The sequence below is a fragment of the Medicago sativa genome, chromosome 5, assembly GCF_051527215.1.
Source record: "Medicago sativa cultivar Bolivia chromosome 5, Bolivia_mono, whole genome shotgun sequence".
Lineage (NCBI taxonomy): Eukaryota > Viridiplantae > Streptophyta > Magnoliopsida > Fabales > Fabaceae > Medicago > Medicago sativa.
In genome coordinates this window covers 2028421-2315432 of record NC_140753.1, presented here as the reverse complement: position 1 = coordinate 2315432, position 287012 = coordinate 2028421, and the positions used below count along the sequence as shown (strand labels likewise).

The 287012-nt window shown below is 33.6% G+C and overlaps 27 protein-coding genes, 2 long non-coding RNA genes, 1 other non-coding gene and 9 pseudogenes across 43 annotated transcripts; 15 read left to right on the top strand and 24 right to left on the bottom strand.

Moving 5' to 3' along the window:
* Positions 1–14437: 14437 nt before the first annotated feature.
* On the top strand, positions 14438–15811 carry LOC146919070 (aspartic proteinase CDR1 pseudogene; annotated as a pseudogene).
* Positions 15812–19544: 3733 nt separating this feature from the next.
* Positions 19545–21439, top strand: LOC146919069 (aspartic proteinase CDR1 pseudogene; annotated as a pseudogene). The gene has a single exon (XR_015011340.1). The product of XR_015011340.1 is annotated as an aspartic proteinase CDR1 pseudogene (transcript).
* Positions 21440–21537: 98 nt separating this feature from the next.
* Positions 21538–25635, bottom strand: LOC146919068 (beta-1,3-n-acetylglucosaminyltransferase radical fringe protein, putative (DUF604)). Its single transcript, XM_085712328.1, is given in 5 exon segments — positions 21538–21759; positions 21761–21838; positions 21932–22483; positions 22659–23764; positions 25505–25635. Coding segments are annotated over 4 exon segments (1626 nt in total). The 5' UTR covers positions 23625–23764; positions 25505–25635; the 3' UTR covers positions 21538–21729.
* A 9422-nt stretch (positions 25636–35057) lies between these two features.
* ENH1 (rubredoxin family protein) lies at positions 35058–37820 on the bottom strand. Of its 2 annotated transcripts, none has more exons than XM_085712329.1 (6): positions 37574–37820; positions 37155–37370; positions 36730–36896; positions 35939–36023; positions 35731–35799; positions 35058–35392 (listed from the first exon to the last, which is right to left on the bottom strand). In XM_085712329.1, exons 1-6 carry the CDS (start codon positions 37688–37690, stop codon positions 35219–35221), a joined length of 828 nt encoding a protein of 275 aa, XP_085568455.1. In that variant the 5' UTR covers positions 37691–37820; the 3' UTR covers positions 35058–35218. The 2 variants fall into 2 exon arrangements, with proteins under 2 accessions (XP_085568455.1, XP_085568456.1); XM_085712330.1 differs by having other exon boundaries at positions 37580–37820.
* Positions 37821–41023: 3203 nt separating this feature from the next.
* LOC146919066 (putative 12-oxophytodienoate reductase 11) lies at positions 41024–47818 on the top strand (annotated as a pseudogene). The gene is made up of 5 exons (XR_015011338.1): positions 41024–41235; positions 41327–41467; positions 43326–43456; positions 47071–47247; positions 47382–47818. The product of XR_015011338.1 is annotated as a putative 12-oxophytodienoate reductase 11 (transcript).
* A 2068-nt stretch (positions 47819–49886) lies between these two features.
* Positions 49887–50330, bottom strand: LOC146919065 (wall-associated receptor kinase 3-like). Its single transcript, XM_085710590.1, has one exon. The coding sequence runs from the start codon at positions 50328–50330 to the stop codon at positions 49887–49889; it is 444 nt and encodes a 147-aa protein (XP_085566716.1).
* A 13429-nt stretch (positions 50331–63759) lies between these two features.
* LOC146919064 (zinc finger BED domain-containing protein RICESLEEPER 2-like) lies at positions 63760–68258 on the top strand. Of its 4 annotated transcripts, none has more exons than XM_085712325.1 (5): positions 63760–64181; positions 65052–65176; positions 65493–66669; positions 66757–67101; positions 67897–68258. In XM_085712325.1, exons 3-4 carry the CDS (start codon positions 65539–65541, stop codon positions 66949–66951), a joined length of 1326 nt encoding a protein of 441 aa, XP_085568451.1. In that variant the 5' UTR covers positions 63760–64181; positions 65052–65176; positions 65493–65538; the 3' UTR covers positions 66952–67101; positions 67897–68258. The 4 variants fall into 4 exon arrangements, with proteins under 4 accessions (XP_085568451.1, XP_085568450.1, XP_085568452.1 ...); XM_085712324.1 differs by having other exon boundaries at positions 63768–64181; positions 65052–65269; XM_085712326.1 differs by lacking the exons at positions 65493–66669; positions 66757–67101 and having other exon boundaries at positions 63768–64181; positions 65052–65269.
* A 1937-nt stretch (positions 68259–70195) lies between these two features.
* On the bottom strand, positions 70196–72826 carry LOC146919063 (cell division cycle 20.2, cofactor of APC complex-like). The gene is made up of 4 exons (XM_085712327.1): positions 72526–72826; positions 71811–72086; positions 71198–71467; positions 70196–71104 (listed from the first exon to the last, which is right to left on the bottom strand). The coding sequence occupies exons 1-4, from the start codon at positions 72616–72618 to the stop codon at positions 70379–70381; spliced, it is 1365 nt and encodes a 454-aa protein (XP_085568453.1). The 5' UTR covers positions 72619–72826; the 3' UTR covers positions 70196–70378.
* Positions 72827–74683: 1857 nt separating this feature from the next.
* On the top strand, positions 74684–76266 carry LOC146919062 (uncharacterized). Its single transcript, XM_085710589.1, has 2 exons — positions 74684–76130; positions 76262–76266. The coding sequence occupies exons 1-2, from the start codon at positions 74684–74686 to the stop codon at positions 76264–76266; spliced, it is 1452 nt and encodes a 483-aa protein (XP_085566715.1).
* Positions 76267–90919: 14653 nt separating this feature from the next.
* On the top strand, positions 90920–96888 carry LOC146919061 (uncharacterized). The gene is made up of 4 exons (XM_085712308.1): positions 90920–91269; positions 91976–92169; positions 93006–93290; positions 95400–96888. Exons 1-4 carry the CDS (start codon positions 91088–91090, stop codon positions 96608–96610), a joined length of 1872 nt encoding a protein of 623 aa, XP_085568434.1. The 5' UTR covers positions 90920–91087; the 3' UTR covers positions 96611–96888.
* Positions 96889–99062: 2174 nt separating this feature from the next.
* Positions 99063–100636, top strand: LOC146919060 (diphthamide synthesis DPH2 family protein). Its single transcript, XM_085712309.1, has one exon. The coding sequence runs from the start codon at positions 99063–99065 to the stop codon at positions 100452–100454; it is 1392 nt and encodes a 463-aa protein (XP_085568435.1). The 3' UTR covers positions 100455–100636.
* Positions 100637–102812: 2176 nt separating this feature from the next.
* Positions 102813–104724, top strand: LOC146919059 (uncharacterized). The gene is made up of 2 exons (XM_085712310.1): positions 102813–103628; positions 104505–104724. The coding sequence occupies exon 1, from the start codon at positions 102813–102815 to the stop codon at positions 103626–103628; it is 816 nt and encodes a 271-aa protein (XP_085568436.1). The 3' UTR covers positions 104505–104724.
* Positions 104725–105581: 857 nt separating this feature from the next.
* Positions 105582–107877, bottom strand: LOC146919058 (F-box protein At3g07870-like; annotated as a pseudogene). Its single transcript, XR_015011331.1, has 2 exons — positions 106366–107877; positions 105582–105871 (listed from the first exon to the last, which is right to left on the bottom strand). The product of XR_015011331.1 is annotated as an F-box protein At3g07870-like (transcript).
* Positions 107878–110841: 2964 nt separating this feature from the next.
* Positions 110842–112277, top strand: LOC146919057 (putative B3 domain-containing protein At2g27410). Its single transcript, XM_085710557.1, has 2 exons — positions 110842–111471; positions 111958–112277. Exons 1-2 carry the CDS (start codon positions 110845–110847, stop codon positions 111961–111963), a joined length of 633 nt encoding a protein of 210 aa, XP_085566683.1. The 5' UTR covers positions 110842–110844; the 3' UTR covers positions 111964–112277.
* Positions 112278–113623: 1346 nt separating this feature from the next.
* On the bottom strand, positions 113624–114915 carry LOC146919056 (uncharacterized; annotated as a pseudogene).
* A 5419-nt stretch (positions 114916–120334) lies between these two features.
* On the top strand, positions 120335–122481 carry LOC146919055 (uncharacterized). Its single transcript, XR_015010655.1, has 3 exons — positions 120335–121171; positions 121271–121382; positions 122267–122481. It is a non-coding gene; the product is annotated as an uncharacterized LOC146919055 (long non-coding RNA).
* A 2951-nt stretch (positions 122482–125432) lies between these two features.
* LOC146919054 (uncharacterized) lies at positions 125433–127576 on the top strand. Its single transcript, XR_015010654.1, has 3 exons — positions 125433–126269; positions 126369–126480; positions 127364–127576. It is a non-coding gene; the product is annotated as an uncharacterized LOC146919054 (long non-coding RNA).
* Positions 127577–130932: 3356 nt separating this feature from the next.
* Positions 130933–131878, bottom strand: LOC146919053 (uncharacterized). The gene has a single exon (XM_085710556.1). The coding sequence runs from the start codon at positions 131731–131733 to the stop codon at positions 130933–130935; it is 801 nt and encodes a 266-aa protein (XP_085566682.1). The 5' UTR covers positions 131734–131878.
* Positions 131879–135955: 4077 nt separating this feature from the next.
* On the top strand, positions 135956–140542 carry LOC146919052 (ribonuclease MRP protein subunit POP4-like). Its single transcript, XM_085712322.1, has 9 exons — positions 135956–136156; positions 136303–136548; positions 137190–137225; positions 137367–137440; positions 137580–137845; positions 138101–138169; positions 138290–138348; positions 139101–139202; positions 140156–140542. The coding sequence occupies exons 2-9, from the start codon at positions 136314–136316 to the stop codon at positions 140251–140253; spliced, it is 939 nt and encodes a 312-aa protein (XP_085568448.1). The 5' UTR covers positions 135956–136156; positions 136303–136313; the 3' UTR covers positions 140254–140542.
* Positions 140543–141728: 1186 nt separating this feature from the next.
* Positions 141729–154725, bottom strand: LOC146919051 (uncharacterized). Of its 5 annotated transcripts, none has more exons than XR_015011336.1 (18): positions 154282–154725; positions 153189–153247; positions 152976–153107; positions 151596–151736; positions 150619–150675; positions 149927–150021; positions 149484–149616; positions 148182–148358; positions 146650–146840; positions 146409–146475; positions 145548–145681; positions 145085–145151; positions 144911–144973; positions 144502–144827; positions 144289–144418; positions 143575–143653; positions 142778–142963; positions 141729–142233 (listed from the first exon to the last, which is right to left on the bottom strand). XR_015011336.1 is itself a non-coding variant. In XM_085712320.1 (18 exons), exons 2-18 carry the CDS (start codon positions 153221–153223, stop codon positions 141940–141942), a joined length of 2325 nt encoding a protein of 774 aa, XP_085568446.1. In that variant the 5' UTR covers positions 153224–154139; positions 154282–154725; the 3' UTR covers positions 141729–141939. The 5 variants fall into 5 exon arrangements, 4 of the variants coding, with proteins under 4 accessions (XP_085568446.1, XP_085568444.1, XP_085568445.1 ...); XM_085712320.1 differs by having other exon boundaries at positions 143561–143653; positions 152976–153111; positions 153189–154139; XM_085712318.1 differs by having other exon boundaries at positions 143561–143653; positions 153189–154139.
* A 1046-nt stretch (positions 154726–155771) lies between these two features.
* LOC146919050 (hypothetical protein At1g04090-like) lies at positions 155772–158658 on the top strand. The gene is made up of 2 exons (XM_085712321.1): positions 155772–155997; positions 156903–158658. Exons 1-2 carry the CDS (start codon positions 155781–155783, stop codon positions 158510–158512), a joined length of 1827 nt encoding a protein of 608 aa, XP_085568447.1. The 5' UTR covers positions 155772–155780; the 3' UTR covers positions 158513–158658.
* A 53-nt stretch (positions 158659–158711) lies between these two features.
* Positions 158712–158785, bottom strand: TRNAT-AGU (transfer RNA threonine (anticodon AGU)). The gene has a single exon. It is a non-coding gene; the product is annotated as a tRNA-Thr (tRNA).
* Positions 158786–160508: 1723 nt separating this feature from the next.
* On the bottom strand, positions 160509–163522 carry LOC146919048 (Peptidase S24/S26A/S26B/S26C family protein). Its single transcript, XM_085712315.1, has 4 exons — positions 163272–163522; positions 163111–163183; positions 162014–162179; positions 160509–161115 (listed from the first exon to the last, which is right to left on the bottom strand). The coding sequence occupies exons 1-4, from the start codon at positions 163423–163425 to the stop codon at positions 161011–161013; spliced, it is 498 nt and encodes a 165-aa protein (XP_085568441.1). The 5' UTR covers positions 163426–163522; the 3' UTR covers positions 160509–161010.
* A 674-nt stretch (positions 163523–164196) lies between these two features.
* LOC146919047 (ADP-ribosylation factor 1-like) lies at positions 164197–173590 on the bottom strand. Of its 2 annotated transcripts, XM_085712316.1 has the most exons (8): positions 167652–167851; positions 166837–167081; positions 165929–166041; positions 165761–165851; positions 165088–165209; positions 164908–164967; positions 164754–164819; positions 164197–164595 (listed from the first exon to the last, which is right to left on the bottom strand). In XM_085712316.1, exons 3-8 carry the CDS (start codon positions 165983–165985, stop codon positions 164419–164421), a joined length of 573 nt encoding a protein of 190 aa, XP_085568442.1. In that variant the 5' UTR covers positions 165986–166041; positions 166837–167081; positions 167652–167851; the 3' UTR covers positions 164197–164418. The 2 variants fall into 2 exon arrangements, 1 of the variants encoding a protein (XP_085568442.1); XR_015011334.1 differs by lacking the exons at positions 164197–164595; positions 164754–164819; positions 164908–164967; ... (2 more) ...; positions 165929–166041; positions 166837–167081 and adding exons at positions 167243–167571; positions 168264–168323; positions 168439–168533; ... (1 more) ...; positions 173232–173322; positions 173415–173590 and having other exon boundaries at positions 167652–168166.
* Positions 173591–174713: 1123 nt separating this feature from the next.
* Positions 174714–178939, bottom strand: LOC146919046 (uncharacterized). The gene is made up of 8 exons (XM_085712314.1): positions 178921–178939; positions 177680–177790; positions 177485–177574; positions 176633–176749; positions 176387–176446; positions 176221–176286; positions 175073–175263; positions 174714–174984 (listed from the first exon to the last, which is right to left on the bottom strand). The coding sequence occupies exons 2-7, from the start codon at positions 177734–177736 to the stop codon at positions 175081–175083; spliced, it is 573 nt and encodes a 190-aa protein (XP_085568440.1). The 5' UTR covers positions 177737–177790; positions 178921–178939; the 3' UTR covers positions 174714–174984; positions 175073–175080.
* A 3576-nt stretch (positions 178940–182515) lies between these two features.
* On the bottom strand, positions 182516–183760 carry LOC146919045 (uncharacterized; annotated as a pseudogene). The gene is made up of 2 exons (XR_015010673.1): positions 183338–183760; positions 182516–182972 (listed from the first exon to the last, which is right to left on the bottom strand). The product of XR_015010673.1 is annotated as an uncharacterized LOC146919045 (transcript).
* Positions 183761–186442: 2682 nt separating this feature from the next.
* LOC146919044 (protein EXPORTIN 1A-like) lies at positions 186443–201390 on the bottom strand. The gene is made up of 32 exons (XM_085712313.1): positions 201172–201390; positions 200391–200507; positions 198655–198747; positions 198468–198539; positions 198085–198192; positions 197931–198013; positions 197254–197392; positions 197104–197172; positions 196951–197028; positions 196712–196774; positions 196573–196617; positions 195879–195986; positions 195554–195655; positions 194662–194868; positions 194399–194458; positions 193907–194017; positions 192534–192631; positions 192339–192447; positions 191218–191283; positions 190996–191094; positions 190822–190902; positions 190597–190686; positions 189465–189550; positions 189259–189339; positions 188993–189175; positions 188735–188801; positions 188453–188563; positions 188217–188324; positions 187661–187798; positions 187446–187583; positions 187267–187371; positions 186443–187032 (listed from the first exon to the last, which is right to left on the bottom strand). Exons 1-32 carry the CDS (start codon positions 201268–201270, stop codon positions 186910–186912), a joined length of 3237 nt encoding a protein of 1078 aa, XP_085568439.1. The 5' UTR covers positions 201271–201390; the 3' UTR covers positions 186443–186909.
* An 8378-nt stretch (positions 201391–209768) lies between these two features.
* Positions 209769–214833, bottom strand: LOC146919041 (chalcone synthase 9-like). Its single transcript, XM_085712306.1, has 3 exons — positions 214478–214833; positions 213987–214137; positions 209769–210834 (listed from the first exon to the last, which is right to left on the bottom strand). The coding sequence occupies exons 1-3, from the start codon at positions 214653–214655 to the stop codon at positions 209994–209996; spliced, it is 1170 nt and encodes a 389-aa protein (XP_085568432.1). The 5' UTR covers positions 214656–214833; the 3' UTR covers positions 209769–209993.
* Positions 211418–211508, bottom strand: LOC146919043 (small nucleolar RNA Z159/U59; annotated as a pseudogene).
* On the bottom strand, positions 212000–213969 carry LOC146919042 (SURP and G-patch domain-containing protein 1-like protein). The gene is made up of 4 exons (XM_085712307.1): positions 213407–213969; positions 212696–213231; positions 212397–212582; positions 212000–212244 (listed from the first exon to the last, which is right to left on the bottom strand). Exons 2-4 carry the CDS (start codon positions 212733–212735, stop codon positions 212105–212107), a joined length of 366 nt encoding a protein of 121 aa, XP_085568433.1. The 5' UTR covers positions 212736–213231; positions 213407–213969; the 3' UTR covers positions 212000–212104.
* A 12254-nt stretch (positions 214834–227087) lies between the features above and the next one.
* On the bottom strand, positions 227088–228594 carry LOC146919040 (chalcone synthase 4-like). Its single transcript, XM_085712303.1, has one exon. The coding sequence runs from the start codon at positions 228129–228131 to the stop codon at positions 227220–227222; it is 912 nt and encodes a 303-aa protein (XP_085568429.1). The 5' UTR covers positions 228132–228594; the 3' UTR covers positions 227088–227219.
* Positions 228595–231768: 3174 nt separating this feature from the next.
* On the top strand, positions 231769–233200 carry LOC146919039 (uncharacterized). The gene is made up of 2 exons (XM_085712305.1): positions 231769–231824; positions 232287–233200. The coding sequence occupies exon 2, from the start codon at positions 232293–232295 to the stop codon at positions 232956–232958; it is 666 nt and encodes a 221-aa protein (XP_085568431.1). The 5' UTR covers positions 231769–231824; positions 232287–232292; the 3' UTR covers positions 232959–233200.
* Positions 233201–236650: 3450 nt separating this feature from the next.
* LOC146919038 (uncharacterized) lies at positions 236651–238260 on the top strand. Its single transcript, XM_085712304.1, has 7 exons — positions 236651–236846; positions 236929–237009; positions 237109–237195; positions 237271–237411; positions 237492–237613; positions 237695–237773; positions 237856–238260. The coding sequence occupies exons 1-7, from the start codon at positions 236781–236783 to the stop codon at positions 238000–238002; spliced, it is 723 nt and encodes a 240-aa protein (XP_085568430.1). The 5' UTR covers positions 236651–236780; the 3' UTR covers positions 238003–238260.
* Positions 238261–244172: 5912 nt separating this feature from the next.
* On the bottom strand, positions 244173–247229 carry LOC146919037 (protein FAR1-RELATED SEQUENCE 5-like; annotated as a pseudogene).
* A 1038-nt stretch (positions 247230–248267) lies between these two features.
* LOC146919036 (chalcone synthase 5-like) lies at positions 248268–250766 on the bottom strand. Its single transcript, XM_085712302.1, has 2 exons — positions 250510–250766; positions 248268–249380 (listed from the first exon to the last, which is right to left on the bottom strand). The coding sequence occupies exons 1-2, from the start codon at positions 250685–250687 to the stop codon at positions 248389–248391; spliced, it is 1170 nt and encodes a 389-aa protein (XP_085568428.1). The 5' UTR covers positions 250688–250766; the 3' UTR covers positions 248268–248388.
* A 3022-nt stretch (positions 250767–253788) lies between these two features.
* LOC146919035 (chalcone synthase 4-like) lies at positions 253789–254826 on the bottom strand (annotated as a pseudogene).
* Positions 254827–257056: 2230 nt separating this feature from the next.
* LOC146919034 (chalcone synthase 4-like) lies at positions 257057–258933 on the bottom strand. Its single transcript, XM_085712301.1, has 2 exons — positions 258634–258933; positions 257057–258212 (listed from the first exon to the last, which is right to left on the bottom strand). Exons 1-2 carry the CDS (start codon positions 258809–258811, stop codon positions 257221–257223), a joined length of 1170 nt encoding a protein of 389 aa, XP_085568427.1. The 5' UTR covers positions 258812–258933; the 3' UTR covers positions 257057–257220.
* Positions 258934–266910: 7977 nt separating this feature from the next.
* Positions 266911–268520, bottom strand: LOC146919033 (chalcone synthase 9-like). Its single transcript, XM_085712300.1, has 2 exons — positions 268252–268520; positions 266911–268044 (listed from the first exon to the last, which is right to left on the bottom strand). The coding sequence occupies exons 1-2, from the start codon at positions 268427–268429 to the stop codon at positions 267053–267055; spliced, it is 1170 nt and encodes a 389-aa protein (XP_085568426.1). The 5' UTR covers positions 268430–268520; the 3' UTR covers positions 266911–267052.
* Positions 268521–282481: 13961 nt separating this feature from the next.
* Positions 282482–284087, bottom strand: LOC146919032 (chalcone synthase 9). Its single transcript, XM_085712299.1, has 2 exons — positions 283774–284087; positions 282482–283607 (listed from the first exon to the last, which is right to left on the bottom strand). The coding sequence occupies exons 1-2, from the start codon at positions 283949–283951 to the stop codon at positions 282616–282618; spliced, it is 1170 nt and encodes a 389-aa protein (XP_085568425.1). The 5' UTR covers positions 283952–284087; the 3' UTR covers positions 282482–282615.
* Positions 284088–287012: the final 2925 nt, after the last annotated feature.

The window sequence follows — 287012 nt, the reverse complement described above, 5'->3', positions numbered from 1 at the left end:
AGATGTCATATTAAAAAATCTTTCGAAAGAAAGAAAAAGCAAATCATTGAGATTTATATAACTTAAATGCAGTTTTATCCCTTATTTTAATTAAAACATATTTTATTTTCCCATTTCTAAACTTCTAAATTTGGGATTCTAATCCTCCATTTCGCATGTTGCAATAGACTATGCTTTTAATCCTATTTTATTTTCTTAATTTTAAAAAAACTTCAAATGAGAAATTAGTTTAATGGACTTCATATTAAAAAAACATTTTAAATATTTTATAATTTTGCAACGATTTATTTTGAATAATAAATTTTCAAAAATGCATAAAATGAGAAGCTTTTTAGAGTACATTCTCATCAAGTTTAGTTTCAACTTTCAAGAGATATCTTTTTGAAAAAATATGTGATTTTTTTTTTTTTGAAAATGTGATTTTTATATATCAAAATATCTAACATATGAATATCTAAGTTAGTGTAATGTTATGATTTTTCTTTTAATTTATAATAAATGGGCTTGAAATACTTATACTATAATTTGTTGGAACAAAATATGTTTAACAATGAACCTTAAAGAGTTTTGATGATAACAAGGTATTAAAAATTGTAAATTGGACTAGCTAATATTTGTTCAAGTGTACAGGACCACAGATAAAAAGTTACATCATTAATTGGTTCTGAATGAGCAAATAAAGAGCAAAAGAAAATGAAGCTTAGGTGATTCTGAAGGCAATACGCTCCTGAAAGTAAAAGCGCTCATGAAGTCAAGCTGCTCCTGAAGAAATAGCGCTCCTAAAGAATAGTGCTCCTGAAGACAAGAGGTCCAGAAGCCACATTATCAGAAGCTGCATCATCAGAAGCTGAAGAAGCTACACCATCAGAAGCTGCATCATCAGAAGCTGCCTCATCAGAAGTCATTTCACCAGAAGCTGAAGATCAACTAGATTTGCAAAAGATTCAAAGATTGAAGAATCTACATTGCAAAAGCTGTCTATTGGATTCGAAAACACAGCAGAAAATTAGTGGAACATTGCAACAGTCATTTCAAAGGTGTTTGAAGGCATGTGCTTGCAATTTGGACGAAAGCGTTGACATTGTACGATTGTACGAATTGTACAACCACGTTCTCCACTACTCTGTTTTGTGTCCACGCTACAAGACAAGAAAACAGCTCCAGAATACAGCTTCGCCTGCATAGATGTTCCTTTGGATAAGGAATGGATTTCAAATTGGTTCTTCATAGGACAACAACCAAATCAGGCAAAATATCATTGGTGAAAGATCAAGCTTCAACAACGACTCTTTGGTGTGCTGGCAATTTCACAACATCTCTTTCACACCTCTATATAAAGGAGTGAAGACTTAGAGTTTTGGTAATGCAAGAACGCTGAACGAAAGACTCACAACATTTCTACAAGTACCAAACCTCTGCTGAAATTGTTCTGCATTCACTTAGAATTTCTGTGTCATAAAGTCATATCTTAGAAATTCTTAAGTCCATTGAGTCTGTATCTGATTTGTATTGTGAGCACCTCTGATTGTATATCAAGTGTTCAACCTTAAACAATTTTCTGTGTAATTTTGTTTAGTTAGGAAGTCTCTTGCATTTGTGCTTGAGCAGGAAGTCTCTTGATTGTGTTCTTGAGCAAAGGAAGTCTCTAGCTTGTGTGCTTGAGCAAAGGAAGTCTCTTGCTTGTGTGCTTGAGCAATTGTAATCAGATATTACTCTTAGTGAAATCTCCTTGGAAGTACAAGGGGGACTGGACTACTTCCGGATTGTGGAAGGAACCAGTATAACTGCTTTGTGTCGCTCTTCTTCTCTCTCTCTGTTTTATTCCGCTGCATTTAGATTCTGTTTATCACTTCAGAAGCTGTCTCTCTTAGCTTCTGATCAGTGTGTTCAGTTTTTAGGAGAAACGAAGAATTTTTCAAAACACAATTCAACCCCCCCTTCTTGTGTTTTTCTCACCTTCAATTGGTATCTAGAGCCTTGGTCTGTTGTGTAACACTTAACCGTGCAACAGTCAAAGATCTGAGAAAAACATGTATATTCCTCCTCCTACTGGTTCTGGTGATACTAGCTATAAAAATGTCTCACATGATTATAGTGATAGTAAGAAAACCAGTGTTGGAAAAGTTCCAAAGTTCAATGGAGATGCTGAAGAGTTCTCTTGGTGGAAGACCAACTTTTACAGTTACATCATGAGCCTAGATGAAGAATTATGGGATATTCTGGAAGATGGTGTTGGTGATTTAGTCCTTGATGAAGAAGGAGCTGCTGTGGATAGAAAGAAACATACTCCAGAACTGAGGAAACTTTACAAGAAGCATCATATTATTAGAGGAGCCCTTGTCACTGCCATACCCAAAGCAGAATACATGAAGATGAGTGACAAATCCACTGCTAAAGCTATGTTTGCTTCTCTCTGTTCGAATTATGAAGGGAGCAAGAAGGTCAAAGAAGCAAAGGCTCTCCTGCTTGTACATCAGTATGAGTTATTCAAGATGAAGGATGATGAAACTATTGAGGAGATGTACTCAAGGTTTCAAACCTTAGTTTCTAGGCTACAGATTCTGAAGAAGAGCTATGTTGCTTCTGATCATGTAAGCAAGATACTCAGAAGCTTACCTGCCAGATGGAGACCAAAGGTGACTGCCATTGAGGAAGCTAAAGATTTAAACACTTTAAGTGTCGAAGATCTTGTTAGTTCTCTCAAAGTTCATGAGTTAAGTCTTAATGAACATGAGTCTACTAAGAAGAGTAAATCAATAGCTCTCCCATCCAAAGGCAAGTCATCAAAAGCTCTCAAAGTGGTTGAATCTGAAGAGGAAGAACAGTCAAGTTCAGATTCTGAACCAGATGCTGCTGAAATGGCCATGCTCTCAAACAGACTTCAATATCTGGCCAAGAAGAACAGAAAGTTTCTCTCCAGAAGGGGTAACTCCAGAAGCTCAAAGAAAGAAGATCAGAAGGGATGGTTCAACTGTAAGAAGCCGGGTCACTTCATTGCTGAATGCCCTGATCTTCAAAGAGAAAAGTCAAAGGACAAGTCAAAGAGGTCTACATTCAAACCAAGCAAATTCAAGAAGCAGATTAAGCAGAGTTTAATGGCAACCTGGGATGATTTGGGTAGTGAATCTGGATCTGATAAAGAGGAAGCTGATGAAGATGCAAAGGTAGTTGTTGGGTTGGTAGCAACAGCAACTTCAGAAGCTGGATCAGATTCAGACTCAGAAGATGAAAACGAGGTATATTCCAAAATTCCCATAGATGAACTTGTTGAGTCACTTAAAGAACTTCTTACACATTTTGAAGTAAGAACCAATGAGTTGAAGGATTTAAAAGAAAAATATGCTGATTTGGTACAACAGCAAAAATCAACTCTATTGGATCTGAAAGCTTCTGAACAAGGACTTAGGGGCTTTGACTTCATGTGTAAAACATATGAAGATCAGCTCAGGTTCTTATGTCAGAAGCTACAAGAAAAGTGTAATGAAAAACCTTTAAGTAATCATGAAATTGCTCTTGAGATTTCATTATATCTGGCATTGACAGAAGCAGAGTAGCTTCTATGATTTATAGCATTTACAAGAACAATGGCAGAGGAATTGGTTTTCCAGAAGTGAAACTTGAGAAAACCAATCTAAAGTCTTGTTGTGAATGCATCAAGGAAGGTCTGAAAACATTCTTTGTACCAGAAGGGGCTGAGTTGGAAACTGTTGTTCAATCAGAACCTGAAGCTTTTAGTTCTAAGGCTAAGATTACTTCAAAGCCAAAGAACTCTAAGTCAAAGGCTATGATCAAATCTGATTCCAAGACTTCAAAGGTTAGGATCCTGAAAAGATCAGAACCTATTCCTCAGAGTCTGGTGAAACCAAAATCTGGGGTTCTGAAGTCTAAATTTCAGAAGAAGACAGTTACTGGTTCTGAAGTACCAAAACCTAAGGTGATGGTTAATCAGAAGCAACCCAACTCACAGCACAAGGTACAAGAAGTGAAGAGTAAAGCCTTAAGTACTAACCTTCCAGGACCCATAGAACAATGGGTACCTAAATCTAAAAATGTCAATGATGCAGGTATGTCTAAGAGCAGTGCCAAAGCAAAGATCATGGTACCTAGACAGCGGTTGCTCAAGACACATGACAGGAGACAAGTCCATGTTCCTCAGCCTAACAATGAAAGAGGGAGGAAATGTGAAATTTGGAGGCAACCAGTCAGGCAAGATCATAGGTACAGGAACTATTGGTAATTCCTCTACCTCAATTAATAATGTATGGTTGGTAGATGGTCTTGAACATAACCTTTTGAGCATTAGTCAATTTTGTGATAATGGTTATGATGTGCTTTTTGAAAAACCCAACTGTACAGTAATCAACAAGAAAGACAAATCCATTGTGTTCAAAGGAAAGAGAGTTGACAATGTCTATAAAATCAATTTTTCTGAACTGACTGATCAGAAGGTGTTTTGCCTACTATCAGTGAATGATAAGAAATGGATGTGGCACAGAAGGTTGGGACATGCTAACTGGAGGTTAATCTCTAAGCTTAGTAAGTTACAACTTGTGAAAGGGCTACCAGACATTGACTATCATTCAGATGCACTCTGTGGTGCATGTCAGAGAGGGAAAATTGTGAAATCATCTTTTAAAACCAAAGACATTGTTTCAACCTCAAGACCTTTAGAATTACTCCATATTGATTTATTTGGACCAGTGAGTACTGCATCCTTATATGGAAGTAAATATGGATTAGTCATTGTTGATGATTACAGCAGATGGACTTGGGTGAAATTCATAAAGAGTAAAGATGTTGCGTGTGATGTATTCAGTAGCTTCTGCACTCAAATTCAATCTGATAAAGAATCAAAAATTTTGAAAATCAGAAGTGATCATGGTGGAGAATTTGAAAATGAGCCATTTGAAGCTTTTTGTGAAAAACATGGAATTTTCCATGAATTCTCTTCTCCTAGAACACCACAACAAAATGGGGTTGTAGAGAGAAAGAATAGAACTTTACAAGAAATGGCCAGAACCATGATTCATGAAAACAATTTACCAAAACATTTTTGGGCAGAAGCAGTGAATACGGCATGCTATGTTCAAAACAGGATCTATATCAGACCTATTTTGGAGAAAACAGCATATGAACTCTTTAAAGGAAGAAAACTCAATATCTCTTACTTTCATCAATTTGGATGTACATGTTACATTCTGAACAACAAGCTCTACCTAAAGAAATTTGATGCCAAGGCCCAAAGAGGAATCTTTTTAGGTTACTCTGAAAGGTCAAAGGCATACAGAGTGTATAATTCAGAAACACTCTGTGTTGAAGAATCTATGCACGTTAAATTTGATGACAAGGAGCTTGAAGATAAAACTTCAAAGCAAGATGAAAGTTTTGCAAAGATACAGGTTCCTGAAGTTACTCCAGAACCTGATCAGATAGCTGAGTCTGAAGATAGTCCAGAAGCTGAACCCACATCAGAAGCACAAGATGAAACTGCTTCTGATGAAGCACAAGATGGCTCACATCAAGAAGATCCTCCCAGAAACACATTCAAACACAAGTCTTCACATCCTGAGGAGCTAATCATTGGAAACAAAGATAGTCCAAGAAGAACAAGATCACATTTCAGACAAGTAGAGTCAATGATTGGACTAATCTCAATGATTGAACCTACAACAGTTGATGAAGCACTTTCAAATGATGGATGGATCCTAGCTATGCAAGAAGAGTTGAATCAATTTCAAAGAAATGATGTGTGGGATCTGGTACCCAAACCTCAGCACAAGAACATTATTGGAACAAAATGGGTATTCAGAAACAAGCTGAATGAGCAAGGTGAAGTAACAAGAAACAAAGCCAGACTTGTTGCACAAGGGTATAGTCAACAAGAAGGCATTGATTACACTGAAACGTTTGCTCCAGTTGCAAGATTGGAAGCAATCAGGTTACTTCTTTCCTATGCAGTTAATCATGGCATAATATTATATCAAATGGATGTCAAAAGTGCATTTCTAAATGGTGTCATAGAAGAAGAAGTGTATGTCAAGCAACCTCCTGGATTTGAGGATATTAAATATCCTGACCATGTTTTTAAACTGAAGAAATCACTATATGGCTTGAAACAAGCTCCTAGAGCTTGGTATGATAGACTAAGTAATTTCTTAATCAAGAATGATTTTAAAAGAGGACAGGTTGATACTACACTCTTCAGAAGGACCCTTGGGAAAGATATTCTTGTTGTGCAAATATATGTTGATGATATAATATTTGGTTCTACTAATGCTTCTCTTTGCAAGGAATTTTCTGAGTTAATGCAGGATGAATTTGAAATGAGCATGATGGGAGAGCTGAAGTTCTTCCTTGGCATTCAAATCAATCAATGCAAAGATGGAGTCTATGTTCATCAATCAAAGTACACAAAGGAGCTTCTGAAAAAGTTCAAACTTGAAGATTGTAAAGTGATGAACACTCCAATGCACCCTACGTGCACCTTAAACAAAGAAGATGAAGGAGCTAAAGTAGATCAGAAGCTGTATAGAGGTATGATTGGTTCTTTGTTATACCTCACTGCATCTAGGCCAGATATTTTATTCAGTGTATGCTTGTGTGCAAGATTCCAATCAGATCCTAGAGAATCTCATATGACTGCTGTCAAGAGAATCTTCAGGTATTTGAAGGGAACAACTAATCTTGGACTCCTTTATAGGAAATCCTTAGATTATAAGCTAATTGGATTCTGTGATGCTGATTATGCTGGTGATAGGATTGAAAGAAAGTCAACCAGCGGCAACTGTCAATTTCTGGGTGATAATCTTATATCCTGGGCTAGCAAAAGACAAACAACTATTGCTATGTCTACAGCAGAAGCAGAATACATTTCAGCTGCAAGTTGTTGTACACAACTACTTTGGATGAAACATCAGTTGGAAGATTATCAGATAATTGCTAACAGTATTCCCATTTATTGTGATAATACTGCTGCTATTTGTTTGTCAAAAAATTCAATTTTGCATTCAAGAGCTAAGCACATTGAAATCAAACACCATTTTATCAGAGATTATGTTCAAAAAGGAATTTTAGATATACAATTCATTGATACTGAAAATCAATGGGCTGATATATTTACTAAGACTTTAACTGTTGAAAGATTTGATTTTATAAAGAAAAATTTGAACATGCACTTTGTATCTGATTAAATGCTTGCTTGCTCCTGAATAGGATTTTAGGTTCTGAAGTTAGTTCAGAAGCAGTAGTCCATCAGAAGCTCTTTATTGAGATTCTGAGGAAAACTCTCTTCTGATAATGATGACGCCAGCATCTGAAGTCCAGAAGCTGGATTTGTTGCTTCTGAATAGTTGAATTAGTGGAAACGTTGGGAGTTACCTTTTAAAAAGTAACTTCTGGCCCACTAACTTGGTAGTTACTCTGTGAACTTCTGACGCGGCCTGTATGTATTGGTGTAAAACTAAAAGGGCAATGATGATTTAATAGCTTTGAAAGTACTTTTCACGCGCCCCCAATTTTGTCATTAATGTTATGTTTGTTTGTCTCTTTTGAATTGCAATCGTTTTACTTTTAACACTTTGACAATTCACACACTACTCACTCACAACAAACACATTTGCTCTCAAACCTCTTGCGAAGTAAGCGCATTCTCTCAACCTTAGAACCCTAAAATCTTCATCTTCTTCAAATCTTCGTCAATCATCAAATGGCATCATCAAGCTCAAAAGTTTCAGAATCTACATCAAACATGCAAAGCGCACCAGGATCTGGGTCAGTCTACAAAGAAAAGACTATGGATATCCCATGGGAATCCTTAATAGTTCAAGTAGAGTCACCGGTGGATTTTGCTTCACTCAAGAAGTACGAAGTAAACATGGAAGGATTGATAGAAACTCAGAAGCTGTCTGAGTATTTCAAGATGCTAAATGGGCCAACATATGTGAACTTGGTCAAGGACTTTTGGTTAAAAGCTGAAGTGTATAATGAAAAGCCTGCAAAAGTTGTAAGCAAACAAGCTGGGTCAAAGAAAGGGAAAATGGCCATGGATATGAATCCTACATCATTTGATAGCTTAGAAATAAGGTCTGAAGTGATGGGCATTCCTATAACCATCACTGAGGACGTTATAGCTAAAGCTTGTAGAATGAATGCAGAGGGAAGATTCCAAGAAATAGTCAAGAAGAAAGATGTCCTGCTACAAGGTTACTACAACACTCTTCTGGGTGGGAAGAAAGATGCCAAGCCTTCTGAAATGGAGATTCACAACAGGATGTTGGTGAAATTCAGTAATGATTGTTTCTTTCAAAGAGCAGGAGGGTCTGATCAACCTAACAACCAACAGAAGCTAGCAATTTACTTCATGGCTATTCTGGAAAAGATAAACTTCCCAAGATATGTAATGGATCACCTCTGCTGGGCAATAAATGAAAGCACTATCAGAGGAAGGAAGCAAGTGCCTTATGGAAGATTATTGTCTGAGATCTTTCATCAAGGAAGAGTGTTGGACTTCTTGAGAAATACAAGGAGTGCTTCTGATAATTGCTTCGAAGTGTCTACTGCTGAAAGGACTATCAGTAGCATGAGCTTATTCTCTATGAAGTTTATCAAGAAGGCTCCTGAAGATGAAAAGTGGTTGGAGATGATCACAGAAGAAACTGAGATTATCAGGAACTTTCCTTCAATCTTTGAGGAAAGTAATCCTGAAATCTTGGCTAAATCATTAGTTGAGTATGTCTTGGAAGAAGATGCAAGCACTCAGGAGGAAGCTGCTCCTGCTAAAGTGAAGAAGGTTAAGAGTGCTACTGCATCAGAGGCAGCTACTGATAAGGGCAAGCAAAAGAAGGATGTTAAAAGAAAGAGGGGGAAAGCTGAAACAGTTTTTCACAAAGAAAAACTGGATGAAGCTTTGGATGAAGTAGAAAAAGAGGAAGTTGAGCCCAAGCTGAAGAAGAAAAAGGCACCTGTTGATATAAAAAGCTCTATGGTTGAGCTGACTTTTAAGTTAGCAGACTTACAGGAGAAGAAGAGAATTAGGGCTGCTTCTATTCCTAAGAAAATAAGTAACGGCAGATAAAAGTCCATCATCACAGAAAAGCATCTGAACAAAGCTTTTGATGGGATAAAGGAAAATGAGCATAAGGAGAAGGCATCTGAACTAACCTTCACTCCAATGGTTGTAGTGACTTCTGATATGGAGAAAGAAGCTGATGAGCAAGCTGTTCAGATGCTAGCTGAGATCAAGAGGAAAGAAGCTCAGCACAATCAGGAAAGGGATCAAAGGCTCAAGGCTTCAGGACTGGAGAATTGTGATGAATTTTTCAAGAAGAAGTCTGAAGAAGTCAAGGAAGTGGCTGTTAAAGCTTCAGAAGCGGTTCTGAAAGCACCTAGTGCTACCACTTCAGTAGATGGCTCTTCAGTCAAGGTATGTCAGATTCCAGTCACCTCTACCCCCATTTCACCCCCTTCACCACAAGCAACTGAGCAAGAAGAAGACACTTCTGTCTTAGACAGTCTTGCTCTCCACTACTCAGGTGAGTTACCTTTAGACAAATCTACCTCAGAAAAAGCCTCTGAAACAACTCCAGAAGCAGCTGCTTCTGAAAATGTTGTTTCAGAAAACCCCCATCAACACACACCTGAACCACATAAACCCACAACACCCCCACAATCACCAACAGCTACCATTGACCCCCAACTCAACACTCAAACATCAACTTCACCACAACAACCACCAACTGAAATTGAACCCCAACCAACTCCCATGGATATTGACAACTCTCAAGTCAATGTCCAAAACCTAACCTCTACCGCACACATTGTTTCTGACCAACCATCAACCTCAACCCCAACTCAACACATCACCATTCCAATTTCTAGCCCTGTTCAAGACCTTGAACTTAGTGATTCTAATCCTGAAATTCTTGAACAACCACCCACAAACACTCTGGAATCTGGATATATTAATGCTGAGCTACTCTCTATTCTCTCTCAAATGCATAATCTGGTGGATCAAAGGATGACAATTGATCTCATCAACGCATATGAAGACTCCTGGGCATCACTTCAGAACCGGGCAACTGAGCTAATTGAAAACATAAAGGCCAAGTGCATCAGAGTCAAGCAAGCTTCAGTCAGAAGGCTTATGGAAAATCTAAATCAGAGTCTCAGAGTTAGAAATCCTACACTGCTCCTGGCAAACCAGCCTTTCTTCTTAGAAATGGATTACTTGACCAGAGAAGCAAGGTTGTGTAAGCTTCTGAAGAAACAGATGGCACAGCAGCGGCAAGAGGCTAGAGAAAGGGAACAGGTTCTTCTCCAAAGGCAACAATTTCTTGAAGAACAGTTGCAGAAGAAAATTGAAGAAATGGAGAAGATGAAGAAACAACAACAAACCAACCCTTAGTTGCACACCTTAGTGTTATCTTTTGTTTGTTGTTTGTTTTAAAATTCTCAGTCTTTGCTTCTGAAACCATCTTGTTTTATTTCTCTATGCTTCTGAATGCTTAATGGTTCTGACTGCTTAGCTACTTCTGATTTATGTATTATGCCTGGATATTCTTGTTCATTTACATTGCTCTGATTGACTTAGTTATTTTCCTATTATACTCTTTTCTTGTTTGAGTTTTTTTTTTCTCAAATCTTTTTGTCTTTTATGCTTATTTCTTTTGATAATGACAAAAGGGGGAGTATATGTGACAAGTATTTAAAGGCTCTGAGCCCCATTAAGTGCATTTGAAATTTTTGAAAAACTTCTATCATTTTTTTTTACCTTATTGATATAAGCTATGAACGAAAGAAGGAGTATCAAATTTCAAATAGCAATTAATTGAACCATACTTCTTATCTATAAGTCAATTCTTTCAATTTATTTTAGCTCTGATATTATTGTGCGAAAAATGAATTTAATTAACCTGGATAGAACTTAAGGGGAGCTTACAAACCTCACCTTAAAGACTATCAGACTCAGGGGGAGTTAGAGCTTACAAACCTCAGACTCTGAGCTTACAAACCTCAGAACCCCAAGGTCAACTTGTTAATTAGATTAACAACAATTGATCAATTTTAAATACTATTGTTTGTCATCATCAAAAAGGGGGAGATTGTTGGAACAAAATATGTTTAACAATGAACCTTAAAGAGTTTTGATGATAACAAGGTATTAAAAATTGTAAATTGGACTAGCTAATATTTGTTCAAGTGTACAGGACCACAGATAAAAAGTTACATCATTAATTGGTTCTGAATGAGCAAATAAAGAGCAAAAGAAAATGAAGCTTAGGTGATTCTGAAGGCAATACGCTCCTGAAAGTAAAAGCGCTCCTGAAGTCAAGCTGCTCCTGAAGAAATAGCGCTCCTGAAGAATAGTGCTCCTGAAGACAAGAGGTTCAGAAGCCACATTATCAGAAGCTGCATCATCAGAAGCTGAAGAAGCTGCACCATCAGAAGCTGCATCATCAGAAGCTGCCTCATCAGAAGTCATTTCACCAGAAGCTGAAGATCAACTAGATTTGCAAAATATTCAAAGATTGAAGAATCTACATTGCAAAAGCTGTCTATTGGATTCGAAAACACAGCAGAAAATTAGTGGAACATTGCAACAGTCATTTCAAAGGTGTTTGAAAGCATGTGCTTGCAATTTGGACGAAAGCGTTGACATTGTACGATTGTACGAATTGTACAACCACGTTCTCCACTACTCTGTTTTGTGTCCACGCTACAAGACAAGAAAACAGCTCCAGAATACAGCTTCGCCTGCATAGATGTTCCTTTGGATAAGGAATGGATTTCAAATTGGTTCTTCATAGGACAACAACCAAATCAGGCAAAATATCATTGGTGAAAGATCAAGCTTCAACAACGACTCTTTGGTGTGCTGGCAATTTCACAACGTCTCTTTCACACCTCTATATAAAGGAGTGAAGACTTAGAGTTTTGGTAATGCAAGAACGCTGAACGAAAGACTCACAACATTTCTACAAGTACCAAACCTCTGCTGAAATTGTTCTGCATTCACTTAGAATTTCTGTGTCATAAAGTCATATCTTAGAAATTCTTAAGTCCATTGAGTCTGTATCTGATTTGTATTGTGAGCACCTATGATTGTATATCAAGTGTTCAACCTTAAACAATTTTCTGTGTAATTTTGTTTAGTTAGGAAGTCTCTTGCATTTGTGCTTGAGCAGGAAGTCTCTTGATTGTGTTCTTGAGCAAAGGAAGTCTCTAGCTTATGTGCTTGAGCAAAGGAAGTCTCTTGCTTGTGTGCTTGAGCAATTGTAATCAGATATTACTCTTAGTGAAATCTCCTTGGAAGTGCTAGGGGGACTGGACTACTTTCGGATTGTGGAAGGAACCAGTATAACTGCTTTGTGTCGTTCTTCTTCTCTCTCTCTGTTTTATTCCGCTGCATTTAGATTCTGTTTATCACTTCAGAAGCTGTCTCTCTTAGCTTCTGATCAGTGTGTTCAGTTTTTAGGAGAAACGAAGAATTTTTCAAAACACAATTCAACCCCCCTTCTTGTGTTTTTCTCACCTTCATAATTGTGATTTAAAAAAACTTTTGCTAAACCAGTGATTAATGAGTTTCCTCTAGAATGAATCCTTTGGAAGAATTAGGGTTCGATTCATTGTAGGAGGGTTAACACAAACTTCACATTACTAAGACCATCTTCTATGAGAGAGTCTGAAACATTTACGACTTGGTACCTATTAACTACCCCCGTTGGGGAGAAAAGATTTTGGGGTCTTATAAGACCCATGTCTCACTTAAGACCCCAATCTTAAGTGGGACCCACACCTTTTTAATATTAAAAAATTAAAATATAATGATATAAAGTTATTGATAGTCGATTAGTGGGTCCCATTTACGAAATTTGTGTGAAATGTTGGTTGAAGAGATTGAGTGCTTATTAGATACTACTATTAAAAATTATAAATAAATGATGCGAACACGTGAGACCCATGTAAGTACTAAAAAATGGGTGTTTCAATTATAGATGCTGTAGGCAGGAGGTACGACTCGCTCCTTTCTTGTGAGCCGTCACAAAAACCCTAGTTTCTTCTCCTTCATCCACCAAAGAGGGGTGATTTAGGGTCAATTTTTGACCCAAAATCACCCCTCTAACTCGTTTTTCTATTTCCCTTTTATTGAAATAAGTGATTTTCACATCTATTTCGTTTTATTTTGTGATTTCGTCGTCGTCGTACGACGTTGGTTGTTCGTCGTCTTTGTGCGACGTTGTTTGTTTTTCTTGTTTCTCCCAGGTATTTGATCGCTTCAGATTGTCAGATCAGCTTCGATCCAGTGCAGATCCAATCAATGACTTTGGCGTCATCCACGTTGCAGATCCGGAAACATGGTTATTCCGGAGATTTAAATATAGTCATATGTGTAGGCATTTGTACTTTGTCGTTTTATGCTATTAACATGGATGCGAATGTTCGCAGATTCATCCTTTTTGTTTTTAGCGAATTTGCATTATATCGATGTACTCTTTCAATTTGAATGAATGAATATCTTTTATTTTGTCAAAAAAAAAAATTATAGATGCTCTAAGATCCCTTCTCTTAGGAATTGGAGGGTCAACACAAAAATAAACTTCTACTGTATTGGAAGTTCAATTTTTAGAAATATAATGTTAAAATCACTTAATTTTTAATTTATAACAAAAGGACCCTTATTTTTGCTCATATGCCACTGTTCATTCCAATTTCTTACAATTTCTTTTTAAATGAATATTATTTATTATTGAATAAATTATATATTCATTTGAAACCAATCTATTTTTTTTTTTTTGGTCAAGTGAAATCAAACTATTTAAGCCATGAATATATGATTTTGAAGTCAACAATGGATTTATTTCATTCTTTATTAAAAAAATGAATGTATTTCATTGATTTTTTTTTTTTGTGAGGGAATGCCTCTTTTTTTTTACTAAAGGGAATGTATTTAATTACAAAAAAGGGGAATGTATTTTATTTTTGAATAAGGGAATGTATTTTATTGTTGACTTAAAAAAAAGAATAAAATAGAATTTAATCAAATAACAAATAATATTCATTTAAAAACATTTAATTCATTGAATCCATTTTTTTAATTAAGCATGGCTATATTCTTTTAAGTCACCTAATAATATATGATTATGAAGTCAAACCAAATATTGCACAATTGAAAATATTTATTATTTAAAGTTTGATTCTAGAAATTTAAGACTATATTCATTAAAAAAAAACTATATGGCAATAAATATTAATTCCAAATCATGTGTATATCGAATTAAAAAGCAAATCCGATTCACTTAATGATTTTAACAAAAAAAATTATCTTGGAAATAAAAAAAATGATCGTGAAATATAAACACAAAACAATGTTATATAAAAACCACAGCTTTGTCCAAATTTCTTCATATTTTAAAACCTCTTTCTCTGCTATCACACATATAGAGGACAAAAAACATGGTTCCTCTCCAATCATTTTATCCATATTTAGCCATCATTTTTCTATTATTCCATATTTTATATTTTTTATCCATTGAAGCCCAAAATGACGGGTTCACTGTCAAATTGCTTCGTAAAACATCTCACCGTTCTCGGTCACAACTCATAGGTTCATCTAACAATGTTCAAAATATTGTACAAGCACCTATACATGCCTATGTTGACGAATATCTCATGGAAATGTATATTGGAACTCCACCAATAAAAATATCAGGCCTTGTAGACACGGGAAGTGATCTTACATGGTTCCAATGTGTACCTTGTTTAGGGTGCTACAAACAAATAGAACCTATGTTTGATCCTCTAAAATCTTCCACTTACAATAATATCTCATGTGATTCTCCTTTGTGTCACAAACTTGATACAGGTGTGTGTTCTGCTGAGAAGCGTTGCAATTACACCTATGGCTATGGAGATAATTCTCTAACAAAGGGTGTTCTTGCGCAAGACACAATTACCTTTATATCAAACACGGGTAATCATGTTTCCCTTCCAAGATTTCTTTTTGGTTGTGGACATAACAACACAGGGAGTTTTAAGGAGCATGAGATGGGTTTAATTGGTCTTGGAGGAGGACCAACATCACTCATTTCTCAAATAGGTCCTTTATTTGGAGGCAAAAAGTTTTCTCAATGTTTGGTTCCTTTCCTCACCGATATAACAATTTCAAGCCAAATGAGTTTTGGAAAAGGGAGCGAAGTGCTAGGGGATGGTGTGGTTACTACACCTTTGGTTCATCGTGAACAAGATATGACCTCATATTTTGTTACATTACTAGGCATTAGCGTGGAAGACACATATCTTCCCATGAATAGTACTATTGAAAAGGGTAACATGTTGGTTGATTCGGGAACACCACCAAATATATTACCACAACAATTGTATGATAGAGTGTATGCTGAAGTCAGAAACAAGGTTCCATTGAAACCCATTACCGATGATCCAAGTTTGGGTACTCTACTTTGTTATCGTACACTACAAACTAATCTTAAAGGGCCAACCCTAACATACCATTTTGAAGGTGCTAATTTACTTTTAACGCCGATCCAAACGTTCGTTTCACCAACTCCACAAACAAAAGGTGTTTTTTGCTTGGCAATAAACAACGGTACTAATAGTAATGGGGGCGTTTATGGTAATTTTGCACAATCAAATTACTTAATAGGGTTTGATCTAGATAGACAAGTGGTCTCTTTCAAGCCGTCGGATTGTACCAAACAATAGAGTCAAGTCAAACAATAGCTTTTTAGCACCGGTGTTTGATCTTGTTTCAATAATGATTTACAAAAACTTTTTCACATTTTATTATGTTAAGATATGCATTCCATTTGTGTTTGCGACCTTTACAAATAAATAACATGAAGAAAAAAATATTTCATCTTAAATAAAAAGACTGTTCCAAAGAACGAAAAGGCAAATCATTTGATTTAGATAACTTCAATACACTTTTATCCCTTATTTTTATTAAAACATGTTTTAGGTTTTTTTTGTTGAATAAGTTAAACCAAGGTCCTCAACGGAGAATGAACCTGAGACCTTGAGTTGAGAGATCAAACTCTAAGGTCCAATGTCAACACCACTAGACCAGCTCTGGTGGGTCATGTTTTAGTCTCTTATTTCTAAATTTTTAAATTCTTGATTTTAGTCCCCGTTTCACATGTTGCGCTAGACTATACCACTTTGACCGATGACCCTACTGGGTCACACCGGTTTGATTGTGGTCTGGTCTGCTGACTCGACTAAACTGAAGACCATATCAATTCCTTGGTGTTAAAACACGCTTAAAAATGACAAAAGTGATTTTCTTTAATAAACAAATAGATATTTTTTTCTAAAAAAACTAAAACAAACACACTCTTATATCTCTAACTTTCTTTGGAGTTTTCCTACTGATGTTTTGCAAATCCTGCCTAATCTAAATCAGTTTGTTCAACAAGTTATCATGCCTTTTGTGACCTTGCCAGATCAAGTTGTTTGGAGTCATTCTGTGTCTGGTGAGATGTCTCTCAAAGATGCTTTTTCCTACAAATATTATTATTCTCCCAAGATTCACTAGGCCAAAATCTGGAGCAAGGATATTCCACCATCAAGATCTTTATTCACATGGAGACTTATGCAGAACAAAATTTCCACCGATGATAATTTAATTATCAGAGGCTGCAACCTCCCATCAGTTTGCTCCCTTCGCTTTAGTCAAGTCGAATCATCTTTCCATTTGTTCTTATAATGCCCTTTTGCTTTTAAAGTTTGGTGTTGGTTTGCTCATATTTTGAATACAGCCCTCAATCTCCAATCTCTTGAGGATATATGGACTCTTTGTTATAAATATTGGACCCCTCAATGTAAAGTAGTCATCAAAACTATTACCATTAACATATTCAACTCAATATGGTTTGCCAGAAATCTAACTATCCATTGGCAATCTGTTATCAACCATGTCATCTCTATTGTGCAGTTCACAGGAAACAACACTAGCCAGAAATCTAACTACTCAATATATGACTTCTCTTTTCTATGCATATTGGTTTAATCCATAGTCACATAATATGCGGTTTGCGTCAGTACGCGGTACGCGACATGAAAAGAATTTGGTGCGCATAAGGGTATAGAGTTTCGGTACGCGTCGGTTCGTGATACTAGTAAAAATATAAAGTATTTTTTTAAAGATAGAAATATAGTGCAGCAGAAGGATTAAATTATAAGAGTTTTGGTTGTGGATAGAGGAGGAATCATGAGAAGCAGGAAAGGATAAATGGCTAGTTGTTGCTATTGTACAAAAGCCTACTGACTTGGCCTAAACCTTCTATACACCAATTCAAATTTACTTCCTTAGATTGAGATGAGACTTGATCACTAAAAATCCAAAAAATGATCACAAATAAGAAACATTAACACTAGATCACATTCGACTAATACACTCCACACCATACCGAAACTTGCAGATTAAAACTTCAGACCCCATTGTTTACTATAAAAGTCTTTGAAGACAATGTGTTGGTTGGAGAAATTCTTGAAACAAAAGTATAAGAGCTTTGGTTGTGGATAGAGGAGGAATCATGAGGTGTGCCCTTGTTGGAAGGAATTTGGTGCAGTTGGCTAAAAACATGGGCTGGTCTGGCAGATTTTAGTGAATGGTTGTGTTAAACATGTGGTGAGACTAATATTTGAAGTCGCACATCGGATATTTTGAAAACAAATGAGAGGACCACTGGCTATAAATACATAGAGTAGACAGCAGAATTGAATGTACTAACAATGAGCATGAGTATTTCTCATTTGGATCCAGTGTTCCACTAATATTAAAGTGTTGAGCACTTCCCAATGCAGTATTAATATATTATTTTTACTGGTAGTTGTTTTCTCTGTTTTGAGCTTCCTGTTTTGCTCAAAACAATTGAATTTAAGGTAGTCAGATTTTTCTTAACTGCTGGTATTTTTGGTTCGTTCAGTTAGACGAATTTTTGTACGAATTCGTCCGAACCAGTACGCAAAAGTACTGCGAACCGGTTTGTGCAAACCGGTTTGCGGTTCTCAGTAAAACCGGCGAATTATGTGACTATGGTTTAATCTATATATTTTGAGGTAGCAGATCTTTGATGCTCCTCCTTTTTGAAAGAAAAAAACCATCATTTAGTTTCTGAATTTATATGACGATGTCATTGCAATCTCGAAATTGTAAACATATTCATACACATAATTTTTATTAATAATTTTTTATCTTCAAATGTTTTTAGAACATGTATTTTTGTTGGTCAATTTAGTCTATAAAACCCTTATTCTCTAATATTCTATAGTAACAAGACACTAAAGGCTAACAAGATATATATAGTGTGTTTGAGGCTTTTAGCACTTTCACATTACAATTTCTTACTATATAGTGCGCCGGGAATCATATACAGTGTCTATGCTTTCTATGTTAAGAAACGTCAAAACTCAAAACATCGTGTCTTCTGGTTTTGGTGAGCTGAACTTTTTTTTCTTTTTCTTCTAGGGCTCTATTTTATTCTAATTACTCTTGATGATACATAAAAGCCATATAGCTTTTCATTTATGCATGTCATATAGAATTAAGTTAAACAAAGAATAATAGAGTAGGCAAATAGTACGAGAAATGAATCATATAGTCCAGTACCCAATTACAAAGCTAATTTATCTAAGGGTTAAATAAGTTTTTCGTTTCTATAAATATATTAAATTTTGGTTTTTGTCCTTAAAAAATAAAATTAGATGTTTTCATCTTCACAAAAATTTTTGTTTTATTTTTAGTCCCTAATGGATATAATTTTGACATGTTTTTGACATTTTTTTAAACATAATATGAATATATAAATGTTGAACATAATAAATGTTCATAACATGGATACAATTTGAACATAAAAGAGTTATAATTTTGACATTCACATGAACATAAAGTGGTCATTAAGGACCAAAAACAAAATAAAATTTTTTGTGGGGATGAAAACATTCATTTTAATTTTTTAGGGACTAAAATCAAAATTTATTATATTTATAGAGACGAAAAACTTATTTAACGCTTTGTATAATGTTACAAATGAAAATTAGAACAACCTTTGACTTTATTTTATAAGAAAATGACTATAACAAACAGAGAATTGGGTAAAGAAATGATCTATAACTTACCATTAATTACATTAGAGTCGTGAATTGAGTAAAGTAATAATAACAAACCACATAAATAACTCACGTTAGTTTGTAAATATACTGTGTTTTATAATGAGTGCAAACATACAAGGTTGATTCTTGTTTTGACTGAAAAAAAAAATGAAAAAAAAAGTAAAGAATTTGATTTCTAGAGTTGTTCATTAGAAAGAAAATCTAGCTCCATGTAAAAATAAACTAGATGTGTCACTATCAATTCAACAATTGGTCCCATTGAAGACCCAAAAGGCCTAAGCTGTTTAGACACCTTAAGCGCTTGCCAAAAGGGAGGAAAAAAAGGTAAAAAAAAAAAGGAGTAATTCATCTTCACGTTCTTAATCAGAATGAGAAGTTATTTATACTTAAAAAAAAAAAATGGAAAGATTAGTCGTGCAATCAATACATCTTAGTTTGGTTTTGGTTGGTATTTCTAAGTTTGACTTCATATATCTTCATTGTACAAATCCATTTACTATAACATATATTTGTTGTTATTTTCTGTTACTTTGTAGTGTGTATCACGTTTTCTCAGCTTTTTCAACAAATGTTGTTGCAAGTTGGAAATCTTTGAATGTCAATTAACACGATACATGTTCTATGGAGCAATTCCTGGTGCATGGTAAGGTATTTGAACCCTTAGCTTATTGAAATATATATAGTGGAACAACATTCTCTGAATCTCGTGTAACAAACAGAAAATCACTCACATGCTGCTATTGTTTATATCTTGTGACTAAACCTGTCAAATTCAACACTCACATGTTGTGGTTATATCTATTATATATATGTGGGACAAATATAATTTCATATACTTCTCACATGATTTTATCCCTTGCTTAACCTTATGGCCAACATTCTCTGCTTCCATTTGTTCCTTTTTGTTCTGTTTACATTCTTATCTCAAACACCAACTGAAGCTTACAACAAAGGGTTCAGTTTTAAACTAATCCATAAAAACTCACCCAATTCCCCCTTCTACAAATCAAATAACTTTCATAAAAACAAACTTGGCTCATTTTACCAAGTTCCGAAGAAATCATTTGTCCAGAAAAGTCCTTACACTAGAGTGACATCCAACAATGGTGACTATCTCATGAAGCTCACATTGGGATCACCACCAGTGGACATATATGGTTTGATTGACACAGGAAGTGACCTAGTGTGGGCACAGTGCACACCATGTGGTGGATGCTATCGGCAGAAAAGTCCAATGTTTGAGCCTCTAAGATCCAAAACATACAGTCCTATTCCATGTGAATCAGAACAGTGTTCATTCTTTGGTTACTCCTGCTCTCCTCAAAAGATGTGTGCTTATAGTTATAGTTATGCAGATTCGTCAGAGACAAAAGGGGTGCTTGCAAGGGAAACAATTACCTTTAGTTCTACTGACGGCGAGCCTGTTGTTGTTGGAGACATTATATTTGGGTGCGGACATAGCAACTCAGGAACTTTCAACGAAAACGATATGGGAATCATTGGAATGGGTGGCGGGCCTCTGTCCCTTGTTTCACAAATGGGCACACTTTATGGGAGCAAAAGGTTCTCCCAGTGCCTGGTTCCTTTTCATACTGATGCACGCACTTCAGGAACAATCAGTTTTGGTGAAGACAGTGATGTTTCAGGTGAAGGAGTAGTTACAACTCCTTTGGTCTCTGAGGAAGGTCAAACTTCTTATTTAGTCACACTCGAAGGAATAAGCGTTGGAGACACATTTGTTACATTTAATTCTTCTGAGACACTTTCCAAGGGTAATATAATGATTGATTCAGGTACACCTGCAACATATATCCCACAAGAATTTTATAACCGTCTGGTAGAGGAGCTGAAAGTACAGAGTAGCCTGTTACCGATTGAGGATGACCCGGATTTAGGCACACAACTTTGTTACAGAAGTGAGACAAATTTAGAAGGGCCGATCTTGACCGCTCATTTTGAGGGGGCAGATGTGCAATTGCTGCCAATACAAACCTTCATTCCACCAAAAGATGGGGTATTTTGCTTTGCAATGGCTGGCAGTACTGATGGAGACTATATATTTGGCAATTTTGCTCAATCAAACATTTTGATGGGATTCGATTTAGACAGAAAGACAATCTCCTTTAAACCAACTGATTGCACCAATCAGTAGAGATAATTTTAATGTAATTTCTAGTGTTAGTGATATCTATAATTTGTGGTTGGGGTTGGGGTCAAGAGAAATATCAGAAATATATAATTGTTCACAAAAAATTATATGTACCGTATTGTGACTTTACAGAAGGAATATTAGAACCTTGTTTTAATTCTATAGCATAGACCTATTGATGGATGTCCTATTCCAATCCCTAGTAAACTGTTCTAAATTATGAAGAGAACAAACTATAAAAGAGAAAATGAGAAGATATCTGGAAAAAATTGAATACTCACATCTTGGTGTTAGAAACCCTTCTCTACATAGAAATCAGAAGTTCAAGAAAGCTCAATTCAAGGTGAAAAAAATGCCGCATAGAACTAGCTCTCCACTCAAAAGGCCAAATCATGTAAAAAAAAACACAAGAGAGTAATCCTAACATGCCATTTCACAACCGATCTACACAATCAGTATACAGAGCTAAAAGGCCCCTTCCCAATTCCCACATTGTCCAACTGAGATTTGGAGCATTTCCTTGCTAGTTTGGCTTGGCTTGCAACAGAGACGACGCGGAACCTAGGACAACCAAACAGTTGAATTTAGAAATGTCACTATGATAGAAAACTAGCAATAACATCAAAAGAAATGCTCAAGAACTATGAAACATACCAGGTGCCAATTATTGCTCAAAGGCTGTGCCACTACTTGGATCTTTCGCACATTGTGTAGAGGGGGAAAGTTGGGAAAGCAGAAAAGTCTCCTTCTGAAATCATCTTTATCTTTATTCCGAACATATGAACCCCACGAAGCATTACCCTCTCTTCCAGTATCTTTCAAGAAGAAGCGAATGGGCTTTTTACACACAGATTTGTGTGGGTCCCTAGCATCAAAATCAAATTCATTCCTTTGACTAATACCATTCCAAGCAGAATAGGTTCGTTCAGAGCGCTCCAGCTCACGGGGAAAAACAATGTTAGGCAGGACTTGAATGGCATAACCAAGTGACACTGAAAATGTTAGATGCCGGGAATGGTCGTAACATATTGAACGTTGCAAAAAGCTTCTGGGTTCAGCCCTCATGGCCTTTGTGAAAAGCTTCAGGCTGTCCAAAGAGCTCAAACCAGGATAAAAGGGATTAACGGCTTCAACATGATGAATTGACACAAATGGTGCTATTGGGTGAGAGGATAGAAGACCGTGAGCATCACCCTTTATATCCCACTGAAAGATTAAAAGAAAAAGTGGTGGTGATCAATTACCAATTCTAAGTGATGAAATGGCTGCATTATTATCATGTAATAATATGACAAATGTTCAAAACAAAATATAAACTTTTTTAAAAAAATAAAATAAAATAGAAGGGGCCTAAGCCCAAAAACGGATATCAACAAATTACCTGGTGAAAACCATGCTCCCGGGTAAGTGGAATGCCAAGTTCAGTGATGCAGGCATGCAGTCTATCATCACTACCGTAAAGCCCAGGGTATCTTTCAATGCATTCATCAAGAATCTCATAGAGAGCCTTCGCAAGTGGACGACTTATTGCAATCCCGCCACCACCATAGGCCATTGAGTGGCTAAAATAGGTATTAGCTGAATGGCTCTCTGAAGGGCTACCTATGTAAATCATTTCAGAGGAATTATACTTGCTGAGAACGTCAACTAGGTTATTCACGTTGAAGATGGTATCATCATCACATAGGACAAACCAACGCACATCTGAGAGACCAAGGCGAAAGCTTTCTTTGATAATGCGAGAAATCCGGAGGCCAGAAGGATGACCAATGGGATTAGTGTAGCGGAAGTACGAAATGTCTCCAGAAATCATGGTAGGGGGTAATAACTCATCTCCATGTTCTTCAACCACTCTTTCCTCTAACCACACATGGCCACGCATGTCATTGGGACGCCACCATAGTCTGATATATTCCTTCCTCCGTTTCCAAAGCTGAGATGATCCAGCTATGCCAAAAACAATATGTTGAACTGACAAACCTTCTTCTGTGATACTGCTACCATTGTGAGGATGATCTAATGTTGTCCGAAATTGGAGGGTAGGAGGTATTGTTGCTTTTGATAAGTGAAGAGGAGTGCACTTGTTCCAAGGGAAAAAGTGGTGTCTACCTTCCCAGTCTTTTACGCGATGAAAGCAACAGGTAGTTGCATCAGAGAAGACAAGGGAAAGCCAAGCGGTGGTAAACAGGAGAAGTGCTGCTATAGCAACGGCCAAGCTACCAAGCCGGGTTGGGCGCCATTGGCGAGTCCCATGCCGACAAGGAGACAAAGGAGAAAGACGGGAATTCTTATCGTGGTCGCGATAGGATGAAATTATTGTTTTCACTGGTTGAGTCATAATCACCATCACTCCAACGCGTGTGTCTTCCTTCCAGTCACCATAAGAGATGTAAAAAGGACAGAGGATCAAGCTATATCATATATTAGAGTATCAGGCTATCAGCAGAGTAACAATGGCAACACACGCTCCGACCAAACTAGTTTTACCTAACCAAGGGTGAAAATAAACAGGAAAAAGTTACAATTACTATACAGAGAACTTGACAGCAAAAATTGTACACCAGGATAAAAGAAAGCCAAGCAGGGTTTGTAAAAAAAATAAGCTTGGGAAATCGGAATAGATCATGGAATTAAATACATAAGTTTACATGAGGTCTCGAATGCAACTCTCATAACCTTGGAAATCATTAATTTCCTGTTTAACAAAGTATTTTATAGCTTTTTAATTAGAAAGATTTCTCTTGCTATAAATAAATACATAAAAGTTTTTGGGATAACCTATTGTTCATACCAGCATTTCAAGTTAAACTAGCACCACCTATTTTTAATTGTTACCAGAAATTATTCATACATTAGTGCAGCTAATTCATTCCAAATATTTTATCAAATAACATTCCCATCTGTAATTTTTAGTGTTGTCAATTCTCTCTTTAACGCATGCACGACTCTCAATCCACCTCAAGTATCATAAAACATATAACTACTGTAATCACTTGACTACTAAGGATGAGTGGCAGTTGATAAATAGTTCCTGCAGCAAGTTTATCCACTGGAACTTAAAAGTTAACCTTTTCCATAAACTATGTCCAAGTTAATTATAAGAACAGCAAGGTTTTGTTCATAATTCTGCACAGGAGCAGGTGAAAAATCCTTTTTTTTTTTGTTTATTTTTGTTTTACAATTTCCTCCCCCAATATCTAGTAATATCAATTTAACTAATCATATGATCTTCCACTAAGACAGGAAAATACTGTAACATGAAGCCACAGCTCTCAAACAATCACTCAGGGACATTAAGAAGAAAGTGTTAGGTTCAATTATCAAAAGCATGTCCATCTCCATAAAAAAAAAAAAAAAATAATTCAGAATATTACACAACTTCTTAAAACAAAAAATAGGAAAGTATTTTTTTTTAAGGAAAAAATAGGAAAGTATTGAAACAGACTTCATGAACAGATCCAGAAGAAGAAATAACATAATAACACTGCCACCTAGTTATGCAGTGGCTAACATGTGTTTCATTACGAAAATATTCAGTTGGAATATCCAAAAGCTATACAGCAAGTTAAGCCATCTCAGAGCATTTACTTTACAATCAATAGGGAATGGAAAAAGCTAAAAGAGGAAAAAATGATTCCTCTTCATTATGGATATATCCTACTTTAGGTAGTATTAACATCCTTAGCTTTTCAGATTAAGACATTAATACAGTTTACTTTTGTATTATCCAGAAGTACAATAAAACAGTAAAATACCACCACCAATCATTTTTGGTATTAACCTTCCGATTTCTAGGGGAAGGGGGACCTAGTAATCCAGAATCGGGCAAAGAAGTAAGTAAAGTCTGGCCCATAAATGAATTGTTCCACGCATGAATCGAATTCGGATTCTCCTAAACGATGGAGCTCATTAATCATTTGAGCTCAATCACATGGTTAAAATACAACCAATCTATTCATAAACTAAAAACACAAAATCAAGGTGCAATAAAGATAGAAAATTTATCTCATAACAATCACATAAAAAGGAGCACAAGGTTACAACACCTATTAATTCCCAAATCAGAAACCCCAAATTGCAGAAAATCACAAATCAAGTTAAACTAGCAAAATGGGTTTGTTTTTTTCAACTAGGCTTTTCTTCAAACAGATGAAGTGCATAAAAACAAAGAAACAATCCTGAACTAAACATAACTTCTTAAAGGGTATTGCAAAAACAAGTCTTTACCTGAAAAACAAAGCAACCCGTTTATCAACTTTGCTAAATTTCAGTTAATATGTTGATAATCATGAATTTATGATGAATTTAGAGAACACGAAGATCTGTTTGAAGCAAAAGCCAAATGATGCCAGAGTTATAGAATTTTAAAAAATTGTCATGTGTAAGTAATCATCACAAAAAGTCAAATAACTGTACAATGCATTCATTATATTTTATTATTTAATATTAATCTCCATTGTCATGCTTTTTTATATCAAATTAAATTATGACTAGTTTGGAAACCCGTGCCAAGCACGGGCTAGAATTATGACTATTTTTTTTTATTTTATAAAATCTAATTAAACAACAAATTCATTATTTTATACACAATATATAAATTAAACGCATCGTTATCGTATTTTCGATTGCATATTATATACAAATATCAACGTTTATATAGTTATTTGGATTTTCGTATCGTTAAACATGAATGAATTAACGGGTGTAACGTCGAAACATTAGTATTTAATGACGAAATATTTTACACGGATGACTAAAATTAATCACAGAGACATGAGTCTTTTTTTTTTTTTTATGTTCTGCATATAATTGGAGGTGTTGGAGTCTCGAGACCTACCACTTCATATACAATTAATTGTCCCTACCCAATGAATTATCTCTACCATATGCCCTTAAATGGTTTCTTTCAAATTTCATGATTTATATAGCGGATACCCTTATATATACAAAGTTAATATCGTGCATACACTTGATTCATCTTATAAAATAAGTATTCAATCAATGTAGCAAATAAGTATAACAAACAACAACAAAGACACCAATTATCTATCACATTTTTTAACTAAGCATATTATAAAATAACCCATCAACAAAAACACAACAGAAAAGGCTTAAAAAAGGGACTACAAAATTGTCCTGTGCATGCACATAGACATAGGCGCTCCGAAGAACAAAAAAAAAACGGATATATAGCATATTGATAAAAAAATGAAGCAGAACATATAGTTGATGATATGGTCACTGAATTAGTACGACTTACATTAGGAAAAATGAGAAAGATCAGATGGATACTGACATTATAAATAAAATTAAACAAAGTATGAGAATATTGGAGTTGCTCTATCAGATAATAGAAAAACCGAAGTCTCAGTAGATAAACACCTTAATGTATCAGACAATGTTAATTTCAGAGCCTAATAGAAGGTATTGCACCTATTGCAATTGGTCAATGATATTTCAATGCCATAGAAATTCCATTAACGTCAGCCTGTGTACATATGAATGATATCACGTCACCTGAGGCACAAAACCATCACCTGAAGGTACATGAGACCAAAAATATTGTCAAAAAGAGATCAAAAATATTACTTCATATAACATATTAGTCCCTATAACAAATTGATCACTCAACCTGTTCTTTGAACAACAATAAATGTCATTGGATTTCATACAATGAAATCTCAATTGTTAGTTGCAGAATTGTAGTTTATCTACATGACCAATCCATTAATCTTTCTTTACGCAACTATTAGTATGGTTCCAAGTAGTAACAACCAATACATATCCAAATAAAAAAATATATATTACAACGAAGTTTAAAAGAGAAAAAAAAATACTCATACCCACCTGCGTCATCAGGAACGACTGGTTAAACATTCCGAAAAACATCACGGTACACAACATTAGTGGTCTCAATACACACATGATTTTCTTCATCCAATATAAGCATTTTCAATCCCTTTTTGGAAGTGATTCTCGACACAGCGACGTACAACTGTCCATGAGTAAAAACCGATTTAGAAAGATAGATTCCAACATGAGACAACGACTGACCCTGACTTTTATTTATTGTCATTGCAAAATACAAAGCCAACGGGAACTGTCTCGTAGTAAATTTGAAAGTCAGTTCATGATCACTCGGAACTAAGTTCATTATTGGAATAATTATTTTTTCACCAACATTTTTTTCGATAATAACAGTTGCACCAATAAAGTTCTTCCCAACATTGTCTACAATCAACTTAGTCTCATTGCACAATTCAATTGCTTGGTCAATGTTCATCGTCAACATAACTGTACATCCAACTTTAAATCTAAACTTGTGGTTGGAATACCGGAAAACATGATATTGTTTAAGAATTTGGTGGTAAACCATTCGCTTTGTACCTCACTATGCTCGTCTGATTTGCAAACCGAATCAGAACTGGTATATTCCTTTTCGTCTCATGGAACAAATGATAGAAGGAATTTGTTTACATTCTCAACTGCGTCCAGTGTGGGAGCAAGTATCCCCCGCTCTTAGAAAAAATCTGAGATGTTCATGTTTTGCAAAAAATTCGGATATACAAAATCAACCAGAGAACACAACGGATCAGAGGAATCTTTTATCAGCAACTCATAAAAAATGGGTATGTTAATTTATCCACTCTTGTTAGCGGATCCTATTCCATTTCCAATTGAAAGCATCCAATCGACAAACTTTCTTATCTCATCTTGCTCGGCACGAACGGTTGAAGCCCATAAACACATATTTGTTGTAAGTGTGAGAACCTTACAGTGACTCCAAAACTTTGATGAGTTGATGGATGAAGCAAGTATATCTTGTATGCATCCTTTTCTTATGACTGGCAACGAAATTCTTAAATCACCGCCCAAAACAACATAAACACTCCCAAATGGTTTGTCTATATTATCGACACCAACATAAACGCCTCAAAACAATAACGATGCATTATCGGTGCCTCATCCCATATTATTAATTTTGCTTTTTTGAACATAGCAGTTTTGTCGCTCTCTTTATCAAATCCACAACTTGACACTTTGTACCTCACTATTCTCGTCTGATTTGCAAACCGAATCAGAACTGATATATTCTTTTTCGTCTCCTGGAACCAATGATAGAAGGAATTCATTTACGTGCTCAACTGTGTCCAGTGTGGGAGAAAGTATCCCCAGCTCTTGGAAAAAATCCAAGATCTTTATGCTTTACAAAAAAACCAAGTATACAAATTTTTTTCAAGGGATTGAAAAAAAAATTAATAATTGTAGGGAACATTTACATAACTAACCATTTTTTACCGTAAAACTTTGTTTTTGGATGTCATTCCCTTTCATTCTATATTTGTATTCAAACTCTATTTTTTCAAACTCTTTCGCATATCATATATGATGTGGTGTGACAATGGAAAATGTACATGTGTTATGATGAATTGACAAAATACATGTTTATTAGACATTTTACAATGATGCAACGTTTTTTTAATTAAGTCTTTTTTTTTAACAATTACCCAAAAATCTTCAACTCTTTCACCAAAACACACACTACATATTTTTCACCTTAATGTTTCTCCCATGTTCAATTTTTTCACACTACATCTTTTTTTTAATTATACTCTCATGGACAAAACACACACTACATATTTTTCACCTTAATGTTTCTCCCATGTTCAATTTTTTTCTTCTTCATATTTGTTTTATTTTTCTATCTAGTTTCCTTTCTCTATTCTCATGGATGAAAGGAATATAAACCTCCCGTCATTAAATCACCACAAATCAACCTTTTTGAACATGTTTTACCTAATTTGACCTTACTCGACTACGTTACATAATTATGGACGCAGATAGTCACACAATTAATTAGGATATGTTAAGGTGTCAAATGTGAGTTAACGTTATACATTGGATGAAAGAGTAGATTTTGAATAACATATAAGTGAGATGACCGAAATACATAATGTCTTAAGGTTTTATGTAAAGATGTGGTGTCAATCCACTTGTATGGTTGTTACTGACGATCATCCAACCCGGTGAAGACTCACCCGAAAATCTCAACATTATGATAATTTATTTTGTTAGTTTTCAGTTGTCAATTGTTTATTTTTATTTATCTTAAACTTTAGTTATTGAATGTCATTCTCTTTCATGCTATATTTTTTTTGCTATTCAACCTCAACTACTTCAAACTCCTTCACTTTTAATCTTTGGTGAAATTTGACAATGGAAAAAAGCATATGTGTACTGTTGATTTGACAAAATAAATACTTATTAGAAATTTTAAAATAACATGGTATTTTTTAGTTAGTCTAATATTTTGGTTAAATAATTACTAAAAAATGTCCAACTCCTTAATCGAACCAGTAAAATTGTCGGCAATTCACTCTATTCCTTATACGCTCCCATAAATGCACACACTCGTTTTTCCTTATCATTTCTCTCATGTTCAAATTATTTTTTTATTTTCTTTCCTTTTCTAATTTATTTCGTAACTTCTCATGAAAGAAAGGAACATTAACCTCCCTCCATTAAATCACCACCAACTCACCATTTTTACCATGATATGTCTTCATCTAATTTTATTTGGCTTTGTTACCAAATCAAAAATGCGGATAGTCTCACACTTAAAAGGAGAGATGTTAACAATTAAACCATATAAGTGAGATGACCCATAAATCCAATGCCTTTAAGATTTGGATGAAGATGTGATGTTAATCTCACTTGAGTAGTTGCTCTTAGTCTAATGTGATTATCCAACCCAGTTTACGCTCCTGCGAATGTCCTAACATTATGATGAACTGTTTTCTTCGATTTTAAATTTCATTTGCTTAATCCTTTATTTATCATGAAAGAAAGGGATAAAAACTCTTTCTATAAAGCCACCATCAACCCACGTTTTTTAGCATGTCGTGCATCCGTCTAAATTTATTTTATTATGTCTCTATATCCCGGTCGCAATGAGTCTCAAACTTAACAGAGAGATGTCAATGTGTCAAGTGTGAGTTAAAGTTCCATATTGGATGCTAAAGTAGATGTTAAATATAAGTTAGATGACGAATATACCTGATGACTTAAGGTTTTGGTTAATTATGTGGTGTCATTTTTTCAACTCCTTAAAAAAATTCACAAAATTACCAACAACTTTTGAACAATATGTTTGACCGAACAATCCTAATTAGCATGAACAATTAAACCAACAAACTCTTTTAGTAAAAAATCAAGATGAGAGATGGTTTGGGTATAAGGGATATTTCATTTGTCATTATTAATTTGAAATAAAAATTCATTTTCTTGTTCACTGCGATTTTCCAACTTAAGGGTTCAATCTAGTAGTAGAAGGACAAACTTTGAATTTCAAGATTCTGAGTTTCGAACTCAGCTGGTATCATTGGAGATAAGTAAACAAAAATATATTTGTGAGTGTTTTTTATCTCTAAGACTATCCACAATGGTGGATGTTTCACCTATTTAGCACCATAATAAATAAACACCCCATTGTGTAGCAAATAAATAAGGTGCTTGTAGAGAAGGGTGGCTATAGAAGCACCCTATCTCTTTTCACTTCTGTGAGGGACCCCTAAATAAATTTTATAAAAAAAATTCTTGAAAATTCGTAAAATTGAAATTTACAAAATCACTGAGTTATTGCAAAAATTTAATTTTGGATATCATTCAATTCTCCTTTTAAATTGTGTTTGTTATTATTATTTCTTTAAAAAAAAAGTTCCTTTAGAATATGTCAAAGAGACTTTAGGGTGTGTTTATTTCAAGGTTTGTAATATGATTCCTAGGAATGTGAGATTAGAAATGCAACATTCCCATGTTTGTTTCAAGTTTTGAAAATTTGTTCCATGAATGTTATATTCTCAGGAATGTTATTTACACATGTTTTCTTCCATTGTTTCTTCTATTGTTATTCTCATGCTTAAAGGATGTGAATCTAAAATTTCCATGGTAATAAAACTCAACTTGCTATAAATTTTCACTACCATTAACATTTATTTCCATTTTAATTTTTTAATTAATTAATTTCTAAAATATTTCAGGAAATCTAAATTTTTACCAAACAAATGGGTAGGAATGTCCTTTCAAGGAATGTAATTTATTGCCTTGAAACAAACACACCCTTAATTTTTCATAAATTAAATTGAGTCTTTTCAAAGACTACTATCATAATCTACAATTTACAATTTAAAAAAAAATTGTTTTTTTATTATAAATATTTTAGGTGAGTTGCACTCTGGAGGACACATCAAGATCAAGATATGTCTCATGACTCAATGAGCACTTACAAAGTTACTCCCTATCAAAGAGATCCTCACGCTAATAGTAGGGATTGAATCCACGCCCTTAAGGTTGAGTCAACTCATTGTTAGCCGAGCCAACCTTGATTAGGAATGTTATTATTAGTATTAATAGCAAAAATAGTGATTCAAAACATGATATCATATAATGGTATCATTTAAATAACATTTTTTTTTTCATCGGATCCAATAAATGAGACATTTAATAGAATCATTTTAATTTAAATGGCCACATCAATGACTCTTAATTTATTTTATCATGATTATACTCAATAACATGAAAACAAATCCCAAAAAAAGATTTAAATTATTCAAATTGAAGTATTCGAAATTTAATGATATTTTTTTTTTTTGAAAACTTAGCGATAACTTTTTTAAGTACATGAAATATTCCATTTTAAAAAACAGATGTGAAACAATAATAAAAAACTTAAAATATATTTATTTTTAGTTTATTTAAAAAAATATTCAATAGTTTTTTCTAAGTAACCTCAATTATTTAAATCTTGAGAGCACATCATTTTTTCTTTGCAATATAATTAATATTTTTTATTTCGTTTAATTAAGGGCAAATTTGGTTGAAGTTTCTTATTTTTTAACTTTCTTTGCAATATAAAAGTTTCTTAATATATTCTTTCATGATTAGTGCAAATTTGGCTGAACCTTCTTATTATTTAGTTGCTTAGTATAAATTTCCATAATTTATGCATATTTGAGTAACCTCTAGTCGTTCAAAAGTGACAATTAATGTTTTTAATTATATTTTTTTGAAGAAATGTTTTTAATTATATGCTATTAATCATATTTATCATGTTACCAAATGTATAAGAGTTTAATGTAATTTATGTTAATAACTCAGCCACATAAATAGAATTTTACATACGTTTGTTGGCAACAAAAAAAGTTCATATGCTGATTTAGAGATTCATAAATAAAATAATATTCAATAATATAATTATTAATCCTTGTGAATCCTGTAAAAATAAATATTTCATTCGCACGCTATTACTAAGCTACACAATAATGATCCTAAGAATAGTTCATAACAAAATAAATCCTGATTTCATATCCAGGTTAACGAATATATGAATGACACAATAAAATGTATTAAAAACCCCAAAATTCATAAAGAAATCCATAAAAAATTTAATCTTCAATAATTACACACACACACACACACACACACACACACACACATAAATATAGCACAAAAAGTCAAATTTTTTATAGAATGAGTGAAAACGGGAATCAAACGCACAAACATCGCAATATCATAAAAGAATATGCAAAGAGGAATGAGCAAAAATCAATAGAATATAAAATTGGTCGATAAAATCAGCTTAAATGTAAAAACGCCAACAATAGACTTATCAAATAAACATTCTTAATTTTTCTCTTGGTACATAAACCTTCTTCAAGTTACATTACATGATTAGATCCATGTGATAACTCGTTAGAACTTGAGTTTCATATGACGATCTTGCGTATTTGGACAACATACATGGAGATGTAGAACATATAATGGATTTATATGAGAAATTGAATAAATTTTCAGAATATGGGGTCATATGTTCTCCAATGGAAACTAACATACAAATAAAAAAAAAAGGAAATCAACCCCATAATCTATTACCATGAAAAAGAAAAATACACAATTCATTTTTTTTGGGAGAAATAAAAATACAAAATACATTTTTTGTGGGAGAAAGATGAAAATGATGAAAAACAAATTGTATATATATAGGAAAAAAAACCATTTATTAATTTACAAATGAGTCATGATCCATTTTGATTGGCTCATGAAAAACAAATGAGTCATGATCCTCTTTTTATTGGTTGATATACAAATAAATGTGTCATAATCAATTTTGATTGGATGATAAGAAAGCATTAAATGATATGAGAAATATGAAGGTGCCACGTGTACTATCAAAATAAAATAAGGCAAATATATATAATAGAGATTCTTATAATAAACAAATTCAATGTGTATTAAAGAATGGATAATATATGTGGAATCATAAACACTTAAAAAAAGCTTAATAATACATAATTGTTAAAAATAAAATTATAGTAGTAAGAATTAAGAAACTTTTTTGGTTTACTGAAGTAAGAAAAAGGGAAAAATTAAAGAAAGAAAGAGCTAAAAATTTGAAAATTGACTTTTCGAGAAATAAAATAATTTGAAATTTGACCTGGTAAAGTTGAACATTCAAAAATTTGAAATTTGAATTGAAATAGTCTTTGGTTTGAAAAAGAAATAAAAGCAGAAAACGAAGGATTTGATGTGAGTACCTTGTTGTAGCTTCTGATTAATGAAGTTATAGTGATAGGAAGAAGAAGAAGAAGAAGAAGAAGAAGAATGGCGAGAAATTTGATGGAAAAAATGGGATTAGAATTAGAATTAGAAATGAAATTGAAAAGGAAGTTCCGCAAAGTAACCGTTGTCTCTACTCATTGGAACCGACTAAGACAGTTCGACCAATGCAAGGGAAGCACACACCATACTTTACCGTTTTATATTCATTTCTAATTTTGAGTAGGGTTATTATTTGTTAATAACATCTAGGGATGACTTGTCAAAAAAAAGAAAATATAAGGATGACGATGCAGTCCGAACCGATCCGTTTACATTAAGGTTTAAAGAGTTCACGGGTCAGTCTACCATGACCCGCTTCTAAGCACATTAAATGGGGTGGGTCAATTAGAGAGGGTGGTCTCAAAACTCGTTAAGTTCGTCTAAGATAGTAGGTTAAACTGAATGTGTGTTTTAACCATTAAGTCTTTTGCTCATGTAATATTTCCAAATTTTGTTTTTCCTTCTATAAAAAAGGCTATACATTTTCGTTGTTATAAAATTTTCATGAATACAGTTTTTTCTTTTCTTTTCGGATTACGAAGTTTTCACCACCACTTAACGGTGACAAATCTCCGTTGAGAAACTTGTGAGACACACAAGGTGAGTTCTCCCCTTCCAACATAATTTTTTCATACGCATGAGTCAATAATCGAACCCCTGACCACTTGTTTAAGGGGCCCAAATCCCTTACTACTTAAACAAATTCATTGTTGGTTCATGAATGCACTTTTAAGTTAATTGTGTATTTTTTATCTTTCTCCGGACATGTTCAAAACATTTTGAAAAGTTCCTCTAAAAGAGGCAGCTTAAAGTTTATCTTTTAAGTTGAGATTTTCGTTACTTTTATCTTGAATTTTTCAAAACCAAAATAGATTGGTCTAAGGATTTCAAAATGACACTAATAACCATTTGACTATCAAATTATCCCGAGAAATGCTAGAAACATTCTATTTCTACTAGTCTCTCTAACACTCACTCTTCTATTGGGTGAAAACCATGTGGGACTCACCACTTTATGTGGGATTCATTTTCAATGTGTGTTACGATTTCACTCGATAAGAGAATAGGTGTTTGAGAGAGTGTTAGAAAGAGAGTGTCTGCACTCCTCAATTATCACAGTTAGTTTTTAGGATAGTCTGCATTCATTTTGTAGCAAATGTTCAATCTCATACATAAACCTTCAATTTGCACATATGCAATAAAGGAGTTTCTGAGATACAAATTCCAAGGTTGGACAACTTTGGAGTGCTGAAAATCAATTAAGCTAATGTATAGTATAAAATATCACTGAAGACCAAAAACAAGCAAAGCTCCAACAGCCCCTAAACCAGCCACAAGTCCAATAATAACTCCAATTGGAGGCAACCCTCCACCACCAATAGCTCTTCCTGTGTTAACATCATACTCAGCAAACCTCTTCTTTGGTGCTTGACATTGGGGACAACTATATGTGTCCGGCTGCAATGACATAAATAATGTTCAAATCACAAAAGCAGTCACCAGATGTTGATAATCCAACTTTAATCTAAAATCATCTGTCAAGAACTATGAAGCACCGCCACACACAAACCAGGTACGACACATGTAGAAATCGACAATAATTTGAAAAAATTGTATGTAACCACATTCGTTGGTATCATGTTGGTGTCCGACACCAATACATGTCAGACATTTTAAAAAAAAATATACATGTTGGGCACCAGACATGCTTTCAATCAGGTGCTATATAGATATAAAAGATAAAGTCTCTTGGCAATTATTTTTAGGTAAACTTTTTATATATGTGATGGACTTACCTGGTCATCAAAAGATTTTGGTAAGAAGTATATGTATCCACAGTCAAGGCAAATGTGAGTAGCTCTGGCCTGCAGTGTACACTTGGTTATTAACCATTCAATTATGTAAAATGGACATATTTAGAATAGATGACAAATAAATGCTACTAGGAAGAAAAGATATGCATGAATGAATGAAATTCACTCCAAAATGAATAATGATTCTTGCCTTTTGAGTCTCAGTCAATTTTCTCCCGAAGCGAGGAGGAGCAGGACGTTTTGGAAGCCTTTTAACATCTACATCAGCACCACCTCTTCATAACAAAAACATGAAAATAGTCAGGTTGTTATGTCATTGCAGCTGTAAAGTAACTGATAAACAGAATAGGTGCCACAGTATACTCTTCATACACAACAATTCGTTAGATTGCATACTGAACTTACTGGGTGACATAGAATTGGTGACATTGGTGACATTGGCCAATCACAATGTTACAAGTGGCTTTTTTTTCTCTCTCTTTCACAAGGATCGTGACATTGTGATTGGCCAATGTCATCAATTCTACGTCACTCAAGTGCTATCCGAACTTATTTTAGTCTTACCATCAATTTTCTATATCTTATTTCTTATCATGTATCCCATTTCACCACTATATATACAAGGAAGTGTTGCAAGGGGAAAATGACACAGAAAACATTTTGTAGCAATAACAATAAGGGTTAACTATGTTTGTACTTTTGTAGTCCCTATAAAACTACGACCTTTTCAGTTTAGTCCCTACATAAATTTTATTCAATTTTAGCCCTACTTTTATTAATTTTTACAGAAAATGAATGTTTTTAGTGCCTGCGTTTAGTCCTTATGAAATCAAATTGAACAAAATTTATGCAGAGATTAAATTTGAAATTTTATAGGAATTAAAAACATATTAACCCAACAAAAACTAACCTATGTCAGCAACAGAAGGGATGCAATTAAGGAAATGGAACAGCGTTTAGTTGCAAAAGGCAAGAAAATACCTGCTGACAACAAAGTAGACAGAGTCAGGCTTAGCGTTGATTGCTGTTTTCGTGAATCCAAGTTTATCTGCTGGCCATAATTCATCTCCAAAGAAACTGCTAGTATATAGAACTTGGTCCCCTGACTTTAACCCTGCTCTTGCTGCATTCCCTCCACCTTCAACAGCCTAAAGAAGATAATACGCATCTTCATTCAGAAATTGAAATCATTCCCTCTAAACCAGAAAGCACCGACACAGACATAGGACACAACACTAACACATCGACGCTATATTTTGAGAACGTGAAATACTGAAATGTAACCATATGTGTCGGTGTCGTGTCAGACACCAAACATGCCATCAACCTGAAATGAAATGTCGGTGCTGCATGCAACTAAACCAATGACAACATTGAATTAATGGGAAATTGAGCAAGATACTGACAGTTATAACAACACCGCCACCATTCTTTTGGCCTAAGGTGAGACCAAGTGGCTTGTCAACCTCAGCTTCAATTGTCTTTGAAGCTCCAGCAGTTCTTGCAGTGATCTCAAGTCTCTTTCTAGCAATGGAGGAAGAACCACTTTTGTTGTCACCTAGGAAGGATCCTGAAACACCCCTTTTGGCTTCATGAAGTGAGAGGCCTAGCAAAGATGTTTTCTGCAGATACAATAGCAAGATTAAAAAGTATTAAAAGACATGATTCTAAATTGTATTTGCCAACTAACCAACTAGTTGAATTCAAATGATTAATGAACTTCAGTTAAGACAAATTGTTCGAGAGAATCGAGTTCGAATTCTGATGAAACATATTTCATCAGACTTTACTTACCGAAGTAATCATGCAAAGAAAAGAACAGTACCTGTACCTGACATGGAGGAGTGAGTGTCTTGGAAGGTCTGATGTGAGTGTTTTTGATGGAGTGGTTACTCCTTGTGGTGAAAGTGGCAGAGGAGGTACCTGCAACCATAGCTGACATGGTTCCTTGTGGATAGAAAGGAAGGAATTCAACACCAAAACAACTGATTCTTTTGAAGAAAATGTGTATAAAGCATGCAAGAGGAGTTTTTTTGGGATTTATTTTCCTTTTTAATTGTGTGATCTGTGGTAGCCACAACAAGCTTAGTTGAGTTGGTGTTAGGAGAGAAAATAATTATTTTTTAGAATTTTGAAAAGAAAGATAATATGTTTTTGGGTGGTAGATATGAAGACACCAAAGAACCTCACCATCTGGCCTCAAGCCGTTCTATGTTGTATACGGCATGTTTTGGATACCTTATAAACAGTAAATCCTAAACTACTATCATCTGGATTTGGATTTACTGCCGTAAAGGTTACACGCAGTTTCACGCTGTAACAAATCTCGTCCGTTGATTTAAGAATGAACGGTTTAGATTTAAATTCGGTTTTACACAATAAAACAGTCCAGACCATTGGTTTTAATCGGACGGCTCACAGCTGTAACTACATAACGCAGTTATAGGAGGAAATCTCATTCCCATCTACTATACTTTCAACTATCAATTTAGTCCATCGGTAAAGACCAAAGTAATGGATGATATTATAGTTTAAGAACTTTTTAATTGATGTCAATAGTTTATGGACTAAATTTCCTTAAAAAAAAAAAAGTTTATGGACTAAATTGAGTGTGTAATATGTCATTGGGACACACCAAATTGAAAATCATACGAGACACTTGTATTAAAAAAAAAAATTAATATATATAAGGATTTTTGTAACACAAAATTTGCATTGTGTCATTAATCGATTTATACAACATTTTCGTTAACACAAAAATGTAAGGTGATCACTTTTTTAACATGAATTTCATTAACCACTTTGACTATGTAAAATAATTGGTTAATGACTTGCAATTTTGTGGTTAATAAAGCTGTCAAAGTGGTTAATGAAATTGATGTTAAAAAAAATGGTTAACAACATGCATTTATTTGTGGTTAAGGAAGCTGTAAAATTGATTAATAACACAAAATCAAATCTTGTGTTAGAAAAATCATCCTCTATATTTTTTAAAAAAGTTATGTTCAACATATTTATACTATGAACAAAATCCCAAGTGTCTCGTTCTTGTCAACTATTTGTGTTCCAAGAGCATATGAGTAGTAAAAAACAGAGGCGAGGCTAACAAATGCACTAAAGATTATGGTACTTGTTAAAGAAATAAAAAATATATTTTATATTGAAAAGAACATATGTTAGTATTTTTTTGCGAAAATTCCTATCGCAAAAACATATGCTTGTCACTTACTAATCTCTCAAGTTCCAGATCCAACAGTCCAAAGCAATTCGCAAAGAGCTCGTGATAATTTCATTCCCTTGAAATAAGCAATTCGCCAAGAGCTCGTGATAATTTCATTCCCTTGAAATAACATAGCTCGTTCTAAAAATAAACATAGTGAAAATTAATTTCCTTACACAATTTTCTCTCAATCCGATTTAAACCCCAAGAGATGGAGGTACCCAAACTCATATCTAACATTTTTATATGTAGGACAAACAAGTCATTATAATATAATCAATCAAAGACTAATTTGTCTTCCTTATAAAAATATATATTAGAGATAATAAGTATTTTTTTGCGTCAGAGACTAAATTGAACCACGGAAAAATTGTGAAGGACTAAGTTAGACCTTTACTCAAAAAAAATATTGCAATCGTGCGATTTTGACAATTTTTTTTTGTGATTTTGGTCTTCTATCTTTTCTTCCTTTGTAATATGATATTCCTCTCAATATCCTCCAAAATTTATATTGGTGTGGTATAGTTTATTGACGTAACATCAAATTCTCATAGTTAACGTGACTTTTATTTAAAAATAAAGTTAAAAAAAGGTCAAATAGTAGCTTGTACACATGAAAGCAAATGAAATATTCAATTAAGATTCCAAACTTTTTAGTTCCACATCAATAAATGATATCACTTCAGTATAAATTTTGAGAAAAAATGAGGGGGTGGGGGGGCTACTCAATCACAAAGAGAAAAAACAAGGGATCAAAATGACTCAAAAAAAAAGTGCAAAAATCACACAATCAAGAATTTTGTTACTCAAGTTTTATGTATTTGTTAATTAACCAATAATTTAGTCTGAGTGCTAACAATATTTTTTTAACACTCTCTTGCCGATATACTCTTTTTTTATCGGTTAAAACTTATTTCAATCATAAACAAAAAAATTTGAACACATGACATCTGATTCTATTTGAAAATTATTAAATTTGCATTTAGTTTTAGTTGAATGAGATGAAAATTATTTACAAAGAAAGATGCACCGTGCAAGCTTAAGGCCCCGTTTGGATAAACAGCTTATATTGATGCTTATAGCATTAGAGCTTATGGCACTAGAGCTTACATCATAAGCTCTTATACTCAATAAGCTATTTACGTTTGGATATGTACACTAAAAAGTACTTACATAAATTGAAGTGTTTGGATGTGACATTACATAAGCAATTATTGAAATTTTAAATATTTTTAATTTAACAAAAAAATCAAAGAATCGAACCACAATTATCAAAAAAAATTTGATAAAATTAATCAAGTTGTAAAAAACAATATTATAATATATTAATTTTTTTTGAGGGAATAATATAATTAATATAATATATTAATTATATATATATATATATATATATATATATATATATATATATAGTATAATCAATCTTAAAAAAATATATAGATATTAAAATACAGTTTGTTACCAAAAAAGATAAGTTAAGTTTGTTTTTTATATTCAGTTTCATTTTGTTACGTAACAAAAAAATAATAAAAATCTTCCTTAAAAAAAAAAAACTTTGTTACGTGTGTTACTTTAGTAAGATAAGTATATAACAATTTTGTTACTCATGCACAGCCAAAGATAATAACATTATAGTTAAAATATATGTTTTGAAAAAGTGGTTCCAGAGAGAATCGAAGGAGGTTACATAAATTCATAAGCTCCTTGTTAAGCCGGAGGGTAAGCTGAAAATTTAGGCTTATTAAAATATGGCATAAGCAGCTTAAGAAACTACGATAAGCTATTTTTATTTATTTACCCAAACACCTTTAAAAAGACTTATGGGAGTAGATAAGCCCACATAAGCTCAAAATAAGCCAATCCAAACGGGGCCTGTCCTTTTTGAATTTTTAAAGCAAAGTAAGTGCATAGAGGCAACTTGCAATTAAAAAAGCAAGTAGAGACACCTACGTGGAGGCTAATTGTTTTTTTTATTTTTATTTTCAAAGCACAATAATAATGACCATAAAATAAAAAATTAAGAAGTATAACCCAAAAAGAAAGTTGTTCTTGAAACAATTAATTAGTTCTATCATTTTTTTTTCTTTTTAATACAACTACACATCCTTTGGTAAAAAGTAATACAAATACACAACCTCTTCATAGTGAATTGTTATTTTTTTTAACATAATAATCAACCAACAAATGGAAATGGCTGGTGCATTAAATGTTGATCCCATTCCTCTTCTTACTCCTTACAAGATGGGAAAATTTAATCTATCTCATAGGTATGTATGTATATGTACCTTCACGCACACTTTATTTCTATTGAATTTCAAATTTTCAATGCTTGGTCTTCCTAACCATTCCCATTTTTAGAGTTGTTTTGGCACCATTGACTAGACAGAGATTCTACCACAATGCACCTCAACCCCATACTACTTTGTATTACTCTCAAAGGACTTCTCAAGGAGGTCTTCTCATAGCTGAATCCACTGGTGTCTCTGAAACCTCTCTAGGGTACATCTTCATCCTTTTAATATATGTTCTCTTCAACTCAAACTCCCATTATATTTGACATCATACAATAAATTAGAGAGTTAACACAAATTTAATAAGACGGTTAACACAAAAGTGTCGTAGTACATTAACCATCTATATATTATGTACATTTGAACACTTGAAAATCATGCATATATATTTGAAACCGTATGGCTAATGGATATATGCATGTATGTACTATAATACTTTGTATTTACGATTTCTAATTAGACGATAATAAATTTAATAATCTTCACCTAGAAAAATCTAATAATTACTTTTTTTTTGACAATCTAATAATTACTTTAATATTGTGTTTTAATCATGGTGTATAAATATGTGTCAAATACATATAATAATATATTATTTATATCAACAAATTTCTTCTTAGTATTTTTCTTTTGGTGGTGTAAACGGAGTTCTTCTTTGTATTTTGCTAGGATCAATGAAATTTTGGCACCTGTAAACTAAAGTTGAAATATTGATATTTTTTAGCTAATAATACTCCCTCCGTCCCGGAATATCTGACCCATTTACTAAAAAAAAGTGTCCCAAAATAACTGAGTCATTTCAATTTTCAATACAACTTTCATCATTCCCATACAATATAACTCTAATTAATATTACTTTCATCATTCCCAATTCAATATATTCAACTTTCCCCTTTATTTATATATTTTTCTTAATCTGTGTGAAAAACCAAACTGGCTCAGATATACCGGGATGGAGGGAGTAACACATTTGGGGTACAATTTATAAAGATTAAAGATATCTGACAAATATTGTATTTTATATATAAAAAGTTAACTTACATATTTGTAAATACATGGAGACACATTTTGCAATTATTTATATTTTGATGATAAAAAATATCTTCGAAGAGCACCATACAAGCTAATTGTCTTTTTAAATTTTCCAAATGACAAGTACACTGCAGCACCTTACAATTAAAAAAATAATTAATAATGAATTAGTTCAGGTAATAAGTGATTCAGTTCAAGTGATAAATGATTTGAACTCTTTAAACAAGTTTAGAGATTTGATTTCTAATTGGAGGGGAGATGATATTTATTCATGTTTTGGACTTATAAGTTATACTAATACCTTTGTTTCAAATTATGAGCAACTTTGATAATTTTACACATATTAAGAAATATAGTTAATTGTGTTTGTGAGAAAGAGAGAAAAATTATGAATTATTTTACAAAATTATCATTCATTAATTGTATAAGAAAGAGAAAATAAAAGAAGTGAAAAGAGAAAGAATAATAAATCATAAAACGTGCCGGTAAAAAAAATATTAATGTGTCAATGGGATTATAAAATGATTTGTAATTTGTTATAAATTTTTTGTTGCAAAATAACTTATAATTTGAGATGGATAGAGTACAATTGTGAAAAATACAATTTGCATTTTTCTTAAATTAAAATTTCTTCCATTTCCTTCCCCCTCCCCTAGATTAAAATTATATCCTTCCAAACAAATCTCTGTCTAAAGATAAATGTTATTTGAACAACTATTTAATTCTTTTTTTTAGAGAACAACTACTTAATTGTCCAACTATATATATCTAGATGCAATTTCATTTTTTATTAGTTTATTTTCTTTCCTCGAGTCAAATCAATGGTTATAAATGATAACTTTTTTTGTATGATATCAAATACATTGTTATATTTTAGTTGTTCAAAAAGTATCTTGCTATTAACAAAGGTTAAGACCAAAAATTGATATAAAAAAAATGTAGGGATCAAACAAAAAAAATTGATATTTTTTATAGGAACTAAAAATAAATTAAATCCATTATTATAATATGAATATGATATGATGTGAATGAAGGTATCCAAACACACCAGGCATTTGGAGAAAAGATCAAGTTGAAACTTGGAAACCCATTATAGATGCTGTTCATGCCAAAGAAGGTATATTCTTTTGTCAGATTTGGCATGGTGGAAGGGCTTCTAATTCAGGTATTTATTTGTTTGTTCCTCATCAAATCAAAATAGCTATTAAGTGTTAACTCAATTTTATTTGCATTTAGGTCAAATATATCTTAACATGTTTCTGCAGACTAAAATAACACTAGACCGTTTACCAGTGCTACCGCACGGGTCATTTACATTGAAAAATAATATATGAAAATAAATGTGATGGACTTCATCGAGTTACCTATTAACATCAATAGAGAAAAAATGAAGCTTGCAAGAAAAAAAAATTAGTTTGAGTTTTGCGATAATAGTTGTTTCAGAATTATTTTACCAATACATACATGACCAAACATAAAAGATAGTCACATATATTAGGACCAGTCTCCCTTGAAGAAAAAAATATTAGGACCGGTCTTGTGAAATAAGTTTAGATTCACTTGTGACAAATTAAAACATTAGTTTCACAAATTTGTTACACCATAACATCAATAGAGAAAAAATGAAGCTTGCAAGAAGTTGCATATAATGAATGCATTGTTCAATGGCCAATAATAGCATGACTAATGTATTCTCGGACAGCCACTCCACCGTGAGGCAACTTTGTCAATTTTTCTGTCTTTCTCTCGGATCATATGAACTATGCTTATGGCTGGCTTTGTTATTCAAAAACTTAACTTATAATCAAATGTGGTTTGACATCTTTCTTTTTTATAATAGAATATGTGATTCACACCTGAAAATTCCCAAAAAAAAAAAAAAACTACAATTGTTCAATTACCTATGTCATATAATTAAAATTAGGAATGTAAAAAAAGTCAATATATTCTAAGTCATTTTATTCCGCTGTTTTTTTTTTGTCGTCACACCATCTCCCTATTTTTGTTACTTAGTAGCTTTCTTATTTTGATTATATGGTTTTTTTATTTTTCCTGCTAGAGTATATTTTTGTATATCTTTATCTCTTAATGGGGTACATCTTGTGTTTGGATTTGAGTTCTTTTAAAATATATTTGATGATTAAAAAACAACTTGTGAGTAACAATATATATATATATATATATATATATATATATATATATATATATATATATATATATATATATATATATATATATATATATATATATATATATATATATATATATAGAGAGAGAGAGAGATCCACATGCAAAAATTTATGTTAGATTAATATAAGTTGTCGTCACTATTATTTGTGAACATCTTGTGCTTGGATCGGAGTTCTTTAAATACATCTTTGCCAATTTTTAAAAAAATACAAAATGTGATTCCTCTTGTAGAAGGCGCAATATATATAAATAAAGAAATCCACATGTAACGATTTATGTTAGACTAATATAAGTTGTCATCACTCAATTAACTTCAGAATAAGTAGAAAATTATGTTACATGATAAATCCACTTGCAATGAATTATGTTAAGACTAACATAAGTTGTCATTGCTCAATTCAATTCATAAGAAGTAGGAAATTACATTACTTGACCATGAGATTATTTTGGTACAAATCTAAATGCATTCTACTTTGATTTCCTATTTATTTCCTTTGTGGCCTTCATGTGTATTGAGTTGGAGTTCTTAGAATCATAGAGAAAAATATTAGAAATAAATACTTGAAACAACTAAGAAATTTTTTAATTTCTTAAACAACATCATATTCATATAAGAGAATAAACTGAGCAATACAAATGAAAGAGGATAAGTATAGATAATTACATAACCTAACCATATGGTCAATTTAAGAGGAACAACCAATACCTTCTCGTCAATTAGCATATTAGAGAAATCATCCACAAAGGTATGCGTACCTTTGTTTTTAACTACTCCCAGCCTGTGAAAGTAAAGATTATACAATAAGATTAGAACACTTGAATAACATGGTTAAAAAAAACGTAGAAAATAGCTTACTTTGTGTCATTGACATCAACAACAAACCTGGTGGTAAAGCCAAAAGATCAGGAGGAAAATGATCAAATGCAACATATAATGAGTAAAAAAGGAATATGAGAGATTAGTGTTGGTTATATACGTGAAAGGGAAATAAGGGAATTAAGATGATTTAAAGCCTAACATTTTTTTAGATTTTACGTGGAGGAATGTAAAGGGACACATCCTATAGTGATGGTATAAAAATAAAAGGAGTTACAATAATTAATTGTGTTTTTTTGTACAAACAATAATTAATTGTTATTTACATATGAATAGGAATGTAACTGACCGTTTATTTATTTTTTTAAATGAATGAGTTAGCACTACTTGTAGATGAATAAATCGTACAAAAAAAACAGCCAGATGTAGTTGAAAGATGTAAGAATAGATAGTGGAATGTTACAAAGCTCAAATGATGAGTTACATAATAAATATAAGAATTAATATATGTAAATGGAAATATTTAGTAAATAGATGAGTTACAAAATCATGTGGACCAATAACAACAAAGCATCTTTGGCGCCAAAAAGTAGTAGAATTAGGGTTGGCAATTTTTCTTAACATTGTTATTAGTATTAGAAATAAGTTAGATTAGATTAGATTAGATAAATGGAGGGAATGTATTATTAGACTTTATGTGAACATTACTACACTAGTTAGTTTAGCCAATTAATATAGTTTGGAGGGAATGTATTACTTGTATATGAAGTTATGAACAATGCTGTATGCCAGTTTAAATGAATGAATCTGATTTAATCATTTCGCATCTTGTAACATCTACAATGTCGCCATTGATGAATGTCAGTTTGCTCTCGGCAAGGAGAGCTCGCTTCATGCTCAATTTAGATTGCTTGCACAACAATCTCACGTGGTTAACACATCGGTGGTCGTTTGATCGAGATTTGATAAACCATATTTCATTATAGATTTTATTTTTTTTAAATCTGAAATCATGACCGTCTGATCTGGTTCCAATGGCTACCGATGTGCTGACAGCATGAATGCGTGAGATTGTGACTGCAAGCAATCTAAATCCCTGAAATCCTACTCTAAAAATGATACCTGTCTTCATAAAGGACTAGAAGCAATGTTTTCCTGGGATGAAGGGAGTAAGGACCTGTTTGAGTTGGATAGTTTGCTAAGCCATTTGTGGAAGCAAGGGATGGTTCTGCCATGGATGAGAAAGGAGAGGATTTGAGAAGAAGTTAAAGATTGAGATCCCATACCGTATTACCATATATGAATGAAATGAATCAAATCCATTGACCTTACTGGCTTAACTCTTAAGTAATGTTTATAAACAAGCAGTAAATTAAATGACATAACTAACTCAGATGTTGATTAACTAACCAGTAGAGTCTAATACTTTGATTTGCCTGCTTCTGTCTGTCATTTCCTTCAAAACCTTTTTTTGTCGAAATGCAAACGCGAAAGGCATGGCTGCAGCAAATAGATAATAGAAAAATGACATATGTTAGGACACTAGGAAATAGTGTCAGTCAGTGCAAGAAATTGGACAATAATTTATGTCATATTTCCTTTGTTGTTTATTGAGCATGTGTCAAGGGAAAACCAAATTCTGATTTTTTAAGTAATATACATAACATACATATATTCTGTCAAAAGAAAGGTTATATACGATACATATATGTTTATGCATATGATATACCTGTCGATTTATCCGATATAATCTTTCATATTATTCTGAACAGGTTTTCAACCAAATGGGCAGGCACCAATCTCTTCTACTAACAAATCACTCAAACCACAAACTCGAAGCAATGGCATTGATATAGCTAAGTTCACACCACCAAGGCGCCTAAGGACCTATGAAATTCCTCAGATTGTCAATGACTTCAGACTTGCCGCAAGGAATGCTATAGCAGCTGGTAACAATGTCTCCAAATTTAGAATTGTTCAATCATAATACAATGCTTTCAAAAACTAGAATGTTTGTTCTTTAAGAGGCAATTTGTATATCATGTAATGTACCAACATACTTGTGGTGGTGCGCAAATTGCAGGTTTTGATGGAGTTGAGATTCATGGGGCTCACGGTTACCTGATTGAGCAGTTTATGAAAGATAAAGTGAATGACCGAACTGATAAATACGGTGGAAACCTTGAAAACCGTTGGCGATTCGCTTTGGAAATTGTTGAAGCCGTTGTGAATGAGATAGGTGCAGAAAGAGTTGGAATTAGATTATCGCCTTTCGCAGAATATGGAGAATGTGGAGACTCCAATCCTGAAGAATTGGGGCTTTATATGGTTAATGCCCTAAATAAATACAATATTCTTTACTGTCACATGGTGGAACCAAGAATGAAAACTATTACTGAAAAAGTTGAATGTCTTCACAGCTTGGTGCCAATGAGAAAGGCCTTCAATGGCACTTTTATAGTTGCCGGAGGCTATTCGCGACAAGATGGGATTGATGCCATAGTTGAAAATAGGACAGATCTTGTTGCTTATGGTCGCTTGTTTATATCTAATCCAGATTTGCCAAAGAGATTCGCGCTCGATGCTCCTCTCAACAAGTATAACCGGGAGACGTTCTACACATCTGATCCGGTTCTTGGTTATACAGACTACCCATTTCTTGGTTAAACTATAGTTTTAGACATTAGTTAAGGTCTTACATTCCATGATCCAATATTATACTATAATAATACTTAAGCACTGTAGCTTTAATCCTATTTACAAGTTTCTCAAACTCCAACTTTTTGTTTTAAAAATAAATTTCATAAATATTCATTACATGCCCACTGATAGGCGTTTGGCAAGTGCACCAAATACTATCGAAGTAGTAAAATATCGATCCCACGAGGACTGTTTTTAATCTCAATAATTCAACTACGTTGTATTTTAGGATGTATAAAGGTTATTTTGATTTACCACTAGGCAGTAAATTGGTTTGATTGCATAAAAGTAATTGCTAAAAATAAATTGGTTTTCAAGAATAAGAGAGAGATGAGTTTAGGTCTTTCGAATCATCTATGTTCCCCTAATTGTTATGTTGCACCTATTCGTATGAATGATCTTCTAATCCCACGATAGTTAACAAAATAGTCCTAATCAATCCCTTGAGTTAGGACCCTCTTCTTAAACTACAGCCCCTAATCCCTTAGGTGGTCTAATAATCTTTGAAGGTTTAAAGCACGTTAACCTAATATCACTAATAAACGATTATCCATTCCTAGACTAACCATGTTTATTAGAACAATTCAATAGGTCTAAGTAGAAAGCTATGGTCAGTAGTCATTCGTTCTCACAAAATCATATTTATATTTGATCAGGATATAAAAAGCATTAAGAACAATTGAATTGAATAAAGACTAGAATATCATTCACAATAAATAGAGTTTCACAACATAATATCTCAATTAGGGTTACAACGAATCATCTCAGACCTAACCTCTAATGGATTTAGCTACTCATAATAGTGTTTACAAATAACATAATCATTAGAGGTAATAAAACATACACAAAGTGGTTGGAAGATGAAGAAATCGTCCTCCTGGCCTTCCTTGCAGTGGCAAAATCGCACTTGGCTCTCTAGAATTCGTAACCCTTGTTTTTGGAATAGACTGCAGCTTAAATAGGCACAGAATATCGCCCAAATCGTGTTACGTTTTAAGTGAATCGTGACACGTTTTTACCTTCTGGAGCAAGAAACTGAATTAGGGTTTCACCAAATCGTGTCACGTTTTACCAATCGTGACACGTTTCTTCAATGTCGAAACAAGAGTTCTGATGCTTCCCAAATCGTGGCACGTTTCTATGCAATCGTGACACGTTTTCTTCTTTTGCAATCCTTCAGTTTTTCTGCTCTTTTTGCTGCATAAGTCTCATTGTGAACTCCATTTTTGTGCTAAAATACATCTAAAATTACGTAATGACAAGCTGTCATCACCCACGAGTACCAGTACATCTGTGCATGTACGACGTGAACTTTGGAGTACTCTATATGGTTCGAGTTTGTAGTTTCTCCAGGTCCAAAATTGCAGCTTTTATTGTATTTGAAGATATGGAATTGATTTCAATTGCTTCCTCAATTCTGAGAGAAATTCAGCATTATATTCATCCTATTTGATGATATTTCCCATGTTTTCGATTTATTCACATTCTTCTTCAAGCTCTGAGGTCTCTTGATAAATATTGGTCCCTGCAATGAGGAAGTAATGCAATACTGTCAGAACCAGTATGGAGATTAAGATGCTTGAGGGAAACTCATCATTATAATTTATATGCATCCTTTAGTGAAATTGAATAAAAATTAAAGATTTAATTTATGTATACCATTGGCTTTTTTTGTTGTCGGTAGATAAAGTGACAAACACCCCATAAAACTCACACACATAACAATTTTGGCATTTGTCAATTGAACTAGGACATACCGACATAACTTAAATTTTTTTAAACACACAATATACATATATAAAAGAAAACAAATGCTGAATCAGTCATAATCATCTTCCATCAGTATAAAAGAAAACAAATCGATAGATTCGACGTGTGTCACTCATAATCATCTTCCATCATCCAAGGACATTGGTGCGTGAACTTTCAAGCTGTCGTACCCATTATATTCATGGTTGCTGCTATCACCGGTTTCATAATTAAAGTTGGATGATGCCCCTTCAAGTAAGGATTGAGTTTCATCTAGATTTATCTCTGATTTGGTCCAAGGGTGCTTCTCCATTAACCTTAAGCCTTCCAACTCCATAGCCACTTCTTTCATGCTAGGTCTTTCCTCCCCTTTAAGTCTCAAGCACCTAGCTGCAAGAAAAGCAACTTCCTTAATCTCCTCCTTGTTCTCATCATTCAAAATACCAACTTGAAGAACTTCAGACATGCGATTCTCTCTAAAATAAGATAGGAAGTGAATTGCTAGGCTTCTGTTCAAGCCTTGTCCAAACCAGTCTACAACTATAACACGTCTTATTTGAATGGATTGATTGCTTTTTATCATTGTGGCTTGCTTTGTTGCTAGGATAAAATGTTAAATATTTACCTTGCAGATAGTAAATTGTGTTTAGAGACTAAGATACATGTTTCGAACATTTCTTTTGTATTAAGCAAACTCTTACGAGATGAGTCTGTGAAGGTTTCATGAGTTCATATCGATTGTCTCTCTCGAGTTTCAATAATCTTTCAAATCACTATGCACACCAAAAATCAAATAAGGGGTCAACTGTTGGAACAAAATGTGTTTAACAATGAACCTTAAAGGGTTTTGATGATAACAAGGTATTAAAAATTGTAAATTGGACTAGCTAATATTTGTTCAAGTGTACAGGACCATAATTATAAAGTTACATCATCATTGGTTCTGAATGAGCAAATAAAGAGCTATGGAAACAACAAAAATTTGAAGCTTGGACGCTCCTGAAGGCAACTTGCTACTGAAGAGAAAAAGCGCTCCTGAAGTCAAGCTGCTCCTGAAGAAATAGCGCTCCTGAAGTAAGCTGCTCCTGAAGAATAGTGCTTCTGAAGACAAGAGGTCCAGAAGCCACATCATCAGAAGCTGCGTCATCAGAAGCTGCAGAAGTCATATCATCAGAAGCTGCATCATCAGAAGCTGCCTCATCAGAAGCCATTTCACCAGAAGCTGAATATCAACTGGATTTGCAAAGAATCAAGAATTGAAGAATTATCAATGCAAAAGCTGTCTATTGGATTCGAAAACACAAACAAAGGATTAGTGGAGTTTGCAACGGTCATTTCAAAGGTGTTTGAAGGCGTGTGTTTGCAATTTGGACGAAAGCGTTGACATTGTACTTTGTACGAATTGTACAACCACGTTCTCCACTACTCTGTTTTGTGTCCGCGCTACAGGACAAGAAAACAGCTCTAGAATACGGTTTCGCCTGCATAGATGTTCCTTTGGATAAGGAATGGATTTCAAATTTGTTCTTCATAGGACAACAGTCAAATCAGGCAAAAGATTATTGGTGAAAGATCGAACTTCAACAACGACTCTTTGGTGTGCTGGCAATTTCACAACGTCTCTCTCACACCTCTATATAAAGGAGTGAAGACCTAGAGAATTGGTAATGCAAGAACGCTGAACGAAAGACTCACAAGATTTTCACAAGTACCAAACCTCTGCTGAAATTGTTCTGCATTCACTTAGAATTTCTGTGTCTCAAAGTCATATCTTAGAAATTCTTAAGTCCATTGAGTCTGTATCTGATTTGTATTGTGAGCACCTCTGATTGTATATCAAGTGTTCAACCTTAAACAATTTTCTGTGTAATTTTGTTTAGTTAGGAAGTCTCTTGCAGTTGTGCTTGAGCAGGAGGTCTCTTGATTGTGTTCTTGAGCAAAGGAAGTCTCTTGCTTGTGTGCTTGAGCATTGGAAGTCTCTTGCTTGTGTGCTTGAGCATTTGTAATCAGATATTACTCATAGTGAAATCTCCTTGGAAGTGCAAGGGGGACTGGACTACTTCCGGATTGTGGAAGGAACCAGTATAATTGCTTTGTGTCGTTCTTCTTCTCTCTCTCTCTGTTTTATTCCGCTGCATTTAGATTCTGATTATCACTTCAGAAGCTGTCTCGCTTAGCTTCTGATCAGTGTGTTCAGTTTTTAGGAGAAACGAAGAATTTTTCTAAAACACAATTCAACCCCCCTTCTTGTGTTTTTCTCACCTTCAATTGGTATCAGAGCCTTGGTCTGTTGTGTAACACTTAACCGTGCAACAGTCAAAGATCTGAGAAAAACATGTCTACTCCTACTCCTACTGGTCCTGGTGATACTAGCTATAAACATGTCTCACATGATTATAGTGATAGTAAGAAAACCAGTATTGGAAAAGTTCCAAAGTTTAATGGAGATGCTGAAGAGTTCTCTTGGTGGAAGACCAACTTTTACAGTTACATCATGAGCCTAGATGAAGAATTATGGGATATTCTGGAAGATGGTGTTGGTGATTTAGTCCTTGATGAAGAAGGAGCTGCTGTGGATAGAAAGAAACATACTCCAGAACTGAGGAAACTTTACAAGAAGCATCATATTATCAGAGGAGCTCTTGTCACTGCCATACCCAAAGCAGAATACATGAAGATGAGTGACAAATCCACTGCTAAAGCTATGTTTGCTTCTCTCTGTTCAAATTATGAAGGGAGCAAGAAGGTCAAAGAAGCAAAGGCTCTCCTGCTTGTACATCAGTATGAGTTATTCAAAATGAAGGATGATGAAACTATTGAGGAGATGTACTCAAGGTTTCAAACCTTAGTTTCTGGTCTACAGATTCTAAAGAAGAGCTATGTTGCTTCTGATCATGTAAGCAAGATACTCAGAAGCTTACCTGCCAGATGGAGACCAAAAGTGACTGCCATTGAGGAAGCTAAAGATTTAAACACTTTAAGTGTCGAAGATCTTGTTAGTTCTCTCAAAGTTCATGAGTTAAGTCTTAATGAACATGAGTCTACTAAGAAGAGTAAATCAATAGCTCTTCCATCCAAAGGCAAGTCATCAAAAGCTCTCAAAGTGGTTGAATCTGAAGAGGAAGAACAGTCAAGTTCAGACTCTGAACCAGATGCTGCAGAAATGGCCATGCTCTCAAACAGACTTCAATATCTGGCCAAGAAGAACAGAAAGTTTCTCTCCAGAAGGGGTAACTCCAGAAGCTCAAGGAAAGAAGATCAGAAGGGATGCTTCAACTGTAAGAAGCCAGGTCACTTCATTGCTGAATGCCCTGATCTTCAAAGAGAAAAGTCAAAGGACAAGTCAAAGAGGTCTACATTCAAACCAAGCAAATTCAAGAAGCAGATTAAGCAGAGTTTAATGGCAACCTGGGATGATTTGGGTAGTGAATCTGGATCTGATAAAGAGGAAGCTGATGAAGATGCAAAGATAGTTGTTGGGTTGGTAGCAACAGCAACTTCAGAAGCTGGGTCAGATTCAGACTCAGAAGATGAAAACGAGGTATATTCCAAAATTCCCAGAGATGAACTTGTTGAGTCACTTAAAGAACTTCTTACACATTTTGAAGTAAGAACCAATGAGTTGAAGGATTTAAAAGAAAAATATGCTGATTTGGTACAACAGCAAAAATCAACTTTATTGGATCTGAAAGCTTCTGAACAAGGACTTAGGGGCTTTGACTTCATGTGTAAAACATATGAAGATCAGCTCAGGTTCTTATGTCAGAAGCTACAAGAAAAGTGTAATGAAAAACCTTTAAGTAACCATGAAATTGCTCTTGAAGATTTTATTATATCTGGCATTGACAGAAGCAGAGTGGCTTCTATGATTTATAGCATTTACAAGAACAATGGCAGAGGAATTGGTTTTCCAGAAGTGAAACTGGAGAAAACCAATCTAAAGTCTTGTTGTGAATGCATCAAGGAAGGTCTGAAAACATTCTTTGTACCAGAAGGGGCTGAGTTGGAAACTGTTGTTCAATCAGAACCTGAAGCTTCTAGTTCTAAGGCTAAGATTACTTCAAAGCCAAAGAACTCTAAGTCAAAGGCTATGATCAAATCTGATTCCAAAACTTCAAAGGTTAGGATCCTGAAAAGATCAGAACCTATTCCTCAGAGTCTGGTGAAACCAAAATCTGGGGTTCTGAAGTCTAAGTTTCAGAAGAAGACAGTTACTGCTTCTGAAGTACCAAAACCTAAGGTGATGGTTAATCAGAAGCAACCCAACTCACAGCACAAGGTACAAGAAGTGAAGAGTAAAGCCTTAAGTACTAACCTTCCAGGACCCATAGAACAATGGGTACCTAAATCTAAAAATGTCAATGATGCAGGTATGTCTAAGAGCAGTGCCAAAGCAAAGATCATGGTACCTAGACAGTGGTTGCTCAAGACACATGACAGGAGACAAGTCCATGTTCCTCAGCCTAACAATGAAAGAGGGAGGAAATGTGAAATTTGGAGGCAACCAGTCAGGCAAGATCATAGGTACAGGAACTATTGGTAACTCCTCTACCTCAATTAATAATGTATGGTTGGTAGATGGTCTTGAACATAACCTTTTGAGCATTAGTCAATTTTGTGATAATGGTTATGATGTGCTTTTTGAAAAACCCAACTGTACAGTAATCAACAAGGAAGACAAATCCATTGTGTTCAAAGGAAAGAGAGTTGACAATGTCTATAAAATCAATTTTTCTGAACTAGCTGATCAGAAGGTGATGTGCCTACTATCAGTGAATGATAAGAAATGGATGTGGCACAGAAGGTTGGGACATGCTAACTGGAGGTTAATCTCTAAGCTTAGTAAGTTACAACTTGTGAAAGGGCTACCAGACATTGACTATTATTCAGATGCACTCTGTGGTGCATGTCAGAGAGGGAAAATTGTGAAATCATCTTTTAAAACAAAAGATATTGTTTCAACCTCAAGACCTTTAGAATTACTCCATATTGATTTATTTGGACCAGTAAGTACTGCATCCTTATATGGAAGTAGATATGGATTAGTCATTGTTGATGATTACAGCAGATGGACTTGGGTGAAATTCATAAAGAGTAAAGATGTTGCGTGTGATGTATTCAGTAGCTTCTGCACTCAAATTCAATCTGAAAAAGAATCAAAAATTTTGAAAGTCAGAAGTGATCATGGTGGAGAATTTGAAAATGAGCCATTTGAAGCTTTTTGTGAAAAACATGGAATTTTCCATGAATTCTCTTCTCCTAGAACACCACAACAAAATGGGGTTGTAGAGAGAAAGAATAGAACTTTACAAGAAATGGCCAGAACCATGATTCATGAAAACAATTTACCAAAACATTTTTGGGCAGAAGCAGTGAATACAGCATGCTATGTTCAAAACAGGATCTATATTAGACCTATTTTGGAGAAAACAGCATATGAACTCTTTAAAGGAAGAAAACCCAATATCTCTTACTTTCATCAATTTGGATGTACATGTTACATTCTGAACAACAAGCTCTACCTAAAGAAATTTGATGCCAAGGCCCAAAGAGGAATCTTTTTAGGTTACTCTGAAAGGTCAAAGGCATACAGGGTGTATAATTCAGAAACACTCTGTGTTGAAGAATCTATGCACGTTAAATTTGATGACAAAGAGCTTGAAGATAAAACTTCAAAGCAAGGTGAAAGTTTTGCAGAGATACAGGTTCCTGAAGCTACTCCAGAACCTGATCAGATAGCTGAGTCTGAAGATAGTCCAGAAGCTGAACCCACATCAGAAGCACAAGATGAAGCTGCTTCTGATGAAGCACAAGATGACTCACATCAAGAAGATCCTCCCAGAAACACATTCAAACACAAGTCTTCACATCCTGAAGAGCTAATCATTGGAAACAAAGATAGTCCAAGAAGAACAAGATCACATTTCAGACAAGAAGAGTCAATGATTGGACTAATCTCAATGATTGAACCTACAACAGTTGATGAAGCACTTTCAGATGATGGATGGATCCTAGCTATGCAAGAAGAGTTGAATCAATTTCAAAGAAATGATGTGTGGGATCTGGTACCCAAACCTCAGCACAAGAACATTATTGGAACAAAATGGGTATTCAGAAACAAGCTGAATGAGCAAGGTGAAGTAACAAGAAACAAAGCCAGACTTGTTGCACAAGGGTATAGTCAACAAGAAGGCATTGATTACACTGAAACGTTTGCTCCAGTTGCAAGATTGGAAGCAATCAGGTTACTTCTTTCCTATGCAGTTAATCATGGCATAATATTATATCAGATGGATGTCAAGAGTGCATTTCTCAATGGTGTCATAGAAGAAGAAGTGTATGTTAAGCAACCTCCTGGATTTGAGGATATTAAATATCCTGACCATGTTTTTAAATTGAAGAAATCACTATATGGCTTGAAACAAGCTCCCAGAGCTTGGTATGATTGACTAAGTAATTTCTTAATCAAAAATGATTTTAAGAGAGGACAGGTTGACACTACACTCTTCAGAAGGACCTTTGGGAAAGATACTCTTGTTGTGCAAATATATGTTGATGATATAATATTTGGTTCTACTAATGCATCTCTTTGCAAGGAATTTTCTGAGTTAATGCAGGATGAATTTGAAATGAGCATGATGGGAGAGCTGAAGTTCTTCCTTGGCATTCAAATCAATCAATGCAAAGATGGAGTCTATGTTCATCAATCAAAGTACACAAAGGAGCTTCTGAAGAAGTTCAAACTTGAAGATTGTAAAGTGATGAACACTCCAATGCATCCTACGTGCAACCTGAGCAAAGAAGATGAAGGAACTAAAGTAGATCAGAAGCTGTATAGAGGTATGATTGGTTCTTTGTTATACCTCACTGCATCTAGGCCAGATATTTTATTCAGTGTATGCTTGTGTGCAAGATTCCAATCAGATCCTAGAGAATCTCATATGACTGCTGTCAAGAGAATCTTCAGGTATTTGAAAGGAACAACCAATCTTGGACTCCTTTATAGGAAATCCTTAGATTATAAGCTAATTGGATTCTGTGATGCTGATTATGCTGGTGATAGGATTGAAAGAAAGTCAACCAGTGGCAATTGTCAATTTCTGGGTGATAATCTTATATCCTGGGCTAGCAAAAGACAAACAACTATTGCTATGTCTACAGCAGAAGCAGAATACATTTCAGCTGCAAGTTGTTGTACACAACTACTTTGGATGAAACATCAGTTGGAAGATTATCAGATAACTGCTAACAGTATTCCCATTTATTGTGATAATACTGCTGCTATTTGTTTGTCTAAAAATCCAATTTTGCATTCAAGAGCGAAGCACATTGAAATCAAACACCATTTTATCAGAGATTATGTTCAAAAAGGAATTTTAGATATACAATTCATTGATACTGAAAATCAATGGGCTGATATATTTACTAAGCCTTTAACTGTTGAAAGATTTGATTTTATAAAGAAAAATTTGAACATGCACTTTGTATCTGATTAAATGCTTGCTTGCTCCTGAATAGGATTTTAGGTTCTGAAGTTAGTTCAGAAGCAGTAGTCCATCAGAAGCTCTTTATTGAGGTTCTGAGGAAAACTCGCTTCTGATGATGACGTCAGCATCTGAAGTCCAGAAGCTGGATTTATTGCTTCTGAATAGTTGAATTAGTGGAAACGTTGGAAGTTACCTTTTAAAAAGTAACTTTTGGCCCACTAACTTGGTAGTTACTCTGTGAACTTCTTACGTGGCCTGTATGTGTTGGTGTATAACTAAAAGGGCAATGATGATTTAAAAGCTTTGAAAGTACTTTTCACGCGCCCCCAATTTTGTCATTAATGTTATGTTTGTTTGTCTCTTTTGAATTGCAATCGTTTTACTTTTAACACTTTGTCAATTCACACACTACTCACTCACAACAAACACATTTGCTCTCAAACCTCTTGCGAAGTAAGCGCATTCTCTCAACCTTAGAACCCTAAAATCTTCATCTTCTTCAAATCTTCGTAAATCATCAAATGGCATCATCAAGCTCAAAAGTTTCAGAATCTACATCAAACAAGCAAAGCGTATCAGAATCTGGGTCCATCTACAAAAAGAAGACTATGGATATTCCATGGGAATCCTTAATAGTTCAAGTAGAGTCACCGGTGGATTTTGCTTCACTCAAGAAGTATGAAGTAAACATGGAAGGTTTGATAGAAACTCAGATGATGTCTGAGTATTTCAAGATGCTAAATGGGCCAACATATGTGAACTTGGTCAAGGACTTTTGGTTAAAAGCTGAAGTGTACAATGAAAAGCCTGCAAAAGTCGTAAGCAAACAAGCGGGGTCAAAGAAAGGGAAAATGGTCATGGATATGAATCCTACATCATTTGATAGCTTAGAAATAAGGTCTGAAGTGATGGGCATTCCTATAACCATCACTGAGGACGTTATAGCTAAAGCTTGTAGGATGCATGCAGAGGGAAGATTCCAAGAAATAGTCAGGAAGGAAGATGTCCTGCTAAAAGGTTACTACAACTCTCTTCTGGGTGGGAAGAAAGATGCCAAGCCTTCAGAGATGGAGATTCACAACAGAATGTTGGTGAAATTCAGTAATGATTGCTTCTTTCAAAGAGCAGGAGGGTCTGACCAACCCAACAACCAACAGAAGCTAGCAATTTATTTCATGACCAATCTTGAAAAGATAAACTTCCCCAGATATGTAATGGATCATCTCTGCTGGGCCATAAACGAAAGCACTACAAGAGGAAGAAAACAAGTACCCTATGGAAGATTGCTTTCTGAAATCTTTCATCAAGGAAGGGTGCTGGAGTTCTTAAAAAGGACAAGGAGTGCTTCTGATAAATGTTTCGAAGTTTCTACTGCTGAAAGGACTATCAGTAGCAGGAGCTTATGCTCTATGAAGTTCATCAAAGAAGCCCCTAAAGATGAAAAGTGGTTAGAGATGACAACTGCTGAAACTGAGATAATCAGGGACTTTCCTCCCATCTTTAAGGAAAGTGACTCTGATTTCCTAGTTCAATCAGTAGCTGAGTACGTCTTGGAGGAAGATGCAAGGTCTCAGGAGGAAGCTGCTCTTGCTAAAGGGAAAGGCAAGAAGGCCAAGGCAGTTGCTGTGTCAGAAGCTGCTGTTTCTGAGGCACCTGAAGGGAAAAGGGCCAGAACTAGTTCTGAATCAGAAGCTGCTCCTACTAAAGGAAAGAAGGCCAGAACTAGTACTGAGTCAGAAGCTGCTAAACCTGTTTTTATCAAGGAAAAAGGAAAGATGCAGAAGGTTGGTGCTGCTTCTATTCCACAGAAGAGGAGAAAAGGTAAGGCAGACTTGGTAATCACTCAAGAGCAGCTGGATGAAGCTCTTGAAGAAATAGAGAAAGAGGAGGCTGATCCCAAGCTGAAGAAGAAGAAGGCTCCCCTTCAACTTGTGAGTCCTATGGTTGAGATGACTCGAATAAGGAAAAGGATGGCAGATGAACGTGCTGCTGATCTTATATCAGAAAGAAAGGATCAAAAAGCTCAATACATTCATCAAAGAGATGAAAAGCTCAAGGCTTTGGGATTGGAGGACTGTGATAGGTTCTACAAAGATAAACTGGCTGAAGTAAGAGCCATTGCTGGTAAACCTACTGAAGACAATGAGGAAGACGATATGATGCTCGTCTTTGAAAATGCTCCAGAAGAGGGAACTTCAGAAGCAGTTTCTCAATCTGCTGATCCACAGAAGATCACTTCTGAAGCTGACCCTGCAGATCAGGTAATCCAGATTCCAGTCACCTCTATCCCCACTTCACCCTCTTCACCATCAGCACCTGAACAAATAGAAGACACTTCTGTCTTAGACAATCTTGCTCTCCACTACTCAGGTGAATTACCCATAGACAAAACTTCAGAAAAGGCCTCTGAAACAACTCCAGAAGCAGCTGCTTCTGAAAATGTTGTTTCAGAAAACCCCCATCAACAAACACCTGAACCACAAAAACCCACAACACCCCCACAATCACCAATAGCCATCATTGACCCCCAACTCAACAATCAAACAACAACTTCACTACAACAACCACCAACTGAAACTGAATTTCAACCTTTACCTGAACACTCTCCAGAACCAACTCCCATGGATGTTGACATCTCTCAAGTCAATGTTCAAGACTCAACCTCCACCACACACATTGATTCTGACCAGCCTTCGTCTTCAAACACACAAACACACCTTACCTTTCCAATTCCTAACCCCATTCAAGATTTAGAAATCAGTGATTCTGATCTTGAAACCCTTGATCATCCACCCACAAACATCCTGGAATCTGGATATATTAATTCTGAGCTTCTCACAATCTTGAGTCAGATGCATAATCTGGTGGATCAAAGAAGGACAATTGATCTCACAGGTGCATATGAAGACTCCTGGGCATCTCTTCAAAACCGGGCAGCTGGGGTTATTGAAGAAATCAAGGCCAAATGCATCAGAGTCAAGCAAGCTTCAGTCAGAAGGCTAATGGAGCAAGTGAATCAGAGTCTTAGAGTAAGAAGTTCTACACTGCTCCTGGCAAACCAGCCTTTCTTCTTTGAAACGGATTACTTGACCAGAGAAGCAAGGCTGTGTAAGCTTCTGAAGAAACAGATGGCACAGCAGCAGCAAGAAGCTAGAGAAAGGGAACAAGCTCTTCTTCAGAGGCAACAACAACTTGAAGAACTATTGAAGAAGAAGATTGAAGAAATGGAAGAGATGAAGAAACAACAACAAACCAACCCTTAGTTGCACACCCTTGTGTTTTTCTTTGTTTGTTGTCTGTTTTAAAATTTCTTAGTCCTTGCTTCTGAAACCATCTTGTCTTATTTCTCTTGCTTCTGAATGCTTACTGATTCTGACTGTTTAGCTGCTTCTGACAATTGATATACATGTTCATATATTTTGCTCTGACTTATTTAGTTCACTTTCTTTTATACTCTCTCCTGTTTGAGTTTTTCTCATATCTTTTTGTCTTTTATGCTTAAATTTATTTTAATTTTTTTTTGATAATGACAAAAGGGGGAGTATATGTGACAAGTATTTAAAGGCTCTGAGCCCCATTAATGGCATTTGAAATTTTTGAAAACCTTCTATCATTTTTTTTACCTTATTGGTATAAGCTATGAACGAACGAAGGAGTATCAAAATTCAAGTAAAATTAATTGAACCATTCTTCTTATCTATAAGTTAATTCTTTCAATGATTCAATTTTGTTTTTAAGCTCTGATAATATTATTGCGCGAAAAATGAATTTAATTAACCTGGATGGAACTTAGGGGGAGCTTACAAACCTCACCTTAAAGACTATCAGACTCAGGGGGAGTTTGAGCTTACAAACCTCAGATTCTGAGCTTACAAACCTCAGAACCCCAAAGTCAACTTGTTAATTAGATTAACAACAATTGATCAATTTTAAATACTTTTGTTTGTCATCATCAAAAAGGGGGAGATTGTTGGAACAAAATGTGTTTAACAATGAACCTTAAAGGGTTTTGATGATAACAAGGTATTAAAAATTGTAAATTGGACTAGCTAATATTTGTTCAAGTGTACAGGACCATAATTATAAAGTTACATCATCATTGGTTCTGAATGAGCAAATAAAGAGCTATGGAAACAACAAAAATTTGAAGCTTGGACGCTCCTGAAGGCAACTTGCTACTGAAGAGAAAAAGCGCTCCTGAAGTCAAGCTGCTCCTGAAGAAATAGCGCTCCTGAAGTAAGCTGCTCCTGAAGAATAGTGCTTCTGAAGACAAGAGGTCCAGAAGCCACATCATCAGAAGCTGCGTCATCAGAAGCTGCAGAAGTCATATCATCAGAAGCTGCATCATCAGAAGCTGCCTCATCAGAAGCCATTTCACCAGAAGCTGAATATCAACTGGATTTGCAAAGAATCAAGAATTGAAGAATTATCAATGCAAAAGCTGTCTATTGGATTCGAAAACACAAACAAAGGATTAGTGGAGTTTGCAACGGTCATTTCAAAGGTGTTTGAAGGCGTGTGTTTGCAATTTGGACGAAAGCGTTGACATTGTACTTTGTACGAATTGTACAACCACGTTCTCCACTACTCTGTTTTGTGTCCGCGCTACAGGACAAGAAAACAGCTCCAGAATACGGTTTCGCCTGCATAGATGTTCCTTTGGATAAGGAATGGATTTCAAATTTGTTCTTCATAGGACAACAGCCAAATCAGGCAAAAGATTATTGGTGAAAGATCAAGCTTCAACAACGACTCTTTGGTGTGCTGGCAATTTCACAACGTCTCTCTCACACCTCTATATAAAGGAGTGAAGACCTAGAGAATTGGTAATGCAAGAACGCTGAACGAAAGACTCACAAGATTTTCACAAGTACCAAACCTCTGCTGAAATTGTTCTGCATTCACTTAGAATTTCTGTGTCTCAAAGTCATATCTTAGAAATTCTTAAGTCCATTGAGTCTGTATCTGATTTGTATTGTGAGCACCTCTGATTGTATATCAAGTGTTCAACCTTAAACAATTTTCTGTGTAATTTTGTTTAGTTAGGAAGTCTCTTGCAGTTGTGCTTGAGCAGGAAGTCTCTTGATTGTGTTCTTGAGCAAAGGAAGTCTCTTGCTTGTGTGCTTGAGCATTGGAAGTCTCTTGCTTGTGTGCTTGAGCATTTGTAATCAGATATTACTCATAGTGAAATCTCCTTGGAAGTGCAAGGGGGACTGGACTACTTCCGGATTGTGGAAGGAACCAGTATAATTGCTTTGTGTCGTTCTTCTTCTCTCTCTCTCTCTGTTTTATTCCGCTGCATTTAGATTCTGATTATCACTTCAGAAGCTGTCTCGCTTAGCTTCTGATCAGTGTGTTCAGTTTTTAGGAGAAACGAAGAATTTTTCTAAAACACAATTCAACCCCCCTTCTTGTGTTTTTCTCACCTTCATCAACATCTTAAAAGAAGTTTAATAGAAAGCAGTGAGATAGGCATCACATGACCACCACAGCATAGGACAATAGACATGGGGATAAAGGAAGTTGGGTGACTTCTCAAAGCTATTTTTGTGTGCATTACATCCGATTTTTGGTTTTGTTCCTATCCTTGTAGCACCTTCCTTCTTACACCCTCCGGTCACAAATATAAGCAAAAGTTCATGTTTTAGATACATTTAATAAATGATGTATGTTGTCTGCAATAAAGACCACATACATCATTTATTGAATGAATCTAAAACATGGATTTTTGCTTATATTTGATACCGGAGGGTGTATGTGATATAGTATGTTGGTGGCTCCATTTTGATTTATTTACTTATTGAGGATGTAAATTGCTACTATTCCTTGTAGATTCCAGCGTCCTCCAAGTGCAATTCCTTCTTCAATGCTGGGTTTGGAGGCTTTCACAGGAAATCTTGATGACTTTGGTTTTGAGGATTATTTAAAGGCTTAATAGCAGTTTTCGTCCCCTAGCTTTCACGAAATTGTGATTTTGGCCCCTAAGAAAAAAACTACAAAACCGCCCCCTAAGTTTTGCAACTGTAGCAGTTTTGGTCCCCAAGGCAAAAAAAAGGAAAAAAAATAACATGTGGCACCTCACGTAGGGTGCCACGTCAACATAGACCGAGTCAAAATTGGCCTTGGGGGCCAAAACTGCCACATATGAAAAACTTAGGGGGTGGTTTTGTAGTTTTTTTTTCTTAGGGGGTCAAAATCGCAACTTTCGGAACTGCTATTAAGCCTTATTTAAATGGTATGATATGAATGTGCCTTTATACTATTGTTGTTGCTGATTGTTTTTGCTAACAACCTTGTTGTTTGCGATTGTTGGCTACAGACTCTCGCGAATCAGAGACTATACGACCATTGGACATGCATAATGGGATGGAAGTTCGTATTGGTCTATAGAAGGGGCCAGTCTGCCCAAGTTTTATATAAGGAAATGGCTATAGGAACTTGCATGTTTTTTCGTTAAAACTTGTATATTTTTCTATGTTAATTGGTATGCAGATTAGTGGTTCTTTTGACTTAGGTATCTGCCCTTGACATCTAGAGCTGTCAATAAAGCCCCAAATCACAAAGCCCCAGCTAAAAAGCCCCTACCAAACCCACTATATTTTAGGCCCCTTATTTAAATAGATGTATTTGGCCCCAGCCCACTAATTTTTATTTTTTTAGTGGGCTATTGGGATGGGGCTCCAGGCCCACCAAAACATTTCTCAGTCACTCACTTCTCTCTTCTCCCTTCACGTACTCACTTCTCTCTTTTCTCACTACTCACTTCACTTCTCACTTCTCCAATCGCCGCCGCCTCCATTCGCCGCCGTCTTCGTCGCCGCCGCCGTATCTTCGCGCTTTCTCTTTCTCTCTTCTCTGTCGGTGATTACTTGGATATATGCATCTCTGTCGGTGAACTCGATTGTGTTTGCGTTTCACCATCTCTCATCATCGCAATCAGATCTGAGGTAATTTCTCTCTATTCCTTTGCAATTCGATTCATTCTTTCGTGTGTGTGCAATTCGATTTTTTTTACTTGGATATATGCAATTCGATTTTTTTACTGAAGCTTTTGTTTTCAGATGCAGTAGCTTTTGTTTGTTTTTGTTTGATTTTTGAGATGAAGCTTGTGATTTTTGAAATGAAGCACAACATCAATCACCTTCTCCACGTGTATATTTGTTGTTGTTTATTTTGTTACAATTTGTAGTGAATATGGCCCTGATTGGATAAACAACTTATTTGCAAGCGCTTATCATCATAATCACTTATTTATAAGCCAACATATGAACATGTAGTGAGAATAGGATATATAGAGTTTCACGTGTTTGTCACATGAACATGGCCATGTTTCATTTCAGGTTGTCTCTCACTTTTTGTTGTTGTTTACTTTGTTACAATTTGTAGTGAATATGGCCCTGATTGGATAAACAACTTATTTGCAAGCGCTTATCATCATAATCACTTATTTATAAGCCAACATATGAACATGTAGTGAGAATAGGATATATGGAGTTTCACTTGTTTGTCACATGAACATGTTCCATCTTTTGAATCATGTGACCTCTTTGTAAATGGTGTAGGCAAATGACTGAATTCTATGATGTAGGAGTATATGTTATGCTAATTTCACTTCTGTACCTGAAACAATGACATTGACCTAGATACTTCTTTTTTCATTTCATTTGAAGCCCTTTACAGCTCTGTTTCTTCTGCTGCATGCTGATTCATTTCATTGGTTCCTTTTTTCTTATGTTTAAATGCTTCTGTTATGTATTTTATGTTAGCTATCCATAGGTTCAAGTATATAACTTGTTGAAATGTCTATATTATTGTAGTATGGAGCATATGGATATGGATATGATTGGAGAAGGTCAAGATGAAACACAGTCTGTGGCATCTGAGAATAACAACACCAATAAGAAATCAATGTCAGGAGTTTGGAATTTTTTTGAGAAAATCGGTAAAGATATAAATGGCATAGAAAGGGCTGAATGCAATTTTTGCAAGAATCATTTTGCTATAAAACAAAACCCCAAGTCTTTGAAAAATTATGGTACTTCACATCTCATGCGTCATGTTGTTAATTGCAAAATTATCTTGTCAAAACTTAATAGTCTTGAACAACCCTTTAGCATGACCGAAATCAACCAAAAAACTCATCGTAGTTTGCTTTCGGAAGCTATTGTTGCTCATGATCTTCCTTTTAGTTTTGTTGAGTATGGTAAAATCCGAGAGTGGGTGAAATATATTAATCCTTATGCTGAAATGGTTTGTAGGAATACTGAAGTTTCAGATATTGAAAAGATATATGATAGGGAAAGAATGAAGCTTAAGGATATCATGGGTAGGATTCCGAATAGAATTTGCTTAACTTCGGATCTTTGGACAGCAACTACAAGTGAAGGATATATATGTTTAACCGCCCATTTTGTAGATGAAAACTGGAAGTTAGTAAGTTGTGTTCTGAACTTTTGTAGAATGAAACCTCCACACACTGGTATTGCATTGGAAACAGCTCTGTTTGATTGCCTAAAGCAATGGGGAATAGATAAGAAGATATTTTCTATTACCTTGGATAATGCTTCAGCAAATGATAACATGAAGGATCATTTGAAAAATCATCTTCGCGTGCAGAGTAATTTAATGGGTAATGGTGAGTTTTTTCATGTCAGATGTTCAGCGCACATACTCAATTTAATAGTTCAAGAGGGTTTGAAAGTGGCAAGTGAAGCACTCTACAAAATCAGAGAAAGTGTGAAATACATTAAATCATCGGACGGAAGGATGGTCAAGTTTAATGATTGTGTCAGTGATGCGGGGTTAAGTGTTAGCACTGGTTTAAGATTAGATGTTTCTACGAGGTGGAACACCGGATATTTTATGCTTGAAAGTGCCTTGCAGTACAGAAAAGCATTTGAGATTTTTCAGGTGGCAGACAGGAACTTTAAACATTGTCCTTCTGATGAGGAATGGGAAAGGGCAGAAAGAATTTGTGAGTTCTTAGAACCATTTTATGATATCACAAACTTGATCTCAGGTTCGAACTATCCAACTACAAATTTGTATTTTATGCAAGTATGGAAGGTTCAATGCCTTTTAGAAAAACACAAAGTCAGTGATGATAAAGTGATTCGAGACATGTCCTTGGATATGATGGTGAAATTTGAGAAGTATTGGACAAATTACAGTGTTGTACTAGCCTTCGGAGCTATTCTTGATCCACGCTTGAAGGTTAAATTTTTGAAGTATTGCTATACTAAACTGGATGCTTTAACTGCTGAAGCTAAGCTTGGGAATTTGATGCAAAAATTTAAAATGTTGTATGAAGAATATGTTAAATACTTTGCTAATCAAAACATTTCCCTTTCTCAATCATCATATGAGTCCATCTCATTGTCTAACCCATCTAGATCCAGTCAGGGGAACAAGACTAAGAAATCAAAATTTACAAGTGTAAGTTTTTTATGCTAACATAGTTATTAAATTTACTTCATCATATATTCTTGTTTTTAAATTACTAATATTGATTTAATATATTAGGACTTGCAAGACTTTAAAGCATGGAGCTCAAATGAGAGTAATGTCCCTGAAAAGAGTGAGTATGATATATATATATTGCGGAGGAATACATGCAAGTCGATGAAGAAAACAGTGAAGAGTTCGATGTACTTCTTTATTGGAAAGTTAATGAAAAAAAGTATCCAGTGCTCTCTATTATGGCACGGGACGTGCTGAGCATTCCCATCACCACGGTTGCATCAGAGTCGTCTTTCAGCATTGGTGGACGTGTTTTAACCAAGTATAGAAGTTCCACGCTTCCAGAACACGTTCAGATGTTGATCTGCACTCGGAGTTGGCTGCATGGCTTTTCAGAAAATATTTCTGGTAATAATACTGTCTAAAATCAAATTAGTAGTTGATTACGATTTTGTGATTCTCTCTGCAATACCATGTTAGTCTTAGCACTAGTCATTTGGCATGCTGTTAAAATTTGTGGCATAAGAGACTCTTTTGGACACCTTTGATATTTTTGCCCCAATGATTGGTGAATTGATGCTTGCCTAGTTTTTAAATTCTAGTAGTTGTCTCCTTCCACCTGAAACTGTTGAGCTTTTTATACTCAGTGAAATGTGATGATTGGATAAAAAAGTATCCAGTGCTAAAGTATCAATATTATATTCATGTCTCTATTTTTTCTTCATTTTGGGAATATGCCATTGAGAGAAATTGACTAAAATGAAGATAAACAGAACATGCTATACAAAATAAAAATGTGGAGAAGGTGATTGATGTTGTGCTTGTTAGTTGTTACTATACACGTGATCAAATAATTTCTGCCTTAAAGTTGGTTGTCAAATTAATGGAGACTCTGTTATGCAATGAAGAGTACCATTTGTTTCATCTTTCATTGGAACTTGGTACTTTTGAATAAAGTATGTTATGCCTTACTCTCCTTGTGCATGCATTGTTTCATCTTTCATTGGTATTTCAGAAAATATTTCTGGTAATAATACGATCTAAAATCAAATTAGTAGCTGATTACGATTTTGTGATTCTCTCTGCTTTGCATTTTGATTTTATCCGAAATGGATTCTGATTTGTAGCTGCAATAGTTAATGAAACTGACTTGAAGTATGCTATAGCTGCAATAGTTATATAATGCTGTAATCTTATTCACAGATGAAGATGAAAGTAATACCGAGGATGAGGGATTGATTGATGCAGCTGGTCAAGAAGATTCATAAAATTGATAAGGGGTTTATTGACTCGTGTTGGAATGAAGCAGAAAAATCGAATGGATTCTTATTGATGTTGAATTTTGTTAGGTGTTGGATTTTTGTTGGAAAGTAGCACTGTTATTATTGTTATTGATCTTATTGATGTTGAATTTTGTTGGAAAGTAGCACTGCCATTATTGTTATTGATGTTATGTTTCAAGAAATTGGTGATGTAATATGACATTGAATTTGAATGAGGTATTTTCTTAAGTTGGTGATGTAATAGGACATTGAATTTGAATGTTATTATTGTTATTGATGTTATGTTTCAAGAAAGTAGCTAAAGTATTTAAATATTCTAAAGGTTGGTATTGAAATATGAATTTGATTTTGATACAGCATAATTTGTTCTTTTGCTGCATACTTGGGAAAAAAAAATAGGGAAGTTTTTTTCCTGAAAAAAAGTAAAAAAAAAAAAAAAAAAAACTCGCCGGAGTGCCGCCGTGGGTTGCCGGAGCGCCGCCGTGGATTGCCGGTGCGCCGCCGCCAGATCACAGGCTGCTCCGGCGTTGACCGGTTGTTGACCACAGTTATCAATTAAAAATCTGTAACAATTGGGGCTTTTGGGCCCTTGGGGGCTTTTGTTTTTTTAGTGGGCTTAGTATATTTGGGGCTTATGTGAAAGGGGGCCTATTTATTTTGTTGCTTTTTAAGTCCCCTTATCATGTGGGCTGGGGCCTAAATGGTTGAAGCCCCATAAATTGACGGCTCTATTGACATCCAACAGATATTGCACGCTTGGAATGTCTTCTGTGCTTTACTGAATGACAAGTTAAATTTTCCATGTTCAATTTCGTTCAACTTTTTTTAAAAGAAAATTGCATGGAGAAAAAATTTCCCGTTACCTTCGTAATTAGATGAAATTTATGTTAGTCATGTTAAATGAGGAGTTAGAAGTATTTATAATTATTAGTATTCTGTGTATCTACCTGTATAGAGAGACAATCGTAAATGATTTTGGGTTGGTTTCAATTTCTTCAAAATTGGACAACGCTACTCACTCTATTGCTTTTTTAGTAATATATGTGGCTAAAATAATTGAGTTTAGATCATAAGCTATACAAGTGAGTGTAATGAATGTACAAGAGAATGAGAGAACAACGGAAAAGAAAAATTGGAAAAAGAATATGAATTCAATAAGAAATTTAAATGGAAATCTCAAGAATAGATTATTTAAATTTCAACGAGAACTTTCTCAAAAAAAAAAATTGATAAAGAATATTATTGCGGAAAATAAGAAAATAAGAACAGCTAACTAACTAGTTTAACTAACTAAAATGCCTAATATCGTATCTAATGCTATATGCGGTTTCAAATGAATTACTTTAATTTATTTCATTCATGTCTTGATTGATTTAGTTTGTTGTCTTTGTGTTTTAGAAAAGATAGCTCTTTTCGTGTTCGATGTGGAATGCGCCGTCAACAATCTCAAGTTCACGTAGTTAGTACATTGGTGGATAGGGGTCAAGATTTAAATACAAATTATCAAACTTGAAATCATGACCGTCTGACCGCAATCCAATGACTACGACGTGTTAACTGTGTGAACTTGTAACGGCAAACAATCCAAATCCGAACTCTTGAATTGTTTGTTAAGCCATTTGTTGAAGCAAGTGATGGTTGTTCCATGGATAAGCAAGGAGGAGGATTTGAGTGGAAGCTAAGATTGAAATTTGACACCATCATTTTACGATATTTGAATGAAATGAATCGAATCCATTGACCTAACTGGTTTACAGTAATGTTTTACAAACATTCCTAAATAGTATGTGATATTTTTATATTATTTGAGATTGAGAATGTTATATTTTTATACAACTTTGTGCAATTTACATTGGTGGCCTTTAACACTGAGTTAGGTTTGTTTATCTTGTTATTAGTGACAGAACTTCCAATTGGTCTTCTTCACCCTTTAGGCTAGTCTAATTGTTGTAGACTGTAAATTTTAAACGATGATGATCACAGGTCAGTGGTCCAATTTTTACTTTTGCTTACCCCTGGGAGGCTGTTATTCCATTCCTTTTATTTGTTGGGGTTTTAAATTCTGAAGCTTTTAGACTGATATGTTTTTATATATTTGGGGACTGAATGAGAGGATTTTTATACTTATTTATTATTTTTGTCTGTCTTTAGAGATTTAAAGATTATATTCCATATTTTTAAAGTGAGCAAGCAAAGGGCAAGAAGAACAAAGACCGATATACGTGGTTCGTCACGGGTGGTGTGTGACTACGTCCACGGGGCAAATCATGTGTTGTTTTTCACTATAATAACACGTTACAATGTACATAGGAGTCTTGTAAAAAACAACTCCATCTTCTATCTACAGTGGAGTAAAGGGCAGAAAATAACTTGGCTTTTCAAACTGTTTTGAATGTTACTGCTTATCGAATGCGGCTCACATGTGAAAATGGCTCAGCTCTTGCTTTCGGTGCAGCTTTTGCTACTACTTCTGGAGTGCCAAAAGCATTCCAAAACCTCAATGTTTCGTCTGCTGCTGCTGTTGCCACTGTGCAACCATCCGGGCTCTGCGCCATATAAAGAACTCTTGAAGTGTGACCATTGAGCTCTGCCATCTTCACCATTGAAGGATATTTCCAAAGTGTTAGCTGATTCTGTGTAAAACCATGAGAGCTGAGTAACTCCCTTTCATTCTTGTTCCATAGCAGGGAACATACTTGGGACCCAGTGTCAACCGAGTTCAAGCATGCACCGGTGTGGGTATTCCAAAACTTGATTGTTCGATCGCCACTGCCTCCACCAGTAGCTAGCAAATTCCCTTGGAATGGACACCAAGCAAGAGCCTTTACTGCAGATGTATGATCTTCAAGCCTGTGAAGCCACTGTGTAGGAGAACTAGAAGTTGATGTACCTCTGTCCCAGATGTAAAGTAGATTATCATTCCCTCCACTGGCTAATTGTTGACCGTTAGCCGACCATTTCAATCCGCAAACTTCTTGTTCATGCCCTCTGTATGTTTCAACAATGTGTGCTCTAATTCTTACATCATTATTGATAATTTTACCGTCCATCCCTCCGGTTGTGAGTATGTGGTTGTTCCATGCCAAAGACCCTACTCGCTGCCTATGACCACCTTTCAAAGTTCTCAACTGCAGAAACCAAACAAGAATAATGTTGGCAAACTAGCAGGAATTTGATAGTTCATAAAGGTGTATTAATGTTAACCAGGTAAGTGTAAAAACCTGTTTATCTGAAGCTGTATCCCATAGCTGCACTTCAGAGTTGTTCAAACCAATGCCAATATGACGCCCATCAGGAGCCCAACTCACAGATGTGATAGGGCCGTCTTCTTCTTCGACGGTAACAAGTTCTGAAGTAGAACCATTTGATGCATCCCACAAATACACTGTGTTTCCAAGTGCTATTGCAAGAACATTGGCGCTTCCCCAGTCTAATAAATTGAGGTAATAGTCATCCACAAGGTCTGGAGCGTCCAAAGTCCTCTCAGAAGTCTGAAAAACAACATATCAATCAATTAGCACAAAATTGCAAAATATTATGGTTTACAGTTTATACCATACAACACTTTCAACTAAGAATTAAGAAAACAACTCAGATCCACTTGAATTTCAAAAACCTAATCAGATAGCCAACTAATCATCAACTAGCACAAAATTGCAAAATATTGAATTTCATTCACCATACAAACCCTTTTAACTAAGAATTAATAAAACAACTCAGACCCACTTGATTTTCAAAACTCATTCAAAATTTAAATTTGGAGTTCATGCAACCAAAGAACCAAAATAACAATGATAAAACATAAGGAATATCAATCAGATTTCAGTAACACACCTGAGGAATAATTCGCCTGGGCTTTATGGTTTTATCTTGTTGAAGAGATGATGAAGTAAGCTCATGAGGAATCAAATCAACTGGAGTAGGTGGCTTGTTCTTGAAAGCTAGAATTCTGGTCCTGTTCATGTTTAAAGACTCTGCAAGTAGCTTCCTGTACGCTTCTCTGGAAGGGGAGCACACTTCTGGATTTTCCTTACCTTTAGCCCCTTCTGTCACCATGTAGTGTGCATAATCGAAATCCATCGCCGATCTATTCGGTATAAATCTGTCCAACTGGCAACAAACAAATCAAACAATAAAGAATCAATACTTGATTTTCATAAACAAATTCAGAATATTATCAACTTATCATATCATAATTTCAACTCAGTCAATAAAAAGTTAGCATAATTTCAAAATTCATTCTTTTTCACGACATAATGTCAAAATTCATTCTTTTTCATGACATAATGTCAAAATTCATTCTTTTTTAACATATTTTCAAAATTAATCCACAATCTAAGAAAACCCCCAATTCGAAAATTAAAAATCCCAATTTTAAAATTTATTCACAATCTAAGAAAACCCCCAAAATTTCAAAATTTATTCTTTATCACAGTTTTTAGACTACTAATCCAATTATGGCCAAAACACCAAAATTTGATAATTAAAATCCCAATTTACATTAAAACCCTAATTTTGAAAGATCTGAATAATTGAAAAATGTTCTTACATTTTCCTTGGAACTCTTTCTCTGTAAGTGTTCCTGAAGAGGAAAACGTGATTGGGTTTTGATGGCGGGAGAACTCAAAGAACCTGAAGCCATTGTTAGAGAGAGAAAAGAAAAACAATATACAAAATAGAATAATAACAAATGAAATTAAATTCTTGATATGAAATCAAGAATCAGAAAATGAACCCTGCAAAAGAAATGAATTAGACAAAATGAAAAATAAGCGATTATTGTAATAAGCGATTATTGTGATAGCGACTAGATTGCTTGTATGAGAGATTAGAGAGAGAGAGATTTGAATGATGAGAGAAATGAGGGAGAGATTATATATAGCAGATAGGAATTGTATGAATTAGGGTTTGAGATTTAGAAATTAGTTTATTTGGGAAGCGGCAACGGCTATTTCTACTTTGGTATCATCGATAGAGCCGTTGTAATTGTTACTGACCGTAATGCCCTTTAACAATGAAACGAAGGTGTACTTTTCTCCGGCATGGGGAAGGTTATAATTGATAAATCATCATATATAATATCTTCTTTTTTTGCTAATAACTAGTAAGATACCCGTGCATCCGCACGGGTGCCCGTTGGTGTGGATGATTTATTTAATCTTGAGATTTTTTATATGCGAATTTAAACAATAATGATATCAACTTATATAAAAATTTTGCTAAAAAAAAAAAACTTATATAATTTTTCTCCAAAAAAACAATATCAACATATATGATTTTGAAATATGTTTGCCAAACTAAAATATCAACTTGGAAAAATACTTTTTCGCAATTAAAACTTTTCTTGTGTATAATAATTATTTTAGAATTTGTGTCAGTAATGACTTGTTTCGTGTATAATAATTCCTAAATTTGTATCAATGACGACTTATCTCATGTATAATAATTATTTTAAATTTCTAGCAATGACAACTTGTCCTATGTATAATATTTATTTTAAAATTTCTATCATCGGCGACTTGCCCCGTGTATAATAACTATTTTTAAAATTTTATAGTTGATGACTTGTCACATGGTTAATAATTATTTTAATTTTTTTTTATCAATGACGACATGTCATGTGTTAATTTGTATCAATTATGACTTGGCCCATGTATAATAATAATTTTTAAATTAAACTTTGACAGTTTGTACGGTGTATAATAATTATTTATAATATATATATACCAGTCATGTCACATGTTTGATAATTATTTTAAAATTTATATCGATGATGACTTGTCTCTTGAATTAAAATTTTATTAACTTTTTTTTCATCAATGACAACATGTCCCGTGTATAATACTAATTTTTAAATTTGTAAGAGTGACAACTATTACCTTAAAAAAAAAAAAGTGACCACGATGCATAATGATTATTTTAAAATTTATAATAGCAATGAATTGTTCCATGTGCATTGATAATTTAATTATTTATTTTGATGGAAAATTATTTTTAAATTTGTATGAATGACAACTTGTATCGTGTATAATAATTACTTTCAAATTTTTAACGGTGACAACTTATCTTATGTGTAATTTTTATTTTAAAAATTGTATCATTGACACCTTATCCCAAGTTTAATTATTATTTTTAATATTTATATCAGTGACGACTTGTCCCGTGTATAAATTTTTTTTCTAAATTAGTATAAGCGAGGACTTGTCCCGTGTATATTAATTATTTTAAACGTTTAGCCTTCTCAAATTGTCCTATGTATAATATTTAGTTAAAAATTTGTATCACTGGCGACTGGTCTCGTGTATAATAATTATTTTCAAAACTATATCATTGATGACTTGTAATGTGCATCATAATTAATTTAATTTTTTTCATCAACGACAACATGTCATGTTTATAATTTCTATCAGTAACGATTTGGCCCGTGTATAATAATTTTAATGGTCAAATATGTTTAATTTACTAAAATATTCTCATTAATTATAATTAGTTGAATAATTAGATGATGAAAATACAGTAAATAATGATATGTTGTGGAAAAGAATAATAAATAGTACGGCCTTAACAGTTTTGCGATTTACGGCGATTTGCGATTACAAATCCTTTGTGATTTGTGATTAAAAAATCACCGCTTCTGTGATTTTGCTTACTACCTATATCCAAAGTACTAGTTGTTGAAAAACCTTAGGAATAGAAACCCTAGTGCAATGAGCTCTGAGTTTGTCTTCTCCGCTCAAGATGATCCAACCCTGAACCACACCAAAAAGCCACCCGACCTTAAGCTTTCACCGCCAAAGCCTTCTTTCCGCGATAAACTCTTGGGATCCTCTCAAGAAATCCCAACCCGTGAAAGAGAAAACATGATCGAAAAGAATTTGGTGCGAATTGAACTGGAAGATGGAAACAGACTACTCCCAAAGGTTTATCTAGAACCAACGGTGTTTCAGGAACTCTGCACACCATGGAAAGACGCCCTCGTCGTCAAGTTGTTGGGCAAAACTCTAGGTTACAACACCATGAGAGATCGGCTGCACAGAATTTGGAAACTCCAAGGAGGTTTCGAAATCATGGATAACGACAACGGTTTCTATATGGTGAAGTTTGATCAAGCAGCAGACAAAGAGAAAGTTGTTACTGGAGGCCCTTGGTTAATATATGACCATTGTCTGGCAGTCACACATTGGTCACCTGAATTTGCTTCTCCAAATGCCAAAGTGGAACGCACGGTCGTGTGGGTTCGCTTTCCAGGTTTAAATTTAGTCTATTATGACGAGAGTTTTCTTCTAGCCATGGCTTCAGCAATTGGTCGGCCAGTCAAAGTGGACACTAACACTCTGAAAGTTGAAAGAGGAAAATTTGCAAGAGTCTGTGTCGAAATTGATCTCACTCTGCCAGTCGTAGGAAAAATTTGGGTGAATGGACATTGGTACAAAATTCAGTACGAGGGCCTCCACCTAATATGCACCAACTGTGGGTGTTACGGCCATCTGGGTAGAAACTGCACCACGCCCCCCAGAACCGCCCCTCCCGAGACACCACAACAACAGACTGCCGGCAACCAACAAGAGGTCAGCCAACCGCTGCAACACATCAACCAGACCATCGACCAGTCACAATTAATGCCAGAATCCAGTAACGGCAAGGCAGTTAATTTTGTTCCAAATGATTTATCAGTTATTAAGGGTAATATAATTAGCATTGATGAAGGGAATAAAGAGCTTCATGGAGATTGGCTGCTTGTTACAAGAAAAAAGAAGTCAACCAGTAACCCCACCTTAATTTCCTCAAAACCGGTTACCAACAAAACCAATAGGTTCACTCCACTGACATCTGTGACCCAAAACAACAGACCTGCCCCACTAAACCAGAAATTTCCCCCACGTCCCAATCCTAATGACATAACACGTGCAAACAAACCCACCAATGACCCCAAAAGACGTAGGCAAGAAGAAAACAATTTTGACCCCCTCATGGAATACTCTTTTGCTTCCCCAACCATTAATACCAAACCTAAGCCAGTGAAAGATAGTTCAAAAAAGCATGCAATACCAACTCATGTGGTAAAGAGCAACTACAGAACCAATAACAACCTTGAAACATCCATCCCGTCCCCACACAAACTCGACCAATCTGTTACTTTTGAACCAAATTTTGGTAACGTCACCATCCTTACCCCCACACATTTGAACCCCCCAGCCATCACTGACCCTCACACAAGCCCAACCGCTAGCCACGATCATGTTACCAGTGAGGACACAACTGATGATTACATTGCTTCTATGAAGAATAAGGATGACCTTGGTGTACGTGATGAAGACATGGTCACGTAATTATCTATCTCTGTGGACCTTTTTGTTTTCCAGTCTTGTTATGGATGCTCTGATAGATACTTCAATCCTCTCTTGGAACATCAGAGGGGCATACAATAATAATGCTAGAAGACAGTTAAAAGATATGATAAGAAAGCACAATCCAACTTTCATGGCTATTTATGAAACTCACATACCTTTTACTCGACTCTCCTCCTTCTGGACTAATATTGGCTACACTCCAGTTCACATTGTTGAAGCAAATGGTCATTCTGGAGGCATTTGGCTCCTTAAACATTCTGCAACCAACATTTCCTCAACTGTTCTTGATTCTAACCAGTACTCCATAACCTTCTCCATTGGCCGAGGTACTGCTAACACTACTTGCACTTGCATCTATGCTAGCCCGAACTACTCCATGCGACCCAACCTCTGGAATTACCTCATGAACATCAACAATACCATGGACGTTCCGTGGATGCTCATAGGTGATTTTAATGAGACCCTCCTCCCCAGTGAACAAAGAGGCGGCATCTTCCATCACAATAGAGCTGCCACTTTCTCAAACTTCATGAACAATTGCAACCTCCTCGACCTTACAACAACAGGTGGTCGCTATACTTGGCATAAAAACAACAATGGCATCCGTATTCTCTCTAAAAGGCTTGACAGAGGTTTGGCTAATGTTGACTGGCGTATTTCCTTCCCTGAAGCTTTTGTTGAAGTCCTCTGTAGATTGCATTCTGATCACAATCCTCTCCTCCTCCGTTTTGGCGGCCTCCCTCTTGCTAGAGGGCCCCGACCCTTTCGTTTTGAAGCAGCCTGGATAGACCACAGTGAGTATATTGATGTGGTCAAAAAATCTTGGACCACTTACAATCATAACACAACCGCATCTCTAATCAAAGTCATGGAGAACTCGATCACTTTCAACCATGATGTCTTTGGAAACATCTTTCAAAGGAAAAAACATGTGGAACGGAGGCTCAAGGGCGTTCAATCCTATTTAGAAAGAGTTGACTCATCTCGGCACACTCTTCTTGAAAAAGAGCTGCAACAAGAATACAATCATATCCTCTTCCAAGAAGAAATGTTGTGGTACCAAAAGTCAAGAGAACAATGGGTGAAGTTTGGTGACAAAAACACTTCTTTTTTTCATGCTCAAACTATCATCAGAAGAAAGCGAAACAGAATTCACAGGCTGCAGCTCCCAAACGGCATCACAACTTCTGACAGTACTATTCTCCAAGAAGAAGCCCAAAAATATTTCAAAAATTTCTTTTGCGGCAACCAGCCCCCCCATAACCGAACCTTCAATGAAGGAAGCCACCCCGTCCTTGATGACACCGGTAAAAATTCTCTAACCTCTCCTGTCACCAAAAATGAAGTTTTTGCTGCTCTCAATTCCATGAAACCTTACAAAGCCCCTGGACCCGATGGTTTCCACTGCATTTTCTTCAAACAATACTGGCATATTGTTGGTGATGACATCCACCATCTTGTCCAAACAGCCTTCCTAACAGGTCATTTTGATCCGGAGATCTCAAACACTCTCATTGCACTAATCCCAAAAATTGATCCTCCCAAAACTTACAAAGATTTCAGACCCATTAGTCTTTGCAATATAGTTTACAAAATCATCACTAAGGTTTTAGTTCATCGACTGCGGCCTCTTCTTAATAATATTATTGGCCCCTATCAAAGTAGTTTCCTACCTGGTAGGGGCACATCTGATAACTCAATTGTTTTGCAGGAAATTGTCCACTTCATGAAAAGATCCAAAAGAAAGAAGGGATGTGTAGCTTTCAAGCTTGACTTGGAAAAAGCGTTTGACAATGTTAATTGGGAGTTCCTCAACTCTTGTCTACATGATTTTGGTTTTCCAGACATTACCATCAAGCTTATCATGCATTGTGTCTCCTTAGCCAACTACTCTATCTTATGGAACGGAAACAAGATGCCTCATTTCAAGCCCACTCATGGACTTAGGCAAGGTGACCCGCTTTCTCCCTACCTCTTCATCCTGTGTATGGAAAAGCTTTCAGTTGCTATTCATGATGCTGTTCTTCAAGGGAGGTGGGAACCGATTCACATCACTAATGACGGGCCTCAGATATCCCATCTTCTCTTTGCTGATGACGTTCTTCTTTTTACTAAGGCTAAAAGCTCCCAACTTCACTTCATCACCAGTTTATTTGACAGGTTCAGTCGAGCATCAGGTTTGAAAATTAATATTTCCAAGTCTAGAGCATTATATTCTTCTGGCACCCCAAATGGCAAAATCAATAACCTCACTGCTATTTCTGGTATTCAAAGCACAACTTCTCTTGGCAAGTACTTGGGTTTTCCAATGCTTCAGGGTCGGCCTAGAAGAAATGATTTTAACTTTATTATTGAAAAAATGCAAACCAGACTTGCATCTTGGAAGAATAGACTCCTAAACAGAACAGGTAGACTGACTCTAGCAACTTCTGTTTTATCCTCCATCCCTACTTACTATATGCAGATTAATTGGCTTCCTCAGAATGTCTGTGATAGTATAGACCAAACAACCCGTAATTTCATCTGGAAGGGCTCTAATAACAAAGGGATCCACCTAGTCAATTGGAAAACAGTTACTAGACCGAAGCATATTGGTGGCTTGGGTGTTCGCTCAGCAAGAGATGCTAATACTTGTCTGCTTGGGAAACTTGTTTGGGACATGGTTCAATCCACCAATAAGTTATGGGTGAATCTCCTCTCTAATAAGTATTCAACCGGTCCTTGCATGCTTGATGCCAGAGTGACTAGCAGCAGCTCCCCTTCATGGTCTTCCATAGTTCGAGCCAAAAACATTCTCAAAGCCGGTTATACTTGGCGTGCAGGAGCGGGCACTTCCTCTTTCTGGTTTAGCAATTGGAGCTCTCATGGTTTACTTGGTTCCCTGGTCCCTATAATCGACATTCATGATCTCCATCTCTCTGTCAAAGATGTCTTCACATCTGATGGCCAGCATACTGATGTTCTCTACACCAATCTTCCTCAACACATAGCGGACACCATCAACAATTCTCACATGAGATTCAATGCTCATATTGAAGATGCTCTCATTTGGAACCATAACAAGAATGGCGTTTACACTACCAAAAGCGGGTACTCCTGGCTTCTCTCCCTCTCAGAAACAAATAGTAATGATACTTCTTGGTCTTGGATTTGGCGGCTGAAAGCTCCTGAAAAATACAAGTTCCTAATTTGGCTTGCCTGTCATAATGCAACCCCTACCTTATCCCTGCTTCATCGCAGAAATATGACAGCCTTAGCAATTTGTTCGCGTTGTGGAGAGAATGAAGAAACTTTCTTGCATTGTGTCCGTGACTGCAAATACTCCACAGCGATCTGGCACAAAATTGGTTTCGATAACACTGCTTTCTTCACTGAGGGTTGTGCGCAAGTCTGGCTTAAGACCTTCTCTTCTGGGCCTCGCGCAAGCAGCTTCCTCGCCGGTCTTTGGTGGTCTTGGAGGCACCGCAACATGATGTGTATCAGCAATGAAACTTGGCCTTTATTTCGGATCAGTTTCCACATTCAGGATTCAGTAAATGTTATTGAGGCTAGTTTCAAAAAGATTAACGCCACCCCTCTCGACCGCATGGTGAGATGGAATCAAAATAATCATCTTTGTCACATCCTCAATGTGGACGGGAGTTGCCTTGGTTCTCCAACTCGTGCTGGATTTGGTGGTATCATTCGAAACAACGCTGGTTTCTACCTCTCTGGTTTCTCTGGCTTCATTCCGGATTCGAAAGACATCCTGTTAGCTGAACTCACTGCTCTTCACCGCGGCTTTCTCTTGGCTGTAGCTATGGGAATAGAGGATTTAGCTTGTTACTCGGACTCCCTTCTCTCCATTAATCTTATTACAGGCCGAGCATCAAATTTCCATGCCTATGCTGTCCTAATGCAGGATATAAAGGACCTCCTATCTGCTCACAATTTCTCCGTTCATCATTGTCTTCGTGAAGGAAACCAATGTGCGGACTTCATGGCCAAATTGGGAGCCTCATCGAATGAAGAATGCTTAGTCCATGCTTCTCCTCCTCATGAGCTTCTTGTTTTAATTAGAAATGATGCCATAGGAACCTCTTTTCCTAGAGCTTAGGCTTCTGTCTTTGTTTTTCCTCTCTCTTTTTTTTTTTTTGTTTTTGTTTGATTTTAGCCTTGTTACCAAAAAAAAAAAGAAAAGAATAATAAATATTGTATCAATATTGTAAAAGAGACCTAATTTAAAACAACAAAATTGTAAAGAGAACATCTATTGTAAGATGGGGGGTAATAAATTTACATTTATGTTAGTTTTTAAAATTTATGGCCCTACGATTTGTCACCTATACTCTTTCTCAATTTGAAAAAGGAATCAATGTTATTTATTTGAAACTAATTAATGTTATCTATTTCAAAAACTAAAGATTGTTATTTTTAATTTTACTTTACAATTATAAAAAGGGTTTGTCTAACAAAGTTGTTTATTTAATATAGAATACACAAAACCCTTAATTGAATACATGTAAAATGCAAAGATCTATTTATAATAGTGACCGGGGGATATACTACTTTTTAAATGTTGTTTTTCTATTATAAACTCAATTTAATCTACCAATAAATTTATATTATTTTACTCACTATCTCTTTCCAATAAATTTAATGTGTTATTTTTATCTTATAACAAACAATTGTTAATTGGAGTGCTTTCTTCTCTTAAACAAATTCTTATTTTTTTGGACATGTTTTATCCTTCAATAATAACAATCAACTATTAATAATCTAAATATTATACACTTAAATTTTTATAAGGGTTTTTCTATCATGTGCAAATTTGCACATGTTAAGAAATTTAAAATGTTAAGTTTGTCTTGGAACTTGTGTATTATATATTAAATAAACAACTTTTTAATAATAATTGGTGTTTTTCAATGAAAAGTTACTACATTTAGTTTCCTTAACATGTGCAATATTGCACATGTTAGACAAACCCTTCAATTAATTATGTATATAGTCTTTATTATAGACAACATACATTATTAATTGAATGAATTTACTTCATCCGTCTCTAAATAATACACAGTTGTTTAAGGTTTATGCACCTTAGGTTATTAAGAAAATGATTAATTGTGTTGATTTTGATGGTAAAATTAGTATCATTTACTAAAACACCCTTATTAATTGTGGTTAGTGGAGTAGTTAAGTTGGATGTAATTCAATAAATAAGGGTATAATAATGGAAAATAATAATAAATGTTGCATTGATATTCTAAAGTGACAATTATTTTGAGAAAAAGAAAAAATGGTAAAGAGACAATTATTGTGAGACGGATGGAGTATAATAGTGATCGAAGTGTGTATTAATTAACTTAATTAATACCCCCCGCCGTCCCTATATGTAAGCCCCTTTTGCATTTTTCATATTTCTTAAGAAAAGTTATCAATGTAATTAATGTGTATAGTTTGTGTGTTAGAATTATCAAAGTGTCCTTTGTTTGTATGTGTATTAAATTTGACTTTTCATATAGCAAAACAAATTTGTAGTACTCCCTCCGGTCACTATTATAAGCAAAAATACACTTTTTAGATTCATTCAATAAATGATGTATGTGTCTATATATAGACCACATACATCATTTATTGAATGAACCTAAAAAGTCAACTTTTGCTTATAATAATGGTCAGATGGAGTATTAATTAGGGGTATGTTTAAGAAAAAAATAATAAATACATCTTATAATTTAAAGAGGGATTTATAATTAGAGACAAAAATAAAGTCAAATGGGGCTTAGATATAAGCTGGAGGGAGTAAAAGTTTATTTCTTTCCATGATGCCACTTCACTTTCTTAAATCCTCACGTGTCCTTCCTTTGACAATCACACGTTAATGGACATGTTAATTAACTTTTTATTTATTAACATATTTATTTACTTTTAACAAAACCAATTAATTTCCATATCTTTGACTCTCTCTTAGTTACTATTTCCATTCACTCTCTTGCTTGGAAACCACCACTTTCTCTTCATCTCTTTTTCTTCTCAACCATAAACCACCAACATCGGCCATCTTTCGACCAGATCCATGTCCTTCCGGCGACCTTTATTTAAAAAAAAAATTATATATTATTCATCATCTCCTTCTCTTCTATCTTTCTGTCAAATTAGATTTTCAAAAGGAAAAAGCTCGATAATTTCTCATTTTTAAAAATCAGATTTCCGGCCACCGTTGACAACCTTTGGATGCACCACCACCACCACTAAACTAATCACTTCCTCCTTTATAAAGCACAAGTTTTATTTTTCTGATTTATCAATATGATTTTTCAGAACGCCGGTTTTAGAGGCCATTTCCGGCAATTTCGACGTTTCTTTGTGAAAACAAAATTTGGATCTGCACTCTTGACCAGCTGATTAACAGAAACCCCAAAGAAAAATCATGGTCTCACAAACTTCGTCGGAAACCACTGTGCCATCGCTGGTAACCACCACTGGCAACCACCACACCAACTTATTTTCTTTCTGTTTCTAGGTAAGTCCTCCTCATTCTCTATTTTATTGGTACCATAAATCCACCTTCTCATATTTCTCATGTAAATTGATTGTTTTCTGAGTAAACATCTAACTTTCTTTTTATTAAATCCCCCTATTGAAATCTGAATCTAAACATACAAAAAACTATTCTTTTTTTAACAAAAAAACTATTCTTATATTATTTTGTTTTAATATATCATTTGTCTTTGTTTGTGCATATAAGTCATAAATATTTGATTTTAATGTGAGATTCCAACCCTTGTCTAACCCAATTCTAAAAATTATTTATATGGTTTAGATGATTAAATATTCTTGTGGCTCACTTTTTTTTTACTGCAAAAATCATCTGTTAGTATCATGGATTTATCTCCCACTTCATCTCTTATCTGCAAAAAAAAATAAAAAAGAATTTTCTTAACCACACCTTATACAAAAAAAACCTTTTAGGTCATCACTCTTTTTCTCTTATTTAATATATATATATATATATATATATATATATATATATATATATATATATATATGTTAATAATCTTTTGCATCATCAATTGTTCACATGAGATCTATCATAACCACAGACTAAGTATACATAGACTTTTCTTTATCTATTTCTCTAAAAAATGGATTTTTTATCTATTGATTATTTAATAATTTTTTAACCAAACTAAGTCAGTATCATTTCCCACAAATAAAAATTCTTCTTTAATTATATATTTATTTTCTTTATAACAGTGAGTTCCTTAGAAGGGAAAAAAAGTACTTGCTAAAGTGAAAAATTACATTTACAAACTCACAAATTCGTAATCAAACTCTTATTGGTTGTTTTCTCATCATTTATTTACCCCATGTATTTCTTTTGATGTTTTGTATATTTTGGATGTAGAACATGTCATGTTGAATCAGCTGGAAAAAAAAGTGTAGTTAGTTTTACATGATGATATGGAAAAAAAAAATATGAAAATACTTATACTGAAGTTGTTTTATTTGAAACAAATATGTTGCTACCTCTTTTTTCTTCTGTTTTCGATGTTGATGTTTATTGCAGGTGATGCTCATTTTGTATTTGAAGCTTGAAGATGATAGAGTTGAAAAAATCTTCATGATTTCTTCATTTTATGGTTTCCACTTTTCTACTCATTTGTAGAACATTTTTTAAATTGTGTTGAATGAGAGAAGATGTAAATAAGAGAATGGTGATGTAGAGAGTATATGAGTATTCACTTGTATATATATATTCAAACTTAATTTGATTGAATTTGAAATTTGAATTTGAGAACTTGCCCCCAAATTTGGTTGGTAATTGTGTAGAGTACACCTAAAATATAGTATTGATTTGAGACAAACTTACACAAATCAGCTGTCATTGTTGGTAGTAACAATTTTTTCAAGTAAAAGCTAACTATCTTCTTTCCCTCTCAAACGTACTCAGCTATCTCTAGTTGCAATTGAATGTTACTATGTTTTTTAATAAGCAAACCAACCAGCACATAGGCTATTAGTAGTTACATGACCTCATATTAGTTAAGTGACCTCATTTAGTCATAAAAAGTAATTTTAAGACATAATTTACCCTCAAATGTGAGATGTGGCAGCCAACCATTGATGGGCAAAAATTAGTTTTCCACAACATACTCTTTTCTTATATTAAGAGGGATAAATCATCATATTAGCTAATGAAAGTTGGCACCGTTGATAAGGAGTTGATTATGAGTTCAACTTTCATTGTCGATGTGTAAATCTCTTTGTTGAATAATATGTAAGTACATTTATAAGCTCTAAAGCTCAGATACTTCAAAATGGATGATGTATTGTATCCTCTGCGTATCTTGCACCGATACCTGCCCGATACATCCCGATACGTATCAGGAGAGTATCCGGAGATTAAATTTTATTTTATTTCTAAAACAATTATCTGATACTTTTCAGATACATCTGAGATACGAGGGATAGACGTTGAAAAACCGATATGTGCGGGCTACCTGATGTTTCTATTATATTTGGTATATATGTAATTGACTAAGTAATGATGTTTTAATATGCGGGCTACCTTATCGCTTTAATATTTGGTATATATGCTTTCTACCTGATGTTTCTATTTAATCATAATTCATAACATGTTGGTTCTTTAAGTTTTTCATGTGTCATTTACGACTTTTAAGTTATTTAAATGTAACTAGTTAGTCTTTTAAGTATTTTTCGTAACACTTATGTCATTTAAGTTCTTTAATTGTAACTTGTAGGCCCCGAATAACTTACATTTCGTAGATCTGAAATCTCCTAAATTGCTACGGTAAATAACTTAAACCTAAAGGACCTAATTGATACAGAAAAAACTTCGAGTAATGATATTTTGACATCCATTTGATGACAACTTTGTTGACAACCTTGTTTTTCTCACTTCTTATTGGTCAAAAACAATGGAGAGAGAAAAAGGAAGAGAGAGGATAACAACATCATGTGAGTATGAGAGAGAAAGTTGTCCAAAAGTTGTCAAAAAGTGGTTGTCAAAATATCATTTCTCAAAAACTTAAAGGACCAATTTACTATAATTAATTAACTTAAAAGACTTAAGTGGTACGAAAAAAAATTTAAATGACAAATTTATTACAGTTGAATAACTTAAAGGACATCTATTGTAATTTAACTAAAAAAACATTAAAAAATAAAAATTGAAGGAGTAATTTTATGTTTTTTTAAACAAATAATAAAGTATCGTATACACCATCAAATTGATACTTTTAAATTTGCGAAATGATTTCTTAAAAAAAAAACGAGAAATGATGTCAGATACGGTGAAGAGTTTTCTTTATTTTTTGGTTAAGTTATTATGTATTTTTTTTAAATTGTGTAAAGTGTAAAACATAAAAAGTAGGAGAGAGACTAATATAACATTACAATGAATCAATACTAGCACTAATGTGTTCATCATTCTGTTTTTTTATTGCGCTTAATTTTATGTATGTTTTATCATATTTAGTTATAGTTTTTTTCCTTGAAATATAACACAATCAAATAAAAATTTAATTTACAAAGCCAACCCAAAATCATTGATCCTTATTATATATACTAGCATCAAAACTGACATGTAAGTGATTTTTTTAATTAAAATTTAAATAATATTATATAAAAGATAAATTTGTAATTAAAATGATGTAATTGGAAAATAAAAACCCAGTCCAAAATCATGACTTCATTATATACGGTATAAATAGATATAAATAATATATCTCTTCAAATTTAAGAAGGTAAGACTTTATTAATCTAAAACTCAAAGATTCAAGGACAAAATCACAAAACTTATATGCAATGTTTCAAGTGTTGTTTTTGTTGTTCATTTTCATATATTATATATTATTATATTTTTGTCACAATAGTATATGTATTTGTTATGACGATGTTCCCTTCTCCACCTCGTCATCGCAAGACATTTAACAAGCACGGAAAACGCCCCAAATTCCAAAGTTCTCACGCCAACAAGACCCTAGAGGACTTACACAAGTTCATTCAACAACAAATTAAGGCGATCAAGTAACATGATAAATGATTAGCCAGAGTGGAGACCCAACGAGTGTAGACTTTCGTCGTAGTGACTTCTCGCACTGAACGTTGGTTTGTTGATCAGGAGTTGGTCACGATCGAGAAGACCCTTAAATTTGTCTATAGTAATATAATCTAAAAGAATCTCAAAAGGCACAATCATTCTCAACACAGAGACCACCGTAGGAAACACAAAATGAAGAACAAAAGGACTCCAAAACACAAGACAACTAGTTCTCCCCTAAAATAAGGTCACTCTCTACGGCGTTATAAAGGACGCAGAAACATGAATAGACATGGAAATTCACCTTTCTGTCATATCGGGGGAGGAAGAGGAATTTTTGCCCCGTTAGAATCTAACAAGGAGGATCGCTTCAATTCCATAAGTCAATACACTTCGAGGAAAATTTGTTTCATAATGGATCATTCTTAAGGATGTTTGTGAGGGTATTGTTATCATGGAACTTCTGAAAGCCACCTTTGATGGAATCATATGAATACCTAATAGATCTTATTGACCACTAGGAAAATGTTAAGATGATGTTGAGCTATCGAAGCACCTCCTGACCAATGAAATTACAACTATTTGTGATCTCCCTAAAGAAAGGAGTTATGCCTTGGTTTAAGAGTTTACCCCGTTAATCCATCAACTAGTGTTTGCAACTCGTGAAGCAGATCACGACCCATTTCATTGTCTCCCACAAACATTCAAAACAGATTGCATCCCCGACAACTAACATTGAGGCGAGGGGAAAGTCATCGAGTGATTACGTCAATATGTTCACCAAAGAATTTGTCCAGTCTGAGGTGAAAATGATAGGATGAAGGCATTCTTTCTCGAACAAAGACTTCGGGAGGGATCCAAATTCCATCAAAATGTCACACTAAAAGGTAATACATATTTTTTTTCGGTACTTATCCAAAAAGGTTCAAACCAATTTCAATTCACCAATTTTTAAATTCATTCTCTCTTTACCTTCTCTCTAACCCTAAACTCTCTCAACCAAAAAAATCCCAAAACTTTCATCCCTTCTTGCGATGGAGCATCCCACTATGACCATATCTCTCCTTACGGATGAATTCAACATAAATGGGGAGAAAACATTTCTTTACCATCCTCTGTTCAAGAAGTAGTCATTCAAGTCACCGATATCTCTTTCAGCCTATATCAACATGGAAAAAAACACTAAGGTAATGAATCTTATAAATCAATTTATTAGGGTTTTGGGAAATTTTGATTTCAATTTTTTTTTGCAAATGCAATTTTAAATTCCTTTCTTTGCTTGATTGATTTCTATATCACGTTGATGTGAATTGTTTATTGATGTGTAATTCATTTCTTAGTTTTATGGAATGTGTATGTAATTTCAAGTGTGAACTTATGTTTATTCGAAAAATCAGTTTTAATTGTTAGTTGAAATATGCAAGTATGAATTGTTCCTTGCAAGTGCATACTTAGCCAATTATCATTAATTTAGTGTGTTGTGTCCCTATGATATAAAACTATTTATTAAGTAAATAATTTAATATTTTAGATTCTATTTTTGTTCAGATTCGGATTATGCTTTAAATATTATTGTTATTCGTTTCAGATTGTATTGCTTTAGTTTCATATCATGCGCCAATGGAAATAAATATTTTGTTGATCTTTTTTGTTGCAAGTATTGTTATTTACATCGATGGAGATATTGCCCACATAGAATCTTCAATGTTTTCACCGTTGTTACACTTTTAATGGAGATAACATGTTCCTTCATTGTGGAATTCAATCTTTAATGGATATAATTTTTTATTGTTGATCTTGTTCAAATCGGTTAAATAATGTTATGAATTGTTTGTTAATCTTTAATATTTTCAACGAGTTATGTTGTTATATTACTTAACATGGTCAACTATACTTTCATTTGAGAATATATTTGCATTTCCTAATTTTATTGTTGTTCTTTGTTGTTGTTACATGTGAATATGGAGAACTTTGTAAGAGAAAATTACCATCGAATGAGAAAGAACATATCAAGTGTAATTTAGAAGAATTGTTATCGTATCCTAGTAAGCAGCCTACAATATCATCATATCATTCTTATGATCAAAAGATAATATACATAACCTGTTTACAAGGAAAACTATACCAACTTACGAAGTTATAATTTTCCACAAAGAAGAATTGGGACTTAAATGAGAAGATTAATTTGCTTGTATCGTTTAAATGAATTTGGCAATCGGATAGAGTACGATATATAAATAGATGCAACATTTTATTTATGTCGTTATCATTGCAGACATGGTTTTGAAGAGCGATTTGATGATGATGCATTTGCATCCAAAGGATTTACAAGCTGGAATAAAAAATTCTAACTCTAATCATATGTTGGACGAGGCCCTAATTGTGCTCATAACATTGCTTTAATGGAGTATGAAGATTTGGTGAAACAAATCAACATATTGAAGTTTTGTTATCCAAGAAATCTGAACAAATTTGAGACTTGGATGGAAGGGGGTTGATGACTTCACTTGATTGCCTTAGTTATATATTGAAGCAAGGATTGCCTTTTTGTGGTCATGATTAATCAATATAATCTTCTAATCAAAGGGAGCTTCCTTGAAATGCTTAGATGATTTGCCGACAAAAAAATATGACAAGTTGTATTGGAAAAATGCTCGTGAAAACACCAAAGTTAAGATGATTACCTTGGAGATAAATTATTAGTGTCACATCTATGGAAAACAGCAAAGTTATTTTTGATGGCATTGAAGATAAATTATTTACTATTCGTACTGATGAATCCAATGACATATCTAACAATGAACAAATATTTGTTGATTTGTGTTATGTTAACAAATATGGTCGTATTGTTGAGCGATTTTTGGGTGTTGTTCATGATAAAACTACAACAACCATATGACAAAACGTAACCATGGATAATCTTGCAAGGACTTATTACTTCTAGAATTCGTGGACAAGGTTATGATGGTGCTATCAACATGTAAGGACAATTTTCTGGTCTCAAAAGTTTGATCTAAGGGAAAGTCCGTAAGCATTTTATATACATTATTTTGCTCATCAATTGCAACTTACATCGATTGCTATCGTCAAAGACCACCTTGAAGTTTTCATTCTCTTTAGCTGAATATCCACTTTAATGAAAGTTGTTTGGGGATATTGTAAACAAAATTTCATGCTTCATGAAATACAATGAATCAAGGTCAGAGATGCATTGTAAAATGAAGAAATTGTTAGGGGAAAATGCTTGAATCAGGAAACTAGTTGCAAGTGACTCGTTGATTCTCATTGGAATTTGCACTTTGCAACTTTGGTTAATTTGATATTGATGTAAAATTCTGCAACTGGTGTTCTTGAAATGTTAAAAGAAGAAGTATAAATTAAAGACGCAAGAGGCGGAGTAGATGGTATTATACTTCTAATGGACAGTTTTAATTTTGCGCTCACATTACATTTGATGAAAAATGTCTTGGATATTTCAAATGAATTGTTAGAAGCATTGCAAAAGAAAGATCAAGACATCAACAATGGTAGTAACTTGGTTAACACCACAAGAGAGTGATTACAAACTCGAAGAGATTATGAACGAGATCCTTTATTGAAGGAGGTAGATTTATTTTGCAATGGACAGGGCATGGACATTCCAAACATGGACGATATGTACTTTTGTGGAAAATCAAAACTCAGAGGTAATGTTGAATCTTTCACAACACAGAACCATTATCGCATTGAATTATTTTATAGTGTCGCAGACATGCATTTTCAAGAATTTAGTATTCATTTTAAGTAGACAAATACAATGATACTCGTTAATATGACTTATACGTGTTGAATCAACTTGTTCTCTGTTTTTGACAAGACAAAGCTGATTGAAATTGCAAAATTTTATCCAAATAAATTTTGCCTGACTAAATTGATGATGCTTGGTAATCAACTTGAAACTTACATAATTTATATGGGTAGGAGTGTTGAATTTGCATCTTTAAAAGAAATAAGCGATCTTTTAAAAAATATGTCAGGTTAGTCTACCAACTTTTAAACTAAGTAATATTTCGCTTGTTGCACAACAACCGAATGATCATTTTTCGCTACAGAAACTGCAAAAACTTTAAATTACCTATAATCAAATTAGAGATGAATCGATGAATGAGATTGATTGTCTCGTGATTTGTATCAGAAGTGATATCTTCGACAACAATGATAATTGATAATGAATTAATAATATAACATTGATATTACCTATAATCAAATTAGATGAATGAGATTGATTGTCTTGTGATTTATATCAGAACAAATATCCTCGACAACATTGATAATTGATAATGAATTAATTAATAATATAAAAACACTATTCCACTAACCCTTGTAGCCTAACCTTTTGCCTTACAACTAGGATTAGTTACAAGTCACACTTGATTGAGCAACCCTTGACAACTACCGTGGCCATCTCCGCCACATCATTAACCAAATCCAAACCGGTCCTTCTAGAAGATTCAAACTTCAATTTTTAACTTATTCTAAATAAAATTGAAAACCCTAGAAAATTCAATTCCCCCAAATCTGATTGAAATTTTGTGCCCTAATCCACACTACTGAAAGCAGTTTCACAATCTTGCGCCGTTCATCGTTTTCCTTCACCGGCGGCGGTTGCGCCACCGTATCAATTCATCAAGCTGGGGAAGCGAAAAAAAGTTAAGCGGAGGGGAGGGGAGGAGATGGATGGGGAGGGTTTAGGTGCAGAGGATTGCGCCGTTGGATCCCTTGTTTGGGTCCGAAGAAGAAACGGGTCGTGGTGGCCGGGTCAAATACTCGATCCTGATGACCTTGCCGCTTCTCATCTGACCTCACCTCGATCTGGAACTCCGGTTAAGCTTCTGGGAAGAGAAGATGCCAGCGTGTAAATGCCCTTTTCTTCAAATTCAGTTTTTTTTTTTTTTTGTTTTGGGTTTTCAGTTTTTAGTTCAATTTACATTTTTTTAGATTGTTACTGTGCTTAAGCTTTTCTGCAGAGTAGATGTTTGTGAAAAAGAAGTTATTTTTGTGTTATAAAATTATGAACCCATGTTAATTTTTGGTTAATTTCTCCATCCGCCACACCGAAATTCGGCTTTATATCAAAATCGTGCTTCTCATAGTGTTTTTGATAGATTTGAGCATATTAGGGGTGGATTGAGAAACTTTCTACATATCCAATGAAATGATTGTTGACTTTTATGAGTGGTGTTTATGTTGATTTGCCCTTGTTTGTGTTCTTTATGCTGAGTTAACCTTGTTTATGTTTGTATATTTTATTGATTTGCCCTTGTTTATGTTGATTGGCCCTTGTTTGTGTTGTCTATTATGTTGATTTGCACTTGTTTGCGTTGGTCTATTTGGTTGATTTTCCCTTGTTTGTGTTGTTTATGTTGAGTTACCCTTGTTTGTGTCTGTATATTTTGTTTATTTGCCCTTATTTGTGTTGTTTATATGTTGATTTGCCCTTGTTTGTGTTGGTTCATTTTGTTGATTTGCACTTGTCTGTGTTGTTTATGTTGATTTCCCCTTGTTTGCGTCAGTCTATTTTGTTAATTTGCTCTTGTTTGTGTTGGTATATTTTTTAACAGAGATTGGTATAATTTGGAGAAATCCAAGCGAGTGAAGCCGTTCAGATGCGGCGAATTTGATGCATCCATTGAAAGGGCGGAGACAGCTCTGGGTATGCCATTGAAGAAAAGAGAGAAATATGCACGAAGAGAAGATGCTATTCTCCACGCCCTGGAGCTTGAAAGGCAGATGCTAAGGAAACAAGATAAATTAGGTATTGCTTCTGATTAAACCAATTTTGGATTGTATAATACTATTGAGAAGGGTTTAGTCACATATTCAGAAATTTTAAGAAAAAAATTAGGGAAAAAACAAAATCACATGCAACATGGCAATATATTGGAAAATAGACTTTTGTAGGACTGTGGGCTCTAGGCTCTGTTTGGTAAGACACATATCTGAGCTTATATGACTAAAAAAAACTTGTTTGGTAACTGTCATTTTCTCAAGAGCTTATAGCTTATTTTTATGTGCTTATAGCATTTTTGATAAGCTAATTCAAGTAGCTTATAGCTTATCACTTTCTATATCAATTTTACCCTTGCAATCTTAATTGAAAAAAATAAATATTAATTATGTATACATTTTTTTATGTCATTTCATATTTATAAGCTACTTCAACCGTTAATTTTACCGAATATTATAAGTTCAATCAGCTAGCTTGTATGCTATCCGCTATAATCTTGCTTACAAGTCATCCGCCATCCGCTATATTTTACCAGACTCCTAATTTGCCTTTTGACTTGTGAGCTTATCCGTTCTTAGCAATAAGCTAGCTTATAAGCCATCCACTATTTTTTACCAAACAAAGCCCTAATTTGCCTTTGGACTTCTGAAAGGGAAGCTCTCGCCTTCTTATGATTCAAAGCCCTAATATACCAAGTTATGTTCTTCACTTAGGAAGTACAGTCGAAGTTATCTTTGGCTGAAGAAAAAGTAAACGAGGAATTGAGTGACTAATATTAAATAAAGAGGTGTGTGTGTGTGTATTAAATTGTAAATTAGTGAAGATTAGGTATGTCTTATAACCTGCTGTGTTTTGTTTTTCAGGATCTGGGCAAATAGGCGCAGCATTCCGAGCAAAGAGGAGCAAATGTGTGTACTTGCCGCCTGAGTCTAGTGATTCTCTGGATTACAATGAAACTCTAGCCCATGTTCCAATATCATCTTCCCAACTTGGGGAGTATGCTTATGGAAGTTCATTTGCTGAGGAGAGCGAATCTGCTTTTCTGAATGATGTTGAATCTGATTCTTCTGAAACTGCTTCTATTAAATCGGAATCAGATTCTTCTGAAACAGAACTAGACAATGACGAAGACATGACTATATTTTCAGGTTTAGCTTCTACTATACTTTCCTTGAGCTTACATCAGTTTATTTGCAGCTACTTACTTACCTTACACTTCATTTTATTTCTTCGCTGAAACTAGTGTTAGTTTTCCTTGTTGCACTATTGTACGAATATTGAAAACAAATTATATACGTGAAATTTGCCATTCATCCTTCAACATTCTCGCACTATTCCTCACTTCTTTTCCTTATAAAGATTGTAAATTTGAACAATGACTGTATCATTGCAAATTGCTTACAGTTGACTGAGCATAATATGAAGATTCCTACTAGTTCCCACCATACCTCCCTATTTACTCTCTTCTGATGAAATTAACAAATGATTTTGCAATATTTATTGATAAGGTTTTAAAATTAAAATCAGAATTATTACCTAGATTGGCCAATGTACCCTAAAAATAGAGTTAATAGATTTTTTTTTTCCTTTGTAAAATCCTGTTTACGTAATGTATGTATAAGTTCTCAACTCTTGAAGAAAAAAGATTTTGATAAATGATACGTGCTGTATCAGATGTGATTTGCTAAGGCCCAAGACATTAGACTGAGAACAAAGGAAACAGAGAGACAGAGAAGGAATTCTCTCCATTGTGCATCTTTCATTTTTGACTTGACAGTAGCACATGCATGTTAATCCGTTTATGATTATTTCTAGTCTCTATTGCGTGTTGTCAACTATTACATTTTAAAGAAATTGTTGACTAATGCTTTTTTTTGAACTGCAAATATTATTAAGCAACGCCTTTACACAAGTCGTGAAGGGTGAGCAAGAAAACCAACAGAGATGGTTACATGACGAGCCGAAAGCGTTCGATCAAAGCAAACCCATAAATACTCCTTTTAGGCTAAACCTACAAACCACCAGTAATAAAAACCAAAACCAATCTTAAAGTACCCTACTAAAAACTCCTTTCAAGTTCACAAGGTATTACAGGTTGCAACAGGCTATTGTATATTAGTCTGTCAATCTTTCAAATCTTACACGCGGACTCGTGGATGATGGCTTTTTGCTTCTTGTTACATCATGTAGTGATACCTCAACAGCATGTTCTAGTCAATGTATTAGAGGTTGTTTACCAAACAAAATGTATTACAAGTTAAAATAAGGACAGTTGTCTGCAATTAAAGTTTTAGGTAACAAAGTTGCGTGGTAGTCTGTTTTTCTTCAGATTTCTTTCCTTTTTGAGAGAAAATAAGTACATAGCTAGAGGTCAATAGTACCCTTAGAAAACTCAGTATAATATATATAACACAAACTCACCTAATATTCTAGACAATTTGAATGATAGAAATATTCTAGACAATTTGAGTACTAGAGAAAGTCACTGCCTTGAAAAGCTTGACATTATTTACAATGGAGTATGCTTTAAAGTTACCCAACTCTACAATCTATGTGTAACACAAACTCACCTAATATATAACACAAACTCACCTAATATTCTAGACAATTTGAATGCTAGAAATATTCTAGACAATTTGAATACTAGAGAAAGTCACTGCCTTGAAAAGCTTGACATTATTTACAATGGAGTATGCTTTAAAGTTACCCAACTCTACAATCTATATGTGGGTCTGAATTCATATATGGTTTCCTAACTTGTAATGTGAATCTATGTGACCATAAATTTATCGTTAGGAATTTGTATTTGTTAGTCTATTTTAAATCCACATGTCAATAATCTATTCCTCCTCCCTCTCACCTTAACCATCATTTAGATCTTAGAATGTCTTACATTTTGGGTTCTCTTTATTCTTTTGCTGTGCTGAATGTGTTTTGAACTTGTTCTTTGAGTTCTGTGTTAGACTGCTTAGATTGACTTGTTTGGGAGTACTTATGAAAAGAGCTTATGCCATGTACGTAACTGTTTTCAGCTGATTTTCATATGCTCTCCAAATGGCTTATGAAAACAGCTTATAGCCTATACGAAAACAATTTAACTTTATTATTTTTTGTTTTAGAAATAGCTTATACAAAAGTGCTTATCATCAAAAGCGCTTATGCTATAAGCTGCAAATTAAGCTCTTCATCCAAACAGGTCCTTAGTTCTGTATCACATCATTCTCTTTCTCTCTATTGATGTAACTTTTTAACTGCAGAAACTGGTGATGAGGACGACGAAGAACAAGAAAGCACTAGCAGTGAGGAGCATGATGAGTTAGCTGAGTTAGCAACTTCCAGTGACATGCCTCACCTTTATCCGCGGGAACCTCGAACGTGCAATGAAGCTGTATCCAAATGGCAATTAAAAGGAAAGAGGAATAACCGTAACCTTGTAAAAAGGTCTGTTGCTGCTTCTGATAGGAAAGACGTTGTTTTATATGGAGCAGATATTGAAGGACAGAGAAGCCATTTAAACCACAAGAGAATGGGGCCTGGTTATCCTTACTACAGAAATGACTATAGTGATGCTCCTGATGACAGCGATCAAATGTTTGGATCAGAAGATGAATACACCCTAACTCCTAGAGAGGTTGCAAAAAGTCAAGGTCTTGATTGGGATGAATGGCCGTGGGAGGATCAGCCTGCTTTGAAAGAATATTCGGATTTTAAAGGGTTTGCTTCATTATATAGTGATCCTTATCATTATGATGGGGGGAAGGGATCAATGCTGGTAGATGTAGACTTGAAGGTTCAGGCAAGTTACCCGAAAGAGTCAGTCCCTATTGTATCTATTACGAGCAAGTTAGATGGGAGTTCTATAATTGGACGCCCAATCCCAATTGAAGTCCTTAAGGATGGCTCAACTGACAATCTATTTTCTGCAATTGATGACTTCAGTAATGATATGATTGGCTACGAGGGAAGTAGTGTACTTCCACCAGCTTGGAGGACTGCGAGGAGAACAGCTAACTTTCGTGTCCCTCGTCCCCACATATCGTCATCAAATGTTGATGAAGACTTCTCCTTAGATCAGGAAAGAAATAATGGATATAAGAGATTAAATGGTGGAAATTCCAGTCATAATGCAAGCCATTGGAAGAAGAACGGCCTTAACAATGCCGGGCCGTCAATTGACAAGAAGTCCTTTAAAAAGAGTGCAAAAAAAGTGAGCTTGTCATCTAGTCAGAAAACTAGAACCCTTTCCTCTTTATCTATTGAAGATAATCTTGGTAGAAAACCATCACTTACTAGAAGCTTTTATCGAACAGACAAGATGACTAAACCAGAGGTCTCTGGGCTCACTACTGTAGCTTGCATACCAGTTAAACTGGTATTTAGTAGATTACTTGAGAAGATTAATAGGCCACCTTTAAAAGCATCTACTAATGTGGATGTGTTGAATCCCGGCGTGGAGAGAAAATCGTAGGTTACATGTACATTGTTATATATTAGAAATAATAATTATCTTGCAGTGATGGCACAACAAATTGCTGGCTTTCTTGTTTCCAACAAAATAGAAATCGTATTTAATTGATTGTTGGTATTTTGAGGATGAATTTGATGTATAGTCCCCAATTCATCCTGAAGACTGATAAACAGAAGATACATGAGGTCGTTTTGCTTCCTTGTAGTGTAGAATTCTCACATGTTGATTTTCTGAGGCAATATCTATATATGCAAAAAGCATTATTATTGGACACAAAATGCAGCTCTATTTGATGATTGATAGGTATTGCAATATTGTCTCTTGTTTTGTGCTGATCAATATTTTTTGACTGAAAATATGAGCAATTTAAGTTGGGGTTTTTCCTCGTCCCTCTGTCCCCTACTTGTATGCTCTACACCGAAACTGAGAACTTGTTTGACAGAAGTTGTATTGCAGAAACTCAATTTTCTGGGATTAGTAACACTGGATTAGATTTGAAGGATTAATAACACTGGATTTGAAGGATTAATACCATCTACAACCAAAACGTTGCAGAAAACTTTTATCAATAGTTATAAGCTGCAAGGACATTTGATATCCTGGTGTGCGGAATTGAACCTGCAATGCCCCACATCTCAGCATCTAGTGTGTGCGAGTATCCGGTTCTGCCACCCAAAAAGTGCATCGTTAGTTGAAAATTAGTTTTTTTGGTTTAAAAGCGCTGTTTTGATCTCTCTATTTTCAAATCCAACTTTTTGATCTCTCAATTAGTTTTTCTTGAATTCTGGTCCCCCATCCCATTTCGAAGTCAATTTTGGTGAAGTGGTATTGTCATTAATGATGTCATTTATACTTTGTTAAATTCAATAGTAATTCCATTTATTCAAAAATAATAATTTAAAAAAAAAATATAAACATTCTTTTTCTGTGTTCGTTATCATCATCATTTATGTTCATCATCATCACCATCATCTTCATCGATAAACCCAAAAATTTCCAAACCACCTTCATTCAAAGCAATACTACACTCAAACAAATCAAAATCATCTTAAAAAAACCCAAGACATCTTCAAAAATCAAAATCCTCATATCTCGATATACCATAAATTTACCAAGAAAATTCCCAAAATTAACCTTAAACTAAGACATCAAAATAAAAATCCCAAGGATTATAGATTGCCTTGAATTTGCTTGCGGGTGGCTGCAACTGAGGGCTTTCTTGGGTGACAGATAGTGTGGGTTGTTTGGATTTAGAGGTTTTTAATTTGTGATGGCTTTGCAGTAAATTTGTAATAAATAATCCCATAATTCAACCAAATTTGGAGGAAATATCTAATCTTGATGGATTTTTTTTATTTAATGTCTTAATTTTGGGTAAATTTTGGGATTTTCCTTGATGTGGTAATTATTGGGTTTATTGACAAAGATGATGAACACAAAGAGAGATAAGTGTTGATTAAAAATTTATTAAGTTTTTAAAATTATTATTGAAATAAACAAATTATTAATGACATGTATAATAAAATGCATCTAGACACAACCGCAACATTGGTGACAATGTCACATCATTAAAATTGATTTTAAAATGGGATGGACGATTAGAACTCAAGAAAAATTATAACTGGGGGCCAAGACGTTTGGTTTTAAAACAGGGAGATCAAAACTTAATTTTTTTTTGTTGAAAATAAGGGGACAAAAAATGCATTTAAGTTTTTTTTTTATTGAAAGTTTAATCTTAGGTATGTTTAATAAAAGTAATAATATTTGATTGTGCACTTGTTAGTCAAAATCATCTATGATGTTAAATAGTCTTTTAATGCTGACATTAACTATTTTTATATAGAGGTTAATATTCATATATGTTGATATGACAATAAATACATATATTGAAAGACTGATATGACAATACTAATAAAATATTTTAACGCCAAATACTCTTTGAAAAAAAATTACAGCAGATACTATTTTGATTAACATACTCTCTCCATCCCAATTAAAGTGAACATTTTACTCATTTAACACTTATTAAAAAAATGTATTAGCGAAAGAGAGAGAAAAATAGTTTAATTAACATAATCGACAATTCAAAACTATTTAAAAATTCTGATACATTAAAAAAATATCTTGATTATTTGTTAAATCCAAGGATCAAATTAAAAGAATATGAATATGTCCTGTGAGCATAGCTCAGTTGATAGGGACAATGGATAATATATGAAAGGTCGGGGTTCGAACCGAGGAAAAAAAAAAAAAAAGAATATGAATATCGGTGGTTATGTGTTAGTAAATTCAAGGATGAAAATGACTATTAGTGTTTATATACTTACATTTTCATCAAACACTGCTCTTCGAATGCAGCTTCTAAAATCTAACCTACGAACTTGAAAACTGAACAATCAAACACTCTTCTCATTCAATTAACTTTCACAGAAACAAAATCCTTAAACAAACCATGGAATTTCCAGAACAACCTGAAAAACCCAACAACACCATCACTGTTTCTATCAAAGAAAAACCAAAACCAAAACGATTCATCAAAAACCAAATCCCAGATTCAATCCTCAACGACCCACTTCTCAACGCCGCAATCTCAATCCTTCCATCAAACTACTCCTTCGAAGTTCACAAATGCGTTTGGCGCGTCCGTTCCACCGCCGCTAAACGCATCGCTCTTCAATTCCCTGAAGGCCTTCTCATGTACTCTCTTATCCTCTCTGATATCTTCACCACCTTCGCCGGTGTAACTCACTGTTACGTTCTCGGTGATGTTACCTATGGTGCTTGTTGTATTGATGATTTCTCTGCTATTGCTCTTGGTGCTGAGATTCTTATTCATTATGGTCATAGTTGTTTAGTTCCTATTGATTCGACAAAAATTCCTTGTCTTTATGTTTTTGTTGATATTAAGATTGATGTTGATCATTTAGTTGATACTGTTAAGTTGAATTCTAAGGATTTAGGGTTTATGGGTAAAAGGGTTATTCTTGCTGGGACTATTCAGTTTGCTTCTGGGATTAGGGCTGTGAAGCCTGAATTGGAGAAATTAGGGTATAGGGTTTTGGTTCCGCAGTCGAAGCCGTTGTCTGCTGGTGAGATTTTAGGGTGTACTGCACCGAAGGTGGGGAAAGAGTTGGATGATAAGGAAGAGAGTGTTTTGGTGTTTGTGTCGGATGGAAGGTTTCATCTTGAAGCGTTTATGATAGCGAATCCGGGGATTAAGGCTTTTAGGTATGACCCTTATGTGGGGAAGTTGTTTTTGGAGGAATATGATCATGTGGGTATGAAGGGGTCGAGGAAAAATGCAATTTTGAAAGCGAAGGAGGCAAGGAATTGGGGCGTTGTTTTAGGGACTTTGGGTAGACAAGGGAATCCTAAGATTTTGGAGAGATTGGAAATGAAAATGGGGGATAAAGGATTTGATTATACTGTGGTTTTGATGTCTGAGCTAAGCCCTTATAGAATCTCTTTGTTTGAAGATTCTGTGGATGCTTGGATTCAGATTGCTTGTCCTAGACTCTCTATTGATTGGGGAGATGCTTTTGTAAAACCAGTTCTGACTCCTTTTGAGGCTGAGATAGCACTGGGATTGATACCTGGATGGTGGGAGAAAACTCAGATGCAGAAACAAGGTTGTGAAGATGTTACAGGTTGCAATAAGAGCGATTGTTGCTCTAACGGTAGCTGCGGGGATGCCGAGGCGACTGAAGATTTTGGTGGAGATTATCCAATGGACTATTATGCTCAAGATGGAGGGGAGTGGAATTCCTCTTATATGAAAAAGCCTAGTCGTCCTGCTAGGAAAATTTCAGTAACTTCGGTTGCTAACAGTGTCACTTCTCAATAGTCTTAAATTTGCTTAGTTATTATTGTTATACAGTACTTATAATGCTTTGCTCCAAACGGCAGAGTCAAATAGTTTATTTTTTTGTTATTAGCTTAGTCATTTTTGAGAAGTAGACAGTTTTGTTCATTCTTTGTCGATAAGCTATTCTTCTAAAAAGGGCAAGGGAGCAATTTTAAGTTACATGACTCAAACGCTTGTTGCATTCGTGCAAACTATTCGCATGAACTCGTTTCTGCAGCTGTGCTTGTCTGCGGAGGAACTAAGGTAAACATTGATAAACTTGTTTCTTTGTTTCTGTATTTAACTAGTGCTTTGCTTCTGCGATTCTGGTACTTGTTTATGTGTTTCTGGCTTTGTTTTTGCCTATTTTCCCCTGTTCATGGGCTGCATTAGCTTCAAAGGGACCCCACGAGTTAGATTTTCCATATTTTGTACTCTTCAAATATTCAAATGTGATTTGAAGATAGAAAGAAAAACAAAATGTTTGATGGGATTTTGCACATTGGCCAAATAGGCAAATACCTAAGTTATGTGGGAAGGGTTGGCTTTTAATACCATTTCAAATACTATTTGTAAGGAATCAGAAAGTTTGCACTCTTTTATTGGGCTTTTTTTAATCATTCTTACTCAAAATTTGTTGCTCCTGTTTGATGAAATTCTACTTCTCTGTATGCGTGGATTTTTACTCATGGCTTCATTGTTTAACCTGGCTAGTGCTAAGCAGATAAATATCGATGTTTGTTTCAAAATACCAAACCTTTTTAAGGATCTTACTTTGCTTAGATTTTTTTGTTGAACCTGATTTAAAAAAAAAAAACTATAATATAAAAGGAACTTTTCGTAACAAATCATATCAATCTTTTGAAAGTTATTTTCTCTATCAGCTAAATAGAATCTTTTGTTACAAAAGACACAAAAATGTAAATATATGTCGAGGTGTCAAAATATTGAGATGGGTCAAAATTATGTTTTTTTTTTCTCCCTTCTTTTGGTCATTAACTTTCATAATTAGAGAAAGAAAATATACTGTAAATTGTTTTTAACTCTTTAGATATTTAGGAGTTGAATTATAGAAAAATTTGTTTTTAAAAGAGAAAAGATTGGGGGAGGATGAAGCAAAAGATACAGACACAATAGATATAATTTTGATGATGTGTCAAAAAATTAAAAAGGGATAAAATTGTATTTTTGGTAGACATTAAGTTTCATAATTAGAGAATAGGTAGAGAATATATAATTAGAAAATAGAAGATTAAGTTTGTTTGTTCTTTAAAAAAAGATTAAGTTAGTGTGTTTTATTGAGTGAGTTTCTTTTAATTTCTTTTTAAAAGAGAAAACATAGAAGAAGGTAGAAGCAAAAAACACAAAGGGATATAATTTTGATGACGTGTCAAAAAATTAAAAAGGGGTAAGATTGTATTTTTGAAAGACATCAAGTTTTATAGACTAGAGAATAGATGCTTTTTTGATTGGTGTCACTCAAAAAGATAAGAATTTAAATTATATTTGTTAAATTGTTGATATCATGGAAAACGATAAATATAAGTTGTTACAATCTGAAAGTGTAAAATATCTATTATCCATACCTATAATTTTAATCAAAATCAAAATAATTTCAATTAAAATTTCATAAAAACTATAACTTATACGCATTAGCGCACCGTCTGAACGATAGTTTAAACAATTTTGACAAATTCATGACTAAATTAACGCTTTTTTTATTTGAGAGAATTATTTAAATTCTTTTAAATAGTTGAAGTATCGCAAGCTTAACTCAGTTGATAGGGGCAATGCAATATATATGCAATGTTTGGGGTTTAAACCCCGACCACCACTAAAAAAAAATAGTTGAAGTACCCGCTTCACACCTTAATTATTAAACAAAAAACAAAGCCTTTAAACTAACTAAAAAAAAGATTGACATAAAATCTTTTCCGTAAAAGCTTAAGGCTTAAGCCATAAATTATTTTGTCAAAGATTTAGTAACAAAATATACCAGATTTTTCCTAAAAAAAATTAATCCCTTGTTAGATTTATTAAAAAGATTTAGTAAAGAAATAGAAACCATAAATAAGAGCGTCCCTTGCTAGTTAAAATATCACCAAATCTTTTACTTTTTGATTTGAATCTTCATAAACCCTTCCTCACTCGATAACAAGATTTAGTAACAAAATAGAAACCAGATTTTGAATAAGATAATCTTCTATATAAATACTGACTCTATAAAAAGATTTAGTAACAAAATAGAAACCCTCTTCTATAAATACTCACACTTGATATAAAGTTAAAGCCACACACATTCTCAACTCAGCACAACAAGAAGAACACTTTGAGAAAGAAAAGAAAAAGAGAGCTACGATGAAGATGAATGAAAATATGGAAGCTATGTTGGAAAAGAAAGCTGCTATGGCTAGGGAGAAGATCAATGCATTGATGCAAAAAATGGAAACAATGGAAGAAAGGAAATTCAACCCTTTCCCTCACTTTACTTTGCATAATCTGTTATCTCATTATGCACCTCAGTATTATACCGAACAAGAGTTAGCACAAATAGAGAAAATCAATCAACATCTTCGCCAAGAAACAAAATTGCCTCTTAATATTCCACAAAGCACAATGAAAGGAGAAGTAGTGAATAAGAAGAAAAGGTGTCGCTCAAGTGATGAAGGTGGCATGGCTGATAAGGCGAAAAGAAGAGTGAAACCAAAGAGCACGAAGAAGATGGAACCAAAAAAACAAGATAAGGAAAAATTGTCATCACCTCCGCCAATATTGCCTATTGATGTCGAGATCAAGATCAAAGAGTTGAATGGCACTGATATCAAACATATCATGTGTAAGAAATTGTTTGCGTCAGATCTCAGGGATGACCAAAATCGTCTTTTAATGTCACTTAAAGAAGATATAGCTGATGATTTTCTCATCGACACAGAGAAGGAGACTTTAGGTACAAAGGATGAAGAAGATAAACTGGTTGGTATAGAAGTGATTGTGTTGGACCCTTCTTGTAGAGAGTTCACAATGTCTTTGAGGAAGTGGGGCAAAAGTCTTTACAGTCTTGTACAAGATTGGAAAAAAGTTATGAGGCAAAATAGTTTTGAAATTGGTCAAAAACTCAACATTTGGACATTTAGGGTCAATAGCAAGTTGCACTTTCTACTCGACAAAAATTAGGTAATAGCTATAAACTTGTTTATTTGTTTCTGCATTAAACTAGCACTTTGTTTATGCGATTCTGGAAACTTGTTAATGTGCTTTATTAGCTTGATAAGGAACATTGGACTTAGATTTTTCATATGTTGCAGTTTTTGCTTTCTTTCACTCTTGCTTAAAAAACTGTTGCTTCTGTTTGATGAAGTGGCTTGACTTGCACCATCTTTGTCTAGTTAGCTACATAAACAACATTGCTGTTCGATTCTAATCATTCCTTGTTACTTCTTTTTTCTCTTTCATGAATGTTCAATAGATTTTATTTGGCTTAATTAATGATTTGGTCCCTTAAGTTATTTGTTGGTTACATTTTGGTCCTTATTAACGTTACAATTTGGTCCCTTAAGTTAGTATCTGTTAGCCAAATAATTCCTCACCGTCAGTCTTTTGCCAAAATGTTAAATAGGTATATGTGAACGGTGACGTGACAACTTGCAATGTGTATCCACCTTAGACATTGGCTTAACGGTTTTGACGGTGGGGATTTATTTGGTTGACGGAAAATGACTTAAAGGGACCAAATTGTAACGTTAATAACTTATGGGACTAAAATGTAACCAACAAATAACTTAAGGGGCCACATCATTAATTAAGCCATTTTATTTTATAGTTACATTCTAAGAGTTTGAGCATAATCAAATTTTATTATTTAATTTGCTAAGGTTTTTCTTGGAGCAATATTGGTCTCTAGTGATCAATATTGTAGAACTAGCTCTGTATTGCTTTACTTTAATTGCCACTCTTGGTTGGTGCATTGAAAAATGACGGGCCATATTGTTTTTGCATACTGTTAATCATTCTCTATATCATGTGTTAATTTATATACTTTTTTTAATGCAGAAATAACATTTCAAGAATGTGTGAACCTTGATGAAGAAGACTTTGAAATAGTTTATAAGGAGATGGACCAGTATCAGCCTCTGGAAGAATTAGTCTTACCTAGCTAGGAAGAATTACATTGCATGGCCCTCAAGAGTTTATATTGGTTTTCAATTTGATTATGAACAACTTGTACAAGTATTTTTTTACAAGGCACGTAGTGTTTGAGTTGTTTCTTCTAGTTTTAAGTAGTTGCTTGCAAAATGTTTTATACTGTTTACATTATTATCTTTGTCCATGTTGGTCCATTTCAATCTTTCAACCTTATTGTTTAATGACTTGAAATATAATTGAATGGAACTCAACTTTTAAATTTCTTATGGTGATTTTGATGTGCAATTGCTGCCTTTAGAGAAGAAGAAGTAATGAAATCGTGTACTTTTGGAGTACAAATCTTAATTTTATTAAAGCAGAATTGCAGTAGAGGATGTTTATCTTAAGTATGTGATAATTTTACTATTGTGTTTTTTTTCTCAAATTTGTCATTTGTATAATTAAAAGTTTAGTTTACCCAAAAGAAAAATAAAAAGTAATTAAAAATCGTTGTTTTTATTTATTTTGAACATCAACTACAAACTTTAGTACAAGAAGAGCTAAAGTAACCAATCAATTGTAGGTTAATGTTAATGAGCTTCGTCAAATTGTTAAGGATAGTTTGATTTTGATTTTTGGATGGAATAGTTGTTGGTCAGGTTTTACTCAGCTTCGGGCCGAACTTCGGAATATCGGCCTTTTTTTGAGAATCAGAAGTTTTTTTTAAAAAAAAAAAGACAAAACAAAAGAGAGGGGGTGTTTTAGATATCAAATTAATTTTTTTTTTTTTTGAAGGAAGATATCAAATTAAACTTTTATCATGCCACCAAAATTGAAATTCAATCACTACAAATTTAAATCTAAACTATTGAGCAAAGCTCCTCAAATTGATAATTCATTATTATAATTAACGCTTAGGGATTCAGAAACCCTTTTCAAGGAGCAGTTAAAGACTAAGAATCAAGGAAATCAGGATTTATGAAGTAAAACACATATAGTCAATCATTTTCTAAACCAGGCCAACAAGATAACTGCCCAGTCTTACAGCATAGATAATGATTAGCAAACATCTAGATTAAAGTTTACAAAAAGACATCATAACTAGCCAAATCATAACTTGTGATTTAACATAACCCTTCCTAGTGTATGGAAATTCTTCACCATCAGATGAGGATGAAGATAAATTTTTCAAGTCACCAAAAGATGATGGAAAACATGTAGTTTCTAAGTCTCAAACAATCTGTTGAGACAGAGATAGACCTTCCGTTTCTTCCCGCAATTTAAACTTTGCACACCTATATAAATTAAAACAATATTAGGGAATAATGGTTAAGTAATATTAGCTAAAACTGCAAATGCAGGGGATGGAATACCATTAACTATCAGAGCCAGAGATGTAATTAAAGGTGGTAGATATTAGATAACCAAAAAAACTAAAATTATAAAAAAAAAATATAAACACCATAAATATATTGGTTGTAAAAGCAATTGATTGAGGAAACATCACAACCTAACAACAAGTCTTCCTTTCTCCAAACAGAATGGCAAAATAGGAAGTCCCTTTGAAAACTTGTCTTATGATTAAAATTAATTCCTATGACTTGTATGGGAATATCAACCATCAGATACTATTTGTTAACTTATAAGTGGTAACATAAGAAACTCACACGAGTCCCTTTGAAAACTCATGTTATGATCAAAATCAATTACTATGACTTGTATGGGAACATTAACCATCAATCAGATTCAAATGCCAATAAAAATAAAATATTTGAAGCTACATTCTTACCTTGAGTGGATATTCAGCACCTCAATATTGTCCCCTTTCAAGACATCCTTCAATGAAATTAGACTTGGAATATGCGGGATTACTTCAAAACAATCTGAACGACTCCCATGAATTTCAAAAGCTTTGCATCGATATTTCGCAGGTTCATAATAGATTAAACGATTGTAATCATATAACAATATGGAAGCACCTTCTTCAAAGTGTTTTATCGGCCATAAACCCGAACGCCATGAAACAGGACGGTCCAAAGGATTGAATGAAGTATCGTACTTGTAAACCTTAGTCCATGATTCTTCAATGCCATATTCCTTCATAACCCACATTGGAACATCAGATGAAAAGGTCCAGTCACAAATGTAAAGAAATCCCTTTAATTCTCCCATGCTAACATGGCTGTTACCACGAGTTCCATTATTATGATTTCCAAACTCGTGTGGAGGAGAAGGAAATGACTGCAACCTCTCACTTTCAAAACTGAAAACCAATATTGACATTTGCTCACCCTCATATCTTATCCAATGAAGTGCACCATTCACACAAGTGGGATTCTTAAGCATCCAAAAATAAATTTGAGGATCCACTTCAACATTTCTCCAGGATGGTGTTCCAAGTGTGTTTATCTAAAGGATCACAAGCTCAGACTCCCACACATTTGCACGTTTAACATTTCTCACCCGCATGTTTATCACCTTATATTCATTAGTTTTAGGTTGGAAACCAAAAGCAGCTTGTCCTTGCCTTCCTACCCGAGTTCGATTCGCGGTAGATTCAGGAAGTCTTATGAACTCCCCAGTGCTTGGGTTGCAGATCACTAATGGGTTTCCGAAAGATGGGTCAGACAAACAAAGTAAACCATTGCAAGAATTCACAATATTAAACTTATCAAAATCACTGTTGCAAGCAATATAAAGACTTTGTCTACCCCTATCACTGTTCTCATCCTTTTTCCCCGAAACTAATCTTGCAGAACGAAAAGGCGCTTGGATTCATTATTGATCTCGTCACTTTTATCCCTAAATGATCTGAGAGGAAGCTTGAACATAGGCGCAAGCTTCACACGATTGTTGGTTCCAATCTCAAACTTTTGAGGATCACAATGAAGAAGGTACAAGGTTCTTGACACTCGGTAATAGTCATTGGTCCGAATCATGAGACTAAGTGGTGATCGCTCAAAGTGGGATTTAGCAAAATGTGATTCTGAAATCAATGTTTTCCAAATTTTGCACACAGATTTACAAATGAGAAGCGACTTAATGGGAAGTTGAAGAAGAATGCGGGCAGTGACGTGAGATGGAAGATTATCAAAAAAAAGGGAAAACTTCATCATCATGACTCTCTGTTCTTGCAGCTGCAATTGAAATCTTTTTTCTTTTCATGACTACAATAAGTTGTAAAAAGAAAAATAAACAAATTAAGTTAAAATTTGATAGATATCATACTCATACATACAATAAGAAATCAAACATTGAACATTGAATATCTAAATCATACAACAAGAAATCAAAAATTGAAGGAGAAAGTAAGAATCAAACATGGGAATTAAGAAAGCGATTATGAAATAAAGTGATTATTGATTGATAAATAACGAAGAATGATTGATTATGAAGAAAATTGCAGTGAAAGAAAGAATTACCTTGAAGAAGTTGGGAACCCTAATTTCAATTTGAAAGAATGAACGAACACTGTGGAAACTTGAAAGAATGGCGAAGGGCTTATGCACACTGAGGAAGGTGGGAATGAAATACTATAAAGTAGCTAAAATTAGACTATGACTTCGGACAAATTTGCTACAAAAATGATCAAATATTTTTCTTAGGGATAAATTCTTATATTTTATCAAGATTATACCAATATTAAAAGAGAATACTTTTTTTTAACAAACAAAAATGAACCACGTTTGGTAGCTTGGAAACCTCCGGTAGGTGCAGTTGTTAAATTAAATGTGGATGGTAATTCTCTTGGTAATTCGGGTTGCTCTGGATTCGGAGGTTTAATTAGATACACTAATGGTAATTGGTTATTCGATTTCACGGTCTTCAGATGGCATGGAATAATGGCTTTCGACATGTTGAATGTGAATTAGATTGTCAGTCGGCTTTGACTTTGATTAAGGAAGGAGTTCCGACAACTCACCCCTATGCACCTGTTATTGACCTCATTAAGAGATTTATTGATTATCCTTGGCTATTGACTTTCCAACATTCCTTGAGGGAAGGTAATAGTTGTGCGGATCGGTTAGCGAAATACGGAGCAAGATTGGAGGGTGACTAGATCGCTTGGAGACAATGTCCAACTCCTCTTTCGACTACTCTTATTGCTGACTCCATGGGACAACTTTCCTCCGAGTTTAACTTGTTTTTTTTTGTTGTTTTTGTTTTTCTTGCTTTCCCATACATCAAAAAAGACAAAAATGAAATATATTACTCTCTCCGTTCCTTTTTAAGTGTCTTCTTAGGGTAAATTTTTCGTTTCTATTTAACAATTTTTTTGGGATTTTAAGGGTACGATTTGTCAATTATACCCTTTGTCAATACTCTTGTCTTTTTCAATAAAACTAATTAATGTTTTCTATTTGGAAAACTAAAGTTTGTTTTTCTTTAAACAAAGTTTGTTTCTTGTTATCTTCAAATTTAAACAAAATTTGTTACACACAATGGTTCCAAGAAGAGTTAAAATTCTATAATAAAGATGAGTAACAATTGTTAAAAATTTCAAGTGCAAAACAAAAGAACAGATTTGAGAGAAGAAAAATAAAAGACTCCATGAATGTTCACACAGTGTGAATTTAGCATTGGTTAAAGCCATATTTGAAGCCTTAACTTTGATTAAAGAAGTTGGAAGAAAGTTAATTTTTTCTTAGCTTTTGATTAATGTGAAGTTGGAATAATTTTGATATTGATTTAAAATAATTTAAAAGATGTGCACAATATTTCGAAAATTGACAGTTGTTTGTTACGAGAGAGCGAGCGGGCAAAAAAATAGGAATTTGTTGGAGAAAAAGATAATAACTGACAATTGTTTGTTACGAGAGAAATACAACGTATGAAAAGACGGGCACTCCATGCCCGTCTTTCCGTTCTTTTTATTGCGCTAACGTTTGAAAATTATAAACGGTGTTTCTTTATAAAATTTTGATTTTGATTAAAAGTATAAATATAAATGCTTGTTACTTTCAAATTAAAACAAAGTAAACTAATCATGTTTATCTATTTCAACATCAACAATATAACCAAACAATATAATATAAATTTTTATCTTTGAAATGACACCAACATCATCATTTATACTATATATAAAGAAAATAGAGAGTTTCAAGAAGATATTGAGCTGACTTTTTTGTTATTCCAATTATACCCTTAAACAAATTTTTATATAATAATATTATATAGTTGGTTTTATTAAAAAAGATAATTTTTTTTGTTATATTTGTTATATTATTGTTGCCTTTGAAAATATAAATGTGGTTTGTTGAGTTTGTTACATTTAAAAGCCACAAATATCTATACTTATAATTTGTTATCTATATAAACAAAATTATATATATAAAACATTGTTTGTAATTTAAGCGCAATTTTTTTTTTGGGTACAATACTTGCAAAATTTATATAAAATAGTGTTTATAATCTATAAGTGTTAGCGCAATCCATAAAATATGCAAGGTTCGGGTTTAAACCTCGGACACCACAAAAAAATCAATGATAATAAGATGAACAATCCACAACGACAAGAGAAATATATTGGGTACTATAAATTTAGTTTTTTTTTTTTTTATATAAAAAACGGTTGACATAAATCTTTTTCGTAAAACCTTAAGCCATAAATTATTTTGTCAAAGATTTAGTAACAAAATAGAAACCAGATTTTGAATAAGATAATCTTCATAAACCCTCTTCTATATAAACACTGACTCTATAAAAAGATTTAGTAACAAAATAGAAACCCTCTTCTATAAATACTCACACTTGATAAAAAGTTAAAGCCACACATTCTCAACTCAGCAAAACAAGACTTTGAGAAAGAAAAGAAAAAGAAAGGTATGATGAAGATGAATGAAAATACGGAAGCCATGTTGGAAAAGAAAGCTGCTAGGGCTATAGGGAGAAGATCAATGTATTGATGCAAAAAATGGAAACAATGGAAGAAAGGAAATTCAACCCTTTCCCTCACTTTACTTTGCATAATTTTTTATCTTATTATGCACCTCAGTTTTATACTGAAGAAGATTTAGCACAAATAGAGAAAATCAATCAACATCTTCGCCAAGAAACAATGGAACGATACCATGTTCGCCAAGAAACAATGGAAGGAGATGTTGTCCAAGAAACAATTGAAGGAGATCATGTTCGCCAAGAAACAATGGAAGGAGATCATGTTCGCCAAGAAACAATGGAAGGAGATCATGTTCGCCTAGAAATCCAAGAAACAATGGAAAGAGATGTTGTCCAAGAAACAATAGGAGATCATGTTCGCCAAGAAACAATGGAAAGAGATGTTTACCAAGAAACGATGGAAAGAGATGTTCTCCCAGAAACAATGGAAGAAGATGTTTGCCAAGAAACAATGGAAGAAGATGTAGTGAATAAAAAGAAAAGGTGTCGCTCAAGTGATGAAGGTAGCAGCATGTCTTATGTGGAAAGAAGAGTTAAACCAAAGACCATGAAGAAGATCAAACCAAAAAAACATGATAAGGAAAATTTGTCATCACCTCCACCAATATTGCCTATTCACGTTGAGAACAAGATCAAAGAGTTTAATGGCACTGATATCAAATATATCATGTGTAAAAAATTGTCTGCGTCAGATCTCAAGGATGACCAAAATCGTCTTTTAATGCCGCTTAAAGAAGTCAAAGTTGATTTTCTCACCGACATAGAAAAGGATGAAAGTAATAAACCGGTTGGTTTAGAAGTGATTGTGTTGGACCCTTCTTTTAGAGAGTTCAGAATGTCTTTGAGGAAGTGGATCATGGGCACTAACAAGTATTACAGTCTTGTACGTGGTTGGAAAACTGTTTTGAGCAAAAATAGTTTTAAAAAGGGTAAAAAACTCAACATCTGGACTTTTAGGGTCAATGACAAGTTGCACTTTGTACTTGACAATAATCAGGTGATGTTATAAACTCGTTTATTATTTTCTGCATTTAACTAGTACTTTGTTTATGCGTTTATGGCTTTGGTTTTGCCTATTTTACCTTGTTAATGTGCTGTGTTAGCTTGAGAAGAACACTAGTGATTGATTATATATCATGATTTTCGTTTCCATGTTCCTGATTAGTTTTTTTCTCTCTTTCAATTGAGTGTGCTATAGATTTTGTTTGCAGAAGAACTTGTGATCAGATCACAATTGAGTGTTCAATTGTGGTTATTATATTGCGAATTTTCATTTTTGCACATATAAATTTGGGTCATGTGCTATTGAGTTTATCATCCGTATGGGTGCTAGCAGAATGGGTAGAAGGGAGAATATGTTGCTATTTTGAAATAGATGTATTTTTATCAAAATCAAGTTTCAGTTTTTCTTTGATACTGCATGTTCTATTTTGTTTATGTGTAAATTATTCTTTCTACGCTGTGTAATTTTTTTTTTATGCAGGCATAACATCTCAAACGTGTCGACTTTCATGATGAAGACCTGAAATAGTTGCAAGAAAATCACCAGTTTCATATGCAGGAGTGCCACTAGCAGCAGCTTATTCTAAGTAGTTAGCATTGCAAAATGTTTTATAGTATGTTGCTTTTAAAAATTTGACTATGACACCTTAAGTGACTAGATTATTCTCCTTGATCATGTTGGTCCTTTTTAATCTTTACGTTTTGTTTTTTAAATTGCTTGAAAATAAGCTTTGATTGCTTTATTACGGGGTTTGAATTCTACTGCTTATGATGATTTTGATGTTCAACTGTTAACTTTAATTTTTTGCTATCTTTTATTAATGTCGTCTCGACTGTGACGATATCATTTAAGGATTGGTTCTCAAAACATTCGCAGTGGCTGCCTAGGAGTTTTAGCCTTTGCCAACCTTGAGAGCTAGCTAATAATGCTGCTTTTATCCTTCCTTGGATGTCTGAGAAATTCTAAATTATTTATCTATTATGTTTTGGTATATGTTGTTTTTCCTAGTAAACCACCAATGTTAGTGACCAAATTGATGGTAATTTCTTAAATTAGGAACCGAAGTGATAGCGATGTTAGAAACTAAATTGATAGTAAATGATTAAATAGAGGGATTTAATAGATGGTAAGTGGTTAGTTGTATATGCACTGATAAACAATGTTGTTACAGATTCAAAGACATTTTTGAAATATATTCATAATCTCTGAGACTTATTTGAGAGCATCCTATAAAGTTTAATTTGGGATAAATTTAGTGAGTTACTGAATTAGTTGGCAGGGATTTCAATAGCTTGTCTGAAGTTGCAAAGCCACAAAACTTTAGAAAATATTGCTCAGCTATTCCATTCTGTTTTACTTCATCAATTCTTTAACTGCTCCTTGAAAAGGGTTTCTGAATCCCTAAGCGTTAATTACTTGTTTTCTCCTTAGTTCATGATATTTATTTATATCCTATACTACATATAAATTCTACATATAAATGTTCAACAAGTAATTGGTTTTTGTTGTGTTTGGGAGAGTTGTAGAAGCAAGGAATGATGGATGTGTTAGAATTTGGGATGAATGTTTGGGAGAGTTGTAGAAAACATTTTGCTTGCAACTACTTAAAACTAGAAGAAACAACTCAAACACTACGTGCCTTGTAAATAATACTTGTACAAGTTGTTCATAATCAGATTAAATACCAATATAAACTCTTGAGGGCCATGAAATTCTTCCTAGCTAGGTAAGACTAATTCTTCCAGAGGCTGATACTGGTCCATCTCCTTATAAACTATTTCAAAGTCTTCTTCATCAAGGTTCACACATTCTTGATTCTGCATTAAAAAAAGTATATAAATTAACACATGATATAGAGAATGATTAACAGTATGCAAAAACAATATGGCCCGTCATTTTTCAATGCACCAACCAAGAGTGGCAATTAAAGTAAAGCAATGCAGAGCTAGTTCTACAATATTGATCACTAGAGACCAATATTGCTCCAAGAAAAACCTTAGCAAATTAAATAATAAAATTTGATTATGCTCAAACTCTAAGAATACAACTATAAAATAAAATCCATTGAACATTCATGAAAGAGAAAAAAGAAGTAACAAGGAATGATTAGAATCAACCAGCAATGTTGTTTATGTAGCTAACTAGACAAAGATGGTGCAAGTCAAGCCACTTCATCAAACAGAAGCAACAGTTTTTTAAGCAAGAGTGAAAGAAAGCAAAAACTGCAACATATGAAAAATCTAAGTCCAATGTTCCTTATCAAGCTAATAAAGCACATTAACAAGTTTCCAGAATCGCATAAACAAAGTACTAGTTTAATGCACAAACAAATAAACAAGTTTATAGCTATTAATTACCTAATTTTTGTCGAGTAGAAAATGCAACTTGCTATTGACCCTAAATGTCCAAATATTGAGTTTTTGACCAATTTCAAAACTATTTTGCCTCATAACTTTTTTCCAATCTTGTACAAGACTGTAAAGACTTTTGCCCCACTTCCTCAAAGACATTGTGAACTCTCTAAAAGAAGGGTCCAACACAATCACTTCTATACCAACCAGTTTATCTTCTTCATCCTTTGTACCTAAAGTCTCCTTCTCTGTGTCGATGAGAAAATCATCAGCTATATCTTCTTTAAGTGACATTAAAAGACGATTTTGGTCATCCCTGAGATCTGACGCAAACAATTTCTTACACATGATATGTTTGATATCAGTGCCATTCAACTCTTTGATCTTGATCTCGACATCAATAGGCAATATTGGCGGAGGTGATGACAATTTTTCCTTATCTTGTTTTTTTGGTTCCATCTTCTTCGTGCTCTTTGGTTTCACTCTTCTTTTCGCCTTATCAGCCATGCCACCTTCATCACTTGAGCGACACCTTTTCTTCTTATTCACTACTTCTCCTTTCATTGTGCTTTGTGGAATATTAAGAGGCAATTTTGTTTCTTGGCGAAGATGTTGATTGATTTTCTTTGTGCTAACTCTTGTTCGGTATAATACTGAGGTGCATAATGAGATAACAGATTATGCAAAGTAAAGTGAGGGAAAGGGTTGAATTTCCTTTCTTCCATTGTTTCCATTTTTTGCATCAATGCATTGATCTTCTCCCTAGCCATAGCAGCTTTCTTTTCCAACATAGCTTCCATATTTTCATTCATCTTCATCGTAGCTCTCTTTTTCTTTTCTTTCTCAAAGTGTTCTTCTTGTTGTGCTGAGTTGAGAATGTGTGTGGCTTTAACTTTATATCAAGTGTGAGTATTTATAGAAGAGGGTTTCTATTTTGTTACTAAATCTTTTTATCGAGTGAGGAAGGGTTTATGAAGATTCAAATCAAAAAGTAAAAGATTTGGTGATATTTTAACTAGCAAGGGACGCTCTTATTTATGGTTTCTTTTTTTTTTTTTGGTCAAGATTTATGGTTTCTATTTGTTACTAAATTTAATAAATTAAAATATAACATGGGATTGAATTTTTTTGAGGAAAAATCTAATATATATATATATATATATATATATATATATATATTTTGTTACAAAATCTTTTTAATAAATATTTTTATTTAACATTTTTTTTGTGGTGGCCGGGGTTCGAAATCCAGACCTTGCATATATTATACATTGTCCGTAACAGGTGAGTTATGCTCACGTCGACAAATCTTCTTAACAAATTGACTAAATAACTTATGGCTTAAGGTTTTACGAAAAAGATTTATGTCAATCTTTTTCATAGTTAGGTTAAAGACCTTGTTTTTTTTTTTTAATTTTTATTTATTAAGGTGTGAAGCGGGTACTTCAACTATATTTCAAGAAATTTAAAAAAGTTTCTCACACAAAAAACGTTAATTTAGTCTTTTAATTTTCAAAATCATTTAAACTAGTTTTAAGACCCGTATGTCCGTTTTTTTATTGCGCTAATACATATAAATTACAAATAATATTTTTTTATAAAATGTTGATTAAAATTATTGGTGTAGATAATAGATACTTTGCACTTTCAAATAGTAACAAACTATACTTATTTTTTCAAATGATATCAACAATATAACAAAGACTTTTTCTAGTTACACCACATTAATTCCAGGTTACACCCCAAAATGACAAAAATACCCCTACTTTATTTTTTTAATTCACTCATTATCATTTTCATTGATTTAGGTAGCCGAAAATCTCAAAACACGTTAACTTAATTTACCCACACATACGTAAATTAAATCCCCGTACAATTAAAACAAAACAAAATAGGTACACGTGAACTTAAATCACGTATAAATAAAACAAAAGAAAAGCGATGTGAATATATCACCAAATCAATTGATGTAGGCAAATCAAATACAAACAATACACATCAAATGGGGGATGCCACAAATAAAAGAAAAAAGAAGGCAAAGTAAATGAATGAAGAGCCATTGCAAATACAATTTAATTGAAATAGGTTTTCGTGTTCTAGGCAAAGCATATGTGAATTTAATTGAAATTTAATTTACGTACAATGATAATTTCAATTCAAACTAGTTTAGAGACCCGGCGTTGCCCGGGTTAGATATTAAATAGTAAGTTTTATAAGTTTGTGTGCACAAATACACATGTAAGTATATTAGATTGAATTTATTTAAATTTACAATTATAATAATATCTTTAAAATATATATAAATGATGCATATGTGAATTTAATTGAAATTTAATTTACGTACAATGATAATTTCAATTCAAACTAGTTTAGAGACCCGGCGTTGCCCGGGTTAGATATTAAATAGTAAGTTTTATAAGTTTGTGTGCACAAATACACATGTAAGTATATTAGATTGAATTTATTTAAATTTACAATTATAATAATATCTTTAAAATATATATAAATGATGAGATGAATGTCCAATGCAAGAATAAAAAATGTAACAAAATCAATAATGAATTAGTCCAAGTGGTAAGAGTTTTGGGTCCCTTTAAACATGTGGTCATGAGTTTGTTTCGTGGCCCATGCGTATGAGAGAATAAAATCGATTGAAAGGGAATAAAATTGGTGTTTGGCAAACCTGAAAAAGGAAAAATGTTAGATGAAAAGAAGGTTTGGGGTTTCTGCTTGTGCTCAAAATATGTAAATATGTGATTAACAAAAATTTATTTATTTATAATTAACATTTGCATTAGAATATGCTACTAAAAGATAACATAATAACTAATTAAACCTTTTTTTTTTATCAAAAATAAAAACTAATCGAACCCTTTTTTTCCTCAAACATAAAAACTAATTGAATGATACAGTGCTAAAAGATTAGTAATAACTAATTGAAGTTTCTTTTCCTAAAAACAAATAAACAAATTGAAGTCTTTTAATCATAAAATAAGATCATACATGTAAACTTTGTTGAAAATATTATGTGTAGTTTGTTGAGATATTTCTGCTACATAAAATATTAGAAATTCAAAAAAAAAAATTAAAGAAAATATTGAATGGATAAGATCAAAATGTTGTTGAGATATTTATGTTAAATAAAATATTGGTTTTTAAAAATAGAAAAAATAATAAAAATATTGAGAATGAATGTGAAAGTGACACGTGGCATAACAAACCTTACTTTATATATATACTATTGATTTAGAAATAAGGACTTGAAATAATAGTATAGGTGTTATCATAAAATGATAGTATATGTGATTAATAATATTAAAACGCTACTGGTGAAATAATAATATTTTAGGACCTGAAATATTATTATTAAAATCAAAACGCTACTGATTAATAATATTGAAACGAAAAGGACCTGAAAAAATAGTATATGTGATAATAGTATAGGTGATTAATAATATTAAAACGCTACTGTTGAATCGAAAAGAGAAAAAAAAATAGTATAGGTGTTAGTTCAAGGATGTGAAACAGAAACAATAGTATAGGTGTTAGTTCAAGCACCTGAAACTCGTATATGTTTGTAATGGATGCCAACAACAATAGTTCAAGAACCTAGAAAAAAAAATCAGTAAACTCACTCGTAGGTGTTAGTTCCCTTTATATTATATATAAAAATAAAAATCTATGCATAAGTAAAAGTAAAAGAAACAATAGTATAGGTGTTTGTCAAACCTGAAGAAAGAAAAAGCTTAGACCAAAAGAAGGTTTGAGTTTCAGTTTCTGCTCAAAATATGTGATTACATGATTAAAAAATTCTCCTTTATTTATAGTTAAAAAAAACAAACCGAAGCCTTTTTTTCTCAATGAAAAAAACTAATTGAATAATATGGTGCTAAAAGAGATAGTAACTAATTGAAACTTTTTTCCTAAAAAAAAGAAATATTTAATGGATAGTATTGAAAGTATTATATATAGTTTGTTGAGACATTTTGGCTACATAAAATATTAGGAATTAAATATAAAATTAAATAAAAATATTTCAGGTCTTGAAATATTATTATCATTAAAATCAAAACGTTACTGATTAATAATATTAAAACGAAAAGGACCTGAAAAAATAGTATAGGTGATAATAGTATAGGTGATTAATAATATTAAAACGCTACTGTTGAAACGAAAAGGAAAAAAATAGTATAGATGTTAGTTCAAGGACTTGAAACAGAAACAATAGTATATGTGTTAGTTCAAGGACCTGAAACTCGTAGGTGATTGTAATGGATGCCAGCAACAATAGTTCAAAGGACCTGAAAGAAAAAAAACAATCAGTAAACTCACCCGTAGGTGTTAGTTCCCTCTCATATTATATATAAAAATAAAAATCTAAGCATAAGTAAAAGAAACAATAGTATAGGTGTTTGTCAAACGTGAAGAAAGAAAAAGCTTAGATCAAAAGAAGGTTTGAGTTTCAGTTTCAGCTCAAAATATGTGTTTACGTGATTAAAAAATTCTCCTTTATTTATAGTTAACAAAAAAACAAATCGAAGCCTTTTTTTCCTCAATGAAAAAAACTAATTGATACTTCTTTTCCTAAAAAAACAAAAAAAATAAAATAAAGGAAGAGTTAACAAAAAAACAAATCGAAGCCTTTTTTTCCTCAATGAAAAAAGCTAATTGAAACTTCTTTTCCTAAAAAAAAGAAAGAAAAAAAATAAAGGAAGATTTAATGGATAGTATTGAAAGTATTATATCTAGTTTGTTGAGATATTTTGGCTACACAAAATATTAGGAATTAAATATAAAATTAAATAAAATATTTAATGGATAAGATCAAAAGTTTGCTGAGATTTTTATGTCAAATAAGATGTCAAATAAAATATAGAAAAAAATATAAAAATATTGAAAATAAACGTGGAAGCGACACGTGGCATAAAAAACCTTACTTTATATAAAACTTTATATATATACTATTGATTGATTGATTGATTGATGTGTAGTTTGTTGAGATAAAAAATACTGAGTGCATAAGATCAAAAGTTTGTTGAGATATTTATGTTAAATAAAATAGAAAAAATAATAAAAATATTGAGAATGAATGTGGAAGTGACATGTGGCATAAAAAACCTTACTTTATATATATACTATTGGTTGATTGATTGATGTGTAGTTTGTTGAGATAAAAAATACTGAATGCATAAGATCAAAAGTTTGTTGAGATATTTTTGTTAAATAAAATAGAAAAAATAATAAAAATATTGAGAATGAATGTGGAAGTGACATGTGGCATAAAAAACCTTACTTTATATATATACTATTGATACTATTGATTGATTGATTGATTGATGTGTAGTTTGTTGAGATAAAAAATACTGAGTGCATAAGATCAAAAGTTTGTTGAGATATTTATGTTAAATAAAATAGAAAAAATAATAAAAATATTGAGAATGAATGTGGAAGTGACATGTGGCATAAAAAACCTTACTTTATATATATACTATTGATTGATTGATTGATGTGTAGTTTGTTGAGATAAAAAATACTGAGTGCATAAGATCAAAAGTTTGTTGAGATATTTATGTCAAATAAAATATAAAAAAATAATAAAAATATTGAGAATAAATGTGGAAGTGACACGTGGCATAAAAAACCTTACTTTATATATATATTATTGATGTACACCTACATCTACGTGAATTGAGTTCCCTTGGGTGTTAATTTGTTTATAAAAAACCACATATGTGAAATGATATGATTTGCAGCCGAAAAAAACAACATAAAATTTGCTGAAAAATTCACTTAGTTTTGCGATGAATTTTAATAGAAGGGTTTGTATTTCAATTTATAATCTTTAATCAAGTTTGTTCATCTTCCATGGATGTCTGTCAAAGACTGAAAGATGGATGTATAGGGTTTGTAAACCTAATACGAGCCTAAGGGCTATTTCGGTATTATATTAAATTATCAAAGAAAATTTGGGTGTAACTGGATGGTTTAAGGGTGTAACAAGAAATGGTCTATAACAAATCCTTTAAAAAAAATCAATGTAATAAATATAATTTATATTCTTATCTTTTTGAATTACAACAACAAAATAACATTTTTATAGTCAAATTTGTTTAAGGGTATAATTGAAAGTGAAAATGTAACACCCCGATATTTTATATACATTATTTTAATATTATATTGTTTATTTATTCAACAACTTATTTCGTGCATAAAGAATTTCAGAAAATTATAACACCCTTCTTTTAATTAAAATATTTTAATCTAAAGTTGGTTTATTTTATCGAACATAACCTATGATATTTTAATCAACAATTTTATTCTCTCGTTTTCGAGCTATTTTATTTATCTTATTTACTACAACTGATGAGTGGCGAAGTCTTGCACCTTCCATCACTGTGGTACGGTTTCACCCCTTTGCGGTACCATTTTGTCACTTAAAATCCAACTTAATTTTCTCTACCCTTGTATAACCGCCCTTCATCAATCAAACGCTGATCTTTTCTCATTGTCTATCTGCTTTTAATAATGCTTTAATGACTTCCTTATTATTAGGAACACATAACATCCACTTCCCTATAATTAGGCAATTTATTCCCACGATTCAATGAATAAGCATCAGTATTTCAAACTTCATTGTAAGTGGTTCTTCATTAGTTCCTTGCAAAATTTGTGTGTCATCTCTCTCTTAAAAGATTAAAACCGTTCTCATGTCATTAAAAATGATTGACCAAATTCAAACTCCTTATTTGAATGCCATTCATTGAAAACTATCCTCTTCCATTTTCATGTCCAAGATCCTTAGAGAACTCTTAGATATTCATTAGTTTCTCTTTGCCCACAATTAAAGGAATCAATGTTTTCTTACTCTTGTGTTTCACGTTTTAGTCTAGACCCACTTTAGTTACTCAATTCAAATTATAAGACAACAAAACATTATTTACCTTTTCTTTCACAAGTTATCTTTATCATTGGAGTCCAGGACCGTTTCTTTTATTGTCACAAAGCTGGTCCTTGTAATATTGCAATAAACCTCTTCTCTCGTTTGGCTTCTTGTCAGCATAATACCATGCCAATACCCTTCCAAGTATTTTGACTTGGGCTGCTCCTAAAAGTATCCGATTCCTATCATCACTGCATGTAACCAACAAAGCAAAGGAAAACATTCCTCTCTATACAATACCTCACGTAAAACACCTCTCTCTCCCTCAATCTCTCTCTCTCTCTCACTATCATCTTATTTTATATAAGCTTATAAACATTTTATTCCAACAAATTCTTTTGTCCTTCTTGTTGGGTGGCTACTCATTATCATCATTCTCTTCACAATTCTGTGAAACTATGAGGTAAATATTATTCTAGTTGCTCCTTTTGTTTCATATATCCATTCCTAATTTCAAAATCATTTTCTAAAGATTTCCCATGATCTAATGAGTGCTTCGTAGGACTCAAACAACATATTTCTCCCCTCAGCTTCGGGTACCCATTAAAGAAGTTCGTTCGTGCCTTTTGCTGCTTCATGGAATCGCCACTTTAGTAAAGAAAAACATCCAAGAGGTAAGGGCTTTTTCCCCATACGTCCATACTAAGTGCTAGGGCTGTGTTATTAAATAGTGGTAGCAATTCTTGTCTTTTAAAAAGAAAAATAATTAAAATGTATTTTTACGGTAAAAATTAATCTTTACTAAATGTGATTATTTTAAATTATGAGTACTTATTCTTAATTGTGTTTTATATGAAAGTTGTGTATGATAATGTGGTGTGAATGGATATGTTTAATATTATTATGCTTTATATGTTTTGTGGTGTTGGAAAAGAAGTGATACATTTTTTTTTATGAATTAAAGAAGAAAAAGATGAAAATGTGAGTTTGTGAAATGATTGACTTTTGGGTTGTGTACTTGATGATGCACTGATACTTGTAATTGTCTTAGTGGCGGGTTAATATCATATTTCTTAGTGGTGCCTAAGTGGCGGGATTTAATTTGCATTTCTTAGTGGTGCCTAAGTGGCGGGATTTAGTTTTCATTATCATTATCATGCATGTCATATGCATCTGTGTGGTGCCTGTGTGGCGGGAATTGCAATTATATTCTGTGTGGATGCCTGTGTGGCGGGAATTGCAATTATATTTCTGTGTGGATGCCTTAGTGGCGGGAATTATATCCGGATCATATAGTTATAAGAGCATGCATTTTGCACATCATTGCATTGCATTGAGTCTGTTGTATACATGTGATTGATTATTGACTTAAACTATTTTATTGCAAATAAGATGTCTGTGAACCTTACTTTGAAGCATATGACTCGAATGTATTTTTCTAAATTCTTTTTGATTGATAAGTTTTGATATTATCTATTTTATGACATTGTTTCTGGTGCTTTGAGTATGAACCAATTTGGATAAGGAAATTGACCCTTACATTAATATAATGTTGTAGGTACCAAAGATGATATATGAAGTTTGATATGTGATGAAAGCGTACGCGGGGACAAAAATTGGGTTTTTGATTAAATTGTAGTTTTAGAAATAATTTTGAAGGACATTTAGTTTAAGAATTTTTATTAAATTATGTAAAGAAAATTTGTATAGGTTTTGCTAAGAATTTATTTTTGATGAAATAAATTAATAGTAGTGTTTTTCAGAAAAAGAAAATGAGTTAGACGTAATTGCTTGGACTAAAATCCGGGGCGTTACATTATGGTATCAGAGCAATAGTCCTCGGACAATGTTTTTGGGGTGGGACGACTTGGTATGACACATGCTTGTGTGTTTGAATATATGTACTTTTTTTACTTGAGTTGAAAGGTTTGATTTGATATTTTAAAAATGGTTAAAAAATAAATAAATATTTGTTGCTCTAGAGATTTTTTTTTCCTCTTTTAGTTTTCTGAAAGGACCGTAGTGAAATGTTTTAGTTTTCCTTGGTATAGAACTTATTTGAATATACTGTTTTTTTTTAACAAGTAATTGAATAAACTGTTATTATAATGTTTGAGGGATAAATTGTGTTATGGGTTGTTATAACTTTAAAACTAGTTAGATTATAGAGTAAATTTTTTTAGTTCAAAATGAAATAAAATAAAGTGTATTATTTTTTTTATTTTTTTTTTGTTTATCATTAGATTTGTTTTGAAATAATCTTTTATTTTATTATGACAAATGGAAATAATCTTTTATGGTGAGTAGATGTTAGATTTATTTTTACTATGATATGATGTGCGGATATTTTTAAACAAAAAAAATATTTTTTCATTTGAGAAAATAGTTTATTTTTATTTTTAAAATAGAATATGTATTTTAGAAAATTTGGCTATATAATTTCTAATCTGTAGAGTGAAAGTTCTGTTATTAATTTCTAAGTATGGAAAATTGTGGTTTTGATTGTTTTTCTTTTTTTCGATTGATTTGAAAATCATTTTATTTTTTTTTAATGTTAAGACCATTATTTTTCAGGAAGGAAAATAGTGTCTACTTTGTGTTCTGTTAACTGATGAACTTAATTTTTCTATTTTTGAAGTGTTAAATTTTGGAAGGATTTTATAGCTTCTCTTTAATAGATAATATATATAAAAAAAAAAAAATCCTAGTTATGTTTTATTGTGGTGCATTTTGTTTTCCTATATGTCGAGTTTTCTATATTTTTTGTTTTGGTACTGTTTTTGGATTTGCTCTTGTGAAAGATAATGAAATATTTGTATGAATTTTAAATTACTAAATTATCCCATTTCTTGTTAAGTTAGACTTTGCATGAATTGATTTGTAGAAAATATTTGAATTTATGATTCGGTGAAAGAATGTGTTGGGAATGACGTGATCTTAAGTGTGTTTAAATAACAGTGTTGGACAGGATGATGTAGTGTAAATGTATATGGTGGAACACTTTGGTTAAAAATGTTAAATTTGTGATAGTTGTTCTTGCATTAAACTAAAATATATACATCATACATGCCAACCATAATTGTGATTGTGACTCATTTAAAACCTGAAAAGTTGCATGATTGGGTGTCTTGTATATTGTGTGTGTGCTACCTGTTTATGTGTTGTTTTATTTTTATTAGTTTATGGTTATTGGCTGTAAAATTTATTTATGTTTAGACATTGTTGATTGTCAGATTAGATACTACTTTTGGAACTCTTTATAGATGATAGATCGTAAGATAATTTTTTTTATAGCTAAATGGTAAGAGTAAGATGATTCATTTCACATCTTTAAGAGATTGTGTGTCCCTACACCACTCGAACCTTGTCTTAATGCTTTCCGTAGTCGAAGAGTATGTGCTTTAAACTCTAGATTGTGAAGTCTTGATCTTAGATGTCATAAGTTTTCACGAGGAGTGTGAAGAGTCTTGAAGACTGATGAGAACTCAGCGAGAGTGCAAGTTGTAGCAGAAGGCATGATATAGTTGGGGAATGCGACCTTTTTTCTTTCTTTCAATATTTAGCTTAATTTGAAATTTTAAAAGTTTGACCTCTTCGAACTTGATTCTAGATACAAAGTGTTTTAAACTATTTTGATCTCACCTTCTTAAAGCAATTTTGTTATAACATTTTGTTTTAGTTTATTTTATTGTATTTTATTTTTAAAAATGAAGGGAAATTCTATTTGGCCAAAGGTATTTTTAAATTTCTATCGATTATTTTCTTATTTTATCTAAAACCTACATTCTTAGTAACTATTTAGTTATTGGTGTGAAACTAAAATTTTATTTCTATGATCGAAAAACCTACTCAAGTTTGTCATACTGATTTGTTGTCAGAGTGCGCAGCGGAGAAGTAAAGTTTTATTTTTCTATTTTTTTTTTTTTGTAGTATTTAAAAATTTCTGATCTTGTTATCCATTTAGAGGATTAACTTAAACCATTTGTTATTTTTTTTTTTCGTCTTTTGAAAATTATGAAAACATAATTTTTGAGCATGAATTTAAAAGAAAAACGTTTGATAATTGTACACAAGATGTCTTTGTAAACACTTTCGAAATATTTTGCTATTTTCTAGTTTCGAGAACAAACCTATATTATTATATTTTTGATATAACGTAAGACCCTACAAGTTTTATTTTAAAGTATAGATAAAAAAAAATTGTATCCTACTTATGAGTTAGTATATTTTAAATTCATCTCTTGTAAAGTTATTTCTACTATTCTTACTATGTCATGATTCTTTGAGAGAACATGATCCTAATCTTTTTATCTTTCTAGTTTCGAGGACGAAACTATTTTAAGGGGGTAATAATGTAACACCCCGATATTTTATATACATTATTTTAATATTATATTGTTTATTTATTCAACAACTTATTTCGTGCATAAAGAATTTCAGAAAATTATAACACCCTTCTTTTAATTAAAATATTTTAATCTAAAGTTGGTTTATTTTATCGAACATAACCTATGATATTTTAATCAACAATTTTATTCTCTCGTTTTCGAGCTATTTTATTTATCTTATTTACTACAACTGATGAGTGGCGAAGTCTTGCACCTTCCATCACTGTGGTACGGTTTCACCCCTTTGCGGTACCATTTTGTCACTTAAAATCCAACTTAATTTTCTCTACCCTTGTATAACCGCCCTTCATCAATCAAACGCTGATCTTTTCTCATTGTCTATCTGCTTTTAATAATGCTTTAATGACTTCCTTATTATTAGGAACACATAACATCCACTTCCCTATAATTAGGCAATTTATTCCCACGATTCAATGAATAAGCATCAGTATTTCAAACTTCATTGTAAGTGGTTCTTCATTAGTTCCTTGCAAAATTTGTGTGTCATCTCTCTCTTAAAAGATTAAAACCGTTCTCATGTCATTAAAAATGATTGACCAAATTCAAACTCCTTATTTGAATGCCATTCATTGAAAACTATCCTCTTCCATTTTCATGTCCAAGATCCTTAGAGAACTCTTAGATATTCATTAGTTTCTCTTTGCCCACAATTAAAGGAATCAATGTTTTCTTACTCTTGTGTTTCACGTTTTAGTCTAGACCCACTTTAGTTACTCAATTCAAATTATAAGACAACAAAACATTATTTACCTTTTCTTTCACAAGTTATCTTTATCATTGGAGTCCAGGACCGTTTCTTTTATTGTCACAAAGCTGGTCCTTGTAATATTGCAATAAACCTCTTCTCTCGTTTGGCTTCTTGTCAGCATAATACCATGCCAATACCCTTCCAAGTATTTTGACTTGGGCTGCTCCTAAAAGTATCCGATTCCTATCATCACTGCATGTAACCAACAAAGCAAAGGAAAACATTCCTCTCTATACAATACCTCACGTAAAACACCTCTCTCTCCCTCAATCTCTCTCTCTCTCTCACTATCATCTTATTTTATATAAGCTTATAAACATTTTATTCCAACAAATTCTTTTGTCCTTCTTGTTGGGTGGCTACTCATTATCATCATTCTCTTCACAATTCTGTGAAACTATGAGGTAAATATTATTCTAGTTGCTCCTTTTGTTTCATATATCCATTCCTAATCTCAAAATCATTTTCTAAAGATTTCCCATGATCTAATGAGTGCTTCATAGGACTCAAACAACATATTTCTCCCCTCAGCTTCGGGTACCCATTAAAGAAGTTCGTTCGTGCCTTTTGCTGCTTCATGGAATCGCCACTTTAGTAAAGAAAAACATCCAAGAGGTAAGGGCTTTTTCCCCATACGTCCATACTAAGTGCTAGGGCTGTGTTATTAAATAGTGGTAGCAATTCTTGTCTTTTAAAAAGAAAAATAATTAAAATGTATTTTTACGGTAAAAATTAATCTTTACTAAATGTGATTATTTTAAATTATGAGTACTTATTCTTAATTGTGTTTTATATGAAAGTTGTGTATGATAATGTGGTGTGAATGGATATGTTTAATATTATTATGCTTTATATGTTTTGTGGTGTTGGAAAAGAAGTGATACATTTTTTTTATGAATTAAAGAAGAAAAAGATGAAAATGTGAGTTTGTGAAATGATTGACTTTTGGGTTGTGTACTTGATGATGCACTGATACTTGTACTTGTCTTAGTGGCGGGTTAATATCATATTTCTTAGTGGTGCCTAAGTGGCGGGATTTAGTTTGCATTTCTTAGTGGTGCCTAGGTGGCGGGATTTAGTTTTCATTATCATTATCATGCATGTCATATGCATCTGTGTGGTGCCTGTGTGGCGGGAATTGCAATTATATTCTGTGTGGATGCCTGTGTGGCGGGAATTGCAATTATATTTCTGTGTGGATGCCTTAGTGGCGGGAATTATATCCGGATCATATAGTTATAAGAGCATGCATTTTGCACATCATTGCATTGCATTGAGTCTGTTGTATACATGTGATTGATTATTGACTTAAACTATTTTATTGCAAATAAGATGTCTGTGAACCTTACTTTGAAGCATATGACTCGAATGTATTTTTCTAAATTCTTTTTGATTGATAAGTTTTGGTATTATCTATTTTATGACATTGTTTCTGGTGCTTTGAGTATGAACCAATTTGGATAAGGAAATTGACCCTTACATTAATATAATGTTGTAGGTACCAAAGATGATATATGAAGTTTGATATGTGATGAAAGCGTACGCGGGGACAAAAATTGGGTTTTTGATTAAATTGTAGTTTTAGAAATAATTTTGAAGGACATTTAGTTTAAGAATTTTTATTAAATTATGTAAAGAAAATTTGTATAGGTTTTGCTAAGAATTTATTTTTGATGAAATAAATTAATAGTAGTGTTTTTCAGAAAAAGAAAATGAGTTAGACGTAATGTCTTGGACTAAAATCCGGGGCGTTACAGAAAAAGTCAACAACAATTTTTATTATAGAAAAAATTGTTTAAGAGTATAATTTGGATAATGAAAATGTAAGTATAGATATATTCATCTAGTTTGGGGTAAAGGAAACAATATTGGACTTTTTAGAAAAAGTTGTTTAAGCGTATAATTTGGATAATGAAAATGTAAGTATAGATATATTAATCTAGTTTGGGGTAAAGGAAACAAGTTTAAGGGTATAATTGAAAGTGAAAAAGTCAACAACAATTTTTATTATAGAAAAAGTTGTTTAAGGGTATAATTTGGATAATGAAAATGTAAGTATAGATATATTAATCTAGTTTGGGGTAAAGGAAACAATATTGGACTTTTTAGAAAAAGTTGTTTAAGCGTATAATTTGGATAATGAAAATGTAAGTATAGATATATTAATCTAGTTTGGGGTAAAGGAAACAATATTGGACTTTTTTTTTGTTGGTGGTGGCCGGGGTTCGAACCCCAGACCTTGCATATATTATGCATTCTCCATACCAACTGAGCTAAGCTCACAAGGACAAACTTATATACATTGTGTTTGTTACACTTTTATTTTAATATTTGAATTTACTCTTATCTATTTGTTATACGTGCTATTTGTAATGAAAGTTGAGAGTATTTTGGAAAGAGAAAAAGTCAGCCAAAACATGTTATATAGTATAGATTTATCATTAAACTATTTTTTTAAAATTGAACACTTCAACTTTTAAATAATTTGTAATTAAATATCTTTGAATAATAATTTTAATCACATACTTAAATTTTTTAATAATAGTGCCCTATATATATATTGTTTTTATTGTTGTGGGTTTTTATTGGTAGTGAATTTTTTTTTGTAGTGTTTTTATTGTTGTGGGTTGTTCCTATTTTAATGGGTTTAACTAAAAAAATCTATTTTTTTTATTGGTAACTTAAAGAATATTATAAAAATGGTAAGATAATTTAAATGCAAGGTAGAAACAGAAGAAAAAATGCATACTAAAAGAGTATATTACCTTTATATATCAAAATTGTTAGGTCGAATGTTGTGACCTGAACTTAAATCTCACTCATTCACTTATGTGTGTGCATTTTCAATTTACTAATATCATTTGGTCTTTCTAAAAACAAAGTAATTGAAACATTTATTTATGAAAATTATGTAATTAAATCCCACATGTAAAATGTTTTAATGAAGTTCTTGAACTTTTAAATAATTTTAATTAGTTCATTCTAAAATTTTAAATAATATTAGTAAGATCTCTGATGCTTTAAGAAATTGCGTTTTGATCCTAAATTCACGGATCTAATTACAAATTATTAAAAAATTTAAGGATTCAATTAAAAAGTTTTTAGTTTAAGGATTTTAATAATTCAATTAAAAACTTTTTAGTTTAAGGATATAGTTACAAATTACTCTCTTCGTCACATTTTATTAGTCGTTTTAGGGTTTGTTTGATGGACATGATATGATAGAGACATGATATGATATAAAGCTGGATAGAGATAAGATATGATATGAACATGATAAACATTAATTATATCATGTGTTTGATCCGCACATGATAACAAACATGATATCATTATAATTAAATGAAAAAATTAATCCTATAGTTAGTTAAATATTGTAAAAATGACATGTAAATAATTATATAGAAAATACGTGATATCATTATTGTAAAAATGATAATATTTTAAAAATGGCAGAATATCAAGATAATAAATAAGAAATGATCTTTTAATCCTATCAAGATAGTTTCTAACCCAGCCAATACTCAGGATAGAAATTACGAAAGTCAGAGTAGGATAGGAAAATGGTTTATTTTATTTTATCTCTTTGGTGCATCAAACATGAGATTTAATCAAGATATGATTAATATATCATATCTTGTCTCCCTATTCTGACCATCAAAAGCGTTGTGTGTTATTATTAAGGAAATGATTAGTTTGGTTGATTTCAATGGTTAAATTAATATAATATACTAAAATACATTTATTCATTGTAGTTAATGTAGTAGTTAAGTGGAGTGAAATTCAATAAATAAGATTATATTAATGCAAACAATAATAAATTTTGTATTCATATTCTAAAGTGGTAACTATTTTGAGATATAAAAAAAAAATGTTAAAGATACAATCAAAATAAGACTGAGGGAGTAATGATTAGTAGTGTGTAAATAGGTCGGATCATACCATACTTTGTTTAAACAAGTTTATTGGTCATTCTGTCAAACGTGTATGTCCAGTTAACCACACCATCAATTAGATCTTTGTATTTAATCACATATTATCAATTTGGTTCCTAACACTGACACAAAGACGAATTTGGTGGTTTACTCGGAAAAACAACATATACCAAACACTTATATATATCCCTCCAAAATAATTCATGAAAGTTAACAATTAAACATCAAAATCATAAGCAGTAGAATTCAAACTCCATAAAGCAATCAAAGACCAGATGATATTTCAAGCAATTTAAACAGCAAAATTTAAAGATTAAAAAGGACCAACGTGATCATCAAGTGCAATAATGTAGTGACTAAAAGGTGTCATAGTATGCTTCAAAAAAAAAAAAGGTGTCTTTATCATGTAATTCTTTTGAGGACCATATTATAATACCAACTACTTAGAACAAGTTTCCCATAATCAAATTAAAGACCATATTATTTTTTTCTGGCTTCATAATCTTTTGAGGGCCATGTAATTCTTCCTGCTGGTGAAACTGTTGATTTTCTTGCAACTATATTTCAAGTCTTCATCATGACCCTAAGCGAAAAGTGAAAACAATAAGTATCCAAATCACCAGTACAATCCTTGCCATCATGATCAAATTCTTAGTTTGCTAACAAAACCTATTGCACACTGAATTAAAAGAGAGAGAGAGAGAGAGAGAGAGAGAGAGAGAGAGAGAGAGAGAGAGAGAGAGAGAGAGAGAGAGAGAGAGAGAGAGAGAGAGAGAGAACTAGACAGGATGATTCAAGCCGCATAATGAACCATGACCAACAGAACTTGACACATAACGTTAAGAAGATTCCATACGTATAAATTCATCTCCTTTTAAAAAGAAAATCATACAAAACTGAACTTGACTAAAGGACATAAATTAAAGATCCTGCACTGATTTTGTATTTGCAATCAAATCAACCCACACAGATCAAACGGAAGCCAATGAAAGAAAGCAAAAACTGCAGCATATGGAAAATATAAGTCCAATGTTCCTTCTCAAGCTAATAAAGCACATTAACAAGTTCCCAGAATCGCATAAACAAAGTACTGTTAAATGCAGAAACAAATAAACAAGTTTATAGCTATTACCTAATTTTTGTCGAGTAGAAAGTGCAACTTGTTATTGACCCTAAACGACCAAATGTTGAGTTCTTGACCTATTTCAAAACTATTTTGGCTCATAACTTGTTTCCAATCTTGTACAAGACTGTAAACACTTTCGCCCCACTTCCTCAAAGACATTGTGAACTCTCTAAAAGAAGGGTCCAACACAATCACTTCTAAACCAACCAGTTTATGTTTCTTTTTATCATTCTTTTTCTTGCTACGTAAAATCGCCTTCTCTGTGTTGGTGAGAATATTAACTTTGTCTTCTTTAAGTGAGATTAAAAGACGACTTTGGTGTTTACTGAGATCTGAATCAAACAATTCCTTACACATGATATATTTGATGTTAGTGCCATTCAACTCTTTGATCTTCATCTCGACATCAATAGGCAGTATTGGCGACAAGTTTTCCCTCTTCTTCTCGGTCTTTGGTTTCACTGTTCTTTCCGCCTTATCAGCCATGCTACCTTCATCACTTGAGCGACACCTTTTCTTCTTATTCACTACTTCTCCTTTCATAGTGCTTTGTGGTGGAATATTAAGAGGCAATTTTGTTTCTTGGCGAAGATGTTGATTGATTTTCTGTATTTGTGCTAACTCTTGTTCGGTATAATACTGAGGTGCATAATGAGATAAAAGATTATGCAAAGTAAAGTGAGGGAAAGGGTTGAATTTCCTTTCTTTCATTGTTTCCATCTTTTGCATCAATGCATTGATCTTCTCCCTAGCCCTAGCAGCTTTATTTTCCAACATGGCTTCAATATTTTCATTCATCTTCATCATACCTTTCTTCTTCTTTTTCTTTTCTTTCTCAAAGTGTTCTTCTTCTTGTGCTGAGTTGAGAATGTGTGTGGCTTCTTTAACTTGTTATCAAGTGTGAGTATTTATAGAAGAGGGTTTATGAAGATTATCTTATTCAAAATCTGGTTTCTATTTTGTTACTAAATCTTGTTATCGAGTGAGGAAGGGTTTATGAAGATTCAAATCAAAAAGTAAAAGATTTGGTGATATTTTAACTAGCAAGGGACGCTCTTATTTATGGTTTCTTTTTCTTTACTAAATCTTTTTAATAAATCTAACAAGTGATTAATTTTTTTTTAATGAAAAATCTAACTTTAAACGAACCTAAAATAATAAACAATTGTCAATTTTAGGATAACAAGAAACAAACATTATTTTAAACAAACAAACTTTGTTTAAGAAAAACGAATTTAGTTTTCCAAATATATAGCATTAATTAGTTTTATTGAAAAAGATAAGAGTAATTGACAGAGGGTATAATTGACAAATCGTACCTTTAAAATATCAAAACGACATTTAAAAAAAAGGGAGGGAGTATATTATCTATACCTATAATTTCAATCAAAATTGCATAAAAACTATTGTTCGTAATTTATACGCATTAACACAATAAAAAGAACGAACAGATGAACGCTAGTAGAAGATAAATGGAATTCATGAATTTGGACTGACTTTTTTTACGTCCAACTTTACCTTTAAACAAATTTGATTATAAGAATGATATTTTGTTGATATAATTCAAAAAGATAAGAAATCAAATTATATTTTTTTTTTTAGGGAATGTTATATTTGTTATATTATATTTGCACTTTCATATTGTAATAAAGTATACTTAATATTTTCAATGATACCAACAATATAAAAGATATTTGCTAATCTACCAAAAAAATAAAAATGAAAGATATTTGTTATTGTTGGTATCATTGAAAAAGATAAGTATAGTTTGTTACAATATAAAATTGCAAGATATATGTTATCCATACCTATAATTTTAGACATAATCAAGATAAATTTAATCAAAGTTTCATAAAAATTAATGTTTGTGATTTATACGTATTATGACAATAAAAGGAACGGACAAACAAACATGAATTGCCTGTCTGAAGCTATATATATTTACATCAAAATCCACAACGAACAAACCAAAGACCATCCATCATTAAGTAGTTAATCCCATAAAACATTAAAGGATTAACCCACCAATGGTGTATGTCAAAAACTAAACAAGAATTATGAGTTTTCATCCACAAAAATGATAAAATTTTAACTTTGTCGATCAAGTGAGCGATCATTTTCTCCTTTTGTCAAAAACAACATAAATTTATTTCCTTCCAAATCACCCAAACACAAGCAAGCCAAAGATATGCAAAGAAGACATTATTTTCTTAGACCAACCCCTTAACGCACTAAATTGCACAATATGAATGTATACCCAACCAATGTCACAATAACACCCAGATGCTACCAAAAGTCTCACAACCCATAAAAAATGATTCATATTCTCCTCTAGGCGAAAACCACCAACACAAACATTCAACTGTGGTTGAATAATACCTCACATTACTAGATTGTCTTTTGTAGGACGACGGTTCTGCAAAAGCCTCCAAGCAAAGATAAACGCTTTGGTACAAATTTATTCCATATAATTTCCTAACATTCATCTTGATTACATTTGCTCCATTATCGTCAATGACTTATACACACCATTAACAGTGTACCCTTTGTCGGGCGTGTGTTTCCAACTACACATGTCTTCCACGCCATACTAAAGAAAAATGTTAGTTAAAAGCACATAACACTCCCCCAACATTTTCCCCTCTCACGCAAATAATCGACACCACCACTTCCAAGCATGTGAACAACTGTAACCATCTAATTCTATACTAAATTAAACATCAGCCTAAATCTATCGTAGAACACCCCCTCTTATATGAGTTTTTATGTTTTTGACACTTTAAAATTCATATTTAATAATTCATGTTTTATTAAAAAAATCTTTTTTTTCAAAGGTTTTTTTAATAATATTTTAGATATTCATGTGTTGATTTAAAACCATAAATCATATATATATATATATATATATATATATATATATATATATATATATATATATATATATATATATATATATATATATATATATATAACCACGAAAAAAAACCAGAAATCATATAAAACTTTGGCTTAATAGCAGTTTTGACCCCCTAAGTATCACAATCTTATGATTTTGACCCCTTAATAAAATAAATTACAACTCAACCCTCTAAGTTTTGCCCCTTTTACAGTTTTGGCCCAAAGGTAATTTTGACCAATTCAACGCACATGTGGACGTCACGTGTATACTTTTCAATTTAAAAATAAATAATTTACCCTTTTCATGAATATTGTGTTTATGATGATTGGTTTTGTCATCCAAAAAGGTCTAGCGATGCAGGTTGTTGCCCGCTTGCCTGCTATTCATGTGTAAGTAATATTTATAGTAAATAAAAAAAAAAAGGATAATTTGTTAAAATCCCTTATTTCTCTTCTTCCCTCGTATCCTCTTTCTATTGCCAGCAACATCTCTTCTGTATCAGTCACCAAAATTAACATAGCACCAATCTTCATCTTCCTCCATAGAACACGGTTTTGAAGCAGGTATTTCCACGATAACCTATTCGCTTTCTAACACAGTCTCTGCTCCGCCCTCCGTCTATGGTTCGTGCCCCGCCATCGTGAACTGAGTTCGTCGTTCTATAGTGAGTTTAATTCTGTTTCTTCCAAATCGATTTTGTTTTTCTAATATTTATAAAATTAGCTTCTACTGTTGTAAGCACTTATGCTATATATATATATATATATAAAAGGTCGGTGATCAAATTCCGACACCACGAAAAAAAAACCAGAAATCATATAAAACTTTGGCTTAATAGCAGTTTTGACCCCCTAAGTATCACAATCTTATGATTTTGACCCCTTAATAAAATAAATTACAACTCAACCCTCTAAGTTTTGCCCCTTTTACAGTTTTGGCCCAAAGGTAATTTTGACCAATTCAACGCACATGTGGACGTCACGTGTATACTTTTCAATTTAAAAATAAATAATTTACCCTTTTCATGAATATTGTGTTTATGATGATTGGTTTTGTCATCCAAAAAGGTCTAGCGATGCAGGTTGTTGCCCGCTTGCCTGCTATTCATGTGTAAGTAATATTTATAGTAGGGTAAATTACACTCACCTCCCCTAAACTTTATTAAAATGTCACTCACACCCCCTCTATTTTTCAATCAAGCAGTCACCTCCCTTACTTAATTTTCTAACTATCAGATTCCTCCCCTGTGGGTTAACGGTGTTTAAACTCTGTTATGAGAGACAGTCATAAGATGTTGCACTGTGCTTCCTTCAAAAACTACTATTCTCCTATTTATGAAGCTACTTCTACTTCCCCTTAATCTTCCAATTCAACCGTGTAATTTACTTTTCATTCTCTTTTATTTTTGTTCTCAAATCCATGGCTTTGTAACTTGAAATTCATTTGAATCTACAATTTCTCTTGTTTTATGTTAATTTAGTGTTTGTTTGATGAGTTAAATTTGTTTCAAGTTAGTTTATTCCAACTTCCTTAATTCCTATTTTCTCCAAATATTAGAAGAGGTAAGTAATGCATATGGGTCGCAGCAAATAATCTGTGCTGAATTATTTAGAACAAATCTATCATAAAATAATTGAACAAAATGATTAAAGAGTTTGATATACTGAATTTAATTTTAGCAGATGATCTTCACAAAAAACCATCCATGTATCGTACACACTGAAGGAGGAGAGGTTTTTATATTCACAGAAGTAGAAGAGGACTAAAACACTACTCTGGTATCTATGGAAACTAGTTTTTTGTGTTGACGGTAAAGACATAGTTTTATTAAACAAAAGTGAAAGAGACATCAAGAGACAAGAATGAAAATAATCTTAGTTTTGTGTGTGTATTGATTTTGAAAGAAAAACGGAAAGCCAACATCAACTTCATAACGTTTTTGTTTTCTCTTTTAACGGGAACTTGATTATAACTAACGGCAGGGGAGGTTATTGATTATTGAAAAAATTGAGGGGGTATTTGTTATATTTAGACATACCTCAAGGGAGGTAATTATAATTTCCCCTTTATAGTAAATAAAAAAAAAAAAGGATAATTTGTTAAAATCCCTTATTTCTCTTCTTCCCTCGTATCCTCTTTCTATTGCCAGCAACATCTCTTCTGTATCAGTCACCAAAATTAACATAGCACCAATCTTCATCTTCCTCCATAGAACACGGTTTTGAAGCAGGTATTTCCACGATAACCTATTCGCTTTCTAACACAGTCTCTGCTCCGCCCTCCGTCTACGGTTCGTGCCCCGCCATCGTGAACTGAGTTCGTCGTTCTATAGTGAGTTTAATTCTGTTTCTTCCAAATCGATTTTGTTTTTCTAATATTTATAAAATTAGCTTCTACTGTTGTAAGCACTTATGCTATAATCACTTAGTTCAGTTGTTTATTTTGAGAAGAACTAATTAATGAAGTGATATTGCCAGTTTTCTTATCAATGGCTGCTGAATCAAGGAAACGTGCAATGGAGGCTTTGGAGAGAAGAATTCAAACTGAACATAAACTAAAAGAAAAGAAAAACAAAAGGGATATAAATCATCAACATATCCTAAAAGAAAAGAAAATCATTAAGTCTATAAACGAAGATGTAAAATCATCTATTCCACCACCCTCTACTTCTAATGATCCATCCTTGCCTTTATGTCGTCCATCATCCGATACACCCAACAAAGGTAATTCAAATTTATCTTGTTTTATTAAGATATACTATTAAGCACTTATTCAATATGACACTTAGGATCTGTTTTGATTGCCTTATTTTTTAGCTTATGGAAATAAATACGCTTTTATGTTAATTCTTATGTTCTCACTAACGAAAATTGTATCTTCATAAGCTGTTTTTTCATAAACTACATTGACAAGCTTATGAAAATACATAAAAGTTTATTTATTTGCTTAAGCTGTTTTGCATAAGCTCAAAAATAAGCCAATCCAAGCGGACCATACCATTGTTCCATCAGGCCTTAAATATAAGTAAAAAAAAAAGTTAATACATTTATGTGGTTCAAATACATGTACTTTTTGCTTATGATTATTTTTAAGGCTGGAGGGAGTATCATATCATACTAGAGCTTATGCATAAGCTGTTTCTACATTTCAAGAGGGAATAAGCAATGTGGAGGAACTTATGAACATAAGCTGAAAACAGTTCATAATCATATCATAATTCATAAACTATTTTCTTAAGCTCTTCCAAACAGTCATGCAAGTATTTATGTCATAAGATAAACCCAAATGCATTTTTCGGGCTAGAATATAAGATTTTATTCTTGTTTATTGTTAAAGCTGATACTTTTTTATTTCATTTTCTTAGGGAATTTCGGTCTTTTTGGTCGTGCCATTTCACAAGGTACTGTACTGTCGATATAACAGCAAGACTAAGATTCTTTCTTAAGTTTCTTCATTTTGATTTCTGAAGGTTTTGTAATTATATTTAATTTGTAACTTCAATTTATGTGGGAAACTGAAGTAACTAGCTATTAATCTGTAGAGAAAGAAGATGGTCCAGAATATGCCCAACTTTCTGTGACTGTAAATGAAAATCTGCTCACAACTAATGGGGAGGTATTTAATTCAGATCAACTTCTCTTTTATAATTCCAAAAAGTCAATATGTTCAATCTCCTTTGAAGTCTGAACTCTAAAAAGAATTAATCTAAGATTATAACTTCCCTGATTGTTCTAATTTGACTTATGTTCTGCAGTTTTCTTCTGAAAGAGGAGGTTCAGTTTCCGAAATATTGCATGAACTTCTTCAGAAGGGAGATGCAGCACAAAAGTACATGCAAGGATCTAGAAGCATGAAAATCGACAGCTATATCCTTCTTGATAATTTTGTGCAAGGACGCGCACTTTCTTCATCTTCTCAAACAAGGGCTTTGCAACTTCATTCAAAACGTTCTAAGAAGCACATGTCCATGAAACAACATAAAAAACATGGATCAATGGATCTTCCTAAAGAGTTCCATAAGTAAGTTCAAGGTCTCTAAACTACACTTTATGGAAGTATGTTGGTCCTTGTCATTACTACTACAGCCCTGCAGTTTGTGGTAGTGTATACTGTTGTGAGAAATTTTTCATTTCGTCTTTCATTGGGGAATTCTTAGATTCATGCTAGGAACAAATAAAGTGCTATTCATTTTGCTTTATTCTAATTGCTTAAATTTGTCTACAATGATATTCTTTTGATTACCTAATCAGTAATCACTGTTCATTTTGATTACAGATTTGACATTTTCAAGCCAATGCATGACATGTGGAAAGACTATATAAAGTTGTTGCTTAAATCCACTGGGTACTGTTATTAAATCCTTGCTATTGATGAATTGCACAGATTCTTATCTTCAAGTTTTTCAGCACTTTTATTCTCTCACGGCTTTTGTAATTATGACAACAAACCTGTTTATTGTTCCAGGAATAATCAATTGGCTCAATGTCTCCTAGGTGCAGATCTACATGGTGCTATTATTTTAGGTTTGACCACACTCTATTTTTGTTTTTTGTTTTTGGATGATTTGTGAACACCTACAACAGAAAATGCTAAACCATTTCATTTATCTTGAGCTTTTTGGATAATTACAAGGACAGTTATTTTGTCATTGGTTGGATGTTAATTATTTCCCACGGATGCTCATGTCTTTATGTGTAAATATTTCATATGCATCGAAAGGTGTGTTAAAATTGTCGCGCCGCTGTAATGAAACCTGTGAATGCCTACTTTTGGTGTTCTTAGAAAGAGTTGGAGTAGAAGTATTTTACGCAATCATTGGTATTTTATTGTTGCAACTTGCAATAAGTTCAATAGTAAGATGAGCTTCTGATTGGTTCAAGGCATACCTAGGTCTTCTTCTCCGGGAATGTTTCTCATTTGAATCCTCCCTTTTCATTCCCAGTGGCACGCATACCCTTTTTTCATGCTCCTTACACTTGGATTTTTTTTTTTTTTTTAAAGTTGCTAGAACTTATGTTGAATGCTTTTAGGTGTTTATTCGAATCAATTATTTTAAAATGCATTTCTATGAGTGTTGTTTTTAGTTTAATGTTATCATGTTGATAATTTTCTATATCCAAAACTCCTAGATGACTCAACATGCATTGTTTTTCAATTTAGAAAAGAGTTGTGCTTTTGAGACTGCTTCAAAACAAATACAAATTTTTTAGCCTCTACCTCCTAAATAGTTGTCTGCTAGTTATCACTGACTGCACTATATCCACCTGTTATGCAGTTGTGGAGTGTAAACTAACCCATTTTACTGGAACTGGTGGCATCATGATTCGTGAAACTGCAGAAGCTTTTGGGATAATCACTGAAGATAATAAATTCCGAGGTAATCCTTTCACTACTTAAAAATAGAATCTGTTCTAGCATTACCAGAGCTGTTATTCCTGTATTTCTCAAGTATTAATGCTTATTGAATATACACAGTCGTGTGTGTATGCTTTTCTTATACCAGTGTTTGCTGTACAAATTTGATAATTAATGAATAATAAGGAGTTTGCACTTCTGTTTTGAAACTTTAGCATAGTTTAAACAGTAATTGTTTTTGAATTTTTATATAAATTAAAGACTAATGACAAATAATCAATGTGTTCAGTTGCTTTTAAAATGGAGCTTGTGAACATAGAAAAGTACAGCTTATATGTTTGAATGTAAAGGAAAATTTCTGTTTTGTTTAACTTGAGAAGATGTATTTTATGACAGGCATGGAATTTTCTGTTTCATGTTTCCGCTTTCTTGAGTAACAAGCAGATATGATAGTCATTCTTATAAACAATATGGCTGAGATTCTTATTTGGCACTATTAGATTGTCCTATCAGGTTATATCTCAAGTATTCTGCAGAAACCAACCAGATTTGCTACATATAATTGTACGGAGATCTGAAGCTGTTTTAACTTTTAATGTGATCGTATATTTCCTATTGATTTTTTTACTCGTCTGTTTCTAATTTACCTAATTTACGATTGAATCACTTTTTATTTAGGGTAGAATGCTCCAAAGTTTTAGTTAGATCAAAAACCCATTTTCTCTTTCTTAATTCTTCCCCTTTTACTAAGAAAATGAAATATATACTTTGACTCGAAAGTCGTTAATAGGTTCATATGTGACACTTACAATATTATGGCTGAATTGGTTAAGAATTAGTGACCTTGAGCATCACAATTCTGTGTTCCGTTTGCTTAAGTTGAAGTTTTAATGACTTATCAGTTCTGGTATCTATTTTTTCTCTAATATCTTTTCAAACATGTGTTCACCAAATACTTTGATTTGTTAATTGCAGTTGTTCCGAAGAAGGGTTCTGTATTTGTACTACAAGTTGATTGCTGGAAAGCCACTCTGCTTGGAGATAAACTAGATTCAAGAAAGGTTGGATTATGATATTAGTGATAATCCTTAAGTTTTAGATGGCATCTTCGTTTCACATGAGGCCTTTTTCTATCAGGCATCAGTTTTTGATGATGACACTTCATCTGCTTATTGAGTGAACCTTGTTATTGTCCTCTTCTGGTTTTTATAATTTCATTATTATAAAGAATTCTATGATTATCCATGTACTATAATGCTTGTGCATTTGGTAGTCTTCTAAGTTGTATATGGGAGAGAGGGAAAATGTTTGAATTTTCAATTTAATTAGCTATTGGCAGGAAGGTAAACAACATTTACTGTATAGTGTATAGGGACTCTAATTACACATCCACCGTGATGTATTTGCTAACCTTTTATTAGGTTTTTGGGGTTTTTAAAGTTTAGGGTTAAATATGTTTTTGGTCCCTATAAATATACCAACTTTTCCTTTTAGTCCCTCTAAAATTTTACTTCAACTTTTAGTCCCTGTAAAATTTTCAATCACTATTTTTGGTCCCTATTTTTAAGTTAACTTTTGTATTTTTTAATGAAATTGTGCAGAAATGTGTAGAATATTGTAAAAAGAATTCCCCCAAAAAATTAGAATTTTTTAACAAAACATAAATTAATTATGAATTTTTAACCGTCAAACATATAAAAATTCATATTAAATTCATGTTTTGTTAAAAAATTCTAATTTTTAATTTTATTAAAAAATATGTATTCTACATATGAGTTTACTTTAAAAGAGGGACCAAAAGTGAAGATAGATATTTTTTGAGGGACCAAAAGTAGTTGAAGAAATTTTTTAGAGGAACTAAAACGAAAAGTTGGCATATTTATAGGGACCAAAAACATATTTAACCCTAAAGTTTATGTAACTTACCGAGAGCCCTTGGAACTGCTAGCGTTATATTTGAATAGCATCACATATAAGTCTTCTTTTGAGCTGTGGCTCACTAGCTACAAGATTTATCTTTTCAAGTCTTGGGTACACAAAGGAATGAAGTAGAGGACTTACTAAGAACACAGTGATTTTTTATTTTTTTTTTAGTAAAAAATATACTAAATATTAAATTTCATTGGATTATTATATTGATTATTTATTATGTTCTTTTTTAAAATATCTATTATGTCAAAATATAAAAAACTTAGTTCTCCAAAATTCTCCCGTGTCCAAATACTTCTAAAGTCTAATTACAAACATAAACTATGATTTTGATAATTCTTAATGCCTTTGAGGGTTTTCCCCCTAAAACTGGGGGAAGTTAGCTCATGATTTTGAGGGACTAAAAACTTGGGGAAAGTTTGCTCATGATTTTGATAATTCTTACTATTGCATTTTTTTATCAATTTTTTTAAATGTGTGTTCTGATAATAATTCTAAACAGTCAAATAAATGAATAGTCATAATTGTGCGGTCAGAAACCACAAGGAAGGATGGTAATAAGTTAAAACAAAAAATAATTTCTATCAATCTTGATTATGAGCAAAAATAATCATGGAGATATTTAATACTAGCATATAACTAGAATTACATTACATTTTTGACAAGGATTTACATTACATTTTAAATTTGTCAAATGTTATATTATTCTACCAAGAATCCAAACCCTCATTTTTTTCCCTTTCAAATCAGCATATTTCTGCCCCCGTCAATTTAACTGCATTCAACCTATATACAATTATTTACATCGTTATTTTTTGCCAATGAATGATTTAGATTCTTACTTCAAGAACATCGCCATCTTTGAGTTTTGTATTAGGCAATGCTAAATGTCCGTTGATCAAAACCAGTTTTCCCTCCAAACCAGTTCTTTGTGCAGCATCAACAGCACTGCTACCAGCTTTTAACCTCATAATTTCACCATTAGGCCAACATATAACTACCACTTCTCCAAGGTTAAGAGGACCACGTGGACCATCAAACTTTGCGTCGTGCTTTGTTTGGTTGATATTTGCTTCAGAACGCAATTGCTCTTCCCAGGACAGCATTGTTCTCAAAAGATGCACCTAGAAGATGAATATATAGAGTCAATGAAACATTCATCAACATTTTTAAAATCTACTGGAACACGGGGAAAATAAAATGTGAACTTTCAATTTGCATGATTGCAGAGAGACTATACTTTGATACCTAAATTCTAGTCAATTATGCATAGTGATATTGGACGTACCGATTTCTACATCACAATTGCATCTCTACACTAAAATTTTCTACAGCAATCATTACCAAAAATATAAATAATGGTTGCAACATAATATAAATATTGCTGTGGGAAGATCAAATTTCGGCCTACTTGATCTAGAATTTCTCAGTACGTGAATGGTGAACAACATTAACCAATTTAAGAGACAAGAGTGAGAATAAAGATGATTCTCATGGTTCGATTATGACCAGTTACATAGCATGGATTTAAGATTATTATTTTTTTGCATGATTCTTATATTAATTGATTGCCAATTATATTTGACACGGCAGTAAACAGAAGAGGGAAATGATAAGCAAATTCCATTTGGAGAATGTGTAAGAAACATAAATTGGTTAGAAAAAAACCTTATTATTGATGCTAGCATCCATAGAAGTTGACGGAACCAAGTCTAATTTTGATTGCGATGCAATACAATCCACTTGCTTGCCCTCGAACACGGCAGATACAACGTCCCAATATTCAGATTCTTCTTGCTCGGTAAAATTGATAACCTGGACGAATGTTGGTAGAAGGCGCCCAAATTGGTCTTGCTGCGAAAGATGCAAATAATTAAATAAAGTTCTTCAGTAAAGCAGTCTGCTTATTTACAAACCCGTTTATATCTAAGAAAAAGAAAATCAGTAACTAGAAGAAAACATCATATTTTGTTTGTATTAATTAAATATGTCCATGTAATCCAACAAAAAAAAGAATGTATGGACTTAATTTACATGTATAAAATAATAAAAGTTAATTTGGATGAATTGCTGATATAAAGAGATATTACACCATTAATCTATAAACCAAAGAGAATAAGAAAAAATAAAAGTCAAATCATTACAAGGAATTAAGGGTTAAATAGTTGACTTTAAGACTTCAAAAATTGACTTAGCAATAGACTGTCCAAAATATATTTAACGTTTATTTACTAAGAAGACATACATTTCTAACACAACGTCGATTATTAGAACTAAAGCCAGAACTAGAATAAAGAAAGTGGGCAGGACAAATGTGCATATCCAAACAAGGAAAAAAATAAAAAAAATCACAGCGTGTGTATGCCATTGTCTCTGCATAGCTGAGAAACAAAAACAATGATAAAGGGAAGTGTGCGATTTTCAAATGCTTAACTGATCAGAAATACATACCTTGTGATACATACCATCTCGACACAGTGTGTATTTCTCTAGACAAGTACACCAATCCCCATGTCCTGGTTCAAACCACCATTCATCAGACACCTGAAGCAAGTCAGCAGTAAGCAACTTGACAAGGTAATTTAAAACAAAAGAATAATGCTAGCAACACATTCTCTTACACACTTTCTTTGATTGGTTAAAACTAAAATGGATCCCACCAAATTTATATGGGACCCATGTGGATTTTAACCAATCAAAGAGTGTGTGAGTGTTAGACAATGTGTTGTTAGCACTTAAAACAAAATATAAAGAAAAGATGGCACAGCAGCAGACTAGTGGCCGAGAGAGGAAATGCATATGTAGGAAGCTAGTTGCGAAGTGTTAGTACAGCAACCATGTTCTAAAGAGTAAAGAAACAATGAACACAATTTCTGGAAACGAAGTTCAGACAATTTTGCCTACGTCTCCGACTGCAAAGCAACTGCAGTTCATTTGTATTATCTTGAAAAATTAGGATTTACTATGTACAACTTTTATTTAAATACTACGGTCCTCTCGAGAGACCCTGCCCACTTATCAGTAACTATGAGTCATACTCAACAGGAGGCTTAACTACCACACAATGATCCATCCAGTTACTGGCTTCTAAGTATAAGTATTTTGTTCCCACAAACATTCATCACAAGCAGCCTACATTCATATCAATTATCAATAAATGTTCAAGTTAAGCAGAAAACCTTTTTGTATAGCCGTGCATAAGCTTCCCATCGCTTATCCTGGAAAAATGATCTTCTATCAGCTACTGCATCAGAAGCTGCTAGCTGAAAGCTTACAGCAACTAGCAATTCTCTTGCTTCATTTTCTACACTGAAAACGGTAACAAAGACGAGCTACAATCAATATGGATAGCTCTGTAACATAAATCCATTAGAAATGGAAATGTTGCACACCTGATGATAACAGCAGCAAGTAGGTGACTTCCTTCTACTCTAAGGACTGGGTGTCCAGCCTTCAATGACTTATTCTTGCTCAGTAAAATATCTGAAGAATTTTCCTCTTCTGTGTCTTTGGAAAAATAGGAGGATGCTTCTGTTTCAGGTGTATCCATTCTGTCTATAGACGAGGATGCTTCTGTTTCAGGTGCATCCATTCTGTCTATGGATGAGGATGCATCTGTTTCAGGTGTATCCATTCTGTCTATGGATGAAAAAGGATTTCCGGTTTCCTTATAAAGCCAATGTGCGGCCAGCCCATGTTCAGCATACTCATGCATCCTCTGGTATGCAGAATGATAACTGAAAACATTAACTAAACTATACACGAAGAAATCTCTGCAGCATGTGAGGACAAATTTAGCACCTGTGTTCTTATTTGTACTTCTAAAGGTGAGTTGTCAGGACCTTCAACTGCAGTGTGCAAGGACTGCAATTTTAGTAAGTTAACATGTTAATACAAAATTAAGCAAAGTTCTTAAGATTAGCATAATAAAATGATCATTTTAATTTTATTTCTTATAAGAACAGAAAGCCTAACCTGATAGCCACTAGGCTTGGGATTAAGGATGTAGTCATCAAATTCACCATCTATCGGTGTCCAAAGTCTATACAGTAAAATATACATAATAAGAGTCAATATATGGGGCCAATAGGGTAGTAACAAATATACATAGATCTAAACTTCCACTACAGATCGAGGACAATGAGCACACATGTTTGTGGCGCATAACAGACAGTCCAAAATATCTGAAAAGGAAAAAAAGAATGGAAAATATAAAAAAAAAAAAAAAAAAAAAAAAATTGGAGTTGATACTTCTTTTTTCTTCCCATCCTCCTCAGAAGGCTTTCTTCTATATTCCCTTAAAATTACAAAAAATATCTACCAATACATAAAGTAAATTAAGTTTATATCTATACCTTCATACAAATTATTGTATTGAATGACTATATGTGTATATATTGTATTATTGATAGATGACTACAATTTGACCTTATTTTACCTGTGTACAATGTCAAGAAGACTATAGCAACACTGAACTGCAGGTCCATGTAAAGTTCCATTTTTGTCTCCTACAACTACTCTTAATGCACGTGCATCATATACTTTATCAATGCTTGTATCCTTTCGTTTCATCTGCACAACATGCAACCATGACTTTGACCATTATTTTAATTCACACAAAGTGAAGTCAGCAAAAAAATTGAGATCAGTAGTGCTAACATTGCTTGATGAGAAAAAACAGTATTTATGGCTAGTTCTATAAAATTATTTTATTAAGATAAATGAAGAGTAATGTAGTAATAATAAAACAAACATTAAAACCAATAATCTTAAATGCAGCACCATCAGTCACTTCCTGACACTCCCTGCTTTCATTTAGCTTTTTCAATGTTAGTTGAGACAAACTATTCTGACGTAAATTGGCCAATAAATTGCATTAGATTGGGTAGAATCTGTGCTAAAGAGTAATTTGATTCAATGTTTCTGTCATATCCACCAACACAAGAAGATATAAACGAAAACGAACACCAAAAACCTAGATACTACTGTTTGTGTGAATGTTTTGGGGAAATGAGGAGCCATGGATGGACATTGCCCATTATAAAATCCCCAATCCTTCCAATAATGCTTAACGGGAAGCATGGAACTTAACTTTCCTATTATGTATAAGGTCTCTTACCTAAACTTTCCATATATCCATCGTTTTCACTAGCATTACGCTCTATTCAAACTTACTTGAATAATCATAATTAACTCTTCCAATAATGTCAAGGTTCTACATAAGTATACAGCGAGAATAGCTAAAACACAATGGACATAGTTCTTAATTCAAATGCCAAGAAGTGAATTTGCCGGATACCTTACTGTATATACTATACAGGCTTTTTAGTCGGCTTGATAATGTAACCTCCATTCCTGGAACATAACTGCAAATACAGAAGGAAACTTTTAAGAACTACAAAATTGATTAGACCACAATATTATAGCAGTCAGCACATAAATTGTGCTACATAAAACACAAAGCATTAGGTAAAACAGGCATGTGCCTTGGACAATATCAGAATACAGAAGCGGTAGTGATAATAGGAAAAAGAACATACGAAGCCGATATAATCAATTCTCGCTCAAGTGCTTCCTCACAAATTACCAACGATGCCAAAGCTAACCCAGCATCCTGAACAACCTTCGGTTTCGTGCATGTCTCCACATTATTAGCAATACTATAGAGAAAGTTAGCCCGCTTTCTCCGATCCAATAATACATCAAATGGGACTACAGCTTCCAACAGATCCTGAAACCAATGTGACATAATCAGAATGAAAAACTTGTTCCAACCCTTTCACAGGTCTTGTCGAAGCAATGAAGATGGAATAATGCCTCAATTACCAATCATCAGGGTCTCTAACATCAAGAAAAAGGCTTACCAAATACTCCCTCCGGTCACTATTATAAGCAAAAAACCACTTTTTAGGTTCATTGAACAACTGGTGTATCTAGTCAAATAATATAGACCAAATACATCAGTTATTAATTAAACTTAAAAAATCATTTTTTGCATATAATAGTACTGGAGGGAGTTTATTCAAAAAAAATAAATAGTGACTGGAGGGAGTACTTGCTAATCATTAATATAACTATTTATAATTTGTAAAATTGAAAGTGTGGGATATGTGATTGACACATGGCATAAAACTCTCTTTAGTTGCCATGTTATTGCTATACTGCATTTGGCATAGTCTTTGTGGTTGTCAGTTACATTTCCTTTAAGATCTCATAATTACCTTGGTTCTTATTTGAATTGTTATCTATAATAATGTATGTTACAGTAAAATAATGTTAATATTTTCATTTAGCATATCTATTTAGATGGCCATACATGGTGGGTATGTGATGTCAACACCTATACATTTAGTTTTATGCGCTGAGTTGGCAAGTGTGTAGTGGTAAGTTGTTAGAATATTCTCCTTATTGTAGGGGCTAATGGCTATGTTATTACCAAGGGGGTCTAATGAAGGAATTAACACATTTCAGAAGAAAAAAAACCTCTTCTTCTCTCTCAACTCATAATATATTCTCTGCACTTAATCACTCGTCTGTACCAGAAAGCATTCATTCATTAAATTCTCTGCTATTGAGTATAGGGTTTTACCAGAATTCTCCCTAAAATTTAAAATCCTGTCTCAATATAACTCCACCACCAAGAAGAATGGCAGTACAACTTCACAAGCACCAAAAGATATGATACAGGTGACTGTGGCTTATCATGTCACGGCCTTTTGCAGAGATATCCTGAATATAATGCCGAAAGGCAAAAATTTCGAGTATCATCATCCTTTAGAAATTACTAGATATACACTCCAAGTCGAACAATGCTATTCTCCATTGGGCCCGTCCCGTACCTATTTCTCTCGAAAGTTTCAGCCTAACCATATTCTGAACTTCATTGAGTGAAAAAAAAAAAAAAAAAATACCACTTAGTGGGATAAGGCTTGCTGGTTGTTGATGTTATTGTTGTTGTTTCCAGCCTAAACCAGAAAGCCACAACCCAAGGGACCATAAAACAGCATTTAAAAAAATCTCACGATCATGCATATAAACAAGTAAAATTAACCTCTGCACTTGCAAGTTCTACCTTCATACTGCAGAGACCCTCATTGAATGCCAAGGATTTGTTGTAAAAAGAAGTTGAACTTTTCTCAGCCAAAGGTATCAAGTTGCCTTTCACATATAATCTTCCTGAGCTTCCTATTCTGGCCGAAGGGCTCCACATGGAAGCCAGATCAGCTCTCATGCTTTGAAATATTTGAGGCTGAAATAAGGTACAAACACAAGTATTGATAAAAAGCGATAATACAAAAGCCATGTCACCTCATAGCACTATTATTGCTGCTTATATCCAGAAGCATGGATAAAATTTCGCAACTTCTGACTATCATTCACTTTTAAGTCAAACACAAGAAGATAAAATATTCAGGTCCAGCAAATAGTTTAAAATATATATTCATCAACTAGAACTACTTTTTTGTCTGTAGAGCTATACCTAGTACTCATTCTCAAATAAAGTAAAGGAGCTAATGAATGGTTTCATAAATGATTAATTTTTTTTTTTTGTTAAAGAGTCCCACATCGGATAAGAGATGGCCTGACAATGTGTTTATAAGTGGGGGCAATCCTCACCTCACAACCCAGTTTTGTGGGGTTGTGTTAGACTTAAACACGATTTCTAAGATGATATTAGAGCCTCCTACAAGATGGGGTTGTGTTAGGCCGAATCATGGGCCGGTTTTGTGGGGTTGTGTTAGGCTCAACCACGATTTCTAAGATGATATCAGAGCCTCCTATAAGATGGGGTTGTGTTAGGCCGAATCATGGGCCGATTTTGTGGGGTTGTGTTAGGCTCAACCACGATTTCTAAGATGATATCAGAGCCTCCTGGGTTGTGTTAGGCTCAACCACGATTTCTATGTGGGGTTGTGTTAGGCTCAACCACGATTTCTAAGATGATATCAGAGCCTCCTAGGTTGTGTTAGGCTCAACCACGATTTCTAAGATGATATCAGAGCCTCCTACAAGATGGGGTTGTGTTAAGCCGATTTTGTGGGGTTGTGTTAGGCTCAACCACGATTTCTAAGATGATATCAGAGTCTCCTCCATGACGGGGTTGTGTTATGCCCAACCACAATTTTCAAGAGTTTTTATGACCAAAAAGGATTTCAGTACTTTCAATTTTCAGATAAAATAGTCTTTTGGGCGCTTCTCATTGAAGTATCGCATACAATTCCTCTAAGTGGTAGACAGGTGTTAAAAGTGATTAGTGATCTTTGTCTGTATACAATTCCAAATGCATCGCATACAATTCCATGTCTCGTTCAATCGCATATCAATATAATTGATGACACTCAAATTGAAAGAAACATGAAAAATATTATTGCACCTGCAGAACAGCAAAGCATAGATCTTCAAGTTCAGCTTTCAATGCCCACAGACCCAATCTCGAAGCAAGTGAACACCAAATAATTAATGTCTCCTCTGCAACAGCTTGAGCCTTATGCATTGGCAGAGCATAACTGCAAATAAAAAATTTCACCCAATAAAACCATATGTGGGACAACCTACATATTGTAAACTATTTATATCTAAAAAGTTGAACACACTGCATGGAAGGTCATTGATTCAAACCGGCTTCTATTGTAAGTAAACTTTCACAAGTCACAACAAATAACTATAAAGCATCCAGAAAGCCTATGAGATTAAAATAATCTTTGCATCAGATTGAAAGAATGAGGGGTCTGAGGCGAATGACAAAAATGGGCAAAACAAAAAGACAGTCAATAATCAGGCATAAAATAAAAAACATAAAAGGCTCGGAACCGGTACATTGTTCTCATGTTGTGAAGACGATCAGCAAGCTTGATGAGGACAACACGCGGGTCATCAATCATTCCCAAAAGCATGACTCGTAAATTACTTGCCTAGTAGATTAAGAATGAAACACATCAGAAAACTTTCTGATACCAATTCCACTGTCCAATATACTTGCGTTCTACAAATCTAAAAAGGCACATAGTTTCACTATTATCTTTACCAATCAACAAATTCATTACAATGGCAGATACTTGTCAAACCAAACTTTTTGCAGAAGATTAGTTTCATAAAATAAAACATGAACTCTGGCGGGGTTGGCGCAATGGTGAATGTCAAGTTTTGTAACCCAAAGGGACTGAGTTTTGAATTCCCCGCTGGGAAATGTATGGCCTAGTGCCCCATCTTCTCCTAAATAAATAATAATATTCCTCCTCCCCTATTTAAAGAGAAAGTAAAACAGCTCACGTATAATATTGACTCAACCTAAAGCTTCTACTGGGAAAGTATCAAATATCCATTATATTGAAAGAGGAAAATAGGATGCACTTTTCACTTCACATACTGATATTGATCATTGCACAGTTCAAACCTATGGTAGACATGTGTAACTTTCTTTATATTTGGTCGTTGATCACCAATAAAACATCAAAGAATACTCAAAGCCTATATAAGTAATTTCTATGTGTCAAATGCAGGTTCCATACCTCTTCTTGGCCAAGGACACCCTGGTTCACATTTACCCTTCGATGTCTGCGTAACAGCTGCAAAAGATGATGTAGTTATTATATAATAAGGTAGTAAAATAAAACAGTGATACTCGTCAAAGTTGCTGGGAGTTTTGAGCTTCAGGCTTCTAATATATAGATATGATGAAACAATAAAAAATATGCCATCACTAAATTCTTAAGGTATTGCACCATAGTTATGTTAGGATGTTGGGTGACTAAAATAAAACCTGGAAAATCTCCACCAACAAGTTCAGTGAAAACATTAAGTCAACTTCAATACTAGAACCAAAACATTAGGTCAGCCAGTATCTAGTTTTTTTTTTTTTTTAATGGTCCTGACTTAATCCATTCTAACCAAGTGAGGTACTTAAATTTGAATCTCCAATCTTCTGTCTTTTAAATGTGAGTTCCAATACTAAAACACTCCCCAAATCACAATAAATCAATAATGGTCTTGGTATCTTTACCAGAACAGGTCCTTTTTAATTACATGGTCTTCATATTTCCCATTCTTAACCATTACGGAATAATGTGTTTGACATAACGTCTTGACTTAAAACCTATAAGTATGTGGCCATTTTCAGTTGTACAAAACTTATTTTTAACCAATGTGCGTCTCACACTTGAATTTTCAAAAATATATGCAATAATTTCAAGATATAAATGTCAAAGAAATCATAGATCTTAAGCTTTTAGGTGTATTTAAAAGAAATAATATATCATTCTCTTTAGGCATGTATGCGGAAATAATCATATTCTCTTATAGACTTGTTTAATCGTCTCCAAAGTCACGATTTTTATACAAGCAATCCAAGTTTAGACAAACAATTTTTAAAGTGAGTTAACTCAATTTTGATCCCTAGAATCATTAACTATTATGATTTATGAGTTAACCAGAGTTTGGCAACCATGATACAAGCAGTGTTAGAAATTTGTTTTTGCCTTCATGATACCTGATTAATATAACTCAACCTAGAAACACCGGCTACCAACTCGGCCACATCATCCCCAAACTCTGCCTCGATGTCCTGTAAACTTTGGCAGGTGTCGTCAACCACGTCATGCAAAATACCAGCCACAATTGTTTCAACAGCCTGTAACACAATGTCAATATCTCAAACAAATGAACAACAAAAATGAAATATGCTTTAACATACAACTCGTGCACCTTTAAAACTCAAGATAGTATGAGCATAAAAGCCAACATTTATGACATATTGCATCATAGTGTAATACTGACTGTAGTTCAGACTTCAGAGTACTAAATAATCAACTTGGCTATTTTAGCAACAACATAGGTTAAATCTAGTAAGAAGAAAAACATTATTTTGAACCTTTTGTATCAATTTGGAAATTAAGATGTTCAGGAAACATACTGGAGACGCGGTGAAAAAAGCAGAATTATTTAGATATATTAGTATAGCCCCAGAAACACAGTAAGATATTATATAAGAACAAAAAGTCATGCCTTTTCCTAGAAGGTAGGGTTGGTTACATGGATCACTTAGTGCCACAAATTCTTGTCAAGCACTAAATCCAATGATAGACCATTTCGATTTAAATTGCTCTAAAATGGACCAAGATACTTAAAATGTGTGATTTGAGACATTGTATCAGTAGTTTTCCAATTTTCACCTCTACATTTGTGTCTCTCCATTTCCTATACTCTGTTTGCTTCTACTTAAGCGGAAACCATGTGTTTCTAAAACTTGTGTTCATATCTCTAACTTTTCATTTATTTCTTCTCTTGGCTCTCCAACTAAGAACAATGCAATTTTCATATTATTGGCACCATCCCTTGGACATATTCAACAAGTATGTCTACAACCAAGATATAAAGATAAAGGCTAAAAGCTTGACCCTTAATGTATATTGGGAAATCTTCAATATTTCCAGCTGGTATTCTCAAACAAATATCAGATATTCGCACCACATACAGTGTCTGATAACGGATATATCAAAGGTAATTCATTCAAATATTAGGTTAAATAACATTGATAAGTATCAATATAATTGATACAGTGTGTGTGTAATTTTAAAGTGTAAGAAAAATTTATTGCATTCTGATAGATAAATATAAAACTGTCATTTATATTCCAGACTAGATGATGATGGTATCATCTTCAAGTTTATTGAATGGTACGCATTCTGCAGATTCGTTTGTTGTATAATGGTATCCATTCTGCAGAGTTTGTTGGTGGAAGAAAAAAAAATCTTCCAAGGGGATGAAAATTTTGAAAACAGACAATATAAGTAAAATAATAATTATTTTTACCAAAAATTAAAATAAATTGAGTCAGCTTGAAGATTTAATAACTAATCAGAGTACGTACTCGTTTACCACTTGATGGAACCAATGCAGCCAAAATTCTCCCTGTATGAATACAATGTGCTAAATAAGGATCGCCTGATTTCCGCATTTGGCCAAGGTGTGCCTTCCTTGCAAAAGCTATAGCCTTCTGTACCTGCCTTCACACATAGCATAAGGTATTTTAATGATGCAACAAGAGAGAATGCAAGTTACAACGCGAATTGAGATATTATACCTTTGCATCAGTAAATATAGGATAGCCAGTAACATCTACTCCATCCTGCATAATGGTACCTGCATGTTATTAATCTACTTATATTAATGTAAGGAATCAGGAAAGCTTAAAAGCTTGTGAATGAGAAAAACCCAAGAGGTTTCATTATGGATGACATGTGTTAGAACAGTAACTTGGTACAGAAGATTAACGAAACGATAAACACAAACAAATGAACACTTGTTGTTTGCTAACGAAGTTCGTCCCATTGTTCCTACGTCTCTTAGTACAGAGCAACTGCAGTTCCGTTTTATCATCAGTGAAAAGATTAGGATTTATAGTGTACAACTTGAATTTAAATACTACGGTCCAGATTACAACATTACCCTTGACTCGTCGGGCCAAGTGCAAGGGTAAGTCCCACTCGCTCCGCTCATTCGACCTCGCCCGTTTGCCGGTACATATGAACCATACCCAACTTGAGAGTCTAAATAAACTCATGAAGCCTTCGTAAACTCAACTCCTAAACCTTTAATTGTTTACCTAAATTACAATGGTTATACACATTATTATCGAGAAACTACCTGCACTAAGTTGCAATTACTTCCAAACTATTGTAACAAACTAATCCTAGTTACGACGATTAACATTAACATTATCAACACAAGACCAATGATTAGTGGAACAATCCTATCATGTAGTAACAGAATCAAAGAAAGAAGTACAGATAACACACGAGTAATCCATCAAATTGGTCCCCGATGTATTAGAGTGCTCTCAAACAGGACCTGACTCTATTAAACTGTCCAGTTGATTCGTATATTTAACCACTTACTATCAATTAGTCTCTACATTTAACAGCTTGCTAACAATTTAGTCCCTATTCCCTAACATATTTATATGAGTAAAATTTGACAGAGTCAGCGAACTTCATGAATTATTCATAATCTCAGGGGCATAGTTGTGAGCATCCTACAAAGTCAATCAATCACATAAATCAAAACGTTGAAGCAAAAACTATCATAATCGACTATTTCCTTCGAAATCACAAATCGTAAGAAAAATCATAATCAGCGAAGCAAATTCACAAGAAAAGAAAGAATCAGGAGAGGACCTGGTTGTTCGTCAGGTTTCGGCCACAAGAAATCAACCTTAGTAGAAAGACAAGCACCGGAAGCAATAGCAACAGCAGTAACAGCAACATGATTAATAGCGGAATAAACGGCACCGTGGACGGAAGCGGCTTTAGCAGCGGCGGCGATTACATTGGCGGAAGATTGAACCGCGATTTGAGGAAGCAAGCATCGGAATAGTGAACGGTGAGGTTTGAATTTGACGTAACGGAAACGGAATCTGCGAAGAAGTGGAGATGAATTTTGATGAAGTAACATTGTAGAACGTTCGCATGAGAGAAAGTGAGTGTTCATGGTGATTCTCATAGTGATGATGAAATACGGTTATTGTTTTTTCCCGGGAAAATGTGAGGGAGAGAAAATGAGTGGTTGGAAAATGGAGATGAGAAAGTGTGAGAAAAATGAGAAAGGAATCTATGGTGAGTGGTGACGTGGCGGGGTTTGATTTTGTTATTATAGAAATGAAATGATGATTTTTGTCGTTTAGTGGAAGCATTCATTATCGCTTGAGTTTCAACCGCTCTTCTACTTGATGGATAGAACTTCCTCCACGACGACAGCAAGCCTTTCACCAAAAATTAAAGCTTTTTTTATTACCAAAAGAAGAAATAAGGGATATGAATTATTGATTATTTTGGCAGTTATTCCTTAAAAATAAAAAAAGGCGGTTATTTAAAAAATGACAATATATATGTATTATATATTATCCATAAACTTATTATCGGACTTTTTTTTTATATAAGTTAGCAAGTCTAATTAAAGTCAAAGACAAAAAACAAAACTTTATGTACTAACTCATCTATCCCACATTTATTATCCATTTAATTATGAGAAAGATAGACATAAGTGAAAGATTAGTGAAACTCAAATCCACTTATTCAAATACTTCATTTGTCTGTAACTATAAACACTTTTAGGAAAAAGTTGTGTCCCTAAATATAAGCTCTTATACAAATTACTAGATGTTTTTATGATATTTTCCTAAACATATATATAATTAATACTACTAACTTATTTTCAAATATGAAAAGTCAAATTTAATACACATAAAAAAAATGACAATTTAAAAATATTCACACACAATAGATATATTAATTACGGTAACAATTTATTTAAGAAATGTTAAAAAAATGAATTATGGATAAATAAAAACAAGTTAAAATTAGAAAGAATTTGTTATTTTGACCGAAAAAAGTTGGTAAAACAAAAAAGGAAAGAAAGAAGGATAAATGAGAAGGAAAGTCGGTAATAATCCTGATCCTGAAATGAAGAAAGAAAGTAAAGGTGCAACAGTGAGTGGAGAATGAATTAATTAATTAATTGATTAACTCGCAAGCAAGCAAACATTATTATGCCTGCCTCGTCACACACAGTGACAAAGAGAGAAGGTCCCGTCCCCTTCATCAATTGAAATTTGAAAACGATACTTCTTCTTCTAAATTATATTATTGGAGATTGTTTTATTAGTTTCAATTTCACGATGATCTTCTTCACAACAACCACTTTAATCAATCTGAGGAACCAAGTGTTACGGGTTCTTTACTTGATTATTGTATATCCTCCGCACCTTCTCTTCCATATGCTTCGCTCCAAATGCAACTGCTTTTTTCCTTCCAAACCCAATGCATCCGATCATCATCATCTTCTTCTTCCCAACACTTTTTCTCTCAACACTCCTCTTCCTCAATGGCCTCAAGGTATAACTATAACAACACCATTTTTTTATTCATTATATTCTTATTTAATCTTATTCCATGCGTGTCAGACACAACATTAATTAATTAATGCAATTACCTTTGCTATGTTAATGTTCTAGCTATAAGTTATTTTGTATTATAAAATTAAATACATAATTTGTATCTCCTTTTTTTTTTTACCACTCAAATTTCTCTTTTCTGCGATCATAGATCGATCCTCATGATTACTATCTTATCGAATTTTGAACCATGTTAACTTGATTTTGAAGAAACCAATCAACTTAACTAGGATTACTTTCTTCTAATTAATTAGTTCACTTGATTACTTTACTGTGGTTAAGTTTTTTTGTTTGTTTGATGTGAACTGGGTATCCTTTGCATGCAACTGTAGAGACGAGACTAATCGCTTGAGGTAGTGGGTGGCAAAGCTCTCCCTCAAGACTATGGTTAAATCAATTGTCAACAAAGATTTTATCTTTCTTCTAGTAGATGAACTATAGTAACAAATTTCTTCTAATCGGGTTAACTATGTTTAGGTCATCGGTTGACAAATTTATCATCTTTTTTCGAATCAGCTGAACTATAACTATAGTAAGACCTTTCTTATAATTTACTTGACTATTATTTAGGTCATTGGTTAACAAAGGTTTTGTCTTTCCTCTAATCTGATGAACTATAGTAAGAAGACCTGTCTTCTAATCAAATTAAATATGGTTAATTTACCAATCAATAAAGGTTTCATCTTTGTTAACTATAGTAAGACCTTTCTTCTAAGCAATTTAACTTTGGTTAAGTCATTGGTCAACAAATGATTGATATTTCTTCTTATCTGGTGAACTATATTTAGATCCCTTTTCTAATCAAGTTATTGTTTATATGTCTGGTAATTATTTTACTGATTACAGGACAGGATTTTGCTTCTGGAATTGTGAACCTTGGTGAAATTGAAGTATGCAAGATCACAAAGTTTGAGACTGTTTGGAACAGCACTGTGATGGTGGAGCCAAGAAAAGCTGTTGCATTCTATAAACCAGTGGGAGTACCAGATGGATTTCACATCCTTGGTCACTATTGTCAACCTAGCTACAAGCCTTTATGGGGTTTTGTACTTGCTGTTAAACAAGTAGAAGATTCCTCATATAACATTAGCAACCATAACAAATTACCAGCTTTGGAGAACCCTCTTGATTATACACTAGTATGGTGCACTAATTCAGGAAGAAAGAAAATCGCCATGCCGGTTGATTCTGCTGCTTACTTTTGGCTACCTCAACCTCCTGAAGGTTACAAGGCTCTTGGCTACTTGGTTACTAGCAACCGTGAGAAGCCTAATTTAGATGAAATTAGTTGCGTTCGTGTTGACCTAACCGATAAATGTGAACCTTACCGTACATTACTTGATGCTGGAAATTTAATTCACGAATTTCCATTTTGGGTTTGGAGTTTGAGACCCTGTGACCGTGGTATGTTAGGGAAAGGGGTTTCAGTAGGGACTTTTTACTGCAGTGGTTGTTGTTGGAACAACGGAGAAGAGTTGCCTGTTGTGTGTTTGAAGAATTTGAATCCAACGCTATCAGCAATGCCGTGGATCGACCAAATACATGCGCTTATAGAGCATTATGGCCCTACTGTTTTCTTTCATCCAGAGGAAATTTACTTGCCTTCTTCTGTTGATTGGTTTTTCAACAATGGAGCCCTTTTGTACCGAAAGGGTGTTTCTGGAGGCGAGACTATCGATGAAGGTGGATCAAATTTTCCCGGTGGAGGAACAAATGATGGGGAATTTTGGATAGATTTTCCAAATGATAAAAGTAGAAGGGAATTTATCAAACACGGGGATTTGGAAAGTGCTAAACTTTATGTTCATGTGAAACCAGCATTTGGTGGAACTTTCACAGACATTGTAATGTGGATTTTTTGTCCTTTCAATGGACCTTCTACTCTCAAATTTGGAATGAAAAGCATGTCTTTTAGCAAAGTTGGTGAACATATAGGTGATTGGGAGCATTTCACACTTCGAATAAGTAACTTCACTGGAGAACTTTGGAGTATATATTACTCACAGCACAGTGGTGGTAAATGGGTAGATGCATATGAATTAGAGTATATTGATGGCAATAAAGCTATTGTATACGCATCAAAAAATGGACATGCAAGTTACCCTCATCCTGGAACCTATATACAAGGATCGTCAAAACTTGGAATTGGTATCAGGAACGATGCTAGACGTAGTAATTTGCGTGTGGATTCAAGCGCTCATTATGAGATTGTTGCAGCTGAGTATTTAGGTGATGTTGTGAAAGAACCTCAATGGTTGCAGTATATGAGACAATGGGGTCCTAAAATTGTTTATGATTCAAAAACTGAGCTTGATAAGATTTTAAACTCTCTTCCTTTAAGGCTTAGAAGTTCATTTGGTAATTTGTTTAGAAAGCTTCCTGTGGAACTGTATGGTGAGGAAGGTCCTACAGGGCCAAAAGAGAAAAATAACTGGATTGGAGATGAAAGATGGTGAATTGATGTTAATGCTTAAACCACACGAATTTAGTCAAATAATAAGCAAATTCTTAGCCACAAGTGTTTGTAATTATATGTGTATCTATCTGTGTAAATTCATTATTCATTCATCACAATATAGTGAAAATGTTTTTTTGTGTCTGAGTATTGCTTGAGAAGTGACAAAAATATAATTGAATTAAGAAACAAAAGAATTTTGCTCTCGTTGAGAGTTGAACTCAAGACCTCCCGCTTACTAAACGGGTGCTCTAACCAACTGAGCTACGAGAGCTTGTTGATAAGTTTTCTCACCTTACAAATATGTTAGATACGACGCAAAATCACTATACTACTAGTCGTAAGGCACATTATACGAAAGATTTTTCTCAAAAATAAAAGGATGAAAGTTTTTGTATACATTTTTTAACAAAGTTATTTTATTCCTCTAAGAACATGCTTTACTTAGTTAAATGTTTGATTCTTTGCTCATGTTCACTTTAAATAATTATTCTTAAAACTAAATGTTTAATTATTTTTTAATCATCTTTCGTTTTAAACTGAAAATGGTGATATATCACTAATTTAATTATTGTTTTGGATTGGACGAAGATCCGATCATCATAATTTAACTATAGAGTTGCACCGACAACACACCATAATAAGTCTGCTCATCATTCTACTTCAGTGTGATCGAGATCAAATGATGTTCTAAAATCACGGACTCGACAAATTTTTCACCCTATCCTCTTGAAATCCTATCTATAAAAAAAGGGACAACCAGATGAGAAATTACATGCATTCTACTCTAAAACCTCACACCCACCTCAATCATAAATTGACTTGCGAGTAGCAACATCCCACAAATAAAATCAGCCACCATCCTCCGTCATGGTTCATAAACTCCAATTGCCGATCTACGTCCACTTCATATCATAAGCAGTTATATTTTTGTAGGCGACGATAACAATATTTACCGCATACAACTATAATTTATTTGAAGAGTTTACCAACTATGGAATAACTATATAATTATTTTTACAGTGTCCAATAACTTTTTACCATTGCGTTAATTTTTTTTTTTGGACAATACTATTGCATTGAATCCAATCACAAATGAATTCTTGGTGACATGTGATTAAGTATATGTACAAAATATGTTTATATTGTTGATAAATACCCTTCCATTAAGAAGCTATGTTTAGAAGTTTGTTCCAAATAATTTAGGCCAAATACATCCCTAGGTCCTTTAAGTTTCACGTTTGTTTCAGATAGGTCCTTTAAGTTTCTAAGGTTTCAGATAGGTCTTTAAGTTTCGAGTTTGTTTCGGGTAGGTCATTTCTGTCAACCTCCGTTAAGCCAAAGTTGTTATGTCCGTTAAGCCAAAGCTGATATGTCCGTTAAGTGGGTGAGGTGGTTCTCTCTGACACTTGGCATCAATTTTTTCCCCAACCAGATCAACTTTGGCTTAACGGACAGATCAACTTTGGCTTAACGGAGGTTGATAGAAAGGACCTATCTGAAACAAACTCGAAACTTAAAGGACCTATCTGAAACCTTAGAAACTTAAAGGACCTATCCGAAACAAACTCGAAACTTAAAGGACCTATCTGAAACTTTAGAAACTTAAATGATTTATCTGAAACAAACATGAAACTTAAAGAACCCGGGGAGGTATTTGACCAATAATTTAAGTGTTCAGTCTAAATTAATGACAGTTTAGCATGTTAAATTAACGAAAATTTAAATGTTACTATGATCCACTAGAATTCCAGCAAATAGCTGGTTGGTCGTCTCTTACAGTTGTATTCTTTAGCATTTTATTTTAAATTTCAACCTTTCATATGACTCTAGAAATTGTTGTATACCCCTGATGTATAGAACTACTCCAATAATTTTGAACAATGTCGTATACCCCTGATTGCCATGTATTCCCAGGAATGTCATTCTTAAACTTGAAACAAACACCCCCCCTAGTGATTCAATGACTTGGTATATATAATATAACTTGTGAGCTTGCTGTCAAAAAAATAATATATATGACTTACGAGCACAATTACGCGAGAGTTACACGAAATTATAACATCTTTAGCTGTTCTATAACAAGCCTCCATCATCCTCATTCCAAATTATTGCTGCACACATAACCCCTCCACCCATTAAATTTGAGTGCTCTAATATACTTGAAAATATTAGTGAACACATTTGGACTAAGAGAGTTAGTGGCGCCCTTTGAATTATTATCTCGACAATTTCTGCTTAAAAAATAGCAGTTATGATATCATTCATCTAATTTGTAACATCTTAGATTGTTACCATGATTAGAATATAATCAAATTCAAAGTTCTGCTAATCCAATCAACAAATGGGTTGGTAACTTCTCTCCACAATGACCAATTAATTAAATAACGGTTTTCCGACCAAAGGGAACAACAATAGAGATCAAAAGATTATTCTTCTCGTGTGGTTCTTTTCTGGTTTGGTTCTTTGAAGAGGTTAGACAATAGCATTAGGATCCGACTATGAAGAAGGTAATCTTTCTGGTGTGGTATTCTTGACAGCTCCTATTCTTTGAGGAGGCCAAACAACATGGGTAACCCTTCCTCGTACTAGACCCAATGGAACCTGCAAACAAAATTGTCACGTTACCAAATTTATCAGATGTTGCATCGCCCACATTGTAGCATTAACAAAATCCACGACAGTGCATCAATAAAAAAGTTATGTTAAGGTTAACGTTATAGTACTCCTAAAAAAATTGTGTTAAGGCCAACATTATAGTACCCCTAAGTAGTTCCATAAAGAGTAAATGCTGTTCGTAAAAATCCTTATTTCATAGGCTGGTATCAAGGTTTGCCTATGTGGGCCAAAAGACAGGGCTAGCAGTGAGCAAATATGAAACATGTTGAATATAGATTAGTAAATTGACTCGGTGATGAAACTATTGTGAACAGAATTTTGCTTAAATACATTAAGCAACGAAATCGAAGGATACCAAATAAATCAAAGAAGCTCTTAGCCTTTATGGCATTGAAATAAGTCAACAAAACTGCTATTGACTTGACAGATGATATGTTAGGCGATGGGTTTAAGCCTTAGCCCAACAAATGGGTTGAAACCGTCTAGGAAGGGCATTAAGCATTTTTCTGAAAAAGACATTAGGTTTGGGCAGAGATAGTAATATCTTCTTTGAGGAGCACTTGATGTAGGATTATACGGATCATCCTCTAATCGTTTTCTCATTTTAATCAATAATAAAAATCTCTATTCCATTCCAATTTGGGTTCTTAACACAATATATGTCTATTCCTCTTCTAGTTATAGAAGTCTGACTGGTCATCTTTTGCATTGTAATTCTTATAAGCTGTGACTTCTAATTTTCTATTGCTCGTGTCAAAGAAATGTTGAGGTTTTTCACAATGCAATACTAGAATGGTTATTTATAAAAACATATTTGTCTTGCTTCATTTTGCATATCTTAATATTGTCATGCCAGAAACTCATAGTGACAACAGCAACTTACAGGTCCATATGATTTTGAATCTGTGCTAGAAGCTGCATTGTCTCCCTCGACCCAACAATGCCCTTCTGGAACCTTCAGTACGTCCTGGTTATGACGATTAACAAACCACTCACCAGGTAATGCAATTATTCTCTTTATGTGTGTCTCCTTAAAATTCGACGGGGAACTACAAAAGTTTCGGATTCTGTCAATAAAAACTTCCAAAAACAGCAACTAAGGTCTCAATTAGAAATTCAGATAAACCTCAATCTCATAAATTAGCATATGAATATAAGAACAAGAGGTCATTAATTTCTATAAGCAGATCAGATAGCATAGAGTACATAATGAACCATCAATGCCAATAACTTCTAAAGAAATGCAATATTAATCCAAATACATTATTACACTGTTAAAACAATTTTCAAGTTCACGGTAGCAAGTTCACCTAGTTCTACAGTTACTAAATTCACTTCCAGACATTGGGTCTCTTCAGATTGACTTATTTTATTTGAGCAAACATTTTTGAAAAATACCGACTCATCAATTGCATAAGAACATGTCTTAATTAAATGTTCATTGTTCATGAATCTAAAATCTCAGTTTCATGAATTGACTACACGCACGATTTTCTTCTTTTAAACAGATTTCGTTGGTGATACGATGATGCCACAATCTAAAGTGGGAAACTTTGTAGAAGTCAAATCATACCAATAACTAGATTTGGATTTTCCTCCCTTCACGAGGACCATCGGGACTCAAATAAGGAATCAGCACCAAATCCAAGACTTGTTTTTTTCACCACTAAACCAAACTCTTCGAAATTACCATGCACGTTCTTTGTATGTGTGTGTGTGTTTTCTTTATGACAGCATTCTTTCTTCACATGGACTAAAACTTTTTGGGAGTGCTTATAGAAACAACATATGACATGTATATACGTTGTTTTCAGCTTATTGTCATAAGCTCTCCCGTTTAACTTATGAAAACAGCTTATAGCTTGTATGAAAACAATTTAAATTCGTTTTTCTTTCATTGTAGAATTAACCTATACATAAGCACTTATGCTATAAGCACAAAGAACATATGGGCATAAAAATGAACAACATTATTATTACCTGAAGATGACGATATCACCGTGCGAAAACTTGAACTTATCAAGGCAAAGTTTCTCAACAAAGACATAATCATCTGCAACATATAATCAATAATCAAAACCCCAATTGTAAAAATCAAATTTTTCTTATAATTATAAAAGAAAAGTAGCAAAATAAAAAACCTGTGAAAGAATTAGTTTTGGGATTGAAAGTAGGAGACATAGAAGCACCACGAACAGGAACAACAGTTGCATAACGATCAGAGATAGTGAAAGTAATGAGACCAATTGTGGCCAATTTTTTAGTAACATTCCATACTAAATTTCTTGTCCCCATCACTCTCTATTTTCAAAGCAACCCAGATCCCTTAAACGTGATTTTCAGCTTTTGCTTCTGATTTTTCTTGTTCTAGGGTTTTACTTCTTTTTTTTTTTTTTTTTTACTTTAAGGGTTTATCTTTTTTTTCTTCCGGAAACGTTATTTTTTTCCTTTTAATAATACATTTAATTGTTTTTTTTTAATCAATCAATGTAAAAGAAATTTTAATTGCACTTTTGATCAATCTATTTAAACAAAAATAATGTTTTAAATTTTTAAGTCTTAATTTTAAAATTGGTTTTAGAAGAATAAAAAAATTTCAATTTTTTAATTTTTTTGGGCTATTTTATAAATTTTAAATATTTTCAGTCAAATTTGAAAATTGAAAATAAGGACTACGATCACAATTTTTAAAAATTTTGAGGGATCAATTTTCAGTTTAAAAAAATTTAGTGGCAAAAAATGAATTTATGTCATATTTGACGGTGATTTATTTTCATTTACTAAGAAACGTAAATTTGCAAAAAAATGTTTTCCGTTCATTTCCAATAATGATGATAATGTTTCAAATGAGTTTTGTAACGACGACTTAGTTAATGTTTGGTGTATGGTATGTTAAAATTACAGACCCACCAAAATTTTGTAGAAGCTACAAAGTGTAGCTTTTGGAAAATCACTTTGAATAAATGTAATAAGTAGTTCTCCGTTGGAATCTACAAGTCTCTCTTAAGAGATGTCTAATTCACAACTAACCCATTTGCATACCAGATACACACATTCTAACTTAATTTTGTACATAGATCATGATTGAACAAGTTGTGGTCTTGTTACATAAGTTTTAACCCAGGTTTACAGTAAAACAATTCCACATATTATACATTATTCTTAAATGAAACTGGCCAAACTCCACACGTTTGTTCATCAACAACAAGTGCAAAAATACCTGTATGATATACAATAATACACATTATATAATGGAATGAAGAAATTTGACAATTAGAAGTATAAGGTTCACATTGAAGAATATTCAGCAGCTTTTTTCTCCTTCAAAGTTGAAGCCAACCAGTCTAAGCCCTCAAAAAGGCCATCTCCCTTTAGAGCACAAGTTCCTTGTATGTGCCATTTTCTATTCCTTAGATCAAACAGGCCTAATCCTTCACATACTTCCGTTATCGTCATCGCTCCTTTCTACAAAAGAATAAGAAAATATTGACAATCATGGCTAAACTTGACCTCAAAGCAAAACTCAATATGAGGGACTAAAATGGTAGGGTTTCCTACACTCTTCTTAACCAATTGTATGCAGTAGAAAGAACAGAAATAAAAAAGAAGTAACAAAGACTTGCCAGGTCCTGTTTGTTTGCAAACACCAATATGATATTGTTAAGCATAGAAGGCTCGTTTATGGTTGTCTGCAAGTAATCCATGAATCAATTCAGTTTATAATCGCCAGTAATACACACACATATAAAAAACTATAATGAAATTTGATTTTACCACCTGAAATTCCTGCTTTACTTGATCTATTCTCTCACGGTCATGGCAATCAACAACATAAATCTGCATCGATGCACATACTAACGTAAGTGAAGGAAGGAATCTTTTCACAAAATCGTAAGCATAACACAAATTTTCTTTTCACCGAGAAAGAGACATAAAAGCAAGGAAATTGGTTCTTACCATACCATCAAAGTTGGTAAAATAGTTCTTCCAAAGTGGTCTTAAATTGTGTCGTCCTTGCCCTCCAACATCCCAAACCGTAAAATCAACATTCTTATACTCAACTTTCTCCACGTTGAAACCTGCAAGGCAAAATAAATTGTTAAGCCTAACGAAACAACATATAGACCCATGTCAAGTAGGCCCTTCATAAACACTTTCAATAATTTTTTGACAAAAGTATCAACGAAAGTGCACAAACTGGCTTAATCTTCAAAAAGACAGAAATATTATTAGTTAGATATATCTTCAACACTTCTCAACAATTAAAGACACAATTGTCATCGAAATAAAGTACATCTTATATATGTTCTTACAAACTAAAGACACAATTGTACACTTTCTGCGACAGATTCATAGTAGAAAGACTATATACTGATATAGGTAGGGGAACGATACGTAACTATGCTTATTTGTTATGCTCACAGGTGTTATAATTTCAATCATCATATATTGAATAATGTTTATGTTTTAATGAGTAGTTAGCAATTTGAATAATTTTCTGTATCGTACTGTTTATCTCGGCTTCCTAGCTGAGAAGGAAATATCAGATCACAAACTTAAATTCCTTGAGCTACCAACACATGAAATGGATGCAAAATGCAAGATGAATCATGAAGATTATTAGACATACCAACTGTAGGAATAGTAGATACAACTTTTCCAATTTGAAGCTTATAGAGTATAGTTGTTTTGCCAGCATTGTCAAGACCAACCATCACAACCTGTGATCAGAAGCAGATCTTTAGAATAAGCAAGGAAACAAACAAATTTCAAAGAGAAAATAGTTGATGGTTGATACCCGGATCTCAGTGTTGCCAAAGAGGGTATCAAACAGCTTCCGGAAAGCTTGACCCATAATAACCACTTGAAAGCTTTCAATTTCAATTCTAGTTTGCAATTTGTGCTGAGAATCTGAAAAAGAGAGATAGATATAGATTGAAGTGTGGACTTTGAATTTTAACAAAAAACAATACCAACCAATGGGAACTTGTAGCTTAGCCTCTTACTTTATTGATTTCTTCCTTCTTAAGAATGGTGATCCTAATAATATATTATGGACATCACATAGTCCAACCATTGAATTATTCAAAATATTAAACATTTGGCTTGTTTGCTCGCCAAGTCAACATGGCATGTTTGGTGTTGATGAAATTCCAGAGCCAATTTCAGTTCAATAGTTTTGATGTTTGCAATATAATTTTAACTTTGAACATTCTTCATTTTTCTTAATTCCTTTTGCTACATGAAAATAACTTAATTACCTCGACGTTTTCTCATCCAACTGACTAAAATTTGCTAAATTTATTTGCCACAAAAGCAAACTACTTCATTTCAAAAAAAATAAAATAAAAGGGGGAATAGAAAATGGAATATGATTAAAAAAAAATTGTAGACTAATCATGAAAGGTGTTGCCTGTGTTAGATTGTGTGCAATATCATTCGTGTAAATCAAAATCAAAGACATTTTCCTTCAAGTGATTAATAATGTCTGGCACTACTTTGTACACCATTTCAATCATTACATTGTCCAACTCATGGTCTAGAATCCAATAGAACATCGAGAGTAAGGCAAAAGCCTCACATTCAACTGTTGGAAGATGATGAGGAGGAGTACATAACGCCACACAAACATACTATTCGAGTCTCAAATGCACATACATAAGAATATATAACCATGTTCCTTAGAAAATTTAGCATCATTCTTACACTTAAGAGTGCCTATCAAGGAAGAAACCTACTGATCTTCAAAAGCAACTCGATGGATTCCACTTTCCAGTGCAGTGATTTTGCAATTGACAACCCATATCGGATTCATTTAAGAAGGGCATGGCTCTTTTGAGTAACTTGACAAGAAGATGCATTATGCATCCTTGTTATCCCATAATTTCTCATTCCTCCGGCACCAAAGAGTTGTCATATGACTCGAGATTATCCATACGCACAGTCTTGTCCTGTAATTTATTTTCATTTAAGTTAATCTAAAAGTTTTTACGCACGTAATATTATAATTGGTGAACAATATGAACAACATTTAAAGAAAAGCACACAAGTTTTATCCTTATTCAGAATATATTTTGAAATTTAATAAGTCACTGATTAGGATAATATTTAGTAAGTAATGAAATTGTTTTCTCATAAGACAGATCTTTTCAGATGATACGTTCATCGGATAGAGGATAGTTCACTCTCAGCATTCTCCAATTTTCTCTCATAGTTTCCTTCACAACTCTCATAACAGGAAAATGGACCCATATTTTATTCCAGATACACAAAATTCTAACTTAGTTTTATACATAGATCACGATTGAACATGTTGTGGTTTAGTATTTACATAACATGGGTTTATACTAAATCTTTTCCTACAATCTACATTACTCTTGAATGAAACTGGTCAAACTCTACATGTTCGTCGTCAATGACATGGGTGATGGGCCAAAATACCTGTAGTATACAATAAACCCGTGATGTCATGAAAATAATGAAGTATGAAACTCGTGAACAACGGAGAGTGTAGTTCAAACCTTAACAATTAGAAGGATGAGGTTCATGTTGAAGAGCATCCAGCAGCTTTTCTCTCCTTCAGAGTTGAAGCCAACCAGTCCAAGCCCTCAAATAGGCCATCTCCCTTAAGGGCGCAAGTTCCTTGTATGTGCCACTTTCTATTCCTTAGATCAAACAGACCTAGTCCTTCACATACTTCTGTTAGCGTCATTGCTCCTTTCTACAAAAGAATAAGAAAATATCGACAATCATGACAAGACTTGAGCAAAAAGCAAAACTCAAATTGTTTGAGGAGAGTATTTTGCTCAAGCTAGCCTATAAAAAAAAAAAAAAATTCTTTTAAAATATTTGAGAAGGTGGAAATTATTATATGGACATAAACAAATTTACATCCAAAACATAGTATTTAATATAAGTAATAAATAACAATTGAAAGAACATAAATAAAAAAGAAGTAACAAAGACTTGCCAGGTCCTGTTTGTTTGCAAACACCAATATGATATTATTAAGCATAGTAGGCTCATTTATGATTGTCTGCAAGTAATTCATGAACCAGTTCAGTTTATAATTGTCAATATATAATATACAGATATGCACATATTAATACTATCGCGAAATTTGATTTTACCACCTGAAATTCGTGCTTTGCTTGATCTAATCTCTCACGCTCCATGCTATCAACAACATAAATCTTTATAATTGCACATATTAATGTAGGTTAAAGAAGGAATCTTTCATAAAACTGCCAGCATTGTATATATTTTCTTTTCACTGAGAAAGAGACAAGCAATGAAACTGATTCTTACCAAACCATCAATGTTGTTAAAAAAGTGCCTCCAAACTGGCCTTAATTTGTGTAGTCCTTGCCCTCCAAGATCCCAAACTGTAAAATCAACATTCTGTTGGATCTTGTGTTGGGGGTCTGCTGCAATAACTTGACCAAGAAGATGATGAAGATGAATACGATGAAGTGTGCACATAAATTCCAAAGATTGTTGTATATCTTGATTGTTGGGAAGAGGCTGCTGCACTTGAAACCTGAAAAGTTTGATCGTTATGCATGTAAACTCAAAGCGTATGGGGTTGCCATACTAACCTTTAGGTTCGATTCGCCCCCACCAATAACTGTATATTGGATGCAATAAGGAATGACCGGCGAATCCCCTTCAGGATACTATGAGTTCCTTGACGTGTATTGCACAACCACACCAAGCGTATCTCCTAACAGTATTTTACAGATTTATGGTTCCAGCAATTCACTCATGCATTAGAGAATTGATGGATGATTTAGAGTAAGAGAATGATGGAGAATTATGTTGTTAATGTAACAAAATTCTGTCCAAAGTTGTGTGTTGTTGTTCTGTTGTGTGTCCAACTAATGCCCAAATGCCAAGCATTTATAGTGCATTATATGACCCTTCATATGAGAGAAAACACCCCTTTGATTTGAAACAATGTTATGGTTCATTAAACATCCCTTTGTCAAAGGTTATAATCATATACACTTGAATCAATGCAAAGGTTCATTAAGCACCCTTTTGTCAAAGGTTATAATCATATACATTTGAATCAATGCAAATGTTCATTAAGCATCTCTTTGCGAAAAGTTCCAATGTATATGAATGATTCCCATGAAGAGTTACAACTTTTGATTTAAAGTGATTCCATTATTTTGGAAATCACCAACAATCCCCCACCATTTTCAAAATACTAAATCACATAAATCCGGAAATTCCATGCCTTCAGTAATGGTATCTCGCGATTTGAACCATTACTTAGTAAGTTAAGTTTTCGCTCATTCCCAAATAGTATGGTAGGCAAGCTTTGAACCAACTATTCATTAGAACAAGTGTGCATAACTTACACATAGAATCTCGGTACCATTGATAAAGAGACTTGTAAGATGACACATTAAGAAGGCCTTGTGTCATATATCCCTTTTCATGAGAATTTAAGAGTCAAACCCTTGAACTCCGTGAAGCGGCCAAACTTCATTCTCACATAGGTAGACTATATCGGAAATGCCCCATAAGTATGCATTCCAGCAAATATATGCTATATGTCCATTAAGAGGAAAACCTCATCCTACCCTTTTTCTTCTTATGGTCCAAGTACTTTTACCCCTTGGGATGTTATCTATTGTCAAGTACTTCAATCACTCTAATAGTGTACTTTCACCATTGAACCCAAGACTTGATGCTACTCAAGTGTGGGTTGAGTTTCCACCATTGGTGATCAATTAGATTTGGGTTTGTACCACATCCCTAATAATGTCTTCAATGTATTCAACATCATTTCCAAAGACATCATTCCTTGTCAATCATTTCGTCAAATAATTGCAAGATTTTCTTTTAACTTTTATAAACTTTGAATATTCAATTCTTCACATAGATTTTTAATTCTCATAGCTATGTCTATGGATCAACTTATATACTCTTGATAGTATTCACCAACTATCATCAAACTATGACACACTTTTGTCAATTGAGTATATTGTAATAATGCACAAACTTTTATGTCATTACATCTTTGCTATAACAATATTTAACATGCATTTCAATTTGAACTTCAACTTTTCTTTTATATCTAGCCAAGATATATCATACATTGAATGCATTAAACATACATAGCAAAATAAAAATCGATCATAAAAGAATGTCATAGCCAAACTTCATAAGATGGGATTAAACATGTAAGTCATATACTCCACATAAAATTAAATATAACACAATCATTTTGATTTTAGTTATCATATAACTAATACATATATCATAAATTCATTGTGTTAAATTTAAGTTTATGTTTAAATATGTTCAATACTAAATTTCAATAAACAATGACATAGAAGAATAAACAATGAACCAAAATCACAATATTTTCTATGACTTTCTTCCATGAACATATATCAACTTACAATAATTCAAAACATACCCAAATTATTTTAATATCATGATAAACAAGAAATTAACCATTACTTTTCATATTATCATGTACATATGATATCAACACAATATTAATGATAATAATTTCTTACACAAAGTAAATAATATCATTAAAGCAACCACTTGATATTTTGACAATTTATCTACACTACTTTCATAAATAAAATAGTGTTTAAACATTCTTAACATATTACTATACTCATCAAAATTCATATACTTGAACAATTTCTAAATCATGTATATATATGTCACCACATGTTAAATCTAACATATTCATATTTACTTAGATACTATACACATGCATTTAGAACACTAAATATTTCATAATAGATAATCACTTATATGCACATTATCTCATGTTCAAATTCACATCAAACAGATTTCAAACGATAAATTTCATACATATCAAAATTTATCATGCATATATTATCTACAACCACATGTAAATTAACAAAACACATCACATATGAAATATTTATCCATAAATTTCCACAACATATGTTCATAAAACGAATTTGTTTACCGTTCACCGTAGTCATGGATGAAAATGTAAGCTTTCATCTCTCCTAAAATTGCAGCCATTAATCACAAGTAAATCATAAATCGAACCTAAAGATTGTTGGATCTTGTGTTGGGGGTCTGCTGCAATAACTTGACCAAGAAGATGATGAAGATGAATACGATGAAGTGTGCACATAAATTCCAAAGATTGTTGTATATCTTGATTGTTGGGAAGAGGCTGCTGCACTTGAAACCTGAAAAGTTTGATCGTTATGCATGTAAACTCAAAGCGTATGGGGTTGCCATACTAACCTTTAGGTTCGATTCGCCCCCACCAATAACTGTATATTGGATGCAATAAGGAATGACCGGCGAATCCCCTTCAGGATACTATGAGTTCCTTGACGTGTATTGCACAACCACACCAAGCGTATCTCCTAACAGTATTTTACAGATTTATGGTTCCAGCAATTCACTCATGCATTAGAGAATTGATGGATGATTTAGAGTAAGAGAATGATGGAGAATTATGTTGTTAATGTAACAAAATTCTGTCCAAAGTTGTGTGTTGTTGTTCTGTTGTGTGTCCAACTAATGCCCAAATGCCAAGCATTTATAGTGCATTATATGACCCTTCATATGAGAGAAAACACCCCTTTGATTTGAAACAATGTTATGGTTCATTAAACATCCCTTTGTCAAAGGTTATAATCATATACACTTGAATCAATGCAAAGGTTCATTAAGCACCCTTTTGTCAAAGGTTATAATCATATACATTTGAATCAATGCAAATGTTCATTAAGCATCTCTTTGCGAAAAGTTCCAATGTATATGAATGATTCCCATGAAGAGTTACAACTTTTGATTTAAAGTGATTCCATTATTTTGGAAATCACCAACACATTCTTATACTCAACTTTCTCCACATTGAAACCTGCAATGCAAAGTAAATTGTTAACCCTACAGAAAAAACATATAGACCCTTGTCAAAGAAACCCTTGATGAAATGAATTTAGAAAGTTCCAAAAAAGTCGGTTGGTGATTATTGGTCATAACATGGAAAATCCTACCATAAGCACTGTCAATAATTTCTTGGCAGAAATATCAAAGAGGACAAACAGTGCTACAACAAGTTGGATAGCAGAACTGAAATATAATCTTGTATGAAAGGCAAACAGTTAAGACTCAAGTACTTAACAGCAATTAATACATTAAAGTATAGATTTCACAACTATCATTAACAAACTACTAGCATGTCCAACTTTAGATCTAGCAAAAATAAGATTTAAGTTGTTCGAAAACTAGCATGATCATCAAAAAGCTTCACATGTCTTTACACAGCCAAGGAACCATGTATGCTAGTCTGCTTAACCTCATTCATACCAATACAAAGCAAGGGGAAGAAAAAGCCAAGTAGATAACTGAGGAGCTATTAATGCCAAATAATTCCAAAATAGTATTAGTATTATCTGATACTAATATATGACTGATAGTTGATACCTACCTAAAAAGTACAGCATCAAATAATATTTTAAATCCATTTTAAAAATAACACTTCCAATACTGCCCAGATACATCTTTGACACTTCTTACCAATTTAAGACATAATTGTCACCCGGAAAACAATACATCTTAGATACATCTTACAGGCAAACAACGAAAAATTGTGCGCTTTTTGTGACAAATTCATAGTAAAAAGAGTATATACTGATATAGGGGCGGGAAAGATATGTAACTATGCCTATTTGTTATGATCACAAAATTTGTTTAAAATAATTGTTTATCATCATATATTGACTAATGACTACTGATATGTTTATGTTTTAATGAGTAATTAGCAATTTGAATGCTTCGTTACAAAAATTGAGCATATCCCCCCTCCTCTCTAGATACATTATCAATGTCTATCGGTTGTGCGATATCTTGATTTTTAAAAAGTTTCCATATATGTCTCTACTGTAATTGTATCGTACCACTGTATACCGGCTTCTTAACCGAGGAGGATATATCACATCACAAGCTTAACATCCTTGAGCTACCAACACAGAAATAACAAATGTAACGGATGCAATGCAAGATGAATCATGATCAATCCAAAGAAAGTTTTTAAAAAATAAAATTGGAAAGTCAATTATGAAGATTATTAGACACACCAACAGTAGGAATAGTAGGTACAACTTTTCCAATTTGGAGCTTATAGAGTATAGTTGTTTTGCCAGCCATGTCAAGACCAACCATCACAACCTGTGATCAGAAGCAGATCAGCAGAGAAAGCAATCAACCAAACAAATTTCAAAGAAAAAGTACTTGATAGTTGAATAGTTGATACTTGATACCCGTATCTCAGAGTTTCCAAAGAATGTGTCGAACAGCTTCCGTAAAGCTTGACCCATAACCACTTTGGAAGCTTTCAATTTCAATTCTCTGGTGTGCAAATTGTGCTGAGAATCAAAACCAGACAGAGAGAGATTGAAGTGTGAACTTTGAATTCTGACAGACAACCATACCCAATGAGAATTGGTAGCTTAGCCTCTTACTTTATTGATTTCTTCCTTCTTAAGAATGGTGATCCTAATAATAAATATATTATGGACATCACATAGTCCAACCATTGACTTATTCAAAATATTACAAACTTGGTTTGTTTGCTCGCCAAGTCAACTTGGCATGTTTAGTTTGGTTGAGATGAAATTCAGAGCCAATTTCAGTTCAATAGTTTAGTGTTTGCAATTAGTTTAAACCTTCTTCCTTTTTCTTAATTCCTTTTACTGAGTAACTTAATTACCTCCACGTTTTCTCATTCAACTGTCTAATTTCAATTCGCTAGCTTTATTTTCCACAATAGCAAACTAATTCATTTCAAAAAGTAAAATAATAGAAAGTGGAATATGATAAAAAAATTCTGCAGTGTGATGACCCCTAAATCAATACATTTTCCTTTTAGTGATTGATAACGTCTGCCAGCACTTTGTACGCCATTTTAATAAGTACATTATCCAACTCATGGTCTGGAATTCATTAGAGCGCCGAGATTAAGGTACAAGCCTCAAATTCAACTGTTGGAAGATGATGAGGAATACATAATGTTCTCGCCCACAAACATACCATTCCAGACTCAAATGAACATGCATAAGATTATATAATCATGTTTCTCAAAACAAAAACGCAGCATCATTGTTACACTTAAGAGTGTCTATCAGGGAAGGAACCCACTGATCCTCCAAAGCACACTCGATGGATTCCACTTTTTAGTGCGATGATTTTGCAATTGACGATCCATGTCAGAGTCATTTAAGGGCACGAGTCGTTTGAGTAACTTGACTAGTAGATACATTGTGCAGCCTTGTTATCCCATAATTTATCATTCCTCTAGCACCAAAGAGTTCTCGTATGACTCAAGGTTATCCCATACTGTACAGTCTTATCTTGTAATTTATTTTCATTTAAGTTAATCTAAAAGTTTTTACACACTTAACATTATTATTGGTGAAGAATATAAACAACACTTAAAGAAAAGCAAACAAGTTTTATCCTTATTCAGAATATATTTTGAAATATTATCATGGGCTAGGATATTTTTAGTAAGTAATGAAATTGTTTTCTCATCAGTCATATCATTTCAGTAGACACATTCATGGGATAGAGGATGGTTCTCTGTCAGCATTCACAAATTATCTCTTATAGTTTCCTTTACAACTCTCATAGCAGGAAGATGGACCCATCTTTCATTCTAGATACACAAATTCGAACATAATTTTAAATATAGATCATGATTGAACATGTGGTCTAGTATTTACATAATAATCTGGGTTCACATTAAAACTTGTCCTACAATCTACAGCATTCTTGAATGAAACTGATAACCAAACTCTACACTTTCCTTCATCAATTACCTGGCCATAATACCTGCAGTATACAATAATACCAATGATGAAATGTAATGGAATGATACACAAGAATGGAACTCGTTAACAATGGAAAGTGTCGTTCAAACCTTGACAATTAGAAGGATGAGGTTCCTGATCCAGTAGCTTTTATCTCCTTCAGAGTTGAAGACAACCAGTCCAAACCCTCGTAAAGGCCATCTCCCTTGAGGGCACACGTGCCTTGTATGTGCCATTTTCTATTCCTTAGATCAAAGAGACCCAGTCCTTCACATATTTCCATCGGCGTCATCGCCCCTCTCTACAAAAGAAGAAAAAAAAAATATATAACAGTTATGACCAGACTTGAGCACACAGCAAAATTCAAATTATTGGAGGAGAATATTTTTATCATGAAAAGGAAAAGTTAGCCAGTATTACAAATTTACAACATAATAATAATGAGTGATCGCTATAGCACACACTAAAATGCAGCAACTGAACAATTCCAGAAGTTTGTTTCAGCCATCAACCTGGTACATAACATATCATTATCAGCTAATAATAGCAGGGGCTGAAGGAAGGCCACATAAGCAACTCCCCAAAATGAGTTGTGGGAATGTTACAGAAATATGGGAGAAAAACTGGAAGTGAAAATTTGTCTAAACCTAAAATATAGGGATAACAATGGCTAGGATTTGGGTAGGATACTATAGTACTTATCCTCATAACTGCGTTTTCAAAAAACACTTGTACCCACATGGGTAGCAACATCACCGATGGTCATGGTTGGAGATCAGTTGACATACATGTGATTGCGCACTTTTCACACTGCAGTCAATATTGATCCCAAAGCACTGACCAACTTTTTCCATTTAATTATGAAGAATGGGGACAGCATGGAGCAAACACCTTATCATTTATTCAAAGAGGCTTTGACATCATCCCAGCAGTTAAATCATCGCAAAATTTTAAGTTAATAACACATCAGATCAAGATAAGGGTAATAACAATTCAAGACCTTCTAACTAATGTCATATTATTTAAATTGTCAATAAATTGAGTAACGTAAAATCCTAACAATGTTATGCATTATTTCATCCTATACGAGCTTATATGGCAGAATTTCCAACACTTCTCTTAGTATATTCAGTAAACATGTCATTTTGTCACCCAATTATATGCTTTGGCTCTCATGTGAACTACAGTCAGAGATACAACTACAATGTCGGCTCATGCAGTAAAAAGCACAAAAAAGAAAAAAGTAACAAAGGCTTACCAGGTCCTGTTTGTTTGCAAATACCAATATGACACTATTAAGCATAAACGGGTCATTTATGATTGCCTGCAAATAATCAATGAATCAGTTTTTAGTTTGTTTTAAAATGATGCATACGGCATCTTATGCACACATATAACATGATATTGAAGTTTAATTTTACTACCTGAAATTCCTGCTTTGCTTGCCCTATCCTCTCACGATCCAGGCTATCAACAACATAAATCTGCATAAATGTATGCATCTGTATTTAATATCAAACTTGCTACCTTATGTGTGTAGACCTTTCTTTGCAGGCCTAATAGACATGCTAATGATGGTGAAAAAAAGCAAATTTTCACAAAACCGCAAACATACCACAGCTTTTGTTTTCACCGAGAAAGAGATATAAAAGCAATGATTTGATGCTTACCAGACCATCAGTGTTGTTAAAATAGTGCCTCCAAAGTGGCCTTAATTTCTCTTGTCCTCCAACATCCCAAACTGTAAAAACAACATTCTTATACTGAACTTTCTCCACATTGAAACCTGCAAGGAAAAAAAAATTTATAAGCATACTGCATACAGAAATAATATATAGACCCACCTCAAAGAAACACTATGAAATTACTATACTGAACTTTCCTCACATTGATGCCCAAGTGCTTGAAAGAACTTAATACAATAAAGTAGAAATTTAACAACTACCATAACAACCTATTAAAATGTCCAACTTTAGATTTTGCCACCAAAATTATTAGAATGCAACTATTGAAACCCCACCTATAACCGCTAGAATGGCAACTCTTCTTCACGTATTTTGTCCCGAGTAGGCAGCTCGGTTGTTGAACTGAGGTACACCAAGGAGAATACTCTTTTTTTTAAACTTGGTATCCGGCCTAAGGACAGACTAATACTGGGGACCAATCCCACAACTGACTAGGAGGTACCCAGTTGAAGTCAAAGTAAAGCCCTATATGGAGTGGCTTAACTCAGAAACTGATAACCCCTAGAGGATTCAAACTTGAGACCTAGAAAGGAGCAAACTCAACCCGTGAGGGTTGACACCCAAAGGAATACTAACAAGTATCAAGAGTTTCAGGGTTCACATAACTCTATCAAAAAAAAAAAAATATAGTATGTCAATCAAATTCTATAAAAATATGATGTTTGTTGGGCCAAACTTGTATATTTGCATAATGAGAATAACTATTGGTATTTGCTACAGACCAGCCTTAACAGCTACCAACACAGAATCAAAAAGGGGTGGGGGGCACAATTACCAAATAGTGGGAACAGTAGATAGAACTTCTCCAATGTGAAGTTTATAGAGAATAGTAGTTTTGCCAGCAGCATCAAGACCAAGCATCACAACCTATAACAATACAACAACAACAACAACAAGAAGAAGATCAATCAATACAGTAAACAAGAAACCAGAAGAAGAAGAAGAAGAAGAAGAAGGTACCCTTTTACTTACCCTCATCTCAGAGTTGCCAAAGAATGTGTCAAACAACTTCCGAAAAACTTGACCCATCTTCTTTCTAGTTTGTAATTTCAGCTTAGAATCAGAGAGAGAGAGAGAGAGAGATTGAAGTTGAAGAATCAACAACAACAGAACCCAACGGAATGAGGTAGCGTTTGCTTCTTTTTCCTCCTGCTTTCTTCCTTTTTTCCAAGAACTTTCTTTTTCACTGAAAAAAGTTTAACTAAACTAAACTTAATTCGTCGTGAAATACAACAGACTATTCTTTTGTTATAATAAATCTAAACAAAACTAAATATATTCTCTTCTATTTACCATAGGAGGATCAACATAAATAATTTTTCTACTACATGTTTTAAACTATGATTTAATTAATATGTAGGAGTATTATTAATGTATAATTATTTTATGTGTTTCAAATACATTATTTTTAAAAAGAAAATAAGTTTGAAATACCTGAATTGTCACATTGATTAGTTTTTTGGTAGTGAAAAAAAAAACTAATCAATGTGACAATTCAGGTATTTCAAACACGTTTTCTTTTAAAAATAATGTATTTGAAACACATAAAATAATATTAACATGAATTAAAATACGTTTTTGGTATCATTTAATTTTAACTAAATTTTAAATTTTGATAAATATAAAAGTACATTATTTTTAGATATATTTATTCTTTTTTGAGGAAATATATTTTATTCTATACGCATTCAAACGTTTTTTTTTTTAAGGAACGAGTTACTTTGTTTGTTCTTTTTATTGTGTTAATGTGAATAGATTATAAACACTAGTTTCAACGAAATTTTAATATTAATTAAAATTATTTTGATTAGATACATTGTATTTTCATATTGTAACAAATTATACACATATTTTTTAATGACACCAACAATTTAAAAAATATAATATAACTTCTTATCCTTTTTAAAGACACTAACAATATATCATTGTTATAGATAAATTTATTTAAAGGTATAATTAGAAATGAAATATCACCACAAAATATATTTAGTTAAAGGTATAATTAGAAATGAAATATCACCACAAAATATATTCTCTTTATAGATAATATAAATATAAATATACAAATTGTACTATTTTATTTTCATCCGTCAATCTCAATAAATTGAGGACTTCATATTTCGTATAAGTGGAGAGTCCACCTAAATTGAAAACTTGACCCATCTTCTTTCTAGTTTGTAATTTCAGCTTAGAATCAGAGAGAGAGAGAGAGAGAGAGATTGAAGTTGAAGAATCAACAACAACAACAACAACAACAGAACCCAACGGAATGAGGTAGCGTTTGCTTCTTTTTCCTCCTGCTTTCTTCCTTTTTTCCAAGAACTTTCTTTTTCACTGAAAAAAGTTTAACTAAACTAAACTTAATTCGTCGTGAAATACAACAGACTATTCTTTTGTTATAATAAATCTAAACAAAACTAAATATATTCTCTTCTATTTACCATAGGAGGATCAACATAAATAATTTTTCTACTACATGTTTTAAACTATGATTTAATTAATATGTAGGAGTATTATTAATGTATAATTATTTTATGTGTTTCAAATACATTATTTTTAAAAAGAAAATAAGTTTGAAATACCTGAATTGTCAAATTGATTAGTTTTTTGGTAGTGAAAAAAAAAAACTAATCAATGTGACAATTCAGGTATTTCAAACACGTTTTCTTTTAAAAATAATGTATTTGAAACACACAAAATAATATTAACATGAATTAAAATACGTTTTTGGTATCATTTAATTTTAACTAAATTTTAAATTTTGATAAATATAAAAGTATATTATTTTTAGATATATTTATTCTTTTTTGAGGAAATATATTTTATTCTATACGCATTCAAACGTTTTTTTTAAGGAACGAGTTACTTTGTTTGTTCTTTTTATTGTGTTAATGTGAATAGATTATAACACTAGTTTCAACGAAATTTTAATTTTAATTAAAATTATTTTTATTAGATACATTGTATTTTCTTATTGTAACAAATTATACACATATTTTTTAATGACACCAACAATTTAAAAAATATAATATAACTTCTTATCCTTTTTAATGACACTAACAATATATCATTGTTATAGATAAATTTATTTAAAGGTATAATTAGAAATGAAATATCACCACAAAATATATTTATTTAAAGGTATAATTAGAAATGAAATATCACCACAAAATATATTCTCTTTATAGATAATATAAATATACAAATTGTACTATTTTATTTTCATCCGTCAATCTCAATAAATTGAGGACTTCATATTTCGTATAAGTGGAGAGTCCACCTAAACTTAACTTCATTATTATATTTTTGAGGATTGTTATAATACATCCCCTTGTTTCCATGAAGAAGTGTTTTAGCTTTCCATGCCTTTTTCTTTGGACCAAAACCTTCAATTTACCCTAATTAATTGGGGGACTAAAAATTAGTCACCCACGAATATTTTACAAAATAAATATTCAATCAAATATATATTTTTAAAGAATTCAATCAAACCTTATAATGTCACATTGAATTATTTATTTTGTAAAATATTTCAATCAACTTTTTAATGTGTTTGAAATATTTTGAAACTAAATATATTTCAAATACATTGAATTCAATCAAAACTAAATATATTTCTTTTTGGTTTATCTTTATTAATAATTAGCGGGAAGACGGATATTAATGTGTCCGTTTATCCGTAATGTTATTTTATTTTGTGTTGTGTATAAAGGGTGAAAAACAAAGGGTGTGACTCTTAGGATCAAGTGGTGGTATTTAAAGAGTGAAAAATAAAGGATTCCACAACACAAAATTTTAGAAGATGGTTTGGGGCATCTACAAAGAAATAGAAATGATACATGGGGCAAGATGTCACATGAGATTAAAAAAGTATCAAATGAGATGTTGGGAGAATCAAGAGGTTTTGGACCGAAGGATAAAAAATCTTGATGATGGAACGAAAGTGTTCAAAGTAAATATGAATCAAAAGGGATTGTTTTAAAGATTGGTCAAAGTGTAAAAATGTCAAAACTTAGGAAAATTTCAAGAGAGAGACCAAAAAGACAGTTAGTGATGCAAGAAAGAGACCAAATAGTTGTCTCTTGCCAGCAACGTGTGCTTTTTCTTCTTTTGCTAATGAAGGTACCATGAAGGAGTTACAAGCTGCAAGTGCTCATAATAGAGTAGATAGACACATCATAGATGATTTTATTTTGTTCCTAGTAGTTTTGTACTTATGATATTATTTTGTTCCTTGTATTTACATACGTTTTTTCTTTTTTTTGGTATAAGTATAGACATAAGTTTGAAAGAAACTGGCCAAACTGGTGCAATTGCTAGGAATACAATAAAGTTGTGTATAAGAAAATAAATAACAGAATAGTTGTTAATTAATTTAAGAAAAATGATATTTGTAAAACAATTTTGTGATAACTTTTGAACAACATTCTTTCTCATACCTCAAGGGTTATATTGGGAAAAACCCAAGTCCCACATCGGATAGACAAGACTCTTAAGAAGAGTATATAAAGAGGATGCAATCCTCACCTTACAAGCTGGTTTTGTAAGGATGAGTCAGACCCCAAATTTCAACATGGTATCAGAGCTTGTCGAATTCAAGGGCCGCCTAAACCTATTCACGTACCAAGCCCAAGGAGTGTTGGGCGTGAGGGAGGTGTATTGGGAGTGTTGGGCGTGAGGGAGGTGTATTGGGAAAAACCCAAGTCCCACATCGGATAGACAAGAAGGGCCGCCTAAACCTATTCACGCACCAAGCCCAAAGAGTGTTGGGCGTGAGGGAGGTGTATTGGGAAAAACCCAAGTCCCACATCGGATAGACAAGACTCTTGAGAAGAGTATATAAAGAGATGCAATCCTCATCTTACAAGCCGGTTTTGTAAGGATGAGTTAGACCCCAAATTTCAATATGACAAGCTGAAAATAGCTGAACTTACACTTCATTGTATGACATTGTATGACAAGCTGAAAATAGCTGAATTTAATGAATTGTACAAGAATTCATTTTTATGAATTATACAAGAATTCATTGTATGACATATGAGTTAGACCCCAAATTTCAATATGACAAGCTGAAAATAGCTGAACTTACACTTCATTGTATGACATTGTATGACAAGCTGAAAATAGCTGAATTTAATGAATTATACAAGAATTCATTTTTATGAATTATACAAGAATTCATTTTTGATTAATTATTAATCAATTATTAATCAATACTTTTTCATTCAAGAATTTTGATTAATTATTAATCAATACTTTTTCATTGTATGACAAGCTGAAAATAGCTGAATTAAAATAGCTGAATTTAATGAATTATGTGGGTAACTTACAAGAATTTTGATTAATTATTAATTAAATAAAATAAAACATAACAATAAAAAAAGAAAATTTTATAATCAAAATAAACCAAAAATTTCTGTAGAGTATGTCTAGTCATCTGGCAGCCTTAGAACACAGGCAGGAGATGCATCAGTACATTCAAAACCAATTCCAAATGCCAGAAACTCTTTTTAACTTAACTAAGGGGCATGCAAATATTTAGGCAACACCACCATATGCATTCCCATGATCTTAACAAATACGACGCATCATTGTTTTGCCTCTTGTACGAGGCTTGCGGCAAGGATTGAAAGGATCTTGGGCTGTCTCTGGATGTCTTCGCTTTTTTGTCTCTTTTCTGGATGTAAGAATTTTTTCGTTATACATTCTGATTGCAATGCTCTAACTTTCAATGGTTTGTTTCTAGTGATCTGTCTCCTGAGATTCATATCAGCATGTTGTTCCAAAGAATCAACATCAAAAGCGTGTTGATATTTCCGGCTTTCAACCATCTTATTTCCATCATTATGCGACCATCAGTTTTGGTAATTTTCTTTTCGCTACCTATCAGCATCTTTGGCTTAAGGTAACATTGACGAGGATGATGAGATAAATCATCTTCATTTGATGTCAACCTCTTGCTAGTAAGCGAGGCCAAAAAGCTTCCCAGAATAGTCCATTACTTTTGGTTTTGCTCAGCCGAGATCCTGTCAAAGATTGTATTATATCACTCGGTCCAAGAGAAGACAAATCTTTGCAAGTTGGTGCTGAAAATGCCCACTGATTGTTCTTCTTCCTAGGTTTCACACCAAACCTAGTAAGGTCTTCCTTCTCCTTACCAATACCTACTACTTCTTCCAGAATGCCAAGTCCAACAGTAAACTTCAAAGAAAATATGTATGTATTCTTCTAGAGAAGTTATCCCCTCCATATATGATTTACAAACCTGAGTATAAACGTAACGAAAGTGAGGATAGAAACAAATTATATATATATATAACAGAAGTGCTTTAAAGGAAGAAAAAAAGGTACTGGCATGGACATAGAGGTTCAAGTAATCATGGAATGTCACAATAAAATGAGAATTTGTTCGGTGATTCCATTTTAATTACGATAGTATCAAACGCACACATAGCATGTGATATTTAAAAAAAGGTATTGGTATGGGCATAAATACTCATAAATAGGAGGTGTGCAGTCTATAACAGAAGCGACGGCTTTCACTTGGTAACATCAAATGGATTGAATCAATAAAATATGGACAGACAAGACAATCATTCAACATGTACAGCACCATGAGGAATGAAATACCTGTGACAAAGTATCTTGAGATTCTTGAGAGACATGAGGAATCAAGCGAGACAATAGTTCACATTGCCTCGGTTTGGTAAACAATTTCTTCCCTATCAAACATTGTCTCCCTTTTAACTTCTTGCACTCCAACCATCTACGATATCCATCAGTTGTATGAAACTTTCCATAGTAAAATGCAAGTATTTCCACCATCTTTTTGTTCTCTAAGAATGTTTTTATTTGAATAAAATCCTTCCCAAAAGTAAACAAAGCAAGGAGAAAGCTTTTTGAATCAGCATCACTCCATGCGACTGAGATAGGGAAACCAATTGATCTATCTTGATGTATAACTTCTGAATCAGCAGCAGGATTCATTCCAAGTGAAAGCCGCTTTGATTCCGCCTGGTGTTTAGAACCTATGAAAATACCAGAAGACGCCATCTGCCAAGGAAATATCAGAAATCAAAACCTGATAACTATAACTCATATCAAGGCTTAAGAAGAAATGTTATAGAAAAAATGTATATTAGATAATAACATCATCAAGAAGCACACTTCAAACTTGATCCTAAGCATAGAAGTAATGTATAGTGTTACTCACAACCAATTTAGATTACATAACTATTAGTATCTATCTAACTATCCCTAAGGAATTGATACTTTGTTTTCTAACTTTACAAGTTCACAATCAAAACTATTGCAGATTATACATAAACATAATAAACAAAACCAGATAACACGTTACACGTTTAATCGAATCAGGAGTAACAAACAAGCACATTCATCAAAAACACAAAGATTGATCACACACATTACAACCAAATACTGAAACCAATTAATCCAAATATTCAAAGTATATATGTTTGTTCCCATATATCTATGTTATCACACACATAACATGACAGAAGTACGTTGAGCAAAGTTAAGGGTTCTTGGTAACCTTTGAAGGAGAAATCAAGTCCTTGTGTTGAGTGGTTTTTTTTATTTAAAAAAAGAAAGTCCTTATGCTAAGTTGTTTTCTTGAAACTTCAAAGAGGTTTTGTGAAGGAATAAATTTATGTACTCAGTGCCGGCCCAACACATTTTGAGGCCTAAAACGGACTATAATATGAGGCTTTTTTAATGAAAGAAATTAGTATAAATTCATAGGTTTTATAAAAAAATAGAAAAATACATAGGTTTTATAAAAAATAAATAAATAAATAAATAAGTGGAAGTGCAGCACTTCCGGCGGAAAAATTGTGTGCATTGTAAAGCCTTATGGAGAAGTATTGAACTCATGTTGTAAGCATCATAAAGTCTCGCGTCTATCATCTTTGCTTTACGACAAAGTTGTATAATTCATTTGTTGTGAGGCCTTTATTCATATGTATATATACACATAAATTTGTCTATTATGAGGCCTTTATTCTAAGTCCAAAATTCAGAGGCCTAAAGCGAGGGCTTGAGTTGCCTTACCCTTAGGCCAGCCCTGAATGTACTATAAGTCGACGAAGGTTGACTCAATTGGTAAGTAGTTGATTCAATTGCAAGGTCGACTCTCCCACAAGATCATAGGTTCAATTCTCGTTGCTGATGTGAGGACCTCTTTGGTGAATGATATCTATGTAAGTGCATTTGAGTCTTGAGATCTACCCTAACCCTAGTGAGCCTCGAAACACAACTCACCTAAAATTTTGTATTGCAAAAAAAAAAAAAAAAAACCTAATCTATTGTGCTAAGTTTTTTTCTTTTGTAAATTTCTGAACCGATGATTGAATGCCTAAAAAAACCGATTGAATTTTTTTTTGGTAGTGCAAAAAAAACTGATTGATTTGATTACTCCCTCAATTCCTTCCATTTTAAGTGTCATACTAGTAGAATGATTTTGTTTTTATTTATTATAGTGAGAAATAATTGAATGAGATATTAAATGTATTTTAATAATGTTTCATTTTGTAGAAATATTTGGTTCTTCTATTATAGTGAGAAATAAATTGAATAAGATAATAAATGATTAAATATATTTTAAGAATTCTACCAGAATAAAAATATTTTAATAGTTATTAATATTTTTTAAAAAGTAAAAAAAAAATAGTGGTTAATTTAAACAATATGGACAGTGCATAAAAATATGCAAGGTCCGGGGTTCGAACCCCGGCCACCAAAAATAAAGACAATTAAAAGGTGTCAGTGTTTTTCTCTAAAAAGTATCGGTGGATGTGTTGCAAATGATCTTCATTGTTTTGTTCTATTTGCTATGATTTTTTAGCATATATTATCTTGACTAGATTGTATGTTATTTTTCTTCTTAACATGTCGTATTAATTCGAAGTTCGACAAAATTTAACCAAGTATATTGTATAGACACTTGTAATTGTAATAGCCAACAACTTACTCAAATTTGCACAACGATAATTATGTCCCTTAAATTAAAGAATGTCACTTAATTTAGTCTCTTCAACTTTTCAAATTTAGCACAATAATTTTGAAGTTTATGTCTGTCTTTTTTATTTTGAAGTACTAATGTTTATGTTTTTTTGGGTTACCATGTCATAGACCCTTCCTTAGTGAGATTTTTTTCATAAAATTCAAGAAAGTTTAATTGGGTTTAGAACCTACAATTATGTTGTATTATGTTGTTGCAATTATTATTATTGTTGTTTTACAATGTTGTATTATGTTGTTGAAATTATTGTGCCACATAAGTGTAGTTGAATTGGTCGCTACCAGATACATTATTTGCAAGGGTCGGGATTTGAAGCCTTGATTTCCCACTTTTTCACACTTAAATGCGTGAATCTAACCACTAGGATACTTAATCCCAAAAACAATAAAATGGCTGAAACATTAATTGAATCATAATCGTGTTTGTGTTGTTGCAATTATTATTGTTGTTGTTTTACATTGTAATATTATGTTTGTTGAAATTATTGTTGTTCCATAAATGTAGCTCAGTTGGTAGCTACTAGAGACATTATTTGTAAGAGACTAGGGTTCAAACCTCATATTATCCACACGGTGTGTGAATCTTAACCACTAGATTACCTGGACAAAAAAAAACCTGATCCACACGGTGTGTGAATCTTAACCACTAGATTAACTGGACAAAAAAAACCTGAAATCAAAACATTAGTTGGGGCATGATCCGCAACAAACCAATACCATAAAACCCATATAGAAACTGCAATTATGGTACATTAGTTTTTCTAATATTAATTGATGAAAAACAACAAAATATCAAACCACAGGGGTTTTCTGCACAATCCACCAGAGTTTAGGAAGTCACCAATACTAGAAATTGGGTCACTCATCCTGTCATAATTCTATGGAATGCTGCCCTGACTAAACACTTACTAATGTCAGTATCTATTGTGATCTACACTCAACCAATAGACAAGGCGGTATTGCCAGCCTAACCTCTGAAATCAGGAATCTATTGCAAACAAGTCCCAACATGAAATATTGGGAAGAACACAAAAACAAAACTATATAATAAATAGGACAATGATGCATCTGTTCTCAAAGCATCTGGTGTTTGTTTGAATCAATGTGCATGCGACACAAGTAAACATGCGCTCCTATTTACTTTCATGTTGATTAGCCTATAGCTATGAGTCCACCATTTCATCTTGCAACTCAACTGGGGCAATAAGCCCTGGAATAGAAAGCATTCTTTGCCGTTCTCTCTCTCTCTGAGCTGCAGCTTCTTCGGCATAAAGATCTTTGTTATCCTGCAATGTAGAGAGAACAAGTTAACAAACTTCAAGGTGCTCAAATACAGTATGTTCTGATATATCATGCTACATTGTGTGGTCAAATAAGTAACGAGGTAATTAAACAAGCATACCAAAGTAACCAGCAGTTATTGTCGAGAATTTTAGTTAATGTTACTTCCTTTATTTGAAAACAATGTTACTTTCTCAAATAGCCAAAAATGGTTCAAAAAAAACAACAAAAAGCATTACCTGAGCTGAAAACTCTTTTGATTGTATAAGAAAATCCCGTATGTGAGTTTTGAATGTGGAGAGGTCATTTGTGGACTCAAAAAGACCATTAACAAATTGGGTAACCTGCAAAATTCTTGAAATTAGTCATCATTCAGGCAAAGGAGGGGGGTAAATATTAAATGTTTATCGACGATTACCTCTGCAGCAGTCATGTTGGGAAATGATGTGCTTAAAAGTTTAATTGTGTACTCGCGCACAAAAGCACCATTACTTGGGTATGGATATGGATTTGTAGCAGCATCCCATAGAGGCTCAGTCAGGGCACCAGATTCAGCCTGAAATACACCAAATCCATTATTAAACATTTTCTCACTTCATATAAGAAATTAAAAGCACAATATAGGCACCGTACCAGACAAAATAAATGTTGAAGCACCAAGACATGCAATTTGAACCCAGGCTTATGAAAAGTGTCTGTCAAGACAGCAAATATCTCTTGCTCTATCGTCAAAAAATAAGTCCGATAAAACTGATTGCAGAACTCCGAAGCCTGCTTATCATACATAAATAGACATTCAACCAGCATATTCAAAAGAAAAAGGATATACTACCGAATAAATGAGGAAAGTAGAATCAGAGATGACAAGAAATCGTGCATAACAGGAAAAACTACACACAATAACAAGAAAACTGTGAATCTAAAAGGAAATAGAAATGATGGCTCAACTAAGCACTTTTGGGGACTTGCTTAAGAATAAATAAAGAGGAATATTTGGTATTTTTTTGGAGATTCGATGCAATTACAAATTCATGATTTGACATGTACAGAATGAAAATCTCATTCTCGAGTCTACGAGAATTTTTATGAAAGCCTTTCATTTGCTTCTTTTCGATGGAACTTTTGAAAGTTAAGAGTGAAAGTTCTAGGAAATATATATATATATATATATATAACACAAACATCACACCTGAAACTTGTTCAGCATCTCCAGCAAAAGGTTCAGACCAGTTTCAGCGATATTTCTTTCTGTGTGCCGAAATGCCCATATGATTGAATCCATAACAAACTTCAGTTGCTGGCATATATTACAAACATCAGGTAGAGATACAAAATTTAAAAATAGTCACGGTCAACACTAAATGAAGTGAAATAAATTGACGTGATATTGGTTCAGCATGGACAGAGAGGAGCAAGAAATAAAACCTGACTTGACAAGCATATCAACGCAGGGAAACAATGAGTAGCTATGGCGCGCAGTAAAGAGAAAAATTTTAGCCTATGCTCTGGGTAATCTTCAAAGTTTTTCGTAATCATCTGTAAAACAGAACAAAAGGAGAAATATAGTTCAATTGATATTCCATTGCAGAATCCAATAATTTTACACCATCACATTTTTCAAAACTGAAGCTCAACACAAGGCCACTATCAGAATGGTGGTCGAGTAGATCACTCAAACCTAGCCAAATGACAAACACAAGTACTTACTTCTAGTGTACACTGGAAAACAGCTTCAAATATGTGCGGGATGTCTTCAATCATTGAAGCTTTATATCTACAAGTATGAGATAGAAATGAGTGAACATATTGTTGGTAATTAAAACAGCTAGTATCAGAATACTCTTGTTTGCGGACAGGGGTAACCATCAGGAAGTAAGGCAATTAAATGTAGATGAACATAGAAGTTGGGTGCCTACATCAATTATAAAAGAAAACAAAAAAAAATGGGAAAGAAAAATTACATACTTATTTATAATTGTGGCAAAAAGTGACAAAACCTCTGATTCCCTTGCATCAGGCACATTCCTGGCATAATCTCCCAGAACAGGATCCATCATTGGTGGCACAAATTGTTTTCCAATTTGTGGTTGATCTTCAGCCTTGTCCAAGAATGTCTCAATCAGCTTAAGTGTCTCCCTCTTAACCGAACTGCATCAAGAAGAGCACTTACAGATAAGGTTCTAATTTGTAATCCAGTAGAACAACACCAACATAATCATAATTAACCTTACCGCAGAAGTTTAACATATGATGTTCTAGATGTAAAAGGTGTCCCTTCTGCAATACTCTTTGATATAAGCTCACTGTACATCCTGTTGCAGACGTACATGTTATTTAATATTTACTGAAACAAAAAATAACCTAACCAAATTATTTACTGCCAAGACCAAATCCTACACCAAAACAATGTAAAGACTTAGAAGTAAACAGAATATACCTGTAAACATTCAACATGTCCAAAAAGATCAATGTGATTTGAGGCAGGAAATATGTTCCTAAAGAAGATGCAACACTTGTATTCGTCTGCAATTCGGAAATGACATCAATAACAAACGTATGATCATAAATTAGGAGATAAAACCAAGAAAAACTACAGACCTTGGAATCGACAAAGGTTAATAATTAATAAAGAAAGACAAAATTAATCGTGTTACTAAACATGTTAAATTTTTGAAATAGTTGCTTCATGACATGGTATTCTTGCATATACGTGATAGGGACTTTGGTAATATGGGGTGCCCTAGTCCACATTGAGTAGTATGGGATGTTCGGTGGAGTGGCTTGGTTCTTCCCCCTTGATATGTAGCTATTAAGAGAGGATTCCCAAAGTGCTTGAATACTTGTCAATTGGTATGAGTCTGATTGATGGTGACTCGGAAAGGGCTACCTACGAATGGCCAGACCGGGAAGACCGAGTACAAGCAATATGAGATGCCCAATGGAGCATTTGAGTGGTTTGATTCCTCCCCCTTGATAGCCAACTTTTAAGGGTTCTATAAACGCTTGAATACTTACCACCATGACCAGATAGTCTGGAGTTTATTCATCGTAACCTATATTCTTTTAATAAAAACTGAAATTTCAGAACAAGTCCTACATATTCTCTGCAGTTCACGTCAAAAGAACTCTTGCAAGCAGGGACGTGCTAGGCATGTAATATAAAACTATTCAGAAATGTTCACCGAATAGAATAAGCTATCAGAATAAATGGTTCGTGACAATAACCATTGGACATCAAAGCTTAGTGGAAACCTATTTCTGTTTTTTTTTTCAATTACTAATACTTGAGGAAAAACATAGAAACATTTTATCCCAAAATGAAAGCTAATGTGTAGACATATTTTATCCCCAAATGAAAGCTAATGTGTAGACATAAATGTTGAATTTACAGAGTAAAGATCAAACAAGTCAAGGAAATAATATTTTACAGATGACAAAAACGTGGAACTTTTACTTCAAATGCTCTTCAAACGTGTAACTTTTACTTCAAATGCTCTTCAACAATGAAGAATGAAATATATCAAAGAACATATAGCAGAATCATGCTAAAAACAACTACAAAGTTATACCTGCAACACATTAAGCACAGTTCGAATAACATCTTGATCCTTAAGGAAATCAGCATTTTGACGTGCCTGCCCAATAATTTCCATCCATTTCTGCAGAAGAAAATGGTTGAGATGTCTAATATTATATAACACATGGATGACTGCAAATAATGCAGTGTTCATTAACATAAAATCAAAAGATTTTGGTAAATATTAATTATATGGCTACTCAAGAAAGAACAGAACCTGATTTGGAAGCACCATCAACCGTTGAAGATATTCATCTCTCTTTTGTGAATCAGATTCTGCTTGAATCATGCTGCCAACCTACAACAGGATACTTGCAACGTAAGTGCTAAGATACAGTATAGTACATAAATTTACAATCAAAGTTAAGATAAAAGAGAGAAAGATAGATACAGATTCATAGAAGGTGTGTATTTGATGGGGTTCAAGATCTGCAATTGTAGTTGAAAGGCCAGATAAAAGTTCAGACACGAATGGCTCATTTTCCCCAACCTGAAATAATGACCGCAGTTATTAACATGAAATTTTAGCAAACACTGAGAGCAGGATATGTGCCGAAGAGACCTGTAAGAGTCTCCTTTGGGAGGATTAAAAAAAAAAAGTAGCCCATTTTACCTGGGTGATAACAAATTTTCGCCTACACTTTTGGACTATTTTCAAGAATGTATCACAGGCCATATCCTGATATACGTGAAACAAGAACAAAGTTAAGCTTCAATAATTCTACTACGCAGTAGTTCAATGCAGTACCACGCAATAAGTAAGACCGCATATAGTATACACTTATAGCACAAATACAATCAATTTGTAAAGTTAAAAAAAAAAAAATACTAAAGACAAAAGGATACTTAAAAAACTAATACGAATTTTTTGCAGATTTATGATTTGTTTCTTCAAGATGATTTATAGAAATTATAAGGCATGAGCAGTAACAACTCAAAAGCAAACATGAAGTATTTCATATTCATAATACACACAAGAAATGTAAGATGTCAAACTAATACTAAAAAATAAAACATTTGAAAAAACAGCAACTCAAATTGAGTCATTTGACAACAACAACCAAGCCTTATCTCACTAATGGTCGGCTACATGAATCAAACAACACCATAGCGTTCTATCAAAAACCATGTCTTTCTCCAACTCATTTATCTCTCAATCCTTCCTAATAGTTTCTCTTGTAATTTTTCTAGGTCTACCCCTACCTCTAGTGATCTGACTCCCCTCCATCTGATCTACTCTCCTAACTGCAGACTTCACGGGTCTACTCTCTACATGTCCAAACCACCTAAGTCTAGTTTCTACCATCTTTTCTACAATAGGTGGTATCCCAAACCTCTCTCTCTCTCTCTCTCTCTCTCTCTCTCTCTCTCTCTCTCTCTCTCTCTCTAATGTCGTCATTTCTAATTTTATCTCGTCTAGTCTTACCACACATCTGACGCAACATCCTCATTTCTGAAAAGCTTATTTTATGTTCATGTTGGTTCTCCACCGCCCAACACTGTCCCATACAACATCGACAGTCTTACCGTTGTTCGATAAAATTTTCCCTTCAACTTAAGCGGTACTTTCGCATCACATAAAACACCTTGAGTCATTTGACATTACACAAAAACACATCATACATGAAAAACTACCACAGACTAGGTTTGTTTTATAAAAAATTACGCAAGTATCACTTGAGATAACAAACATGTAGAGACTGGCAGAAAACCTCAAAGGAAGAAAATATTAACCTGAACTCCAGGATGTGTTTCATGCATAAACTCGAACAACTTATTCACAACAGTTTTTAGAAACTTCCAATGAGCTCTTAAAAACCGCGGGTACTGCCCTACGACATACCTGCCAACAGACAAGAACAAGACTATATTATTCAGCAAAGAAACAGGAACCTCAACAAACAGCAGATGAACACAAACAAATCTTACATGATATTACTTGCAATAACAGCTTTGTTATCTTTGCCCTTTGTTATTTCACATAGATTTAATAAATCACGGATGACCATAACCAAAAATCTGTTTTCCTGTACAGAAGCAAGAATTGATCAATTGAGCTATAGATGTTAAAAACTAAAAATATTAGATCCAATAAAAGAACCAACAAGAGAAATGCCAATATCAATCAAATTTAAACGGTTGAGAAATGGATGTTATACAAGTAAAAATAAAAAAATATATTGGATAAAAATTGAGTCAGGAGCACACAGGTTTAAGTTTAGGAAAGAGCCATTTAAAATACATGTTAAAAGTCAGTTAAAGAAATACTCTTTACATCAGGAGACCACAGTAACAGAAATACCTTGACAGCCAAAAACAAAATTTAAGTCCCTTATGTGAATTCACCAATTAAATAATTGTGTCATGTTCCCTAACAAAACATCCTGGAAATCTGCTAACTTGCAAAGTAGCGGGAACAAAATTGAGAAAACCATGTGTCATCATACTCCCACCAAAGTCATCAGTTCAAAATAGCAGCACTGTGGCTATGGAGGCTCTTACATATTGCAACCGTCGAAACTAAAATTGCAGCCAACGTACATGGATAATGTGGCGACATTCCCTAACTAAACTGGGGTTAATACTACATTTGTCCCCTGATTTCTCAATCATTCACACACAAAAAAAAACAATATGGCCCGTTTCTATTGAAATCTATTGTCTGATGGTTAGACCCAGTGACACACTCTTCTCTGTCTCTCTCACTCCCTCCATCTTACTCTCTCTGCATTATGTTCTTCCTCCACAGTTTTCTGTGTTTTTGTCCCATGCTCTTCCTTCTTCCTCTTTCGTTCACATTCTTAGTTATTAAACAATGTGTTCGGATTTTTCCTGTTAAATCATCATCTTGCCTTTTTCACTCTACTCTATTGTGTTTATCATAGCACTTCACAATCCCGGTGATTATGTCTTTGATTGATGATGATTGTAGATTTAAGTTTAAACTAAGACTTCAGATAATTAATTATGAATGTCTTAATTTTGAAAATAAATAAATAAATCTATTGTTGAATGTTTATGTGCAGAGTCCTGTCATCCCAGTCCCACTATTCGCCCACACAATGACAAGGGATTTAGAACAAGAATTCAGACAAGGTATGCAATACCTGCCCTGGACAAAAATTTATATGGAACACTCTTCGGGTTAATATCAGTAACAAAATAAGCGAAGCAATAAAAGAAAAATGGACAAGGAATATATGATAATTCCTCATATAGAATGTAGACCAAACAAATAGTTTAATAGAAGTAATGGAAAATAAGCATTTGCTGGACAATACATATTTGTTTGTTTGAAATACCTGTTCTTCGCCCATGGAACCTGAAATAGATCCTATTGCCCAGCACAATGTGTTCAGATTGTTCCATGTCCAATCCTTACCACTTAGTTGCTTACTTAATTTTCCAAGCATCTGTACATTACAACACGTTAGTCCATTACATTAAGGAGTGCTTTTTATATAGGCACAAATAATAACAATTTCATAACAGTTAATCAGTATATCATAAAACTTGAAACAATATAGCAGCATAACATTGATATAACTAAATCTCAGTCAGCTTATTAATTTTATTGTTAAAGAACCGTGAAACACAAATATCCATCCTAATTTGGCCATTATATGAAAATTAAAAAACAAGCTTGTAAAACGATATATTTTATGACAGAGGTGAATGAAACAATAAAAATCTCCATATAACAAAATTTAAAATGCATACAAAAAAAAAGAATTACAATGGCTTTTCATTTCCTGACAGAACAAGATAAGACCAGTTCTTTCTGATTCGCATACCTGCTTTTCAGTATCATCGTGATCCAGATGTGACAAGTAAATAAGAGTTTCCCTCATAATCTGTACAATGATTGAACTTGGATTAGTATGAATTGCTTGAGAGAAACAAACCTACTATTGAGATATTTACATGAAAGAAACTAATTCAAATCAAATACATATATTGACAGTATTTAGCCCAGAAATATCTCAAATTTAATTTGTATAAAACGACTAAATAGTTAATACTACTAAATGTATTGTGTTCACATCTATATGTTAACCTTATATTGAACGAGAACATCGCTGTCTTTCATGGTTTCACGGACTATATTCCCATTTTCATCTTCAACTATGAGAACTTCTTCTGGTTTAGCCATACGACAGATCATAAGCATTCTCAACTTAGACACGGGACCAGCATAAAGCTGTCGGCGCTGAAGAAGCTGTGGACCAAGGCCATCAATCATACCAGGAGGCATTAATGACACCTGTTTATTCGATTGCAAATACAGACCAATGTCATTCTATGAAAGCTGAAAATAGTACATCAGGTTCACAAGAGACATTCAGACTAAAATATCAACATTTCCAGCGAAAAATAATCTGCAAGATATAGTTCCTAATAACATAATTGAATAATACCATTTTTACATGATGGGTATCCCAAAATCATGGTTTTTGGTTTAAGACCTACTGATCCAAATTATCTTGAAAATTCACCTTACAACAGTGTGCAAATAAATAAAAAACCAGTCTGGGCAGATTGTGTGCAACGGTTCACTTAATTTTTTACAGAAGAAATTTATTAAGAGATGGAAAATAGAGTTACATAGGAAAACGAGGATAAGAAAACATCATTGGGGGATGGATGATGACAGAACTACCTGCCAAGTTACAAGCAAATAATGCTGAACAGTCAACACTACATAAGCATTGACTCTCAATGTTCTATGTGAATATTAAAACAATACCACCGGTTCCTTTTTTTTTTTTGGTCAAATGGAAAGAATCCTTTGGTTGAATATTAAAACAATACCACCGGTTCCTTTTTTTTTTTTTGGGTCAAATGGAAAGAATCCTTTGGTGCTACACAAAAGTGTTTGGTGGGAGAAAAGAAATTGTGGATTTTAGCCATCAAGGAACAAGGATTTGACACATCATTAGAGAGAGTACCTGTGATCCCATCATGTTTGTGGCTGCTGCAGCAGAATTCTCCAAGCTGCGGTGTGGCTGAAAAAGTTCTGAAACCAAAGTATTCCAGTAGTCCAGACAGACCTGGTATTTTTACAAATTAAAGTAATACATGAATATTGCATATACAGAACAGGATGAGGAAAATGCCTACTCATGCAAGATAAAAGGCTGTTGGGAATTGGGATGCTTTTGAGGGCAAGAGAGAAGAAAGCTTTATCAACATAAGCATGAGGAATGAGCACTTAAGCTCGAGTACTCATATCATTAACTATACAAAGCAATGAAACATATGACAACATCATACCTTAAAAACCTCGGTATCGTCCACATATGAGATGTTGATGAGATATTCAAGACCCAATAGTAAAGCAGAGATATTCTCTTGTGTGGATTCCAGAATTCGTATGTGAACCTGCATAAACAGTAAAAATGTTTATAGAGTGTAATAGCAATCAAGCAAAAAAGGGGAACATAAATGGAAGCAAAAGAGATGACGAGGAGGAGGAGGAGGAGGAGGTGCTACACTCATATGGAAAAGGAAATTTTGGCACCACAATATAAGATATAAAAATAAGGGTCCATTTTTAAATATGCCACCACAAGCATGATATCGTTGACAATGCATAAAAACTACAGTAAGATATTAGAGTGGAAAATTCAGATAGAAAACAATACAAAAATTTATGTATTTGATAGCGTAAATTCTTGATCAAAGTGATCAAGGAACAGTTGTTTATATACATGCTAATCCTGCATTAACAGCGGTGCTTGTCCTACACACACTGATAACTAACTTGAAATAGTTACAAATCAGTTAAAGCTTAAGTGCCAGCTACTTTAACTAACTCATGCATGGCAATGGATCGCGAAACAGTAATAAAGCTAGTATGCTCACACACAAGAAAGGTCTAATTCTCACACATACGATAAAATCCCATATAGGTAAAAAAAATATTAAAAAAAAAAAGGGAGAGAGAGCGAGAGAGAATAAACCCTACCTTGAAAAATAAGGTGAAGAACAGTGCCAAATTCTGTATAAATGCCTGGACAGACAATGTGAATAAAAAGTCAATGTTAGACATCACAAACAATTCAGTAAATCAGGCTTCTCATTTTCAGCAAACTGCGAAGACTCACCTGTTCATCACTTGAACCATGTGCATATGCCTCAGGTATATTTGTAGTAGGTGGGAGTATGCTCTGATGCATTAAACATAGTATCATCCCAAAATCAGCCACAAAAATTATAATTGTTTTACACAATCAGAATAGAACAAAATGGATACATGACTACAATGAAGCAAATAAACAAAAAAAAATAAAAGTGCAGCATCTGCGTGTGGAACAAAATGAAAAGCTATTTAAATTAACCATACCTGCAACTGAACCATGAATATGTTATACATCTTAACATATTGTGCATCATAGAAATTCCCAAATTGAAGCGATGCCACCTGTGAATATAAAAAATGAATGATAGTCTTAAAATTTTAAAGTAAATGCATAAGCACTGGGAAGAGGGACCATACCTCAGTTAAACATTGCAATGTCAGGTTCCGATATGCTTGCATTGTGAAAAACTTCAGTAATGTCTCGAGCTGTGATTAACACAAATACCAAAAGATCTCAGATTTCCTCCATGGCAGTGTAATATGAATTACACAAACGTGTATACCTACCAATGGTGATTCAAATATATAGCCCAAGGGAATCCAAGATAAGAAGGCATGCAATGTAGAGAGTGTTGCGCGTATGAGCTCAGTTCGTTGGGAAACTGATAACACAAATAAGCATAACTCGTGTATGAGCTGAAATTCACTGCAAACAACCATGTGTAATCCTTAGCAATGTATAGGCAGTCCATAAAGAGTAAGCGTAGACAAATTACATTAAATAATTGAACTGCTGACAAGCTAGAGCATCTAAAGCCTGAACCAGTTAGAATATCAATAATTGAACCCAACACTTGAAGATTGTTTTTAGCTATGTGTCATGCTAACCAGTTGCTTAGGACACAAAAAAAAAAGTAAATTTGGTACTGAAAAGAGAGTTTTTTACACTTTTAAGAGGTAGAGTACAAAAATTCCAAGATAGTTTTACTATATTTGGCTCCTTAACACTTGTTAAGCATTTTCCATTAAATAAATCATCATCCCTGAAATGCACTCCATCCCTTTCCCCATCCCCCTACCCATGTGGGCTTCTCTAGGGCCCATTGTTGACCACCTCAATGGTGGGTCCTCTTTAGAACAAAAAAGTTTGCCAGATTCCCAGTTAAAGTATGGGGAAATGAAATAGCACCCAAAAAGTATCAGGTTAGAGTCTTTTAAAATAGACAAACGCTATTAACTGTTACCTATTCAATGATTGTTTAAGCTCTTTAATCTTCAGCTGAGTCATCTCTCCTCTTGAAAAATCAAAAACCTCTTCACTCAAAAGCTGAAAGAACATTTTACAATGTAACTCATTGATTAAAGGAATAGATTTAACATAAATGAAGATAAACTTACCTTCAATATAGCCATACAATTCTCACAAATAGTTTCACTGGTCTTAGCTGCTGAAACAAGGTCAGGAATAAAGTTTCGCCATCTTGCAGGCCACTCATGCTTCAGAATCTGCATATATGAACGAAATATACAGATCATTATATAAATGTTACAAATTTTTAGGTAGTTGCCAATACATGAAAAGATTACAAAGAAATCTTGCAAATCTTGATTTTTAAATAGCAAAGAAAAGGAAATTCGAGTCCCCGTGTAAAAACAGAAATAAACTGAAGAAATTATAACTTTCAACAAGATAAAGAAAGCAAATGAACTGAATAACAGGTTGAGAATAACAGGATAATATCACTCTAAATGATAGAAGGAAAATGCAAGGTCAATTTTACCTGAACTAATATAATATTGAGTTTGTTGACATACAATCGCTCCGTTCGAAATGAGGCCTCGTTGCGAGATAGCTATGCAAGATAGGTAAATAATGGAATAAAGGACACATAATTAATACAAGCATTGATAAAATAACAAAGTAAGTTGGGCTAGCTCATGTATCAGCTTCCTCCATGGGAGTGATACCTGTACAATAACATCGGAGATGAAATTTTTCATTCCATCTCGCTGCTCAACCGGTAGTGCATTCCATCTATATTTAATCACACCCTCTAGCACCTGTGTTAACAAGCATAAGGAAAATATATACTGAGAAATGCAGCTAATAATAGAATTATGGTAACAAAGTGGAAAACTTGTAGGACATTTAATAATCATTACTTCGGAAGCACTGACAACCATGTTGGATGCAAAGGTGAAAATGAAAAACAAACCAAGTAAAGTGTAAACACGCAAATGAAAACATGATACAGAATTACAGAAGTCCATAGTTTTATCCAACAAAGCAATACACAAAATTTAGTATTGAAGAATGCTTCCACATCCCATATATAGGACTCTGACATCTCTCCCTCCATGTCCATCATAAGATCACAGGCATGTTACCGAGCCTCACACGTCAGTTGTGTTGGAGCATGTGGAGGAGCCGTCACACTCAAATGATTACTCGATACACAAAGTATTAACTGGGGAATTTATTGTGGAAAATCTTTTTCTTTATCTAACAAAGCAATTATTTACCTAATATCCATGTTTACTGCAAGATGAAGAATAAACAGAACTGAACCAATTCAGACAACAAAGCAGAAAAAGAAAACAAAGTTCTTAAAGGCAGGCCCATGATGCATCCAACTGTGGGTCAGATCAAATAAACAGGGACTGATCCATCGAGAAAGGTTGTTTGATGGAACAGGGTTGTTTGATTTTATGAAATGCAGTCGCGTAAAGGGAAAGAAGGGAGGGGTAGAATTTGCAATGAATAAAAATTAGGGCAGTGGGGTCAAATATATAAAAATAGGGGGGACGGAATAAAATAAAAACTGTAGATACGAATTGTAATATTTTAAGCCTCAATAGCACATCTGCACACAGCACGTCCTCGTTAACACATGAGTCCCCCACTGGTTGTGGTATTCTTCCTTTTTTGAGTTTGTTTCATTCTAGGTAGTCAATTCCGGCGGGATCCTGGACGAGCGGTGCATCTCACGGAAAAACCGCGACAGGAATGTGAATCCCGCCCCACTTCTGGTTTGCAGCTGCTCCAGGTGGGAGAGCGGGTACACAGTTCGCGTGCTCCGGCTCCCGGGTTGCCACTCCAGGAAAATCACGATTTTGACCATAAAATTTGAACCATTTGAAGGGCAATTCGGGTTTCTGGCACAACCCTAACCCTTTTCTCTCTTCTCCTTTCCGTCCGCCCTCTGTATCTGCCATTTTCAACATTTAACCCTTTCATTCATTACCTGTTCTTTGTTTTTATTATCATATGTTTTCTTGTTGGTTACATTGGAATCAGCTACTACTTGAACAGACATTAAACAACACATTGAATCTCTCCTCTGTTACATTGAATCTCTAACTAGTAATTGTATGATTCCTATTGATCTGATCGCCTATTTAATATAAAAGTTAGTCGATATGATAATTGACAAGGTTTATTAAAATAAAGATCAGCAACAACAATTGTGACCGCAAATCCACAATGTCAAACTGTCGAGGTTCTAAGACCTGAGCAATCGGACGACGATTGCAACTCTATGCAATATCAAGGACATCGTTGGAACCACAATTTTAAACATTGGTAATCATTATCTAACATTATGGTAACAATCTCAACTCATGTATTACTTGAGTAGAATAAGGTACATTTGCTTTCAGGGTGAAGTAGGGTTCTCGAGAATAAACATAGCTAAAAAACTAACCTGCAAAGCAAAGAACTTGGTATTTAGATTTTGAGTGTTCTGTAAAATATGCATGACTTGTAGCCACATGTCTGGATTATTTTGCAATTCTCGCAAAATCTGGTCAGCAGCAGTTCTCTGCATTACGTTTAGAACATAAAAAACTGTCATCGATAAAATTCAAGTAATTAAATTTAAGGTTTAAACATGATTTTAGTCCTCAAAATTATGTTTTTTTCATTAGATTCAGTCCTGCAAATTCAAAAAATGTTGCTTTTGATCCTGACGTCATACGTGGCACAATAAAATCACGTCGCATGGCCGAATAAGCTCACATCAGGGATTAAAAACAACACTTTTTTAATTTGCATGGACCGAAACCAAACAAAAAAACTTAACGGCAAAGGAGAAAGAAAAAAACGCGCTATAATTGACGGGACTAAAATCATATTTAAACGTTAAATTAAAAACACAAACAAGACCATATATGCAGAAAATTAAATAAAAATATCAAATTTTACAAATTATAATTAAATACACCAAAACAAATTCACAGTTAAAATAACAAATCAAAATAATCTCCTTAGAGCTTAATCCTCATAGTCGTTAATTAACACAGAATTTAACAGTACTAAACCCTAAACCCTAACACATAAAATTTCCTTAACGTTTCATCATTTTCAAACACTGAACAACACTAAAAAGTGATGAAATCGAAAACACAACTCAAACTGAACCAAACCAAATCAAATGAAGAATGAAGTTAAACAGTGAAAACGAAGAACGAGCAATGGAGATAAACCTGTTCTTTAGATCCGGTGCCATAGAAGGCAGCAACAGTAGCATCGAGCAAAGGGACATCAATGGGTTGAGATAAATCACGGAGTTTCTCCGCGGCCATGGCGAAGGGAGAAAGTGATAAACCCTAGAAAATAAGCGCCGTTGAAAATAAGCGATTATTGAAAGATGTGAAAGAAGAGAAAAAGGGATGGGAGGGAAGAAAAAACGAATAGAAGAGAAGCGAAGGAGGGAGGTTTTTGGAGTTTTATAGTCGAAGGAAGAATAGCTTCAATTTGAAGCAGGGTTTGAATTTTTAGCTATTTTTTTATTTAATTAATTCATTAATCTTTTATAAAATAAATGGTTATCTTATGATAAATGTTTATGAATGAGTTGTTTCTAGATGAACTAAGGTTAAATTGTTTTTTTTATGATTTATGAGTTGTTTTTATATGTCATCATGGATGGATTTCATAAGTTGAAATAGGCATTTAAACATGTTATAAGTTGCTCCATGGCTAGTTAATGATCTCCTTTGTCGACATGTTGATTATGTAGCTATCTGGGATACGTCATAGAGTCAAAGATGTTTATTCTATTGGTGGATGGCAGCTAGATCAATTATACGCTTATTTCTGCCTCATCTCTGGAAGTTTTGATCAAAGTTTTTAATAGTTTTGATCTAGCTATTGTTCTGTAGATCAATTATGGTACCATTAAAAGCCTTGATCTGGTTTTAAATGATTTTGTTTCGATTGTTTTATTTGGAAAGCAGATATTGGTGGTAACTATCATGCAGTAGATGGTTATATATGGTTATCACGAAAGTTCTTGGATGTGGATTTGGGAACTTAAAGGCTTCTGAAAAATATCAAATTCTTAATTTGGTGTGTCTGACATCGATCTATTCCTACTGTATACAAGTTTTAGAAGAGAAACATGTTCCAATATGTTTGTTGTTTCAGTTGTTTGTCGTATGAGGAAACTATTTTTCACTGCCCGTGAGACTGCTCAGCTGCAAGGAAAGTGTGCCATAGTCTTGGATTCACGGACATCAACTTCTTCTCAAAATTGAATCTTGAGGATTGGATTCAAACGAGCTTCATTGGCCCTTCAACGTGTTTGTTCTTAGCTGGGCATTGGTGGAATTGGATAGCTTGTAATATTGTTTACTTGGGAAGGGAAAAAAAATCTTTTTATTTCAAGTCTTAGAAGAGACAAGAACACTTTCCTTGATTATGGAAGTTTGTTTTTCAAAAATTAATATCTCGCCAATTGACATTAGATAGGTGTCTTGGCATCTAGTTACACCATTTCAACAGTAAGTTATAGAATTCAACTTCTCCCTAAACTTTCTTTCTCCTTCGTTCATTGAGGAGGGGTGGTTTTAGGTCATTTTTTGACCTAGAATCACCCCTCTACATCTTTTTTCCCCTTTCTTTCAATCTAAATAAGTGGTTTTCACATATATAAAGTTCTTCCTTTTGTGTTTTTTGTGATTTCCTCCTCCAAGTGCGGCGTTCTATTGTTCGTCGTCTTGTGCGGCGTTTGATTTTGCGTCTTGTCGCAGTATTCGTTTAGTTCCTATTGAAAGATCGACATCAGTCAATTACAAATTCAACCAATGATTTGGGCGTCAACGTTGCAGATCTGGAAGCATGGGTATTTCGGTGACTTAGGTTTTATCATATTATTTGTAGGCATTTTGCAGTTGTATGCTATTAACTTGGGTGCTGTGAGTTTGTTCACAGATTCACCATTTACATTTTTAGCGATGTTTGTATCTGATGTACTCTATCGATTTGAATGAATGAATATCGTTTTGTTTTTATAAAAAAAAAAGGTGTCTTGGCATCCAAGTATTGTTTTGTCCATTATGTGGATGAAAGTTATATCGGTGATGGTAGAGTTGGAGCTGGTGTTGGTGGTTTAATTAGAAGAGGTGATGTGTTGTGTAATTAGATTGCAACTTTCTAGTTATTGCCAATAATACTTATGCGGAACTTATGACTTTGTTTCTTGGTCAGAAGCTTGCCAAAAATATTGGTTGCAATCATGTTTGTTGCTATTCATACTCGAAAACTATTATTGATATTGTTACTAAGCCTGTTAACAAGTACCACTGATATGATTTTGTCATTGCTTGTGTCCAAGAGTTATTAAGAATAGGCGAGGAGGTGTAGTTATGTCGCTATCTCAGAGAAGGGAATGTTAAGGATGACAGGTTCAAGATTTGAAATTTTTCACGAGAAGACTTGAATTCTTTTCTTTTAAGTGATTATTGGAGGGCTCTTTATCTTCAGGACTAAGCTTTTTTTTTTTCATTTAAGGATATGTACCAAAAATATAGTATCATAGGTGTTTATGTTAGTATATAATTCATAAGTCAATTCAAACAAATCCTGAATAATTTTTTTTACTCGAGTGATAAACAAATTTTATTCATAATAGAATCAATTGAAAATGTCATTGGTCATATTTCATTTATTTTCAGACAATTTCTGAACTATCAAGATCATTTTTCATCATAATCAAAAGTTTTTTTACCAAAAAATGGAAGAGTTATGAAAAAAAAATCTCAATTTTTGTCGTTAGACATTCAAGTGCAAGTGAGGGGAAAATTATAAAGGTAAATTAAGGAGTGTTTGCTTAGACCTAGACTTCAACCCGTGTGATGCACGAGTTTAGAGTTGCATATATAAGTATCAAATTGACTATATTATTAGAAATCACTCACTATCATTCAATGGAATACAACCGTGTTTCAAAAATGGATCAGTGATCAACCAGTCAAGGTACTGGTCATTGGTTATTTGTCGAATCATTGAATCATTGTTGAACCCCATGCCAAAACCGAATGACCCGGTTGTTTAAGTATCAAGTTTGCTATATTATTAGAAACAACTTACTACCATTTAATGGAATAGAGTAGTGTTTTAAAAATTGGATCAATGATCAGCCCGATCAAGATATTGAGTCATTAGTTTATTGGTCGAACCACTGAGTCGTTGGTTGAAATATATGAATGAGTTGCATGATCCCGCTGTTTAATTCAATTTACATAAAAAAAATGTACATGTATTAAATCAGATTGAATCGGGTGACTCGAGTTAGATCGGTCTATATTAAAAATTTATAAAAATGTTTATGACTTGAATTTCTTAACGGTATAAATTAATACATTTATTAAAATTACAAATTTAATAAGAGAGTTGTTGCCACCGGAAAGGTCGATGTATGACATATCAAAACAATTTATTACTAATATACACCCCCTTCGTTTCACAATGATGCTGGAACAAAATTGGTTTGTGCAATTCCTCTAAGGTTTTGATGATAACAAAATATCGAAGAACAATTGAATATGCTAATATTTATTCAAGTATACAAGACCATAAAATAAAATCTATTGATGAATTGAACATGTATTAGAGCATCAGAAGCACAAGAGAAGCTAAAAGACTATGGGTGAAGATATGAAGAAAGGTCAACCAGAAGTCAACATCTTGGATCAGAAGAAAGGATGCTCATCATACTCTGAAGGATTCTATTTAGACTGTGAAGGATCTCATCATACTCTAAAAGTCATCAGACTCTAAAAGATAACATCAGACTCAGAAGACCCCATCAGACTTGGAGGACCTCCAGACTTAGAAGATCTTGAGGGCTCAGACTCCACGTTAGATTTGTCGTCTTTTGTAGCTATCTCTATCAAGGATTTGATAGTACAATTTTGTATTTTTCTGACCACGTGTAGAAACGGACAAAGAACTTCGAGGACAAAGAAAATGAACAGGTAATTCCAATTTAAGCAAAGGAATTTCAAATGAATATTCAACGACTCTTAATGCGCTGACACTCTTCTCTAACGTCTCTCAAATTCCTGCCTATAAAAGGAGCTAAAGACCTGAATAAGATTAACAAGACTGCTATTTTTATCGTGCCATTACTCTGTCAAATTGGTTTCGTGTTGTAACTTTTTTTTTATTCAAACAAGAAAGAAACCAAAGAAGAAAAGGAGGTTGATTTGAGAATTTGTGTTTCACTTCAGACTTTCTAACTCCAGCTTCTATCTCGATCGAGGAAAAAAAATCTTAATAAAAGAAAAATAAATCCTCTTATGTATACAAAATCTTTCCCCGAACCTTTAGTATATTCCTGTTATGGTTAGAGGAAAATGAATCCTCTAGCTTTGACAAAAAGTCCTCTTCCATGTTACGACAAATAACTCCCAAGAAATAGCAATGGGACCCAAAAGTGTCTCTTGTGGCATTGGAAACAAAATAGGAAAAGAGGACCCTAACTTGTTTGGATCACTCAATATCCCTTTCGGGTTTGAAAATTATTCTTTAGACTTCAAAGATTGTTATCAGTTATCACACATTTGGAAATAACCTTCAATATTGATGGTCGGATATGACAAATGTACCAAATCGTTTACTAAGTAATAAAGTGATAACTAGAGTATCGTATCCACAGGGATTGTCGTTTCGTCCAAACAATCCGCGTTACTTATTTTTGAAAGTTTGACGATATAAAAGTAAGGGTTAGAAAGTCTCGCAATTTTTATATGTTTGCAATAGAGCAAATTTACCTATTTTTGGTTGCAGAAAAGTAAGCAGCGGTTAGGTTCGAATCCCCCCTATCTGTATTGTTGGATATTAAATAATAGATATGTCGCGTTTATTTATCTTAGGTAGACTATACAAGTGATGAGGTCGTTGGGACGTTACTAACCTATTTTGGTCGATCCCTCCGATGGCTAACTGCACCTGCTGATCGCATGGTGATCCTTGCGTGCGAGGTCTTGCTAATTCAAAGGTTATTGAAACATAAACTTAAATTGGCTTTCCAGTGTTTCCCAAGGCAATGAAGGCCAAGGTTCCCTTAGGTCTGCCCATCTATGAATCTTAGGACACTCATAGCACACCCTCTTTACGGTCTTAGTAGTTCTACAAATGGGCAGCCCTAATCTACGTTTACCTTACTAAGGGTTTCAAGAGAATGGTTCGATAAATCCTTATTCCCCGGAGATGCTTGTTTCCCTAATTACTAACCAGTTACATCCTAGGTTCGGTAGAGCACCACTTAATCTTAGTAATGTCACCTCCTAAGTACCTACAACTAGGGTCAACTCTCTTTCGGTATCTTTCGCTAGTTAATAATCACTTACTTCCTAGACAGATAGTTATATAATGCTATAAATATCAAGATATAAGCAACAAGATAGTAGTAGCAATGTTAGGCTATGTTACCACCTAAGTACCTAATCTAGGGGTACGCTCCTTTGAAATAAATAACTAAATCAGAAACTTAATAGCGAACAAAAGAATAAATAAAATAAACGACATATTATATTAAATAATATCCAACAAAAATAAACAGAGGTTCATCTTAGAACTCTAACCTAAAAAGATTTAGTTACACATGGTAACTAAAAACAAATTACTAAAAATAAAAACATACCCTAGAAAATCAAGGAGAAGATAGAAACTCTCCTGAAGCTCCAAAGTTGCCTTCCTCTTGAACTGCCACAGTTCTGAACTAGAATTTCTGAATGAGGAAGGTTGATATTTATAGTGAGAGTTTCTACCAGGGTTTGGGCTAAAAGTGCGGGCTTTACCCAACACGAAAGTAGGAAAGGACGCTTGCACCCCGCATTTTTGCATGCACGGGGGTGCATGAGAAACACCCAAGGCGCATGAGAGTGAGGCAAAATGAATGCCCTAGGCGCATGGCTTGACAAATTCATGCCATAGACATTTTTCCATGCCCTAGGCGCACATGGTCTATTTCCTAGGCCCAATCTCCGATTTTCCGTCGTTTTTAGGTATTCGTTTTCAAAAACTTGCCTCGGTACTTTGGGAACAGAATTCCTCCCACTTGTAAGTCTTCTGAGGCCTCTTGAATCTTCATTCTTGTTATCCTGAATCTTCACAATTCTTCAGATGTTCTTGATTTGTTGATTTGCATGGTTTCTACGTGAATTACTTCAAAACCCCCCTAAAATTGTTATGTTTCGGGAAAACTAGAATTACAGACTCAAATATTGAAAACATTACAAAAGTCCTGAAATCATAGACAATTTTCAAATACTCCTCCTTTTTGCTGCTAAATCCTACTGAAAATAACTAAAAAAACATGCTAAGAATAACGTAAGATGACATGTCATCAAAAATCCCCAACGACAATTAACTGTTATTCGCTATTTAATTTTTCTTTTGAAAGAAACGACGGTTAACTGTCGTTGATGGTATTTTGATTTGTGTGATAGCACATCTTTTAGTGTAAACGACAATCTTCTCCAAGCTAAACCCAATTAAACAAACATTTTCGAAAATTGTTGTATACACATTTGATAAAGCTGAAAAACACATGTAAAAGACGAAAAGCTCCCGCGGCAGTTAACTGCCGAATTATGAAACCAACGACAGTTAGCTGCCGAGGAAAACTTCGGCAGTTAATGCCGATGATCTGTTATAAGAGCATAACAGACCTCTTAATGTGACACCAAGGCACCGAACATTCAACCTCTGAGGTTCTCCACCGTTGAATTGTGCATGAACTTCGAACATATCGACCATTGTTTCAGATATACACAATAAGAAATTAAAAATAATCAATGAAAAACTCACTCAAACATTTCATCAAACACTTGATGTGCAAATTATACATAAACCCTAAAAATCATAAAAATAACCCTAAAATGTTTTACTCTAAAAAAAACATAAAAATTCAAAAAATATAACAAAATTATTCAACTTATATCCACTCTTAAAATAAATCATATACTCTTACATTTAAATCTTTTTAAAAACTGAAATAAAAAAATAAATATAAAACACCAAAATCAAAAATAACCATAAAATTCTAAACTATAATATAAACATCATACAAACATTTTAACTAAATTAATCAACTTACGTCTACTCTAAAAATGGATTATAACATATAAATTTACTCAAAAACTAAAAAAAAAAAAAATCTACTCAAAAACTACAAAAAAAAACATGTATAACAACTAAAATGTAAGTTAATAACACTATGATTTACTTACTTGTGATTTTGTTGAATAAATTTGGTTGGGGTTTTTAGAGAGTTTTTGAGAGAGATTGGATAAATTTTTGGGTTAATTATGTTTCTAGTCCCTATAAAATAGCGACTTTGTAAGTTTAGTCCCTACTTAATTTTAATAGCATTTTTAGTCCCTAATTTTGTTTTTCTGCACTGAGTATTAGTCCCTACTCAATTCAAATTTGTTTAATTTATGCTTAAACTCTTAAATTTTTGAACAATTTTTTGCAGACATGTTTAGAACATTACTAAAAGTTCGTCCGCAAAAAATTATTGCAAAATTTGATTTCTACATCCAGATTTTATTACTTTTTATCTTTAACTTTTGTCGTTTTAAAAAATTCATATTTAATTCATTTCATGTTAGAAAATTCTAAATTTTAGTAAACGAACCTTTCATAGTGTTCTAATCTTGTCTCAAAAAAATCGTTCAAAAATTTAAGAGTTTAAGGATAATTAATCAAACTTTGTTTTAGCAGGGACTAAAATTATAAGTAAATTTTTTTTTATAGGGACTAAAAATGCTATTAAAATTAAGTAGGGACTAAACTTACAAGGTCGCTATTTTATAGGGACTAGAAACATAATTAACCCTAAATTTTTTGAGATTTTGAGAGTAATAATGGATGAGAGAGCTTCTGTCAGATTTTGAATCAATACGTATCGGCAGTTAACTGCCGAAGTTTTCCTCGGAAGTTAACTGCCGCCGGTTCCATTCATAATTCGGCAGTTAACTCCCGCCGGGGCTTTTCGTCTTTTACATGTGTTTTTCAGTCTTATCAACATACAACAATTTTCAACATTTTCCCACTTTTAACAATAACTTATATGGATCAATTGCCATCCCTTCCCGGTTAATCACGTGACTACATAACTTAACTTCTTCGAGCCAAAATTCACAATTCGATAACTTAGCATCCAATTTTCGATCCTTTAATACAATCTTCGATCCTTTAATACTTTGAGAATTTTGTCAACGAACACAGCTACAAACTGATCTAAATACGATTAAAGATTTTGTTCATGTAATCCATGAGCATTGATGTAGCAATAGTCACACAAAACGACATAACCAAATACATGTAAGGACCATATCCAGCTCTAAACGATATCTTGGGCAAGGATAGATCCAGAGAGTGAAAAGATGAGGGGCCGAAGAATTATAGTTCACTTCAATATCAACTATTTTTTTTACTAATTCAATATTAACCAATTATTTGTCAAAAAATATTAACTAATTATTAAAATCATATAATTTAAAAGTGATAAAGATATTTATATTATCATGTTTCTTACCTACCTAAACTCCAAATGAACGTTTATAAAATCAAGCGATTGAGCTTAAATGGTTATATAGTGTTCGCCAAAAGACGAATCCTTCAAGAGAACCCATATTTAAATCCTCAAAAGAATAATTCTTGTTACATGGTTGCATGTTTCATGAGTTTGTGTAAGATTTTAAAATTGAACATTCAATTTAAAATTCTTTGTAATTGTATATATGATATAATTTCTTAACTATATATGATATAATTTTTAAAAAAATGAGGAAGAGAACATTATTATTATTAATAATATTGACACTTATGGCCATTTTACAACATTTTCATATGAGATATGAACTTTGTGTCTTGAGGTTATAATGTCAAGCTCACCATTGAACTAACACCTCATGAACATAGTAAACTTCAGACAAGTTTATTTTATTCGAACAAAAACTATAGTGATTTTGAAAATAATACTTAATAAAAAGTATATTACCAAAGAATCTTATATGGCTACACTGCGAAGAACAATTGTTTCAATGGTAAGTCCAGGTCCGAAGCCGAACAATACACCCCATTCAAGTCCTTCACCAGTGGTCTTAAGTCCCTCTTGAGCTGATTTCTTTCTCATCTCGTCTAAGATGAACAATACACATGCACTTGACATATTACCATATTGACTAAGAATTTCCCTAGTGGCCTTCATCTTTTCAGGTTTTAAGGCTAACTTTTGCTCAACTTGGTCAATAATTGCGGCTCCACCTGGGTGAGCAATCCAAAATATTGAGTTGTAATCAGAGATGTTTAATGGTTGAAATGCCTCAATTAGTGCTTTATCAATGTTTTTTGAGACAATCACAGGGACATCTTTAAGAAGATGAAATGTTAGTCCAGCTTCACGAAGGTGACCATCAATGGCACCTTCACTATTAGGAGCAATTGTTTGTGCAGTCCAAACCATCTCAAATATAGGTTTCTCAATTTCTGGTATAGGGTCAGAACCAACAATGAGTGCAGCAGCTCCATCTCCGAATAATGCTTGTCCAACAAGACTGTCCAAGTGAGTATCACTGGGGCCACGAAATGTGACTGCAGTGACTTCAGAACAAACAACCAACACACGAGCATCTTTGTTATTTTCAGCTAAATCCTTTGCCAAACGAAGCACAGTGCCACCTGCAAAGCACCCTTGTTGGTACATCATGTACCTTTTTACATATGGACGAAGACCTAAAAGTTTGGTAAGTTGATAATCAGCTCCAGGCATGTCAACACCACTTGTGGTGCAAAAGATTAAATGTGTAATCTTTGATTTTGGATGGCCCCATTCTTTTATAGCCTTCACTCACTACAAGAAATGTTGCATTTTGCCAGGGGCAGAAGCCCTGGCAAAATGCTAAAAGCCTTGGCAACTGGACGTTTGCCAGGGGTTTTGCCAGGAGCAGAATCACCAGCAAATATGCTCATCGCAAATGACCCTGCCAGGGCTTTAGCTCCTGGCAAATTGTGTCTGCATGATTGCAGGCTTTCGCAGACCGTGTCAGAATCACATGTCATTTTCAAACCATGCCAGGAACATTGCCAGGGGTTAACCCCTGGCAAAATGCAAACGATTTTTTTAAAAAAAACGTTTTTAATTTGTTTAAAAAATCAAAATATTAAAATTTAATAATTAAAATAATTTTAAAAAACGTTTTAAAATTGTTTTTTAATTAGATAGATATTTCTTTTAGGGAATGATTATTAGATAGATAGTAGGTATTTTTATTCCTAAAAAAAAAGTAGCCATTTTTATGGCCCAAAATTAATATAATACATACAATCTGAAGCACAACATACATACAATCTGAAGCACAACATACATACAATCTGAAGCACAAAGTGTTTTTTTTTTTTTTTTCATTTCTGATAAAAATCAAAATTTGAACAGTCCCCTCAGTTCAGGTCTCCTATAATTTTCTTCCGCACAGAAAAATCTCAGAAGAACGAAAGTTATATCATTTTGTTCATCATCGGAGACTAATATTAACAATTACAAAACCCCTTAACTATAAAACACTCACAAAAACCCTCGATTAAATCAATAACTACAAAGCTCGTGAAACAATTAAAAAAATTGATTTGGCAAAATAGAGACCTAAAAAACCAAATTGATAATAAAATTCGAATGAAAAAGTGATAGAATTGGAATGGAGTAGTATTCTATCAACCTGTATTTAAAAGTGATACTAGCTCTCTACCATTGTTAACCTTTAACAAACATATCAGTGACTTATGTTCTTAGTATGTAATGTTCCTTGTTCAGTTGAGAACTACAGCCTATACTTGTGGCAGTTTCCAACTTCATCTCAATGTTATAATAGGTTTATGGTTTATAGTTTGGCTCTTTATTTTAACAAACCAAAAAGTAATATATATGGGAAAGTGAATACAATTTCATCTCATGAAACAACATGTGCTTGATAACTGATTATCTAACACATCATAAGAACTATTTTTTAAGTTTTTTTTTTCGTTTCAAGTTTCAACAACTTAACATTGATCTATACATGTATACATGCTAGAAGACTTCAATTCCAAAATGGTTCATGTGAATGGCACATAAGTTAAACTACATCAAAATTCCATGGTTGAATGAATCAACAAACATAAAACTAATACCTGTTGGACAGCACCTACTCCCAAGTTATCTTTCTTAACACTGCCTGCCATTACAGGATCTGCAATACCCTTCCTAGAGCCACCTAGACCCTCACCTGCATTATCATCAATGTCAGCACAAGAAAGAAATGACAAGCATATAAATGGCATACAACAGTTAGAGCTTGAGTTGGACTCTCTTAAACGAGTTACTCTTAAATGCATTCATCGACTTGAGAGGGAAAACGCTTAAAGAAATTCTAAGCACCTTCTTTCCAGCCAATTTTTGATAAAAGCTTGTGACCAACATTATCAGCCAAAATTTTGGCCCTCTCAGCAGCCTCCTTTGCAGCTTTCATAGCTGCTGCGTCATTACAGTTAGCAAAGAACTTCTCAAGTTCTTCCTCAGGAATATAATCACTCATGTGATGGCCTTTTTTCCTTGAAGCTGAAGCTGCGCTCAAGATAAAGTGATCAAGAGATTATTACATTTACATAAAGAAAATTCACAACTCAACTGTTCAAATAAAATGAATGCAAGTCCAATAAAAACCAGGTAACAATCACCATCAAAAGTTGAACCTTGAAGAGATGGGGGAGGGGGCATCTCATCTTTTGAATGCCTAGGTTGTTTAACTTTTCTTCCTGTGTGGCTTTCTTCATGTAAAACTCCATTAGCGCTAAAGAATTGGCATTTGATGATCCACCGAGCTCATTTGAACAGATAAACAAAACACATGCATCAATAAAATGTTGCATACAAAGATACATGAGGTTTTTGACAACTGAGAGTCCTACACATTCGGATCTTTTCCTTTCAGACGAGTAAATCTCAATTCAACTATACAAATATAATTTCCATCCACTAATCCTTTTGAAAACAACATAATGACAGCTAAAGTATCATAATGACAGCTAAACTGCCATGCTGTATAAGTATCCCTTACCTGAGCTTCCAACTGAAAATGCTTGTCCTGCATATCCAGAACCCCTTGATACGTCAACACTATCATATAAAGGAGAGGCAGGGATTTGGTAACTTGACTGTTGCTGGGACGATCTCTGAGGACCATTTCTTGGTCTGGAAGATGGAATGCTTGTCCCTGCTGAGGATTAAATTGTTCAACATTACAAGCCAAAATAGACTAAACCATGTAAAGAAAAAGATAAAACATAACGCAGGAATGAGAGCCAGGAGACTAATCACAAAATATACCGAAAAAAATATAAAAAACTACAAAAATTTAATTTAGAGAAGAGGTAAAAGATGGAACTCACCAAAAAGAAGAAAAGATATGAGATGGTCGCCGGTCACATTTCCGGCAACGCGGGGACAAGTTTTGGTGCGGTGGCTGCCAGTGAAATGCTCCGATTGAAAAATTTATTTAGGGGTTTTGATGAGAAATCTATGGAGAAGAAGATTATGAACTTACTTTCACAAATAACACCCATGATGGCCGGAAATCGAGAGAAAAGGTGAAAAATGGGGTTTTTGAAATCTCTGTAATCTTGAAAAAAATTAGGTGGTTTTTAAAGGGGAGGAAGAGAGGAGTTCAAAGGTGTTGGTTTCATGGCTAATAGATGTCAGAGTAAGTAGATCGATCACCGTAAAGGAGGGTGGCTGTGGTGGTGTTTTATGTGGAAGGAGAGATAGAAGCGCAGAGGAGAAAATGAAGGAAAGATCTCTGAAGTGGGAGAAAGTAGAGGAAAAAGTAGCGATGTATGTCAGGGATTTTGACATGTTACCCCCTCTTAAAATTTGCCAGGGGTTTGCCAGGGCTTGCTCTTGGCAAATTTGCCAGGAGTTCTTGCTCCTGGCATAATTCCCCAGCTAATTGCAAGATTTCTTGTAGTGACTGCAGCCTCTTTTCCTAGCCTAGGTACCTCTGCAACCACCATGTCTTGCCTAGCATCCAATGATGGTGCCGTATAAGCACAAACATTGGGGTTCTCTTTCAAAATCTTTTCTGTAAGATACATGTATCTCCTCTTGATCATCGATTTGTCACCTGAAGCATTTAGAGAGAAAGAACATTAGTACAACAATCTGCGGGTTATACCAAAGTTGGTCGCATAATAATTGGCATAACTGTTCTCTAATATACCTGAAGCAGTTACAAAGAAATGACATTTGTACAACAATTTATACATCATTTAATTTTCTCAAATAATAGAAAACTAATTGAATTCTCTAATATACCCTTAATGACTATAATTTCACCCTTAAAGATAATAAGTGAAGAATCTCAAATTCAATTCTGACCTCTACTGCAATGTCTCTGTTCACGGGGACAATATGTATTTAATTTTGCTAAAAAAATGTATTTAATTAGTAAAAAAAATACTTACAAATGCGTTGGAATTTCTCTTTGAGTTCGATTTTGTGTTCACTATTTGTGATTTTAAAGTAAAAATCAGGATATGTATTTTGTTCAACACAATTTGCTGGATTTGCAGTGCCAATAGCCAAAATGGTTGCAGGGCCTTCTGCCCTTTGAGCCTTGCGAATTTCAGATACACTCACCATCTTGATATATTTTTTGTGACAATCTTGATATATTTAGTAGCTTCTAACTGTAACAGAAGATATGATATGATATGATATGTTGGTAACAACTAAGTAGTGTAATTGGAACTCAATTGGTTACACTACTTGCTATAGAAATTATGAGAGGGATGAGGAGTGTTGTGGTGGAAAGATGTTTAGGGTGAGATGGTTTTATAGGAAGGCAATAGTGGATATTGGAGAGTAGCTGAACATCTCGTGCTTCAATCAAACACTCGACATCGTGCAAATTTCAATATTCAACATCACGTGTTTCAATTCTTCAAAAAGAAAAAAAACTGTTGAAAGATGATATGAAAAAAATAGAAATGCATCTGTTAAATGAAGAAGAAGTAGAAACAAGCTAGAGTTCAATAACTGCTGTCAGAAGCTGTACTTCAGAAGCACATGTTCAGAAGCTGTACTTCAAAAGCAGTACTTCAGAAGCACATGATCAAAAGCTGGAGCTGCTGTTCAATAACTTGCAGCTCAAGTTACCAGCTTAGTTAGCTCAAGTTACTAGCTTATATGGCTAACTTGAAGCCCAAGTTTCTTGTAACTAACTTGCTTAGCTGTCAATTAGTTAGTTATAATCTGGTGCGAGATGGTTCATAGTAGCTTATAGTATAGCTTTATTTTATACACCTATATAAGGCTGTTGTATCAGTGATTCAAGGTTAATGAGAATCATTCTTCATTCTTCATATTTTTCTCTCTTTTCTTCTCTTTTTTTGTCTGAATTTCATTTTCTCAATATGGTATCATTGAGCCTTCAGATCTAAACAAGTTTCTTCTGCAAGCTTTTCAAGCTCTTCATCAATGGCGCCACGCAACAAAGACGTTGGTACTTCTTCTACCTTCGAGGAGGATCCTACAAATCATTCAAGTCCTTCTTTTGTTCATCCAAGCGATGGTCCTTCTTCAGTTTCCGTTTCTCCGGTTCTTGACGGATCAAATTATCATTCTTGGGCTCGTTCAATGCGAAGAGCTTTGGGCGGGAAAATGAAGTTTGAATTCGTTGATGGATCAATTTCTCCAATTCTTGATGAATTTGATCCTCTTTTTCGCGCTTGGAATCGCTGTAACATGCTCGTTCATTCTTGGCTTGTGAATTCGGTTTCTCCTTCAATTGCTCAATTCATTGTGTTTATGGAAAATGCATGTGATGTTTGGGTGGATTTGAAGGAACGATTTGCACAAGGTGACTTGGTAAGGATCTCTGAACTAATGCAAGAAATTTACTCCTTACAACAAGATTCCAAAACAGTTACCACTTTCTACTCTGAATTGAAGATTCTTTGGGAAGAATTGGAGATTTACATGCCTATACCAAACTGCACTTGTAGAGTACGTTGTTCTTGTGAATTCATGAGAAATGCACGACGCAATCACACTCTGCTCTATGCTATTCGTTTTCTTACTGGTTTGAATGAAAGCTTTAGTATGGTGAAATCTCGAATTCTGTTAATGGATCCTCTTCCCTCTATGAACAAGATTTTCTCCATGGTTTTACAATATGAAAGACAACATAATCCTTCTCCTACTATTGATGACTCTGCTTTAATCAACTCTGTTGATTCCAAGAAGTTTAAAGGCAACAACTCTTTTGGTAAATCATCATTTCAAGGATCAAATTCTAAAGGTACTTCTCGTGTTTGCACCTTTTGTGGAAAGAGCAATCACACTGTTGAAACATGTTGGAAGAAGTATGGAGTTCCACCACATCTTCAGAAACAATTCAATTCTGGTTATGCCAATCATGTTGCACCTGAGGGAGATAATAATGTTGCAGAATCCCCAACTAGTGTTGATAGCAAGGGTAGTGCTCCAGCTATTACACATGAGCAATATGAAAGGTTAATGACCCTTCTTCAAGGTTCATCTTTTAATCAAAGTTCAGGAATTGTGCATGCTTCCAATCAGGTTACTTCTATGTCTGTTGGTCATTCACCATCAGACAGGCAAGGTACAAATTTCATTAATTCTTTGGCAAATTACAATTTTACTCAAAACTTCTGGATCATAGATTCAGGAGCTTCTCATCATATTTGTTGCAATCTAAAGTGGTTTCATTCTTACAATGAAATTGCTCCCATGTCCATAAAATTACCTACAGGTCATATTAGTATGGCAATATATTCAGGAACTGTTAAATTTTCTTCCATTCTTATTCTTTATGATGTTCTTTATGTCCTTGATTTTAATTACAATTTGCTTTCTGTGTCCAAAATGAATGGTTCCCTGAATACTATTGTTAGTTTTAATGGTTTTCAATGTTTGATTCAGGACAAGAAAACCATGAGGATGATTGGTTCTGGTGATAAGAGAGAAGATTTGTACTACTTGAATCTGGACAATAAGTTGGCTTGTTCTGCAAGCAAGACCATTCACTCAACCATCCCTTTACCTGATAGTGCTCTTTGGCATTTCAGACTTGGCCATCTTTCATTTTCTAGAATGAATTTGTTGCAATCTATTTCCCTTTTGTTCATGTTGATTCTAAGGAAACATGTGATGTATGCCATTTTTCTAAGCATAGAAAACTCCCTTTCCCTATCAGTTGTAATAAAGCTTCAAAACCTTTTGATCTAATACATTTTGATATTTGGGGCCCCATTTCTGTTCCTTCTGTTCATAATCATGTTTATTTCCTCACTGCAGTTGATGATTATAGTAGATATACTTGGTTAACCCTAATGAAAACAAAAAGTGAAACCAGACACCATGTCATTGCTTTTATAACCCTCATTGAAAATCATTTCAACTGTAATGTGAAAACTGTCAGAAGTGATAATGGTCCTGAATTCAACATCCCTTCATTTTATGCATCCAAAGGAATTTTACACCAAACTAGTTGTGTTGAAACGCCTCAGCAAAATGCAAGAGTTAAGAGAAAACATCAGCACATTTTAAACATTACTAGAGCATTACTCTTTCAATCTCATTTACCTAAACATTTTTGGTCCTATGCTGCAGTTCATGCAGTTTTTATCATGAATAGAGTGCCTAGCCCCATTTTACAAAATCAATCACCCTATTTTCTATTACATAACATGCAACCTGATTTACATCAACTTAAAGTTTTTGGTTCTTTAGCCTATGCCTCTACTTTACAAGCTCAAAGAAGCAAACTTGATTCTAGAGCAAGAAAGTGCATCTTTCTTGGCTACAAAAGTGGCATGAAAGGTGTTGTGCTTTTAGACATACACTCAAAACAAATATTTGTTTCTAGAAATGTTACCCATCATGAAACTATTCTTCCTTATCAGTCCAACCCTTCACATATTCCTTGGACCTATCATACCAACATACAACCTGTTTCTGACATTGCTTTTTCCCCTAGTGCTGAACCTGTTTCTGATACTTCACCTTCATCTATTGAATCCTCTCTTCCCACTACCAATGACACATCCACATCAACATCCCCATCCACCACTTCCCCTATTCATTCACCCAAACCCACAAGACTCAGGTCTCAACCAGCTTATTTGAAAGATTTTGTATGCAGCTCATCTGCTCAATCACCATCATCAGTCAACTCAGGTATACCTTATCCACTCTCCTCTTTTCATTCTTTTTCTCATTTATCATCTTCACATAAAGCTTTTTCTACTTCTGTCACACAAAGTACTGAGCCTAAAACCTATAAAGAAGCATGTCAGTCTGATCATTGGTTAAAAGCAATGAATGTTGAATTGGAGGCACTAGCCAATAATGGAACCTGGTGCATTGTTGATACACCACCAAATGTGAAACCTATTGGTTGTAAATGGGTGTATAGAATCAAGTACAAAGCTGATGGTTCTATTGAAAGATACAAAGCAAGATTGGTGGCTAAAGGGTATAATCAAATAGAGGGTCTTGATTATTTTGATACATTTTCACCAGTAGCCAAATTAACTACTGTGAGGACCCTTCTTGCTATTGCATCCATTCAAAATTGGCATTTGCACCAACTAGATGTGAACAATGCTTTTCTTCATGGGGAGCTACATGAAACTGTTTACATGACAATTCCAGAAGGTGTCTCATGTTCATCTGGCAAAGTCTGTAAATTGAAGAAAAGCCTCTATAGTTTGAAACAAGCTAGTAAAAAATGGTATGAGAAACTGACTACATTGCTTTTAGCTGAAGGATACAGTCAATCCACTACTGACTACTCTTTGTTTACCCTTCAACATGGTAGTGATTTCACAGCACTTCTAGTGTATGTGGATGACATTATACTAGTTGGCACTTCACTTGATGAGTTTCAGAGAATCAAGAATATTCTTGATAATCAATTCAAAATCAAGGATTTAGGGATTCTTAAATACTTTTTGGGATTAGAGGTAGCTCATTCCAAGGAAGGAATCTCTATTTCACAGAGAAAATACTGTCTTGATTTGCTTGACTCATCAGGTCTTTTAGGTGCCAAACCTGCTCCTACACCTTTAGACACTTCAGTCAAATTGCATCAAGACACAAGTAAACCTTTTACAGATGTGTCTTGCTACAGGAGGCTTATTGGAAGACTGTTGTATTTAAACACTACAAGCCCTGATATTTCATTGGCCACTCAACAACTGAGTCAGTTTCTCAATGTTCCTACCACTACTCATTATAAAGCTGCATGTAGAATTCTTAGATACCTCAAAAATGCTCCTGGCCTTGGTCTTCTGTTTCCAAGAAAGTCAGAAGTACAAATATTGGGGTATGTTGATGCAGATTGGGCAGGTTGTGTGGACACTAGAAGGTCAACTACTGGCTTCTGTTTCTTTTTGGGTTCTTCACTCATATCTTGGAAGGCAAAGAAACAGCCAACTATCTCAAGGTCCTCTTCAGAAGCTGAATATAGGGCTCTATCAGTGGCAACTTGTGAGCTTCAATGGATACTGTACTTGTTGAAGGACCTCAACATTAAATATGTTAAGCAGCCAGTTCTTTATTGTGATAGTCAGAGTGCTATTCACATAGCATCAAATCCAGTCTTCCATGAAAGAACAAAACATCTTGAAATTGACTGTCATCTAGTTAGAGAAAAATTACATAAGGGTGTTCTCAAGCTCCTACCCATTTCAACTAATGAGCAGCTGGCAGATTTCTTAACAAAAGCACTTCCACCTCCAAAGTTTAATTCATTCATATGCAAGCTGGGAATGATCAACATATATCATGCTCCAGCTTGTGGGAGGCTGTTGAAAGATGATATGAAAAAGATAGAAATGAATCTGTTAAATGAAGAAGAAGTAGAAACAAGCTAGAGTTCAATAACTGCTGTCAAAAACTGTACTTCAGAAGCACATGTTCAGAAGCTGTACTTCAGAAGCAGTACCTCAGAAGCACATGATCAAAAGCTGCTGTTCTTCAGGAGCTGCTGTTCAATAACTTGCAGCTCAAGTTACCAGCTTAGTTAGCTCGAGTTACTAGCTTATATGGCTAACTTGAAGCCCAAGTTTCTTGTAACTAACTTGCTTAGCTGTCAATTAGTTAGTTATAATCTGGTGCGAGATGGTTCATAGTAGCTTATAGTATAGCTTCATTTTATACACCTATATAAGGCTGTTGTATCAGTGATTCAAGGTTAATGAGAATCATTCTTCATTCTTCATATTTTTCTCTCTTTTCTTCTCTTTTTTTTTTGTCTGAATTTCATTTTCTCAATAAAAACATCACGTGTCTCACTAGTACACATACATTATGCAAATTATGGAGAAACAAAAAACAAGGGGGAAACAAATACTATGGCTGACTAGGTGTGCCATGACTTGACCAGTAGGTGTTTGTTTGAGTAGGATCATCTCTATTTTTTTCTTGAGAAATGCTAGCAACACTCTCTTTCTAACACTCAGTCTCCTATTGGGTGAAACTCATGTGGGTCTCACCACTTTATGTGGGATCCATTTCCAATATGTGGTATCCACATGAATTTCACCCAATAAGAGAGTGAGTGTTAGAGAGAGTGTTGAAAAGAGAGTGTCCATAACACTCCTCTTTTTTCTTTGTATGGATTACTGTAGTTTGGGGCCGATTGTAGGTTTAAAACGAATTTTAAATTGAGGTCTTGTAAGTGTGTTGACAGAGAAACACTAAACAACCAACTTTGAGGTCTTGTAAGAGTGTATTAACTATTTATATTAACTATTTTTGTGTTTTTTTGGATGGGTAGCTCAACTGGTTTGAGCTTAGGGTTAAACTAGTTGGAGGTTCTGAATTTAAACCCAGACGAAGGAGAAACATATTAACAACTTTGGCCTTTAAAAAAAAAAACTATTCTTGCTTATATATATATATATATATATATATATATATATATATATATATATATATATATATATATATTCTTCGAATAGAAGGTCCATTCATTATCAAATTTATAAAAAAAAAACTCTCCTTTAAAAAAAACTATTCTTTTTGAAAATAAAGGGTGCGTTTGTTTCAGCTTTAAAATAAATAGATTTTGTGTCAAAATAATTTAGAGATTTTAAAAAAAATCTGAAGTTATTTGTGTTTGTCTGCTATCCATAAAAATCCATTTAAAAGAAAAAAAAGAGTTCTAACATGCACATGTGTTATCTCCTTGTTGTTGAAAAAAAATAGATTTTGAGAAAAGCTAATCCTAATAGCTTTTCATTTTAGGGCCAAAATAAATTTTTTTGATAAAATGATTTTTCTAAAAATCCTAAACAAACACTTAAAAATGAAAAAAGTGATTTTTTTAAAAGAAAAAATAGATTTTTTTTTTTGAAAAAAATCCGAAACAAACGGGCCCAAAATCTATTCTATATACTCTCTAAGGTCACATTTATAAACAAATTTACATTTTAGATTCATTAAAGAATTGATGTATTTGAAATATACTATAAACTAGAATTGAAATATGATATTATAGTCTCATAAGTGTAGCTCAATTGGTAGCTACGAGATACATGTAGGTGTCAGGGTTAGAACCCCGAATTCCTCATTTCTCTACACCTAAAGTGAGTGAAACTAGTCACTAGACTACTTGACCAAGAAAAAAAGAAATATCATATCATATATAACTAAATTTTCTAAAAATATCATGTTAATTATCAAAATGGAGGTAATTTTATTGGTATATTAGCTCGTAGTCTATTTAAACATATTTCAGAATTGCTTATTTACGTACGTTCATATGAAATAAACTTTTAAACAGACTAACATACCATAAAATGTTTACGAAAGGCCATATCCAAGTCTAAAATAATAAGCCTACGATGAACTATACATGCCAAACTTAGACCTTACAAAGCCGAACTCGGATCAATCTATTTCCACCCCTATATAAAAGAAACAATTCAAAGTCATTAGATTTTTAGTTTAAAAAGAAAATAAATTAAAATAAATAAATATAAAAAGTGATTTATTTGTTTACTATATATATATAGGCTTATTTGAATATTTTCATTTGGGTGTAAGATTGGTTTGGTTTTCGTAAATTAAAATAAGATTTATTTTAAAAAATAGATATATTTTCAAATATAATAAAAAATATTTATTTTATTTTTTATTAATATTTTTTTTGAATAAATAAAAATATTTATTATATTCGGCAAGTTTCAATTTTTTTTTTTTTTGGATTAACCCTAATTTGTAATACGTGCGTTATTGTTTCTCAAAAGATGAAAAAACCTATCAACCAAAAAAATATGAAAAACCTAATTTGTACTATAAATATAAATAGATAGAGGTCAGAGAATACTATATAGCACGCCGCCGTGATCCTCTGCAGCTTTTTGTCAACCCATGGCGGTTGACGATCGACCACGGTGGAGGTCTGAATTATTTCACCTTTTATCTTTGATTGATATTAAGTTGTTTCTTTCGTTGGATGATCACATATTCACATATGTTTCTTCATATTTAGTGGTTGTTTAATTTATTCACCTCATCACCTTAATGGGAGCCTGAGTGCAAACGAAGACAGAAGAAATAGGTGCATCTTTTGTTCGTTTGGTTATTTTTTCATACTCAACTTTATCAGTGTTGTCTTTAATATTTATATTCATCTACTTACTTTTGTTTTTTTCTTTATGCTCATATTCAAACTTTTGTAATAAGTGTCGTACGTTTTTACAGTTTCCATAGAAAGCTGGTGTTTTTGTTTGTTTAGTTGTTTTTTTTACGGTTTCCTATTTCCATGGAAAACAACATAGGTCTAGTACAAAAGAAATTTAAAAATAGCACAGGTCTCGATTATTTGAATTTATTTTTCCTATACAGTCATCATAGTAACCCACTTTATTTCAACCAAAAAAATGAGTTGGAAAAATGGAAATCAAGCAAAACCCGCTGCAAATCTCTTGTCGGTTGATGCCTTTTGGTTGGCCCTTCCTTTGGCCAATCACTTTGGCTCCTGCCTTGGCGCCCCGCTGCTGCTCCAGTATCTTAATTGAACACCGCAAAACTTAATTGTCTTAATTGAATACAATGACAGATTTATATTTTCTAAAACTCTTGTTTGGATATCACAAAATCAAAAAATCTTTTACGATCCTTTGACATCTCAATCCAATAACATTTCTTTACATATATGCAGTGGTTTCTTCATATTTAGAGCCTTAGAGGTGAAAAGAGCCTCAGTTCAAAACGAGCCTGTGAAGGTACAAGAAGACATAAGAAAATAGGTACATCTTTTAATTGTTTGTTTAAATTTATCAATGTTGTCTTTAATTTATATTTACATTTGTCTATCTATTTATTTTTGTCTATCAAACTTCATAATTGGCGTCGTTTTCATAATTTCCATACAAAGATGGTGTTTTAATAAATCAAACCTTTTGAAATTTATTACAAAAATTGCTGTCGTTTTTACGCTTTCCACAGAAAACAGAAAATCTGATCATAGTTGTTTTTGAATGGAAAATCCTCACCAAACCTTTCTATAAGCGTAGAACCCGCTTCAAATAATCCTTGCACAACAACACCAACCTTTGTTGGTAGCTTTGTTTGCAGAGTTCTTCTTATATTTCTATCCAAAAATAAAAAGAAGCACTTTTAACATATTATGTAATTTCTATCTTAGAGTTGGACTTGGTGGTAATACAATGAGATGATCAGAAAGAATAAAATCTACATGGCAAGTTGTATTATCCTTCAAGCCTTTAGATCTTATAGCTTCCTTAACAAATATCTTTGTAGCAATCTCTGCATGTAGACCCTGACACAACATGGCGACCCTATCATTCAACAAAGCATCCCAGATACCATAAGATGCTATAATAGTCCTTCCACCACCACCAACATTTGAAAGTAGTTTGACTTGCTTAACATGTGGTATTGACATGATATATTCTCCCACATCATTGTCTCTTATTGATCTAGATAGACATAACCCACGAGGGTAGACACAAAATGTGATGGGGCTCTTTGTGTTTATCCATGTGTGTTGTGTCTATTTAGACCAATAGGAGATAATGATGGGGGAGAATATATCGTGCCAATACCACATGTGCCAATACCACATGCATGTTAAGAAATTGATAGTGGTTGTGGAAGGATTATTATAGCCTCTAATGGTATTTGAGATGCTTTATCAAATGATAGGGCCACCATGTTGTGTCGAGGTCTACGTGTAGAGCATGCTGCAAAGATAGTTGTTAAGGAAGCTCTAAGATCTAAATGCTTGAAGGATGACACAACCTGCCTTGTTGTATATATTATTCCTTCTAATCGTTTCCCTATCTGTATCATCACCAAGTCCAACTCCAAGAAAGAAATGACATAATATGCTAACAATAATAACACTTCTTTTTCTTTTAGGAAAGAAATATGAGAAGAACTATACAAACAAAACTACCAACAAGGTTAGTGTTGTTGTGGTTGAGCTATTTGACGAGAGTTTTGGGCTTATAGAAATGATTGGTAAGGAGTTTCCATTCAATAACTACACTAATTAGATTTTCAGTTTTCTATGGAAACGGTAAAAACGACACCAATCTTTCTATGTTAACAAAATTATTATAACTCTGATGGTAAGGATTTTCCATTCAATAGTAAAGAAAGGTTGGTCTTTTTTCTCTAAATTTTTTTCATTCCGCTATTGCACACTATATTTGGTTTGGCTGGTGTTTTCATTTGTTTGGTTGTTTTTCATGCTCAAATTTATCAATTTATTTTCTTTAGTATTTATATTTATCTATTTATTTTAGTTTTTTAGTCATGTTAACGTTCAAAGTTCAAACTTTGTAGTAAAGCTAGTGTGGTTTCCTATTTCCGTAATAAACAACATAGGTCTAGTCTAGTACCAACTAAAAACATCATGTTCATGTCTCTTTTATTTGAATTTGATTTTCCTATACAATCATCATATTCATAGTCACCGACTTTCAATCAAAACAAATAAGTAATATTCGGTCAGAAAAAATATGGAAATCAAGCAAAACTCGTCGCAAATCGCTCGTCCTTTGATGCCTTCTGGTTGGTCCTTTCTGTCTCCCAACCACTCGCCAGTGAGCTTCCTTTGGCTCCCTACTGCTTCAGTCTCTTAAATGACTACACATTAGCAGTCATGGAAGTCGACAAGATGTCCAACTGATCGAGATTTTCCCGCTGTACCATGGCCATTGTGAGATTTTCCCATCGCAAATGGTATTTAGTTGTGATGTATGACTAACCTCTTGTCTATTTTTGCATGATCTTAACCTATTAGAGAATAGGTCGTTATGACCCTATGCATTTTGCAATGTTATATAATAACATTTTTGAGATTATTGAATTGAATCAGTAAGTTTTGAGGATATGAAAGAGATACTTGTAGCCCTTTGCTTGATTACAAGATCTCCCAACCTAAAGAAGCTTTACATACACCCTTACTCATTGTATAGTTGAGTAAATTTCCCCTATTTTTACTAATTAATATGAACATTCTTTTATTAATACTTGCATACCATCCATCCATCCCTACAGTCAAATATTTAAGGTTTATTACTCAACTGAAATTGAAAGGTTTCATTAAACATATCACTTTCCACATATACATAACATTTGGATTTTTGGTAAAAAGAATGCCCATCAATTTTGTACTTAGCAAGCCAAAAGTGGTGAATTTGGAAGACCAGAGTTGCGTAGGACTTGTAGCATCCAATCGAATAGATTGTGGAAAGAAATTTGGCATTCCACTCTCCCAAGTTGCATCTGAAACTTTCTTTGGAGGACAACGGAAAGTGTATTGAAAGAACTTCTAGTGTCCTGATTTTTTTTTTAAATAATCTCCAAATATGAAATCAATATTTGTTTTAGAAGCTCTTTGAAATTTCATCAATTCGACTAATATTTCCAACAAATATTCTGCATCATGAATACAAGGAACAATAATAATTGTCTCGAGAACAGGTGAACAACCAAGCAAAAATTTGACGAATTCAATCTTATGCGGCACACGACTCATCTCTTTTGAATTCACAACTTTAAGCTTGCTAAGTTCAGAATCTGAGAGACATTCCTTTTCCCTAAAATCCAAATCTTTTGTGTATGTGGAAGCTTGTATGTTTGATGAACCCTCCTAAATTCAATTAAGTAATAAACCTTAAATATTTGATTATAGGGATGAACCATACGTAATAATTTAATAACACAAAAGTATTCATCATTTGTAAAAAGAAGGAAATTTACAATACTATGCCATGAGCAGGGACTTACTGAAAAAAGCTTGTAATTTGTTATACATCATATAAAATACCCTAGGTCATGATAACCTATGCTCAAATAACGTGCAAAAATGAAAAGCATGCATGTTAGCTATACATCACAATAGAACACCATTCTTCTGTTGATAAGAATGATGGTGAAACTTAACTAAATTGACTTTATATAATAACAACAAAATGTTAACTTTGTGAAGTCCATAAAGCCATGAAACTCTCTCAAGATTAGGCACACCACCAAGAAACTTCACAAAATTGCAATTCAAACTTTGCTCAAGAGTCATAAAAAACGAAACATTTTAATTCAACCAAAATTGGCATATCTACTAGACAAATGTTCTTGAATTCACATTGGAGACACAAGTAATTGAAGTTCAGAGCAAGTAAAAGTTTTTCCAAGATGACAAAAAGGTAACAACATTAAATCAAAACATTTTGATGTTTGAGGATCCTCTAGGCTCCAATAAAGCTCACTCTTCAGGTGCAAAAAATTTCGGTACTGTGGTTCAGAATTTTTCAAGAAGCACATGGGTTTTCTCATGTATTTTTCTACTTAGTTTTTTGTTCACCTAGTACACCTTATGCTACTGGATTGACTCTGTTTAGAGTAATAAAATTATCTTTTGTTGCTGCAAAACAAAACATAGTACATATATTTATAATTAGTTTCTAACACAAAAAATTAGAAGAGTGCATACAGTACATTACTGCATTTTAAATAACTATATAGAATATAATATAAAGCTAATTATATCCAAAAAAATAAATATATAAAGCTAATGACAATCATATATTATTCTTAATATGATGGTACATGTTGAACTCTACACAAGTTTTTCATCCTTACATAAAAATCAAGCAAATTTGAAAGTGATACATGAAAATAAAATAATTAATCATCTCATATAGCAACACTACGCAAAACAACAGTTTCAATGGTGAGTCCAGGTCCGAAGCCAAATAACACACCCCATTCAAGTCCTTCTCCTGTAGTCTTCAATCCATCTTGAGCTGATTTCTTTCTCATTTCATCTAGGATAAACAAAACACATGCACTTGACATATTTCCATATTCACTAAGCACTTCTCTAGTAGCTTGCATCTTTTCAGGCTTTAATGCCAACTTTTGCTCTACTTGATCTAAAATTGCAGGTCCACCAGGGTGTGCAATCCAAAAGATTGAGTTGTAGTCAGAAATTCCCAATGGTTGGAAAGCATCAACCAATGCTTTATTGATGTTCTTTGAAACAATCCCAGGAACATCTTTAAGAAGGTGAAATGTTAGTCCAGCTTCACGAAGGTGACCGTCAATGGCTCCTTCGCTATCAGGAGCGATTGTTTGTGCAGTCCAAACCATTTCAAATATAGGTTTCTCAATTTCTGGTACTGGATCTGAACCAACAATTAGCGCAGCAGCTCCATCTCCAAATAGAGCTTGTCCAACAAGGCTGTCCAAGTGAGTATCACTAGGGCCGCGAAATGTGACTGCAGTGACTTCAGAACAGACAACCAACACACGTGCACCTTTGTTGTTCTCAGCTAAATCTCTAGCCAAACGAAGTATCGTACCTCCTGCAAAGCAACCTTGTTGGTACATCATATACCTTTTCACATATGGGCGAAGACCTAAGAGTTTGGCGAGTTGGTAATCAGCTCCAGGCATGTCTACACCACTAGTGGTGCAAACGATTAAGTGAGTAATCTTTGACTTTGGCTGACCCCATTCTTTTATAGCTTTCACGGCAGCCTCCTTTCCTAGTCTAGGTACCTCTACCACCACCATGTCTTGCCTAGCATCCAATGAAGGTGCCATGCATGCTTATCAAAATCGGGACTTTACTTCAAGTCGAAAGGGAGTAGCAAAATCGGGACTCGTAAAATCGCAATCAAAATCGAAGGATTTTACTCAAGGACTTTTGTAGAATCGATGTAGGATAGCAAAGTCGGGACTCGTAAAATCGCAATCAAAATCGAGGATTCTACCAAAACAAAAATAATGTTAAATATATGTTATAAATTGCATATGGTCATAAATGTCTAAAGTTCAAAGTCCACAAAATACATATACATAAATGTGGGAGAAGTGAAGGAATGAAAATTTTTGGCCTTTCGGGTATTTATAGAACGGGTCATGGATTCAAATCAGGTCAATTTACGAACCAGGTCAAAAATTGACCCTTATCAAAAAAATGAACAAAATCCTTCAAAATCCATCAAAATCCTGCGATTTTGAATGGATTTCACGATTTTGTGCGATTTTGATAGGATTTTGCCTGTTTTTGGGACTTTGCTATGTATTTGAGTCGTTGAAGCAACGCAAAGTCGCAAAAACCAGGATTTTGAGACTTAAGTCGGGTTTTTGATAACAATGACTGCCATGTATTCACATACGCTAGGGTTCTCTCTCAAAATCTCCTCTGTTAGGTACATGTATCTCCTCTTAATCATAGATTTATCACATGAAGAGATGATATTAGTTCAAAAAATTTGGGTGATACGAAATCAATGGGCATCTAAAATGTCTCGTAGTGTTAATAATTTTTATCCATTTGACAGGCAAGTTTAATACTGTCAATGTCTTTTACAAACATTGATATTTGCATCGTATAAGTTTTTTGGAGGGTAGGTAGCTGAGTATCACATGTTTGAATAAAACACTTTGCATTATTCAAAATTTGATATTCAACAAACCAATGGGGCACTGGCTGGCTGTCTGCGTCCATGAACTGGCCCATTTAGGAGTTTGATTGGTGGCAAATACCACTTTGAAGACTCTCTAGTCAAAAAGAGCAACATAATTTTTTTTTATTGAAGAATAATTTGTTTAAGGAATTTTTCTTTTGTAGGGACCAAATTTTATTCTATTATAATTATTGTCACGGGACCAAATCCCCTCTTTTTAATTATTGTTAGGCACTTAATTATCTCTTTTTTTTTATGGTGGTTTAGACATTTACCAGTTAATTAATTACCTACCAATGTTAAGATGAATCATACAAACTTTCCGTGTCTCTAATCAACATGGAGTGGGAGGGTGAACTATTTTTTATACACAAAATCCAGAGACCAACCAACGTTAAACCCCAAAATGCCTGCTTCTATTTTTGTACGGTATTTCACATCTTCATATTCCCATGCTCTCGTCAAAACAAACAACAAATTCCTAATCAAAATTGCACAGAAACACATATTCGCGTCAACACGATGTTAGGGAGAGAAAGAAGCTTGGGGTCCAAGTCTAGTTCTAGAGAAAGAAAAATAGTGCAGAAACTCAAGGTGAGAATGAACAAGCTCAATTGAAGCAAAACAAGACGATTCTTAAAAGTGAGTTTGTGAATCCACGCATGCGTTTAGGGTTTCTAACGTGTTTGAGTTTTCAGACGGATGAAATGGCCCAGTTTAGAATGCACAAATTTATGTTTTTGTGCACAAAACAAAACTTGTGCATGGGTGCCTGACAGCCATTGTGAGCCATTGATATATTAGTATTATATTCCAACGGTTGAGATCTGGAGAGAGAAAGCAACTTGTGACCTGCTGAAGCCATTCCACGCGGGTCCCACCGCGGTCCCACATGCAGAATAAATAGGAATACTTTAATTGGTTTTTTTGCAAACGTGGGTCCCACCTGCCCAAATGTTTGTATTGGGCTTTAACACTCAAAAGCGGGTCCCACCTGTATTGGGCTGTTATTGCAAATGAGGCCCATAAGAAAAACGTTTTCTACACTCCACACATCTAATAATTCAGTTTTTAAGAAAATGTTTTTAAATGAAAACACTTAATATATTTTAAATGAAAATATAATACACTTAATTAACAAAACGTTTTTAAGAATTCAGCACAGCTAGAAGCATGTTTAAAACAGCATTTTAAATGAAAACACTTAATTAACAAAATCTAAAAAAGCTGCAAAACAAAATCTCACAAGTATTGCATTTGTCCATTAAAAAATGCAAAAACTCAAACTTGCTAATGAATAAATGTTTTGCGTATTTTAATGTCTATTTATTGTTTTGCGTATTTTTAATGTTTTGCGTATTTTATTGTTGAATGGGTAAATGTAAATGGACATTAAAATACGCAAAACATTTATTCATTAGCAAGTTTGAGTTTTTGTATTTTTAAGAATTTGTTTTTGCATTTTTTATTCTTGAGTTTATTTAACTAATGTATTATTGTGTTATTTTCATTTTAATGTGTTTTAAAAATAGTTGTAATTTGTTATGTATATTGAATTTATAAATTAGTTTTATAACAATAACGATAAAATTAATTAAACACAAACCACGTAATGAATATCTTGATTAATCAATCAACATTTATCCAAGTACTTTCCGTATAAGATTCTTGTTGTTAGGGTAAGAGTTGTGGGTTTGAATAGTCGTTGTGACCTCTTGATCTAACTATTAGAGCAGTTTCGGTCGAAGACTATTAGTCAGCGAACGCTCATCCAAGTACTTTGACTCCAAGATTCTTTCGGTTAGGGTAAGAGTTGTGAGTTTGATCATTCGTGATGAAACCTTTGTATAAGTTTAGGTCCAAGAATGTTGTCAATAGGGTTATAGTTGTCATTAGGGTTAGAGTTGTAAGTTTGGTTAGTGGATAACATGAGTTTGGTTAGTCAGTTAACGTTCATCCAAGTAGTTTGACTCAAAAATTCTTTCAGTTAGGGTAGGAGCTGTGAGTTTGATCAGTAGTTTTGAAATCTTTGAAGTAGGTTAGGTCAAAGAATCTTGTCATTGGGGTGAGAGTTGTGAGCTTAATCAGTCAATAAAAAGTTTGAATAATAAGTGAACGTTCATTCAAGTACTTAAGATTCTTTCAGTTAGGGCAAGAGTTGTGAGTTTGATCATTCGTGATGAGATTTTTGTATTAGTTTAGTTCGAAGAATGTTGTCATTAGGTTTATAGTCGTCATCAGGGTTGTAGTTTTAAGCTTGTTTAGTCGATAAAAGGGTTTGATTACTCAGGGAACGTCCATTCAAGTGCTTTGACCCCAAGATTCTTTCAGTTAGGGCAAGAGTTGTGAATTTGATCAGTCGTGATGAGATTTTTGTATTAGTTTAGTTCGAAGAATGTTGTCATTAGGTTTATAGTCGTCATCAGGGTTGTAGTTTTAAGCTTGTTTAGTCGATAAAAGGGTTTGATTAGTTAGAATATTAATATTTTTAGTATATAAATATAATTACTTCTATCCAATTTCTATTCAACCAAACAATTTTTGTAAACAAACATACCATATAAATCTTATTTCCATCTAACTTTAGGTACTACCAAACAAGTATTTAATGATTTTTTTTCACTCTTTTAGAGAAATTTCTTTCCATTCCTAATGACTTTCCAATCCAAACAGATGAGAAGGGTTGTCATTAGTGGTTGATATAAGAATTGTAGATCTCTCAATCCTTCCATTTCAGTTACGTTTTTGAGCTACCATCCTCCATAAATCTTCCACGCGAGCTTCACAATTTTCTTCTCTTCATCCAAACTTTTGCTTCACATCGGTATGTTTCATTTATCTTGTTTCATCACCGTTTCTATCTTCAATTCCTTTAGGATTTACTTATAATTTCGATTTTGAATTTGGTTTTGTAATTGGGATTTTCAAACTCTTCCATCTTCTTCTTCACCGTTTCTATCTTCTTCTTCAATTTGTATGTTCTTGTTTTGTAATTTGGATTTTGAATTGGGATTTTGAATATTGTGTTGTTTTGTAATGAACATGGGGTTTGGTCATGAAGTTCTTTAATTTAATTATTTTTTTGAAATTGAATTATTTATTTGAAATTGTGTTGTTTTATAATTTGTGAAATTGAATTATTTTTTGAGTTGGTAATTAATTTAAGTTGTTTTGAAACCTAAAATTTGGTCATGGGGTTTTGTAATTAATTTAAGTTGTTTTGAAACCTATAAGTTGAAATTGAGTTGGTTTGTTATGCTGATAAGTGATAATGTGATTTTATCAGTGAACCATGAATGTATCAAAGGCCTCATCAAGCAAAAAAGGAGGTTGGATCAGATATGCTAAGAAGTATTGCTTCTGTCACAATGTAGCTGCGATTAAGGTCGCAATGACTGTGGAGAATCCTAATCGGTTGTTTTACCGTTGCAAGCACGAGGAGCCAGAAAAAAGATGTGGATATTGGCAATGGTGTGAACCCATTGGATGTGAAACAGAAACTACACAGCAGTTGGACATTAACATGATGGATTTTGATGATGAATTAGATGGTGCACTAGTTGATCAAGCTTTGAAGTTTGATGCTATGAAGAAAGAGCTTGAAGGTAAGTTGGCTGAGATGAAAAAAGTAATGGAGGAAGAGATCGAGACTGTGAAGAATGAATCTGAGATGGAGATATCAAAGTTGAAAAAAATGATAGAAGCTCAAGTGCAGTTGGTCCAGGAAGGAAACAAAGAAGATGTGGTTGAAGTGAAAAAACATGTGGAAGTGGAAATTTATAATTTTAAGAAGATGGTCATGGAGGAGATGGTTTCAGAAAAAAAAAAAAGTCGATACGATGAGGTATCTTTGCTGAAGGGAGAGCTAGGAAGGTCAAAAAGCTCATTGTGCAAGGTGAAATGGGTTGTGGTTATGATGATGGTCATGGTTGTTTGGCTGGGTTTCTTGAAGAATTGAGCATTGGCACGGTCGTGCACCATATTCACACGGTCGTGCAATGGAAATAAGAAGAAGATAGGGATGACACCAGTGAAGTTTCACACGGTCGTGTGAAAATGTTACACGATCGTGCGTTCTGATAGAACAAAAAATGCTTGCGTCCAGTGCAGATGTACGCGGTCGTGTCTATAGGATGCACGGTCGTGTTTGATGTTCAGGTCACTATCTTGAATTTTATTTAGAATTTCTTTTAGGCTGTGAGTTAATTAAGTGATTTGCTAATTATTAGTTTAGTATTTGTCGACTGGTAATTGTAAATTAATTATGGAATTAATGAAATATTTTGGTTATGAAATTAATTACATATATTTGATTTTTCCACTGGTTATTGTTTGATTTGGTTATTTGAACTTGTGAAAATTTAAAATGGAAGTGGGAGGGAAGGGTCAAAAATTTCAACAGCTTAAAATTTTTTAGGATTTCAAAATCAAAATTGTAGAGGGAATGGAACAAAATTTCTAGTGGTCAAACATTTATAAGTACAGGAGGAAGTGTTATATCTGCTGGATAATAGCCTTGCATGTGATACTTTGACAGCAACATAGTAGGTAGCTGTGATGTGTCTCAGATTTAGGGAATCAAATGTACTTTTGGTTGGTATTTTGGGCAAATATGACAGAACTTGAGTTTTGGAGGTACATTTTTTTATCAGAAATTGAGTTAAAAGCTGTTCAAAAATCTGTAAAAGGAGATAGTGCTGTATAGTTGGGCAAAGGAAAAGCTGTTTTTTTTTTTTTGCTTTTCTTATAACATTAAATTTATAACATTAAATTTGACAGATTTTTTTGATAAGAACACAATAATTAATATTTATCAGAATTTGTTGGTTACATATTAATTACTCATTTATGTTACACACCAATAATTTTTTGTAACATTATATATACAAGCACAATCTCACAATTTTGCCTAATGTAAGTCTGAAAAATAGAATTTGCATAACATAATTTCTTGTCAATTCATTTATTTTTTAAAAAAATTAATGTTCTTATCATGATTTGGGTTCAAGGGTTGCTGAAGCTATTGGATATGATCAATAAAAGGAAGCATGGATTTTGAATAATAGGAGTTTGTCATCAACTTGAACAAATGGTATGAAAACTAAATCTTATTATTTGGATTTCCTATATTAGTTGTTTTTTAGTTATTTATTTGTAATTTATTTAATTCCTTATCTTAGTTTTTTTTTTTTAGTTTTGAAGATTTATATAAATTTTCGAGCATAATATATTTATTTGAATTCATGAACACACGACATATTTTTTCAAAACACGATAAATTGAAAATAGAGTAATATAACATTAAACGGACGATTACATGAAGTTAAAATTACAATTGCTAACATTAATTAAAAATACGAAACATTAAGATAGATGACAAGAATCGATAAAAGCTACTAGTCGGATATCTGACTTGTAACATACAAGTACAACGGGTCTCCTCCGTTTGTCCTCCATCGAAACATGTCTTGAACATCAGAGTCGCTTTCAAGACTATCAAAATGATAACTTAATTTCCAGTCGTTATGGACAGTTTCCAACGAGTAGTATGGTGTTATGACAGGGATTTTCTTCACCTTACGGGTAGGTTCCATATATCTAGTGAAATACTCGTTGAAATAGCCAGTTAGTTCCGATAGCGTATCGATCGGTGGGAAGTACCAAGAGTCATACTGTTTAGCAATATGCTCAAATTTGACAGTGCAACGTATTGCAATAGGCGGCGGTGGTGACATGTTGAAAATGAAAACTGAATAAGTTTAGTGTGTGAGCAATGTGTGAGGGTATGTATGTATTTATAGGGAAAAAAATAATATTTAAACTAAGACTATTTAAAAAATATTTGGAAATTATTTAAGTAGTTGGTAGCAAAAGTGGTTTAGAAAAAAAACGTGGGGCCCTAGGGGAAAGGTGATTTTCAATGTTTTAGAATAATAAAATAAATGAATGTCAACCTAGTACCTAGGGGAAAGGTGATTTTCCATAACATCTACTTTTTGAGTAGCAAAGAGGTTACTACCCAACACAGTCAAGAAACTCAAAAAACTCAAAAACTTGAACCTCCCTACAATGGAAGAAAGTAATCCTGATGTCAACCCTCAACAACCTGAACCTCCTTCTGCATTGAAGTGAGTTACCCTCTTTAGGTTTAATCTTTTGTGCATTCATGAAGTTTCATGTTTCTTGATGATACCCTCTCTACAATAGTTTTTCATTCATCCTATTTAGTTTTTTTTTATGAAGTGGTAGATATTTGAAAAAAAGGAATAAACTTTCATGTCTTGAGTTTTTGGTTGATGTTACCATGTATGAAGTTTGATATAGATTGATTTTTTTTCAACTTTTTAGTATATTGATGAAGTTGAAATAATTTTTCAAGTTTTGAGAGTTTGTTTGATGATGTCATGTATGAAGTTTCATGTTTCTTGATGATTTTTTTCTTTAACTTTTTAGTATTTTTATGAAATGATATATATTTAAAAAAAAGAAATAAACTTTCATGTATTGAGCTAATGGTTGATGTTACCATGTATGAAGTTTGATATAGATTGATTTTTTTTCAACTTTTTAAAATGACAACTATTTCATATTATGTAGTCATGTGCCAATAGAAGTAGATGATGCCACTTCTGGATGTATTGACAACAAGGAAGTTGTTGGTGATAAAGTACTTAGTCTACAAGATGTAATGCAAGAGATAATCTCCTTGAAAGTATTGCTCACCGAAGTGTCGAAGAAGCAAGAAACTCTTGAAACGGTATAACATTTTGTTCTTGTAAGTTCCTTTCTTGCGACTGTTACTATAGTCATAACGTATTTACGGTATAACAGGCATTAACCAATGAAGTACACTTATTGCGGAGTAACGTTGCGGCGATTCAAACCTCTATTGAGGTTTTTGAAGTGTTAGCAAATTCTAAATGTGTTTGTAATGGTCACGGTTCATCAACAAGTTCTGACAAGGAAGAATTTAAGGAACCACCTGAGCCAACCGAACAAGACCGTTTTGAGAAGGAGCTAGCTGAGTTAGGGCTGAGTCATGAATCTGATAAAGTTGATGATTCTTTTGGCAAATTTATTCATCAAGGTTTCGTCCGAGAAGATTTTTCCGAGGGAACATCTAAACACAAAGTGTTTAAAGTGTTTAATGGTGGGACTAGTAGTGCTTTTGGTGGACTGGATACATTTGACAATTATGATGTTGATGTCAACGTTGGAAAGACTAATTTTTCAAAAAGTGTTGGAAAAGCTTTCGTACCGAACCATTGGATGGAGGAAGAGTCACCGGCCAAAGGCAGGACGAGTGCTAAACAAAGTACTCTCATGCCAAATAGCGACTACAAAAGAAAGTCTCAACATTGTAGCCAAACTGCACTGAACACGGTCCCTCAGAGTGGTGTGAACAAGAGATTGAAATTTCACACCCCTTCGCCTACACTGAAGCCAACAGAAAGTCGTTCTTCGAAAAAGAGCGCCAAATCTAAGAAGCTACTCCAAGGACTGTGAGGAAGAAAGGTGGAGTTACAACTAAGGTAAAAATAAATAATATTGAACTAAAGCTTTTGTTGATTATGTAATATGATAACTATATATGACTGGTGTTTCGCATGCATATAACAATCCGAGGTTTACACTGCAGGGAAAGGAAATTGCTGTTGACACGAACAATGTTGCTCTTGACGAAAGAACAAAACAAGCTCTTAGGAATGCCAATGTATGCGCCTTCCTTTTCGACAAATCACCTGAAGTTAATTTGACTAACGAGACACTTGTGTTGACCATGGGTCTAACAGCTAGAAGGTCTGAACTTCAATGTCTCCTCCCTGCTGTACATGTAACTGAATTGGTAAGAACACGGATGACCTTGAATTTGAATTTGGGTTATTTTGGCAAGATTTGGTCAACTTATAAAATGTATACATTGCAAGGTCATTGCATTGGCAGCGGCAAGGGTAACAGGTAGACACACCTTGAGGCAGTCTGTTTGGTGCCTCCCTCCATCATTTGCGGTTTGCATATACTTTCTCTGCTACAATGTTAAATTTTGTATAAGTTATTTAAAAATCAAAGTAGTAGCATAACAGGGGAATTATTTTGTTTATCAATAGTTTGATTTCGAGGAGGGATTAAAGTTACCAGAAATAAGAGCCAAGTACTGTGCAGACTGGATGGTACCTTTCGCTAAAGTGCAGTTTGTAAGTATACAAATCAAAGCTTTTAAAAGATTACTCGTTGTGAATCTAATACTTTTGCATCATTTTGTATTACAGATATATATCCCATTGAGGGGTGCGGATGGTCATTGGTTTTTGATGGTGGTACATGTTCCAAGCCGAATCACGTATCACCTTGATTCTAACTGTCCAGCTGGATTAACCGAGCACCAACGACATTACAAGATTAAAAGAATGGTAAATAACATATAAACTATTTTAAATAGATACTTACTATTACTTCTAAAACATTGACATTATAGTCCACTTTATATTAGGGATTGTTGTTACATCGCCTTGTGGATTGTGATGAATACTCCACGCCCTTCCCCAAGAAGTTTAATGAGTTTGAAAAGTTTGAAATTGTGCGGCCTACTGTAATGTCTAATGCCTGTAGTAGGTAAGACATTGTAATTTCCAAAATTAATGAATCAATTATTTTATTTAGCTATGTGATATAATATAGTTGTTATCACTACAGCACCGAAAACTCTGGAGCATGGGTGTTGCACTGGCTAAGCATGGAACATTACTATAGGCCGGAAAATTTTCTTACCACCGTAAGTTTGCTAAAATATAAAAATTAGATATCATTCTTAGGTATAAACTATATAAAAATTATTATTATTTTTTTAAATGTAGATGAACGAGAAATCTGTGCGGCTGAACACTGCGGCTGAACTGTTGATTGGGGATCAAAATGGCCTCCGATTCGAAGTTGAGAGGAAGACCGATGAATTTCTGAAAGCTAAGAAGGACAAGAAACCCATTGAGCTGGATACCGATTAATGGTTGTGCAGTTAATTTATCTCATCTTCAATCAAACCTTATTTTTTGGAGTCAATTGTGGTTTGATACGAAGATGAGACATGTTAAGAAACAAGATTTTTTTGTTATGGGTGCCATCAATTATTTGTTTAGGCTAAAGGGCCCATAAATTTTGATGTTCTGTATTGTTGTTCAATCAAAACTATGTAATGTGATTGACGAACAAAAATCTTGTCACTCATGAATTCAGTTTTACTATGGAAAAATTATTTTCTATTTCATATTTTTATGTCATAGTACTCGCCTCACGTTTAATACACATTTGATTGAAAAATGAAAAAATCAAAACGATCGAACGAAATAGAAGGACATTGGTGCTTAGAGTCGGGCAAAAATGGTATTAGTTGGCTACATTGGACGCACGACCTTGAAAAAATGGTATTTTTAAAATTTTTGACACGACCGTGTGTTTGTTCAGGGCATAGTTTGAGGTTGGTTACAGGGGGTTCGCACACGACCATGTCAACAAATAACACGATCGCGCATATGCATCAGTACATGAAGTAAAATTTCCTGATAACTGAACACGACCGTGTCAATATAAACACACGATCGTGTGTGATTCCTTGCCATGTTTTGTGATAAGTTCCAGGGACTTCGCACACGACCGCGTCAAACAAACACACGGTCGTGTGTATGCTTCAGTAAAAATTCTAGTTCCTGATAAATGAACACGACCGTGTCAATATAAGCACACGATCGTGTGTGATTCCTTGCCATGTTTTGTGATAAGTTCCAGGGACTTAGCACACGACCGCGTCAAACAAACACACGGTCGTGTGTATGCTTCAGTAAAAATTCTAGTTATAAGGCCAGTAGGATTTCACACGACCATGGGAAAATCCACACGACCGTGACTAACTTAAAGCCACAATATTAATTCTAACCCACCCATTCACTCATTTTCCATCGGTTACATCTCAAACTTCTCTCAACTTCTCTCAACTTCTCAACTTCTCTCAACTTCTCAACTTCTCTTCATCAAAACCACCCAAATCTTTCAAACAAATTAACACCAAATCAATCTAATACAAAAACATAACATTATTGAACCCATCTTCTCTCTTCTTCTCAGGCGTTAACATCGGTCATCACCCTCACCAACTGGAAATCCGGCGAACTCAAGTAAGTTTTCTGTAAACCCTAGTGTGTCTATGACTCTGATTCTTCAAATTAGTTTGTAATGATAGTGCTACCAACTGCAATTGTATTTGTATAGTGTCTATTTCCTATGAATTTGATTTTTATTGTTAATGAAGTAAGTTTTCTACAAACCCTAGTGTGTCTATGACACTGATTCTTCAAATTAGTTTGTAATGATAGTGCTACCAACTGCAATTGTGTTTGTATAGTGCCTCAAATTCATATTGTTTGTATACGAATTAGTTATTTTATTTGGTTTTTAATTAGGACAATAAGGTATAAGGGTGTGTGTTTGTGTAAGCTTTCATGTGAGTATACATTTAAAACATAAGTTATGATAGTGCCTCAAATTGCAATTGTGTTTGTATATGAATTAGTTATTTTATTTGGTTTTCAATTAGGACAATTTACCCATAACCCTAATCAAAAGAGAAAAAAAGAGAAGATGATTTTTTATTTTTGTTACTAATATTGCTATTGTGTTTGTATATGAATTTGTGGGAGTGGTTTGTCTTTATTTGCATAAAATGATTTTTCAATTAGGATAATAAGGTATAAGGGTGTGTGTTTGTGTAAGGTTTCATGTGAGTATACAATTAAGATTGATTAATAACATTTTTTTTTTGTTTGCGATAGAAAATCACAATTTGAAACATGGCTTCCAAGAGAAAGGCAACTGATGTTGGTGGCAGCTCCAACGGCAAGAAGAAGAAGGGTAGCGCTAATGAGCTGGGAATTATCCTGAGCAACAAATCTGAAAGGACGAGGTTTAACAAGCTTGCACACAGAGAAATACTACCAAATAGGTATCTCGATCCAGATGCTTTAAATGCATTAGGTATAGAAGCCGATGTTAGGACACTAATTAATAACATAGGCTGGAATGAATTCGTAGGAGAAACACACTATACCTATGAAACCATCACTCGTGAATTCCTGAGTACCTTAAATTTTGATCAGGACAGAGACAATGTGACAGACCCGAAACACAAGGTCTCATTTAGTCTGGTTAACGTTGAGTTCAGCATGTCACTAAATGAATTCTGTGACAAAATGGGTTTCGCTGGTGCGGGGGCTCATTCATGGTTCTCACAATGAGGCTACTAAGCCTCATAATTATGACCAACGGGAGTTTTGGTTACAGATAAGTGGCCAGGAGAATTATGAATCTAGAAGTGCAAAGGCTAGTATGATACACAACCCCGTTTTTCGCTACGTGCACAGAATTATGTCCTGTAGCATTTTCGGTAGGGCTGAAACGGGAACGGTGAGGGCTGATGAGCTTTTTCTCTTATGGGCTATGGTTAACAAGTGTGCTGTTAACACTGGCTACTATCTTTTGAGCCATATGGCATCTGTGGCGGGGGCACATAAAGGTAAGATAGTGGTCGGGGGGGTGATTAGTTTCATTGCTTACAAATTGGGGTTGCTTTTACCAGATGAAGAAGCATACGCTGCGAACTATGAAATTGATATTGATTTTTGTAAGAATGTACATATGGTTAGGGATCTAGGGAATAAAGTGAATTTTCAGTTGTTGATATTCGGCAAAGATTCAATTGTACTGCCAGATCCATCGAGATCTGACATCACAAACGTAGAAAATTGGCTTTATCATGATGTAGCACCACAGGTAACACAAGAGCAGCATGCGCAAGATGAACCTGATGAGCATCATGTGCAAGATGAACCTCAAGAGCAGCATCATCAAGATGAAGAAATGGGTGTTGACCACGAAGTACACCAACCGGTCGGAGGCATGGAAGATGAAGCGGATTGGCGTCGAAGGGTGGAGGCAAAGATTGACAACCAAGGACAAATGCTTCTTGCAATAATGCAACACTTGAACATCGAATCTCCTCAACCTGGTCCAGAATGAACACGTTGTAGCACTTGGTTACTTTAATGTTTTTTATTTTTATTTTTATTTTGAAAATGCTCCTTTTCAGACTTGCGACCCTTGTTGCAATATTATGTGAACAATGAATCCAAGTTCTATTTTGTTGTAATTTATTTAGCTCTAAACTTGTTTGCTAAATTTGTTCCATATTGAAAATTAATTTGTTCTTGGTCTGTACAAGGAATGCATGCACTATTTTATGATGAATGACATTAGTTAATGCATGAAGGAACAAAAATCCTACAGAGGCTAAGATATATAAGCTCAATTGATATTTCATAACCAAGATATATAAGCTCAATTGATATTTCATAACCAAGTGTCTTTCCACACGACCGTGTTATGTATACACACGACCGTGCATATTAAACTACAGAGGCTATTCAGGACAAGTACATTCCCACACGACCGTGTTCGTCATACACACGACCGTGTGTATTAAACTAATATAAAATGGCAGAGTCTTCATACACGACCGTGTTCTAAGTACACACGACCGTGTGCTTTAAATTGACATAAATATTCCATTTAAGCCCCACCATTCACTCATTCTCAACAGTTTCAAAAAACTTCACTCATTCCATTAAAGCAAACACTATTCACGACCTTCTTCTCCAAAAATTCATCATAACCACCTGAATCTTTCAAGACAAAAGCACCAAATCAATCCAAGTCTTCCTTCTTCTCCCATACTTCCTTATCTCTCCAGATCTTACTTGTAAGTGACTATTAGTCTTATTCTTCATCTTTATTTCTACAAATCTTCCATGTTATTTCTACAAATCTTCCTTGTTAAAAAAATAACATGACTCTCAATTCTCATTATTTATATATTTATTTAACTATTGAATGATATGGGTGTATTTGAAAGTTTGGGCAATATAATTGGAATTTATTCTTTTACTCACAAAAGAAAATGATTTGATTTTATACATGCATTTGGTTAAATACTACTATTTGGTGGTTGTATTTGGTTATGAATCTTGTGTTTGTGTTTCTATATAAATTTAATCATAACCCTAACCCTAATCAAAATATAAGGACCCTTTTGATTGTTGTTACTAAATGTGGTAGTGGTAATGTGGTAGTGGTTTCTCTTTAAGATTGATTTATAACTGGTTTTTTACTTTGCGACAGGAACAAAAGTGTTGAAAAATGGCTTCTAAGGGAAAGGGAAAGGGAGTTGATGTTGGTGGCACTTCTTACGGCACCAAGAAAAAGGGTATACGTAATGAGAGAGGAATTATTCTGACCTCCGAATCTGAAAGGGAAAGGTACAACATGCTTTCCAACAGAGAAATATGTGTGAATAGGTATCCCGATCCACGTGCTTTAGAGGCATTCGGGATAAAATCCAATGTTATGACACTCCTTAATAACATAGGTTGGACTGATTTTGTAGGAGAACCGCATTACACCTTTGTAACATCTACACTTGAATTTATGAGTACCCTCTGTTTTGTTCCGGATAGAGAAAATTCCAAAGTTTCATTTAGCCTCGGTAACGTAGAGTACAACATGTCACTTTCTCAGTTTTGTGACAAAATGGGTTTCGCAAGCGCGGGGCTCATTCATGTCTCTCGTAACCGCGTTAATAGGCCTCAAAATTATGACCAACACGAGTTTTGGTCACAAATAACTGGGCGGGGCCATTTTGAATCTAGAACTGCCAAGGCTAGTATGATCCAAAACCCTGTTTTCCGCTATTTACATAGAGTTATGGCCTGCACCATATTCGGTAGGCCAGAAACGGCAACAGTGAGGGCTGATGAGCTATTCATTCTATGGGCTATGGTTAACAACCGTGCTGTAAACACTGGCTACTACCTTCTTAACCATTTGGCATATGTGGCGGCTCAATCCAAAGGTAAGATAATGGCGGGGGGATTGATTAGTTTCATCGGTTGGAAGTTGGGAGCGAAATTGGCAACTGATGAAATTGGCATTGAGGGGAAATACACCATTGATATTGATTTTTGTAAAACTATACATATGGTTAGGGACATAGATGGTGAAGGCAGGAATTTTAGATTGTTGGTATCCAACGAAGATTCAATTTTGTTGCCGGATCCATTGAGAACTGACACAACAAATCTTGCAAACTGGCTTTATAATGATGTAGATCAACAGGTACCTCCAGGGCAGCCTGCACAAGATGAAGAAATGGGTGAGGGGCAACAACCTATGGAAGGAAGGGAAAATGACGATGATTGGCGTCGAAGGATGGAGGATAAGGCTGACAGGACTTATGAGGAGGTTATACTCATCAGACAAATGCTTGCATCACAAATGCGATATCCTCCAGCCGGTCCACAATAATCGACTTGCACCTATTGTACCTTATTTAGCTCTGAACTTCTTTGAAAAATTATCATGTTGTTGTAATTTGTTGTAATTTATTTAGCTCTTAACTTATTTACCTCGTACACATCCATGATGGATACTCTCGTATGTTGTCTAAATATTTAATTTTAATCATGGTTGGTTCAATTGGATGGATATGTGCACTTGCTAGTCCAAAAAAAGTTCAATACAGACATGCTCAAATACCAGATTGTCACACACGACCGTGCCAAATTCACACACGGTCGTGTGTTTAATGCAGGCACACTACATACTATCAGACTGTCACACACGATCGTGTCAAATGTGTGCGCGGTCGTGCGCACCTGCCATTACAAAATTAATGAAACAACCAGTGAGTGTATGCACGACCGTGCCAACTTCACACACGGTCGTGTGGGTTCCCATATTAAAAAAAACCCTTTTTTACTTTCTTTTTATGCACCTTTTTCAATTTTTTCCGCACATTTTCCCGATTTTGTTATGCAGATTCTGGTACTGCTTAATTATTATAAGATGATGTTTCATATTTGTAGATTTATAATGCTTAAAAACATCGACATAATATTGACATCGAAGTAATCGTAAAACAAACATTTAATTCAAATTGTTAAGTTTTGGTCTCAGTACATACCAAGCCACATACAGAATATTCATAACTTCAAGATAACTACTTTTGAGTTTCAGGGAACTCAAACAACAAAACACACAACGCATAACTTTAAATTTAATACAAATTCTAAACCTGAAGTCTCAGCACACACAAACCTACAAACACGGTTTTAACAAACTACATAAAACAACCAAATTCTTCGATCCACGAACATCTCCACTTTAACAACATTCTTCAAAGTTCAATCTCCTCCATCACTTATCACACTTAATTCAAGTCCTCCTATATTGTCAAAAAATATTTAATTAGTTTAAAACTTTGATAAGAATATGGACATTTCTAAGATAATACAATAACAACTTCATACATACCATAGGAACGTTCCAATCGTCATTGTCATCATAAAATTCCTGTTCATGATCAGTTTCTGAGTCTATAGTTGCTCCGTGACGGAACCGACATGACACGCGGTTGTGACCCTTTCCTCCACATACTCCACATTTAGGCGTGTTCCGTTTTTTGTTCGCATTTGCATTTCGAGTTGAAGAATCGGCTGCTGCTCCGCCTCTTTTCCTACGCCGCTGCGGATTACCTAAACTTCTCCCCGTCGCTGGACCCACACCAAACACCTCATCAACTTGACCCATGTTGAATGATTCCAATGTCTCAGTGTGTTTTTCAACCATTTCAATGGTTTTGTGTATATAATCTGGATTGCCACACTTTAACACGGCGTTTGCCATCCTCTTGCAACGCTCCACAAACATAACATACGTAGTTACAAAAGCAGGATCCCGGTGACTTGAACTATTGGCATTTTGTGCATTGATTGCATCTTTAGCACTTTTGGTCCATCGTTCCATCACAACAGTTTCCGGCAATTTTCTTATGTTCATATGCACTAAAACACCTACGACATGTTCACAAGGAATACCAAATGTCTCCAATCTCTTGCACGAGCATTCAAATTTTAATTGTTCTTGACAATATGAAACTGTCCAATGAATGTCATGTCTCGGGTATTTGAAAACATTATAATTATAAATCGAACCATTGCACACAGTTTCTTCGATCTTACAACGACAAGCTCTCTCCAATACAGGCCTAAAAATCTTGAAAACTGACCTTGTGTAGATTTTTGCAGCTGACTTCTCTAAACATTTAAGTTGAGTTTGCAAAACGATTTCACCAAAGGAAGATGCATAATCCGCCTCTATTTCTCTGTATCTCACATAATTAAGCCACCGGATAAAATGATTTAAAAAATCCACCAGATTTGACAACACACTAACATATTTTCCAAATTCAGAATGAAGACCTTCACATCTTGAGGTTGTTCTAAACCCAGCATAGAATGTACCCCGAATGTGGGCAGTTGACCATTGATTCCGCTTCTCATACAGCTCATGAATCCACTTGTTATTTTCTAACCCAAATTCACCGACCAAATTCTCCCACCTACTTTCAAACTCTTCGATATCAATATCACCGAACATACATCATTTGAACTTCGGGACAAATTGTGGATTTTTGATATTGCTTGCAGCATTTCTTGCCAAGTGCCAGGCACACAAACGATGATGAGCATTTGGAAATACTGTTCTAATAGCATTTCTCATGGATAAATCTCCGTCAGTTATAACCGACACAGGTGCCTTTCCGTCCATTGCCTCAAGAAATTGTTGCAAGAGCCACACGTAAGTTTCCTCGGTTTCATCACTAACAATTGCACTGCCGAATATTACACTTTGATTGTGATGATTTACTCCAGAAAAAATAACCAACGGTGTGTTATATTTAATTTTTTTATAAGTAGCATCAAAAGCCAAAACATCTCCAAACACTGTGTAGTCCATTCGGCTAACACCATCGCACCAAAATAAATGTTGAAGTGATCCATCTTCCTTAACAGTGTGCTTCCAGTACATCATATCGTCCATACTAGACAACCCCTTCAGAAATTCAATTGCTTCCTCTGCATCAGAACTCTTCGTCTCCCTATCCTTGAATTGCTCATTGTACATGGTCCTTCTTGAATATCCTAGATGTCTGAATCCACCAGCTTGTGAAGCAAAAAAACCATAGATACGTGACGTAGGAATGCCAGCTTTCCTCATTGCTTTCATTTGGTATTTGTCATAATCACTCATCTTTCTATGTGCAGGTAGCATCCCCTCATACTTATTATCCAAAAATGAGTGATTATGAACATCGTCAAACATTTTTATGTACCACCGTTCACTACCGTAGTCAACGTGAACTTGAATTCTTGCCATACACCCACACCTACTAGCTGGCTTCTGCTCTCTTTTTCTAGACGGATTATTGTCATTCCTTGCATCCCGGAAACCTTCTCTATGACAAACAAAGGTTTGTTGAATGGCATCGCCATGCTTGTTCTTAACAACACGGGATCTTCTTCCGGCAAATCCGTGCACACAACCGTACCTATTGTAAAACTTGAATGCAACTAGACGATCCGAAAAATGGTACATCATAAAGTCATCATAACTTAATTCCTTGAAATTAATTTTCTCAAGGTCAGTCATGCAATCAACCGCAAATTCATCATCAAAACTGCACCCATACGTCGAATTGTACGTGTCTTCCATATCATCATCCGAGGAACGCACGACACTTTCCGAAGAAGAGCCACTGTCCAAGTCCTGTAGAATATAACATGCTAAATAGCTCAGTAATTGCAAAACCTACAAGCGTAATTACCGTACTGTTTTCGCTAATATATGCAACTTCTATAATATTTTAGACAACAATGTAATCACTTGAACATACCTCTGAACCTTCCACACCTACGTTGCCTTCCCCCGTTATGTTGCTCACATTTGAAACTTGAAAAATTTCAAGAATTTCACTCATATCCATTTTGATGTTCCTAATGCATACATAAATTGAATTAGACACAATCACTTTTATAGCCAACGGCAGGAAAACTAGGTTGGGTATAGTAGTAGAAGAAAAAAAAACTTATTCAATGACATTAACTCACACACGACCGTGCCACAAATCTACACGGTCGTGTGTTTGCTTCAGTACAGATCCAACTACAATTCCAGTAAGTTTACACACGACCGTGTGTTTAATCCGCACGACCGTGCATTACTGCATAAAAGTAAATCTACAATTCGAAAATGAAGAACACACAAGAACAACAACTTCAATGGTGACCATCTTGTTCAAAATGCATTTCTGGTATAAAAACTAGTACTAGTATACAACAAACATACTTCATCATATCTACCAAGCTTATACATACCTTCAAGTTTAAAGATTTCAGAATTCTACCAACACCTTCAATGAATCCAGATCTACAAACCAAACATATATCCAATCTCCAAACTTCAATGGAAAAATGAACTGATATTGAACAATATTGTTGATGGGTAGGTTGGTTGATGGTGAGTGAAAATTTTATGTTAATGGGTAGGTTGAAGAAATGATGGATACTATGAAGAAATGAAGAACAAGATGAAGGACAAGAGAATCAAGAAGGAACCGGAAAAAAAACAAATAACAAATGTGAGAAACTAATTTGCTGATGTGTTGGTGTGAAATTACTACTCTCAATGTTCAAGTTTTGGGGGTGTATACAGAAAAAACAATAAAACCAATATTTCCTAATATAATATGTTTTTTTTTATTAATTATTTATTTTTAGCAGGTCACCTGACCCCACCAAAACCTGCTGCTGCAGGTAAATGCACAACTTGTGTTGTGTGCACAAGTATTGCATTTGTCCATTCTAAATGGGACCGGATGAAATGATGATCAAATAAACTAATAGAAATAGAAGAAATTGGTGAACCAGGAGTTGAGGTTACAAATTGAGTTTTTAGAAAAATTGAAAGTTGAGGTTGAGTTTTGAAAATTAAATGAAAAAGGGTTGAATTTTTGGGTTTCATGGGTTACAAATATTCCACACACCGCTCATTCCCTCTTTTATTTTTGATATATTTAATACTGTTTGATTGTTTTAATTTTTTTTAGATGTCTATGCCTACTGACAATGATGTTTCCGTAGGTATATCTTTTATATATCTACGATTTTATGGGTTGTCTCTATAAACCTTTCGAGGGTAAATTTCATTTGTTTTTTGTAGTGATCATATTTTTTTACTCAATCAAATACCTTTTTTTTAAAAGAAAATTATTACATAAAATTGTAACTTCCATTATTTTTATGAAAAAAAGGAGAGACCAAACTAGTTATGGTATAAAGCTATTTACCATATCAAATTTATATATAGAACTTTCTATATTTATTCTTCATAGATAGAAACTTAGGCAAGATGAAAAATATTACATCAATTAAAATAAAAAATTGAGCATCTTATATAACCACACTATGCAAAACAACAGTTTCAATGGTAAGTCCAGGTCCAAAGCTTAACAATACACCCCATTCTAGTCCTTCACCCGTGGTCTTAAGTCGATCTTGAGTCGATTTCCTTCTCATCTCATCCAAGATGAACAATACAGATGCACTTGACATATTACCATATTCACTAAGCATTTCCCTAGCGACCCTCAACTTTTCAGCTTTCAAACCTAACTTTTGCTCAATTTGGTCTAGAATTGCAGGTCCACCCGGATGAGCAATCCAAAAGATTGAGTTATAGTCAGAGATGCCTAATGGTTGAAATGCCTCAACTAATGCTTTATCAATACTCTTTGAGACAATCTCAGAGACATCCTTACGAATATTATATGTTAGCCCAACTTCACGAAGTTGACCACAAATAGCTCCTTCACTATCAGAAGCAATTGTCTGCGCAGTCCAAACTAACTCAAATAAAGGTTTCTCAATTTCTGGTACTAGGTCAGAGCCAACAATGACTGCCGCAGCTCCATCTCCAAATATTGCTTGTCCAACAAGTTTGTCTAGGTTTGTATCACTAGGTCCACAAAATGAGATTGCAGTGACTTCAGAACAAACAACCAACACACGAGCACCTTTGTTATTCTCAGCTAAGTCCTTCGCCAAACGAAGTACTGTTCCACCTGCATAACACCCTTGTTGGTACATCATGTACCTTTTCACATATGGGTGAAGACCTAAGAGTTTTGTTAGCTGGTAATCCGCACCAGGCATGTCTACACCACTATAGGTGCAAAAAATTAAATGTGTAATATTTGACTTCGGTTGACCCCATTCTTTGATAGCCTTCACTGCAGCCTCCTTCCCTAGCTTAGGTACCTCTACCACCATCATTTCTTGCCTAGCATCCAAAGAAGGTGTCGTATCCACGCAAAAATTTGGATTATCTTTCAAAATCTTTTCTGTTAAGTACACATGTCTCTTCCTGATCATAGATTTATCACCTAAAGTAATTATCAAGAAATGGCATAAGTACAATAATATTTTGGCAATGCCAAAGCCCAAAGCTAAATCACATAAAAATAGTCTTGTAATGCAATATTTCTATATCGATATGGTAGGCAAAACTAAAGTCACGAGTGACTTCAAAAATAATGTTATTTGTTTTCTCTAGATTATCATGTTTGAGGTAAAAAAATAAATATAAAATGACAAATGAAATATTTTAATGATATAAAATGACAAATGAAATATTTGAATGTGATCGAGTCACATAAACAATTTTCTTTTTTAAAAAAAAAACTATAAGTGCGGGTTAAACATTTATAGTTACACTTCTTAAAAAAAACATTTATAATTACAAAAAATATGTATATATAACAAAACCTACGATTAATTTAGTACGTAATTTAAATTTCACATTCACATTTGTGAAATTCAATTTATTTATTTTCTTTAAGAAAACATAGTATCAAATTATTAAGAATTGAAGCTAAAGTATTATGAAAATAAAAATAAAGATGATTTATTCTTCTTCAAAAAAAGAAAAGAAAAGATAGTACATATTTTATTATAAGTCACTTTGAAAAAGATGTTTTGGTTTTCTTACATATCGTTGTACAATACCAATGCATCGTTAATGCTTTTTTTCTTATACCCTTGACCATTTATAACTCTATCTTTCTATTATTTTAATCTATTTTTCCAATATCATTAATAAAGTAGTATGATCTTGTAAAATTAATCATTCCTAATTTCTCTTTCCAATACAATATTAACTATATTTCTTTCTAACTAATAACCCTTCCTTCTTTTTTTTAAGGAAACTAAAAACCCATCCTAATATGTGTGAAAATATCAAAATGATTTATAATAAAATACAGAGGGAATAAAAGTTAAACGATGAAATGGTTGACGTCTCCTCCTTTTCGTTATGGTATACAAACACAAAACAAAACAAAACAAGATCATCAAAATTATTTGTTTTTCAAATTAAATGATTCTTTTTTATTTTCTTTTTAGAAAATACTTATATGTAGCAAACAAACTCGTCAATTTTATAACGATCAAACATATTAACCAGTCCAAATATATTCACATAAAAAGTGTACCAGAGAAAAAAATAATACTGACATATGCGCTGAAATTTCTTTTTTAATTCAGTCTTGTGCTCATTATTTGTGACTCTGAAGTAGAGATCAGGATATGTGCTTTGTTCAATACAATTTGTTGGATTTGCAGTGCCAATAGCTAAGATAGTTGCAGGGCCTTCTGCCCTTTGAGCCCTTCGAATTTCAGACACATTCACCATCTTATAATATATGTTTTCTAATTATAAAGCAAACAACTATATAATAATGTGCTTTTTAAGATCATGCATAGAATAATATGGTGGTACGTAGTAGTTTGTATATGTATTTATAGTAGTGCAATTTTAACTCGATCGTGGAAAGGGACATGGTTGATATTAATTGAACGGTAGCTTAACATGGGGAGGAGATCCTCTCCCGTCACTGCACCGTCCAGTGGAATCCAGTCCACTCATCTTTGTTTATTAATTGCATATTTAATAATTGAAAACAAAAGGAACGGTAGAGATTAACACTGGACACCCTCCATTAAAAACCTCACTGGAGAGAATCCTGGTCCCTTAACATGGACGTGTTTGACTAAAACACTTCAGACATTTATGGAAAGCTTTTAATATATTGGACTTTGATGGATATACATAACTTGTAAGTAAACTTAATTGAAAAATTGTTCTTATGATATTGTTTCCTTCCACTCTTATGTATACCACAACATGTTTTGAGGTATTGTTTGCTATTGATTGTTGAACGAGCCCTCACAATTATATTTTGCCTTTTAAAAAAGATATTTCGTTGGGGTTGAATGTGAACGTTGTATATAGACTATCATTTTGCCTTGATTCTCAAGCAATATGAGACTTTAGGATGTGCCAAAACAGTTGCTCCTAGTCGAGGCTAAGAAAGAGTTCGTGAGTTGTCTCCCTAGTGAATACCTAAACGTTCAGTTCCAACCTCAAACAAGCCATCTAAAACAGACTATACCTAGAAATGTGGTGTAGTGTTTTCGAAAGTGTAACATAACAAATATTATGTCTGCTGGCTGGTTGGTTGTGTCCGTGACATGTTGGAGTTGGGTGGCAGATATGTGATATGTCAAATAACCTCATGATAACTTTGAAGACCATTTGTCCGGTGAGCATAGCTCGGTTGGTAGTTGGTAAGACAATGCATTATTATATGCAGGGGCCGGGGTTCGAACCCCGGACGTTCGAACCCCGGACACCCCACTTATTCACCTTATAAGGTGAATTTTAGCCACTAGGCTACCTGACCAAAAAAGAAAACTTTGAAGACCATTTTTAGTCTCTAACCTTTTGTTTACGGCACAGTGAGACGAGCTGACCTAGTTATGTCAACCTAATTTAAATCAAACTTTGCTGCAAGTTTATTTTTACGGGTACGTTATTTCTCTTTACATTTACGCATTAAACTAAAAATATGCATTTGAGACTTGGTCTAGGGAAATTATAAATATTTGTTGGTAATAGAAAATAAAATTATAAAGGGCGGGGTGGAAAAAAGATATGAAGGCACTTTATAAGATAAGATAAGATATTTGATGTTAAGAAATCATTTACTAATTCACATTAGTATGTTTTTATTAAAACAAAAGTAATATAAGTTTAGTGTAGTTAGACATCACCAAATTTCATGCAAAGAATCAGCTTCATTGTGGGTTTTTTATTTTTTTATTTTTATGGGAGTCATCTTCATAGTCTTTGTCTATGTTTGGTTGAGCGTTTGGAGAGCCCAAACACAGGTTTAAACTTCCAAACGTGGGTTTGCCATTTTCCATGATGTTTGGACACACTCAAAAGCAATTCTGGAAAAGCAAGTTTATAGCCAAAACATGGGTTAACAAGAAGCCATAAATTGTAGCTTCTGCGGCAACTCAAATAAATTTTGGAGTTTGTTTTTTGTTAAGAAATATATTTTCCCTAATTACCCTCAAGCTCTAATTTTTTTTTCAAACTTCAATATTTATTCTCTGGAACACTTTCTTCTTGTTTTTCTATAACTAATTGCCCTCAAGCTCTAATTTTTTTTTTCTTTCAAACTTCAATATTTATTCTCTGGAACACTTTCTTCTTGTTTTTCTATAACTGGTGAAAAACAAAAGTGGAGGAGGAAGAATGAAGAAAATCCCCAATTTCCATGGAAGCTTCAACGAAGAGCATGAATGAAAAATTAGAAAATTTGGGAAACTAAAAACATAATTAGTATTACAGAGGAGAGGCGAATTGAACATCCGTGAGATAAGAGTCTGGAGCCTGAAGAACGAATTGAACGAATTGAAACAGAATTAATCTCCATGGAATTGAATAATGGAGAGGCACAATTAGTATTACAGAGACAAGAGAGCCTGGACTAGTGCATTTCATAACCCACTATTATATTTTTAATTTATTAGTATTAATTAAAGGGGAGTTCTAGAGAATTTTTTTTGAAGAGTTTTAAGTTCTAGAGAATTCTTATTTGATTTTTTTAAAAATGATTTTAACTAATTGATTAATTTAATAAGATAAAAAGAGATGAACCGAGAGACAGGTACATGCGTACAACTAAATAATGAATCAATAAAAATCCAAATATGATGATAACTTTTTTTTAAAAGAAAATAGGAAGATAACTTGAAATAATTATCTAAAATGAGCTATTTAATTTTAAATTGAATTAAAAGGATAATTTGGTCGTTACACTTTCAAAATCAAGTTTGATTTAAATCATCCAAACAACATCAACTCGTAAGAATCACTTTTAGAGAAGTGTATCCAAACACAAATCAATTCACACCAAACTCATCACTTTTAACCAAAATCAATTCTCTCAAACTGAATTCTATCAAAATCAATTCTCTCCACCGCCATACCAAACACACACTTTATATATTAACACAATTTTTCTCTAAGTTATAAATGGTATTTTTTTTTCCAAATAAATAACTAGCTTTAAAATTATATAAATCTAATCAAACAAATTTAAAAGTGATCCATCAAAATAAAATAATTAATCATCGCATATAGCCACACTAAGCAAAACAGCGGTTTCAATAGTAAGGCTGATTCAAAAGCAGAACAACACACTCCATTCAAGCCCTTCTCCGGTGGTCTTAAGTCCCTCTTGAGATGATTTCTTTCACATCTCATTTTAAGAGGAACAATACACATGCATTTTGACATATTACCATATTCGCTAAGTACTTCCTTAATGATCTTCATCTTTTTAGGTTTTAAGCCTAACTTTTGCTCAACTTGGTCTACAATTGCGGGTCCACCTGGGTGAGCAATCCAGAAGATTGATTTGTAATGGAGATGTTTAATGGTTAGAATGCTTCAATTAATGCTTTAATATTCATCGAGACAATCCCAGGAACATCTTTAAGACGATGGATTGTTAGCCCATCTTCACGAAGGTGGCATTCATTGACACCTTCACTGTCTAGAGCAATTGTTTTGCACTCTATGCCATCTCAATTATAGCCTTTTCAATTTCTCGCATTTTGTCAGAACCAACAATGAACGCATGAGCTCCATCTCCAAATAATACTTGTCCGACAAGACTGTCCAAGTGAGCATCACACTAGGGCCACAAAATGTGACTGGAGTGACTTCAGAACAAACAACTAACACACAAGCACCTTTGTTGTTCACAGTCAAATCCTTGGCCAAACGAAGTACTGTGCCACCTGCAAAACACACTTGTTGGTACATCATGTACCTTTTCACATATGGCCGAAGACTTAAGTGGTGATTTGGTGATTAGCTTCAGGCATGTCTATACGCCACTTTTGGTGCAAAAAATTAAGCGAGAAATCTTTGACTTTGGTTGATCCCGTTCTTTTATAACCTTCATTGCAGCCTCCTTCCTAGTCTAGGCACCTCTACCAACACCATGTCTTGCCTAACATCCAATGAAGGTGTCGTGTATTCACAAACACCGAGATTCTTCATCTTTATTACATTTTCTAATATTTATGAAATGATCAAAACGACTTATAATTTGAAACAGAGAGATTATTATTTAAATTTATCAAAATATGTTGTTATGTCTTGTCGAAAAAAAAATTGGTCGTTTTGTTAGGCTATTATGGTTTTTCGGCTTGGCTTAAAAAGTTTTTTTTTTAAAATAAATAAATTTAAAGTATGATATTTTTAGCTAAATAAAACTTCTAAAAAATATTTATAATAATCATTTAGAAAAATATATGACTTAGGGTGGGCTTGTCATAGACTATATTGGAGGACTATATTGCCATCTTATACCATATTTAACGGTCAGACTTATTACCCACCATTTGTTTGAACATTATACTAATTTTTTACTATATAATTAATTTTTTTAAGAAGTTCAACTGACCCATTTAATTTGCTATTGAGAAGAATCGAACCTGAGACTTTCAGGATAAGTAGTGATGACACTCTGTCATCTTAGTTTTTCTTAGGCATTTTTATATCATTTTGGGTCATTTTCATTGCAATGCATGGGGTTACAAGCTACAAAAGGAGAAGAAATTGAAGTTTTTAAAGATTGAAAACCGGCCACCGATTTTTGCTGCAGTCTAAGCCAAAAAAAAAAACTTCTGATAAAATCGGCCGCCGATTTGGACAGTCTGGGCATGCGTGTTGACGAAATCGGCCACCGATTTTGGAGCACGGTGGCCGATTTTTAGCTTCTTATAAATATAAAGAGGTGTTTTCTGAATTGAGGGTTCACGTTTTTGGAGATCTAAAGGCACAAAAACACATAGGAAGAGATCGGGAGCACAATTGGAGGAGATTCATCAAGAAAAGTTCATGAATTGTTCTTGTAATCTCTCTTTTACTCTTTCCTTTTGTTTGATTGCTATGTGTAACTAAACCCTCCATTGTTGGGGATGAGTAACCTTAGATGAACATGATTGTTATGACCTAATTTAATTATCGTTGAAACTCATTGAATTGCTTTTCTGATCTCTGTTCTTAATGCTTTTATTGCTTGGCCGCCTTTAAATTGATTTATAGTTTATATTGTGATACGGAAGTGGAATTTATAAACGCTTGAGATAAGAAATCCTTGCCTTTGTAATCTAGGAATAGATGCAAACCCTTGGAACCATTCGAGAATCCTTGTTCGTTCATGCTTAATTCTAATCTTAAAATTCACTAAAGAATTAGGTGTTTATTTTAGAACTAACATTTCTGTCACTAAGGAATTAGGGCACGAATTTTATAGAGGATTCGGTAGCAACTAGATGAGTCGATTCAATAGCGATAATTAGGTTGTTAACATGAAATAGTCATCCAGTAAAACTCATCCCCAACACTTTTCTCTTTATAAGTTTGAACCATATTTACTTTGTTTAATTTCCATTATTGCGATAAAACAAACCTCGTAACCTTTTGTTCGATTAAGTCATAAATACAATTCAACAGCATAACGTGATCCTCGAGTTCGACACTCGGTCTTACCGTTTTAATTACTACTTGCACGATTTCGTACACTTGCGAAAATTGATATCAAGGGTCTTACCGTTTTAATTACTACTTGCACGATTTCGTACACTTGCGAAAATTGCTATCAAGTAGACTCCAAGGTTACAAACCAACATCATTACACCAACGAAATCAATTTTACTATATAATTAACAGCAGTGTTGTATCTCGCGATTTATAACATAGCAAAATTGTCCTGAAGTATTTACCACGTTAGATTATTGTTTGGCGGAAAAAAACGGATGGTGGGATTGAAAACTGAGTTTCTGCTACAGAACTAGTACAATTGTTCGGGATGACTTCGCGTGGATTGTTTTCGCAAGAACAAGCATTCCTCTATAATTAATTATTGATCAATATTGGGTTAATTATGTTTTTGGTCCCTAAAAAATTGCGACCTTGTAAGTTTAGTCCTTACTTAATTTTAATAGCATTTTTAATCCCTACAAAAAATTTCTGCACTCAATATTAGTCCTTACTCAATCCAAATTTGTTTAATTTATGCTTAAACTCTTAAGTTTTTCAACAATTTTTTACAGGCGTGTTAAGAACGTTATTAAAAGGTCCTCCGGAAAAAATATCGCAAAAATTTGATTTCTACGTCCATATTTTTGTTACTTATATCTTAAACTTTTGTCGTTTTAAAAAATTCATATTTAATTTATTTCATGTTAAAAAATTATAGATTTTAGTAAATGAACCTTTCATAGTGTTCTAAACTTGTATAAAAAGAATCGTTAAAAAATTTAAGAGTTTAAGAATAATTAAACAAAATTTATTTTAGCAGGGACTAAAATTATAAGTAATTTTTTTTCTAGGGATTAAAAAAGCTATTAAAATTAAGTAAGGACTAAACTTAGAAGGTCGCAATTTTATAGGGACCAAAAACATATTTAACCCTATAATAATCCTATTAGAAATTACTTATAAACACCAAAGCTAATGTTTTACATTGATTACTACATTTCAAAATTTAATTCCCTAATTAAAATCATTGTTGTCTTCATCGTATGTCATATCTTAACACAATATTCTTCTAAATTATAAATTATATATGATATTATTCAAATAAATTACGATTTTTTTTGAGGAATTAAGTTAATATTAATTGTTAGAATATAAAGTTAATCACAACTATATTATTTGAATATTCTCTCAAAAAAGACTATATTATTTGAATATGACGGTACATGTTGTACTGAATATGAGTTTTTTTTCTTCCTTACATAAAAATAAAGCAAATTTGAAAGTGATTTAAATGTAAATAAATCAAATTAAGCATCTCATATAGCCACACTGCGCAAGACAACAGTCTCAATGGTAAGTCCTGGTCCAAAACCGAATAGCACACCCCATTCATGTCCTTCTCCTGTTGTCTTCAAACCATCTTGAGTTGATTTCTTTCTCATTTCATCCAAGATAAACAATACACATGCACTTGACATATTTCCATATTCACTTAGCACTTCCCTCGTGGCTCTCATCTTTTCGGGCTTCAAGGCTAACTTTTGCTCTACTTGGTCTAGAATTGCAGGACCACCAGGGTGTGCAATCCAAAAGATTGAGTTGTAATCAGATATTCCCAATGGTTGGAAAGCCTCAACCAATGCTTTATTTATATTTTTTGACACAATCCCAGGAACATCTTTAAGAAGGTGAAATGTTAATCCAGCTTCACGAAGGTGACCATCAATGGCACCTTCACTATCAGGAGCAATTGTTTGTGCAGTCCAAATCATCTCAAATATAGGCTTTTCAATTTCTGGTAGCGGATCAGACCCAACAATAAGTGCAGCTGCCCCATCTCCAAATAGTGCTTGTCCAACAAGACTGTCCAAGTGAGTATCACTAGGACCACGAAATGTGACTGCAGTGACTTCAGAACAAACAACTAGCACACGAGCTCCTTTATTGTTCTCAGCCAAATCTTTAGCCAAACGAAGTACCGTGCCACCTGCAAAACAACCTTGTTGGTACATCATGTATCTTTTTACATATGGACGAAGACCTAAGAGTTTAGTGAGTTGATAATCAGCCCCAGGCATATCTACACCGCTTGTGGTGCAAACGATTAAGTGAGTAATCTTTGACTTTGGTTGACCCCATTCTTTTATAGCTTTCACTGCAGCCTCCTTCCCTAGTCTAGGTACTTCTACCACCACCATGTCTTGTCTAGCATCCAATGAAGGTGCCATGTATTCACAAACATTAGGGTTCTCTTTTAAAATCTCCTCTGTTAGATACATGTATCTCCTCTTGATCATGGATTTGTCACCTGAAGTAGTTATAAAGAAATGGCATTAATTTGTTGGTGCAACAATTTTGAGATAATACCAACACTAATTAATGACATAATAATAGGTTTCATAATGCAAATAATTTGCATTTTTATCATGTTATAGTCATATGTATGCACTGCTATTTAGTGGTGAATAATACTCCTATTTGTTGAAAAAAATTGCTGGACACACATTGTATGTTGTACCCTTCCGATCATTTTTTTTTTTAACATACTCAAAAGTCAAAGGTTAAAAGAAAATCATTTTCATCGAATTTGTTAGCAAATTTAATATCATGAGTGACTTTACTACGAAGTATGAGTTAAATATTTTCAAATGTAACAACTAAAAAAATACCAGAGAAATAAATGTAAACGAAAAGTATGTAAAAATTAAATAGTGGAAAAGAATACATACACATGCGTTGAAATTTCTCTTTGAGTTCGACTTTGTGCTCACTGTTTGTGATTTTGAAGTAGAAATCAGGATATGTGCTTTGTTCAACACAATTGGCTGGATTTGCTGTGCCAATAGCCAAAATGGTTGCAGGGCCTTCTGCCCTTTGAGCCTGACGAATTTCGGACACACTCACCATCTTGATATATTTAGTAGTTTCTATGTAGCAAATATATGATATGTTGGTATCAACCTAACTAAGTACCGTAATTTGAACTTAGTATTTGTTGTAGAAAAGGAAAGGGTGAAGATTGTTGTGGTGAAAACATTTATGTGGAAGATGATTATATATGAATGGAAGATTTGGAAAGGGAGATGGTGGATTGGATTGGAGGGTAGCTGAACAGCACGTGTTTGACTAGAGCACTTTGAAACACTTTCCATTTTGACAAATATTATTATTTTATATTCAACAACCAAAACAATATACTTTTTTTAATGGCTGGCAGGCTGGCTCGACGTGCATGGGTGTGTCCAAGCATTGCATGTGAGAGTTTGGTGGAAAATATCCGCATGATTTTCAAGACCCTCTTTTTATTATTTTAATAATCAATAATTTGCTACATTTTCTGCATTAATTTTGGGAAATACTTAAGGTACATGCATTGCAACCAAGTACTGTATACAGAGATGTTATTTGAAGATTAAAAAACTAACCGTATGTTTCGACAAAGTATAAGACTCTATTTTGCATGGTAGTTAGGCGCTAACTTAATTAAGTTAATTAAAAATATTGGACGGTTTTATCATTGTTGTAATTGTGATAAAAATATTGGTCTATAGGGACTAGAGTTACAAATATCTTTATCTAAGTTCCTTAAAAAAAAATATCTTTATCTAAGTTAATTAGCTAAAATGTTGGATTTTTAGATTTGGTTTAAATGTTTGAGTGGTTGATGATTGAATATTGTTTTACGAAAATATGCAATTTAATAAAAGATGTCTTGACATTATTGGAGTTCATCACAACAATGAACAATCCAAATCTCAACATTTTTAATAGGTTTTTTTTCTAGATTACCTTTGAAGAATGGTGGGTAATTTACCCGCCAACTATTGAAAATGAGCAATTTATCAGTGGGATTAAGATATTTCATGGATACCACTTAAAAATATGAATGTTTATAAATTATCCACCATTCTTCCATGGGTGCCCTAGTTGTTACCTTTTCAATATTATGGAAGATCAATTCCTAAGGTTGGTAACTCTAATGAAACCTTTGTCCTCTTTCAAACCTTACTTCACACGTTTTAAATAAGGGAGAGAGAAAGCTTTCAGCACATTACACAAACGAGAGAGAAACAAGAAACAAAGCTCAACGTGATTTTCATCCGAAACTTTATTTTTCAACGTTCAAAATAAAAAATAAAAAAACACGTTGATACTTTTATTTTTATTTCTATAGATTGCTAGTTTGTTAGTAGCCTACTAGTATGAATGTTTGTTATTGTTATTTGAATTTGGGAAATGCTAACAAGTGCCCTAAGGGCACTTGATCAGAAACTTAAAGTAATAACTTTATCTTGGAAATTGTGCATTCAACTTATTGAAATAGTAAAAAGCAACTTTTTCTACATGAATTTCACAATTATTTCCTTTTTTGATTCCTTAACCATTGCCCTAAGGGCATTGGTTAGCAAAACCCTTTGAATTTTTTTTGTTGGATAAATTAATTTAGTGTTAGTTGAATCATTTGTAAACTAAGTTTTGATGATATTTGAAAATTAATTTAAACAAACTAAATTACGATGATATTTGTATTTCTATAGGTTGCTAGTTTAATTTAGTTTTAGTATAATTTTAGGTTTTTCTTAAGGCATGAACAATATGAAGAAAGAACACGGTTGTGTATATTTTATGAAGGGTGAATAGTGTTTTTCACCCCTATAATATAGGCCATTTTCGGTTTTCACCCTTATGAAATTTTCGGTCTGATTTGCACCCTTGTAAAAAAAAATTTTTCCTGAAAACACCCCTCCCCCTCCAACTCAGCAGATTCGCCTACGTGGCGCTGAGTTGGCTTTTTTTTTACATTTTTTATTTTTTTTAACTTGCCACGTCATATATTATTATTAAAAAATTAAAAAAATAATAAAAATTAATTTAAAAATAAAAAAATTATTTAAAAAATTTGAAAATTAATTTTTGAAAAAAAATTGTAAATTTTTTTTTTTGAAAAAAATTCTTAAATTTTTTTATTACCAAAATTTTTACGATTTTTTTATTCCGGAAATTTTATTTTCAAAATTTTAAAAATTAGAAAAAACAGAAAATATAATCACATTTTTTCGAAATTAAAAATATTTTAAAAAAATCTGGAATTTAAATTTCAAAATACAAAAAAGGCAAATTTTCAAAATTTTTAAAAAAGGTCAGATTTTTTTTTAAAATTTTTTTTCTTTGTATAAATAAAACCAACTTTTTCCAATATTTTAATTTTGAAAAATATTTTATAAAAATTATGGAATAAAATTTTCGAAAAAAAAATTTGAATTTATCCTAAATTTTTTCCAGAAATTTATTTTCGAAAAAAAAACTTGAATTTAAAAAATTATAAAAAAGGCAAATGATTTTACGAAAATTTTTTTTTAAAAACTTTTTGAATCTGGAACTTTTTTTCGAAAAGCCAAAGCTTTTCGGAAAACTTTTTTTAAAAATCTGGAATTTTTCGAATCTGAAGTAGAATTTTTTTTTTCTTTTCGAAATTATGAAGATTTTACGATTTTGGCTAAAGATTCTAACGAAAATCCATTTTGGGGCTAATGATTCGAAAAAGTTCAGATTTTTCTTTCAAAATTAAAAACTTTGTTTTTTTTAATACAAAAAATAAAAAATTTTGGTAATAAAAAAATTGTTAAAATCTTTTTAATTTCTAAAAAAATGTGATTATACTTTTTTCCTAGAAATTCTTTGATAATAAAAAAAAATTTAAGAATTTTTAACAAAAAAAATTTAAGAAGTTTTTACAAAAAAAATTCTTAATTTTTTTCAAAAAAAAAATTAATTTTTTTTTTCAAAAATTAATTTTCGAATTTTTTAAATAATTTTTATTATTTTTTTAATTTTTTAATAATAATATCTGATGTGGCAAGAAAAAATTAAAAATAAATAAATAAAAAGCCAAGTCAGCGCCACATAGGCGATTTTGGTGAGCTGGATCTGCTGAGTCAGCGCCACGTAAGCGAATCTGCTGAGTTGGAGGGGGGAGGGGTGTTTTCCGGAATTTTTTTTTTTACAAGGGTGCAAACCGGACGGAAAATTTCATAAGGGTGAAAACCGAAAATGACCTATATTACAGGGGTGAAAAACACTATTCACCCTTTTATGAACAATCTTTGTTTATTTCTTAGCCTTTTGAATGAATAAAAGTTTTTTGAAATGAATAAAAGTTTATTGTTTGCTAGTTTGCTAGTTAAAGTTTACTGTTTAAATTTAATTATGTATTTTCTAGTTTCATATCTGTGGCATCTAAGAGTGAGAGTGGTGGTGGAGGACTTAGAAGGAACATAAGTGCATGTGCATCATGTGGTTAAACTAGAGCCTAATGGAAGTCTAGCATTGGAAATAGATGGCTCTTGGTATCAACAAAAAGAAAAGGGGAAATTTAGTACAAAAGGATTAACAAATAAAATTTGTAGAACTCCCATCTTCATATGAGTTGGTGTGGTATTTGCTAAGAGGTTTCAGTATATAGCCTAATCATAATTTGTGATTCTTGTATCATGGTAATATGCTTTGATCTGTCATGATTCTACTCTATACAAAACTCAACACTCTTCCAAGGGTTAGAAAAAAAAAAGTAAGTTGAACATATAGTTTTTTTTACAGAACTTTGCAATATCGGTTAGCAAATATTTTTCTTGCTTAGAAATCTATCTATCTACTCTCAATATAACAAAACAAAATACTAGCAAAATTATTTAACTGTCCCTAACTCTATTAATTTTCACAGTTGCTTTTTACTACTAATTAAGGGTACTTTTGGAATTTCATTGCCCTTTGAAAGGAAGGAAGTGCCACGTGTCGCGTTGTGATTCGAGCAAAAATGGAAAGTGTATCACAATCGCCGACAGCGCAAGTGGGGAGCAGAGGCCGGAGAGAGAAAGCAAAAAAGCTGGACAGCATGGACGCGTGTTGGGTTTCGATTGGTTGGTTGGTTTTTAATTTTTTTTAATAATTGTAAATCAATTATTTTGTCGAAAAATAATTTTAAAAAAAAAATTATATCAAAATTCATGATTTTTTTTTCTCTACAAATAGAGACTTGGTTCATTTCATTTGAACACAGAAAAAAATACCAAGTTTTTCACTATCTTCTTCTTATTATATCTTTCTATTAGCAAACTAAGTGAAGTTTTAATCTTCTTTTTAGTGAAATGGATCCCAATAAATTATTTTAATAAATTTTTTAAATATTTTTTCAGTTTTTCTTTATTTTAATTTAATTATAATCGATAATTGTAATTTTATGTAATTATAAAACCAAAAATATAAAATTAGAGAAGGGTTATTTCAGATATTTTACATGAAAAAAGCAACTATTCCCAATCCTTGGAAGTGGGCACGTGAGAAGCAAATTTTGAATAGTGGCTTTTGTTTTGCTAAAGGGTTGTTGGAGTTTGTAGAAAATAAAGAGAGAAGATGGCATGATGGTGGTTTCTGTGGGAAAGAAAAACGTGAGAACAAGGGAGAGAGAAAGGAGAGTTGTTGTGTGGAGATAGAAAGAGAAAAGGCAGGTTAAAGAGAGAAATTAGAAACCTGAACAATGTAATCACTAACTTCCTTTTCTGTTCTCTCAAAAAAAAAACTTCCTTTTCTGTTTTGCTCTAAAAAAATTCCTTTTCTGAAGATATAATAAATTGTTTTGAATGTGATGATGACAAAAACTTGATATTTTATAGTGGATGGTGATTTCACAAGATAGAAATTGGTAGATGTACTATCAGCTTAAATATTTATTTATATTTGTTGTGTTTCACGCTGCCATTTGTTGAAAATGTTGTTCATGCAAGTCAATGATCAGTTTTAATTGCACGCTACCATAAAAGTACGATTAATCGTACTTCAATTTTTTATGTTGTTTTTTTAAATTCTCTCAAAAAAATTGTTGTTTTTTTAAACTCATTTTAGTAACTACAACGAATGGGAATATATTAATATATTCTTATTTCTGAAATTTAATGGGAACTATATATTGATAGAATAAAAATGAGTATATGCACTATATATTAACAAAAATATATCTCACTATATTTCTTTACGAGAATATGTTAGTATATATTTATTTATAAATTCAAATAGAGCGTACAATTGTAATACGAGACTCATTTTAACAGCTACAACGAGTGATCAGTTTTAATTAGTATTTTTTTAATATCTCTATTTAAACATCGTGACTGCCTAAGTTTTATTAATATATTAAAAAAATATATGTGGGTTTATGAACTATATATTAATAAAACTATATATGTGAGTATATGTTTGTTTTACGGGAATATATTATTATATTCTTATTTCTAAAATCTAATGAGAAGTATATATTGATAAATATATGTGAGTGTATGAACTATATATTAATAAAAATATATCTCATTATATGTTTTTATACGGGAATATGTTAGTACATGTTTATTGTGAAATGTATTTTCATTTTTTTTTAATATCGTCAATACTAAAACAAACAAATAAATTCTAATATAGTATGATTAATCATACTTCAATTTTTTCCATTTTTTAAAATGTATCAATAAAAAACCCGTTCGAGTGTACAATTGTAACACGAGACCCATTTTAGTAACTATAACGAGTTATCAGTTGTAATTAGTATTTTTAATTTTTTTGAAGGAACTGCCTAAGTTTTATTAATATATTAATAAAGTATATGTTGATGTATTGACTATATATTAATAAAAATATATATGACAATATGTTTGTTTTACGGGAATATATTAGTATATTCTTATTTATAAAATCTAATGAGAACTATATATATATATATATATATATATATATATATATATATATATATATATATATATATATATCGATAAAATATATATGAGTGTATTGACTATATATTAACAATGACACATTCCACTGTATTTTTTTTACGAGAATATGTTACAATATGCTTATTTATGAAATATATTTCACTATAACAATATTATATAATACATTAGTTATGATTTTTCACGGGATGCTTATTAGTATTTTTCACATTAAAACATATTAGTAAAATAAAAACTATGATTTTTTTTATTTATTAGTTTTTTTAATATCGTCAATACTAAAATTTAATATATATTTGTTCATATTAAAATTTAATTATTTTACAATTTTTCATTACTACCGATCAATATATACATTATTATGTTTTAAATATTTTACATATTTTCACTATGGACAAAAACAAATACTATATCAAGCACAGTCGAGACGCGACACGCGGCGGAGCCGCGGCCATACAGCGCGGCGAAGCCGCGCTACCCGTGCTATAGCACGGGTATCTCGACTAGTTTGTTACAAAAAGTAAATGTATGTACAATCAAAGTAAAATTGCAAAATTGCTTTGAATGATTTTTATTTTATTTTTGAAACAAAAATTGCTTTGAGTGATAAAAATCAATACTATGCTAAAATATAAGACGCAAGTTCCCAACAACCACGGCATTGATAGCTAATACTGTGGCAATGCAAATATTTGTTTTATCGTATCCACGGAGGCTTTGCGGTGTATTTTTGCCACTCAACTATTTCTATTATTTTAAGTAGGGTTTAAGAGGGTTTTTATTTTTTATTTTTTATCAAAGCTAGAAAAATTAAAATGCAAAGCAGGAGTAGGCCTGAACCAACTACTAGGAGGCCAACTGTGACCAAACTTAACTAAAACAAATCTCAGCTAAAACAACATATATGTTAAGAAGCAAATCAACTGGCTAAACTAAGCTGCCAAACAACTAGCTACTAGCACATATTAAGAAACATCTCATAACAGTCAAACATATTTGGGATTGCTTTTGATTACACCCTTTTGAGAACAAGTTTGGATGTGCTCACTACTTGTGATGCCATCATAGCCTTTGCCACTTGCAGAGCTGCTACCAGCTAGGTTCTTAGTACCAGTCTCATTGTGCCTCCAAGTACTTCAAAGCCACAGGGTGCATATTCATCTTTTCAGTGTCAGGATCCATAGTACCATCTGTTGTGTGGTCAGAGTCCAACACATCTCCCCAAAATTTACTAAGAATTTGGACACTTTTCTTGCTTGCCTCTGAGTAATGCTTAGAGCCATTAGCTTTCTGAATTTTTCCTTTGTTTGGTCCTAACATTTCAGTAACAGTCACAGGTTCCACCAATTTATTAGTAATAGGCATCTCAGCAGAAGCACTCACAGATTCCACTAATTTAACAACAAACTATGGCTTCCTTTTTTCCACACTAGACAACTCACAGTTTGTGTTGTCCACAAAACAAGTACTCTCCTTGGAAACCAATTTCTCAGGTTCAGTGCTATCCAAAGCAACCTTTGAACTGATAGTTGGATCCATGTCAGCTGGACAAGCCTCCCTGGAAGGAAGTTCATTTTCTACTTCAAGCATATTAAAAGAGTTATTAACAATTAGTGTTGAAGGAGCATTTTCCTTCAAAAGGGTTTAAGAGGGTTTACTAGTGCATAAACTAAATCAAGATTAAAAGTAATGAAATTCACAGATAAACATGCATGCTTTGAATATATTTCATAAACTATTCCTCTAATGTATCCTCGTGATAGATTATATATTTCCAAGTTTTCGATTATTTCTTCACGTATCGTTCTTCGTACGTTATTATTCTCGGCAAACCACGAGAGATCTATCGTACCAATTCAATTCTGATTCTTGACTCAGTTAATCTATATGATAACATTACAATCCAACAATGTTTTGTGATTGTAAAAGGCAACTTAGTTAATCTATGTTGTGTTGATTTCCTTCTAAATCTCTCTTTTGATTCTCGTCATTTGGTGGATTGCTTAGCGAGTTCCTCAATCTTAGAATCTTTATTCTTTTACTCTCTTTACATTCCTTTATCTCCCACACTATAATTAAGATGAAAACATGTCAAAACAACTGATCATACTTAAAATTTAACTACCTACAATAAATTGGAGTAAACTGATAAGTTTTCTTGCAATACAAGTTAATAAGCACCTTAAAAAAATTCTTCATTCATTGACTGCTTTATTTCAAAGTGGAAAATGCATCAAATAACATAGTATATTCCTTCAATTAATGAATGTTAACAATGATATTACAAATTGAACTCTATTTATTCTTACATGGAAATTCAAGCAAGATTAAAAGTAATAGAACAAAATAAAAGAAAACAATATCAAGCATCTCATAGAGCCACACTATGGAGAACAACAGTTTCAATGGTAAGTCCAGGTCCAAAGCCGAACAACACACCCCAATCAAGCCCTTCTCCTGTGGTTTTAAGTCCCTGTTGAGCCGATTTCTTTCGCATCTCATCTAAGATAAACAATACACATGCACTTGACATGTTACCATATTCACTAAGTACTTCTCTAGTGGCTTTCATCTTTTCAGGTTTTAAGCCTAACTTTTGTTCAACTTGATCAAGAATTGCGGGTCCACCTGGGTGAGCAATCCAGAAGATTGAATTATAATCAGAGATGTTTAGTGGTTGGAAAGCCTCAACCAATGCTTTATCAATGTTTTTTGAAACAATCCCAGGAACATCTTTAAGAAGGTGAAATGTTAGACCAGCTTCACGGAGATGACCATCAATGGCTCCCTCACTGTCTGGAGCAATTGTTTGTGCAGTCCAAACCATCTCAAATATAGGTTTCTCAATTTCTGGTATTGGGTCAGAACCAACAATGAGTGCAGCAGCTCCATCTCCAAAGAGTGCTTGTCCAACAAGACTGTCCAAATGAGTATCACTAGGACCACGGAATGTCACAGCAGTAACTTCAGAACAAACAACCAACACACGAGCACCTTTATTGTTCTCAGCCAAGTCCTTGGCCAAACGAAGGACCGTCCCACCTGCAAAGCACCCTTGTTGGTACATCATATACCTCTTCACATATGGACGAAGACCTAAGAGTTTCGTGAGTTGGTAATCGGCGCCAGGCATGTCTACACCACTTGTGGTACAAAAGATCAAGTGTGTAATCTTTGATTTTGGCTGGCCCCATTCTTTTATGGCCTTCACTGCAGCCTCCTTTCCTAGTCTAGGTACCTCTACCACCACCATGTCCTGCCTAGCATCCAATGAAGGTGCCATGTATTCACATACACTTGGATTTTCTTTCAAAATCTCTTCGGTAAGATACATGTATCTTCTCTTGATCATGGATTTATCACCTGAAGTAGTTAAAGAAATTACATTAGTACAATTTTTTTTGGGTAATACCAAAACCAATCAAATAATAATAGGTCTTTTAATGCAAATAGTTTGAAATAATTTGGTTGGCAAATTTCATATCACGGGTGATTCTACAACATTTGTGTCATGTTATATGTAATTTAACTATTGTGATCATAAAAATAATAATGCAAAAAAGTACTTACACATGCGTTGAAATTTTTCTTTGAGCTCGGTTTTGTGCTCACTATTTGTGATTTTAAAGTAGAAATCAGGATATGTGCTTTGTTCAACACAATTGGCTGGATTTGCAGTGCCAATGGCCATGATGGTTGCAGGGCCTTCTGCTCTTTGAGCCTTGCGAATTTCAGATACACTCACCATCTTGGTATTTTTGGTATCAAATTAAATTTAAGTACCGTAATTTGAACTTAGTATTTGTTGTAGAAAAGGAAAGGGTGAAGATTGTTGTGGTGAAAACATTTATGTGGAAGATGATTATATATGAATGGAAGATTTGGAAAGGGAGATGGTGTATTGGATTGGAGGGTAGCTGAACAGCACGTGTTTGACTAGAGCACTTTGAAACACTCTCCATTTTGACAAATATTATTTCATATTCAACAACCAAAACAATATACTTTTTTAATGGATGGCTGGCTGGCTGGCTCAACGTGCATGGTGTGTCCAAGCATTGCATGTGAGAGTTTGGTGGAAAATATCCGCATGACTTTCAAGACCCTCTCTACCCTCTTTTTTAATAATAGACAATAATTAGCTACATTTTTTGCATTAGAGCATCTCCAATGGGGGGTCCTTACTTAACAAGGACCACTCCCCGTTAAGGACCCTCCATTGGAGGAAGAAAAAATGAGTCTCTGTTAAGGAACGGACAACTATATAATGACCCTCTCTCTCCTGAGTAACTAATGGGTCCCACATTAAAAAAATAATAACATGTGTACTACTTGGTCCCACTTGTAAAAAGGAGTAATATTTTAAGGAGTCACCAAAATTAATAGTTGTTTTCAATATTATTTTATCTATTTATCATCATTTTAAATAAAATGTAATTCATGCAAATTATTATTATTATTATTATTATTATTATTATTATTATTTTATTTTTTTTATTTTTTTTAATGAAGGAATGTAAAATTTGTAATGTTAATTTTTCCATTTTCAAATTATTAGCAAATGTGCAAAAATTTAAGTTCATACGAATAAATAAATATTTTATAATTTAATTTTTTTAAGGATTATAATTAAATATTATGAGGCAATTTATAATTTAATAAACAAATTATTTTTGTTTAATGATGTAAGTTAGTGGGGCCTATTTAAGTATTTTTCATTGGAGTTCTTATTAGTGTACTCCCATTGGAGTCATTGAGTCCTTAATAAGTACTTTTATTAAAATATTATAAATAAGTGATGTGTAACGTGGGGTCCATTTAAAAAGTCCCTATTAAGGAACTACCATTGTGGATGCTCTTACTAATAAGAAATACTTAATTAGTTGTCATCAAAGAGAAAGAAAAAAAAACTTAACTACTTAAGGTACATGTTTAAATTATTTACAATCAAGTGCTATATACAATGATGTTACTTGAAGAAGAAAGAAAAACAACACTATATTTGGATACGATATAAGTCTCTATATATTTGACAAGGATAAATCAATAGTTTATATATGTATAAGAGCATTGCTATTTCTCCCGAATGAACTATTCGCGAAGGCATCACGACAAATGTTCACCAATCAGATTTCACCTTTTAGGGAAATACAATACAAGGAAGGTGGGCATAATACACGCATGTGCTTCTTTATTTGACTCAAATACACAGAAGTTTTTAAGAAATAAATCAAGGAAAAATGAATGATACGTCATTCCTGATATATTCGCTATAGTTTTTGTCACTAAATATAGCATTTTCCTATGTATAAACTCGTATACGATCAAAGTATAGTTGTTTGATAATAGTTTTCTCTCACGAATTTAAAGCGATATTTTACAAGTTTATTAAAAAAATTTGGATTGCTACTTCAAGTAACATATGAGACATGTTTTGGTGTTTCATTTTTTTAATGTAAATATCATAATTAAAAACATTTACATATAGATTAAAAGGCAACATTTTATCTTGATCCTTTATCTTAATTTAAAATTTAAACAAAATTTTTATTTTATTTTTAGATAAAAAAAATGTCATTTGTCTTTCTAAAGGACAATAACATTGGACCTTTAGTGAAACACATGACCTAACTTTAGTCTATTTTAAAATGTGATTTGTCATTATGTATTTACTTCGGAATACTGGTGCAACTCAAGTCCATTAAAATATAAACCAATTTTTTTTCATTCATTTGATACTAGCAAAAATGGCATCCAAATTCCAATAGCAAAAAGATAAATTAGAAGTAAAACTACGAATTAAACATTTGACATCTATTACCGATGAGTTTCGTAGCACAAATACTTTAAATTGGATGACGTATCGTATCCGGTATTTATCCTGCACCGATACCTAACTGATACGTATCGAAAGAGTATATCATGAGATTAAATTATATTTGTAAAAAAAATAATTGTCTGATACTTTTCAGATTCATCGGGGATACATGAGGGATGGACGGTGGAAACCGATATGTGCGGGATACATGATCTTTCTACTATTTTTAATGAACTAAGTAGTAGTGTTCTCTTTTAGGTATATATCATATATCTAATTGACAAATTGTCGCTTTTTTTTTTGACAAAAAATTGTCGCTTTTATTATGATTATCAATGTTATTATAATTATACTTGTGTTGTTGTTCATTATTTGTTTTGTCTCTTTTTGTTGTGTTGAGAACTTTGGTATTCATGTGAAGACAATTTCATTATTGTGTCTTATTGTTGTTCTATGTCTGTTTGATCTAGGTTTTGCTCTTTTTTTTTTGTTTTTGCTTTTGAATTTTAGTTCATAGTTTGTATTATGAGTTTTAATTTGTCGTTTAAATTTAATTTTTTATTAAAGTATCCAGGCTGTATCGTATTTTGAATTTTAAAATTTTTCCGTATCAGTGCAGTATCGTATCCATGTCGTATCAAGTATCCGGGCTTCATAGCCGACGAGTAATGATCGTCAGTGCATAAGACATCTACAACAAGCACCTCGTAACAAGCTTATAGCAAAATGTACAAAGGAATGAATTGTCACTATATAGAAAAGTGGGTAGAGTCTCATATTAGATAAAGTGGACGTTGAACATTATATAAATGAGAAAATTTGTAAATTTAATATTTTAAAGTTTTGGGTTTAGATGTGCTGCCGAAGTCACTATAATTTTTTTAAATCCGAACATTTATTAGGTTGAGAAACTTCATATACCAAGAAATGCAAGGAGAACGAAGGAACATATTACATACTAATAAACATAACAACTACCAAATATCAACCGGAATTGAGTGCACTATAGAGGTAAAGAAAACAAAATCTTCTCCTAAAACTAAAATGCACTGCTACTGCCAAAGAGCAAATAAACGCCACGAAAACTAACTACTTTGACACACCCTTTGAACGTTACAAAGAAGAAGAAAAACATACATTCTAGACCAAGTAAAGCCCCCTGTCGCGTCATTTTTCGGACGGTCAAAAGGCCATTCGATTGGCGTTTGACCCATTTTTGATTTCACGACTGAACATTTAATTCTTTTCAAAAGAAAGTGGAAAAAGGTTCAAATACCACATTTTTAAGGGATTAAGGGTTCGGGGGTCGGTTATATTTAGGGAAGGTGTTAGGCACCCTAAATATTCGTAGTACTCTACGAGAGCCTCTTGATTTTATTTAACTTTTGTGCTATAAACTTGCTTGCTTTAAAAAATGGAATTAGCAATGATAAAAGAAAATTAGAGACCTAAATTATCTACGTTTTTATTGATTTGGAAGGACGCGTGTCCCTTGCCTACGTACCCGTGAGGGATCAAAACCTCGTAGTTCGGGGTAGAAATTGTCGTTTGATTTGTTTTGTGTTTTTTAATAGTTTTTGAAAAAGGTTTTAAAATGAAAAGCCAAGAGGCAAATTGGAATTTGTTTGTATTTTTGATATTTGAAAGAAAATAGACTTAAAGTAGAATTAAATTGATTGATGATTCGATTAAGAAAATAAATAAAATGAACGATCACTTGATTTAAGATCAAGGGCTGTTTATGAAAATATTTTTGTGATTTGATTATTTGAATGTTTTTGTTGTTTTGAATAATAGGAAAATTAAAATTTGACTAACGGAGCAATAATAAATAAATGCGCATGGACTTTTGTAGTGATATTGGATCACCACAAAGTCCCTAATAGTAATATATAAAGCAATAAATAACACACACACACACACTCTTTTTTCATTTGTGTTTACATTGGCCCTAAGTACATGCTAAATCTTGCAATAAAATAAATAACGATAATTTAAAATGCGAAATGACATATTAAACTTAACCTAATAAAGAAATAAAATGCAAAAGAAATGAATGAAAATGCGAGAGGAATTAAAAATGCATGAGAATAGAAACAACAATGGAATGCAGGGTGCAAGCAGTAATCAGGGGGTGCAGTAGAAAATCTGTAGAGGAACAGAAAGATGAGATTTGGGCTGGTTGGGAAGAGCAATTCGTGGGCCTGGGGTATAAAACTTGTTTTCTGCCTAGAATCCCCTCATTTCCTTCCTCATCCCCTCTCTCTAAACACAAATTACTCCAACTTCTCTCTAGAAAGCCTCGCCGGAGAAGAAGAGTCTGAGGCTGTCGGAGCCGCTCCGACGTGGTGGTCGGCCGGAGGGCCGCCACGTCGGAGCTATTTTTTTTTATCCTTTTTGAAAACTTTTTATGTCAAAATGCTCCTACTCTTCTTCTCTTTCAATTTCTAAACTCAAAAATTCAAACAAAAACCCACAAGTCCCTAGATCTAAAAGCTTTAAAAATACTACCTTTGGTGTTTGTTTTGAAAAAACGGTTTTGATGGGTTTGTGACAGTTGTGATTCGGTTTGAGGATTTATGGTTGTGTTGTGTTGTTGTGGATGTGTGTATGCGTGAGTGTGTTTGTGTGCGTGTGTTTGTGTATGTGTTGTGAATTGATTGGAAATATGCTTGCTGGTTTTGTGTTGTTGAAAAGGGTTTTGCTGTGGTTTGATTGTGGAAGCCGATATGTGGTTGTGATTTGAGATTGATGAATTGTGGATTGTTGGAAGAATTTTTATTGTTGTTCTTGCTGGAAAAATTGTGTCTTGCTGTGAAAACAATTCTTTGGATCGAAAAAATTTCCTCCTCTTTTTAACTGGGTTGCAGGTTCTCTCTTATAGAGAAGGATTAAGACATTTGGTCTGGTTAAGGAACAACAGAAAACTGCCCTTGGCTTGGATTTGGGGGACATGACAGCCTGTGTTGGGCTGTGTTAGATATTTTGGACTTAAAATAAATAAATAATGAAAAAAATAATAATAATGATAACAATAATAATAATAATATAAACTAAAAGTAAAAATAAAAATTGAGAGAATAGGGCCCGACTCGATATCAAATATGAGGTATTTTAAAATACCTCTCTGCCGAATTTTTCGCTGAAAAAAAAAGCTGAGATTAGTCGAGTTTAAAAGACACGGGTCGGTGTATGAATGCATGATTTTTGGTCAAAATTTGGGGTATGACAGATGCCCCTATTTAAGTTTCTTCGTCTGGAGACTTGAAGATAGAATCTTTGATTTGACGGGTCGAAGAGATTTAAATATTAAGTACACCAATTTTGACCAGTTGAAATGCTAAGAATGCAATGCTTATGAATATAATGATATGAATGCATGCACATGTAATTATGAACGCAACAACGGCAAACATATGCCGACTGGGGGGACACACTGATAATGATTGTTGGGGAGGAAAGAATGCCAATTACCTTTAAAGTGGTAATGGTGAACATTACGAGGAAAGAAAACGTCTATTACTTTTGAAGTAGTAAAGACGAACGCAACACTGTCTATTACTTTTGAATTAGTAAAGACGAACGTAACAAGCAATAAAAGTGTCTATTACTTTTGAAGTAGTAAAAGACAAAGTCTGTTACCTTTGAACTGGTAAAGACGAACATGACAGGAAATAAAATTGTCAATTACTTTTGAATTAGTAATGGACGTGTCTGTTACCTTTGAAATGGTAAAGACGAACAAGAAATAAATTTGTCAATTACTTTTGAATTAGTAAAGGACAATGTCTGTTACCTTTGAACTGGTAAAGACGAACATGACAGGAGATAAAATTGTCAATTACCTTTGAATTAGTAAAGGACAATATCTGTTACCTTTGAAATGGTAAAGACGAACAAGAAATAAATTTGTCAATTACTTTTGAATTAGTAAAGGACAATGTCTGTTACCTTTGAACTGGTAAAGACGAACAAGAAATAAATTTGTCAATTACTTTTGAATTAGTAAAGGACAATGTCTGTTACCTTTGAACTGGTAAAGACGAACAAGAAATAAATTTGTCAATTACTTTTGAATTAGTAAAGGACAATGTCTGTTACCTTTGAACTGGTAAAGACGAAAAAGAAATGAATTTGTCTATTACTTTTGAATTAGTAAAGGACAATGTTTGTTACCTTTGAACTGGTAAGGCTGGACATTAATAAATAAAATTGTCTATTACTTTTGAAGTAGTAAAGACGTGTTTGTTACCTTTGAAATGGTAAAGATGAACAAGAAATAAATTTGTCAGTTACTTTTGAATTAGTAAAGACGTGTCTGTTACCTTTGAAATGGTAAAGACGAACATAATATTTTTCAATTACTTTTTGAATTAGTAAAGGATACTCGAGATAAGGTTTGAACAAACACTGGGGAAATTTGGATAGACACTGTTAAAGATGAATATTTGGTGGGACCTGCCACTTGAAACTAATTTGATTGGTGACGCTCTTTGAATCAGTCCTATTGGGGATGACACTATTGAAATTGAATTGTGATTCCAAACTGTTCATTAGTTGGAACTGGCCGTTTGAAACATGATGAAAGTAAACCTGATCGGTCCGTTGGTGGACTTGGTGACTTGAAACAAGATAAAAAGGTAAACCCAAGCGTCCGTTGGTGAACTTTGGGACTTGAAACAAAATAAAAAGGTAAACTTAAGCGTCCGTTGGTGAACTGGCAGCTTGACGTGATTGATATGTGAAGTGTTAATCTTTGTTCATTACCATGAGGTGATTTATCTGTGTGTACCGTTCGAGCCTTCCAGCGTCTAAATAAACGGTTATATTCCCCCTTTTAACGGTCATGAATAGTGAAAAGTATCCCCTTTTTCTTTCCCCCTAACGGCTACATTCCTCCCTCCTTCTATAAATACTTCACATTCATCTCTTATTTTTTCACAACCTCCATCCTCATTCTTTCTTAAAATGACTATATTCCTTCTCATTGTCATCACTCTCCTTGCATTCGTTCTTCTACTCATCGACATCTTCCATTATGAAGAAATAGATGAAGAAATGGCGTTTCTGAGAGAGATTGAAGTCGCAATAGCGGTATTGCTTGGTTTACCGTTACTGATCCTGGCTTGGACTATGGAGATTTGTTCTCGTAGAAATCGCGGTTAGAATAATAATCTCTGCTATGAAATGTATCTTTCTTTTTTTTTTTTTTTTTTTTTTTGGTGTGGCTGCTGGAATTTGCGAGAATCCACCCGGCTTGGTAAGAGTTCGCCGGAATCCAACGGGCTCATAACGAGTGACATCTCTGGACCAGACACACTGAGGATGACACTTTTGATGACAAGAAGGTAAATGCAAGAGGTTTATTTATAGAAACTTGCGGCTTGACACCACGATAAGTAAAGACCGGACTGAGGAGACACGACCGAAATGAGATTCTAGGTGACTGATGTAGTTATGTATGAATGATGTTGTATACGTGTTATGTATGCATGAATAAATGAAATGTGAAAATATTAATGTATGAATATATGATTGTTATGAATGTATGAATGTATGCATGTATGAACTGTATATGACAGGTGACTTGGTGAAACGAGACAAGACAAGTAAGATGGGAGGTGGACTGACGACGCAGTACAAACACTCGGCAAACTTCCTTGAAGATGATACTATTGTGAGCAAATAGAGCCGTTGACGGTGTAAAATCTGGCACAAAGTAGCAATTGATGCTCCTGGGGATAAAGCCCATTGTTGACCAAAAGTTTGGAAGAAGTCGCCATTCGTCAACTTGCGCAAAGTGTACTTCCATCGGCATGCTTCAGCGGTCATGTTTTTTTTGAAAATCCCTAACTTTTGCCTGGACCGCCCTTTCGGGTTTTCAGTCCAACGGGAGTATATTCCCTTTTTTATGCCCCTAATTTTTGCCTGAACCGCCCTTTCGGGTTTTCAGTCCACCAGGACGCTCTTTATTGCCTAAGCCGCCTTTTCAGGTTTTCAACTTAGCGAGCTTTGATTGATTTTTTTTGCATTTTTGGACTGTGACAGCATCTTGCTCAATGTAGAAGTTCTCTCCACAATGCTTAGACCTGTTTCGCTTTCGGAATGTAACCGTTCTCGAGGTGGATGCTGATGTACGCTTCTTTTACTCACGAGTTAAAGAGAGTGTGTTTGTTGTTCACACATTTCAAAAGATGTAAAAAAAGTTTTATTTTTTTTGAAAATTTTTTGCTTCAAGTATTGCCATAAAAAATAGAAGAAATTTTGCAAATAGAACAAATGAGAGTTCCAAATAAATGGGCACATGCTCAAATTTGATGAATTGAGTGGTGGCCTACCAATGGCGTGGCTCCACGGATCTTTGAAAATTTTGGAAAATGGTAAATATAGGGGAAGGTACATTGAACACAATAACCGGTATGCTCCCTAACAACTTTGAATTGCCCATGTTCCGAGTCTTTGATCTGCAGATGCTTCGAATCGGAGGTTCTTTGGTAGCAGGTATGCCCCAAGTGGATTGTGCTGACTGATGCAGTTACTTTGTCATGATCCTTAACTTTTGCATAGATCGCCCATTTCGGGTTTTCAATCTATCAGGATAATCATTTTTGTTCATGTCTCTAATTTTTGCCTGGACAGCCCATTCGGGTTTTCAGTCCACCGAGACGCTCATTTTTGCCTAAGCTGCCTTTTCAGGTTTGCGACTTATCGAGCTTTTCCCTTTTTTTTTTTTGTATTTTTTGACAAAGTATTTCTTGACTGCATCGGCGTTTGCAGGACGTGCAAGCTTGTCAACATCCGTAGTCACAAGAGTCATTGCACACAAGCCTTCAAAGTTAGGCATCCACTTGCCCCCTGGAGTCTGGTTGGGCAGTAGTACACAGTTCCCTTCTTGAAATTCATGGGGATGAACCTTTTTGTTAGAAGCTTGTTTCAAACCTCTTTTGATATATCTGTACAAGGTCGTCATGCGTTTAAATTCAACCAAGCTGGGATTTCAGCAGTACTCCTATTGACGGGACTTTGACCTCCACGGGAGGCACAACCTCCATGTTGTATATTGGGGAAGGAGGGGGGTTACCCCTGTTGAAATGTGTACTGAAGTACAACACTCATGAAGTGCAGACGGTAGCATCTCGTGCCAATCTTTGTAAATGAAAGTCATCTTCTAGACAATCTTCTTTGATATTTGTTTGCAGCCTTGACGACTAAGATGCCCCAGTATGCAGGAGATCTCATCGGGAGTCTCTTAATTCTCTTCTTCAGTTTTGGACACAGGGAACTCAAAGTTGGAAGAGAGTACATGGTTATTGTATTCGATGGGTTTATTAATGCATGATTTGATTTATTGATTTTGACAAGGATAAATTATGATTATGCAGATATTTGAGAATGATTAAAAAAGTTTTTTGGTTTTTTGTGTTACCATTTTTCCAGAAAAAAGCACAAAAATAAAAACAAAGTCGGGATCAAAACGACTTTTTAATTAATGATGAAAATACATGAAACAAAAGCTCTACACAAGCTCGCTTTCGTCTCGGGCGGGACGAAAAGATTTTTTTTTGAAAAAGTGTAAAACAACAAACAAACATTATTTGAACCAATGAGTAGTAGAAGGAAACACCGACAACGACCTGATTGCAGCTAAACATTCCATGTACCACCCGAAGCTCATGGACCTCTTGCTCAAGTTGATCCATCTTTTGTGTTTGTACGAGTGTTTGCATATGCGAGCCGAACTTGGATAAAGACATCGGACCACTTTACTGATGGATTGACCGTTTGTAGATAGAGACACAATATGAGACACAGACTAGAAACTATGAATGCACATGATGTATGAAATGCTTAAAAAATGTATAATTTTTTTGTTATCGAAGGATTAGTCAAGGTGAATTGTAAACATCACAGATGAACATGATTCCATTTGAAAATTTGTAAAGATATTGCAATCAGTTCTATTTTCAAAAGGTAAGAACGAAACCAAGGAAGAAGTTCTCAACGAAAGCAAAAGCTTAGTTAAGATTTTTTTAAGTTTGTATTTCTTGGTGTTCTTTCCTACAAGGTGGAATATCTCTGATGTTTACAAAAATTTATCTAAATCATTCGATGTTTTAATGAGAAAAGTTTTTTTTTTTTTATGCATGTATGCATGATTATGCTAAAATACGGAGAAAACATAGTGAGTTTAGGTCCACAATTTAAGGGTAACAACGCCATTTGGTAAGGACTATGGTTTTCAAATGTACCTGTATCACGGGTTCTACCAAGTTCCCAGAGTTGTCAACCACTTCCGAATGTCATCGGGTTGCGGAAATACTTCCGGTCCAACAACGTTCGTAAGAAAGTCTCGTCCGAGTGTAGTATCGCGTATCGACTAAACCAAGATTGACTCATGATTAGCCACCGCACTACGTCCTAAAAGGCCAAAAGGGTTTAAAGGTGACTAAAGGTTCTCAACTTTTAGCGCTCACTTGAAAATAACATGTCAAACACGAATACTCATGCCAACATAGTACGTTTCCAAGATCCCTGAGTTGAGTGGGGTTATCACATGTGCTATAACCAAAATTCACTCTTGGCAAAGCACTATGATTATACCACCGTCCTATCTTAATTTTCCCTCAAACTTGGGTATAGAGCTTATCTCACCACTCACGTTAAAAGAAAAGGGAAGAACAAACATACAGGTAATTTCCATCTTTTATTAAATTTTTTTTTTTTGCAAGTTTAGCACAAAATTTAAATAATGCAAAGTTAGGCTTAACCCTCTTACTTTTAGTCCCCAGTGAAGTCGCCATTTCTGTCGCGTCATTTTTCGGACGGTCAAAAGGCCATTCGATTGGCGTTTGACCCATTTTTGATTTCACGACTGAACATTTAATTCTTTTCAAAAGAAAGTGGAAAAAGGTTCAAATACCACATTTTTAAGGGATTAAGGGTTCGGGGGTCGGTTATATTTAGGGAAGGTGTTAGGCACCCTAAATATTCGTAGTACTCTACGAGAGCCTCTTGATTTTATTTAACTTTTGTGCTATAAACTTGCTTGCTTTAAAAAATGGAATTAGCAATGATAAAAGAAAATTAGAGACCTAAATTATCTACGTTTTTATTGATTTGGAAGGACGCGTGTCCCTTGCCTACGTACCCGTGAGGGATCAAAACCTCGTAGTTCGGGGTAGAAATTGTCGTTTGATTTGTTTTGTGTTTTTTAATAGTTTTTGAAAAAGGTTTTAAAATGAAAAGCCAAGAGGCAAATTGGAATTTGTTTGTATTTTTGATATTTGAAAGAAAATAGACTTAAAGTAGAATTAAATTGATTGATGATTCGATTAAGAAAATAAATAAAATGAACGATCACTTGATTTAAGATCAAGGGCTGTTTATGAAAATATTTTTGTGATTTGATTATTTGAATGTTTTTGTTGTTTTGAATAATAGGAAAATTAAAATTTGACTAACGGAGCAATAATAAATAAATGCGCATGGACTTTTGTAGTGATATTGGATCACCACAAAGTCCCTAATAGTAATATATAAAGCAATAAATAACACACACACACACACTCTTTTTTCATTTGTGTTTACATTGGCCCTAAGTACATGCTAAATCTTGCAATAAAATAAATAACGATAATTTAAAATGCGAAATGACATATTAAACTTAACCTAATAAAGAAATAAAATGCAAAAGAAATGAATGAAAATGCGAGAGGAATTAAAAATGCATGAGAATAGAAACAACAATGGAATGCAGGGTGCAAGCAGTAATCAGGGGGTGCAGTAGAAAATCTGTAGAGGAACAGAAAGATGAGATTTGGGCTGGTTGGGAAGAGCAATTCGTGGGCCTGGGGTATAAAACTTGTTTTCTGCCTAGAATCCCCTCATTTCCTTCCTCATCCCCTCTCTCTAAACACAAATTACTCCAACTTCTCTCTAGAAAGCCTCGCCGGAGAAGAAGAGTCTGAGGCTGTCGGAGCCGCTCCGACGTGGTGGTCGGCCGGAGGGCCGCCACGTCGGAGCTATTTTTTTTTATCCTTTTTGAAAACTTTTTATGTCAAAATGCTCCTACTCTTCTTCTCTTTCAATTTCTAAACTCAAAAATTCAAACAAAAACCCACAAGTCCCTAGATCTAAAAGCTTTAAAAATACTACCTTTGGTGTTTGTTTTGAAAAAACGGTTTTGATGGGTTTGTGACAGTTGTGATTCGGTTTGAGGATTTATGGTTGTGTTGTGTTGTTGTGGATGTGTGTATGCGTGAGTGTGTTTGTGTGCGTGTGTTTGTGTATGTGTTGTGAATTGATTGGAAATATGCTTGCTGGTTTTGTGTTGTTGAAAAGGGTTTTGCTGTGGTTTGATTGTGGAAGCCGATATGTGGTTGTGATTTGAGATTGATGAATTGTGGATTGTTGGAAGAATTTTTATTGTTGTTCTTGCTGGAAAAATTGTGTCTTGCTGTGAAAACAATTCTTTGGATCGAAAAAATTTCCTCCTCTTTTTAACTGGGTTGCAGGTTCTCTCTTATAGAGAAGGATTAAGACATTTGGTCTGGTTAAGGAACAACAGAAAACTGCCCTTGGCTTGGATTTGGGGGACATGACAGCCTGTGTTGGGCTGTGTTAGATATTTTGGACTTAAAATAAATAAATAATGAAAAAAATAATAATAATGATAACAATAATAATAATAATATAAACTAAAAGTAAAAATAAAAATTGAGAGAATAGGGCCCGACTCGATATCAAATATGAGGTATTTTAAAATACCTCTCTGCCGAATTTTTCGCTGAAAAAAAAAGCTGAGATTAGTCGAGTTTAAAAGACACGGGTCGGTGTATGAATGCATGATTTTTGGTCAAAATTTGGGGTATGACACCCCCCTATTGACAGCCCTAACCCCAGACGAATCCTCGATAAACACCGAAAAAATACAGCAACACAGCTGCTCAAAGTCAAGAAAAACAGAATCCAACTGCATGAGCACACTAGAACTTGACAAAAATATCAGTAGAAAGTTTTGTTTCGACAGACAATCGTCAAGATCACAAAATCGTTCTCAGAAAAGGTACCGAGACATTTTCAACCGACTCAAACCCCATTTCCACGGTACAGACTTTATTACCTTAGTCTCGTTTAAAAAAATGTGACCATTCCTAGTCTTCCGAATGCACAAAATTGTTGTATGCAAAATCAATCAATACCCGTTCTGCACTTTATTATTTCTTGTCATCACACTGAAACACTTGAACAAAATAAACAAATTTGATGGTGTAATGATGACTACGCCAAGCCACTGAAACACTTCATACCACACTCGGTAAGCGAAGTCACAATGTGAAAATAGATGATATAGGATGTTTCAACGTACATTACACAGAACACAATCCTTTGAGTCTTCAATGGGCATATCACAAGTCAGATTAGCTAATTTCCACATATATCACGAAGAAGTTTCCACGAGAAAGCTATAACTTTTGACGAAGTATTTGAAGTCCGGGATTTTCCAAATATACTTGATAAGTGTCAAAATTAGCTAATTTTACATATATATTTTAAATCATTTATTAACTTGTTTTCCAAGAAACCTAATGAAAATTTCCAATTTTGTGTAAATATTAGAAAGCTAGATCATAAATGAAATTCATACTATTACCCTTTATCCAATACATTTGGGGAAGTATTTGAAGATCAAGAATAAAGAGCCAAGTAAAACAAAGAAGACTGAAGCTAGATCAAGAATGAAGATCAACAAAGAAGACTGTATATATTAGTGATCTTAGCTTTTATAAACAACGGAGGTGTAGACAGTTGAGAGTATTGATCTTAACATCTATATTATTTTTCTATATACTCATTTTTATATGAAAAATCGGAGATATAATTATTATTTTATGCAAATATGCTATTTATTAATAGTTAAGGGGTGTGACTATATTTATTTTAAATCAGTAACAAATATTAAAATAAAATCAATTAACGATATTTGCGAGAAAAAGAAGAAGCTACAAATGGTATATTCGTTTTAACATCCATGGTACATGAACTCTGTATTTATTCTTACATGGAATTTCAAGCAAGTTTAAAAGTAATACAATAAAATAAAACAATCAATCATTTCATATAGCCACGCTATGGAGAACAACGGTTTCAATGGTAAGTCCAGGTCCGAAGCCAAACAACACACCCCAGTCAAGGCCTTCTCCTGTGGTTTTAAGTCCCGCTTGTTCCGATTTCTTTCGCATCTCATCTAAGATAAACAATACACATGCACTTGACATGTTACCATATTCACTAAGTACTTCTCTAGTGGCTTTCATCTTTTCAGGTTTTAAGCCTAACTTTTGTTCAACTTGATCAAGAATTGCGGGTCCACCTGGGTGAGCAATCCAGAAGATTGAATTATAATCAGAGATGTTTAGTGGTTGGAAAGCCTCAACCAATGCTTTATCAATGTTTTTTGAAACAATCCCAGGAACATCTTTAAGAAGGTGAAATGTTAGACCAGCTTCACGGAGATGACCATCAATGGCTCCCTCACTGTCTGGAGCAATTGTTTGTGCAGTCCAAACCATCTCAAATATAGGTTTCTCAATTTCTGGTATTGGGTCAGAACCAACAATGAGTGCAGCAGCTCCATCTCCAAAGAGTGCTTGTCCAACAAGACTGTCCAAATGAGTATCACTAGGACCACGGAATGTTACAGCAGTAACTTCAGAACAAACAACCAACACACGAGCACCTTTATTGTTCTCAGCCAAGTCCTTGGCCAAACGAAGCACCGTCCCACCTGCAAAGCACCCTTGTTGGTACATCATATACCTCTTCACATATGGACGAAGACCTAAGAGTTTTGTGAGTTGGTAATCGGCGCCAGGCATGTCTACACCACTTGTGGTGCAAAAGATCAAGTGTGTAATCTTTGATTTTGGCTGGCCCCATTCTTTTATGGCCTTCACTGCAGCCTCCTTTCCTAGTCTAGGTACCTCTACCACCACCATGTCCTGCCTAGCATCCAATGAAGGTGCCATGTATTCACATACACTTGGATTTTCTTTCAAAATCTCTTCGGTAAGATACATGTATCTCCTCTTGATCATGGATTTATCACCTGAAGTAGTTAAAGAAATTACATTAGTACAATAATTTTTGGGAAATACCAAAACCAATCACATGATAGTAGGTCTTTTAATGCAAATACCTTGAAACAATTTGATAGGGAAATTTAGTGTCACAAGTGATCATAAAAATATAAGATAGAAGAAAAGAATACTTACACATGCGTTGAAATTTCTCTTTGAGTTCAACTTTGTGCTCACTGTTTGTGATTTTGAAGTAGAAATCAGGATATGTGCTTTGTTCAACACAGTTGGCTGGATTTGCAGTGCCAATGGCCATGATGGTTGCAGGGCCTTCTGCCCTTTGAGCCTGACGAATTTCAGATACACTCACCATCTTGATATAGTTTCTATGTAGCAATGATATGGTAATTGGTAGGTTGGTATCAAATGAAAGTAAAGTACTGTAATTTGAACTCTATGGTTTACAGTACTTAGTTGTAGAAAAGGAAAAGGCTGAAGAGTGTTGTGGTGGAAATATGTTTGGGGTGAGATGATTTTATATGAAGGGAAGAGTGGAAGGGAAGTAGTGAACATTGGAGGGTAGGTAGCTGAACATCACGTGCTTCACTCTCAAACACTTGTTTCATTTTCTTTGTACAATTTTTATATATTTTTTCAAACACAACTTGGTCTTAACAATAAATACTATATTGTTGGCTGGCTGGTCGTCTCTCAGCCTTGTAGGAGTTTGGTGGGAAATACCCGCATGATTTACAAGACCTTTAGTATACCCTTTTGTTAGATACACAATAACTCATGATATTTTATTAGGAAAATATTTTGGGAAATCTTAAGGTACATGCATCATGATAGCCATCTATAAGAACATGTTATTTACCAACTTGAGTTGTACATTACAAATGGGATTAAACTCTAAAGGATCAACTTTCAAATATATTCATATTTAGTATCTTATATATCTCAAATAGAATTATCTTCGATAAAAGAAATCTGTGAAATTAACGTTAACTTCTACTATAATGAGTAGCATAACATGTTAGATAAATATCAATGAAATCTAGGGTTGGAATTGGAATTGCAACATGTCATCGTGTATAACATTGTTTTATATTTATTTTTTGGTCAAGTAGCCTAGTGAAAAAGGGAATAAGTAAAGCGTTTGAAGTTAGAACCCTAACCTCTGCATGTAACAATGTATATCTCTATCAACTGAACTATGCTTATGGAGACACATTATTATATATTTGGGTCAAGCCTTACATGACCACTTGCATATATCAAAGAATAAATTGGGGAAAAAGTCAAGAGGAAAGAGTTCTAAAGCAATAAAAAAAGAGGAGAATTTTGTGCCAACTGAATATTTTAAAATTTCAATCGGGGTAGTTAAATTTCAAATGGTCAATCGTTTGAGCTACATACCTACCTACCAACATTTAGACCAAACAAAACATGGCTCCAAGTTTAGTTACGTCAAAACAAAAACATGGCTGCAAGTTTGGTTACGTTATGTTAAAGGTTTTTTTTTTTTTTTTAGCATTGAATAAAAAAAGTCTAGGCCACTTTTTTTTTGACAAAAAGTCTAGGCCACTTATAAATTTATTCAATAGCCAATAAAAATTAGTTTATGGGTACCATTTATAAATTTACTCATAAGATTAACTTATATTGGTGGTAGTTAGATTTGTGAGTACATCTATGTATCTCACCTATTAGGCATCAAATCAAGGACATCATAAATTTGAAGATTCAAGTTAACAAACCAATTAAATTGATTTACCTTTTTTCTTTCATCGTGCATTGAATTTAAACCGAACCAAACTGATCAAGTTTGATCTCTATTATTTATTCAGATAAGTTTGATCTTTATTATTTATTCAGATATTGGTTTAACGTCATTTAAATTTGCTCACCTAAAAAAACCATTATATTTTATCATTAAGTAGTGTTATCTCAAAAAATATGTATTTTTTAATCATTTTATATTATTTCTCTCATTATAGATTATCCACTTGTTTTAACCGTAAATAAAAAACTATGGTATTTTAAAAATCTTTTTTAAGATTCACTAAAATAGACCCGATTAAACCAAATAAATATTATGTAACCAAAAAAAAAAAACCAAATAAATATTTTCTTCATCAATTTGATTGGTTGGGATGTTTTTCCTTCCAAATATCGAGCCAAACTGACTTTTTAACCCCTATTGAACATATTTTTAGGGAATATTGAACATTATTTAAATTATTGAACATTTTTTTAGGGAATATTGAACATTATTTAAATTATAGATTTGTTTATTTATTTTAATTTAAGTACTTTTTAATATTGAATTAAATACGTATTTGAGACAGCGGCGGTTTCACCGCCCGGCGATCCCGGGCTCCGGTTCAATTTTTTTGCAATTTGTTATGTAAAAATTCCTTTAAATTTCTTATATAGATCCCTATAAATTGGGCAATTTCTTTAGATTTTTTGATTATTTGCTTGCAATTTCATATGTAAACACCTATAAATGTGTTGCAAATTCTTTTTGCCCAGGCTCTGTAATAATCGTGGCTTCGCCACTGATTTGAGACACGGTATAAGTAAATTATAAAGTACAGGAGTAATAAACAAGCTTTAAGTTTTTCAAGATCTCTAAAACTTTTTTTTTTTGATAACAAGAGGGTCGAAGCCCGAAAGAATGCAACTACAACTTCACAAGACGCGGAGTTGAAATGCCAACAAAGTCTGCTAAATAAAGAGATCTAATTTGAGCGGGACATTGCTCATACAAAAAAATCACTTTCATAAGCCATATTCGCCATCGCATCTGCACAAGCGTTGGCTTCTCTAAAGGAGTGACGAACTTGAACTTCCCAATCTTGGTCGTTCAACCGTCGAATATTATGCAGAAGGGTCCGACAACCTATAATACCACCTTGATCACGGGATATGGAAGATATCACACTCGAAGAATCTATGTGAAGCTCCACTTTACGATAACCGTGAGAATGAGCCAACTTCAAACCTTCAAACACACCCCACAACTCTGCCACATAAGCACTACAAGAGCCCAACCCTTTTGAAAACCCACAAACCCATTCTCCCTTATCACCTCTAAACACCCCTCCACAGCTTGCATTTTGGCCACCTTTAAAAGCACCATCCGTATTAAGTCGAATCCAGCCAAAATTCAGAGGCCACCACCGAATTCATCATCATGAACTAGCTTGTTCCGCTTTGATTAAAAAAAAGTTTTTCAAGAAGCTCTAAAAATTGGCGTGTAAAAATAACACGTACTGTATTTAATATGTTAAACAAGTACGTGTCATGCAATAGAAAAAAGGGAAATGTTAATGAATACCTCTGGGGGCACTTTTAAGTACCATAATTAGTATATTATGAAAATGCATGTAATTAATGTCTTGGAAATCGAAATGTTTGATTTTTTT

Bases quoted from the DNA above. Each gene is read 5' to 3' on its own strand.
- LOC146919032 (XM_085712299.1), bottom strand. From the start codon at position 283,951: ATGGTGAGTGTATCTGAAATTCGTCAGGCTCAAAGGGCAGAAGGCCCT. The intron at 283,608-283,773 runs GTAAGTATTCTT...TAACTACTTCAG, and splicing joins AGAGAAATTTCAACGCATGT to GTGATAAATCCATGATCAAG.
- LOC146919060 (XM_085712309.1), top strand. From the start codon at position 99,063: ATGGAATTTCCAGAACAACCTGAAAAACCCAACAACACCATCACTGTT.
- LOC146919036 (XM_085712302.1), bottom strand. From the start codon at position 250,687: ATGGTGAATGTGTCTGAAATTCGAAGGGCTCAAAGGGCAGAAGGCCCT. The intron at 249,381-250,509 runs GTCAGTATTATT...TAATTACTTTAG, and splicing joins AAAGAAATTTCAGCGCATAT to GTGATAAATCTATGATCAGG.
- LOC146919038 (XM_085712304.1), top strand. From the start codon at position 236,781: ATGGGTCTAACAGCTAGAAGGTCTGAACTTCAATGTCTCCTCCCTGCT. The intron at 237,196-237,270 runs GTAAGTATACAA...TTTGTATTACAG, and splicing joins CTTTCGCTAAAGTGCAGTTT to ATATATATCCCATTGAGGGG. The intron at 237,412-237,491 runs GTAAATAACATA...ACTTTATATTAG, and splicing joins ATTACAAGATTAAAAGAATG to GGATTGTTGTTACATCGCCT.
- LOC146919040 (XM_085712303.1), bottom strand. From the start codon at position 228,131: ATGGCACCTTCATTGGATGCTAGGCAAGACATGGTGGTGGTAGAGGTA.
- LOC146919062 (XM_085710589.1), top strand. From the start codon at position 74,684: ATGAGCTCTGAGTTTGTCTTCTCCGCTCAAGATGATCCAACCCTGAAC.
- LOC146919047 (XM_085712316.1), bottom strand. From the start codon at position 165,985: ATGGGTCAAGCTTTCCGGAAGCTGTTTGATACCCTCTTTGGCAACACT. The intron at 164,820-164,907 runs GTGGTAAAATCA...GATTACTTGCAG, and splicing joins AAGTAAAGCAGGAATTTCAG to ACAACCATAAACGAGCCTTC. The intron at 164,596-164,753 runs GCAAGTCTTTGT...ATTCTTTTGTAG, and splicing joins TTGCAAACAAACAGGACCTG to AAAGGAGCGATGACGATAAC.
- LOC146919042 (XM_085712307.1), bottom strand. From the start codon at position 212,735: ATGCCCCCTCCCCCATCTCTTCAAGGTTCAACTTTTGATG. The intron at 212,583-212,695 runs GTGATTGTTACC...TCTTGAGCGCAG, and splicing joins TCAAGGTTCAACTTTTGATG to CTTCAGCTTCAAGGAAAAAA. The intron at 212,245-212,396 runs GTGCTTAGAATT...ATGATAATGCAG, and splicing joins AAAAATTGGCTGGAAAGAAG to GTGAGGGTCTAGGTGGCTCT.
- LOC146919051 (XM_085712317.1), bottom strand. From the start codon at position 154,606: ATGAGAATCACCATGAACACTCACTTTCTCTCATGCGAACGTTCTACA. The intron at 150,022-150,618 runs GTATGGAACCTG...TTAATCTACTAG, and splicing joins GTGTCCTTGGCCAAGAAGAG to GCAAGTAATTTACGAGTCAT. The intron at 149,617-149,926 runs GTACCGGTTCCG...TTTTATTTGCAG, and splicing joins CTTCACAACATGAGAACAAT to TTATGCTCTGCCAATGCATA.
- LOC146919039 (XM_085712305.1), top strand. From the start codon at position 232,293: ATGAATGTATCAAAGGCCTCATCAAGCAAAAAAGGAGGTTGGATCAGA.
- LOC146919059 (XM_085712310.1), top strand. From the start codon at position 102,813: ATGAAGATGAATGAAAATATGGAAGCTATGTTGGAAAAGAAAGCTGCT.
- LOC146919034 (XM_085712301.1), bottom strand. From the start codon at position 258,811: ATGGTGAGTGTGTCCGAAATTCGTCAGGCTCAAAGGGCAGAAGGCCCT. The intron at 258,213-258,633 runs GTATGTATTCTT...TAACTACTTCAG, and splicing joins AGAGAAATTTCAACGCATGT to GTGACAAATCCATGATCAAG.
- ENH1 (XM_085712329.1), bottom strand. From the start codon at position 37,690: ATGTCAGCTATGGTTGCAGGTACCTCCTCTGCCACTTTCACCACAAGG. The intron at 36,897-37,154 runs GTCAGTATCTTG...TATCTTCTTTAG, and splicing joins GTGGCGGTGTTGTTATAACT to GCTGTTGAAGGTGGAGGGAA. The intron at 36,024-36,729 runs GTATTTTCTTGC...TTTGTTATGAAG, and splicing joins GTCTACTTTGTTGTCAGCAG to AGGTGGTGCTGATGTAGATG.
- LOC146919050 (XM_085712321.1), top strand. From the start codon at position 155,781: ATGATCTTCTTCACAACAACCACTTTAATCAATCTGAGGAACCAAGTG. The intron at 155,998-156,902 runs GTATAACTATAA...TACTGATTACAG, and splicing joins TCTTCCTCAATGGCCTCAAG to GACAGGATTTTGCTTCTGGA.
- LOC146919046 (XM_085712314.1), bottom strand. From the start codon at position 177,736: ATGGGTCAAGTTTTTCGGAAGTTGTTTGACACATTCTTTGGCAACTCT. The intron at 176,750-177,484 runs TGGTAATTGTGC...TTTTTCCTTGCA, and splicing joins TATCTACTGTTCCCACTATT to GGTTTCAATGTGGAGAAAGT. The intron at 175,264-176,220 runs GTAAGCCTTTGT...CTTCTTTTGTAG, and splicing joins TTGCAAACAAACAGGACCTG to AGAGGGGCGATGACGCCGAT.
- LOC146919063 (XM_085712327.1), bottom strand. From the start codon at position 72,618: ATGGCTTCAGGTTCTTTGAGTTCTCCCGCCATCAAAACCCAATCACGT. The intron at 71,468-71,810 runs GTGTGTTACTGA...GTTGTTTTTCAG, and splicing joins CCAGGCGAATTATTCCTCAG to ACTTCTGAGAGGACTTTGGA. The intron at 71,105-71,197 runs GTTTTTACACTT...TGGTTTCTGCAG, and splicing joins ATACAGCTTCAGATAAACAG to TTGAGAACTTTGAAAGGTGG.
- LOC146919057 (XM_085710557.1), top strand. From the start codon at position 110,845: ATGGAAAGAGATGTTTACCAAGAAACGATGGAAAGAGATGTTCTCCCA.
- LOC146919064 (XM_085712323.1), top strand. From the start codon at position 65,284: ATGCGTCATGTTGTTAATTGCAAAATTATCTTGTCAAAACTTAATAGT. The intron at 66,670-66,756 runs GTAAGTTTTTTA...TTAATATATTAG, and splicing joins AGAAATCAAAATTTACAAGT to GACTTGCAAGACTTTAAAGC.
- LOC146919048 (XM_085712315.1), bottom strand. From the start codon at position 163,425: ATGGGGACAAGAAATTTAGTATGGAATGTTACTAAAAAATTGGCCACA. The intron at 163,184-163,271 runs GTTTTTTATTTT...TATATGTTGCAG, and splicing joins CAAAACTAATTCTTTCACAG to ATGATTATGTCTTTGTTGAG. The intron at 161,116-162,013 runs GTAAGTTGCTGT...TTTTGTTTGCAG, and splicing joins ATTCAAAATCATATGGACCT to GTTCCATTGGGTCTAGTACG.
- LOC146919052 (XM_085712322.1), top strand. From the start codon at position 136,314: ATGGCTGCTGAATCAAGGAAACGTGCAATGGAGGCTTTGGAGAGAAGA. The intron at 136,549-137,189 runs GTAATTCAAATT...TCATTTTCTTAG, and splicing joins ATCCGATACACCCAACAAAG to GGAATTTCGGTCTTTTTGGT. The intron at 137,846-138,100 runs GTAAGTTCAAGG...TTTTGATTACAG, and splicing joins CTTCCTAAAGAGTTCCATAA to ATTTGACATTTTCAAGCCAA.
- LOC146919044 (XM_085712313.1), bottom strand. From the start codon at position 201,270: ATGGCCGCGGAGAAACTCCGTGATTTATCTCAACCCATTGATGTCCCT. The intron at 192,448-192,533 runs GTAAGATTTGTT...GTCTGTTGGCAG, and splicing joins GTTATTGCAAGTAATATCAT to GTATGTCGTAGGGCAGTACC. The intron at 189,176-189,258 runs GTAAGGTTAATT...TTCTTGATGCAG, and splicing joins TCATATGTTAAACTTCTGCG to TTCGGTTAAGAGGGAGACAC.
- LOC146919061 (XM_085712308.1), top strand. From the start codon at position 91,088: ATGGATGGGGAGGGTTTAGGTGCAGAGGATTGCGCCGTTGGATCCCTT. The intron at 91,270-91,975 runs GTAAATGCCCTT...ATTTTTTAACAG, and splicing joins GGAAGAGAAGATGCCAGCGT to AGATTGGTATAATTTGGAGA. The intron at 92,170-93,005 runs GTATTGCTTCTG...TTTGTTTTTCAG, and splicing joins AAGGAAACAAGATAAATTAG to GATCTGGGCAAATAGGCGCA.
- LOC146919053 (XM_085710556.1), bottom strand. From the start codon at position 131,733: ATGATGAAGATGAATGAAAATATTGAAGCCATGTTGGAAAATAAAGCT.
- LOC146919065 (XM_085710590.1), bottom strand. From the start codon at position 50,330: ATGATAAAAAGCAATCAATCCATTCAAATAAGACGTGTTATAGTTGTA.
- LOC146919033 (XM_085712300.1), bottom strand. From the start codon at position 268,429: ATGGTGAGTGTATCTGAAATTCGCAAGGCTCAAAGAGCAGAAGGCCCT. The intron at 268,045-268,251 runs GTAAGTACTTTT...TAACTACTTCAG, and splicing joins AGAAAAATTTCAACGCATGT to GTGATAAATCCATGATCAAG.
- LOC146919041 (XM_085712306.1), bottom strand. From the start codon at position 214,655: ATGGTGAGTGTATCTGAAATTCGCAAGGCTCAAAGGGCAGAAGGCCCT. The intron at 214,138-214,477 runs GTAAGTATTTTT...TAAATGCTTCAG, and splicing joins AGAGAAATTCCAACGCATTT to GTGACAAATCGATGATCAAG. The intron at 210,835-213,986 runs AGTCACTACAAG...TTTCTTGTAGTG, and splicing joins AGGCTAGGAAAAGAGGCTGC to AGTGAAGGCTATAAAAGAAT.